The sequence below is a fragment of the Staurois parvus genome, unplaced genomic scaffold (assembly GCF_062004578.1).
Source record: "Staurois parvus isolate SC_StPar_1 unplaced genomic scaffold, SC_StPar_1.0 ptg000572l, whole genome shotgun sequence".
Taxonomy (NCBI): Eukaryota; Metazoa; Chordata; class Amphibia; order Anura; family Ranidae; genus Staurois; species Staurois parvus.
The window spans coordinates 5,084,555-5,372,912 of record NW_028318368.1 but is presented as its reverse complement, the minus strand read 5'-3'; the positions used below and the strand labels follow the sequence as shown (position 1 = coordinate 5,372,912).

Here is a 288,358-nt window from a genome sequence, read left to right as displayed (position 1 = left end):
AGTATCGCATGCTGTGGGCTCAGCCCCACTGTACAGTGAGGAAGAGCTAACAGAGGGCGGTCAGGAACGGGGGGAGACATCTGCCTCTTCAGCAGCCAGGCGAAGAAGTACTGGCGAGGAGAGTGGCTCGGTAGCCGGTCTAGAGACAGGTCTGTCTCCTGACCCACACGCAGCCGAGGGGGCTAGTAGTGAGGCGGAGACCCTAATTGATGATGATGAGGCTGATCGCACTTGGCAGCCTCGTCGTCATCAGGCTATTGCTTCTGCATCATCAGGAGAAGAGGGTGGCAGCTTGGCAGCGAGCAAAACAGTCGGTGGGTTGCCCAGGAGGCAGCAGGGTTGCAGCAGTGCCAGTGGAGGCAAACGGCCACGGAGTAGAGAACCAGCTTCACTGCAGCCTACCACCACGGCCAGTAGTGGTGCCGGTGTGCACGGAGGAAGTAGCAGTCAGCCAGTGAGGAGTATCGGGGGCAAAGTTTCCTACTCGGTGGTGTGGCAATTTTTCGTCAAGCCGCCCGAGGAAGTAAACGTAGCCGTATGTCGACTATGTGGCCAGAAAGTCAAGCGTGGCCAGGGGGCCCATGTTGGGACTACAGCGTTGCGTCAGCATATGCAGCGTCGCCATTTGGTGGCCTGGGAAAACCGTGATAAAGATACGGCGGTTCTGCCTGCCCCAACCCCCACTCCATCACCCGCTCCGTTACTTGCTCCGTAACCCGACGTCAATCGCCCTCTATCAGCCAGTCAAGGCTCCAACACCTCTGCTGAGGGGAGTTGTCGCTCGTTGGCATCTTCCGCTCGTTCAGATGCTCCTTCTCCTGCTACTCCTCTTCACGGATTCCGTCAGCAGTCTTTCTTGGAATCCGTTTCCAAGAGACAACAGTTTGCGAGCACGCACCCGACGGTGCAAAAGCTGAACGTCCTCCTGTCCAAGTTGCTGGTGCTGCAGTCCCTCCCTTTCCAAGTGGTGGACTCAGCACCTTTCCGAGAAATGATGGCTTGTGCCGCACCGCGGTGGAGAGTGCCAAGCCGGCATTTCTTCGCCAAAAAGGCAGTGCCAGCCCTGCATTCACATGTAGAAGAGATGGTGGGCCAGTCTTTGAGCATGTCGGTCTCTGCCAAAGTGCACGGCAGTGCCGACGTGTGGAGCTGTAACTACGGTCAGGGACAGTACATGTCATTTACGGCCCACTGGGTGAACGTGGTGCCGGCACAGCCGCACCAGCAACTTGGACAGGTCACGCCGCTTTTGCCTCCACGTTTGCATGTCCTTGGTCCACAAAAGATGTCCGCCTCTACCACATCTTCTTCCGCCGTGTCCTCAGCCGCCACCCCCGTGCCAAGTCCCATTACCCGACCGGCATATCACATGTGCAGGGCGCAACGGTGTCACGCTGTGCTGCACCTGGTATGCTTTGGCGAACGTAGTCACACAGGGGAGGAACTTCTCAGTGTAATGAACAGAGAAATCGACAGATGGCTGTCTCCGCGCAAACTCAAAATCGGAACCATGTTGACCGACAACGGAAAGAACATGGTGTCTGCTCTGCGTCAAGGAAGGTTGTGCCATGCGCCATGCATGGCTCACGTGTTCAATCTGGTTGTCAAGCGGTTCCTAAAATCCACCATCCCACTGCAAGACATCCTTAAAATGTCACGTAAACTTTGCATGCATTTCAGCCATTCCTACACCGCAAAGCACACCCTCCTTGAGCTGCAGCGGCAGAACGGAATTCCACAGCATCGCCTGATCTGCGACGTTGCAACAAGGTGGAATTCAACCCTACACATGTTAGACCGCCTTTACGAACAGCGAAAGGCCATCACCGATTTCCTGATGTTACAAGCGGATAAAGGTACTCCCCTGTGTAACTTCGATGTCAGCCATTGGCAGCTCATGCGTGACACCTGCCGCTTGCTCAGGCCCTTTGAGGAGGCCACGCTATTCGTGAGTCGGCAGGACTATGGGATGAACAACGTCATTCCTCTGTTGCACGTCCTGGAACAAATGCTGTTAACAATGGCTGGTCAGGGTGCGGTAGACGTGGCGCACAGATCTCAACGCCACATGACCCCTGTGGGGGCAGGACAGGAAGAAGAGGAGGAGGTAGAGGAGGACATTGGTGCTCAGGAATTATTGAGTGAAATGGGTGTTTTTTCCACTCAGCGGACAGGAGTGGAGGAGCAGGAGCATCTGGTAGAGGAGGAGGAGGAGGAGACAGAGGACCCAGACGCACCGTGGCAGTATGCTGTGGAGATGGAGGCAGGGAGTCCCTCGCATTCCTTGGCACAAATGGCCCATAGCATGCTTGGTTGCTTGCGTAGCGACAGCCGAATAATAACCATCAGACAGAGGGATGACTTTTGGCTGTCCACCTTGTTGGACCCTCGCTACCGTTCAAAAATGGTGGCCTTTTTCACACCTGCTGAGAGGGAGGCCAAAATAACGTACTATAAAAACCACCTATGTAGTCAGTTGGTCTCTGCCTTTGTGCGCCAACGTCCATCCTCAGACACTGTGGGCCCTGTGCGCTCGCGTTCCGCTGCCATGGCAGCAGGGGAGGGGTGGGGTGGTAGGAGCAGTGGCAGCTCCACCAGCAGCGGCTGCCTCAGTCTGCAGTCGATGATGAGTAGCTTTCTTCACCAGCGCAGTGAGGAAACTACTAACCAGCCGCAGCAGCAGCATCAGGTGGACCTGGAGCAGGACCTCAAACAACAGGCTTGGGCCTACTTGGACAGCACCCTGCCAACCGAGGTAGACAATCCCCTTGACTACTGGGCAAAGAAACTTGACCTTTGGCCCCAACTAGCTGAATTTGTCCTTGAAAGGCTGTCATGCCCGGCCAGTAGCGTGGCATCGGAGCGCGTGTTTAGTGCGGCAGGAGGTATTGTAACTCCGCGGAGGACACGACTGTCCACCCAAAGTGTGGAGAGACTCACATTTGTGAAAATGAATCAGGCGTGGATTAGTCTGGATTTCAAACCACCAGTTCCTGACACAACTGACTAAATCCGCCATGAATCATGCCCCAAACATGTTATTATTTTTAACATAGGCCTCTGTATGGCCTTCAATTTAAGCTGCTTACGCTTCGCCACTCTGCCATGGGCCCCTGTACCGCCTCCTCTTGCTGCTGCCAGGTCCAGAGTGTGTCATGAGTCCCTGTACGGCCTCCCATTGCTGCTGACTTCATCGCCACACTCTGCCATGTGCCACTTTCAGGTCTCCTCACACTCCTGGTGTGTTCCATTTTGTCATAGGGTGCTGGCAGATTACGGGCCTCCCATTGCTGATGCCAGGCCCGTAATCTGCCATGGGCCCCTGTACCGCCTCCTCATGCTGCTGCCAGGTCCAGAGTCTCTCATGGGTCCCTGTACGGCCTCCCATTGCTGCTGTCTCCATCGCCACACTCTGCCATGTGCCACTTTCAGGTCTCCTCACACTGCTGGTGTGTTCCATTTTGTCATAGGGTGCTGGCAGATTACGGGCCTCCCATTGCTGCTGCCAGGCCCGTAATCTGCCATGGGCCCCCGTACCGCCTCCTCATGCTGCTGCCAGGTCCAGAGTCTCTCATGGGTCCCTGTACGGCCTCCCATTGCTGCTGTCTCCATCGCCACACTCTGCCATGTGCCACTTTCAGGTCTCCTCACACTGCTGGTGTGTTCCATTTTGTCATAGGGTGCTGGCAGATTACCGGCCTCCCATTGCTGCTGCCAGGCCTGTAATCTGCCATGGGCCCCTGTACCGCCTCCTCATGCTGCTGCCAGGTCCAGAGTGTCTAATGGGTCCCTGTACGGCCTCCCATTGCTGCTGTCTCCATCGCCACACTCTGCCATGTGCCACTTTCAGGTCTCCTCACACTGCTGGTGTGTTCCATTTTGTCATAGGGTGCTGGCAGATTACGGGCCTCCCATTGCTGCTGCCAGGCCTGTAATCTGCCATGGGCCCCTGTACCGCCTCCTCATGCTGCTGCCAGGTCCAGAGTGTCTAATGGGTCCCTGTACGGCCTCCCATTGCTGCTGTCTCCATTGCCACACTCTGCCATGTGCCACTTTCAGGTCTCCTCACACTGCTGGTGTGTTCCATTTTGTCATAGGGTGCTGGCAGATTACGGGCCTCCCATTGCTGCTGCCAGGCCCGTAATCTGCCATGGGCCCCTGTACCGCCTCCTCATGCTGCTGCCAGGTCCAGAGTCTCTCATGGGTCCCTTTACGGCCTCCCATTGCTGCTGTCTCCATCGCCACACTCTGCCATGTGCCACTTTCAGGTCTCCTCACACTGCTGGTGTGTTCCATTTTGTCATAGGGTGCTGGCAGATTACGGGCCTCCCATTGCTGATGCCAGGCCCGTAATCTGCCATGGGCCCCTGTACCGCCTCCTCATGCTGCTGCCAGGTCCAGAGTGTCTAATGGGTCCCTGTACGGCCTTCCTTTGCTGCTGCCTCCATCGCCACACTCTGCCATGTGCCACTTTCAGGTCTCCTCACACTGCTGGTGTGTTCCATTTTGTCATAGGGTGCTGGCAGATTACGGGCCTCCCATTGCTGCTGCCAGGCCCGTAATCTGCCATGGGCCCCTGTACCGCCTCCTCATGCTGCTGCCAGGTCCAGAGTCTCTCATGGGTCCCTGTACGGCCTCCCATTGCTGCTGTCTCCATCGCCACACTCTGCCATGTGCCACTTTCAGGTCTCCTCACACTGCTGGTGTGTTCCATTTTGTCATAGGGTGCTGGCAGATTACGGTCCTCCCATTGCTGCTGCCAGGCCTGTAATCTGCCATGGGCCCCTGTACTGCCTCCTCATGCTGCTGCCAGGTCCAGAGTGTCTAATGGGTCCCTGTGCGGCCTCCCATTGCTGCTGCCTCCATCGCCACACTCTGCCATGTGCCACTTTCAGGTCTCCTCACACTGCTGGTGTGTTCCATTTTGTCATAGGGTGCTGGCAGATTACAGGCCTCCCATTGCTGCTGCCAGGCCCGTAATCTGCCATGGGCCCCTGTACCGCCTCCTCATGCTGCTGCCAGGTTCAGAGTCTCTCATGGGTCCCTGTACGGCCTCCCATTGCTGCTGTCTCCATCGCCACACTCTGCCATGTGCCACTTTCAGGTCTCCTCACACTGCTGGTGTGTTCCATTTTGTCATAGGGTGCTGGCAGATTACGGGCCTCCCATTGCTGCTGCCAGGCCCGTAATCTGCCATGGGCCCCCGTACCGCCTCCTCATGCTGCTGCCAGGTCCAGAGTCTCTCATGGGTCCCTGTACGGCCTCCCATTGCTGCTGTCTCCATCGCCACACTCTGCCATGTGCCACTTTCAGGTCTCCTCACACTGCTGGTGTGTTCCCTTTTGTCATAGGGTGCTGGCAGATTACGGGCCTCCCATTGCTGCTGCCAGGCCCGTAATCTACCATGGGCCCCTGTACCGCCTCCTCATGCTGCTGCCAGGTCCAGAGTGTCTAATGGGTCCCTGTACGGCCTCCCATTGCTGCTGTCTCCATCGCCACACTCTGCCATGTGCCACTTTCAGGTCTCCTCACACTGCTGGTGTGTTCCATTTTGTCATAGGGTGCTATCAGATTACGGGCCTCCCATTGCTGCTGCCAGGCCTGTAATCTGCCATGGGCCCCTGTACCACCTCCTCATGCTGCTGCCAGGTCCAGAGTGTCTAATGGGTCCCTGTACGGCCTCCCATTGCTGCTGTCTCCATCGCCACACTCTGCCATGTGCCACTTTCAGGTCTCCTCACACTGCTGGTGTGTTCCATTTTGTCATAGGGTGCTGGCAGATTACGGGCCTCCCATTGCTGCTGTCAGGCCTGTAATCTGCCATGGGCCCCTGTACCGCCTCCTCATGCTGCTGCCAGGTCCAGAGTGTCTAATGGGTCCCTGTACGGCCTCCCATTGCTGCTGCCTCCATCGCCACACTCTGCCATGTGCCACTTTCAGGTCTCCTCACACTGCTGGTGTGTTCCATTTTGTCATAGGGTGCTGGCAGATTACGGGCCTCCCATTGCTGCTGCCAGGCCTGTAATCTGCCATGGGCCCCTGTACCGCCTCCTCATGCTGCTGCCAGGTCCAGAGTGTCTAATGGGTCCCTGTACGGCCTCCCATTGCTGCTGTCTCCATCGCCACACTCTGCCATGTGCCACTTTCAGGTCTCCTCACACTGCTGGTGTGTTCCATTTTGTCATAGGGTGCTGGCAGATTACGGGCCTCCCATTGCTGCTGCCAGGCCCGTAATCTGCCATGGGCCCCTGTACCGCCTCCTCATGCTGCTGCCATGTCCAGAGTCTCTCATGGGTCCCTTTACGGCCTCCCATTGCTGCTGTCTCCATCGCCACACTCTGCCATGTGCCACTTTCAGGTCTCCTCACACTGCTGGTGTGTTCCATTTTGTCATAGGGTGCTGGCAGATTACGGGCCTCCCATTGCTGCTGCCAGGCCCGTAATCTGCCATGGGCCCCTGTACCGCCTCCTCATGCTGCTGCCAGGTCCAGAGTCTCTCATGGGTCCCTGTACGGCCTCCCATTGCTGCTGTCTCCATCGCCACACTCTGCCATGTGCCACTTTCAGGTCTCCTCACACTGCTGGTGTGTTCCATTTTGTCATAGGGTGCTGGCAGATTACGGTCCTCCCATTGCTGCTGCCAGGCCTGTAATCTGCCATGGGCCCCTGTACCGCCTCCTCATGCTGCTGCCAGGTCCAGAGTGTCTAATGGGTCCCTGTGCGGCCTCCCATTGCTGCTGCCTCCATCGCCACACTCTGCCATGTGCCACTTTCAGGTCTCCTCACACTGCTGGTGTGTTCCATTTTGTCATAGGGTGCTGGCAGATTACGGGCCTCCCATTGCTGCTGCCAGGCCCGTAATCTGCCATGGGCCCCTGTACCGCCTCCTCATGCTGCTGCCAGGTCCAGAGTCTCTCATGGGTCCCTGTACGGCCTCCCATTGCTGCTGTCTCCATCGCCACACTCTGCCATGTGCCACTTTCAGGTCTCCTCACACTGCTGGTGTGTTCCATTTTGTCATAGGGTGCTGGCAGATTACGGGCCTCCCATTGCTGCTGCCAGGCCCGTAATCTGCCATGGGCCCCCGTACCGCCTCCTCATGCTGCTGCCAGGTCCAGAGTCTCTCATGGGTCCCTGTACGGCCTCCCATTGCTGCTGTCTCCATCGCCACACTCTGCCATGTGCCACTTTCAGGTCTCCTCACACTGCTGGTGTGTTCCCTTTTGTCATAGGGTGCTGGCAGATTACGGGCCTCCCATTGCTGCTGCCAGGCCCGTAATCTGCCATGGGCCCCTGTACCGCCTCCTCCTCATGCTGCTGCCAGGTCCAGAGTCTCTCATGGGTCCCTGTACGGCCTCCCATTGCTGCTGTCTCCATCGCCACACTCTGCCATGTGCCACTTTCAGGTCTCCTCACACTGCTGGTGTGTTCCATTTTGTCATAGGGTGCTATCAGATTACGGGCCTCCCATTGCTGCTGCCAGGCCTGTAATCTGCCATGGGCCCCTGTACCACCTCCTCATGCTGCTGCCAGGTCCAGAGTGTCTAATGGGTCCCTGTACGGCCTCCCATTGCTGCTGTCTCCATCGCCACACTCTGCCATGTGCCACTTTCAGGTCTCCTCACACTGCTGGTGTGTTCCATTTTGTCATAGGGTGCTGGCAGATTACGGGCCTCCCATTGCTGCTGTCAGGCCTGTAATCTGCCATGGGCCCCTGTACCGCCTCCACATGCTGCTGCCAGGTCCAGAGTGTCTAATGGGTCCCTGTACGGCCTCCCATTGCTGCTGCCTCCATCGCCACACTCTGCCATGTGCCACTTTCAGGTCTCCTTACACTGCTGGTGTGTTCCATTTTGTCATAGGGTGCTGGCAGATTACGGGCCTCCCATTGCTGCTGCCAGGCCCGTAATCTGCCATGGGCCCCTGTACCGCCTCCTCATGCTGCTGCCAGGTCCAGAGTGTCTAATGGGTCCCTGTACGGCCTCCCATTGCTGCTGCCTCCATCGCCACACTCTGCCATGTGCCACTTTCAGGTCTCCTTACACTGCTGGTGTGTTCCATTTTGTCATAGGGTGCTGGCAGATTACGGGCCTCCCATTGCTGCTGCCAGGCCCGTAATCTGCCATGGGCCCCTGTACCGCCTCCTCATGCTGCTGCCAGGCCCGTAATCTGTCATGGGTCCCTGTACGGCCTCCCATTGCTGCTGTCTCCATCGCCACACTCTGCCATGTGCCACTTTCAGGTCTCCTCACACTGCTGGTGTGTTCCATTTTTTCATAGGGTGCTGGCAGATTACAGGCCTCCCATTGCTGCTGCCAGGCCTGTAATCTGCCATGGGCCCCTGTACCGCCTCCTCATGCTGCTGCCAGGTCCAGAGTGTCTAATGGGTCCCTGTACGGCCTCCCATTGCTGCTGTCTCCATCGCCACACTCTGCCATGTGCCACTTTCAGGTCTCCTCACACTGCTGGTGTGTTCCATTTTGTCATAGGGTGCTGGCAGATTACGGGCCTCCCATTGCTGCTGCCAGGCCCATAATCTGCCATGGGCCCCTGTACCGCCTCCTCATGCTGCTGCCAGGTCCAGAGTGTCTAATGGGTCCCTGTACGGCCTCCCATTGCTGCTGTCTCCATCGCCACACTCTGCCATGTGCCACTTTCAGGTCTCCTCACACTGCTGGTGTGTTCCATTTTGTCATAGGGTGCTGGCAGATTACGGGCCTCCCATTGCTGCTGCCAGGCCCGTAATCTGCCATGGTCCCCTGTACCGCCTCCTCATGCTGCTGCCAGGTCCAGAGTCTCTCATGGGTCCCTGTACGGCCTCCCATTGCTGCTGTCTCCATCGCCACACTCTGCCATGTGCCACTTTCAGGTCTCCTCATACTGCTGGTGTGTTCCATTTTGTCATAGGGTGCTGGCAGATTACAGGCCTCCCACTGCTGCTGCCAGGCCCGTAATCTGCCATGGGCCCCGTACCGCCTCCTCATGCTGCTGCCAGGTCCAGAGTCTCTCATGGGTCCCTGTACGGCCTCCCATTGCTGCTGTCTCCATCGCCACACTCTGCCATGTGCCACTTTCAGGTCTCCTCACACTGCTGGTGTGTTCCATTTTGTCATAGGGTGCTGGCAGATTACGGGCCTCCCATTGCTGCTGCCAGGCCTGTAATCTGCCATGGGCCCCTGTACCGCCTCCTCCTGCTGCTGCCAGGTCCAGAGTGTCTAATGGGTCCCTGTACGGTCTCCCATTGCTGCTGCCTACATCGCCACACTCTGCCATGTGCCACTTTCAGGTCTCCTCACACTGCTGGTGTGTTCCATTTTGTCATAGGGTGCTGGCAGATTACGGGCCTCCCATTGCTGCTGCCAGGCCCGTAATCTGCCATGGGCCCCCGTACCGCCTCCTCATGCTGCTGCCAGGCCCGTAATCTGTCATGGGTCCCTGTACGGCCTCCCATTGCTGCTGTCTCCATTGCCACACTCTGCCATGTGCCACTTTCAGGTCTCCTCACACTGCTGGTGTGTTCCATTTTGTCATAGGGTGCTGGCAGATTACAGGCCTCCCATTGCTGCTGCCAGGCCCGTAATCTGCCATGGGCCCCCGTACCGCCTCCTCATGCTGCTGCCAGGTCCAGAGTCTCTCATGGGTCCCTGTACGGCCTCCCATTGCTGCTGTTTCCATCGCCACACTCTGCCATGTGCCACTTTCAGGTCTCCTCACACTGCTGGTGTGTTCCATTTTGTCATAGGGTGCTGGCAGATTACGGGCCTCCCATTGCTGCTGCCAGGCCCGTAATCTGCCATGGGCCCCCGTACCGCCTCCTCATGCTGCTGCCAGGTCCAGAGTCTCTCTTCGGTCCCTGTACGGCCTCCCATTGCTGCTGCCTCCATCGCCACACTCTGCCATGTGCCACTTTCAGGTTTCCTCACACTGCTGGTGTGTTCCATTTTGTCATAGGGTGCTGGCAGATTACGGGCCTCCCATTGCTGCTGCCAGGCCTGTAATCTGCCATGGGCCCCTGTACCGCCTCCTCATGCTGCTGCCAGGTCCAGAGTGTCTAATGGGTCCCTGTACGGCCTCCCATTGCTGCTGTCTCCATCGCCACACTCTGCCATGTGCCACTTTCAGGTCTCCTCACACTGCTGGTGTGTTCCATTTTGTCATAGGGTGCTGGCAGATTATGGGCCTCCCATTGCTGCTGCCAGGCCCGTAATCTGCCATGGGCCCCCGTACCGCCTCCTCATGCTGCTGCCAGGTCCAGAGTCTCTCATGGGTCCCTGTACGGCCTCCCATTGCTGCTGTCTCCATCGCCACACTCTGCCATGTGCCACTTTCAGGTCTCCTCACACTGCTGGTGTGTTCCATTTTGTCATAGGGTGCTGGCAGATTACGGGCCTCCCATTGCTGCTGCCAGGCCCGTAATCTGCCATGGGCCCCCGTACCGCCTCCTCATGCTGCTGCCAGGTCCAGAGTCTCTCATGGGTCCCTGTACGGCCTCCCATTGCTGCTGTCTCCATCGCCACACTCTGCCATGTGCCACTTTCAGGTCTCCTCACACTGCTGGTGTGTTCCATTTTGTCATAGGGTGCTGGCAGATTACGGGCCTCCCATTGCTGCTGCCAGGCCCGTAATCTGCCATGGGCCCCCGTACCGACTCCTCATGCTGTGACGTTGCAACAAGGTGGAATTCAACCCTACATATGTTAACCGCCTTTACGAACAGCGAAAGGCCATCACCGATTTCCTGATGTTACAAGCGGATAAAGGTACTCCCCTGTGTAACTTCGATGTCAGCCATTGGCAGCTCATGCGTGACACCTGCCGCTTTCTCAGGCCCTTTGAGGAGGCCACGCTTTTCGTGAGTCGGCAGGACTATGGGATGAACGACGTCATTCCTCTGTTGCACGTCCTGGAACAAATGCTGTTAACAATGGCTGGTCAGGGTGCGGTAGACGTGGCGCACAGATCTCAACGCCACATGACCCCTGTGGGGGCAGGACAGGAAGAAGAGGAGGAGGTAGAGGAGGACATTGGTGCTCAGGAATTATTGAGTGAAATGGGTGGTTTTTCCACTCAGCGGACAGGAGTGGAGGAGCAGGAGCATCTGGTAGAGGAGGAGGAGGAGGAGACAGAGGACCCAGACGCACCGTGGCAGTATGCTGTGGAGATGGAGGCAGGGAGTCCCTCGCATTCCTTGGCACAAATGGCCCATAGCATGCTCGGTTGCTTGCGTAGCGACAGCCGAATAATAACCATCAGACAGAGGGATGACTTTTGGCTGTCCACCTTGTTGGACCCTCGTACCGTTCAAAAATGGTGGCCTTTTTCACACCTGCTGAGAGGGAGCCCAAAATAACGTTCTATAAAAACCACCTATGTAGTCAGTTGGTCTCTGCCTTTCTGCGCCAACGTCCATCCTCAGACACTGTGGGCCCTGTGCGCTCGCGTTCCGCTGCCATGGCAGCAGGGGAGGGGTGGGGTGGTAGGAGCAGTGGCAGCTCCACCAGCAGCAGCTGCCTCAGTCTGCAGTCGATGATGAGTAGCTTTCTTCACCAGCGCAGTGAGGAAACTACTAACCAGCCGCAGCAGCAGCAGCATCAGGTGGACCTGGAGCAGGACCTCAAACAACAGGCTCGGGCCTACTTGGACAGCACCCTGCCAACCGAGGTAGACAATCCCCTTGACTACTGGGCAACGAAACTTGACCTTTGGCCCCAACTAGCTGAATTTGCCCTTGAAAGGCTGTCATGCCCGGCCAGTAGCGTGGCATCGGAGCGCGTGTTTAGTGCGGCAGGAGGTATTGTAACTCCGCGGAGGACACGACTGTCCACCCAAAGTGTGGAGAGACTCACGTTTGTGAAAATGAATCAGGCGTGGATTAGTCTGGATTTCAAACCACCAGTTCCTGACACAACTGACTAAATCCGCCATGAATCATGCCCCAAACATGTTATTATTTTTAACATAGGCCTCTGTATGGCCTTCAATTTAAGCTGCTTACGCTTCGCCACTCTGCCATGGGCCCCTGTACCGCCTCCTCTTGCTGCTGCCAGGTCCAGAGTGTGTCATGAGTCCCTGTACGGCCTCCCATTGCTGCTGACTTCATCGCCACACTCTGCCATGTGCCACTTTCATGTCACCTTACACTGTTGGTGGGTTCCATTTTGTCATAGGGTGCTGGCAGATTACGGGCCTCCCATTGCTGCTGTCAGGCCCGTAATCTGTCATGGGCCTCTGTACCGCCTCCTCATGCTGCTGCCAGGCCCGTAATCTGTCATGGGTCCCTGTACGGCCTCCCATTGCTTCTGTCTCCATCGCCACACTCTGCCATGTGCCACTTTCAGGTCTCCTCACACTGCTGGTGGGTTCCATTTTGTCATAGGGTGCTGTATGGCCTCCCATTGCTGCTGCCTCCACCGCCACACTGTGGCTCCACACTCTGGTTTTGGCCCCGTGACTGCCCAAATGAGTGAAGTGTGCGGTGATTCTAAGATCGACGGCACTCATCTGCATGTCATACTGACTGACAGTATTATTTCTCTTCCCCAGCAGACTCCAAGGGCATTTAAATTAAAGGTACAGTGTTCTGCACTAATATAAAGGCTCTCTGAAGCCTAGAAACACCTTTTTATAAGTTAAATTCGCAGCGAATATATTCGCATCGAATCGAATTTATTCCTCGAATTCGCCGAATCAGCCGAATCGAATTTTTGAATACTTCGCTCATCTCTAGAGATGAACAAAGGCAAACCTTTTTTTAAGTCCAGCCTGCGTACAGTCATAACACAATTATAGTCAGGACTAATATAGTGGCACAAAATGCAAAAAAAAGTTTTTGAGTAATAGTCACACTTTCATATACAGTATATACACTGATCATAAATGTATCCAAACCAACTAAAAATGTAACAAAATTACATAGAAAATAACTAACCCCCCCCCCCCCAAAACAGATTGCTTAAAAATGATAACAGAGTGTCCATATAGCTCAAACACTCCTCAAAAGGGTGATCCAATCAGTGTCCTCCACAGTTTTCTGCACAAATCCAAACTCTTGGGTGTTTTTCATTGTGCTCTTCCCATGCAAAAGCAATTGCAAAATGTGACAACTATCCACCCAATACTTCAAATCTGCTCACCTGTATATATAAAGACCCTTTAAATTACAGGAGGTCTATAAACACTTGATTCATAGCATTTGTAGCATTGTTGTGAAATGCTTTTTAGTGCTGGCTGGCTTATAGGGGAAGTTAGGGATCTGGGCATAGTTGCGTTCACAGTTTTCTTTCAGTTTCTGTGTACATCCATAACTACCTCCATAGATACTAGATACAGCAGAGTAAATGCTGCCACTAAGGCAGTGTTTCTCAACCTTTTTTCAGTCAAGGCACCCTTTAAAATTATGGACAGTCCCGAGACACCCTGTAAAATTATGGACAGTTTTGAGGCACCCTCAAGACTGTCCATAATTTTAAAAGGACACCCCATTCTAAAATGTGAAAAACTATTCTAATAGTTTTATATAACACAGCAAAATCCACACATGTAGGACACCCAACATTAGAGGTGATTTATTCTTCCAAAGCAAATGCAGTTTTGCACACTGGTACTGACTAGTATTCCATTGTTTCTCTTCTCCCTCAGTCTTTCTCCATCTCTGAGCTGATGTGACCCCATCACTGATGGAGAGGGGCAGGGGAGGGTCAAACTAGGATGCTGTGCAGGCAGCTGATATCCTCCTTATTAACTGATGATGTCATTGGTTGTCAGGATGCTGGCGGCTAGAAGGTTGTAATGGTGCACAATGAAAACTTGTGGCTTTGTGTAACTAAAAAGCAGGCTTGTTCCTCCTACAAGTTTTGGGCAATTTTTAGACATTTTGCCAAGGCACCCCTGAAGAAACTTCAAGGCACCCCAGAGTGCCTGGGCACCCTGGTTGAGAAAGGCTGCACTAAGGGACAGGAAGTGTGTTATTTGCTGAATTACCAGATGAAAATAAAAAGAAAAAATGTTGTAAAAAAACAGTTAAGCCACCACATCTAAGGACTGATAAAAGGTAAAATATAATAATTTTTTGCATACATTTTAAAAAGTTTAAAAATTAGCAAAAACCTCAAATTTAGTTCCCAGCCCCTTTAAAAGCTAAAAAGTAGAAATACTGCAATACTAACCTCCTCCTCTGCACTGTTCCCAGAGGCTGTCTGATCCAGTGAGTATGCTACTCTTTGGATTTGGGCTTTAAAGATTCTGGATATCATAAAAAAAAAAATGAAGAACATATGCTTAGTTTACGTGAAAGGATGGACTTCACATATTTTAGGGCTTATTTGGTTTCATGTTTGTTCTAAAAAACTTTAGTGCAGCACTAATATTGTACACTTGGTATATACAGGTAACAAAAACAAACATTCAATCCTAGTGAAATGACTCTTGTTATATCTTTTTCTCTTGCTATCACTCTTTTGCCATGCACAAAAAATGTGTTTCTGTAGATGCTATTGTTTCCTTACTTGTTCAGACCAGGGGCGGACTGACAACTCATGGGGCCCCCGGGCAATAGGGGATCATGGGGCCCCTGCGTCCTTGCCCAAACTCAAAAAAGCCTATGAAAAAGGTACCAGGGGCATCTCATGGGGCCCCCTATTGACCCCGGGCCTTCGGGCAGCGCCCGAGTTTCCAAATGGTCAGTCCGCCCCTGGTTCAGACTACTCTGAGTAAGCTGGAAGCTAAGGGAGAAAAGGAAAGCCTGTATCCAGCAACACATAATCAAGTTACAAATTTGGAAAATCCCAGATGTAATGGAGGGCATAGTGGGACATCACTTGTGGCTTAACAAGTTGAAGATAATATTTGCATGCATTAACAAACACTTGATTACATCTGGTAGCATGGCAACAAACCTCCAATGCACATGCATTGTAGTGCACCACAACACACAGTAAAGGACTACTGTGTGTTGCAGTTCTCTGTGTGAGGAAAATGCAATATGTGTTTTTTTTTTTGTTTTTTTTGTTTTACTTTCTGGTGCATTGGCAGCCTATTTATTTATATGCATGACAAGTGCATGCACCATTAGCACAAAGCACCAGAATGGCAAAGTGTGAATAGGCCCATAAAGAGCTTCAGTCTTGAAAATGTGGTTTTGCACTATTCTTTGACCATCTCTGCGTTCAATACACAACAGTGTTATGTATTTGCAATCTACAAGGTATATGGCTATATTCCTAAGGTCTAGCATGGGTTTTATGTAGCAGATATAAGAAGCGCCACAGAAAATGCTAAATAAATCAAATAATAAGCAGCACCTCTAACCAAAAAAGGTAAAATGGTGTACAAATAAAAAGTGCGCTAATTATTCACAAAACATGCAAGGATAAATAATAAAAATAACTGAATTCATAAATATAAACATAAGTCCAGCCACCATAACAGTGATAGTCCAATATCAACTTAATGTCAATCTTGAAAACATATGGAACAGCAGCACATATGGAACAGCTAAGCAGCTAAGCAGCAAATGATCTTCCAATAACATGGGCAAAGCTCCTGCAGTGCGATCAACACAGCCAACAGCTGGGAGGAACGTTCCAACGTCACGTCCACTAGGCCAGGCCCAACGCGTTTCATCACTTGACGTCTTTAAGGGGCAGAGACTCCCCTTGGAAGATCATTTGCTGCTTAGCTGTTCCATATGTGCTGCCTAGTTGTTCCATATGTGCTGATTGGATCACTATTGTTTGCTGTTCCTCTACTGGGATATCCTGCAGATCATTGCTTCCAGAGCAAAATGCTATCATGCTGGTTTATAATATAATCAGCATATAGCTCTGGTGAGTGTATTCATTTCATCTGGTGTCCGATTTACACATGGGTGTTTGTTTTCAAGATTGACATTAAGTTGAAAGTGGACTATCACTGTTATGGTGGCTGGACTTATGTTTATATTTATGAATTCATTTATTTTTATTATTTATCCTTGCATGTTTTGTGAATAATTAGCGCACTTTTTATTTGTACACCACTAGCATGGGTTTTACTTTATGCCTTTCTTAACACATGCATTTTTACAGCTTTCTGCAGAGGGCTGAAATTACATTTCAAACAGTCAACCCTAGTTATATATTTAGATCTACAGTAACAAGCGTTTAACTTTTTTTTTTTAATCTAGAAAAATGTTTATTGAAGACATGGCATGTATAGCTTACATTACATAGGACATCCAAACAGGAAATGAGGTGTGATACAGTGCATAAGATTTAGTTTACAGAAACTGATATTACACATTGCAGCAAAACAAGAGATAAGACTTATGGCACCAGGCAAATGTAGAATTTGTCTGACTCAAATCATGCCAAAATCACCATGTCAACAGAAAATTACATATCTAACACAATGTCATAAGGACAGAAGAAAAGTTCCTGAGATTGAGCTTAGAGTGCTTATCATCCGGCAAAGAATACAGAGAATCTGTGGAGATCCCTACTTGGTCTATCTCTGCAAAAGCCTATCTCGAACCAATTGGTGTGGTGCTAGGCTTGGGACATCCAGCCAAGGCTGCCATAAAGAATATCATTTCTTAGGTACATTTCTATGTTGATAAGTGAGTTTCCCCCGTATAACCATGCTATTTACTTGTTCCACTCACTGTCTTTTAGTTGGTACTTGGGCAGACATCCAGTCCTGAGCTATCAACTTGTGAGCAAGATGTAATAAGCGTAGAACCGCCACACGGTTTGTATCATAAACAATTCCTCGTCCACAGCACCCAACGCACAAACAATAGGGTTGCTTGGAAGTGGGAATAGAAACAGTTGGAATATGGTAGTGATAACATCTGACCAGTAGTGGAATAATTTGGGGTACCTCCAGATAATGTGCAAGAGATCCCAAGTATCCCTTTGCATTTTGGGCACAAAGGGTTAGATCTGTTCCTTCATCTATGTAGTGTGGCAGGTGTTCTATAAGCCCAGTGTAAGAGGTATAACTGGGAGAGCTTTTGGGATGCTAATACAGATACTAGAAGGGTGGAGGTTAGGCAAAGTTCCCACACATCACCTTTTCCCAACCCCTTCTGCATGGCAAATTAGAAGCATCATGGATAGAGAAAAAAAAATGTAGTACACCCTGGAAATCATACCATTTTTCTTGTTCCATAAGTACTCCCGACATCAAAAGGTGTTCAGCTAAATACAATTGAAGGGCACTAGCCTGTGTCTGAAGGGTATGTCTAAGTTGGAGATATTTATAGAACTGACTCCTGGGTAGGGAAAAACCTCTGTTACTCTAAAAAGGATTTAAGCACTAAACTAAGCTGATCCACTGTAGGCTGACATCAGGATACTCCAGGAAAGGAAATAGATAATGAGCAATACTTTTCTATATTTGTACTCAGCAAAATTACAGTTTCACTTTAGTAATAATAACTGTGAACATGCATGTCCCACCAGCATCAAAAGGAAGCCACAAACTACATATTGTTCATAAATCACTGGAAAAATGTCAGAGGTGGTAATGCTGACAACGTAGACGCTGCAGCTACACCAGGGTCAGGAGAAGAGGAGAGGTTAAAAGAGGACCATTTACAACCAAAAGTAAGTCTACAAAGAAAATCATTTCTGCAATGCCTACTGTCTTGGTCTACCAATGGCCAGAAGCAAAACAAAATAGCAGTAGAAGATCTGGTAATATAACTATAAAAACAGATTTAAAAACAAAAAGGTATGAAATTGCAGCTCACCAGTTAGATGCGATGGCTGCATTCATTTTAGTTTTTAGTTTTTTCCCCTTTATTTTCACCTGGTGAATTGGCCAGTAAATCTTTTATTTTTCAGTTAGAATGTTGAATAAACCATTTTACAATGACATTTTTGTTTTTGGGTTTAATACTGTTTTAACTTAGAATAATAAGTTTGTACAGTTCCTTAGGTGCTTGCTGAGATATACATTACAATTTGAAATAGTATTTATTAAAAAATGTTTACTTTGGTCCATACTTTGGGTATGTTGTAGATAATAAAGATTATTTAGACAGCTTCCAGTCATTTCACAATATCTGAAAAGAGAGTTGGGTAAGACATCTCTGCAATTAATTCAGTCAACCTTGTTTAACATGCATATCAGCAGAAGTCATTAGTATAGCTAGCTAGATGATTAGGGAGAATTTAGTAGAACATCATTGCACTGATTGTAATGTAATTGTATATTACAGTGAAATAAGTCCATGCTGAAGAACACATTATTTTGAGGTACTCCTAGTTTTTGTATGATTTTATTTTTAATGGGCATGTAAATACACATACAGTACTTGACTCACTGCTAGTGGAGTGGAGTCTGATTCAAGTGGCTAATAGTGGATGGGCTTAAAGGTTTAATAGAACCTAAGCTACCGGCTGCATACACAACAAACATAGGTCACAGTCCTTGTATTCAAAATGATTTACAAGTATCACAAGAGTCTGAGAGATACATATAAACTTCATCAATGTTCATTTTAGGTGTATTTCTATCAAAAAATCTTAACCACTTCAGCTCCAGAAGGTTTTACCCTCTTCATGACCAGATAGATTGTACACCCCATGGTTAGGGACTGACGTAATTGTACGATATATGTATGTAAAGTGCTGCGTAAATTGACGGCGCTATAAAAGTACTTGTAATAATAGTACCTGTATAATAGACCATGACATTTTTACTATTCGACACTGTGCTACTTTAACTGGCAATTGTGCAAGCATGCATCACCATACCCGCATTAAATGTATGTAATTCTTTTCACACATATAGAGCTTCCTTAATGTGTGGTATTTTTTATTATATAAATGAAAAAAGACTGAAAATTTTGAAAACAAACCCCAATATTTTCTGTTTTCTGCTATAAAAATTATCTGGTAAAAATATATAAAAATCTTGTTTCTTCATAACTTTAGGTCAAAATGTATTCTGAACTTTGGTAAAAAAAATTTCAGTAAGTGTATATTAATTGGTTTCTGCAAAAGTTATAGCATCTACAAATGATGATATGTACCCTGGAATTTTTATTTATTTTTTTAATGCTAATTATGGTGGTGATCAGAGACTTAAAGTGGGACTATGATAATGCAGCAGGGAATCTGACACTAACTGACGCTGGGTGGGAACTGAATAAATGACACTGACATCTCCAGTGACACTAATACATTGATCAGTGCTGATACTATACACTGTCACTGTACTAAAGACACATGTTGGGAAAGGGTTAACATCTAGGGTCAATCAAAGGGTTAACTGTGTGCCTAACATTGTGTAATGTGTGCTGCTTTTACTACTAGATGTGACTGTTTTATCTCCCTGCTTTGCTCTGTTCAGAGCCCTGTGTTGTTAGTAAAAAAAAAAAAAAGACAGAGGGAGGGGGGTTGGCATGAATAAATACGGTAAGCGAAGTGGAAGTTTTGTGGGTAGATCTGTGGGTTTTATTGTGAGAGTAGCAGGTCATGGTCAAACCCCACATGAAGATGCTGGGAGATCTAAGGCCTCCAGATGGCCTGACAGTGCTTGACTTTATCCAAGGTTTTTCATGCAAGAGCATAAAGTTAACTCTGGACTTGGTGTCACCTATAGATTGAGTGGATGTTAGCCATGTTCTAGCAATCGCTTGCTTTGCAGCAGTAATGTTCAGTACACACTATCCATTTTTTTTTCATTTTACGCAGTGGGCTGAACAAAAAAAAGAGCTTGGGAGGAGGTCGCTGTAATAACTATCCAATATTAGTACAGTGATCCCCCCACTGAGCTTTGTGTTCTGACAGGGGCACTGCTTCCCACCAGAACACACCAGTCAGCTCTCGCAACCATTGGCTGCTAGCATTGATCACATGTCGATTGGATACTGGTTTTCCAACATGCCCATTCAACAGAAACCCAACTACTGCTCATTTGAGGCTCAGGTTTTAAATTAGGATCACTGTTCCTGAAGGGATCTATGTGGTTGTGCTATGTAGAGGTGCTGGCCAGAGCATGGAGTCAAATAATGTAGCCAGTCCAGGGAGGCAGGATGGGCTCAAAATAGTCTTATTTACAATTAATGTGGGGGGGCACAATGTCTGTTGAATATACACAACCTGTGTATGGATTTGAATACTTGCTTTGTTCTCTTGGATAGCTGACTACTTATTGCTGACTACGGAAGATACTCTATGTAATGCAGAGAATGTGATGTTCAGCTGTTCTACTGATTGTCATTGTTATGAGTATTGCAAATAAAGAAAAAACAAAAATGTATAAATGGGAGTTCATTCACAACAATAAAAAACAACTAAAGTACAAAGAAAAAAATGTGTGTTAAAATACAGTTGTACACTGGAGAAAAGCAAAGAAGGGGCATACTCTCCTCGTTCATTACCGTGATAAAAAAAGTCAGCTGCCAGACTCATCCACCTCACCAGCCGCTCCACCTCTGCCACCCCCCTCTGCCTCTCCCTCCACTGGCTCCCCATTGCCCAACGCATTAAATTCAAATTGCTCACCCTGACCTATAAGGCCATTCACAACACTGCCCCTAACTACCTCACCGACCTGATTCCCAGGTACCACCCTACCCGTACCCTTCGCTCTTCACAGGACCTCCTTCTGTCTTGCTCCCTGGTCTCCTCCTCCCACGCACGACTGCAAGACTTCTCCAGGTCCTCCCCCATCCTCTGGAACTCACTACCCCAATCCATCAGACTGTCACCTTCCCTCCTCACCTTCAGGCGCTCCCTGAAAACCCACCTCTTCAGGGAAGCCTACCCCACCCTCACCTAACAGCCGCTGCCCTTCCCTCCTTCTACCACTCCATCCCCCACAGCCATTTCCTCCTGTACCACTACCCCCTCCCTCCTAGATTGTAAGCTCGAAAGAGCAGGGCCCTCTTACCCCTTGTGTACTGTTTGATGTTACTGTACTGTTTCATGTATTGTTCCCCCCTCTATTGTACAGCGCTGAGCAAACCCTTTGGCGCTATATAAACTCGATAAATAAATAAATAAATAAAAAGAAATTTATTTAAAATTAACAAGTATATACTCACAAACCAAGATTCATAAAACAAGCTAGGAACTAATGTGACAGTCCAAGCAAAGGGTAGTCTGGAGACAGGGTATGCGTTTCGGGATACATACTCCCTTCTTCAGAACTAAAACAAGTTGTTTTAGCTCTGAAGAAGGGAGTACGTCTCCCGAAATGCATTGGAACACCCTGTCGCCAGATCACCGTTTGCTGAGGAAGCCACGTGTTGGATCGTGGTGTAACGCGTAGAGCGTGTGCGTGGTGACGCACTTCCGGTAGAAGCAGAGACGCAATTCCGGTTCTGACACCATCTTGGTACACCTGAGTCCTCTAGTACACCCATAGCATATGGGAACTGCTGTACTGTCAAGACAACTATGTGAGTGTCCATTTTATTTGGCGTTTTTTAAGAATAAAAGTGGTATTACACTGTGGAGGTCTTTTTATTTGACCCTTTTCATGCATGCCTGAGTCCAATTGTGTGAAAAGGCAGCAAGAGGTGCACTGAGATAGGAGTGGAGCCTGACTGGAATCTGTGGAGTCGGTGGAGCCATATTGTGGGACGCCTTCTGGTGTGGGATTACATAAGGTGCTGTGACCCTGAGGGGTCGATGTTGGGAGGTGAGGAGGCACTTTAGCCACTGTGGGATAAGTCACACAAGAGTGTCACTGAGAGCACAAGAAAGTGTACACTGAAAATTGAAGCACTGTTGTGTTGGACTGATCACTATTGATACTTGCACTGAATGATTTATTTTAGTGATTGTTGGTTATTTATTATTTGTGTTTAAGCACTTATCACTTTATATTTATTCTCAATATTATTTTGGTGTATATGTCACTTTACCTGATGTGCCTTTATTGATTGGCGAACCAGGCACCTGGTTTTTACACAGTTCATTGTTGTTTTGTATTTTGAGCACGTGTCACTTTACAATTTTTATGTGTTGCAGTTTCACATTTATATATCGATTAATGATTTATTATCAATTCAGATTTGCATTTGGAGCACGTGTTACTTTATGTTTGTCATAGGTTGGAGTCTCACATATATTGATCAATTTTATTTAAGATTTTAGTTTTATTTATTTTTGTTTATCTACACTGAGATATTGGTATATTGCATTTGCTTAGCGCTTCACCAATTTTTGGTTTTATATTTGCATATCCTGGGGTATAGGGAACCGGTGACAGCAGCTTGCTTATACATATTAGGTGTTCAGATAAGCGCAAGAGGACATTCCCATTTTAGCACCCTTGTACTACCCATCATTATTTTTGTGTGTGATGTTCTCTGTAAAGCTACATACATTGCTTTTGTGTTTTTAAACCTGTTGGGTTCTTATTTTTAAAGAGATAAAAGACATTTCCAGATACAAAATGCCATCTAAATATTCACAATGGTAATTTTGCATACTGAATTAATGAAATTAAATGAAGAAGAAATTCACTTTTTTATCACATACTTATACTAAAATACTAAAAGTATTTTATTAATGCTTTCGTTTTATTGGTGATATTGACAAAAAACACTTCTTTTAAAATAAAAATGTATCAGTCCTTGTAAGGCTTTGATAAATTGTTGACTGTTAGCCCTGACATTTTGTTTGTCTACCTGAAGATTGCAAATCTGTCATCAGCTGGAAGCAAAAGCTGTACATATATATTTTGATAGGTGTTTATTGATTTTGATTAGAAAAACATATCATAAAAGCTAAACTCCAGATAAGCAGTTCCATCCACTGCTGAAATACATATAAGGGAAGTGTTTATCTGTCAAAAGATTTCCATTCCTGTCCATCCAGCACTGGGATTTACACAGCCTAATCACAGAACACATCCGGGAGGATGACACCACTTTCTCAATTACTGTTACAGACTGTTGAAAGACTTACATGCCATCTTTGCACACCAACCTACTAATGGGACAGTTAAAGAGGAGAAGCAGTTGAAAGAGGTTGTGTCTCTGCACCTTCACTCTATTAACATGTTCCTTACTAATACATGTGCATGCAGCACACCTGCTTTGTTTCCAGTGCTGTCCATCCTCATCCCAGTTCGAAAGCCTTTGCATAGGGAATGGTTAGAGGTTGATACCAAGTCAATTTCAGATACTTATATTAGTTGCATTTAAAAAATAAACTTAAAGTGTCATTAAACCAGACTATTAAAACTCTCATTAAATACTATATAGAAGAGCTATGATTTCTGTGAATGAATTATGGCAATTAACACTTTTCTGTTTAGTATCACTTTAACGATGTACATTGTAGTACTTAATGCATAGCTATATTCATTTTTGTGATTTAAATCTTCCAGGAGTTCATATTTAATCCCAAAAAATTTGTGAGAAAAGATAGGGAAGACTGTAGAAAAGATGAAACTTTGGTAAGTATTTAAATTGCAATAGACTTGATGGAAGTATAATCTGTATTTGGATTACTAGAATTATCGAATGAACACTTGGACTGTACAAAACAGTCTCAATTTAGGGACCCTTTATCTTTTTTTGGACAACCTCTGTTAACTATGCTGTCTTGTTTATAGAAAGCAAAACATATGTACTAAAAGGGGAATCATGCTAAATTAATTTGCTGATAAAATTGGTAAATTAGGACGGGACCATACAGTTGTAATTTAGAGATTTTCTTTGAGTATGTCATGTTGGTTTTGTGGACATTGCTTCTAGGTTCATTGCTTCTAGCTTTCAATATTTAAACATATTTCCCAGGGATACTTTACCATCTAGTTCATTGACTGTGTTCAAATATATAAATAATGTATTTTCTCTGTGAAAAAGAAAGGTTAAAGTTGAGCAGTGTTCATTTGAAAAATATTCAATCTACAAGCTCTAAGGCCCTTATAGCAGAAATTATTGGTATAATGTTGTGTTTGCTATATAAAACCTTACATTAGAACTCTTATTATAATCTTCCACATTCGTAAACAAAAGAACAATGTTTCATTGTAGGCTTAGTGAAGTCTCAAAATCTGTTACTTGACCAATCCCTTACAGTATAGGACTACAAGTGAGCATGTAACGAGGTGGGGGTACTTTTGGAAATGGCATGGCAAAGAAGAGACAAGATATATGGGTCATATCTGACCTGTGGTTTTTATAGGGGAAAAGGGATGGAGGGTTTTCTTGTAGAGAATTGTTTGTATGTAGCACTGTTTAAAGGACTCAATTTTCAAAGCCATTAACAAAAGAAGAGTGATCTATTCTACTATATATCTCTTCTTTTGGGTGCCTGGAAAATATCCTCTGCAAGGAGCACTGTAAAATTTGACATACAGTATCTCACTGAAGTGAGTACACCCCTCACATTTTTGTAAATATTTTATTTTATCTTTTCACGTGACAACACTGAAGAAATGACACTTTGCTGCAATGTAAAGTAGTGAGTTTACAGCTTGTATAACAGTGTAAATTTGCTGTCTCATCAAAATAACTCAACACACAGCCAATAATGTCTAAACCGCTGGCAACAAAAGTGAGTACACCCCTAAGTGAAAATGTCCACATTTTCACGCAACCAGGTGAGGAGTACAAAGACAAGTGTGTCTTGCCTACAGTCAAGTATGGTGGTGGGAGTGTCATGGTCTGGGGCTGCATGAGTCCTGCCGGCACTGGGGAGCTACAGTTCATTGAGTGAACCATGAATGCCAACATGTACTGTGACATACTGAAGCAGAGCATGATCCCCTCCCTTCGGAGACTGGGCCACAGGGCAGTAGTCCAATATGATAATGACCCCAAACACACCTTCAAGACGACCACTGCCTTGCTAAAGAAGCTGAGGGTAAAGGTGATGGACTGGCCAAGCATGTCGGACTTAAACTCTATTGAGCATCTGTGGGGCATCCTCAAATGGAAGGTGGAGTAGCACAAGATCTCTAACATCCACCAGTTCCGTGATGTCATCGTGGAGGAGTGGCAGAGGACTCCAGTGGCAACCTGTGAAGCTTTGGTGAACTCCATGCCCAAGAGGGTTAAGGCAATGCTGGAAAATAATGGTGGCCACACAAAATATTGACACTTTGGGCCCAATTTGGACATTTTCACTTAGGTGTGTACTCACTTTTGTTGCCAGAAGTTTAGACATTAATGGCTGTGTGTTGAGTTATTTTGAGGGGACAGCAAATTTACACTGTTATACAAGCTGTACACTCACTACTTTACAGCGAAGTGTCATTCCTTCAGTGCTGTCACATGAAAAGATATAATAAAATATTTAAAAAATGTGAGGGGTGAACTCACTTCTGTGAGATATTGTATTACTGCATATTTTTAAGGCATGACTACTGAAGTTTTGAGAACCATATACGCTAGTACTTCACTTTTGGCAGCCTTCAAAGGTCTCTTTCCTGCATTTCCTTAGAAAACACCTTTAATTTAAAAATAATTATAAGTTACCTTGAATGGAATTGCTGTTTTAACGTGTTCATGAATATTCATGATGCCAATCCAAACACCTTACTTTTTGATTTCTTGAGGTTTTTGGTGATTGCAGTGAATGTTCCTGTCTTGTTTTAATACCCATTCTCTTTCAGCTTCTGCCTATTCACCAACTTGGAAATATTGCTTTTTAGGATTTGTTGATATTTTCTAGAATTCATTATACCCAGTTCCCATGTAAGGGGGTGTTCCATTGTCTTGACCCTATTTCCTTCACTGTAGCATGTGAATAGAAGTGTTGTTTACTGTTTGGTGAAAAGGCTGATACCCAAGCAGGAAAACTGGTGCCTGGTGCTGAAGTCTGAGAGTCATTCTGTAGAGACAATGAGAAAATAGCATGTAAACCTCAGTGGAAGGTACATACATGAGGTCTGTTGACTGTCTGAGAACAAATTATTACAGGTACTTGCATAGCACCATCAATTTCTGCAGTGCTTTACATATATATTCACATCAGTCCCTAAGCCTCAAGGGGCGTACAATCTAAGTTCCCTAACTCACATTCATACATACATACTAGGGCCACTTTACCTACCAGCATGGCTTTGGAGTGTGGAAGGAAACCGGAGTACCTGGAGGAAACCCACGCAGGCACAGGGAGAACATGCAAACTCCAGGCAGGTGGTGTCATGGTTGGGATAGGAACTCATGACCCTAGTACTGCCAGGCGCAAGTGCTAACCATTTAGCCACTGTGCTGCCCAACAAATTGATATTGTTGCATATAACTGTCTACCTGGGGGAAAAATCTATGTTTTGTAAATTGGCATGTGAAATTCAAACATGCACTATATTAAAGTTGAACATATTATTGGGTTTTTGATGGAGACCGTTACTGGCTTGGCAGGAGTTGGGAGATATCACCACCTTCACTCCTAGGTCATAGCTTACACCCATGCAATAAATCCTGCGGCACTGGCTGTAGTACAAAACATAAAAGAATAACTTTTAGATTTACCATTTTCAAACTGTTTTTTTATTCTGTACGTTTTCTCCTTTTTTTTCCCACATTTGGTGATTGCAACCAAAGAGTTCAGTATTGTTTTCATCAGGCTGTTAGTTATATCCGAGGTCTCTCAACCCAATCTTCACTCTCCTGCAGAGCTACAAAAGATGGTTGGATCTTCAACCTATAAAACTTCCAGGTTTGTAGAATGCTTGCATCCTCCACTGCACAATGATGGCTGCTTTGTCATTAGTGTATCTTGCAGAAGTCACTGGCAGTTGGAAAACATTTTGTATGTAGAGGGGACACAGGCATTCAACACATATGAAAGTGTCAATGCATAAGATTCCACTGCTCCATGTAGTTCTGCAGGACAACAAATTGGAGTGATGGGCAGTGGGACTAGTAAATATGACTAGTGTTCTCAGGCTATTTTTAAGAGTCACTTTAACTTTAATTTCTAATCGGAAGATACCTTTCAAAAAATAAATGCATGCATTCATTGCTGTAGTTTAACTGTATGTTGGGAGCTTTATGTTTTAGTGCAGACAGGAAGAAGCAAATCCTTTTGTACTTGGTTAAAGCTGACGTTAAGTGAAAAAAAAATGTTTTCTCTACAGCTTACCTGTAACTAATTATGTCTCATAATGTGCAGGCTACTGGATTCTGTAAAAATCTTTTTTTGCAGGGCTGTCCCGTCCTCTTCCTGCTCTGAACTTCCCCAGCGCTCTGGAAGTTCAGCAGCAGGAAGTAGACCGAGCAGCCCTGCAGTAAAGACTTCTACAGAATCCAGCAGCCTACACTTTGTGGGACATACCTTATTAAAGAAAAGTAGTGTAACTATACAGGAAGAGAAAATGCAGTTCAACTTTAATGTTTTGATAAATAATATTAAAATACAGTATATGATAATCATCCTAAAACAAAAAGGAAACAGTCATATTAAGTCAGCTGCCTTGTTACTATGAAAAAGCAACTCTTTAACTGAAATATCTTATTAAAATTTTCGCAACCTTAGCTTAATAGACCTATTCTATTCTGTGTATGTAAGGATGGCATTTATTTAAAAACCCCTTATACATAATTGATCATTGAATTGTCACAAATAATTATTCATAAACCAATAAAATTTTTAAAATGTTAAAATTTTAATATAAATTTTCTCTTCTTTTCATCATTTTCATTATGTAATTTACTTGTGCTAAGTATGCTGAAACTGTGGTAGAGTCACATAGGGTGATTTATAATTAAATTAAGGGAACAGAATTATTGTAAACTTTGCAACACAGAGCAGAAAATACAAGACCTGAATTTTTAACTGAACTGTAAAACATTTATTAGCTAAGACATTTGAAAAACATGGACTATATATTAATATTGAAACTGAATTATGAAAAACAGAATAATTAATGCTTCTGATTTTGGCTCAATTTCTTTAAAGGAAACCCGTCATGAAAAAAATATAATGGATGACAATGCTGACCACTCCTACAGATGCTAGTTGCCTGGTGGTCAAGCTAAGCTTTTTGCTTCACTACGCTTTTCCAGAGCAAGTATGTAGGTAAGGACTTCTGACTTTCCTAATGCCCATACTCATTCTGAGTCACTGACAGAGAAAGTACTGAATCATATTATCCAGGCAACTTGAATTGTCAGAGGGTTAGCAGTGGCAGAATTTCTATTTCTATTTTAATGACCTCCAGTGTAGATTTTTTTTTGTACAGTTAGAGGCTTGCTAGAAGCCTGGGTATGAGTCAGCCTGGGATTGAGTCAGTTAGGTTACTTAAGGTTACGGATGGAGGGCTCTGCATGTCAGTTCTCTGATACCTCCCTCTTCTCTAGAAACTTGGAGAAGTTTCTAGAAGCCAGTAGATGTGGCGAGGAGGGGCTTATCTTCATATTTAGGGGAGTCTGGCCAATCCCCAAGCAGGAGGTCTGGCATGGTGGCTAGGTCAGCCATGCTGCTGGTATGAAGCCTGGGAGGGGGCCCCAGAGGAGGGAGGTCTGCCTACAGGCTTGAAGCTGGAAAAAAGATAGGCAGAGACAGCTTGTCAGCAGGTAAAGAGCCAGCCCAGCAAAAATCCTGAAAGCAGCTTCAACCTTTAACGCTACAGGAACAGGACAGTGTGAGTACTTCTACACCCCCTGGGCCAAAGAAAGGAGAAGGTGGTCAGGTGCAATACCCAACTAGTTCTCCCTGGGACTGCATTATTTGTGTGTCTTGGAATCTCTTCCCCTGGGATACTCTTACAACAGCCAGGTGGATGGGGAGATTTTAATCTGGCGTTTAAGGAGGTTGATTCAGGGGACCAAGTGCTCCTCGTAAAGACTGTGCATTGATCTTTCAGAAGAGAAGAGCCACTGCTGAGGGAGTAGAGAGCTTAGGATCTGAACTTTTGTGCGATTTTGCAATTTTTTTGCCTTTTTGTACCTAAGACTTCAAAGTTGTTTCAGTTTCATTGGGCATCCCATATACCCCTAGACTCCATCCAAGTTGTTACCCCTAATAAAAAAACAAATACCAAACTTGTGGACTGTTTACAAACTATGGATGCAAGTGTGGATCCAAAATCTCAGCGGTAGCACTTCATGTGGGGGTTTGTCCGGGATATCCCTATAGTAACCTGCATGGCCATTGCCTCTAGCAACTGGCAACCATCGAACCAGAGGGCTGATATGTGCTGTCAAGTGATCACAGGAATCAAGTGGAAAAGTGGAGTTGTGCTGTACTGCTGGGACTGTGATTGTTGTTGTGTCATTCAAGTACTGTTATTCATGCTATCGCCCATGGCAACCATGTCGGGCCTATGCCAATGTCTTCCTGCTGCTCAACAGGTGGCTGGAGTTAAAGACTGTGCTAATTATCTGCCTGCCTATGTCAGTGAGACCTGTATTGTTGCCCTGTATGCTGTTACCCATAGCAAATATGGAGAGCTGTGGTGCTCATGTGGATTACAAATAGTCACCTAACAGTGGGTTCATGAGGTTCTTATTCATCTTGTGCCAAGTCCTGCTAAAATCAGTGTGAACTTTGTGATCCTGCCTTCCATTGCCCGTAGCATCCGGGACAGCATATCATTTTGCAGATTACAAATGTCCAGCTGCCCAGCAGTGGCTGGGATTTGAGACTTTGTGCTTGTGTATTCTGCTCAAGACAGTGGGGAGTGTGTCATACTCTTTGCTGCTGCCCGTAGCAACTACCATGGGCCATTGCTACTATCAATACCCAGTTGCCCACCAGTGGCTGGGGCCAAGAGTCATGTCAAGACAAATTCTGCAAATGTCAGTGAACTGCACTTGTGTTTCTGCCACGAAACAGTGCTTCTTAAGCCTGCAAACCAGCCAGTACACTCCTGCTGGGTGGAGCAGGGGTTAACACAAGCACAGAAAAATTCTAGCAAAAAAAAGTCGTTGACACCACAAAGTCTGAGTGAAGGGCATGGCCATGCCCTTATGTCTACCGAGTACACCCCGTGTGGAGAGAGAGAGAGTGAGAGAGAGGAGGAGGATGGTGTATGAGTTTTCCCCAAAGTCCTCCATTCTGGAGATGCCAGAGATGAGCCTGGTGGATACCAAAGTACGTGTGAAGCATCGATGACGATTTGCCCTTGGCCTGATCAAAGGAGTTGAGAGACTGTGCTTGATCATCCCTGGCTTCAGGAGACCCACCTCCCTGGTCAGTGCCTGGATCAAGTGCGGGCACTGTGGGGAGCTAACACCCAATCATCTGGCACCCATCACCTGCCCAGTGTGGCTATATTTGCTGCTGGAGGAAGACACAGCCTGTCATATGGACTTATTCTGCATTCTGACAGAGTCCAGCTTTATGTCACATATCCTGCAGCCCAGAGTTGTTTTAAGGATACATCTTATCCATCCATCCATTCATCCACCTCCTGTCCACTGAGGCTTGCCAGTGAATAAGGACTGATGATATGCCCATTTACTCTCATCCTTGTGAGTGTATTTTAACCCTTCACTTTACTTGTTTTTAATTAAATGATACACTTAGATTGTGGTGCCTTCTGTTTATTTATTAGTTTAGTGCACAGAGACATCCAATACCCTGTTAGAAGAGCTGCAGCCATCATAGACATGGATTAGCACACCTGGATCTACCATACAGTGACTACGGATTTTTGTTTGGGACCTAATCACTCTTTCTCCATTTGTGCTAGAGAGTTTTTTATGTTTTTTCACACCTGATCACACCTGATATACTGATGGCCTATCTCATTTCTTGAGACACTAACAAGCCAGGACAGTACAAATACCCCCCCAAATGATAACTTTTTGGAAAGTAGACATTCCGAGGTATTTAGTAAGAGGAATGGTGAGGTTTTTTAAAGTTATTTTTTCCCACAATTCTTTGGAAAATTCAGAATTTTTTTCCCACAAAATTGTCATATTAATAGGGTATTTCTCTCACATAGCATATGCATACTGGCCATTGCACCCCAAAACACATTCTGCTACTCCTCCTGAGTATGAAGATACCATGTGTGAAACTTTTTCACATCCTAGCCACATAGAGAGGCCCAACATACAACGAGCACCGTCAGGTGTTCTAAGGACATAAATTACACATTTAATTTCCTGACTACCTATTACACTTTTGAAGGCCCTGAAGAACTAGGACAAGGGAATTACCCTCAAAAGGACCCCATTTTGAGAAGAAAACACCCCAACGTATATTTTATGAGGCATAACGAGTCTTTTGAACATGAAATCGTATTTTTTTTACACAAATTTGTACATTTATAAGATATTTATAACACATAGCATGTACATACCGAAAATTACACTCCAAAACATGATCTGTTACTTCTTCTGAGTATGGCAATACCACATATGTGAGACTTTTCCACAGCCTGACAACATACGGAGACCCAAAATCCAAGTAGCACCTCTAGGCATTCTGGTGACATAAATTATACATCTAATTTCCTGACTGCCAATAACATTTTTGAAGGCCCTGGAGCACCAGAACAGTAGAAACACCCACAAATTTACCACATTTTAGAAACAAACACCACAATGTATTTCCTAAAAGGCATAATGCGCCTTTTGAACATTCTATAGGCTGTAAGCACTTTATTTGTGTCAGAGGCTTTTTCTTGCTTAGAATCTGATTACTTTTATATCAGTTTGTCTTTAGTAGCTACTATCCTGAGTGGAGAGGTAAAACTGTTTTCAGTCACTGATAATCGCTAAAAGAAGCTTTCATTCACTTGGTTTCTGTGTTCTTTCTTTCTGGAGAATTGAGGAAAGTATTGTTGATTAGACCGATGTTCAGGGTAGGACAGGGTTCAGATGGTGTGTATCTCATTACATGAGTATAAGGACTTGGGGAACAATCAGCATTTAATAGGGTTGTGCCTAATCTTTAATTACTGTAGCTAAAAAATGAAAAGTAATGTAGATGTAGAATGCTTCAAATTCTGAAACTTGAGAAAAAGGGAATCTTTGGGTATGGCTAAATTGCGCTAATTTTCAGTAGTGACTTAAAAGTGCATAAAGGTGCATCCAAGCTTTCCCAGCTGGTGAATTACCTACACCAGGTGTGTAGGGCAGTTCACCCAGCTCATGCTAGGCCCCAGTCAGGCTTTTGGACCTGTAGCATAGACAGTCCAGCAGCAACTCCTCGGGTCTTAGTCTAAGGCAAGAGAGCAAGCACGTGGCCTCCCCAAACAGTCCTACCCTTCCCCATCATGCCCGAGTGGCCTGAACCTCCTACTAGGATGGCTAGGGAAATCTGAATATTCATAACTCAGCCTGACAGGAAACCTCATACTATAGCCAGTGTTGCTCAGTGACATCTACTGACAACGGTAAGAAACCACAGCCTCACTGAACATAGGGAGCAACCAAATGCACAACTATACAAATCAAAATCTGGGCTGACTACCACTCAGACAAAAACTACATTTTCTTATCACTAAGAGGGTGCTATACTGGACTGGGGATATAGCCAGAATCCTGATTAACCAGGGTATTGCTCATGCTAGGCCCCAGTCAGGCTTTTGGACCTGCAGCATAGACAGTCCAGCAGCAACTCCTCGGGTCTTAGTCTAAGGCAAGAGAGCAAGTACGTGGACTCCCCAAACAGTCCTACCCTTCCCCATCATGCCCGAGTGGCCTGAACCTCCTACTAGGATGGCTAGGGAAATCTGAATATTCATAACTCAGCCTGGCAGGAAACCTCATACTATAGCCAGTGTTGCTCAGTGACATCTACTGACAACGGTAAGAAACCACAGCCTCACTGTACGTAGGGAGAAACCAAATGCACAACTATACAAATCAAAATCTGGGCTGACTACCACTCAGACAAAAACTACATTTTCTTATCACTAAGAGGGTGCTATACTGGACTGGGGATATAGCCAGAATCCTGATTAACCAGGGTATTGGTGTAAACCGGGTAGGGTCAGGAGCTGTGAGCTCATCACCTGATGGTGACAGGAGAACTCATAGGAGAACTCATCAAACAGGCTTCAGGTGATCTAAACCTTCGTGTCTCTTTGGCCCCAGGTGCATGGTTGGACCTTCAGAGCCTTAATCTGGAACTACAGATGAAAATGAAAATGCAGGGGACTATGATGTAAGTAGGTCCTGAGTGAATTGAGGGGTTAGTCTTGAACTCACCATCTGTACACACAGGAGCAGACTGTGAGGTCTGTAATGGGCACTCAGGCTGGAAACTGGATGAACAACCTGGCCCCTAAAACCCCTGCTTACAAGCAGACATTCACAATCTTGTTTCTTAAGATTCAACTATGCAGAATTTATGTTTGACAGAATGCTCCCATCCACTTTTCATGCCAGACAATAAATGTTTAATCTGAACAAAATAGAAGTTCAGACATTTACAAAGCGGACACATGTAATGTACATTTAACAAAGGTGAAGTCAAGCAGACTATATCACAGTCACAGCAGTTACTTAATAGCCATTTGCTCAGAAGCTATTCAGCATGTTGATATTCATCATATTCATGCTGGTTGATAGAAAATGCATAGCATAGTCTGCAAAGACACACGTAAAGCAGACAAGAGCAAAAGCTTGATGTATAGATATTATCCCGTGACTGAACAGATATAATGCAGAAGTTTGCGCAGACATTTGTTGTCAAAAGTAAAAGTATGGCAAACCCAGAACAGTCCTGTTAATCACATTTCAGCTTAGCTTACATCCATTTCTCATGCCAAACAAGGTAGTAGCATAAATTGTATATAAAAGCTGTAGCGCAGGGTCAAGGACTGTTGGTTCAATCTCATCATACTGTGGGCTGCATATTAAAGGTTAAGTTCACCTTTTTTTTCTAAATTACTGCTTCTCTATATACAGTACCTATATACCATTAATGTACCTCTGTTGCAGAAAAGAAAAAGCTTTCTCTGTCTTCTAATATGGTATTTGGGACAGGAAAAACTATTACAAGGAAGTACTTCAGCAGCTGACCTTATTTATTTGTTATACCATTCAACTGAATACACAGCCAGTGATCAATTGTTTTGTACCTTCATCTTGCACAGATTGTTCATTTGGCAGACTGTGCAGAAGCTTAACGATCACATAACATGATCACATAACTATGTGCAGAGCAGAGTATTGAAAACAGACGTTTGTCCCTGGAAGTCTGAAAAGCTCACTATACGCTATACAAGCTGATTGTACAATCTTCTTTAAATCTACCATCCATTATTTAGTGCAAGAGCATGGATACAGAGTGACTGAATAGATACTGTAGGTGTGCCCTGCTATCATACAGTAGTTTTGGCAAATTATAGGAGATTGTACAGAGATTGTAAAATCAGTTTGTACAATCAGATTGTACAGTGTATCACCACCTTTATACACCTAAAATTAACTAGTCGTGCTTTTGGTGCCATTAATTGCTAATAGTACCCCAAATGTAGAAGCATACACACATTTTGCGGCGTGAAAAAACAAGAGACAAACGCAGTAAAATGTGTGGTAAAACACATGCAAACCACATCATGCCATAATGTCCCATGAGCTACTTTGCCACATGTAGGGCAGCCTATTAAAATCAATGGGATGCCCTATATTTGTCGCAGGAAAAAAAAAAACAAAAGATGTGTGCTCCCATGACGCTAGGTGTGAATGGGCTTGAAAGCAAAATTGGTTTGTTTACACAAGAAGTATCTTCCATTTTGTTTGAGGTGATTGTAGCCGTATTAGTGCATTTGCGACAGAAACAATTGAGTACTGTCCATGATACTTTTTTTATTTGCGCTAACATACAATTTTGAGGACAATCTTTCGGGGTATGTCCCCTTCTTCAAAGTCCTGCTTGGACTTTGAAGAAGAGGACATACCCTGAAAGCTTGTCCTCAAAATTGTATGTTAGTGCAAATAAAAAAAGTATCACGGACAGTACTCAATTGTTTCTTTTACACAAGAACAATGAAGTTCCATTCACATCTGCACATTTGTAGGGCAGCCTATATGCAAGTGAATGGGTCGCCCTATGCATGATGAGTGGAAACGCTCCGAAACGCACAATATAAACCGTGTGCGAGAAAAAGAATTACTGCTATGTGGAGATGTGAATGGGGCCGACAGCTGAGTGACTTCGTTCACTCTCTCATATGCAATTGTATAAATATGCCCATACACTATACAATCTGATTATACAATGACTGTACAATTTCCTTTATATTTAAAAAAAACTAAGGAATAGGAGGACCTACTTGAACAATCTATTGAATTTGTATCAAATCAGACAGGCCTTTGCACTACATAACTGATGGTTTTAGATTGTAAGCTCTAACAAGCAGGGCCCTCTGATTCCTCCTGTATTCAACTGTATTGTAATTATACTGTTTGCCCTCACATTGTAAAGTGCTGTGCAAACTGTTGGCACTATATAAATCCTGTATAATAATAATAATAATCCAAAGGAGATTGTACAATCAGATCGTATAGAAAGTGGGTGGAAAGAAAACAAGAGGTGGTATAATAATGAGGGAGGTGTGGTCAAGACTGGTAATGCATGCCCTATTCTGTGATGCACTAAAGCAGTGCATGATGGGATGTGATCTACAGGATGTGATGGAAAGCACTTTTTTAAAAATTTCAAACAGAAAAGTGAAAATTGAAAGCTGCCATGGATGAAGTAAATGAGAGATACGTACATGGGAATGGCTTGGACAGAAAGGACATTATAAAAGGCTTCCATTTATTATGAAAAGTAAAATTCTGTCCAAAAAGGTGAAATTAGCCTTTAAGCTGGCAACACACTATACAATCTGATTGTACAATCCCTGCGTTATCTCCTTTAACTTTACCCAAACTACATAATAAGAAGACACACCTAAACAATCCGTTAAGTTTTACAAATCAGGAAGGCTCTTGCACTACATAGTTAAAAAAAAAAAAGTGCCAGTCTGTAAAAAATGCCATTGTGCTGCTAGTTTCCCTCTAAGGAAGACTGATATAGTATCCATGTCAGTGGGATTAAGGATAGGAGGCTAGCTGGGAAGTAGGCTTAGAACAAAGGGGTTCTGAAGGGGCTCTGAGGCAGGTAGGGAGGTTGAAAGACTGTAAAGGAGAGAGGAGGCTAAGGCAATCTTAGGGGGTTCTCAGGAAGAGAGGGGAGCTCTGGAACTGAGCTGCTTTCCCTACCCTCTGTGTTCTCTGTTCAAACCTCCTTCTCAGTGCAGTGGAGTGGAGGGCCTCTCACCTGACTGCAGATTCCTTGTCCAGCTTCTACTACCTCTTCAGGAGTGGCCTCTCTGAAGTCCTGAGAGAAAAGCAGATCTTATCTTCCTTGGGGACATGCAGAAACCCAGGGGGTTGAAGGAAAATTAGTTAAAGGGACCTGAACATGGTTAGTAAATAGGCACTCTGCTACACTCCTTAAAACGTGAATTTGTTGTACCTGATAAGTTTGCAGACCATTCAAATCCATCCTGTGTATAGGGAGTCTCCTGAAGTTAGATCTCTGGGAGTGCCTCAAAGGTTGAGTCTCCATTCCATCTTCTGGGAAAGAGCAAGGTGCCTCTTTCTTCAGAAGCATCAGTGGATTTGGATTCAGAGGACTGCACAGAGGGAACTGAGCTGGGTGACCATTGTGCTGTGCAATATTGTCAAAATCCATGTCTTCTCTTGGGGGTCTTGGAGATTATGATGGAAGAGCTAGAGACAGCTACCTCTAGTGGAAGAGATATTTGCTGCATGTGGACTTGGTTTCTTCAAAACCCCACTTATTATCCTCTCAGTGTATCTGAATTTTACTTGTGGGCATCCTCTTTTCTTGGGTTTTTTCTCTCTGGATATCATAGACTGGCACAGATTAACTGTTGTAAGACATCTTTAGTGACTTCTTCCAACGGTGTTTCCAGTTTTACTTTCTGGTGAGCACCTTTATTATTATTATTATTATTACTACGAGTTTATATAGCGCCAAAGGGTTTGCTCAGCGCTGTACAATAGGGGGGACAAAACATGGCACAGTACAACAACAACAAACAATGTACGAGGGGTAAGAGGGCCCTACTCTTACGAGCTTACAATCTAGGAGGGAGGGGGTAAAAGGTACAGTAGGAAGTGGCTGAGGGGGATGAAGTGGTGGGAGGAATGAGGGAGGATGGCCGTTAGGTGAGGGTGGGGTAGGCTTCCCTGAAGAGATGGGTTTTGAGGGAGCGCCTGAATGTGAATAGGGAAGGCGACAGTCTGATGGATTGGGGCAGTGAGTTCCAGAGGATGGGGGAGGACCTGGAGAAGTCCTGCAGTCGTGCATGGGAGGAGGAGACCAGGGAGCAGGATAGAAGGAGGTCCTGTGAGGAGCGAAGGGTACGGGTAGGGTGGTACTTGGTGATAAGGTTGGTGAGGTAGTCAGGGGCAGTGTTGTGAACGGCTTTGTAGGTCAGGGTTAGGAGTTTAAATTTGATGCGTTGGGCAATCGGGAGCCAGTGGAGGGAGAGGCAGAGGGGGGTGGCAGAGGTGGAGCGGGTGGTGAGGTGGATGAGTCTGGCAGCTGAGTTCAGGATGGTCGGGAGCGGGGAGAGCCTGCACTTGGGTAGGCCAGTGAGGAGGGAGTTGCAGTAGTCAAGGCGTGATATGATGAGGGAGTGTACTAGAAGTTTGGTGGTGTCTGGGGTGAGGAAGGAGCGTATCTTGGCAATGTTGCGAAGATGGAGCCTGCATGTGTTTGTGAGTGATTTGACATGCGGTTGGAGGGAGAGGTTCGCGTCAAGAATGACGCCAAGGACTTTGGCTTGCGGGGCGGAAGTGATAGTGGAGTTGTTGGTGATGATGGATAGGATGGGGGGGGGGGTGTTGGCAGGGGGAAAGACGAGAAGCTCGGTTTTGGAGAGGTTGAGCTTGAGGAAGTGTAGCGACATCCAGTCTGAGATGTCATTTAGGAGGTGAGTGATGCGGGCGGAGATAGTGGGGGTGAGGTGAGGGGTGGAGAGGTAGATTTGGGTGTCGTCAGCATAGAGGTGATAGTTGAAGCCGTGAGATTGTATGAGTTTGCCCAGGAGATTGTATGAGATTGCTAGTCTAACCTTTATGTTAGACTAGCAATCTGTCTCCAGGTTGAAGGTCAAAGTCTGATGCTTCCAGCTCCAAATCAAATCCAAATCTCAAATTAAGGAAGTTGGTGTGTTATTCTGTTGACTTTGTGGCCCATAGATCTGTGGACCCCTGGAAGTATGGATGTATGTTATATTTCCAGATAACTTCAGCTAAAAAGGGTCCATTTCCTTTATCTATGGCAAGCTAAGCCTTACAGTAGTTGTATCAGGGTGCAAGTGAACATTTCACATGTCTTATTGTCTTGTGCGTGATATGGGGTTGTGTGCAACCTCTAAACGCCTAGTGAGTGGCACTATTCTTGGAAGAACTCGCTCATAAAGCAGGGTGCCTGTTCAGAATATATCTTCTGTGGACAACCAATAGGAGGACTGCTCATGGGTTGGTACTGGTTGGTCCACCATTACTGAAACGTGCTAGTATCCATGCTCATTGCAAGAAACTCAGTAGTGGGGCAGACATGTGACAAGTCATTGGAAGAATTCGTTCCTCGACACTGAACAGATCACATAGTGTTGGCAGACTTGTTCAGCCAATTGGGAGGAGTACTTCTGTCTGCACTTCAACACGGAAAACTCTGTCTGGAGCTGAGGCATATCTTCTGTCAGTTTCCATACAGCTGTCTGTTTGGTTAGAAGTGGTTTTATTGATTTCCTACCTACCATGACTATAAGTGCATCTGAACCTGTACCTCTCTGCTCCTGACATTCTTTTGACACTTGTAACAGTTAATATAACTTCAGATTGGGGGTTGCTTCTATCTTTTTCTTGAAAGGTTTCTTTGACCTTGTCAGACAATAGTCCATCTACAAAATATTCCTTCATCCAACTGTCCACATTATCCCAATCAGGCTGCCCTATGCAGCACCTTTCTCTACTATGTATCCCTGCTTCTATGTTTTGTTTTCTGCTGATGAAGTGGGCCCTATAGTTGCCTAATGTTGCTGCATGGCTTTGCATGGCTTAACACCACTGCTAACTATCTTATCAGGGAAATCTCGTTATTCTTCTGGGAGGTGCAGGAAAAATGTTCTTGCTTCCCCAAGGTGTTAATGGCCAGTTATGTCTGCTGTATCCCATATGATCAATTCAGGCCCTTGGCTAAATCTCCCAATTCCTAACCTGGTCCAACCTGCTTGGGTAATTGTTGTAGCAGGAATCCTGCCAGAAAAAAGGGGGCCATTATTGCTGGTGTGGTATATTGCCTGCTTCCCTTTGGAGTAGTACTTCAGGGTGCTGGTTTTGCTCCACTCTCATTACCAATGTCTTTCATGGATAATCCTGTTCATAGATGTGAAGTTAACAGTAGAGATGAGCCAAATGTACCTGAGTTTTTTTGAAAGCAGTTCTAGAAGTTTGATTGGCGAACCCTAAATCCTAAATCCTAAGTCAAAGGAGCCAAATGTTAAAAATAAATTCTGGCCATATAATATTCTAATAGGCAAGGGATTATCAAAGTAAAGACATGGGGGCACTGCTCTGGGGAACGTGTACCAAAGCAAAACTTTTCTTTTTAATTCCCTTTTGCAGGGGGCAGCAAATTTAATAATGCTTGAAGTGAAGCATTAAAACTGCAAAATTCCTTTAAATTCCACTCCTGGAGGATGCCCTTAACCCAAAGTGGTACCTCTGTACGATGTATGCAAGCTATTGCAGCAAGACTGACATTTACAAAGAAAAAAATGGCTTTTAAATTGTCTGCAATTGACAGCTTCAGTCGCTTTAATTCTGTTTGTAAACAAACAGTCAAAGATTCTGCTCATGGTGGGCTGGTATATGGGCATACCCTTATTGTTAATGGGGCCTCCAGATTCCTATAAGCCCCCTGCCCACAGAACCCCACAAACAATGGAAAAGATGGTATAAAATTTGGGGGGAACCCATTACATTTTATTCCTTGGGTTCTCCTCATACTTTATACAGTAGTTCCCCTCATAAATCATCAGGGATGTGCAATTCATCGCCTGACGCCCGTTTTTTTTTTTCTTCCCTTTAGCCCTTCTTCGGGCAAGTCTATGTCAGGTGGAAGCATATGGGCGGCACAGCTGCCGCCCAATTGCTTCCACACAGCCCACAGTGCCAGCCTTTCCCCCCTGCCCGCTATACGTCCCAGGCTCCGCTTGCCCATCTGCGGGCCCAGGACTGGTTCAGTAGTTGCCGGCGGGATGTGGTATAGGGGACCCAGAAGTGATGTCCCTGTTTGACAGATTCCTGGTTATTGAGGCTGGGACAGAATGTAATGTGGTGCAATGTGCACTGCATTACATTCAGGGGAGCACAGGAGAGATATCCAGGGTCTTTTAGACCCTGGAGGTTTCAAAAAAGAAAACCTGTCACCAAAAAATCAGCACATAGGGGACTTTTTGCCCCTATGTGATAAAAAAGTTAAGTAAAAAAATTATTTTTTTTAAATGAAAGTTACACCCAATCATATAACCCCCCCCCCAAAGTTTTCAAGGCCCCCACCTATGTACACATGCACAAATGTAAAAGCATGCGCTGGGGTGCCTACATAAGAAAACGTCGATTGCGATACACGTTACATATCACCGCGCATGCCAGAATGAGAGCAATAATTCTAGCACCAGACCTCCTCCATTATGCTAAACTGATGACCTATAAGGGGCTTTAAAAGCGCCACCTATAGAAAATATAGGGTACTAAAGTTTGTTGTCGTTTCACGAGTACAAACAAATTTAAGGTTTGACATGTTGGATATCTATTTACTCGCTGCAACATTGTCTTTTATATTTTACAAAAAATTGGATAATCTATTGCTTTTTGTGCCCTAGAATTAACTTAACTTAGAATTAAGTATATTTTTTACAGAAATTTTGCGATTCCTAGACCTTTGTGATGATATCGTGTGACACAAAAAATACTACCGCTATTTTATTCTCTAGGATTTCTGATTTCAGAAAATATATAATGTTGGGGGTTTTGTGTAATCTTCAGGCCTTAAATTACTTTTTAAACCTGTGCAAAAAATGCAAAAACAGCGCTGGCAGCGAAATGGATAAAGCATAAGCCCGACACTCCCCTTTGCTGATGAGCACCCAATCAGTGCTCATTACACTGCAAGGTCTCTCCCCTCTTTGCTAGTCCCCAGGTGCGGTGCTGGAGACAGGCAAGGAGGTGAGGAGGAGATAAACAGCGCAATGTCAAAAATATTAAACGTTTAAGTCACCTTAAAGCCCCTTTTGTTTTTAAAAGCCCCAGACATTACTTAAAGCAGATTTAAATATAGTTTTGGTTAAAAATTTATGTTTTTTTTTATCAGCACAAGTAGATTGTCATGAGGGACAAGTAGATTGGGACACCGATTTAGTCCCTGGACAAGTAGTTTTTTCAAAAATTTCTACACCCCTGAATCATACCAGGCCCTTCAGGTCTGGTATGAATTATGAGAGGAATCCCACATCATAATTAATTAAATAATTAACCACCAGCCAACAGTAATATTATATGTACTGTAATCAGGGCCTTGCTAGACTATTTTGTACCCTAGGCAAGACCAGCTACTTGCCCCTTTCCCTCCCCCCCCTCCAAAAAAAAAATTTTAAATTTTGAAAATATTAAATTATTAAAACAAAATATTAAAACAACAAAACATGAAACTGCTACATTTCTTTTAATTTAAAAAAAAAAGTGACATAGGATGCCACGAATACCAATATTAAAGACAAAAAATATATTAACCAAATATAAATTAACTGTATTAACCAATCAGGCAGAAACAAAAAAAAAAGACAAAGTTACAAATGTCTCATAAAAGTTTCCTTTTTCAAAATTTTTTCACCAATTCCCTCCCAGGCTCTGTTAATCAGTGTCACGGATGGACTGTATTTGTGGCTGGCAGTGGCAGGGTGACAGTTGCAGTGAGTGGAGGATGATCAATCCACACTCTGACAGATCCCAGGCTGGAATTCCCCAGGCAATGGGGGGAGATAAAACACTGTGACAGCAGGCAGCCCAGCTCACACACACTCATAGATAGAGGACACCCGAAGCGATTCTACACAGTGACAGATCTGACACAACACACCACCACACCACAAACACTGACACAGATCAGCAGCACTAGTAGACACTAGAAGAGCAGGCTGTGTGGAATTATGAATCTGAAGATGTCATCATACACTGATATTGCACATGTGATGGCTGCCTGGTCAACCAGGTCACACTCACACAGACACAAGACATCACATCGGAGGCAGACTCAGACATTTCCTTCCTCCACAGGCAAAACTCTGCTGATGAATGGAAAAAAAAGGGCTGGAACTTCAAAGTGGTCAGCAGCCGCCAGCTTGCACTTAGGGACTGAGATCTGAGTCTGAGAGAGGAACACTGCAAGGAGCAGCGGCTCAGTTGCTACACTGGCCCCAGACACTTGGAATCTTCTTCCCCCTCTGCTACCCCTCCCCTCAGTTAAAGGATCATTCATGACTCAGCGGTGTCCCACACAGAGAGAGTGCCAGCCTGTGCAGCACCCAGGCGCCTCTAGGCAGCAGTGTGCCCTAAGCAGCTGCCTAGTTTACCTAATGGAAGCACCGGCCCTGACTGTAACTGTTTGAGAAGACAAAGTGTTTTGCTTTTGAGGTGACATTTCTTCTGCATTTAACAACTTGTGGGGAGGTGCAGTGTTGTGCAGCGGTACTGAGTCCAGTTGCAATAAAACTTGAAACTTGTATTGAGCAGAATGCCAAAATTACAAACACCCTAGTGGGAGAGCGCCACTTAAGGAAATAACTCAATTTAATACAGTTAAAGATGTGGCTGAGGAGAGGTGCCGATAGCGTCTGTTTCAGAGAGTGAAGTGCGGCCTGGCCGATACAGTCTCAAGTGGGAGGCTCTTTTACAGTGTAGCAAGTCCTTAACCTGTGCCTTCTCATCTGGAACCTTTCCCTTCCGTTAGCTACTTTACCTAGCAAGTGGGGTCTCTTTCCCTACACTAGTCACTCGCAAAAAAGCGTGCCAAAACTGGGAGGCAGGGACTTAAATAGACCCTGCTGACTCAAACTGGCCACCAAGAGTCACATTGCTGCAACGTAGCCAACCGATATGCTGCTTCATTGACCCAAGGAACCATAGAGAAGCTATGTTTCCCCTTTCCAGGCTGTGGTACCACTCAAGTCAAGCACTACCTTTAGTGGAGAAAACAGACTGCACCTACCTACAAACTGTGTATCTAGGAGATTTTTGTCCTTGGGATAGGTGTCTCCCTTACCATCAAACTTTAGGTCACACCCAACCATTTATCATATACTTTTTTGTATGGTGTATTATCCAAAGCAGTGACTGTTCTGGTAAAATATCAGTGTAAGTTTATGGTTAACTTTTTAGCCACCTATCCACTCAGCATCCTCCACAGCCACACTGTTTTGCTTTACACTCTGGAGAGATTTAATTAAGGATTAATTTTTACACCAGGTAAAGTGAACCTGTGTTTACTTTAAATATCCAGTTAAGTTTGTTTTACCAAAAATGAAAATAACTCCTTTAGTAAATCAATCCCTGTATGTCTACGTGAGATCTAAAAATATGCATTGCCATGGCAGCATTCATTCTCCCAACAATGCCAGCTACTGTAGATTCTATTTGTACAGTCACGCAGAAATAATTTAGTAGATTTCTCTCAGTCCCAGGAGAGCGTAATATGGTTGAATGCCTATTGCTTTCTTTGCCTACCCTGGATTATAGCAGTTAAAAGACGATGTAGAAACCTAAGAATTCCACATTTAAGATCCTGCTGTAGAGAAATCTGACACAGCTGACACACAGTTCTCCTACAATTTTATTTCATGTCCATTTCTGGGAAAGTGCCTAGAAAGAGAACACTGGGTAATATTCAATATAGAAGAATGTAATGAAATCTGTGATATTCACAGTCATGGCATGCTGGAAAGCCTAAGAAGATTGTAAATCTGGGGGCAAATAAAACATCCTCTGTGACACTTTCAGTCCTCTTATATAGAAACATGGAGAGAAGAGAAAAACATGAAAGTATTCAGCTTCCTCTGTGTAAATTAGTCTGACATTGGTGGCATCCACTGCAGTGATGCTCAGTGTTCTCCATTTATCTTCTCACACAAATCATAATATCTTACCATTATTGGCTGTCCCCACAATGAATATGAATGTCCTGTACATTCATCACTAAACAGAATCAGAAATGTTGGGTTAAAGCTAGGTACAGATTTTATTGCAGAGATAAATTTGCATATGCCATACCTGTGGGCAGTGCTGTATTTTGTTTTTGTGCTTTTTAGTGCTTTTTAGGCAACACATACACACAATCTAAAAATGGGAAGAGTGAGAGAAGAGAGGAAAGCAAGAGAGAGAGCAGGACTCACCTTCAGAATAAAAGCAGCGGGCCATCCCAGGAGACATGGTCAAGAAAGTCCAGTGTCGTCCTTATGTGGGAATGAGAGTTGGCCTCTACTCACACCCTTCAGCAGCCGACAGCCTCTCTCGGATCCCATGGCAGTGCCTCACCCGGTCCTCATCTTCTGTCACCTGCCTTTGGCTTCCCTTCTTCTGGGGGGTGGTGCTGCCCCAATGAAAAATGCCACTGAATGCCTCACGGTAAATATGCCCCTGCCTATGGGACCTCTGTGAAAGCCGAGAATTGCTGTACTGTAGTCAATGCTACTACAGTGATTGTGTTGTCTTCTGGGTCTGTCACGTACCTTGGTAGTGAGCCTGACGTTAAGAGGCAGACCTCTCGTACAACCCCGGCTTGGGAACCGCTGAGAGTGAGACAACAGGTGCGCGGTGGGGTAAGAGGGCCTGGGATCCGTCCAATGAAGTAGTTGGACTGGTGAGGAGCAGAGCAGGATGCGGATGGATCCGTGCAGGATGGATGGATGCGGATGCACCGAGAGGTGAATAGCAGAGTCAGACGAGCCAGGTTTGGTAACGGATGAGGCAGAGCAGACCAAAGCAGCAGGGAGGAGGATAGTTGGGTCACAGGCCAGGTTCAGCAGCAGCAGGTCAAATGATCAGGAGCAGGCAGAAGAATAATCCAGAGACAAGCCAGGGGTCAGGGCAGGAGATGGTCAACAGTAGTCAGGAGCAGGCTGGGTTCGGCAACAGGAAACTATACAGAATCAGGAAGCACAGGCAAGGGAAACAAGACCATACGGCAATTTGGATACTGCAGTGGCCAGTTTAAATAGCCTGCTCGGTGCCGTCATTGGTGACAGGCACGCACCGGTGTGCGCGAGTGCACATGCGCGGCTGCGAGTGTCGCCGCGCGAGCCTCTGTCCTAATGCCCGCACGCCTGTTCGCCTCGTCGGGATCCCGCGCATGTGCAGATTTGTGTGCCGCGGCGATCCTCTCATTCCCTGACAGGGTCCCATGCTGTGTTGCTGCTTTTCTGAATAGTAACCACAGTGGGTCGATCACTCAGCACAATCTCCATTCAAAGAATGCCTTACATTTCTCTTAATGAATGCAAGGTGTTCTTTAATTTCCAGCTCATCCTATTAGACAATGCTTTTCATTCATTGAGAAAAATGGCATTTTGTAAATGGTGCCTGTGCAAAGCAAGTGATCCTTTGGGGGAGATTTAAAAAACTGTGCAGCTCTGCACAGAATCCAACCAGCTTCCAGGTTTTATTGTCAAAGCTTCATTGAAGAAGCTGAAGTTAAAAGTTGATTGGCTACCATGCACAGCTCCACTAGATTTTGCACTCTCCAGTGTTAGTAAATCAACCCATGTGTTTGCAATGCAGTAGGGCAGCCACTTGGCACAAAACCTGAAAGACAACAGAGATCACTGTAGAAGCAGCAACTACTATTGTGATTCTCTGCTTCCCACCTGTTCCACAGGTATAGTAAATGCCAGGGGCAGACTGACAATTCATGGGGCCCCTGGGCAATAGGGGATCATGGGGCTCCTGTGTCCTTGCTCAAGTCAAAGCACACCCAAAAAATCCTATAAAAAAGGTACTAGGGGCATTTCATGGGGCTCAAAAAAGGGGATTTGTGAAAAGAAATTCACAGAAAAAGCGGCTACATTATGAACAGAACGTGACACTCAGAAAAATTTCCAAAAATTATGCTTTATTACACATATATAAATATGACATATGGGCATTCGCCCTGGTTTACCATCACCTCAGTATGAGACAATACACACAGACCTAAAACCATATAAAATGACACCAAGACCGGTCTAAATGCATGTGCAACAGAAAAAATGACTGCAAGAGTCTAATATCCCTGTAGCACAGACACATAGGTGAACACTTCCCAAAAGAGGTGTATCCAAAAATTATACCATAGGCATACCATAATGTTGAATATTATATGTAAAACAATACCATTATGGTGAATCCCAATCAGGGAATCCAAAAATTGTACTATGGAAAAATATCACATGTATACAATGCAGCAAGCACAATAGGCATCAAAAAGAGAACAACAAGCCTCAGGCCTGTATGGGGGGAGACATAAATGTCAAATATATAATGCAATACATTCCTGTGCCGGCACAAGTGGTTGGGGCCCATTCATCTGTAATATAAACAGCTGTATCCTAGAGCTCTTGAATGAAAAAATGCCCCATTTATTCCCAGGATGGAAGAAAAGATGCAAAAAGCAGCACTCTGCTTGAAGTGGTATCTTCACCACTAAATGTGGACTACACACCACCTTTCGTAGGGAAAACAGGACATATCCCAAAAGATCTTCTGCCCGTTGAGATATATGTGGTATATCCTGTATCCTATACAAAGCACCATGATGTCCCCATCCTGTAGTGAGATAAATGATATGTGGGAAGTCACTGACAGAGTATACACTCAATAAGATATATAGGTCATATAGATCACAGAGGACCATATATCTAATGTCCTGTAACAGTCCACTCACCACCTGTGCTGTGGGTATTAGGAATGAAAGAAATGTCCTTCATGGGTACTGCCATACACGGCCACAGAGGCCTAGGAACCACCGCTGACATCCGCCGATATACCGCGGGTTCCAGCCCCTTCTTGGCGCTTGTGCTGCTCACATTTGCCTCATGGCATGTGAAGATGGCTTCCTCCTTATGGGTCAGCGTGCGTTCCACCTAATGCGCATGACCGGAAGTGACGTATCTGACGTATGACGTCAACGCGTTTCGCCAATGGGCGTATCTCACTCAGCTTCGTCAGGACCAATGAAACAACTGCATTTCAATTTCCTATTTATAGTGGGTAAAGACCCACCCATTTATGCAAAAAAGCTAACCTGCAATTGTTCCAAATGGAAGAAAAAAGGGGGCTAAATTTTTAGCACAACTGCTGGTCATTATTGAATATAATTAAAAAGACAGACGGCTGGAGACAACAGAGAGGAGAGAGGCTTGGCAATTTTAACAATGCATATATTGATCAAAAGATCATGAATTAAATATACCAGTCAATTAACGCTTTTATCACATTTTAACCAGAAGATGACGATATAAATCAGAGAATCAACTATTCTATTCATTGAATCAGGTTTTTTAGGAGACAATGTAAATTACCAAAGGACACCACAAGATGGCAATATAACCTGAGAGTTCTCATAAGGGTCATTACAACAAAAATACCCCAATTCTCAGGCAACCATCCTATGGTATAGTTATTATTCAAAAAGAGAAGGTACTAAGGGACAATTAACCAGATAATCAATCCTTTTACATTTTTTAGAGCTATATTAAAGCTCATACCATAAGATCGTCCATATTTTTGTTAATATTCCCAATATATATGGATTTATTTTGAAGTCCAACCCTTTATAAAGACAAAAAAATGCCGTAGATTGCCCATCGCATGGCAATAAACAGGTACATAGTCCTATAAACCTATTTTTCCAAAAACACTTGGAGGTCACATTCCACATTTAACCCCTTAGGGTACAGTGTATCAAGTTTATATATCCAATGTTTCTCCTTTTTAAGCAGTTCTCTGTCAAAATCACCTCTCCTTTGTGGGAAGTGCAGTGCATAGAAACCTTTTACTTTTGTACCGTCCAGTTTACCTCCATGATATTTAGCGTAATGTTGGGCAAGATTACTGTCAGGGTCATTTGATCTAATGTCTCTAAGATGTTCACCTATTCGTACTTTAAGTTGTCTTTTAGTCTTACCAACATACATCTTTTTACAGGGACAGGTTAAGATATATAATACTCTCACTGTGGAGCAGTTTATGAGACTCTGAATCTTATAATGAGTGTTATTTCCTGAATCATAAAAGGAATCCGTACGATCCACATATTTGCAGATTTGACATTTTCCACATTTAAACATCCCCTTGGTACGTGATTTTAACCATGTTGTTTGTTTTAATGGTTGATAATCTGAATGAATAAGGAGGTCACCAAGATTTGGTGCTCTTCTTGCTACCATCTGGGGGCGCTCACCTACAATCTTACTCAGCCTAGGGCATTGAGTTAGAATCTTCCAATGTTTTTCTAATATCAATTTTACATCTTGCCATTGGGCTCCAAATTGGGTTATCATTCTAACAGGTTGATCACTCGGTTTAGCCTTTACATCCTTTTTAGGGGATAATAAGTCCTCGCGGTCAGTTTGATATGCCCGTCTCCGAGCATTTCTAATTTGGGAGTGGGAATATCCCCTTTCTCTAAATCTTCTATAGAGGTCCTGAGCCTCCATTCTAAAGTCATTGATGTTTGAGCAATTTCTCCGACATCTCAAAAACTGTCCCACTGGAATCCCTGAAATCAGTGAACGTGGATGATAGCTTCTTGCCTCTAGTAGGGTGTTGGCAGCAGTAGGTTTTCTATATGTCTTTGTAAGGAGTCTTCCATTCTCAAGTCCAATCTCCAGATCCAGAAAAGAAATACGTCTTTCATCAAATATATACGTGAGTCCAATGTTGAAGGAGTTCTGATTTAACTCTCCCAAAAATAGTTTTAATTCCTCAGATGTTCCTCGCCATACAAGGAACACATCATCTATATATCTTAACCAGATCTGGACATTAGCAAGAAATCTTGATGATCTGAAGACAACCTGCTCCTCCCAAAACCCCAAGTGGAGACATGCGTAGGCTGGAGCCCACGGTGCTCCCATACTGGTACCTCTAGTTTGTTGATAAAAGGTATTGTTAAATTGAAAAAAGTTATGTTTTAATGCAAACTCCAATAACTCACTAATAAATTTGTTCTGTCCTCCCAAAGTAGGATATGTTTTATCAAGAAAATAGGAAACTGATCTTACACCACATTCATGTGGGATAGAGGTGTAAAGTGATTCCACATCTATTCCCACTAGAATGGAATTATCATTAATGATCATGTTTTCAATCTTAGCCAACACATCTTTAGTGTCCCTTACATAGGAGGGGAGATTAGGAACCATATCTTTAAGGAACAAATCTATATATTTCCCTGTTTTATCTAGGGGACCATTAATGGCTGAAACAATAGGTCTACCTGGAGGGTTTTCTTGATTTTTATGTATTTTAGGGATAATGTAAAAGGTAGGGTGATTAAATTCTTCAGTTCTCAGGTAGTCATATTCTTTTTTAGTTAACAAACCCACTTCTTTTCCTAGTATTAAGATGGAATTTAATTTTTTTACCACCATATGGAAAGGATTCGCAGTCACTTTCCTATATGTGGATGAATCACTCAATAAGCGTTTCACCTCCCTGACATAGTTTTGTTCATTCAAAATCACTACATTACCCCCTTTATCACTTCTCTTAATAACAATATCTTTAGTCTCTTTTAGTTCTTTAAGAGCTTTTCTTTCTTTTTTGGTAAGATTATCACCAATTGGCATTTTCCACTCAAGATTTTTAAGATCATCAGCAACAAAATCTAGAAATGTCGAGATCCTCATATTGGAGCGAATTTTCGGCATTTTTGTCGATCTAATATTCAGATCAACCTTCCTAATTATGTTATTGGAATTATCCAGGTCTATTACACTCTCATCACCATCCTCATTTTCCTCTATGAGAGATATCAACATATCTAGCATCTTGCGGTCCTCAATAGACGGGTCAGAGGCCATATCCTCCAAAATAGTGGGATTACCATGTATCATTCTCAAGAAGACTTTTCTTAGAAATAAGTTAACATCTTTAAATACCTCGAACTCGTCCATGGGGGTCACTGGTGAGAAGGACATACCTTTGTTCAATAAAGAAATATGTTCCCTTCTGAGTGGAAAATTAGCCAAATTGATTACCTTATTGTCATGGATATTCTCTTCTACTACCTCCTTTGACTTCTTGTTCTGCCCTTGTCCTCCTGATGTTTGTTTTTTAAGGATTCCTCTACTTTCTTTTTGGATCCTCTTCCCATCTGTGATTGATGGATATGAGGAAGTTCTCCATTTTGTTGATCTAAAAAAGAGACAGATTTTCCAAGATTTTCAGAATCACTTTCACTGGACATGGTTTCTCCCATTGATCTAGAATGTGAGCGAAATACTCTTCGTTTAGATCGACTTCTACTTCTTTTTGTAGTGAGATCAAATATCTCACCTGTTTCCCAATCTTTTAGATCACGTCTAAATTTAGTTTGTTTAGTAGTTCTAAGATTTTTTTGTACTTTTTCAACTTCCTTTTTCAGTTGTTCATTATATTTTTCAAAGTTCTCCTGATTTTTAAAGGGATCTAAATCTAATGCACTTTTACTAATAGCTTGATCCAATTCTTCAAGTTGTAATTTTTCCTCCTCGACAATGAGTTTCATACCATTAATCCCATGTTCTATACACAGCACTTTCCATTTCTCCAAAAACCTTTCATTATGTAAATGTTCAGCTGGAACTACCTTACTTCTCAAACCACGTGGGATAATACTCTGTCTAATATAAGCTTCCAAGAAGCATACATCCCATTTCCGATTAAGACGTTTAATAACAAGCTTTTTATGTTCCCTGAACTTAGTCTTAATATCCTCATCTTCAGTGGATAGATTTGGGCCTTCTGCTACAAAGGCTCGATGCATTTCCAACTCTACCTCCTCTCCCGGTATAAATGCCATGAATACAAGCCTCTCAATTCAATGTGCTCCAACCGTCTAATAAATAAAACACTCATAAACTGGGGTGATGGCAAACCAAATTACCAAAGTCAAATAACCTCTATAGGAACAGGTCCATAAGAACTTTTGGAATAAGAATTTTTGGAAATTTTTCTGAGTGTCACGTTCTGTTCATAATGTAGCCGCTTTTTCTGTGAATTTCTTTTCACAAATCCCCTTTTTTGAATGCCTTTTTTGGCTACTGAATGGAGACCAAATATTGGGTGACATGATAATTCATTTGACAACCTCTTAATAACTATTTTTCATACATGCATTTCATGGGGCCCCTGCTGACCCCGGGCCCTCTGGCTGCGCCCGAGTGCTCGAATGGTCAGTCCGTCCCTGGTAAATGCATACTTAATTTGTCTAGGCTTGAACAATGTAACTATGCAATACATACCATTCCTGCAATTCAGCTTTTATTGATGTGCTCAGATGCAAAAAAAGCCTGTTACATTGGTAATAATGAATTGCATTTTTAAGCCATTGCAAATATTATTGAAAAGAAAAATAAAATACACCTTATACGGGGAGCAAATGCACTTTACTGGCCAGCTATAGTTTCAGGTTGTGATTCAATTATTGGGAGCCGAAAGTACTTCTGAAAGCAACAATGATATAAATTACACAATGGTGGCTAGACTGTCCTCTGGTACCTGAACATATTGTCATGTTCCCCTGTTGACCTTATTAAATGAATACATTCTGTGCTCTTTATCACTGAAGAGAGGTAGGAGGACATACAACCATGTATTTAATCATTGCATTGCAGGGTACAAAAAAAAGTAGGAAAAAAATGGCCTATGACCACTTCTCATGTATTGCTTTGTGAGGTCAGTTTATTTTATGGTACACAAGTGCTTAAAGCAGAACTCTTGTTTGTACAAAAAGGCTTCCCCATTCATCATCTCTCCATGCTCCCCACTTCTACAACTGTTTTAAAATTGTCTTTATACATAACTTTTTTCTTTGGCTCTTGTATGATGAAAAGACATCTTCAAGTCTTCTTCTGCTTCTTCCTGCAGTGTGTGGTCTTCAATACAGCAGAGAACAGCACTGATATATGACATCAACACAGCTCTCTGCAGCATTGTACTAAGACCAGAATGAATGTCCATGAAAACCTTGGTTCACAAGAAAATGCATTAAGTAATGCTGGCCGTGTGTGTGGGACAGCGCTAGAGACAAGCTGAATGCTGGGCGCCTCTCTTACTGTAGGTCCACCAAGCTGCTATTCAAAAAACAAACAAACATCTAACTTCCAAATATGGTTTAGCATGTAAAATGCTATCACTTTAACCACTTGCCCTCCAGAGGATTTACCCCCCTTCCTGACCAGGCCATTTTTTGCGATACGGCGCTGCATTACTTTAACTGACAATTGCACAGTCATGCAACGCTGAACATAAATTTAATTTTTGTCATTTTTTTCACACAAATAGAGCTTTCTTTCAATGGTATTTGCTCACCTCTGCATTTTTTTATTTTGTGCGCTATAAACAAAGCCCGACAATTTGGAAAAAAATATATATTGTTTTACGTTTCGCTATGAAACATGTCCAATAAAAAAATGTTAAAAAATCAAATTTCTTCATAAATTTAGGCCAAAATGTATTCTGCTACATGGTTTATGTGAAAGTTATAGCATTTACAAATGGCGGTACATATACTGGAATTTTTATTTAAATTTTTTTTATACTAGTAATGGCGGTGATCAGCGACTTATAGCGGGACTGCGGTGGGCATTCTGACACTGGGTAGGAACTGACTAACTGCCACTGACATCTCCAGTGACACTAATACAGTGATTAGTGCTAATAAAAAGCACTGACACTGTACTAATGACACTGGGCAGGAAGGGGTTAACATCTGGGGTGATAAAAGGGTTAACTGTGTGCTGCATGTGTTTTACTGTGTGCTGTGTTTGTGTTTTACTTTGGAGACATGCTGTTTTGTATCGCTCTGCTGTGCAGAGAGAGATACAACACAGCATGTCTATGCTGACTGGAGAGAAACCTGTGTTGTTTACACACAGGTCTCTCCCCTGTCAGCTTTCTCTCCTGTCAGCTTTCCCTGAAGATTACCGGATGCTGGTAGGGACCCAGTAATTGGCGGCCAAGCTGTTAAAGTGGCATTAAACCCACAAGCAAACGTTTATTATATTGTAGCTTACCAATCCTTAGATGTGATGGCTGCATTGGTTTTCTTTTTTAAGTTTTCTTTCTTCTATTTTCATCTGGTGATCCAGCCAGCAAGTAATTTTCCGAAGCACAAGCTCTCTAGCAGAATGTGTCAGTTTACATTTGCAAATTGCATGCGAAGTCACACCTTATTTTACGCAATTACAGCGGTAATATCGGTGCGGTTCCAACTTGGTCGGAGCTGCACCGATTTCTAAAGTAGTGCATGCGCTACTTTTGGTACAATTTGCATAGACATCTGTGTCAGATGTCCTGCAAATCGTACCTCAAATCGAAATGGCATCCCGACTTTGAAATCGCGCGAATTACACTGAAGTTGCACAATTTCAAAGTCAGGATCAATGTGACCGGGGCAGGGGAGGACTGACAACTCATGGGGTTCCCCTGGCAATAGGAGATCATGGGACCCCTGTGTCCTTGACCACAGTCAAATCACACCCAAAAAAGCCTATAAAAGATACCAAGGGCATTTCATGGGGCCCCCTACTGACCCCGGGCCCTTGGGCAGTGCCCGAGTGCTCGAATGGTCAGTCCGCCCCTGGGTGTAAAAGTTAATGCAGGAGAAATATGCAAATTACTAATTTAGCTTTTCTAGCTTCTACTTTGATTCCTCCTAGATCTATGATGAATTTATACAAAGCATCAATTACACAGATAGTGAATCAGTTCATATCATTTACAACAAATCAAGGAAATAGTGATTGAATGTGCTCTTTGCAATCATTATAATTAGTGTAGCTAAGTACATTAACATTAGGATTAGAGATGAGCGAATCGAAGTATCCGAAGTGGAATTCGAGTCGAATATCGGAAAAATTTCGATTCGTGCCGAATCCGAAAAATAGCCTAATTCGGACGCGCGAATCGAAATTTTTCAGAAAATGGCGGCTGACATGTGCGGCGACGGAGCGGGGATGTCTGGGAAGGCGCGCAGACAAGGCGCGCTGACCCATAATGCATTCCTCAACTACATGTGATCGCATCAGCCTATCAGCAGCCAGCCAGCCAGCACTGTGTAATGGTCGAGCTATAAATAGCGGCCATTTTGGAATTCTTCATTTGCCTGCAGTTATTGAACAGAGGCAGACCGCTCTGTACTAGGGACAGGGACAGAGTTAGGGCCACAGAAACGATAATTGGGGACAGAGAAAAGTTACTTAGGGACAGAGAACCATTACTCAGGGACACAGACTTGTTAATGAGGGCCACAGAATCGTTATTTAGGGACAAAGAAACGCTAGTTAGGGCCACAGAATTCATAATCAGGGACAGACAGAATTGTTACTCAGTGCCAGAGAATTGTTACTTAGGGCCACAGAAACGTTATTAGGGCCACAGAATTGTTACTCAGGGACAGACAGAATTGTTACTGAGTGCCAGAGAATTGTTACTCAGGGACAGACAGAATTGTTACTGAGTGCCAGAGAATTGTTACTTAGGGCCACAGAAACTTTAATTAGGGCCACAGAATTTTTACTCAGGGACAGACAGAATTGTTACTGAGTGCCAGAGAATTGTTACTCAGGGACAGACAGAATTGTTACTGAGTGCCAGAGAATTGTTACTCAGGGCCACAGAAACTTTACTTAGGGCCACAGAATTTTTACTCAGGGACAGACAGAATTGTTACTGAGTGCCAGAGAATTGTTACTCAGGGACAGACAGAATTGTTACTGAGTGCCAGAGAATTGTTACTTAGGGCCACAGAAACTTTACTTAGGGCCACAGAATTGTTACTCGCACAGACACAGAATTGTTACTCGCACAGACACAGAATTGTTACTGAAGGCCACAGAACTGTTACTTAGGGCCACAGAATTGTTACTCGCACAGACACAGAATTGTTACTCGCACAGACACAGAACTGTTACTGAGGGCCACAGAACTGTTACTTAGGGACAAAGAAACGCTAGTTAGGGCCACAGAATTCATACTCAGGGACAGACAGAATTGTTACGGAGTGCCAGAGAATTGTTACTCAGGGACAGACAGAATTGTTACGGAGTGCCAGAGAATTGTTACTCAGGGACAGACAGAATTGTTACTGAGTGCCAGAGAATTGTTACTTAGGGCCACAGAAACTTTAATTAGGGCCACAGAATTTTTACTCAGGGACAGACAGAATTGTTACGGAGTGCCAGAGAATTGTTACTCAGGGACAGACAGAATTGTTACCGAGTGCCAGAGAATTGTTACTCAGGGACAGACAGAATTGTTACTGAGTGCCAGAGAATTGTTACTTAGGGCCACAGAAACTTTAATTAGGGCCACAGAATTTTTACTCAGGGACAGACAGAATTGTTACTGAGTGCCAGAGAATTGTTACTCAGGGCCACAGAAACTTTACTTAGGGCCACAGAATTTTTACTCAGGGACAGACAGAATTGTTACGGAGTGCCAGAGAATTGTTACTCAGGGACAGACAGAATTGTTACTGAGTGCCAGAGAATTGTTACTTAGGGCCACAGAAACTTTAATTAGGGCCACAGAATTTTTACTCAGGGACAGACAGAATTGTTACTGAGTGCCAGAGAATTGTTACTCAGGGACAGACAGAATTGTTACCGAGTGCCAGAGAATTGTTACTCAGGGACAGACAGAATTGTTACTGAGTGCCAGAGAATTGTTACTTAGGGCCACAGAAACTTTAATTAGGGCCACAGAATTTTTACTCAGGGACAGACAGAATTGTTACTGAGTGCCAGAGAATTGTTACTCAGGGACAGACAGAATTGTTACGGAGTGCCAGAGAATTGTTACTTAGGGCCACAGAAACTTTAATTAGGGCCACAGAATTTTTACTCAGGGACAGACAGAATTGTTACTGAGTGCCAGAGAATTGTTACTCAGGGACAGACAGAATTGTTACCGAGTGCCAGAGAATTGTTACTCAGGGACAGACAGAATTGTTACTGAGTGCCAGAGAATTGTTACTTAGGGCCACAGAAACTTTAATTAGGGCCACAGAATTTTTACTCAGGGACAGACAGAATTGTTACTGAGTGCCAGAGAATTGTTACTCAGGGACAGACAGAATTGTTACGGAGTGCCAGAGAATTGTTACTCAGGGCCACAGAAACTTTACTTAGGGCCACAGAATTTTTACTCAGGGACAGACAGAATTGTTACTGAGTGCCAGAGAATTGTTACTCAGGGACAGACAGAATTGTTACTGAGTGCCAGAGAATTGTTACTCAGGGACAGACAGAATTGTTACTGAGTGCCAGATAATTGTTACTCAGGGCCCCAGAAACTTTACTTAGGGCCACAGAATTTTTACTCAGGGACAGACAGAATTGTTACTGAGTGCCAGAGAATTGTTACTCAGGGACAGACAGAATTGTTACTGAGTGCCAGAGAATTGTTACTTAGGGCCACAGAAACTTTAATTAGGGCCACAGAATTTATACTCAGGGACAGACAGAATTGTTACTGAGTGCCAGAGAATTGTTACTCAGGGACAGACAGAATTGTTACGGAGTGCCAGAGAATTGTTACTCAGGGCCACAGAAACTTTACTTAGGGCCACAGAATTTTTACTCAGGGACAGACAGAATTGTTACTGAGTGCCAGAGAATTGTTACTCAGGGACAGACAGAATTGTTACGGAGTGCCAGATAATTGTTACTTAGGGCCACAGAAACTTTACTTAGGGCCACAGAATTTTTACTCAGGGACAGACAGAATTGTTACTGAGTGCCAGAGAATTGTTACTCAGGGACAGACAGAATTGTTACCGAGTGCCAGAGAATTGTTACTCAGGGACAGACAGAATTGTTACTGAGTGCCAGAGAATTGTTACTTAGGGCCACAGAAACTTTAATTAGGGCCACAGAATTTTTACTCAGGGACAGACAGAATTGTTACTGAGTGCCAGAGAATTGTTACTCAGGGACAGACAGAATTGTTACGGAGTGCCAGAGAATTGTTACTTAGGGCCACAGAAACTTTAATTAGGGCCACAGAATTTTTACTCAGGGACAGACAGAATTGTTACTGAGTGCCAGAGAATTGTTACTCAGGGACAGACAGAATTGTTACCGAGTGCCAGAGAATTGTTACTCAGGGACAGACAGAATTGTTACTGAGTGCCAGAGAATTGTTACTTAGGGCCACAGAAACTTTAATTAGGGCCACAGAATTTTTACTCAGGGACAGACAGAATTGTTACGGAGTGCCAGAGAATTGTTACTCAGGGACAGACAGAATTGTTACGGAGTGCCAGAGAATTGTTACTCAGGGCCACAGAAACTTTACTTAGGGCCACAGAATTTTTACTCAGGGACAGACAGAATTGTTACTGAGTGCCAGAGAATTGTTACTCAGGGACAGACAGAATTGTTACCGAGTGCCAGAGAATTGTTACTCAGGGACAGACAGAATTGTTACTGAGTGCCAGAGAATTGTTACTTAGGGCCACAGAAACTTTAATTAGGGCCACAGAATTTTTACTCAGGGACAGACAGAATTGTTACTGAGTGCCAGAGAATTGTTACTCAGGGACAGACAGAATTGTTACGGAGTGCCAGAGAATTGTTACTCAGGGCCACAGAAACTTTACTTAGGGCCAGAGAATTTTTACTCAGGGACAGACAGAATTGTTACTGAGTGCCAGAGAATTGTTACTCAGGGACAGACAGAATTGTTACGGAGTGCCAGATAATTGTTACTCAGGGCCCCAGAAACTTTACTTAGGGCCACAGAATTTTTACTCAGGGACAGACAGAATTGTTACTGAGTGCCAGAGAATTGTTACTCAGGGACAGACAGAATTGTTACTGAGTGCCAGAGAATTGTTACTTAGGGCCACAGAAACTTTACTTAGGGCCACAGAATTGTTACTCGCACAGACACAGAATTGTTACTCGCACAGACACAGAATTGTTACTGAGGGCCACAGAACTGTTACTTGGGGCCACAGAAACGTTAATCAGGGACACAGAATTGTTACTGAGGGCCACAGAACTGTTACTTAGGGCCACAGAATTGTTACTCGCACAGACACAGAATTGTTACTCAGGGACACAGAATTGTTACTCAGGGACACATAATCGTTTAATTAAAGAGTATGTCAGACAACATGCAGAGGAGTGGCAGAGGAGGCAATGTTTTAGGAGCGAGCAGACGTGGCAGCAGAGGAAGGGGTCGAGGCAGCACTATTCGCAGCCAGAGGCCAGTGCTCCCGGTGTCATCCAGCGGTCGTGTCTCCACCGACAACCCTGCCGTCGTCGATTGGTTGGCTCGGTCGTCTTCCTCTTCCCAGGTCACCTCTGACACCTACAGCCAACGGTCGGTGGGTACGTCAGACACAACCGTTAGTTGGCATGGCCCGGGACCAAGCCCACTGAAATCACGTGTCCTCTACCTGCCCCTGTCCTTTGGTGTTCCCTCACCAAGCGAAGTATCGCATGCTGTGGGCTCAGCCCCACTGTACAGTGAGGAAGAGCTAACAGAGGGCGGTCAGGAACGGGGGGAGACATCCGCCTTTTCAGCAGCCAGGCGAAGAAGTAGTGGCGAGGAGAGTGGCTCGGTAGCCGGTCTAGAGACAGGTCTGTCTCCTGACCCAGACGCAGCCGAGGGGGCTAGTAGTGAGGCGGAGACCCTACTTGATGATGAGGAGGTTGATCGCACTTGGCAGCCTCGTCGTCATCAGGCAATTTCTTCCGCATCATCAGGAGAAGAGGGTGGCAGCTTGGCAGCGAGCAAAACAGTCGGTGGGTTGCCCAGGAGACAGCAGCAGGGTCGCAGCAGTGTCAGTGGAGCCAAACGTCCACGGAGTAGAGCACCAGCTCCACTGCAGCCTACCACCACGGCCAGTAGTGGTGCCGGTGTGCACGGAGGAAGCAGCAGTCAGCCAGTGAGGAGTATCGGGGGCAAAGTTTCCTACTCGGCGGTGTGGCAATTTTTCGTCAAGCCGCCCGAGGAAGTAAACGTAGCCGTATGTCGACTATGTGGCCAGAAAGTCAAGCGTGGCCAGGGGGCCCATGTTGGGACTACAGCGTTGCGGCAGCATATGCAGCGTCGCCATTTGGTGGCCTGGGAAAACCGTGATAAAGATACGGCGGTTCTGCCCGCCCCAGCCCCCGCTCCATCACCCGCTCCGTTACTTGCTCCGTCACCCGACGTCAATCGCCCTCCATCAGCCAGTCAAGGCTCCAACACCTCTGCTGAGGGGAGTTGTCGCTCGTTGGCATCTTCCGCTCGTTCAGATGCTCCTTCTCCTGCTACTCCTCTTCACGGATTCCGTCAGCAGTCTTTCTTGGAATCCGTTTCCAAGAGACAACAGTTTGCGAGCACGCACCCGACGGTGCAAAAGCTGAACGTCCTCCTGTCCAAGTTGCTGGTGCTGCAGTCCCTCCCTTTCCAAGTGGTGGACTCAGCACCTTTCAGAGAAATGATGGCTTGTGCCGCGCCGCGGTGGAGAGTGCCAAGCCGTCATTTCTTCGCCAAAAAGGCAGTGCCAGCCCTGCATTCACATGTAGATGACATGGTGGGCCAGTCTTTGAGCATGTCGGTCTCTGCCAAAGTGCACGGCAGCGCCGACGTGTGGAGCTGTAACTACGGTCAGGGACAGTACATGTCATTTACGGCCCACTGGGTGAACGTGGTGCCGTCACAGCCGCACCAGCAACTTGGACAGGTCACGCCACTTTTGCCTCCACGTTTGCACGTCCTTGGTCCGGCAAAGATGTCCGCCTCTACCACCTCTTCTTCCGCCGTGTCCTCAGCCGCCACCCCCGTGCCAAGTCCCATTACCCGACCGGCATATCACATGTGCAGGGCGCAACGGTGTCACGCTGTTCTGCACCTGGTATGCCTTGGCGAACGTAGTCACACAGGGGAGGAACTTCTGAGTGTAATGAACAGAGAAATCGACAGATGGCTGTCTCCGCGCAAACTGAAAATCGGAACCATGTTGACCGACAACGGAAAGAACATGGTGTCTGCTCTGCGTCAAGGAAGGTTGTGCCATGCGCCATGCATGGCTCACGTGTTCAATCTGGTTGTCAAGCGGTTCTTAAAATCCACCATCCCACTGCAAGACATCCTTAAAATGTCACGTAAACTTTGCATGCATTTCAGCCATTCCTACACCGCAAAGCACACCCTCCTTGAGCTGCAGCGGCAGAACGGAATTCCACAGCATCGCCTGATCTGCGACGTTGCAACAAGGTGGAATTCAACCCTACACATGTTAGACCGCCTTTACGAACAGCGAAAGGCCATCACCGATTTCCTGATGTTACAAGCGGATAAAGGTACTCCCCTGTGTAACTTCGATGTCAGCCATTGGCAGCTCATGCGTGACACCTGCCGCTTGCTCAGGCCCTTTGAGGAGGCCACGCTATTCGTGAGTCGGCAGGACTATGGGATGAACGACGTCATTCCTCTGTTGCACGTCCTTGAACAAATGCTGTTAACAATGGCTGGTCAGGGTGCGGTAGACGTGGCGCACAGATCTCAACGCCACATGACCCCTGTGGGGGCAGGACAGGAAGAAGAGGAGGAGGTAGAGGAGGACATTTGTGCTCAGGAATTATTGAGTGAAATGGGTGGTTTTTCCACTCAGCGGACAGGAGTGGAGGAGCAGGAGCATCTGGTAGAGGAGGAGGAGGAGGAGACAGAGGACCCAGACGCACCGTGGCAGTATGCTGTGGAGATGGAGGCAGGGAGTCCCTCGCATTCCTTGGCACAAATGGCCCATAGCATGCTCGGTTGCTTGCGTAGCGACAGCCGAATAATAACCATCAGACAGAGGGATGACTTTTGGCTGTCCACCTTGTTGGACCCTCGCTACCGTTCCAAAATGGTGGCCTTTTTCACACCTGCTGAGAGGGAGGCCAAAATAACGTACTATAAAAACCACCTATGTAGTCAGTTGGTCTCTGCCTTTCTGCGCCAACGTCCATCCTCAGACACTGTGGGCCCTGTGCGCTCGCGTTCCGCTGCCATGGCAGCAGGGGAGGGGTGGGGTGGTAGGAGCAGTGGCAGCTCCACCAGCAGCGGCTGCCTCAGTCTGCAGTCGATGATGAGTAGCTTTCTTCACCAGCGCATTGAGGAAACTACTAACCAGCCGCAGCAGCAGCAGCAGCATCAGGTGGACCTGGAGCAGGACCTCAAACAACAGGCTTGGGCCTACTTGGACAGCACCCTGCCAACCGAGGTAGACAATCCCCTTGACTACTGGGCAACGAAACTTGACCTTTGGCCCCAACTAGCTGAATTTGCCCTTGAAAGGCTGTCATGCCCGGCCAGTAGCGTGGCATCGGAGCGCGTGTTTAGTGCGGCAGGAGGTATTGTAACTCCGCGGAGGACACGACTGTCCACCCAAAGTGTGGAGAGACTCACGTTTGTGAAAATGAATCAGGCGTGGATTAGTCTGGATTTCAAACCACCAGTTCCTGACACAACTGACTAAATCCGCCATGAATCATGCCTCAAACATGTGCCACTTTGAGGTCTCCTCACACACTGCTGGTGTGTTGAATTTTTTGACATAGGGTGCTGGCAGATTATGGGCCTCCTATAGCTGCTGCCAGGCCCCTAATCTGCCATAGGCCCCTATATACCGCCTCCTCATGCTGCTGCCAGGTCCAGAGTCTCTCATGCCATGTGCCACTTTCAGGTCTCCTCACACTGCTGGTGTGTAGAATTTTTTTGACATAGGGTGCTGGCAGATTAAGGGCCTCCCATAGCTGCTGCCAGGCCCCTAATCTGCCATGGGCCCCTATATACCGCCTCCTCATGCTGCTGCCAGGTCCAGAGTCTGTCATGGGTCCCTGTACGGCCTCCCATTGCTGCTGTCTCCATCGCCACACTCTGCCATGTGCCACTTTCAGGTCTCCTCACACACTGCTGGTGTGTAGAATTTTTTGACATAGGGTGCTGGCAGATTATGGGCCTCCCATTGCTGCTGCCAGGCCCCTAATCTGCCATAGGCCCCTATATACCGCTTCCTCATGCTGCTGCCAGGTCCAGAGTCTCTCATGCCATGTGCCACTTTCAGGTCTCCTCACACTGCTGGTGTGTATAATTTTTTTGACATAGGGTGCTGGCAGATTAAGGGCCTCCCATAGCTGCTGCCAGGCCCCTAATCTGCCATGGGCCCCTATATACCGCCTCCTCATGCTGCTGCCAGGTCCAGAGTCTGTCATGGGTCCCTGTACGGCCTCCCATTGCTGCTGTCTCCATCGCCACACTCTGCCATGTGCCACTTTCAGGTCTCCTCACACACTGCTGGTGTGTAGAATTTTTTGACATAGGGTGCTGGCAGATTAAGGGCCTCCCATAGCTGCTGCCAGGCCCCTAATCTGCCATGGGCCCCTATATACCGCCTCCTCATGCTGCTGCCAGGTCCAGAGTCTCTCATGGGTCCCTGTACGGCCTCCCATTGCTGCTGTCTCCATCGCCACACTCTGCCATGTGCCACTTTCAGGTCTCCTCACACACTGCTGGTGTGTAGAATTTTTTGACATAGGGTGCTGGCAGATTACGGGCCTCCCATAGCTGCTGCCAGGCCCCTAATCTGCCATAGGCCCCTATATACCGCCTCCTCATGCTGCTGCCAGGTCCAGAGTCTGTCATGGGTCCCTGTACGGCCTCCCATTGCTGCTGTCTCCATCGCCACACTCTGCCATGTGCCACTTTCAGGTCTCCTCACACACTGCTGGTGTGTAGAATTTTTTGACATAGGGTGCTGGCAGATTAAGGGCCTCCCATAGCTGCTGCCAGGCCCCTAATCTGCCATGGGCCCCTATATACCGCCTCCTCATGCTGCTGCCAGGTCCAGAGTCTGTCATGGGTCCCTGTACGGCCTCCCATTGCTGCTGTCTCCATCGCCACACTCTGCCATGTGCCACTTTCAGGTCTCCTCACACACTGCTGGTGTGTAGAATTTTTTGACATAGGGTGCTGGCAGATTAAGGGCCTCCCATAGCTGCTGCCAGGCCCCTAATCTGCCATGGGCCCCTATATACCGCCTCCTCATGCTGCTGCCAGGTCCAGAGTCTGTCATGGGTCCCTGTACGGCCTCCCATTGCTGCTGTCTCCATCGCCACACTCTGCCATGTGCCACTTTCAGGTCTCCTCACACACTGCTGGTGTGTAGAATTTTTTGACATAGGGTGCTGGCAGATTAAGGGCCTCCCATAGCTGCTGCCAGGCCCCTAAACTGCCATGGGCCCCTATATACCGCCTCCTCATGCTGCTGCCAGGTCCAGAGTCTCTCATGGGTCCCTGTACGGCCTCCCATTGCTGCTGTCTCCATCGCCACACTCTGCCATGTGCCACTTTCAGGTCTCCTCACACACTGCTGGTGTGTAGAATTTTTTGACATAGGGTGCTGGCAGATTACGGGCCTCCCATAGCTGCTGCCAGGCCCCTAATCTGCCATAGGCCCCTATATACCGCCTCCTCATGCTGCTGCCAGGTCCAGAGTCTGTCATGGGTCCCTGTACGGCCTCCCATTGCTGCTGTCTCCATCGCCACACTCTGCCATGTGCCACTTTCAGGTCTCCTCACACACTGCTGGTGTGTAGAATTTTTTGACATAGGGTGCTGGCAGATTAAGGGCCTCCCATAGCTGCTGCCAGGCCCCTAATCTGCCATGGGCCCCTATATACCGCCTCCTCATGCTGCTGCCAGGTCCAGAGTCTCTCATGGGTCCCTGTACGGCCTCCCATTGCTGCTGTCTCCATCGCCACACTCTGCCATGTGCCACTTTCAGGTCTCCTCACACACTGCTGGTGTGTAGAATTTTTTGACATAGGGTGCTGGCAGATTAAGGGCCTCCCATAGCTGCTGCCAGGCCCCTAATCTGCCATGGGCCCCTATATACCGCCTCCTCATGCTGCTGCCAGGTCCAGAGTCTCTCATGGGTCCCTGTACGGCCTCCCATTGCTGCTGTCTCCATCGCCACACTCTGCCATGTGCCACTTTCAGGTCTCCTCACACACTGCTGGTGTGTAGAATTTTTTGACATAGGGTGCTGGCAGATTACGGGCCTCCCATAGCTGCTGCCAGGCCCCTAATCTGCCATAGGCCCCTATATACCGCCTCCTCATGCTGCTGCCAGGTCCAGAGTCTGTCATGGGTCCCTGTACGGCCTCCCATTGCTGCTGTCTCCATCGCCACACTCTGCCATGTGCCACTTTCAGGTCTCCTCACACACTGCTGGTGTGTAGAATTTTTTGACATAGGGTGCTGGCAGATTAAGGGCCTCCCATAGCTGCTGCCAGGCCCCTAATCTGCCATGGGCCCCTATATACCGCCTCCTCATGCTGCTGCCAGGTCCAGAGTCTCTCATGGGTCCCTGTACGGCCTCCCATTGCTGCTGTCTCCATCGCCACACTCTGCCATGTGCCACTTTCAGGTCTCCTCACACACTGCTGGTGTGTAGAATTTTTTGACATAGGGTGCTGGCAGATTAAGGGCCTCCCATAGCTGCTGCCAGGCCCCTAATCTGCCATGGGCCCCTATATACCGCCTCCTCATGCTGCTGCCAGGTCCAGAGTCTCTCATGGGTCCCTGTACGGCCTCCCATTGCTGCTGTCTCCATCGCCACACTCTGCCATGTGCCACTTTCAGGTCTCCTCACACACTGCTGGTGTGTAGAATTTTTTGACATAGGGTGCTGGCAGATTACGGGCCTCCCATAGCTGCTGCCAGGCCCCTAATCTGCCATAGGCCCCTATATACCGCCTCCTCATGCTGCTGCCAGGTCCAGAGTCTGTCATGGGTCCCTGTACGGCCTCCCATTGCTGCTGTCTCCATCGCCACACTCTGCCATGTGCCACTTTCAGGTCTCCTCACACACTGCTGGTGTGTAGAATTTTTTGACATAGGGTGCTGGCAGATTAAGGGCCTCCCATAGCTGCTGCCAGGCCCCTAATCTGCCATGGGCCCCTATATACCGCCTCCTCATGCTGCTGCCAGGTCCAGAGTCTCTCATGGGTCCCTGTACGGCCTCCCATTGCTGCTGTCTCCATCGCCACACTCTGCCATGTGCCACTTTCAGGTCTCCTCACACACTGCTGGTGTGTAGAATTTTTTGACATAGGGTGCTGGCAGATTAAGGGCCTCCCATAGCTGCTGCCAGGCCCCTAATCTGCCATGGGCCCCTATATACCGCCTCCTCATGCTGCTGCCAGGTCCAGAGTCTGTCATGGGTCCCTGTACGGCCTCCCATTGCTGCTGTCTCCATCGCCACACTCTGCCATGTGCCACTTTCAGGTCTCCTCACACACTGCTGGTGTGTAGAATTTTTTGACATAGGGTGCTGGCAGATTAAGGGCCTCCCATAGCTGCTGCCAGGCCCCTAATCTGCCATGGGCCCCTATATACCGCCTCCTCATGCTGCTGCCAGGTCCATAGTCTCTCATGGGTCCCTGTACGGTCTCCCATTGCTGCTGTCTCCATCGCCACACTCTGCCATGTGCCACTTTCAGGTCTCCTCGCACACTGCTGGTGTGTAGAATTTTTTGACATAGGGTGCTGGCAGATTACGGGCCTCCCATAGCTGCTGCCAGGCCCCTAATCTGCCATAGGCCCCTATATACCGCCTCCTCATGCTGCTGCCAGGTCCAGAGTCTGTCATGGGTCCCTGTACGGCCTCCCATTGCTGCTGTCTCCATCGCCACACTCTGCCATGTGCCACTTTCAGGTCTCCTCACACACTGCTGGTGTGTAGAATTTTTTGACATAGGGTGCTGGCAGATTACGGGCCTCCCATAGCTGCTGCCAGGCCCCTAATCTGCCATAGGCCCCTATATACCGCCTCCTCATGCTGCTGCCAGGTCCAGAGTCTGTCATGGGTCCCTGTACGGCCTCCCATTGCTGCTGTCTCCATCGCCACACTCTGCCATGTGCCACTTTCAGGTCTCCTCACACACTGCTGGTGTGTAGAATTTTTTGACATAGGGTGCTGGCAGATTATGGGCCTCCCATTGCTGCTGCCAGGCCCCTAATCTGCCATAGGCCCCTATATACCGCTTCCTCATGCTGCTGCCAGGTCCAGAGTCTCTCATGCCATGTGCCACTTTCAGGTCTCCTCACACTGCTGGTGTGTAGAATTTTTTTGACATAGGGTGCTGGCAGATTAAGGGCCTCCCATAGCTGCTGCCAGGCCCCTAATCTGCCATGGGCCCCTATATACCGCCTCCTCATGCTGCTGCCAGGTCCAGAGTCTGTCATGGGTCCCTGTACGGCCTCCCATTGCTGCTGTCTCCATCGCCACACTCTGCCATGTGCCACTTTCAGGTCTCCTCACACACTGCTGGTGTGTAGAATTTTTTGACATAGGGTGCTGGCAGATTAAGGGCCTCCCATAGCTGCTGCCAGGCCCCTAATCTGCCATGGGCCCCTATATACCGCCTCCTCATGCTGCTGCCAGGTCCAGAGTCTGTCATGGGTCCCTGTACGGCCTCCCATTGCTGCTGTCTCCATCGCCACACTCTGCCATGTGCCACTTTCAGGTCTCCTCACACACTGCTGGTGTGTAGAATTTTTTGACATAGGGTGCTGGCAGATTACGGGCCTCCCATAGCTGCTGCCAGGCCCCTAATCTGCCATGGGCCCCTATACCGACTCCTCATGCTGTGACGTTCCAACAAGGTGGAATTCAACCCTACATATGTTAGACCGCCTTTACGAACAGCAAAAGGCCATCACAGATTTCCTGATGTTAAAAGCGGATAAAGGTATTCCCTGTGTAACTTAGATGTCAGCCATTGGCAGCTCATGCGTGACACCTGCGCTTGCTCAGGCCCTTTGAGGAGGCCACGCTATTCGTGAGTCGGCAGGACTATGGGATGAACGACGTCATTCCTCTGTTGCACGTCCTGGAACAAATGCTGTTAACAATGGCTGGTCAGGGTGCGGTAGACGTGGCGCACAGATCTCAACGCCACATGACCCCTGTGGGGGCAGGACAGGAAGAAGAGGAGGAGGTAGAGGAGGACATTGGTGCACAGGAATTATTGAGTGAAATGGGTGGTTTTTCCACTCAGCGGACAGGAGTGGAGGAGCAGGAGCATCTGGTAGAGGAGGAGGAGGAGGAGGAGACAGAGGACCCAGACGCACCGTGGCAGTATGCTGTGGAGATGGAGGCAGGGAGTCCCTCGCATTCCTTGGCACAAATGGCCCATAGCATGCTCGGTTGCTTGCGTAGCGACAGCCGAATAATAACCATCAGACAGAGGGATGACTTTTGGCTGTCCACCTTGTTGGACCCTCGCTACCGTTCAAAAATGGTGGCCTTTTTCACACCTGCTGAGAGGGAGGCCAAAATAACGTACTATAAAAACCACCTATGTAGTCAGCTGGTCTCTGCCTTTCTGCGCCAACGTCCATCCTCAGACACTGTGGGCCCTGTGCGCTCGCGTTCCGCTGCCATGGCAGCAGGGGAGGGGTGGGGTGGTAGGAGCAGTGGCAGCTCCACCAGCAGCGGCTGCCTCAGTCTGCAGTCGATGATGAGTAGCTTTCTTCACCAGCGCAGTGAGGAAACTACTAACCAGCCGCAGCAGCAGCAGCAGCAGCAGCATCAGGTGGACCTGGAGCAGGACCTCAAACAACAGGCTTAGGCCTACTTGGACAGCACCCTGCCAACCGAGGTAGACAATCCCCTTGACTACTGGGCAACGAAACTTGACCTTTGGCCCCAACTAGCTGAATTTGCCCTTGAAAGGCTGTCATGCCCGGCCAGTAGCGTGGCATCGGAGCGCGTGTTTAGTGCGGCAGGAGGTATTGCAACTCCGCGGAGGACACGACTGTCCACCCAAAGTGTGGAGAGACTGACGTTTGTGAAAATGAATCAGGCGTGGATTAGTCTGGATTTCAAACCACCAGTTCCTGACACAACTGACTAAATCCGCCATGAATCATGCCCCAAAAATGTGCCACTTTCAGGTCTCCTCACACTGCTGGTGTGTTCCATTTTTTGTCATAGGGTGCTGGCAGATTACGGGCCTCCCATAGCTGCTGCCAGGCCCCTAATCTGCCATGGGCCCCTATACCGCCTCCTCATGCTGCTGCCAAGTCCAGAGTCTCTCATGGGTCCCTGTACGGCCTCCCATTGCTGCTGTCTCCATCGCCACACTCTGCCATGTGCCACTTTCAGGTCTCCTCACACTGCTGGTGTATTCCATTTTTTGTCATAGGGTGCTGGCAGATTACGGGCCTCCCATAGCTGCTGCCAGGCCCCTAATCTGCCATGGGCCCCTATACCGCCTCCTCATGCTGCTGCCAGGTCCAGAGTGTGTCATGGGTCCCTGTACGGCCTCCCATTGCTGCTGTCTCCATCGCCACACTCTGCCATGTGCCACTTTCAGGTCTCCTCACACTGCTGGTGGGTTCCATTTTTTGACATAGGGTGCTGGCAGATTACGGGCCTCCTATAGCTGCTGCCAGGCCCCTAATCTGCCATAGGCCCCTATATACCGCCTCCTCATGCTGCTGCCAGGTCCAGAGTCTCTCATGGGTCCCTGTACGGCCTCCCATTGCTGCTGTCTCCATCGCCACACTCTGCCATGTGCCACTTTCAGGTCTCCTCACACACTGCTGGTGTGTTGAATTTTTTGACATAGGGTGCTGGCAGATTACGGGCCTCCCATAGCTGCTGCCAGGCCCCTAATCTGCCATGGGCCCCTATATACCGCCTCCTCATGCTGCTGCCAGGTCCACAGTGTCTCATGCCATGTGCCACTTTCAGGTCTCCTCACACTGCTGGTGTGTTGAATTTTTTGACATAGGGTGCTGGCAGATTATGGGCCTCCTATAGCTGCTGCCAGGCCCCTAATCTGCCATAGGCCCCTATATACCGCCTCCTCATGCTGCTGCCAGGTCCAGAGTCTCTCATGGGTCCCTGTACGGCCTCCCATTGCTGCTGTCTCCATCGCCACACTCTGCCATGTGCCACTTTCAGGTCTCCTCACACTGCTGGTGTGTAGAATTTTTTGACATAGGGTGCTGGCAGATTACGGGCCTCCTATAGCTGCTGCCAGGCCCCTAATCTGCCATAGGCCCCTATATACCGCCTCCTCATGCTGCTGCCAGGTCCAGAGTCTGTCATGGGTCCCTGTACGGCCTCCCATTGCTGCTGTCTCCATCGCCACACTCTGCCATGTGCCACTTTCAGGTCTCCTCACACTGCTGGTGGGTTCCATTTTTTGTCATAGGGTGCTGGCAGATTACGGGCCTCCCATAGCTGCTGCCAGGCCCCTAATCTGCCATGGGCCCCCGTACCGACTCCTCATGCTGCTGCCAGGCCCGTAATCTGTCATGGGCCCCTGTTGTCGCTTGTTGGCATATTCCGCTCGTTCAGATGCTCCTTCTCCTGCTACTCCTCTTCACGGATTCCGTCAGCAGTCTTTCTTGGAATCCGTTTCCAAGAGACAACAGTTTGCGAGCACGCACCAGACGGTGCAGAAACTGAACGTCCTCCTGTCCAAGTTGCTGCTGCCAGGCTCGTAATCTGTCATGCGCCCCTGTACCGCCTCCTCATGCTGCTGCCAGGTCCAGAGTGTGTCATGGGCCCCCGTACCGACTCCAAATGCTGCTGCCAGGCCCGTAATCTGTCATGGGCCCCTGTACCGCCTCCCCATGCTGCTGCCAGGTCCAGATTGTGTCATGGGTCCCTGTACGGCCTCCCATTGCTGCTGCCAGGCCTGTAATCTGCCATGGGCCCCCGTACCGACTCCTCATGCTGCTGCCAGGCCCGTAATCTGCCATGGGCCCCTGTACCGCCTCCTCATGCTGCTGCCAGGTCCAGAGTGTGTCATGGGTCCCTGTACGGCCTCCCATTGCTGCTGTCTCTATCGCCACACTCTGCCATGTGCCACTTTCAGGTCTCCTCACACTGCTGGTGGTTTCCATTTTTGTCATAGGGTGCTGTATGGCCTCCCATTGCTGCTGCCTCCACCGCCACACTGTGGCTCCACACTCTGGTTTTGGCCCCGTGACTGGCCAAATGAGTGAAGTGTGCGGTGATTCTAAGATCGACGGCACTCATCTGCATGTCATACTGCCTGACAGTATTATTTCTCTTCCCCAGCAGACTCCAAGGGCATTTAAATTAAAGGTACAGTGTTCAGCACTAATATTAAGTCTCTCTGAAGCCTAGAAACACCCTTTTTTAAGTTAAATTCACAGCGAATATATTCGACTCGAATCGAAATTTTTCTACGAATTCGCCGAATCAGTCGAATCGAATTTTTGAATACTTCGCTCATCTCTAATTAGGATAACTAATTCCATGAGATGACTATAGAAAAAAGCAGGAACAGGAAAAATGGAAAATGCAGTCTCTCGAAACACTTGCAACTAATTATTTCTTGCAGTTGCATGAAATATCCCACATTTGTTCTTACCGTTTGCAGGCATAGTGTCCCAGTGCTTAGAGCTGGAGTGGATACAATATATGATCATGGTGCACGAGTTGCACGATAAAACAACTGCACACAAATACATTTTGTACGAATAATTACAATGAGCTGTAGAAAAATACCTCCTACACCCCTAAGTTCAGGCACGCTGATAAAGACTAGTCATGCAGTGCCATTGTTAGTCCTATGTTGATGGTCCATTTAAAAGAAAAGAAAATTGCTTGTACATTGGGTTGTGTGTTACTTGCTCCTGAGCTGGGCACCCTGTGCGATGTGCATTTTTAAGCCCTGGTTCACACCAGTGCAACTTGAGAGATCAAATCGGTGCAACTCAAAAAATGTTCCTGTACTGACTTCCATTGACATCTGTTAAATGAAGCCGCAAAGTGTGTCAGCAAGCCACAATGAAGTCGCTCTAAATAGTCCGCTTTGAATTTGCACGAAGTAGTGCGATTTCAAAGTCACATTGGGGTGAACCAGGGCTTAGCTATACACCCTGTGCAACACACACTCCTGAGCCCTGTGTCCCGTGTAATACACACTGCTTAGCCCTGTGGCGTACAAACTTCTGAGCCCAGCACACTGTACTACACATACTCCTGAGCCATTCACACTGTGCAACACAAGCTTTGGAGCCATGTGCCCTGTGCAATACGCAGTTCTGAGCCCTGAGGGATAAGCACTCCTGAGCCCAGTGTGATACCCACTCCTCAGCCTTGCACCCTGTGTGACTTGCACTTCTAAGCTCAGCACCCTGAGCAACACACACTCCTGAGCCTTGCATTCTGTGCAACATGAACTCTTGAGCCCTGCACCTTGTGCAATACACAGTTCTGAGCCCTGTGCAATACCCATTCCTAATCCTTGCACCCTGTGTAACATGCACTTCTAAGCTCTTCACCTTGTACAATACACAGTCCTAAACCCTGTTACCTATTCAATACACACTCCTGAGCCCTATGCCCTGTGAAATACACACTCCTGAGCCCTGTGCAATACACATTCCTGATCCCTGTGCCCTGTACAATACACACATTTGAGCTATGTGCCCTGTGCAATACACACACATGAGCCTTGTGCCCTATGCAAAACACACTCCTGAGTTCTGTGCTCTGTGCAATACACACTCCTGAGCCCTGTGCCAATAAACACTCCTGAGCCCTGTGCCCTGTGCAATACACACTCCTGAGTTCTGTGCCCTGTGCAATACACACTCCTGAGTCCTGTGCCCTGTGCAATACACATTCCTGAGTTCTGTGCTCTGTGCAATACACACTCCTGAGTCCTGTGCCCTGTGCAATACACACTCCTGAGTTCTGTGCCCTGTGCAATACACACTCCTGAGTTCTGTGCCCTGTGCAATACACAATCCTGAGCCATGTGCAATACACACTCCTGAGCCCTGTGAAATACACACTCCTGAGCCCTGTGCCCTGTGCAATACACACTCCTGAGTTCTGTGCCCTGTGCAATACACAATCCTGAAACCTGTGCCCTGTGCAATACACACTCCTGAGTCCTGTACCCTGTGAAATACACACTCCTGAGACCTGTTCCCTGTGCAACACACACTCCTGAGCCCTGTGCAATACACACTCCTGAGCCCTGTGCCCTAGTCAACACACAATCCTAAGCTCTGTGCCCTGTGCAATACACACTCCTGAGCCTTGTACAACATGCAGTTCTGAGCCTTGAACCCTGTGCAACCCACAGTCTTGTGCCCTGCACCCTGTGTGATATGCACTCTTGAGCCCTGCACCCTGTGTCATATGCACTCTTGAGCCCTGCACGATACACACTCCTGAGTCCTGCATGGTATCTACTCCTGAGCCCTGCACGGTACACACTCCTGAGCCCTGCATGATACACCCTCCTGAGCCCTGCATGATATCTACTTCTGAGCCCTGCACGATTCACACTCCTGAGCCCTGCATGATATCTACTTCTGAGCCCTGCACGATACACACTCCTGAGCCCTGCACAATACACTCTCCTGAGCCCTGCATGATATCTACTCCTGAGCCCTGCACGATACACACTCCTGAGCCCTGCATGATATTTACTCCTGAGCCCTGCACGATACACACTCCTGAGCCCTGCATAATATCTACTCCTGAGCCCTGCACGATACACACTCCTGAGTCCTGCATGATATATACTCCTGAGCCCTGCACAATACACACTCCTGAGCCCTGCATGATATCTACTCCTGAGCCCTGCATGATATCTACTCCTGAGCCCTGCATGGCACACACTCCTGAGCCCTGCATGATATCTACTCCTGAGCCCTGCATGACACACACTCCTGAGCCCTGCATCACACACACTCCTGAGCCCTGCATGATATCTACTCCTGAGCCCTGCATGACACACACTCCTGAGCCCTGCATGACACACACTCCTGAGCCCTGCATGACACACACTCCTGAGCCCTGCATGACACACACTCCTGAGCCCTGCATGATATCTACTCCTGAGCTCTACATGATATACACAGTACACACTCCTGAGCTCTGCACAATACATATTTCTGAGCCTTGCGCGATACACACTCCTGAGCTCTGCATTATATGCACTCCTGGGCCCTTCAAGAAACACAATCTTGAGTGAGCAGTGAGGTATGTAATACAATTCTTCCTCATCCCCTACAACGAATGAGAATTTACCCTTTGCAGTTTGGAGAACTACTGAATGGGAAGTTTTTTTTTAATTCCTGGAGTTGGATTTTAAGGCATAGTCAGGAACAGTACTGGAAATCTCAGTATCTATTGCAATTAGCTTGCATGAGCATTACATGAAGATTATATCTTAAACCAGGTCTGCTCTAAACACTGTCCATTACTTGTATAGTTGTCTATTTTACACATGGATTTATTCATTGCTTTACATACTGTGCATACATGTTTTATTTGTACCAAGGTGTATTACAATAAGTCAACAGCTGTTTTCACTTACCTTATTGTTGGAAATCTTGTGTTCTAGGATGACCTTCTATAGAGCTTGTATATGAGTGAGCTGGCCAGGTATTTTCAATTCCACCCAATGTAGACTTCTTGAGATGTTTAAGTGAGGAATTTTTTTATAGCACAAAAAATGCAATAAGAATCTGCATTGTTATCCAACAACACACAGGAGATTCTACAAAATAAAAATTGCAATTGATTGTCCGTAACTAAGGTTAGGATAAATGGAGTGATGGTTCTAACTTTAGAACCGTTCGAGGGTTTTAAGAGCTCACTGACTGATTTCACTCTTGTTGTATATGCAGTATTGATTGCATTGCATTGTTGTATATTCAGTATTGATTGCATTGCCTTGCATGCTAAAGGTTGATCTGGATGAACATATGTCTTTTTTTAGCCCTTCGCAACAGTCTAAAATTTGAACAGCAATGTCAACATCCTCTTTAAAGTAGTAAAGGAAGAAAAAAAACTCTTCTAAAGAAAGAAAACCTTTTAATAATAACAGACCATTAAATGTGCACTTCATTTTTATGTAAGTTTTCTTTATTTTGGCAGATGTTAAAACACTAGGTCTTTATATCTTTTAGATGTAATGGAAGGCACATGTTCACTTATTCCTTTTCATCAGTAGCCCTTGGGGCTGGAAACAAAGACTGAATATATACATAGATATATAGTATATAATAACATATAGATGGGTACAGAATAGATACAGTCAACATCATAGTTCAATAGAAAACTGACATGAAATACTCTGGAAGTTGTTAAATCCCAATTGATTGTTCTTTTAAAGATCATTCCTTGGCCATTGCCTGAGACTATGTGTTAATAATGTCTGTAGAGGATTAGGCATGCCTGTACATCATTATACAAAATTATTCACAGGGCTAAAAAAATATAACAATGCCAGTCAACAACAATCAGTCAAGGGCTAGCTGCATAGTTAATCTTACCCAATGGCATTGATAATTTCAACCAATTTCTTGGATGAAAGTATCTTGCTCAGAAGAATCTACAGCAGTGTTTCTTAACCTTTTTTCAGTCAAGGCACCCATTGAAATTCAGCACAATCTCGTGGCACCCTTTATAATTCAGCACAATCTTGTGGCACCCTTTCAAATTCTGCACAATCTTCAGGCACCCATAAAAATAAAAAATAAAAAACTAATAGTTTTACAAAATTCATGTAGAACACCCACCATTAGAGGTGATATATTCTTCCAAAGCAAATACACCTTTGTACACTGGTGCTGACTAGTATTCCATTGTTTCTCTTCTCCCTCAGTTACTTTCCCTCACTCAGCTAATGTGACCCCAGTGCTGAGAGGTAGGGGCAAGCAAGGATGCTGTGCTGGTGCCCGATGTCCTTCTTATCCACTGATGACATCATTGGTTGATAAGTCGCCAGCGGCTAGAAAGTTGTAATGGTGCACAAAGAAAACCTGTAACTTTGTGTAACTAAAAGGCAAGTTTGTATACAATTATTTGGGGCAATTCTTAGGCATTTTGCCAAGGCACTCCTGAAGAAACCTCTCCAGGTTGGAAAAGTATGATCTACACTATATACTTGTTCTGGGTCTATGACTCAAAATAATTTATTTATAAAATGTTTGCTGTGTGACTGTCAAGCATAGGGTCAGCATTAACAAACAATCCCATCTTTGCCTAGTATGTCTATTTCCTATAATTGTCAGCTCCATCTATAGATTGTGGTATTTCATGAAAATACTGCATTATGGCCACTAGACGAAGCGGATGATCATAGGAAATAAACATATTACACAAAATGCGTGAATGCTCATGACATTCGCACAGCAGCGGTATTGAGGCAACATTATCAATAGACGATAGCAAGAGAAATATAGTTTTCAGGAGAGATCAATAATGGCACAAATTGTTATTTTAAATTAAATATTGGAATGTTAAGCAAAATATTATCTGAAAAACATAGGCACAGGCACGCCAAAAGACAAAAAAGGAACCATAATTGTATAAGACAAAGTAAAAGAATTCTTAAGGTGTATGCCAAGCCAATTTTTTAATAGTTTTAAATAGAGTAGGGAAGAGTTAGAATCCCTATCTGGGGCTGCATTAGAGATATTTCCCCTCACTCCCAGTGATAACAGTTTCATGAGAAGGTAAGAGAAGGAAGTCTCTGCACCACAATTGGTAATGTAAGACACTGTAGTAGAGAGATGTATCTAATGCTCTTCTATCAGTAATACTTGCCGAACACAGAAAAAAGCGTTACTATTAGAGATGAGCGAATCGAAGTATCCGAAGTGGAATTCGAGTCGAATATCGGAAAAATTTCGATTCGTGCCGAATCCGAAAAACAGCCTAATTCGGACGCGCGAATCGAAATTTTTCCGAAAATGGCGGCTGACATGTGCGGCGACGGAGCGGGGATGTCGGGGAAGGCGCGCAGACAAGGCGCGCTGCCCCATAATGCATTCCTCAACGACATGTGATCGCATCAGCCAATCAGCAGCCAGCCAGCCAGCACTGTGTAATGGTCGAGGTATATATAGCGGCCATTTTGGAAATCTTCATTTGCCTGCAGTCATTGAACAGAGGCAGACCGCTCTGTACTAGGGACAGGGACAGAGTTAGGGCCACAGAAACGAGAATTGGGGACAGAGAGAAGTTACTTAGGGACAGAGAACCATTACTCAGGGACACAGACTTGTTAATGAGGGCCACAGAATCGTTATTTAGGGACAAAGAAACGCTAGTTAGGGCCACAGAATTCATACTCAGGGACAGACAGAATTGTTACTCAGTGCCAGAGAATTGTTACTTAGGGCCACAGAAACGTTATTAGGGCCACAGAATTTTTACTCAGGGACAGACAGAATTGTTACTGAGTGCCAGAGAATTGTTACTCAGGGACAGACAGAATTGTTACTGAGTGCCAGAGAATTCTTACTCAGGGCCACAGAATTCATTCTCAGGGACAGACAGAATTGTTACTCAGGGACAGACAGAATTGTTACTGAGTGCCAGAGAATTGTTACTCAGGGACAGACAGAATTGTTACTGAGTGCCAGAGAATTGTTACTCAGGGACAGACAGAATTGTTACTGAGTGCCAGAGAATTGTTACTCAGGGACAGACAGAATTGTTACTGAGTGCCAGAGAATTGTTACTCTCACAGACACAAAATTGTTACTTGCACAGACACAAAATTGTTACTTGCACAGACACAGAATTGTTACTTGCACAGACACACAATTGTTACTCAGGGCCACAGAATTCATACTCAGGGACAGACAGAATTGTTACTGAGTGCCAGAGAATTCTTACTCAGGGACAGACAGAATTGTTACTGAGTGCCAGAGAATTGTTACTCAGGGCCACAGAATTCATTCTCAGGGACAGACAGAATTGTTACTCAGGGACAGACAGAATTGTTACTGAGTGCCAGAGAATTGTTACTCAGGGACAGACAGAATTGTTACTGAGTGCCAGAGAATTGTTACTCAGGGACAGACAGAATTGTTACTGAGTGCCAGAGAATTGTTACTCAGGGACAGACAGAATTGTTACTGAGTGCCAGAGAATTGTTACTCTCACAGACACAAAATTGTTACTTGCACAGACACAGAATTGTTACTTGCACAGACACACAATTGTTACTCAGGGCCACAGAATTCATACTCAGGGACAGACAGAATTGTTACTGAGTGCCAGAGAATTCTTACTCAGGGCCACAGAATTCATACTCAGGGACAGACAGAATTGTTACTCAGGGACAGACAGAATTGTTACTGAGTGCCAGAGAATTGTTACTCAGGGACAGACAGAATTGTTACTGAGTGCCAGAGAATTGTTACTCAGGGACAGACAGAATTGTTACTGAGTGCCAGAGAATTGTTACTCAGGGACAGACAGAATTGTTACTGAGTGCCAGAGAATTGTTACTCTCACAGACACAAAATTGTTACTTGCACAGACACAGAATTGTTACTTGCACAGACACACAATTGTTACTCAGGGCCACAGAATTCATACTCAGGGACAGACAGAATTGTTACTGAGTGCCAGAGAATTCTTACTCAGGGCCACAGAATTCATACTCAGGGACAGACAGAATTGTTACTCAGGGACAGACAGAATTGTTACTGAGTGCCAGAGAATTCTTACTCAGGGACAGACAGAATTGTTACTGAGTGCCAGAGAATTGTTACTCTCACAGACACAAAATTGTTACTTGCACAGACACAGAATTGTTACTTGCACAGACACACAATTGTTACTCAGGGCCACAGAATTCATACTCAGGGACAGACAGAATTGTTACTGAGTGCCAGAGAATTCTTACTCAGGGCCACAGAATTCATACTCAGGGACAGACAGAATTGTTACTCAGGGACAGACAGAATTGTTACTGAGTGCCAGAGAATTGTTACTCAGGGACAGACAGAATTGTTACTGAGTGCCAGAGAATTCTTACTCAGGGACAGACAGAATTGTTACTGAGTGCCAGAGAATTGTTACTCTCACAGACACAAAATTGTTACTTGCACAGACACAGAATTGTTACTTGCACAGACACACAATTGTTACTCAGGGCCACAGAATTCATACTCAGGGACAGACAGAATTGTTACTGAGTGCCAGAGAATTCTTACTCAGGGCCACAGAATTCATACTCAGGGACAGACAGAATTGTTACTCAGGGACAGACAGAATTGTTACTGAGTGCCAGAGAATTGTTACTCAGGGACAGACAGAATTGTTACTGAGTGCCAGAGAATTGTTACTCTCACAGACACAAAATTGTTACTTGCACAGACACAGAATTGTTACTTGCACAGACACACAATTGTTACTCAGGGCCACAGAATTCATACTCAGGGACAGACAGAATTGTTACTGAGTGCCAGAGAATTGTTACTCAGGGACAGACAGAATTGTTACTGAGTGCCAGAGAATTGTTACTCTCACAGACACAAAATTGTTACTTGCACAGACACAGAATTGTTACTCGCACAGAGACAGAATTGTTACTCAGGGCCACAGAATTCATACTCAGGGACAGACAGAATTGTTACTGAGTGCCAGAGAATTGTTACTCAGGGACAGACAGAATTGTTACTGAGTGCCAGAGAATTGTTACTCAGGGACAGACAGAATTGTTACTGAGTGCCAGAGAATTGTTACTCTCACAGACACAAAATTGTTACTTGCACAGACACAGAATTGTTACTCGCACAGAGACAGAATTGTTACTCAGGGCCACAGAATTCATACTCAGGGACAGACAGAATTGTTACTGAGTGCCAGAGAATTGTTACTCAGGGACAGACAGAATTGTTACTGAGTGCCAGAGAATTGTTACTCTCACAGACACAAAATTGTTACTTGCACAGACACAGAATTGTTACTTGCACAGACACACAATTGTTACTGAGTGCCAGAGAATTGTTACTCAGGGACAGACAGAATTGTTACTGAGTGCCAGAGAATTGTTACTCAGGGACAGACAGAATTGTTACTGAGTGCCAGAGAATTGTTACTCAGGGACAGACAGAATTGTTACTGAGTGCCAGAGAATTGTTACTCGCACAGACACAAAATTGTTACTTGCACAGACACAAAATTGTTACTTGCACAGACACAGAATTGTTACTCGCGCAGACACAGAATTGTTACTCAGGGCCACAGAATTCATACTCAGGGACAGACAGAATTGTTACTGAGTGCCAGAGAATTGTTACTCAGGGACAGACAGAATTGTTACTGAGTGCCAGAGAATTGTTACTCAGGGACAGACAGAATTGTTACTGAGTGCCAGAGAATTGTTACTCAGGGACAGACAGAATTGTTACTGAGTGCCAGAGAATTGTTACTCGCACAGACACAAAATTGTTACTTGCACAGACACAGAATTGTTACTCGCACAGACACAGAATTGTTACTCGCACAGACACAGAATTGTTACTCAGGGCCACAGAATTCATACTCAGGGACAGACAGAATTGTTACTGAGTGCCAGAGAATTGTTACTCAGGGACACCTAATCGTTGAATTAAATAGTATGTCAGACAACATGCAGAGGAGTGGCAGAGGAGGCAATGTTTTAGGAGCGAGCAGACGTGGCAGCAGAGGAAGGGGTCGAGGCAGCAGTATTCGCAGCCAGAGGCCAGTGCTCCCGGTGTCATCCAGCGGTCGTGTCTCCACCGACAACCCTGCCGTCATTGATTGGTTGGCTCGGTCGTCTTCCTCTTCCCAGGTCACCTCTGACACCTACAGCCAACGGTCGGTGGGTACGTCAGACACAACCGTTAGTTGGCATGGCCCGGGACCAAGCCCACTGAAATCACGTGTCCTCTACCTGCCCCTGTCCTTTGCTGTTCCCTCACCAAGCGAAGTATCGCATGCTGTGGGCTCAGCCCCACTGTACAGTGAGGAAGAGCTAACAGAGGGCGGTCAGGAACGGGGGGAGACATCGGCCTTTTCAGCAGCCAAGCGAACAAGTACTGGCGAGGAGAGTGGCTCGGTAGCCGGTCTAGAGACAGGTCTGTCTCCTGACCCAGACGCAGCCGAGGGGGCTAGTAGTGAGGCGGAGACCCTACTTGATGATGAGGAGGTTGATCGCACTTGGCAGCCTCGTCGTCATCAGGCAATTTCTTCCGCATCATCAGGAGAAGAGGGTGGCAGCTTGGCAGCGAGCAAAACAGTCGGTGGGTTGCCCAGGAGACAGCAGCAGGGTCGCATCAGTGTCAGTGGAGCCAAACGTCCACGGAGTAGAGCACCAGCTCCACTGCAGCCTACCACCACGGCCAGTAGTGGTGCCGGTGCGCACGGAGGAAGTAGCAGTCAGCCAGTGAAGAGTAGCGGGGGCAAAGTTTCCTACTCGGTGGTGTGGCAATTTTTCCTCAAGCCGCCCGAGGAAGTAAACGTAGCCGTATGTCGACTATGTGGCCAGAAATGCAAGCGTGGCCAGGGGGCCCATGTTGGGACTACAGCGTTGCGTCAGCATATGCAGCGTCACCATTCGGTGGCCTGGGAAAACCGTGATAAACATACGGCGGTTCTGCCTGCCCCAGCCCCCGCTCCATCACCCGCTCCGTTACTTGCTCCGTCACCCGACGTCGTCAATCGCCCTCTATCAGCCAGTCAAGGCTCCAACACCTCTGCTGAGGGGAGTTGTCGCTCATTGGCATCTTCCGCTCGTTCAGATGCTCCTTCTCCTGCTACTCCTCTTCTCGGATTCCGTCAACAGTCTTTCTTGGAATCCGTATCCAAGAGACAACAGTTTGCGAGCACGCACCCGACGGTGCAAAAGCTGAACGTCCTCCTGTCCAAGTTGCTGGTGCTGCAGTCCCTCCCTTTCCAACTGGTGGACTCAGCACCTTTCCGAGAAATGATGGCTTGTGCCGCGCCGCGGTGGAGAGTGCCAAGCCGTCATTTCTTTGCCCAAAAGGCAGTGCCAGCCCTGCATTCACATGTAGAAGAGATGGTGGGCCAGTCTTTGAGCATGTCGGTCTCTGCCAAAGTGCACGGCAGCGCCGACGTGTGGAGCTGTAACTACGGTCAGGGACAGTACATGTCATTTACGGCCCACTGGGTGAACGTGGTGCCGGCACAGCCGCACCAGCAACTTGGACAGGTCACGACGCTTTTGCCTCCACGTTTGCACGTCCTTGGTCCAGCAAGCATGTCCGCCTCTACCACCTCTTTTTCCGCCGTGTCCTCAGCCGCCACCCCCGTGCCAAGTCCCATTACCCGACCGGCATATCACATGTGCAGGGCGCAACGGTGTCACGCTGTGCTGCACCTGGTATGCCTTGGCGAACGTAGTCACACAGGGGAGGAACTGCTGAGTGTAATGAACAGAGAAATCGACAGATGGCTGTCTCCGCGCAAACTAAAAATCGGAACCATGTTGACTGACAACGGAAAGAACATGGTGTCTGCTCTGCGTCAAGGAAGGTTGTGCCATGCGCCATGCATGGCTCACGTGTTCAATCTGGTTGTCAAGCGGTTCCTAAAATCCACCATCCCACTGCAAGACATCCTTAAAATGTCACGTAAACTGTGCATGCATTTCAGCCATTCCTACACCGCAAAGAACACCCTCATTGAGCTGCAGCGGCAGAACGGAATTCCACAGCATCGCCTGATCTGCGACGTTGCAACAAGGTGGAATTCAACCCTACACATGTTAGACCGCCTTTACGAGCAGCGAAAGGCCATCACCGATTTCCTGATGTTACAAGCGGATAAAGGTACTCCCCTGTGTAACTTCGATGTCAGCCATTGGCAGCTCATGCGTGACACCTGCCGCTTGCTCAGGCCCTTTGAGGAGGCCACGCTATTCGTGAGTCGGCAGGACTATGGGATGAACGACGTCATTCCTCTGTTGCACGTCCTGGAACAAATGCTGTTAACAATGGCTGGTCAGGGTGCGGTAGACGTGGCGCACAGATCTCAACGCCACATGACCCCTGTGGGGGCAGGACAGGAAGAAGAGGAGGAGGTAGAGGAGGACATTTGTGCTCAGGAATTATTGAGTGAAATGGGTGGTTTTTCCACTCAGCGGACAGGAGTGGAGGAGCAGGAGCATCTGGTAGAGGAGGAGGAGGAGGAGACAGAGGATCCAGACGCACCGTGGCAGTATGCTGTGGAGATGGAGGCAGGGAGTCCCTCGCATTCCTTGGCACAAATGGCCCATAGCATGCTCGGTTGCTTGCGTAGCGACAGCCGAATAATAACCATCAGACAGAGGGATGACTTTTGGCTGTCCACCTTGTTGGACCCTCGCTACCGGTCCAAAATGGTGGCCTTTTTCACACCTGCTGAGAGGGAGGCCAAAATTACGTACTATAAAAACCACCTATGTAGTCAGTTGGTCTCTGCCTTTGTGCGCCATCGTCCATCCTCAGACACTGTGGGCCCTGTGCGCTCGCGTTCCGCTGGCATGGCAGCAGGGGAGGGGTGGGGTGGTAGGAGCAGTGGCAGCTCCACCAGCAGCGGCTGCCTCAGTCTGCAGTCGATGATGAGTAGCTTTCTTCACCAGCGCAGTGAGGAAACTACTAACCAGCCGCAGCAGCAGCAGCAGCATCAGGTGGACCTGGAGCAGGAGCTCAAACAACAGGCTTGGGCCTACTTGGACAGCACCCTGCCAACCGAGGTAGACAATCCCCTTGACTACTGGGCAACGAAACTTGACCTTTGGCCCCAACTAGCTGAATTTGCCCTTGAAAGGCTGTCATGCCCGGCCAGTAGCGTGGCATCGGAGCGCGTGTTTAGTGCGGCAGGAGGTATTGTAACTCCGCGGAGGACACGACTGTCCACCCAAAGTGTGGAGAGACTCACGTTTGTGAAAATGAATCAGGCGTGGATTAGTCTGGATTTCAAACCACCAGTTCCTGACACAACTGACTAAATCCGCCATGAATCATGCCTCAAACATGTGCCACTTTCAGGTCTCCTCACACTGCTGGTGTGTTGAATTTTTTGACATAGGGTGCTGGCAGATTACGGGCCTCCTATAGCTGCTGCCAGGCCCCTAATCTGCCATAGGCCCCTATATACCACCTCCTCCTGCTGCTGCCAGGTCCAGAGTGTGTCATGGGTCCCTGTACGGCCTCCCATTGCTGCTGTCTCCATCGCCACACTCTGCTGCCATGTGCCACTTTCAGGTCTCTTCACACTGCTGGTGTGTTAAATTTTTTGACATAGGGTGCAGGCAGATTACGGGCCTCACATAGCTGCTGCCAGGCCCCTAATCTGCCATGGGCCCCTATATACCACCTCCTCCTGCTGCTGCCAGGTCCAGAGTCTCTCATGGGTCCTTGTACGGCCTCCCATTGCTGCTGTCTCCATCGCCACACTCTGCCATGTGCCACTTTCAGGTCTCTTCACACTGCTGGTGTGTTTAATTTTTTGACATAGGGTGCAGGCAGATTACGGGCCTCACATAGCTGCTGCCAGGCCCCTAATCTGCCATGGGCCCCTATATACCACCTCCTCCTGCTGCTGCCAGGTCCAGAGTCTCTCATGGGTCCCTGTACGGCCTCCCATTGCTGCTGTCTCCATCGCCACACTCTGCTGCCATGTGCCACTTTCAGGTCTTTTCACACTGCTGGTGTGTTTAATTTTTTGACATAGGGTGCAGGCAGATTACGGGCCTCACATAGCTGCTGCCAGGCCCCTAATCTGCCATGGGCCCCTATATACCGCCTCCTCATGCTGCTGCCAAGTCTAGAGTCTCTCATGGGTCCCTGTACGGCCTCCCATTGCTGCTGTCTCCATCGCCACACTCTGCTGCCATGTGCCACTTTCAGGTCTCTTCACACTGCTGGTGTGTTAAATTTTTTGACATAGGGTGCAGGCAGATTACGGGCCTCACATAGCTGCTGCCAGGCCCCTAATCTGCCATGGGCCCCTATATACCGCCTCCTCATGCTGCTGCCAAGTCTAGAGTCTCTCATGGGTCCCTGTACGGCCTCCCATTGCTGCTGTCTCCATCGCCACACTCTGCTGCCATGTGCCACTTTCAGGTCTCTTCACACTGCTGGTGTGTTAAATTTTTTGACATAGGGTGCAGGCAGATTACGGGCCTCACATAGCTGCTGCCAGGCCCCTAATCTGCCATGGGCCCCTATATACCGCCTCCTCATGCTGCTGCCAAGTCCAGAGTCTGTCATGGTCCCTGTACGGCCTCCCATTGCTGCTGTCTCCATCGCCACACTCTGCTGCCATGTGCCACTTTCAGGTCTCTTCACACTGCTGGTGTGTTAAATTTTTTGACATAGGGTGCAGGCAGATTACGGGCCTCACATAGCTGCTGCCAGGCCCCTAATCTGCCATGGGCCCCTATATACCGCCTCCTCATGCTGCTGCCAAGTCCAGAGTCTCTCATGGGTCCCTGTACGGCCTCCCATTGCTGCTGTCTCCATCGCCACACTCTGCTGCCATGTGCCACTTTCAGGTCTCTTCACACTGCTGGTGTGTTAAATTTTTTGACATAGGGTGCAGGCAGATTACGGGCCTCACATAGCTGCTGCCAGGCCCCTAATCTGCCATGGGCCCCTATATACCGCCTCCTCATGCTGCTGCCAAGTCTAGAGTCTCTCATGGGTCCCTGTACGGCCTCCCATTGCTGCTGTCTCCATCGCCACACTCTGCTGCCATGTGCCACTTTCAGGTCTCTTCACACTGCTGGTGTGTTAAATTTTTTGACATAGGGTGCAGGCAGATTACGGGCCTCACATAGCTGCTGCCAGGCCCCTAATCTGCCATGGGCCCCTATATACCGCCTCCTCATGCTGCTGCCAAGTCCAGAGTCTGTCATGGTCCCTGTACGGCCTCCCATTGCTGCTGTCTCCATCGCCACACTCTGCTGCCATGTGCCACTTTCAGGTCTCTTCACACTGCTGGTGTGTTAAATTTTTTGACATAGGGTGCAGGCAGATTACGGGCCTCACATAGCTGCTGCCAGGCCCCTAATCTGCCATGGGCCCCTATATACCGCCTCCTCATGCTGCTGCCAAGTCTAGAGTCTCTCATGGGTCCCTGTACGGCCTCCCATTGCTGCTGTCTCCATCGCCACACTCTGCTGCCATGTGCCACTTTCAGGTCTCTTCACACTGCTGGTGTGTTAAATTTTTTGACATAGGGTGCAGGCAGATTACGGGCCTCACATAGCTGCTGCCAGGCCCCTAATCTGCCATGGGCCCCTATATACCGCCTCCTCATGCTGCTGCCAAGTCCAGAGTCTGTCATGGTCCCTGTACGGCCTCCCATTGCTGCTGTCTCCATCGCCACACTCTGCTGCCATGTGCCACTTTCAGGTCTCTTCACACTGCTGGTGTGTTAAATTTTTTGACATAGGGTGCAGGCAGATTACGGGCCTCACATAGCTGCTGCCAGGCCCCTAATCTGCCATGGGCCCCTATATACCGCCTCCTCATGCTGCTGCCAAGTCCAGAGTCTCTCATGGGTCCCTGTACGGCCTCCCATTGCTGCTGTCTCCATCGCCACACTCTGCTGCCATGTGCCACTTTCAGGTCTCTTCACACTGCTGGTGTGTTAAATTTTTTGACATAGGGTGCAGGCAGATTACGGGCCTCACATAGCTGCTGCCAGGCCCCTAATCTGCCATGGGCCCCTATATACCGCCTCCTCATGCTGCTGCCAAGTCCAGAGTCTGTCATGGTCCCTGTACGGCCTCCCATTGCTGCTGTCTCCATCGCCACACTCTGCTGCCATGTGCCACTTTCAGGTCTCTTCACACTGCTGGTGTGTTAAATTTTTTGACATAGGGTGCAGGCAGATTACGGGCCTCACATAGCTGCTGCCAGGCCCCTAATCTGCCATGGGCCCCTATATACCGCCTCCTCATGCTGCTGCCAAGTCCAGAGTCTCTCATGGGTCCCTGTACGGCCTCCCATTGCTGCTGTCTCCATCGCCACACTCTGCTGCCATGTGCCACTTTCAAGTCTCTTCACACTGCTGGTGTGTTAAATTTTTTGACATAGGGTGCAGGCAGATTACGGGCCTCACATAGCTGCTGCCAGGCCCCTAATCTGCCATGGGCCCCTATATACCGCCTCCTCATGCTGCTGCCAAGTCTAGAGTCTCTCATGGGTCCCTGTACGGCCTCCCATTGCTGCTGTCTCCATCGCCACACTCTGCTGCCATGTGCCACTTTCAGGTCTCTTCACACTGCTGGTGTGTTAAATTTTTTGACATAGGGTGCAGGCAGATTACGGGCCTCACATAGCTGCTGCCAGGCCCCTAATCTGCCATGGGCCCCTATATACCGCCTCCTCATGCTGCTGCCAAGTCCAGAGTCTGTCATGGTCCCTGTACGGCCTCCCATTGCTGCTGTCTCCATCGCCACACTCTGCTGCCATGTGCCACTTTCAGGTCTCTTCACACTGCTGGTGTGTTAAATTTTTTGACATAGGGTGCAGGCAGATTACGGGCCTCACATAGCTGCTGCCAGGCCCCTAATCTGCCATGGGCCCCTATATACCGCCTCCTCATGCTGCTGCCAAGTCCAGAGTCTCTCATGGGTCCCTGTACGGCCTCCCATTGCTGCTGTCTCCATCGCCACACTCTGCTGCCATGTGCCACTTTCAGGTCTCTTCACACTGCTGGTGTGTTAAATTTTTTGACATAGGGTGCAGGCAGATTACGGGCCTCACATAGCTGCTGCCAGGCCCCTAATCTGCCATGGGCCCCTATATACCGCCTCCTCATGCTGCTGCCAAGTCCAGAGTCTCTCATGGGTCCCTGTACGGCCTCCCATTGCTGCTGTCTCCATCGCCACACTCTGCTGCCATGTGCCACTTTCAAGTCTCTTCACACTGCTGGTGTGTTAAATTTTTTGACATAGGGTGCAGGCAGATTACGGGCCTCACATAGCTGCTGCCAGGCCCCTAATCTGCCATGGGCCCCTATATACCGCCTCCTCATGCTGCTGCCAAGTCTAGAGTCTCTCATGGGTCCCTGTACGGCCTCCCATTGCTGCTGTCTCCATCGCCACACTCTGCTGCCATGTGCCACTTTCAGGTCTCTTCACACTGCTGGTGTGTTAAATTTTTTGACATAGGGTGCAGGCAGATTACGGGCCTCACATAGCTGCTGCCAGGCCCCTAATCTGCCATGGGCCCCTATATACCGCCTCCTCATGCTGCTGCCAAGTCCAGAGTCTGTCATGGTCCCTGTACGGCCTCCCATTGCTGCTGTCTCCATCGCCACACTCTGCTGCCATGTGCCACTTTCAGGTCTCTTCACACTGCTGGTGTGTTAAATTTTTTGACATAGGGTGCAGGCAGATTACGGGCCTCACATAGCTGCTGCCAGGCCCCTAATCTGCCATGGGCCCCTATATACCGCCTCCTCATGCTGCTGCCAAGTCCAGAGTCTCTCATGGGTCCCTGTACGGCCTCCCATTGCTGCTGTCTCCATCGCCACACTCTGCTGCCATGTGCCACTTTCAGGTCTCTTCACACTGCTGGTGTGTTAAATTTTTTGACATAGGGTGCAGGCAGATTACGGGCCTCACATAGCTGCTGCCAGGCCCCTAATCTGCCATGGGCCCCTATATACCGCCTCCTCATGCTGCTGCCAAGTCCAGAGTCTGTCATGGGTCCCTGTACGGCCTCCCATTGCTGCTGTCTCCATCGCCACACTCTGCCATGTGCCACTTTCAGGTCTCCTCACACTGCTGGTGTGTTGAATTTTTTGACATAGGGTGCTGGCAGATTACGGGCCTCACATAGCTGCTGCCAGGCCCCTAATCTGCCATAGGCCCCTATATACCGCCTCCTCATGCTGCTGCCAGGTCCAGAGTCTCTCATGGGTCCCTGTACGGCCTCCCATTGCTGCTTTCTCCATCGCCACACTCTGCCATGTGCCACTTTCAGGTCTCCTCACACACTGCTGGTGTGTAGAATTTTTTGACATAGGGTGCTGGCAGATTACGGGCCTCCCATAGCTGCTGCCAGGCCCCTAATCTGCCATGGGCCCCTATATACCGCCTCCTCATGCTGCTGCCAAGTCCAGAGTCTGTCATGGGTCCCTGTACGGCCTCCCATTGCTGCTGTCTCCATCGCCACACTCTGCCATGTGCCACTTTCAGGTCTCCTCACACTGCTGGTGTGTTGAATTTTTTGACATAGGGTGCTGGCAGATTACGGGCCTCCTATAGCTGCTGCCAGGCCCCTAATCTGCCATGGGCCCCTATATACCGCCTCCTCATGCTGCTGCCAAGTTCAGAGTCTGTCATGGGTCCCTGTACGGCCTCCCATTGCTGCTGTCTCCATCGCCACACTCTGCCATGTGCCACTTTCAGGTCTCCTCACACTGCTGGTGTGTTGAATTTTTTGACATAGGGTGCTGGCAGATTACGGGCCTCCTATAGCTGCTGCCAGGCCCCTAATCTGCCATGGGCCCCTATATACCGCCTCCTCATGCTGCTGCCAAGTTCAGAGTCTGTCATGGGTCCCTGTACGGCCTCCCATTGCTGCTGTCTCCATCGCCACACTCTGCCATGTGCCACTTTCAGGTCTCCTCACACTGCTGGTGTGTTGAATTTTTTGACATAGGGTGCTGGCAGATTACGGGCCTCCTATAGCTGCTGCCAGGCCCCTAATCTGCCGTAGGCCCCTATATACCGCCTCCTCATGCTGCTGCCAGGTCCAGAGTCTCTCATGGGTCCCTGTACGGCCTCCCATTGCTGCTGTCTCCATCGCCAGACTCTGCCATGTGCCACTTTCAGGTCTCCTCACACTGCTGGTGTGTTCCATTTTTTGTCATAGGGTGCTGGCAGATTATGGGCCTCCCATAACTGCTGCCAGGCCCCTAATCTGCCATGGGCCCCTATACCGACTCCTCATGCTGTGACGTTGCAACAAGGTGGAATTCAACCCTACATATGTTAGACCGCCTTTACGAACAGCAAAAGGCCATCACAGATTTCCTGATGTTAAAAGCAGATAAAGGTACTCCCTGTGTAACTTAGATGTCAGCCATTGGCAGCTCATGCGTGACACCTGCGCTTGCTCAGGCCCTTTGAGGAGGCCACGCTATTCGTGAGTCGGCAGGACTATGGGATGAACGACGTCATTCCTCTGTTGCACGTCCTGGAACAAATGCTGTTAACAATGGCTGGTCAGGGTGCGGTAGACGTGGCGCACAGATCTCAACGCCACATGGCCCCTGTGGGGGCAGGACTGGAAGAAGAGGAGGAGGTAGAGGAGGACATTGGTGCTCAGGAATTATTGAGTGAAATGGGTGGTTTTTCCACTCAGCGGACAGGAGTGGAGGAGCAGGAGCATCTGGTAGAGGAGGAGGAAGAGGAGACAGAGGACCTAGACGCACCGTGGCAGTATGCTGTGGAGATGGAGGCAGGGAGTCCCTCGCATTCCTTGGCACAAATGGCCCATAGCATGCTCGGTTGCTTGCGTAGCGACAGCCGAATAATAACCATCAGACAGAGGGATGACTTTTGGCTGTCCACCTTGTTGGACCCTCGCTACCGTTCAAAAATGGTGGCCTTTTTCACACCTGCTGAGAGGGAGGCCAAAATAACGTACTATAAAAAACACCTATGTAGTCAGCTGGTCTCTGCCTGTCTGCGCCAACGTCCATCCTCAGACACTGTGGGCCCTGTGCGCTCGTGTTCCTCTGCCATGGCAGCAGGGGAGGGGTGGGGTGGTAGGAGCAGTGGCAGCTCCACCAGCAGCGGCTGCCTCAGTCTGCAGTCGATGATGAGTAGCTTTCTTCACCAGCGCAGTGAGGAAACTACTAACCAGCCGCAGCAGCAGCAGCAGCATCAGGTGGACCTGGAGCAGGACCTCAAACAACAGGCTTAGGCCTACTTGGACAGCACCCTGCCAACCGAGGTAGACAATCCCCTTGACTACTGGGCAACGAAACTTGACCTTTGGCCCCAACTAGCTGAATTTGCCCTTGAAAGGCTGTCATGCCCGGCCAGTAGCGTGGCATCGGAGCGCGTGTTTAGTGCGGCAGGAGGTATTGCAACTCCGCGGAGGACACGACTGTCCACCCAAAGTGTGGAGAGACTGACGTTTGTGAAAATGAATCAGGCGTGGATTAGTCTGGATTTCAAACCACCAGTTCCTGACACAACTGACTAAATCCGCCATGAATCATGCCCCAAACATGTGCCACTTTCAGGTCTCCTCACACTGCTGGTGTGTTCCATTTTTTGTCATAGGGTGCTGGCAGATTACGGGCCTCCCATAGCTGCTGCCAGGCCCCTAATCTGCCATGGGCCCCTATACCGCCTCCTCATGCTGCTGCCAAGTCCAGAGTCTCTCATGGGTCCCTGTACGGCCTCCCATTGCTGCTGCCTCCATCGCCACACTCTGCCATGTGCCACTTTCAGGTCTCCTCACACTGCTGGTGTGTTCCATTTTTTGTCATAGGGTGCTGGCAGATTACGGGCCTCCCATAGCTGCTGCCAGGCCCCTAATCTGCCATGGGCCCCTATACCGCCTCCTCATGCTGCTGCCAGGTCCAGAGTCTCTCATGGGTCCCTGTACGGCCTCCCATTGCTGCTGTCTCCATCGCCACACTCTGCCATGTGCCACTTTCAGGTCTCCTCACACTGCTGGTGGGTTCCATTTTTTGTCATAGGGTGCTGGCAGATTACGGGCCTCCCATAGCTGCTGCCAGGCCCGTAATCTGCCATGGGCCCCCGTACCGACTCCTCATGCTGCTGCCAGGCCCGTAATCTGTCATGGGCCACTGTTGTCGCTTGTTGGCATATTCCGCTCGTTCAGATGCTCCTTCTCCTGCTACTCCTCTTCACGGATTCCGTCAGCAGTCTTTCTTGGAATCCGTTTCCAAGAGACAACAGTTTGCGAGCACGCACCCGACGGTGCAGAAGCTGAACGTCCTCCTGTCCAAGTTGCTGCTGCCAGGCTCGTAATCTGTCATGCGCCCCTGTACCGCCTCCTCATGCTGCTGCCAGGTCCAGAGTGTGTCATGGGCCCCCGTACCGACTCCTCATGCTGCTGCCAGGCCCGTAATCTGTCATGGGCCCCTGTACCGCCTCCCCATGCTGCTGCCAGGTCCAGAGTGTGTCATGGGTCCCTGTACGGCCTCCCATTGCTGCTGCCAGGCCCGTAATCTGCCATGGGCCCCTGTACCGACTCCTCATGCTGCTGCCAGGCCCGTAATCTGTCATGGGCCCCTGTACCGCCTCCTCATGCTGCTGCCAGGTCCAGAGTGTGTCATGGGTCCCTGTACGGCCTCCCATTGCTGCTGTCTCTATCGCCACACTCTGCCATGTGCCACTTTCAGGTCTCCTCACACTGCTGGTGGTTTCCATTTTTGTCATAGGGTGCTGTATGGCCTCCCATTGCTGCTGCCTCCACCGCCACACTGTGGCTCCACACTCTGGTTTTGGCCCCGTGACTGCCCAAATGAGTGTAGTGTGCGGTGATTCTAAGATCGACGGCACTCATCTGCATGTCATACTGACTGACAGTATTATTTCTCTTCCCCAGCAGACTCCAAGGGCATTTAAATTAAAGGTACAGTGTTCTGCACTAATATTAAGTCTCTCTGAAGCCTAGAAACACCCTTTTTTAAGTTAAATTCACAGCGAATTTATTCGACTCGAATCGAATATTGTCCACGAATTCGCCGAATCAGTCGAATCGAATTTTTCATTTCTTCGCTCATCTCTAGTTACTATGTCTAGAGAAAATTAGGATTGACTAAACCCCAGACAATGATAATAATACAAGAACTGGTATCCACACTGGAAGAATTCCCCTTTACTTCATCCTTTGTTGGCAACTGTAAAATTTTGGATTTCCCTTCACTTTCTGCTTAGTGACAGTGGACTGAACATACATTAAAGGACGAATCTCCCCAGCAGGGTTGTAGACAGAGTAAAAACTTGGCAGTGTTCTAACATTTTCCCCACAATATCCAAAACAAAAGAAAAAAAAAAGTTTGGCTTAGATATACTTTAAAGAATGTCCATACTTAGAGAAATATGGTGTCTACTCTCTGAAAATTCTAGTTGGAGGCTTTCAATTACTTCAACACTATGAGCCAAAAACAAGCATGCAACAATCAACATTAGTGGATCCCTTCAGAAGAAGTCCGGAAGTGACGAAAAGCGCCAGTGGACGTGGCGCCTGACGTAATTGCTCAAAACCAGAAGTAGCAGCGCGGCCATTTTGACTATTGGAAAAACGTGCTGTACATTCTAGGAAGCATGGGAGTCATGGGAATATACTACTGATTACTCTTGTCCTTAATGTAAGATACTATATTAAATCTTTTTGGTACCTATTATATTGTGCTACATGGGCTCTTCTCTTTTTACATGAAGATGATGGTGGTATAAAGGCTACAGCTACTGGAGGCTTGAAAGTGACTGCTAAACACCTGAGTATTCCTTAAAGGCTTGTTATTATTCCATGAGGGTAATTGTATGCATTCTTGCCCTTTAGAAGTGTTCACGGAGTGTTCACCTTTTTTAATTTTATTTATTATATTATTTGTTTTAATTTGTTTACTTATTTATTTATTTATTTAGTTATTTGGTTTTAGTGTTTATATTTTATTTTTATTTATTAAGTAATTAATTAATTTATTTATTTATTTTGATTTTGGAGTGTACACAGTTTGCCACAGTTATTAGTTTATTTAATAGTGTACACAGAGTGATTGCACGATTCATGTGTTACTCACAGTTGAATCAGTTTTTTTTCTTTCCACGTATTTAAGTATATACTTATTAGTTGTGAAAGTATATACCTATTATATGGAGGTAATACACTATTTTAGTTTTATGTTATCGAGGTATTCTCCGGGTCCAGAGTGATGGAAATATTGAAATTGGACACACAGGATTGAGAGATTGTTTTGGACTTGAAAATATATTTTTGGGACTTTATTTTATTGAATTTATTTTATATTGTTTGATTTATTAACTATACTTAAGGAAAGGAAAAAGGTTTGAATAATATTTTACTTTCAAGGGTGAAAGTGTGACTTTTTCTTGGGATCATAATTTGGGTTATACACAATGTGAGTTTTATTTATTTAGATTTTTGAGTTGCCGAGTGATAATTTATTTATTATGTGCTATCTTGGCATACCTGCAGAGATGAGTTCATGTAGTTGCGACTTCCAGCAGAGACAAGTTCCAGGTGTTGGTCTCATCGGGCAAAACTCAAGTCTTGTTCAGATGTGCAAGATAGTTGTGGCATCCCTACACCTTTCCCAGGTTTTGTTGTCTTCAGGGGTCTGAGGAGATGGCCAAGGCTGGGAAAGGGAATTGGCCTTTTCCCACAGTGGATCCTCCAGACTCTCATGCAAGGTCAATAAGATGGGCTACCAGCCACTCACACTCTCAGACTTGGCACAGTCTCTCAATTTATACTCACAGGTGCAGTGGGTTGGACCCAAAAATCCCACCAAAGGACCATGAAAGTATTAACCCCTAACCTCCCATCTGGGACAGCACATACCTAACTAATTCTAACCTGCTTACAACTTTGCCCTTTACAATATATATATATATATATATATTTGTAATTGTCAAAAATATTGGGACGCCTGTTTTTACACACACATGAACTTTAATGGCATCCCAGTCTTAGTCTGTAATTTTCAATATTGAGTTGGCCCACCCTTGGCAGCTTAGCAGTGTGTCTATTGGATTGCTTGAGAAGTGCATTTGTGAGGTCAGGCACTGATGTTGGACTAGAAGGCCTGGCTTGCAGTCTCCGCTCTATTTCATCCCAGAGGTGTTCTATCGGGTTGAGGTCAGAACTCTGTGCAGGCCAGTCAAGTTCCTCCACCCCAGACTTGCTCATCCATATCTTTATGGACCTTGCTTTGTGCACTGGTGCGCAGTCATGTTGGAACAGGAATGGGCCATCCCCAAACTGTTCCCACAAAGTTAGGAGCATGAAATTGTCCAAAATGTCTTGGTATGCTGACACCTTAAGAGTTTCCTTCACTGGAACCAATAGGCCAAGCCCAACCCCTGAAAAACAATCACACACCATAAACCCCCCTCCAGCAAACTTTACACTTGGCACAATGCAGTTAGGCAAGTACCATTTTCCTGGCAACCGCTAAACTCAGACATATCCATTGGATTGCCAGACAGAGAAGCGTGATTCGTAACGCCAGAAAACATGTCTCCACTGCTCTAGAGTGCAGTGGCGGCCTGCTTTACACCACTGCATGTGGCGCTTTGCATTGCATTTGGTGATGTAAGGCTTGGATGCAGCTGCTCAGCCATAGAAACCCATTCCATGAAGCTCCCTGCACACCGTTATTGTGCTAATCTAAAGGCTACACAAAGTTTGGAGATCTTTAGCTATTGACTCTGCAGACAGTTGGTGACTTCTGCACACTGTGTGCTTCAGCATGTGCTGACCCTGTCTTTTTATGTGACCTACCACATTGTGGCTGAGTTGCTGCTGTTCCCAGTTGCTTCCACTTCCACCTAATCTTCATAAATATTTGTAGAAGCAGTCTCCATGCCTAGGTACTTGATTTTATACACCTGTGGCCATGGAGGTGATAGGGAGACCTGTATCCAATGATTTGGAGGGGTTTCCCAATACTTTTGGATAGTGTATATATACATTGAATATCCTTGGGGTATACTTGGACACATGTGTATGACTCTACCACTTGGATTTTGGTTTACCCAAGTGTTTGTGTTTATGACTAAGGAGAAAGGAGGGAGGTGAGTAGAAGGCCATGATTGGTGCTAATTTATTTATTTCAAGAGATGGCATTAGTGATTACCCAGGAAAGAACAACTAGGCTGTCAGTTTTCTTCCAAAATAAACTAGCTATGGATTGTCCTGGAAAACCTGCCCATACAATTGTTTACTAAAATATAACTGGCCAGATCAGGTAGTGAACACCTCTAGTTGCAGTAAGCATTCATAATGCTTTCACTGTCAAACATTTTACATGCCACTCCAGGCAAGATTGGGCTCCACACTCCACATTGACATCTCAAGTGCTGGCCGGCTAAATAATTCTTAACTATCTTGTGATCCCAATTCCAGATAGCTAGTTGGTGGACATCCTAAAGAAACTCTGAATTGTGGTAGCTATGCCCAGAAAAGGCAGGCAGAGGACAAACATCTAGTCACCAGTAATGCTTGAAGTCTTCCTGCAGGTGATCTTTTTGCCTATTACTGACTTACCATGCCTTGTTCCACAACATCAGGCTTTGTTTTTTCATTGCAGAGTTGCTCCCTTGATGACTGGTGATTTGTAGCCTGACAGGTGGGATCAACAAGCAGTAGAAGAGGTGCAGGAATTAATGATCCACAGAATGATTGAAGAAGGAAGATGCATGCAGTGCAAGTCCACAGGTGCAATTTCCACTCCAGAGAATAATGCTCCAGTCAAAGAGAACAGTGAAAAGCACAACAGTGACATCAACAAATCTTACTTCTAATCTCATAATATTAGCAGTCAGAAACAGCAGTGCCTTAAATGATCTCACATGCCATAGCCTGAATGAAAAGGAATAACAGGCTATTTTTCTGGAGGAATTCAGGACATAGGGTAGATTTATCAGGGTACTGCTAGAGTACAAATAACAGGGCATTCCATTCCCACTGAACCCTCACCTTTATTTGTTAACTATGGAAATCCTAGTTAAAGTGGTTGTAAACCTCAGACATGAAATATGAACAAAACATTTCCATTTATAGTGTGTACTGTCTCAATCCAGAGCACTAAGTGTCACTTCTGTCTGCTCCCTCCTTCCTCAGCTATCTGCATGAGTCACTTCTGACAAGTTACACCAAGAGGTAAAAAGCTGACACTGGAGGGGACCCCAGCACACAGCCTGTGATTGACAGCCTCATCTCTGTTACTGTGTGCTTTCTGGAAGTTCAAACAAGCCGAATAAATTCTGGACTTTGAATGTATGTAGAGAAGAGAAGACTTCAGATAGACAGGAACAACATATGTAGGAGAATTTGTGTATCGCCTGAGGCCAGTCACTTCAATGGCTATATGTAAGGGTTTACAACCACTTGCCGGCGCCTCCAGGCCCTTTAAGGGGTTTGTGACTTTGGGAGGTGGGGTGGTATTTGGGGTCATGTGACCGCCGTGATAGGCTGTCACGGCAGTCACATGATCGGAAAGCTCACGACTGCAAGTAATGTTCGGATCCTTTCTGTGAGGCGCCAGAAAGTGGGCTGGGGGTTTGCAGGATGCGCGCTCTTGGCACATTCTTTGATTACATTGGGTACGCAAATATGGCCATTGTGTTAGATTAATGTACTTCATATGTATTATCTCTATGCCATCCTATAAGGAAGAACAACAAAGTATTCAGAAGTAAAAACACAAAGAATAAAGTAACCATTTCCTTTCATCTGCTGTTTTTATTTACATTGCAATATTACAATTCATAATGTCTCAGACTGTGCATGTTTTATTATAAATTACAGCACTGCATAGATAAAAATGCCTGAGGCTTGCTTCTAAATTTTCTAGAAGATACTTCACTAATACTAGAGACATTATAATACAGTGTGAGGACTACTTTGATATAAATAAGACTGTACAAACTTTTTCTGAGAAAATATATCTTTCATTTTTGTGATCGCGAAACCAAAATGCAAGAAGGTTAGATAAAAAAAAGTAACATTTAAAGGAATATATGGAAGATTCCAAAAAAACTGATCCCAGAGAAGATCACTGATCTGGGTTATGAGGGCACTGCAATGACTTAAAACAAGAGGATCAACCTTGCATAGTTTATTAAAGCTGCTCTGTCAGGGAAACCAATTTTGAGAAAAAGAATACCCTGAAAAAGGAATACTTATCTTTTTTTTCCTGACTGAACTGAATCTGCCGAGAGATTGAGGCTCTTGGGGGTGTTAATCTCCTGTGTCCCCTGCAGCTGACAGTGGTTCCTCCTGCCAACTTTCACATCTTACTGTACCTGGTAGAGACATGAAGGTACCACTGACAGCTACAGGGAATACAGGGGACTGACACTCCAGATGTGTCGGTCTTTTACTAGACTTTAGTTAAGGACTCCTGTTCACCGAAGGTTTCAGCATAGACACCAGTAAAGATAATTATCCACTATTTTCTATTGCAGACTATTCTTCTTGCCAGAACTGATTTTCCTGATAGGGTTTCTTAAAAATATTCTACAGAGCATCCACGTATGAATGTCACATTTATATATGAGAACGTTTAGGATCAGTTACTGTTAATACTCACTTAATGGAATAAAAAAGGATTATGTATTTTCAGTACAGCATCAAAGAATATTAGCCTACAGTAGCTAATCAGAATCCATCTTTCAGTCATCTGAATTCAGTAATCTGACTTCAGTCATCAGTAATATGAAAGCAACCCTGTGGCAAAGTTAAAGCTCATAAACTAATTATTGTAGCATCTAGCTGATGGCTGTAGCTATCAACACATGCCCTTAGTTTTATGATTTGTCAGTTGAGCATTGCTCAGATCCTCCCTAAACTATCTGTACTTTCCAACAGTATACAATATCCATACCCTTCACCCAGGGGCATATTTACCACAAGGCAAACAAGACACTTGGTGGTATTTTTCAGGGGGGCAGCACCTCCCTCCCAGAAAAAGGGATGAAAGAAGGGCCACATGCTCCATGGGAACCAAGTGGGATCTGAGAGAGGCTGCAGGCTGCTGAATGGTGTATATATAGCCTATATAGCCTGACTCATTCTCGGGGAAGTCCAGAGATGAAGATGAGTGTCTTTCTATTGCCGGGGTGGGGGGGGTAGTGGAAGGCTCTCCCAGGTGGGGGGGCAGGGGTGTTGTTGGTCAGTGTCAGGCTTTCTCCATGAGAGGGGCAAGGGGGGTTGGTGCTGGTCGGTGTCCGTGAGGGCGAACTATTTTTGTGTTGCCTAGGGCAGCACAAAACCTAAATACACCAATGTCTTCACCCATAGTCCCCATATTCCATACTACAATTCCTAATGCTTCAGCAACCTACCAACAAGTGCTGTCGTTGCCACATCGGGCTGTATCTTTACTAATGGAAAAAGCAACCCTGAGAAAGGTATGTACATAGCTGCCCAGCAAATGTTACAGGTGTGGCTTCTTTGACAAGTCATGCATGGATAGGTATGTACTGATAGCTTATGCAAGTTTTGTCTTTGTTTGCTATTATTCTTATTGGTTGCTTTAGATAATTGCACTTGGCATTGGATCTTTGCTTTTTGTAGTTTTCACTGAATAAGCCCTCATCTTTCAAACAGAACATTAGTATGTTATGCAAGCATGCACTATCAATGTTTAAAGCTTCTCTGTTCTATTAAAATAGAATAAACATTGTTTGTTATGCTATAGTTTTTAAAAATATAGTTCCTCTTTCACTAAATGTAGGAAAGAAGATGGAGAGGTGATAACTTTTATTGCTGCAGATGTAGGTTTTGATATTGATGTACTTTTCCTAGCACACTGGTGTTAGTTCAAATAGCCCTTATAGGAACAACTGGTCAGAGTTGCTTTAAAAACTAAGTTTAGACAAAAGGTTTTGTAAAAAAAATTATTAAAATAGAATAAAAATGATTTGTTATGCTATACTTTTTAAAAATGTAGTTTCTCATTTACTCAGTGTAGGAAAGGCGTTGGAGAGGTGGTAATTTTTATTGCTGCAAATGCAAGACAACTGGTCATGCAGAGTTGCTTAAAGGCTAAGTTTAAACAAAAAAGTTTATTTTTTAAAAAAATCAGCACAAGGGACATTACTTACACTGAATACAGAGTGTACCTTGTGCTGCTGACTACAGATTTAGTTCAAGTCTGTCTATCCTGATCCCCTCCTACTACAGTAGCAGTATTCTTCTGGTGCTGCGGCGGTTAATACAGATGAAGGACCTGTCATTTGCTCATCAAGAGTGACAACTATGCCCGCTCTTTCTGCCCATCTCTGCCAATCATAGAAGTTGTACTATAGTTTTTATTAATCTATGAATGAGGGATGGGAGGATGAATGAAAAGTCCTCCTCCCCCATACACAGATTGCTTTCCATTGATGGGAGTTATATTACAGCTTCTAGAAATGGTAGAAGGGGCAGAAAGGGCAGGCATAGTTGGCACTCTTTATGACAGATGATGTCTTTTTCTCCAGAATAGTTACATAGTTAGTCTGGCTCAAAAAAGACAAAAGTCCATCCAGTTCAACCATAGAAAAAAAAAAGTTATAATCCTATACCCACAGTTGATCCAGAGGAAGGCATAAAAAACCAGCAAAGCATGATCCAATTTGCTCCTGCTGGGAAAAAAAATCCCTTCCTGATCCCCCAAGAGGCAATTGAATATTCCCTGGATCAACTTTACCTATAAATGTTAGTATCCAGTTATATTCTGTGTATCTGCCAATTATGATGAAACGCGTCGAAAGAGTCTGTGTCTGTGACATCTTTGCGCACTGTGTTCCCCAGGATGGACTTTTATGAGAAGCACTTTATTTTTGTGATTCTGTGAGTGCACTCATTTTATAATAAAGATTTTGTATAGCAGTTTTACATTATGTGGATGTGTTTTGATGTTTTCATACATGCCCTCGCCATTTGAGATTGTTACAGGAATGATATTGGCATCCATAAGATGTCCATATGGGAGTCTCTGATTTGAGGATGAGAGAGTGGTGGATGTCCATCCAGTTGGGACTGATCTGGTGATCGGGGGCTTGGAGTCACACATGCTGGTTTTCACACCATACTTAATGTATGTGAGTCCTCTTGCTCTGGTAAGGTTGCATGGTGTGTAATGGTGGAGGATCACTGTCCAAGCATTATTAAATGCCTTTACTGAACGTTTAGAATCATCACAGTGATTGCATTTGGGATTAGACTCTAAACACCACAGTGGTGTGGATATAATCCAGGCTTTTGTTTTTTAAATATTATTCTATATTCACTGTATATGATTGTTCATAACAATGTTTTAGTCAAACAATTTATTTATCCTACACTTTTCATAATTTGTGTTTCACTTGTAGCGCTGCACTATTTAGTATCACTCTTTATGAGTGCTCATGTCAGTTCTCTCAGCTCTGTTAACCTCTGCCCTACCAGAGGATTATAGTAGCAGGGATAAAGGAGATCACAGGATTGAAACTTTCAACTAAATCTGCAAACAATAGTACAGGAGACATTTTTTAAAAACCTTTTTGACCAAACTTTAACGTGAAATGTTCCATCCCAAAGAATGAGAACAAAGCACTGCCTTCATAATCAGCTTCAGCTTCTTTTAAGCCAGCTGGTTCTTTCTCCAAAACAGCTAACCTAAGCAGATCAAAGAGTGCTGTTACCTTTACGCAAATTTCGACTCTTTTCAAAAGTCAACTGCTAAGCCCTTATCTGCGGGTCTGCTGGTATAGACAGAACTGACATATGACTGCTATAGAAGGGGCTTTTGTATCATAGGCATGTGCAAGAGGCTTTGGTCACACCTACTGGAAGAATAACTAGGTCATGAGAACATATTAAAACACATTTTTTGTTAATTGAATATGTCCTAATGAGTTTGTTATACGTTGATAAGATCACATTTGGCACTAGTTTCTATAAATATACTGTATATAAAGGAAAAAATTACTTTAAAGCAAAATTCCAGGCAAACAACTCAATACACATTTGGGAGCTGTTTTACCTTCTAAATTATGTGTAATTTTTTTCAGCCATTCTTGTAACATACATAGTTCTGCCACATTGCATAAACAAGAAGCCGGTTCTGTTAATTTATGGGTCACCTTTAAACTTCCTCTGTGATCTGCCTGCTTGCTAGATAATGCAGTAACCGTTGATCAAACTGGTTCAATGTTCAAAAAGCAAGCTGGTAGTAGACATTTTACAGAAGTTTCAAACCTGAAACAAGAAAACAGGAACACCATGCCTGGATGGTCAACATGGCAATCACAAGACACACTGAATAGGACAGCAATTCATCAAGCAGGTAAAGCATGCTTAATGCATATTTTATATGTATTTGTTTGCAGAAGCTATATTAAAGGAATATAGGAAAAACATTTACAATACAATCATAAAGCATAATTCTCAGGCTTTAGCACAAAAAAGGTAGAGCAATTGTGCAATTAGGTAATCATTTAGAAGACTCTTCAGTAGTTTGATGCCAAATGTAGTGATGCATCATGTACAAGCAAATAGATCAAATGCAGAAACAGAACAGGAAATAAGAACTATTAAAGGAACATAGAATATTGTGCTGTAAAAGGAGAGGCCAACCCATATGGAAGAAAAATATATCTAAAATATATTTGAAATGCTACAATTTTGGTCATATTCAATTTATATTTAAATAAATACACATATATATATATATATATATAAAAAAAGAAGATATATATATATATATATATATATATATATATATATATATATATATACACACACAAACATATACACACTGTATGTTGAAATGTTTTTTTATTACAAATTATATGAAAATATTTTAAAAAATACTTTTCAAATATACTGTATGTCTTTAAAAATCTAAATCTACATTTTTGGAATGCATTTACAAATATATGTAAAAATGTTAAAACTACTTTTTTATATGTTAAAAAAAATCTGAAGAATATATTTTAAAAACACATATTTTTAAAAATATATTTTTTAATATATTCTTCAGATTTTTTTAACATATAAAAAACTAATTTTAACATATATTTTTACATATATTTGTAAATGCACTCCAAAATTGTAGTTTGGATTTTTAAAGACATACAGTATATTTGAAATGTATTTTTAAAAATATTCTTCATATATTTTTGTAATAACAATGCATTTCAATATACAGTATATATATATATATATATATATATATATATATATATATATATATATATTTATTGAAATATATTTTGATATTTTGAAATATATTGAATATGGCCAAAATTGTAGCATTTCATATATGTCAATATATTTGGGAAGAATATTTTAAAAATATATTTCAAGTATATTTTTCTTCCATGTGGGAAGCTTTTTGCCTGCCTGGAGTAAAGAAACTGTTTCTAGATTTAGGAAGGAAGAAAAAAACAAAATGGAAAAAATCAAAAAGGCAAAAAGTGCTGCCTACCTATCTGCATAAAGTATCTGTATTTCAGCTGAAGTATTTACCTGTTTACCTGGAGCTTGGCTTTAGGATTCACTCTAGTTTATTGAATATTACATTCTTTGTTTGATGTTCACTATAAATTTGCATAATTTATAAAATCTTACCAGCTACCTCAGAAGCACTGGGTTAAAGCCCAACAGCCGCTAAAACGTTTTTTTTCTTTTGACAGTAAAGCCTTATGCACACAGGACGTTTTGAAAACTCTCCTAGAAGCTTTTCCTCCTGTGTCCAAATAAAAAAATTTATATTTTTTAGTTTTCTAAAAAAAACTTTTTTTAGTAAAATAGGGTAGGGTTAAGTTATTTGTACTATCTATCCTAGTGACAACTGCTCCCCACATTCCTTGTTCTTCTGTCATAGGTCAAATGGGTTATAGACAGAAATAAAAAATTGAAAAAAACAATTGACCCTTGCCATGTCTGTCTAAACCTCAAAGAAAGGTTTGGCTGTAGTTGGTCTTTAAAGTAGAATGCTGGCCAAGTGCTGTTTTCTTTGAAATGAGTAAAAATGGTTGAACCCCTGGCAGGTTTTTATTGCTGTGCAGGACTTCCTGTCACTTTCTGTACTACTGATAGATGGTCATTGGTGTAGGAAGTAAGAGGAAATCTCCCCAATAACACATAGGCAGCAATACAAATCTGACAGGTTCTAATGATTCCTAACTCAATACAAAAAAAAGTTAAGGTATATTTCCATTTCAAGAGCTCTTTGCTTTAAGGCAACAATTTTTTCTCAATGTGATCAATATTTGTTCAACAATAGAACTTGTTGGTGTATACATTATAATTCTAATGTTAATATACTGTACCCTGGCATTGCCAGTGTATATTATGTATTTAGCAGTACACATGACAATGATATAATTAACTGAGCACCAAACTGTCTTGTTGTGTGTTTGAGGGAGGTGGATGGCAACCAGAATACATCTGTTTGCGGTGTTTTGAGTTTTTCTTCCTCTTGTTTTTCTTGGATTTTTTTGAACCTTTTTTCTTTGCTTTATTACTCTCCTTGTACCATGGACCCCAAACTCCACCATTAAGTTTAGGGTTACTTCTTGGATCCTTTGGGGGATAACGCACTGGAACTGCAGATTTATTGAACTGTGCAAGTTTTCTAAGTAACTGCTTTACAACCTCTGGGTACTTTCCTGATAAATCAACTCTTTCATATGGGTCAGCTGTTATGTTAAATAGCCACAGGGATTTTCCACCTGAGAGAGAAATCCGCTCATTGTGCCACCGGCTGAGTCCCACATTGGTGAAACTTTGTGGAGGAACCCAGTCTCCATAGCCAGGATTTCCGGTAAGCAGTTTCCAGTGGTTCACTCTAATAGCAGATTGGATGGCAGTATTCCAAATACCAAATCCAGCTGCCCAAGAACCATTTCTTGCTTTGGTGTACATAGGATCTATATTGTGCAGAATGTCCAATCTTGGAGAAGGCTTTTTCTCACTTATTGCTTCCCAAATGTCATATCCATCTAATTGCATGTCTTCATCTATATCTCCACCAGCCAAAGTAACTAATGTGGGAAACCAATCCGTTATATGTATGAGTTCCTTACACACATAACCCTTGTTTTTAAAAAGTGGACTGTGCACAAAACCAACAGCTCTTATACCCCCTTCCCAATATGTGCCTTTGCTACCACGCAAAGGCCAGTTATTACCACCTGCCATTGGTTGCCCACCATTATCTGATGAATAAATAATTACACTGTTATTGTAGAAGCCATATTTTTTTAAAGCAATGGTAATATTTTTGATTGCATCATCTAAGCATGATAACATTGCAGCATATCGTCGCCTATTTAAGTTAGTAATGGATTTATAATTTTCTAAATAAGTTCCAGGAGCTTGTAAAGGTGAATGCACTGCTTGATAAGCTATGTAAAGGAATAATGGTTTCTTAGGATTGTGACTAGCCAAGATTTTCTGCACTCGTTGGGTGTACATCTCAGTAGAGTAAATACCGTGATCATGGTCCCATGCTGCATTATCATTCTCATACAGGTCATATCCACAAGTTCCTGGGCTGTCACATTTATAATGATTGTAGTAATCTCCACTGCCCAAAAGCGATCCGAAGAAAGAATCAAATCCTCTATGCGTTGGCATGCATTCTTTACGATAAAAACCCAGGTGCCATTTCCCTACCATGTGTGTTGCATAACCATTGTCCTTTAGTTTCTGTGGCAAAGTCAGGTTGTCCAGAGGTAGACAGTTTGGTTGAGAAGGCCTTATTATTGAATGCTGGAGACCTGTGTGAATCTGGTATCTGAAAAAGGAGAAACATGCATTAGGTAAACATTGTAATCATTTTTCCTTTTTGCTTTCCTTTTTTAAGTGAATCTGTTGTCAGATTTTGTAAATTTGAGTGTTTACAAGGTCTTAAAAGAGAAGTATGTTTCTTCCCAAAATTATACTTACCTAGTTGGATGCAGCATCAATCTGATGCTGCATCTGACCTTCACTGGCTCTAAAGCTGAGAAATGAATGATCAAACACAGCTGATTGCTCAGTTCTCTCCACCACTCTGAGCAGAGAGCAGAGAATGTTAGTCATCGCTGTCTGCTCTGCCCCTTCAGCACTCACTGGAGAGGGGGTGAGGCGGCTGGCTCAGACTCTCAGCGGCTTGCTGAGAGGCTGATCCGGGTTCTAGTCCAGGCTCCTGGTTGTATCCTGACCACACGGTCGCAATCTTTTCCCAGAATTTGCTGTGTGACATCAGCCGACAGCAGGCTTTATCCTACTGTAAGCTGAAAATGGTTCACAGGAATGCAAAATGAACTGCACTCCTGTGATCCACAGGAGATGTACAGCCAAACAAGCTGTACTTCTCCTTTAATATGCAATAAATGAACTTTTAAACAAGCTCCTACTGATCTCTGTAGCCACAGACACTATGGATAAATCTTTGTAAAGCAGTTATATTATGTCTAAAACACAAAACGTTTGTTTTGGTTTGGGTATAGTGGGGAAGGGTTAGAACCCCTTTTAGTTGTTTTTTTTTTTGCTGTTTATCTTCTGGGACTGAAGTGAAATCCCAAATGTTGTGTTGCCACCACAACAGAAATGAAAGTAAGGATCTTAAATGAGAACATCTGTTCCAGTGACAGATTTCCAAGTGATTTACCTTTTGTTAAAGTGGTTTCATCTCGATTCCTGTTGTGTTTACCGGACAAGAATTGAATGAAAATCTCTTGAGTATTACACAAATGGCAAAAAAGAAAAATTCTATCCAAAATGGTAAAATAAAATGTTTGGCTTTAGATTTACTTCACGTTTAAAGCAGTTCAGCTTACCTTGCTTCTCCCTCCCAGAGCATGTACTCTTTGCTTACATTAGATATTTGACAGGAAGGCAGCCAGGTCACTGCTAGAAGAGAGAAGATGTGTGAGCTGAGCTGCTGAGAGAACTGTATCAAAGACTTCAGTGATTCTGCTGTGAACCTAAAGCCAAAGATGGCCACAGATGCATGTGTCACTAGGATACAATAATGAAATTATGAGCCCATTGTAAGAAGTTTAATACCTTTCCAGGGATTCCAGGCTTTACTCACTACAAGCGCTATGATACTACAAGATCCAGTAGCAATCTAGCTGCTGGAGGGAGAAACCACAGTGCCCAGTGCAGGATCAAGTATCAAGTGTTGGATACCAGCGATGCCCTTAGTTCTTCAAGACACATCATCTTTTATAGGGTGCTTGTAATATTATTAGTTTAGCTCACCAATGAGGTTTGTTCAAGGTTTCTTGGAAACCACACTAATCATATCTATTAGCCTCTGTCACTAGTATAATACAGTACAATAACTGAAAATATGAAAGTATAATGTGAATGTTAGATAAGATACACACATATTGCTTCATCTGTTTTAATGAATAGCATGGATTGCACACTAAACACAGTCAATGATGCTAACTACAAATCATAATGCATCCAAGTTCACAATGTAAAAAACGGTAAGTAAAAAAGATCTGGACAGTAACTACCATATGGTTCGTTTTAGCGGGTTATGTATAAACAACATATACATAATACAACTATGTGGATACCACAAGGTCATTACTTTAAGATAACAAAGTATGACAAAAATGCAATCACTAAGTCACAGGAAACAATTAATCTGCACAGCTGTAAGGACTAGACTTAGTAAAATAGGCTAATTTGAACTCAAGCCTTTCATCAGTCAGATGTTTATGACCATCAGTCCTTTGTATCTGTAAGTCCATATGTAGACCATCAATCCTTTGTATCTATAGGTCATATGTGTGCACCTCTTATCTTCTGGGAGTCAGAGGTCACAGACCTTAGAACATCAAAGACTAGTGCTGCTATGTGAAGTACACATTCAAGAACTTCCCTCTTTGTTAGCAATGAGAGAAGAGAACCTAGTGTAATAGAAAACAGCTGTGTTAAGTAGTCCGAGAACCTTTAATGGGATAAGAATTTTAGAGCTGATGAGATGGAATGCCATATAGTTCACTTGTTTTTTTTAAGGACTCTTGGAATAAAGATTCTAATTTTGCCTTGATATCAGCCTCCTTTATTCCACTTTACTGCAGCACTCAGACAAGGAGAGGGAGGAGAAGCACTCCAAATCAATCAAGTGTTGCTGCAGTGTACATTTACTGACAATAAAACATGCTAAGAGGTGGGGAAATCAGGTGGATGGAATTATCAGTTTGCTGCTGCTTTTGGACAATCTAAAAGCTGAAGACATGCTCTTGACCAAGTTGTGGTGCTGATGCAGTGTAGGTTGAACACCTTGCTGAGCTTTTTGGTATGGTACCTGGATTAGAAAACTGTCCTTTTTGTAATTTTGCAAGAGTGCCATGCTTATGTTGCATAGTAGTCTAATACAACATTTTTTCAACGGTCCTCTGATGACTGGAGCATCTGTTGCTGGTTGCTATGTATGCTCTGACCTTTTTCTTTTGTATGATTTATTTGCCTTGTTAGAGGTGAAAATGCTCAATAAATAATATTTAAAAACAAAAAAAAAGAAGACTGGGTGAGCAGAATGGCAAATAATTTGGCAGGTAAAATGTACCTTCCAACTTGAGAACAAAAGGACACTTTTAAGAGATGGCAAAAGGTGAACAGGGTTAAAGTAAAATTAATATTGCGTGTGGCATGAAAGTACATGCTTATATAAAATTTATCAGAAAAGATGATCACTGAATGAGAACTATAAAATATATATTGATGTAAATCATGCTAAACATAAATTCTGTAAGTGGATGTAAGCAATACTTATGTAATATAAATAATAATAATAATGGCAATAGTGACAATAAAATTCATAATAGTAAAGCAATAAAAAGATGAAAAAATGGCCTCATGTCAATGGCCAGTATTATTAATACAGAACCAACTGATAAGAAGTATAATAAAATTATGTTCATCTTCCAGAGGGAAACATTGTAACTAGAGATGAGCGAAGTATTCAAAAATTCGATTCGGCTGATTCGGCGAATTCGCGGAATAAATTCGATTTGAGTCGAATATATTCGCTGCGAATTTAACTTATAAAAAGGGTGTTTCTAGGCTTCAGAGAGCCTTTACATTAGTGCAGAACACTGTACCTTTAATTTAAATGCCCTTGGAGTCTGCTGGGGAAGAGAAATAATACTGTCAGTCAGTATGACATGCAGATGAGTGCCGTCGATCTTAGAATCACCGCACACTTCACTCATTTGGGCAGTCACGGGGCCAAAACCAGAGTGTGGAGCCACAGTGTGGCGGTGGAGGCAGCAGCAATGGGAGGCCATACAGCACCCTATGACAAAATGGAACCCACCAGCAGTGTGAGGAGACCTGAAAGTGGCACATGGCAGAGTGTGGCGATGGAGACAGCAGCAATGGGAGGCCGTACAGGGACCCATGAGACACTCTGGACCTGGCAGCAGCATGAGGAGGCGGTACGGGGGCCCATGGCAGATTACGGGCCTGGCAGCAGCAATGGGAGGCCCGTAATCTGCCAGCACCCTATGACAAAATGGAACCCACCAGCAGTGTGAGGAGACCTGAAAGTGGCACATGGCAGAGTGTGGCGATGGAGACAGCAGCAATGGGAGGCCGTACAGGGACCCATGAGACACTCTGGACCTGGCAGCAGCATGAGGAGGCGGTACGGGGGCCCATGGCAGATTATGGGCCTGGCAGCAGCAACGGGAGGCCCGTAATCTGCCAGCACCCTATGACAAAATGGAACCCACCAGCAGTGTGAGGAGACCTGAAAGTGGCACATGGCACAGTGTGGCGATGGAGACAGCAGCAATGGGAGGCCGTACAGGGACCCATGAGACACTCTGGACCTGGCAAAAGCATGAGAAGGCGGTACGGGGGCCCATGGCAGATTACGGGCCTGGCAGCAGCAATGGGAGGCCCGTAATCTGCCAGCACCCTATGACAAAATGGAACCCACCAGCAGTGTGAGGAGACCTGAAAGTGGCACATGGCAGAGTGTGGCGATGGAGACAGCAGCAATGGGAGGCCGTACAGGGACCCATGAGACACTCTGGACCTGGCAGCAGCAAGAGGAGGCGGTACAGGGGCCCATGGCAGAGTGGCGAAGCGTAAGCAGCTTAAATTGAAGGCCATACAGAGGCCTATGTTAAAAATAATAACATGTTTGGGGCATGATTCATGGCGGATTTAGTCAGTTGTGTCAGGAACTGGTGGTTTGAAATCCAGACTAATCCACGCCTGATTCATTTTCACAAACGTGAGTCTCTCCACACTTTGGGTGGACAGTCGTGTCCTCCGCGGAGTTACAATACCTCCTGCCGCACTAAACACGCGCTCCGATGCCACGCTACTGGCCGGGCATGTCAGCCTTTCAAGGGCAAATTCAGCTAGTTGGGGCCAAAGGTCAAGTTTCGTTGCCCAGTAGTCAAGGGGATTGTCTACCTCGGTTGGCAGGGTGCTGTCCAAGTAGGCCCAAGCCTGTTGTTTGAGGTCCTGCTCCAGGTCCACCTGATGCTGCTGCTGCTGCGGCTGGTTAGTAGTTTCCTCACTGCGCTGGTGAAGAAAGCTACTCATCATCGACTGCAGACTGAGGCAGCCGCTGCTGGTGGAGCTGCCACTGCTCCTACCACCCCACCCCTCCCCTGCTGCCATGGCAGCGGAACGCGAGCGCACAGGGCCCACAGTGTCTGAGGATGGACGTTGGCGCAGAAAGGCAGAGACCAACTGACTACATAGGTGGATTTTATAGTACGTTATTTTGGCCTCCCTCTCAGCAGGTGTGAAAAAGGCCACCATTTTTGAACGGTAGCGAGGGTCCAACAAGGTGGACAGCCAAAAGTCATCCCTCTGTCTGATGGTTATTATTCGGCTGTCGCTACGCAAGCAACCGAGCATGCTATGGGCCATTTGTGCCAAAGAATGCGAGGGACTCCCTGCATCCATCTCCACAGCATACTGCCACGGTGCGTCTGGGTCCTCTGTCTCCTCCTCCTCCTCTACCAGATGCTCCTGCTCCTCCACTCCTGTCCGCTGAGTGGAAAAACCACCCATTTCACTCAATAATTCCTGAGCACCAATGTCCTCCTCTACCTCCTCCTCTTCTTCCTGTCCTGCCCCCACAGGGGTCATGTGGCGTTGAGATCTGTGCGCCACGTCTACCGCACCCTGACCAGCCATTGTTAACAGCATTTGTTCCAGGACGTGCAACAGAGGAATGACGTCGTTCATCCCATAGTCCTGCCGACTCACGAATAGCGTGGCCTCCTCAAAGGGACTGAGCAGGCGGCAGGTGTCACGCATGAGCTGCCAATGGCTGACATCTAAGTTACACAGGGGAGTACCTTTATCCGCTTGTAACATCAGGAAATCGGTGATGGCCTTTCGCTGTTCGTAAAGGCGGTTAACATATGTAGGGTTGAATTCCACCTTGTTGCAACGTCACAGCATGAGGAGTCGGTACGGGGGCCCATGGCAGATTACGGGCCTGGCAGCAGCAATGGGAGGCCCGTAATCTGCCAGCACCCTATGACAAAATGGAACCCACCAGCAGTGTGAGGAGACCTGAAAGTGGCACATGGCAGAGTGTGGCGATGGAGACAGCAGCAATGGGAGGCCGTACAGGGACCCATGACAGATTACGGGCCTGGCAGCAGCATGAGGAGGCGGTACAGGGGCCCATGACAGATTACGGGCCTGGCAGCAGCAATGGGAGGCCCGTAATCTGCCAGCACCCTATGACAAAATGGAACCCACCAGCAGTGTGAGGAGACCTGAAAGTGGCACATGGCAGAGTGTGGCGATGGAGACAGCAGCAATGGGAGGCCGTGCAGGGACCCATGACACACTCTGGACCTGGCAGCAGCATGAGGAGGCGGTACAGGGGCCCATGACAGATTACGGGCCTGGCAGCAGCAATGGGAGGCCCGTAATCTGCCAGCACCCTATGACAAAATGGAACCCACCAGCAGTGTGAGGAGACCTGAAAGTGGCACATGGCAGAGTGTGGCGATGGAGACAGCAGCAATGGGAGGCCGTACAGGGACCCATGACACACTCTGGACCTGGCAGCAGCATGAGGAGGCGGTACAGGGGCCCATGACAGAATACGGGCCTGGCAGCAGCAATGGGAGGCCGGTAATCTGCCAGCACCCTATGACAAAATGGAACCCACCAGCAGTGTGAGGAGACCTGAAAGTGGCACATGGCAGAGTGTGGCGATGGAGACAGCAGCAATGGGAGGCCATACAGGGACCCATGACACACTCTGGACCTGGCAGCAGCATGAGGAGGCGGTACAAGGGCCCATGACAGATTACGGGCCTGGCGGCAGCAATGGGAGGCCCGTAATCTGCCAGCACCCTATGACAAAATGGAACCCACCAGCAGTGTGAGGAGACCTGAAAAGTGGCACATGGCAGAGTGTGGCGATGGAGACAGCAGCAATGGGAGGCCGTACAGGGACCCATGAGACACTCAGGACCTGGCAGCAGCATGAGGAGGCGGTACGGGGGCCCATGGCAGATTACGGGCCTGGCAGCAGCAATGGGAGGCCCGTAATCTGCCAGCACCCTATGACAAAATGGAACCCACCAGCAGTGTGAGGAGACCTGAAAGTGGCACATGGCACAGTGTGGCGATGGAGACAGCAGCAATGGGAGGCCGTACAGGGACCCATGAGACACTCTGGACCTGGCAGCAGCATGAGGAGGCGGTACGGGGGCCCATGGCAGATTACGGGCCTGGCAGCAGCAATGGGAGGCCCGTAATCTGCCAGCACCCTATGACAAAATGGAACCCACCACCAGTGTGAGAAGACCTGAAAGTGGCACATGGCAGAGTGTGGCGATGGAGACATGGGCCCCCTGGCCACGCTTGACTTTCTGGCCACATAGTCGACATACGGCTACGTTTACTTCCTCGGGCGGCTTGACAAAAAATTGCCACACCGCCGAGTAGGAAACTTTGCCCCCACTACTCCTCACTGGCTGACTGCTACTTCCTCCGTGCACACCGGCACCACTACTGGCCGTGGTGGTAGGCTGCAGTGGAGCTGGTGCTCTACTCCGTGGCCGTTTGCCTCCACTGACACTGCTGCGACCCTGCTGCCTCCTGGGCAACCCACCGACTGTTTAGCTCGCTGCCAAGCTGGCACCCTCTTCTCCTGATGATGCGGAAGCAATAGCCTGATGACGACGAGGCTGCCAAGTGCAATCAGCCTCATCATCATCAATTAGGGTCTCCGCCTCACTACTAGCCCCCTCGGCTGCGTGTGGGTCAGGAGACAGACCTGTCTCTAGACCGGCTACCGAGCCACTCTCCTCGCCAGTACTTCTTCGCCTGGCTGCTGAAGATGCGGATGTCTCCCCCCGTTCCTGACCGCCCTCTGTTAGCTCTTCCTCACTGTACAGTGGGGCTGAGCCCACAGCATGCGATACTTCGCTTGGTGAGGGAACACCAAAGGACAGGGGCAGGTAGAGGACACGTGATTTCAGTGGGCTTGCTCCCGGGCCATGCCAACTAACGGTTGTGTCTGATGTACCCACCGACCGTTGGCTGTAGGTGTCAGAGGTGACCTGGGAAGAGGAAGACGACCGAGCCAACCAATCGATGACGGCAGGGTTGTCGGTGGAGACACGACCGCTGGATGACACCGGGAGCACTGGCCTCTGGCTGCGACTAGTGCTGCCTCGACCCCTTCCTCTGCTGCCACGTCTGCTCGCTCCTGAAACATTGCCTCCTCTGCCACTCCTCTGCGTGTTGTCTGACATACTCTTTAATTCAACGATTCTGTGTCCCTGAGTAACAATTCTGTGTCCCTGAGTAACAATTCTGTGTCCCTCAGTAGCGATTCTGTGTCCCTCAGTAACGATTCTGTGTCCCTCAGTAACAATTCTGTGTCCCTGAGTAACAATTCTGTGTCCCTGAGTAACAATTATGTGTCCCTCAGTAACGATTCTGTGTCCCTCAGTAACAATTCTGTGTCCCTGAGTAACAATTCTGTGTCCCTGAGTAACAATTCTGTGTCTGTCTGAGTAACAATTCTGTGTCCCTGAGTAACAATTCTGTGTCCCTGAGTAACAATTCTGTGTCTGTCCCTGAGTAACAATTCTGTGTCCCTCAGTAACAATTCTGTGTCCCTGAGTAACAATTCTGTGTCCCTGAGTAACAATTCTGTGTCTGTCCCTGAGTAACAATTCTGTGTCCCTCAGTAACAATTCTGTGTCCCTGAGTAACAATTCTGTGTTCCTCAGTAACAATTCTGTGTCCCTCAGTAACAATTCTGTGTCCCTCAGTAACAATTCTGTGTCCCTGAGTAACAATTCTGTGTCTGTCCCTGAGTAACAATTCTGTGTCCCTCAGTAACAATTCTGTGTCCCTGAGTAACAATTCTGTGTCTGTCCCTGAGTAACAATTCTGTGTCCCTGAGTAACAATTCTGTGTCCCTCAGTAACAATTCTGTGTCCCTCAGTAACAATTCTGTGTCCCTCAGTAACAATTCTGTGTCTGTCCCTGAGTATCAATTCTGTGTCCCTGAGTAACAATTCTGTGTCCCTGAGTAACAATTCTGTGTCCCTCAGTAACAATTCTGTGTCTGTCCCTGAGTAACAATTCTGTGTCCCTGAGTAACAATTCTGTGTCCCTCAGTAACAATTCTGTGTCCCTCAGTAACAATTCTGTGTCTGTCCCTGAGTAACAATTCTGTGTCCCTCAGTAACAATTCTGTGTCCCTGAGTAACAATTCTGTGTCCCTCAGTAACAATTCTGTGTCCCTGAGTAACAATTCTGTGTCCCTGAGTAACAATTCTGTGTCTGTCCCTGAGTAACAATTCTGTGTCCCTCAGTAACAATTCTGTGTCCCTGAGTAACAATTCTGTGTCTGTCCCTGAGTAACAATTCTGTGTCCCTGAGTAACAATTCTGTGTCCCTCAGTAACAATTCTGTGTCCCTCAGTAACAATTCTGTGTCTGTCCCTGAGTATCAATTCTGTGTCCCTGAGTAACAATTCTGTGTCCCTGAGTAACAATTCTGTGTCCCTCAGTAACAATTCTGTGTCTGTCCCTGAGTAACAATTCTGTGTCCCTGAGTAACAATTCTGTGTCCCTCAGTAACAATTCTGTGTCCCTCAGTAACAATTCTGTGTCTGTCCCTGAGTAACAATTCTGTGTCCCTCAGTAACAATTCTGTGTCCCTGAGTAACAATTCTGTGTCCCTCAGTAACAATTCTGTGTCCCTGAGTAACAATTCTGTGTCCCTCAGTAACAATTCTGTGTCCCTCAGTAACAATTCTGTGTCTGTCCCTGAGTAACAATTCTGTGTCCCTGAGTAACAATTCTGTGTCCCTCAGTAACAATTCTGTGTCCCTCAGTAACAATTCTGTGTCCCTGAGTAACAATTCTGTGTGTGTCCCTGAGTAACAATTCTGTGTCCCTCAGTAACAATTCTGTGTCCCTCAGTAACAATTCTGTGTCCCTCAGTAACAATTCTGTGTCCCTGAGTAACAATTCTGTGTCTGTCCCTGAGTAACAATTCTGTGTCCCTGAGTAACAATTCTGTGTCCCTGAGTAACAATTCTGTGTCCCTCAGTAACAATTCTGTGTCCCTCAGTAACAATTCTGTGTCTGTCCCTGAGTAACAATTCTGTGTCCCTGAGTAACAATTCTGTGTCCCTGAGTAACAATTCTGTGTCCCTCAGTAACAATTCTGTGTCTGTCCCTGAGTAACAATTCTGTATCCCTCAGTAACAATTCTGTGTCCTTCAGTAACAATTCTGTGTCTGTCCCTGAGTAACAATTCTGTGTCCCTGAGTAACAATTCTGTGTCCCTGAGTAACAATTCTGTGTCCCTCAGTAACAATTCTGTGTCCCTCAGTAACAATTCTGTGTCTGTCCCTGAGTAACAATTCTGTGTCCCTGAGTAACAATTCTGTCTCCCTGAGTAACAATTCTGTGTCCCTCAGTAACAATTCTGTGTCCCTCAGTAACAATTCTGTGTCTGTCCCTGAGTAACAATTCTGTGTCCCTGAGTAACAATTCTGTGTCCCTGAGTAACAATTCTGTGTCCCTCAGTAACAATTCTGTGTCCCTCAGTAACAATTCTGTGTCTGTCCCTGAGTAACAATTCTGTGTCCCTGAGTAACAATTCTGTGTCCCTGAGTAACAATTCTGTGTCCCTCAGTAACAATTCTGTGTCCCTCAGTAACAATTCTGTGTCTGTCCCTGAGTAACAATTCTGTGTCCCTGAGTAACAATTCTGTGTCCCTGAGTAACAATTCTGTGTCCCTCAGTAACAATTCTGTGTCCCTCAGTAACAATTCTGTGTCTGTCCCTGAGTAACAATTCTGTGTCCCTGATTAACAATTCTGTGTCCCTGAGTAACGATTTTGTGTCCCTAAGTAACGATTCTGTGTCCCTAAGTAACGATTCTGTGGCCCTAAAGTCTCTCTGGCCCTAACTCTGTCCCTAATACAGACAGGTCTGTCTCTCTTGAATGACCGCAGGCTAATGGAGAATTGTAAGATGGCCGCAATTTATAGCTCCACCATTACACAGTGCTGGCTGGCTGGCTGGCTGCTGATTGGCTAATGCGATCACATGTCATGAATGAATGCATTATGGGTCAGCGCGCCTTGTCTGCGCGCCTTCCCAGAGATCCCCGCTCCGTCGCCACACATGTCGCCGCCATGTTTGGGAAAATTCGATTCGTGCATCCGAAGTTGGCTAATTTTCGGATTTGGCGCGAATCGAATATTTCCCAATATTCGAAACGAATTCCACTTCGCCATGTTCGATTCGCTCATCTCTAATTGTAACCAATATTTCATATGTTTAAAGAGATGGAGAAAGAGGCAAGGTATGCAAAATGTAAAAAGTGGATTTCCTATAAAAAAAGAATGATAATAGAGCCATGTATAGTGTGGTCTGCAGTTGATTATCCATATGAATGAATCGGGATACCTGCTTACTTGTGGTAGTGAGTTGATTGGCACAATAACTGTCAACAGCTGATTCAAGCAGTAACCAGTTGTGCTGGAAAGAAAGGGAATGAGAAAAAATGACTCAGTGTCACACTGAGCAGGGGCTGGAGTGGAGAGGATTGGGGAAGAGGTTGTATCTACATGCACAGTAGGTATGGAGAGCAGGTCACTCAGGGCCAAACATTACTGTGATACTGCTTGATGGTGGGAAAATCATCATGCGAAAGTAGCTATAACACACTACTCCATCTTGGCTGTAGGTAGAGGTGACGTCACCAGCATTCTGTACCTGAATGACGTGCCAATAAGTGTGAAGAGATGTGAAAGTGATAGTGAAATGCTTAGGTGTGGAGACAAGGGCTGGAATAAGGAGAACAGGGATAGAGACCAGATCCATGGGATGCCAGGATTTTGTTAAAATCATGGGAAATTCTTGGGGTGATGGGATGATTAGGTGGTGTGGGTAAAACAGTTCCCATATAGGTGTTTAGCTCTTTGCCTGGAGTTTAGCTTTAATAGAAATGGGATTTCATGCATTTAATGCTTTCTTATCTTGATAAAGTACTGTTAATAATTCATAGGAAACTACTTTAATTAAAAATTTTCTATTATGCATGAACAGCATGAGATCAATTATTCTGCTATAATGGTTAAAAACTGTCCTGTGGCCCTGTGCCTATTATGGTTAAAGGAGTATCATTCAAAGTATGTTGTCTTAGAATAGTATATATAGCTCCTGGCAACTATATATCGTGAATGTTGAAGCAAAAATATGGTTACAACCCCATAAAGAGAATGTATTTCACCATGCACACATACAGCCTCAAAACAAGAGCAACGTGCAATGTGCAATAATCAATTACAATCAATCAGAATTTATCTCAAAGTGATTTAATGCCAGTACATTTGAACTGACTGCTGTTTGTTCCTGCTCTTTGCACATTTTTGTGCACTGATTTATTAAATGCATCTGGATGTTTATTTTTTTTTTATAATAACTATGTTTAAAACTTATAATAGCAGTAGCAGTTAAGAGTTCACATGCTACGTGTCTGCAAAACAGTGTGTGGGCAGGCTCATAGGAATCAAAGCAGCACCAATGCTTTTCTGGGAGAGAAATCAATGGGTTGGGTAGGGGGAGTTCTGAAGTTCTGAGATTTCAGTGCAGCAAAGGCCCCCACATATGTTTTGACAGAACAATTTTTATACAGATTTTTTTATATTGTGATATGGCAGATAAATAATCATATTTTAATATATTGATATTTTGAAAATGAATATATCAATGTTTTGAAACAAACAATTTCACTCATTGATCAACACTTTTCATCCATCAATCAAACTAAAAATGGAATACTCAAACACACACGTCAACTTCCTAGACACCACAGTATACATCAGGGATGATACACTTCACACCTCAATATACAGGAACCCGCTGACAGATGCAACTACCTCCACAGTTCTAGCTTCCACCCCCAACACACGAAACGTGCCATCATACACAGTCAGGCCATTAGATACCACCGAATATGTTCTGACCCAAGAGACAGAGATAAACATCTCGGGACACAAGCAGACTCCTTCCATAAGAAAGGTTACAAGGACAAAACTATCAACACCAGCATAAACACAGCCTTGGGACCCCGAAGGGAAAATCTACTTCAGTACAAAGAGAGAAAACAAACAACCGTGTACCTCTAGTAACCACATACAACACAGCACTAGAAGGAATAAGAAAAATATTCAAAGATTTACAACCCATCATAACAGAGGATGGAACTCTGAAAGAAATATTCCAGCAACCACCAATACTGGCCTTCAGACAACCCCCCAACCTCAGAAATAAACGAATCAGTAGGAAACTTCCTTTTGATCAAGATGTCACAAATAATGGAAGCAAACCATGCAATAAGAAACGCTGAAAACTGTGCAACCAAATCAATCCATCAAAAGTGTCAGACACTCAAAAGGGATCTTCAGTATCTCTGGATCATACAGCTGCACCTCTAGTAATGTTGTGTACCTTATCCAGTGCAGAAAATGTAGCAAAGAATCTTATGTTGGCGAAACAGGACAGAAGTTGCAAACAAGGATGAATTTGCACAGACATACCATCAAGGAACATAAAGAAGATGACTTTTGCACACCTGTGGGACACCATTTCGCACAACCAGACCACACTATGGGAGACCTCAATATTTTAGTTCTTAAAGGGAATTTCAAAACTATTCAGGAAAGGAAAACTTTTGAACTAAGAATGATAATTCTATTTGATACAAAAGATAACGGCCTTAATTTGGATATGGGATTCCTCACTCATTATCAAACAGTTTTACGACCCCCTCTGTGAGTGTTGTTCCCCTCCCCAGTCTTTGCTTTTGCTGTGTCTTATCTCTTCTCTAATCCTAGTCTTTTAAACCATTGCTGTGTACATTTGTTTGTTTCTTTCTGTTTTTTTTTCTCCCCCTTTCAACATCTCTTCTAACATTCTGCTAAAACTTTGTGAAATAGTACTGCCTGGACCTTGAAGAAGGGGACATACCCCGAAGGCTTGTCCTCAAAATTGTATGTTAGTGCAAATAAAAAAAGTATCACGTCAGTACTCAGTGAAAAAAACTAATGTTTAGACCATCTTAAAAGTCCCAATTTAGTATTTCTGCTTTATTAGCTGAAATAGGACAGTAGGACCATACGTTATTTATGATGGACTAACAGGTATTTTTCTTGCAGCATTTTGTAAATAGGAGAATGTACATGTATTGGAGAGATGTTCTGAATATGTTTTTTCACCTGAAATATGCTTTACTTCTTTTATAGGAAAGCACTTTAACCTTTCCATGCAGTGACATACAGGGGCATATTTACCACAAGGCAAACAAGGCATTTTCCTAGGGTGGCATTTTTCAGGGGGGAAACACCGCCCTACTGGAATAAAGGAATGGAAGAAGGGACACATGCGGCTTGGGGACCAGATGGGATCTGAGAGAGGCTGAGGACTGATTGACTCTCATTCCTAGAGATATCCAGAGCTGTGAAGGTGAGTGTCTTTCTCTCTCTCGCTGAGAGGGGAGTGGCCGGTGTATGGGGGCAATGGTAGTGGAATGCTGCCTCAGGTGGTGGGGGCAGGGGTGCTGTTGGTCAATGTCAGGCTCTCTCCAGGGGGTCAAGTTTGTGTTGCCTAGAGCAGCACAAAACCTAAATACACCACTGGTGATATATAAAGTGTGTCTTAAGCATTGAAAAGCTGGTCAACTGTGGTAGACAAATATGAACTATAGCCAAATATTTGGTTAAGTGAAGTTACCTATAGCTGCCTTGATCCCCCTTTGACTAATTCTGTAAGTTTACTTTTTTAAATCCAACGGGTATTTTATTTGTACTGATGAAAGAAGCTTTAGCATATGCTGTGTGCAGGAAGACATCACCTCTAAACCTTGACTTGTCCATGACATAACTCCAGTGTGCCTAATATTAAATTCAGACTGGAGTTAAACATTAGGCACTTTAAAACCTAGCCAACTCAGTGGCTCACAAAAATGTACCAAATTCTGATTAGTGTGTTATTTCCCAGAACAATTGTTGTTTTGAGCCATGTAACTGATATTGTATTCTTTGCAAAAACATTTTGTTAAAGAAATAGAGTAGTGTACAAACATAGGCATATCATACTATCGCTTATTAGGGGCAAGGAAAACAATAATTCTGTGTATATATTATATAAATATTTATTTATTATTTATTTCAGGTACTTATATAGTGCCATCAATTTACGCAGCTCTTTACACATATATTGTACATTCACATCAGTCCCTAACCCTCAAGGGGCGTACAATCTAAGGTCCCTAACTTTCATTCATATACTAGGGCCAATTTATACAGGATCCAATTAACCTACCAGCATGTCTTTGGAGTGTGGGAGGAAACTGGAGCACCCAGAGGAAACCCAGGCAGGCACAGGGAGAACATGCAAACTCCAGGCAGGTGGTGTCGTGGCTTGAACCAACGACCCTAGTACTGCCAGGCGGAAGTGTGCTAACCATTTAGCCACTGTGCTGCCCTATATAATTATTTAAAAAGATATCTAACTGTACAACACCAAATTGCGTTTATATTTTGTCAATGATGTGATATCAGTGTCATGATACAGTATCACTGGCATGGCATGTACTAAAGATACATTGTGATTTAAATTGAAGGAAAAAGAAGAGCTCATATAGACCATATAAACATATTTACAGGTATGTCACAGACTGGAAGCATACCTTTATGGCTGATTTTTTTCAGTTTTCTATGACTATCATTGTTAAAAATACCAAAATAACGATCATTATGAGTTATTAACTTGACTGTGCTGTTAAGATGTATGTGCACTTCAACAACTACAGTAGTGTTTGTAATACAAATAGCTGGATGATATTATTGCTCTTTATTACAAATATCTTGGTTATATAAAGATAGAAACAAATCCTTAACACATCCTCAACTTATCAACAGAGCATAGAGCAGGAGTCAGCAACATATAGTATTCATGTTTCATTTTTAGTGTCACCTGGAAGTTCCGCTACCATAGGCTTTAATTGATAACTCCTTAGGCCAGGGGTCTCCAAACTTTCTAAACAAGGGGCCATATTATTGTCCTTCAAACTTTACAGGGGCCGGACTGTAGCGGGGGGGGGGGGGGGAATGTGTCCTGGTATCAGTGGGAGTAAACAATGCCCCATCATTGGTATTAGGGGGTGAATAGTGCGTCTTTGTTGTTAGTGGGAAGAATAGTGCATTGTACTGTGTGCAGAGACAAAACACTGAAAACATTTAACCAGTTGCCGACCGCAGATAGCCGAATGACAGCTAAACTGCGGCCGGCCAGTTCTGAGTGGACGTCATATGACGTCCCCCCAGAACGCGCTCTCCTGCGCGCCCCAGGGGGCGCGCACCCAACGATCTCCGTGATCGCTGTGTCCTACGGACACAGCTGATCACGAGATGTGGTAAAAGGCCAATCATACCGGCCTTTTACCACGTGATCAGCGGTGTCCAATGACACGCTGATCACAGGGAAATGCAAGTGCCGGTTCTCGGCTGCACTTTCCTCACGCTGTCAGATCGTGAGGAAAGTACTGCCGAGAACCGGCAGTTGTCAGAGCGAGGATCAGCACCGATCATCAGGGCCACTGATGATCAGTGCCCAGCAGTGCCACCCGCAAGTTCCACCCACCTGTGCCCAGCAGTGCGCCCACTAGCTCCGCCCACCTGTGCCCAGCAGTGCACCCACCTGTGCCACTCTGCAGTGTACCCACCTGTGCCACTCTGCAGTGTCACACACCTGTGCCCATAAGTGCCACCTACCTGTGCCCAGCAGTGTCACCCACCTGTGCCCACCCACCTGTGCCCACCAGTGCCACCCACCCGTGCCACCCACCTGTGCCCACCCACCAGTGCTGCCCACCAGTGCCACCCACCAGTGCTGCCAGTCAGTGCCACCAGTCAGTGCCCAGGGGTTGTGCCAGTCAGTGCCACCAGTCAGTGCCCAGCAGTGATGCCAGTCAGTGCCATCTATCAGTACCCATCATCAGTGTCACCTATCAGTGCCGCCTATCAGTGCTGCATATTAGTGCCGCCTATCCGTGACACCTCATTAGTGCTGCCTATCAGTGCCGCCTATCCGTGCCACCTCATTAGTACTGCCTATCAGTGCCCTTTAGTGCTGCCTATCAGTGCCCATCAGTGCCGCCTATCAGTGCCCATCAGTGCTGCCTCATCAACGCACATCAGTGAAGGAGAAAAAATACCTGTTTGAAAAATTTTATAATAGAAACAAAGAAACTTTTTTTTTTTTTTCAACTTTTTTGCAATTTTTTAATTTATAGCGCAAAAAGTAAAGCGCCCAGTGGCGATTAAAATCCACCAAAAGAAAGCTCTATTTGTGAGAAAAAAATGATCAAAATTTCATATGGGTACAATGTTGCATGACCGCGCAATTGTCAATCAAAGTGCGGCAGCGCTGAAAGCTGAAAATTGGCCTGGTAAGGAAGGGTGTATAAGTGCCTGGTAGGCAAGTGGTTAAAGGTATATGACAGTCAACATGACAGTCATGTGAAACATGACATGCATCATCATTGGTATCAGTGGGAGGAATAGTGTCCTACCATTGGTATGAGTGGGAGGAATTGTGCCCCATTGTTGGTATCAGTGGAAGGAATAGTGCTCCATCATTGGGGTCAGTGTGAGGAATTATACTTCTTTATTGGTGTCAGTGTGAGGAATAGTACTCCATCATTGGTATTAGTGGGAGGAATAGTGTCCCATCTTTGGTGTCAATGGAAGGAATAATGTCCTATCGTTGGTGCAAGTGGAAGGAGTAGTGTCCCATCGTTGGTGTCAGTGGGAGGAATAGTGTCCCATCTTTGGTGTCAATGGAAGGAATAATGTCCTATCGTTGGTGCAAGTGGAAGGAGTAGTGTCCCATTGTTGGTGTCAGTGGAAGGAATAGTGTGCCATCATTGGTGTCAGTGGCAGGAATAGTGCTCCCATCACTGATGTCAGTGTGAGGAATAGTGTCCCATCATTGGTGTTAGTGGGAGAAATACTGCCCTATCTTTGGTATCTATAGGAGGAATAGTGTCCATTCATTGGTGTCAGTGAGGGAACAAGTGCCCCATTGTCGGTGTCAGTGTCAGGAACTATGCACCACTGTTGCTGACAGTGGAGGGAATAATGCCCCAAGGGTCAAATTAAAGCAAGCAAAAGGACGCATCCAGTCCTTGGGCCACAATTGGAGACCACTGCCTTAGGCTGTCAAGCAAAACCTGGCCTGCTTGTCCACATCATTGCTCTACCACCTGTTATGCCACTGAGCTTCAGGTGCTGGCTTTCCTCTGGTGTTTCTTCTTTTAGTCGAACTGCCATCTTCAGCAGGCATGCATGTAAAACTCCTGCATTTCAGGTGGTGCAGGATTTGGGGCTGATCTCAGATGTGTAGGTGTACGAATTAGGGTTAATCTGAGGTGTGAAGATGTAGGAATTGGGGCTGATCCAAGGTGAGAAGGTGCAGGAATTAGGGATGATCAGTAGACTAAAGGTGCATAAATTGGGGCTACTCTGAGGTTTGAAGATGTAGGAACTGATCTGAGATCTGAAGGTGCAGGAATTGGGGCTGAAAACCAGCATCTGATTACCATCCCATCAGCGCTGGGAGTCAATGACTGCCAGCCCTGATCAGTGTAACCTGGCGGTCTGCCCTCTCAGAACACAATATCTCAGTGGGGCAATCACCACACTAATATCGGATGTGTTAGTATAGTGATCTGTACATTTTTTTTGTTCAGCCGCTGGATTGAACAAAAAAAAAATCACTTTGTGTGGGTGTAGACTGGAGCTTGAGCTGTTTAGCTCTGTAAACAACAGGCTTTTTAAGCAAACCAAGCTAAGGCTTGGTCTGGCAAGCAGATAAAAAGGAGAAATAAAAATACAATATATTAATATTCCATATTCACATTTACTATATTTATATATACTGTATATCTGCTTTGTATTTCTGAATGTATGAAACAAGGAGCAAAGTCCCTGAATATAATGTGTATTTCCTTGTGCTAAGAGTGTAGATGCCTTTTTTTGTCATCTTTAATATTTTATGTTTTTGAGTAAAAAAAGATAAAAACCCCTAATTTTAGGAATAATTAGACAGTAATTAGAAGGCATTTCCCACAAAGAAAACATTGCACACTGGGAATGCTAATAGCTTGAAGCAATTAGGACATTTCTTATCATTTGTATATCAAAGTGCAGTTAACTACATTCATGAATGAAACATCTCTATATCTCAGCTCTACAGTAGATGGCACCAGCTTTGGAAAATCTGGCAATTCTGTTCATTATTTTTCTTTCCTTAGCAAAATGGCTTCATCAATTGGTATAATATTTTAGAAAAAAAGTGTCAAGCTTCTGCAGAAGCTTGCAATGGGCTAGCTCCCATTTTACACCTCAAGTGACCAAATCAGTTTTTTCAAATGCACCGATAACATGTGTAAGCGATTGGAAAGTTTACTGAAGACCTCCAAACAACATATTTTCTGAAGGTAAAAAACCCATAGATTTAAAGGCTAGCCTTTTTAGCACATGTCCCATAATGCTCCAAAAAAGGTTATTCATAATTACTTTTCAATTAAAAATACATTATTATATATGCAAACAATATAATCTTTATAGTTCCTACTAATTATAAAAGAATTTGCATGCTTGTGAAGCAGTCAGATAAAAATCAGAAATATAGAAGAAATGTAAAATATATGAAAGCAAACTTAAGCTAATGGTGCACTCTAAAACTATTCTTAAACCATTTACGGTTTCTGGGTACATGATTGATTTCGAGTGATGTGCCAAAATGTTTTGGATAACAGAGGTTACATCTTACCTGTTACATGTGTGTTTTTAATCCTTATTACTTTTTAATTTTTTTTTATAGTATTGCTTTAATTTTCTTTTTTTTTAAATGAAGACATACACTCTCTGGGCCATCTTATCAGGTACACCTGTTCAATTGCTTAGCAACACAAATTGCTAATCAGCCAATTACATGGCAGCAACTCAATGCATTTAGGCATCTAGACATGGTGAAAATGACTTGCTGAAGTTCAAATCGAGCATCAGAATGGGAAAGAAAGGGGATATAAGTGACTTTGAATGTGGCATGGTTGTTGGTGTCAGACGGGCTGGTCTGAGTATTTGAAAAACTGCTAATCTACTGGGATTTTCACGCGGAACCATCTCTAGGGTTTACAGAGAATGGTCTGAAAAAGAGAAAATATCCAGTGAGAGGCAGCTGTGTGGATGAAAATGCATTGTCAATTGCAGAGATTAGAGGAGAATGGGCAGAATGGTTGCTGTGACATTCAGATGGTATAGTCAGAATTTGACATAAACAACATGAAAGCATGGATCCATCCTGCACTGTATTAACGGTTCGGGCTGGTGATGGTAGTGTAATGGTGTAGGGAATATTTTCTTGGTACTAGCAATGTGTACCTAATAAAATAGCCAGTGAAGGTAGATGAATGTATAATACAGACATCGAAAGTGTTGTTGCACTCAGGTGAAATCAGAAACCACATAAATTTATATGACAGAAAAGAGTTCACATTAAAATGTGTGCAGTCAACAATATACAAACATTTCACCCTTTTTAATACAGATTTATTCCTGTTGGGTTCTTCCCATCTAAGACTGGCAGGCTAACCTATCTTCCTCACAAATAAAACCCTTGTGTGTGTATAAATATGGTAGAAAATTAGAATGTGAGATCCATAGGTGGATGGAAAATTATACAAATGCTTCCATGTAATATATATAGTGCTGTGTAATATGCTGACACTAGATATAAATTGGAAATTCATTAAAGCAATACTAAAGGTTCTTTTTTTAGTTTGGTAAAATAACAAACATGTCTATACTTATCTTCTGTGTGCAGTGGTTTTGCACAAAGCAGCCTAGATCCTCCTCTTCTCAGGTCCCCCTCAGGCTCTCCTGGCTCCTCCTTAATGTTGTGTGACCCCAAAGCAAGCAGCTTGCTATGGGGGCACCCGCTGCTCCATGTGTCCATTCACACATGGAGCTGAGGCTTGGCCCCGCCCGTTCTCTCACCTCAATGTCTGACTGGCTGTCACTAACAGCAGCGGGAGCCCATGGCTCCCGCTTTCTGTCTCAGCCAATGAGGAGGCAGAGACCTGGAACAGCCAAGGATGTCATGCACATTGCTGGATCTTGATGGGGCTCAGATAAGTATTGAGGGGGCTGGGGACGCTGCTGTACACAGAAGGTTTTTTATCTTCATGCATAGAATGCATGAAGGTAAAAAATCTTGAACCTTTACAACCACTTTAATAGTTCAATTTCCTTTTTTGCGCTGACATGGCACTATGTAAGGGTAAACAATAGCTCCTTAGTGAGATTTTTGACTTACTGCACATCTATCTTCTTTCTCTCAGAGAAAATGCATCTTCCTCCTTAAGGTGTAAATCCAGCTGAACTTTGTTTTTAATTTTTACTTGGGGGGGGGGGGGTGATTAGAAACCTTTGTCAGGTTTTTAATGTTATCCAGGGCCCTGTTAGAGAAATTGTCAATTTTTATATTTATGTTGGTCACTATTGCAGATTTGTCCTCCTTTCCTGTCTGCTGAAATTATTGTCAGTAGGACAAGTGAGAGAAAAGGGAAAACTGAATACTTACCTTTCTGTGACTTTCCTTTCCTGGTGCCTATCCATGGCAGCATACATGTGGGCAGTGCTGCCAACCATATATATGCTGCCATGGAGGCACCAGGAAAATGGGACATGGAATACTTACCTTTCCCTAATTTTCCTTTTCTGGTGCCTATTCATGGCAGCAAACATGTGGTTGGTAGCTTTGCCTACATGTATGCTGCCATGGAGGCACCAGGAAATCCTCTAATAACAGTAACAACCTGACTGACCCAGTTCTAATTAATTCTCCCCCCAGCAAAAAGTTTTGACTGGACATATACTTTAATGTTGCAGTATGGCCCCTTCTTTCCTCTCTATAAAGAGTATAAATAGTGAGATTTGTTTCCTAAGACATTATGGCTATAAATGGACCCCCAGTGTGCCAACCGTAGAGAGACAGAGAGTTCCTTCTCACCGGACCCCATCCCCTGGGACTCTAAACAGACACTGGGAAGCGATGAGGACTTCATGGTGCAGTCCTGAGTACAAAGTTTCCACTGCTGTACTTTGTGAGCATGCAATCCTGTTTCTGACTGCAATTGTCACATTTGAAAGTCCAGGCCTTTGGACTTGCTTCTCTGAACAGCCCTAATGGGACAGCCTAGGGCTTTTTGGATGGTACGTCTGGGCTCCTTGTACAGAACTTTTAAACTCTGGTCACATTGAGCTTACTAGGGTTAAATTAGCTGAATGCTCTTTTGCCTCAAAAGCAACCAGGTACAATGTGCACTTTCTTCTAAGCCTGGCAAATCTTCTTTTTTACATGCCAGGGAAAGTACAGCTCTGGGCCATTCGGTTGGGAGAGCTGCAGGTCTCATAGATCTCAGTGTTGAGGTCGCACCTAAATGTAGGTAATTGCTCAGTTTTAAAAACACTATTAAAAAAAGTATTACATGCATTTATATGTCTTCTAAATGCATATAAACGCAGGTTTGACAATGACAATGTGAATGAGGGCTCTACTCAGTGTAATAACCAATCAGAGAAAGGCTGATTGTGCAAGATTGTTTTATTTAATCTATAAATGCCTAAATCAAGCTATTAATCCTGTTGGTGGTGTGGAAGATATTTGCAAAGATCTCAACATACAAAATACAACAATATCATTTATAGTTTCTGTAAAATTTTAACTTGGGGATCCTATAAGATTGAGAGGGGTTTTCAGGTATGTCCTATGGTGGCTATAGACAATTCGATAAACGATCAACTTGTATTCTGATCAATCAATTCCTATAAGAATATTCAATTGGAATAGATCTATAGTTGGCAAACCTTTCAACTGATATGCCAATACCACACACTGGAAAGTGGATTTAATTTTTATACCATGTAATCTCACAATTATAGAGTGATCAAATACAATTGTGTATTTCATAATTTTCCTCCCTGACCGATTGACTCAGTTTAAATCTGATCTAAATCGAGTCCAAATAGAAGTCATAGCAATTTATAGAGAAGCAATAAAACCGAAACGTGCTTGGCATCCATTAGTGTTCCAAGGTTTATTACCCATATTTCAGGCTCAGCTGCTTTAATCACAATTTAAAGGGTTTTTTTTTATTTAAAGATGCAATTTGGGAGTCTATAAAATTTGTAAAAGCTGCTAATGTACAGTAAGTACCTAAATATCACTTTTATTACCCTCTACAGCAGCACTAAAGAGAGGGAAGGGGAAGACAGGCAGCCAATCAGGTGTCCTGAATGCAAATTTGATGAAAAGGAAAGAGTAGATAGGAGATGGGAGAAGGGACAAGCAGGCAGAGGACAGAGTAGTATTAGCCAACAAATGTGCCCCTTCAAAGTAAAATAAAAAAAGTAAATACCTTTCCCACTGCCTGCACCACCAAATGAAACTGTGATACAGAGAAATCGCAGCTTGAAACCCTTCAGAAATGGACACTTCCTAGTATGTCATAGTCCTGGTCCTCCACTACATTTTGTAGTTCCTCCTGATGACCCCTTTGTCCATACAGGATAGAGTAGTGACAGAGGCCAGTGTAAGGAAACACTAAGTGCAGGTGGGGGATCAAGGATTCCTCCGCAGTACAGCAGTGTTTAGCAGAGTGGGCATCAAGGTGGTGGATAATTACCTTCTTCTTTGCATTGGGGCACATTTATTGACTGTTTTATTTTAGAAACACAGTTGCTTGAACTGAACAAAGACAGTGGTTCTCCCTGGCTGTACATTATGGCATGACTGTGTACACCGCAAGACTGAATGGACAGAAATGCAAATCTTTTGGCAACTAAAACAGTTTCACTATACAGTTCTCCTGATATTTTGACGTAAAGAAGGACAACTGAGAAGGAGAAAGGGACAGAGGGACTTGGTTTCAAAAGAAGGACACTCGCTTCAAAAGGGAGTGCCAATCATTTGCCATTAATTGCTCTCTAGCTCTCTTCTCACCTTCTCCCATGCTAGTCTCCAGAACTTCTCCCAAGCCTCTCCCATCCTCTGGAACTCCCCACCCTAATCTGTCAGACTATCTCCTAGTCTATTCACTTTTAGATGATCCCTGAAAACCCTTCTCTTCAGAGAGGCCTAGCCTGCCCCCCGCCTAAGAAGTATACTTTTATTTTCTCCATCAACTCTTTCCCCACAGTTATTACCTTTTGTATCTTTTGACCCTCCCTCTTAGATTATGAGCTCTAACAAGCAGGGTCCTCTGATTCCTACTGAATTAAATTGTATTGTAATTGCCCTGTCTGCCCTTGTGTTGTAAAGCACTGTATAAACTGTTGGCGCTATATAAATCCTATATAAAGATAATAATAGTAATAATTATAATAATAATAATTACCCACCCCAAGCTCTGGCCACTAGTTTTAGATGGTTCTCACAGCAGTGTGTGTGACAGCCAGAAAGATTTCAGACAGTGTATCTCTGCACAGGCTGTTGGCTCTGTTTCACCATGTACAATACGACTAAATTACATAAGGTCTTCCATACTCACCTCTGCTTCAACAGACCCTCATCAGTATCTTATCCCAGTTTTCTTCTAGGTGCCAGGTCTTCAGCTGTCTTGATTAGCAGGCACAGAATGACACAACATACACTGGAGTTAATTGATCCTGGCACAGGTACTGTGCTGGAAATTAAAACTGAGCTGCACATGCACAGCTCAGTGTACATTCTACAGATTGTGGGCAACCATAGCATGTCGCTTCAGCAAATAAAGAGCCTGTCTGCTTGTATATTTTGTTCTAGTTCCACTTTAACACACCTCTTGGGCCACACTCACTTTTCATTGCCCACCTCCCATTATGTTCAGTTTTCAATGGACCAACTGGTGTCAACCCTTCATCAGACTTTGAAGTTCCCAATGATATAAACCATTACTGTTCTACATTTATATCAACATACCTGTTTCCTGTTTGTACTTCAGTGTTTTAATTAAATAAGAAATATCTAGTATATTAATAAGAAAATTATTATTATATTATTTTATATTAATATATTAAGATAATTAAGAAAAAGGCCATGATCTATAGTTTCATAAGCATCAGTCATGGTTATCTTGTGAGTAACATGATATTAAAGGCGTTTTTTTTAAAATAACAAACATGTTATAATTACCTGCTCTGTGCAATGGTTTTGCACAGAGCAAGCATGTTCCTCCTCTTCTCATGTCCCACTGGGGCTCCTAGGTCCTCTCTCCTGCCGTGTGTCCACAGAGCAAGCAGCTTGCTATGGGGGCACCCAAGCAGGCTCGCTCCCATTCACACACAGGGCCACGTCTCGGCCACTCTCCCTCTTTCTCTTCATTGGCTCCCTGGCTGTGATTGACAGCAGTGGGAACTAATGGCTCCCATTTCTGTCTCAGCTAACGAGGAGGGAGTGTCCCTGAACAGCCGAGGTCTACATTGCTGGATTGCGATAGGGCTCAATTAAGTATTGGGAGGGCTGGGGGGATTGCTGCAAACAGATGGTTGTATTACCTTCATGCATAGAATGCATGAAGATAAAAAACCTTAAGCCTTTACAACTACTTTAAACATTGATGTCTGAGAAGGATGGAGAGATAACCTTGAAGATACACATACAGTATATACCAGTGGATTCATTTAACCAAAGGTGTTCATGAACAAATCTCTTCAGCTGCAAACACAAGGCAGAAGTTATTACCTTGAAGCCTGGTGGGATTTTTCTCTTTTCCAGTGTGATGAATTAAACTACTGTGTTTGGTTTTTTCTCTTTAATAAAATCCCTTCATTAAAGCTCTTGAGGTTGGAAGAATTCCTATCATCTTTTATTAAAGGATATACAGAAAAGTGCCCTCAGGAACAAGAACCCTGCTTCACAATACAACTCACCAGCAGAAAATAGTTCTGACGATGTGCCTGTTGCATCTGGTCATGTAAAAGACATTAACAATATTTTCATGGTAGTTAATATCTTACTATGCATAATAACTGAAGTCGCTTATTAAAATGCCAATGACTCAGGCAAATGAAAGGTCTGTTTTCCTGCCACCCCCCTGTTGCCCAAAGAAAATTAGCTGCAACCCTCCCCCCCCCAAAAAAAAAAACTGTAAAATATAAAAACAATAAACAAAATTTAAAAATAATAATCTTGGTCGCCTTGCAGCTGAACAAGGGCCCCCCCGACCATACAGATACATCAAGGAGGCATTATGGGTGAAATCACTGTGTCTCACTGATGTTTTCCTGGAAATGCAAAATCCTGATGGACTGGGGTGCAATGGCAGGAAAGTGGTCCTTCCATTTTTCATGGAAGGTCTACTTCTAAGTATATGTAAACCCTAACAACGAACCTATTTGAACTAAATCTTATTTGCTACTATTTGCTCAAATAAATATACCATTGAACAGCAAGAAGCCTGCTTATTATGCATTATATATATATACTCCAAACATATGATGGTAGGTTAACTGGCTCCTGTCTAAACTGGCCCTAGTATGTGTATGTATGAATGTAAGTTAGGGACCTTAGATTGTACGCCCCTTGAGAGTTAGGGACTGATGTGAATGTACAATATATGTAAAGTGCTGCGTAAATTGACGGTGCTATATAAGTACCTGTAATAAATAACTAATAAATAAACATAGGATAAAGTGATTCTGCCAGAGATCTTGTGAGCTGATAACTTTCTGTGTACTCTGTCTCTATTAACAGTTATGAGTTAGCATTGGTCCCAGTTTTCTCTGTGGACAACAAGACACTTCCTCCATGCGTTATAGAGAAGCGGGGAGGGAAACAGTGTAGTCCTGTCCTGCAGAGACAACACTGCTTCTCCATAGACTGAATACAGTCACCCAAAACAAGAATATGTTACTGGCAAGGATTGCAAGGGTTGTCTATTGAAAATAATGGAGAAAACTCTAATGCAGCCATTACATCTTAGGACTAAGCTGCACTATTTTACATTTTTGCTCTTAACTTTTGTATTATTTGAAAATAATATGGTAAAGCCATTTTTCCCCTTTAAATTCATTTTTCATTCAAAGCAGAGTTTCAGACCTGGTTTACGGTCTTGGGGAAAAAAGAATTTGACATTATAGTCATTCATTCTATTTATTGGATTCAATTAAACATGCACGCCCTTTTCAGCAATAGCTCCCTCTCCCCGTGCACAGCCCCAATACCATTAAACTCACAATATGTATTGTATATCTTTATTTCTTTGAACTCTTACTTACAAGATGCCAGGAGGAGAATCCAGAGAGGTGTCACATGCAACGTTTTTCATTACCTTACAGTACCTTACGGCTAACTGCAAATGGGTGCGTTTGCCCATGCACTGTAAAGACACTGCATATATCTGGTGTGCCACCAGGTACCACCCACAGATATAAATGGATGAAGGCGGCTGTAAGCACCTTAGGTTTGTTCTGGGCATTACGTCTATCTATGTAAGGGGACTTGTGGATGGCCAATGTTTGGCGCCAACTAAGACAAGTCCCTACACAGCATCTTCTTGACAGAACAACAACCCCCTGCATGAAGCCCTAAGTCTAATTGCGCCGACACTATTCTGGGACAGGTCCATCTAGTGGCAGACTAGCTAACTGCACCAGTTTACATGCACATGTGCTGCTTTATACAGATAGCTGTGTACAGTCGCATTTTCTCATTCATGTTTACAGGCCACTGTATACAGCTCTAGGACATCTGGGACACCAGAAATATACAGTGTGCAAATACACTTATGTTCCTATTGACCTTAGTGAATGATAGTGACATTTGTGGGAGGTCTCTGTGGCTGTGCGGGGTGGGCTTTTGGTTTGAAGCTATTTGCAAAGGCTGCTAATCACTTGATGGAGGCAAGGCAAACCCAGGAGAGTTTCCATAATGATACACCCATTAAAAGTTGTGATGAGGTAAAGACAGCATAGCGGACTTTTGGGACTACAATGGGGATGTTACAAGAAAGGTCACTGTACATTTTAGTTAAAGCAATGGTGGCTAGTTCTAGAAGCCAGAAATGTCTTCCCCTTGGCCTGATGAGGGACTTATTGGAGGTGAAATTAAACAGCACACACTGCAAATATGAAACATATGTTTTACTCAAAGTAAGCCTATGGCTTTACATAGTGATTCTTTTTTTACTGATTAGAGTTGGGCTTTTAATCAGAATATCATAAGAAACAGTGAAGTCAGAACACAAATAACATGACATCATTTTACCCTGATTCAAACTGCCACTCATTATCTACATTCGAAAATGTTGAACCCATTTGTATAATGTACATTGGAGTACTGGTTATGTGAAACCAAGAGAAGATAGTAAAGCTGGTCATAGATACTGGAGGGAGGTCAGACGTGCATACACATAAAACTGATCTCAGGAATCTGTGTCAGTTAGTGCATTTCTAAAATAAACAGTCTATTTAGGTGAATGTTCAATTTTAGGACTATGGAGTATGATCATGGAAACACAAAACAGCCCCTCCGCCACCAGCTTATCAGACAAAAAGCAATTGCACAAGATTTTCCAGTTGTCCCACATGCGCTTCAGGCAGACGTATTGCTGGCTGCCCCATAGATATCTGAAGGTGAATTTGGATAGATCTAGAGACTGCCATCTAATGCCTACTTGCCTTTATTCTAGAAATTCATTTTAATTAATGATGACCTGCTATGGGTCCAGGAGGTTTACAGAACTTGCCAGTATGTCAGCTTTGGTTATTTTTTCTTTTATCTGTATGTTGTTTTCATTTTTATTGTCAATAAGGCTGTGGCCTACTTATATTGAAAAAGTCTAAGCCATATGGATTGTAAATCATTGGACAAGTCTGGTATTACTGTGATAAGTGCATTTTAGATAATGATAAGAAATCTAATAAAATATTTAAAGATGTATGCTGCTCCCTGGGTTTACTAACAAAACATACTGTCATACGAAAAAAATACACAGGAAAAAAACATAAGCACACAACTCTGATGCCCTACAAATAAAGAAAAGATACACTGTAACAACCAGCTATTAAATAAACACTATCTTGTATTTTTGGTGAAATTCACCAAAATAAAGCTTTACCTATGTACACAATGAGTTAGAATGCAATTATAGGTGAAATAAAAAAAACCATAACAGTTTAAGTTTGTCAATAGCATTGACATAGCTGTTTTTTATTGTAATATAGTTTATGTGATATAGTTTAATATTTCCTGATAATTAATCTGTTATTTTACCACTTCCTGTAATAGGGTAACAATGTTACTCATTTTGCAGTGAAATCATATGACAGTGTTGTTACCTGTCTTAGATTAACATGTAGTTTTGAATAGACTTTAAAGCCCAACTCTAGTTTGAGGCCCTCATCCCTAACGCAGCTAGGAAAAAAAAAAAGACCCTATATACACTGAACGGCCACTTTTTTTAGGTACACCTTGCTAGTGCCAAGAAAATATCCCCCACACCATTACACCACCACCGGCATCTTGAACAATTGATACAAGGCAGGATGGATCCATGCTTTCATGTTGTTTACGTCAAATTCTGACCCTACTATCTGAATGTCACAGCAACCAGTTTGCCCATTCTACTCCAATGTCTGATATCAACAAGGCATTTTCATCCACACAACTGCCTCTCACTGGATATTTTCTCTTTTTCGGACCATTATCTGTAAACCCTAGAGATGGCTGTGCATGAAAATCCCAGTCAATTAGCAGTTTTTGAAATAGTCAAACCAGCCTGTCTGCTACCAACAACCATGTCACATTCAGAGTCACTTAAATCCCTTTTCTTCCCCATTCTGATGCTCAGTTTGAACTTCAGCAAGCCGTCTTCACCACATAGACATGCCTAGATGCACTTAGGTGCTGCCATGTGCTTGGCTGATTATCAATTTGTGTTACCAAGCAATTGAACAGGTGTACCTAATAAAGTATACACACAGTACCTCTTTAACAGTGACCCTGCCTCACTCTACCATGCAATTTAGTTTAATTTCCCTCAGCAAACATAGGGCTTAGAAAGTCATTGTCTTCTTACACTTCAAGTGACTGGACAACATTCTTTCTATTGCGCAGATTTGAAGGGAAACTATGTTGATTTCAACTTCTGTATTATGTGAGAGTTAAGCTGCCTGTGAATTCTACACATGGCCATAATGTCTGCACAGACTATTATTATTATTATACAGTATTTATAAAGCGCCAATAGTTCACTCAGCGCTGTACATTACAAAGGGGGACAGAACATGTGACAGAACAATACCAATGCAATGCAAAACATGAGGGGGTTGAGGGCCCTGCTCTTTCTATAGCTATGAATCATGTCATTGCAATTATCTGTATTTGAAACAAAACACATAATTTAAGAAACTAAACTGTTTTGCCACTTCTGTTCAGTAGTTTTTCCAAGTATAGTCAGACAGCAGCAGCATAAACTACAGAGATATGACAATGGTTAACTAGATATCACAAGTAGAAAGCATTAGAGAGTTAAGACTGGACTGCCACACACTGCTTCAAATTCAAGCTGGTGGTGCCCCTGTCTGCATCACCTGATGAGAAAAGTTTACTGATCATTTGAATTTTGTCAAAGGAATTGGCTAGAAAATTGCCAGTTGATCAGCACCTGTATTCAATGCAAATGAGTTTAGGTATTTTGCTGTCAAAATACAGTAGGCAGCAGGGTTTAGTGTGGATGAAGAAATCCTGGGATAGTGATGGGATGAGTGAGAAAGGCCACACCATATATATATATATATATATATATACAGTTGCAAGAAAAAGTATGTGAACCCCTTGGGATTACGTGGAGTTTTGCATGAATTGGGCATAAAATGTGCTCTGAACGTCATCTAAGTCACAACAATAGAAGAACACAGTCTGCTGAACATAATACTACACAAACATTAGATGTTGCCATGGTTTAATTGCACATAACATGTAAACATTCACAGTGCAGGGAGGAAAAAGTATGTGAGGCCCTAGTTTAATGACTTCTCCCAGAGCTAATTGGAGCCAGGAGTGAGCCAACCTTGACTCCAATCAGTGTGATGATATTGGATGTGTTGCTGACAGCTGTCCTGCCCTTAAAAAACACACACCTGTTTTGGGTTTACTGGTTTCAAGAAGCACTGTCTGATGTGAACCATGCCTCGCAGAAAAGAGTTCTCAGAAGACCTACGATCAAGAATTGTTGACTTGCATGAAGCTGGAAAGGGTTACAAAAGTATCTCCAAAAGCCTTGATGTTCATGTGTCCACGGTAAGACAGACTGTCTACAAATGGAGAAAGTTTAGCACTGTTGCTACTCTCCCTAGGCGTGGTCATCCTGTAAAAATGACTGCAAGAGCACAGCGCAGAATGCTGCATGAGGTAAAGAAGAATCCCAGAGTGTCAGCTAAAGACCTACAGAAATCTCTGGCACATGCTAACATTTTTGTTGACACATCTACAATAAGGAAAACATTAAACAAGAATGGAGTACATGGGAGGACACCACGGAGGAAGCCATTGATGTCCAAAAAGAATATTGCAGCACGTTTGAAGTTTGCAAAAGAGCACCTGGATGTTCCACAGCACTACTGGCAAAATATACTGTGGACAGATGAAACCAAGATTGAGTCGTTTGGGAAGAACACACAACACTATGTGTGGAGAAAAAAAGGCACAGCACACCAACATCAAAACCTCATCCCCACTGTGAAACATGGCGGAGGGAGCATCATGGTTTGGGGCTGCTTTGCTGCCTCAGGGCCTGGACGGATTGTTGTCATTGATGGGAAAATGAATTCCAGAGTTTATCAAGACATTTTGCAGGAAACGTACGACCATCTGTCCGCCAACTGAAGCTCCGCAGAGGATGGGTGATGCAACAGGACAATGACCCAAAGCATACAAGTAATTCAACAAAACAATGGCTGCAACAGCACAGAATACGCCTTCTGGAGTGGCCCAGTCAGAGTCCTGACCTCAACCCGATTGAAATGCTGTGGCATGACCTTAAGAGAGCGATTCACACCAGACATCCCAAGAATATTGCTACACTGAAACACTTTTGATAAGAGGAGTGGTCCAAAATTACTCCAGATCGTTGTGCAGGTCTGATCTGCAACTACAGGAAACGTTTGGTTGAGGTTATTGCTGCCAAAGGAGGGTCAACCAGTTATTAAGTCCAAAGGTTCACATACTTTTTCCTCCCTGCACTGTGAATGTTTACATGTTATGTGCAATTAAACCATGGCAACATCTGATGTTTGTGTGGTATTATGTTCAGCAGACTGTGTTCTTCTATTTTTGTGACTTAGATGACGTTCAGAGCACATTTTATGCCAAATTCATGCAAAACTCCACGTAATCCCAAGGGGTTCACATACTTTTTCTTGCAACTGTATATATATATATATATATATATATATATATATATATGATAGGAGTCCAAAAACAAAACTGTTATATTTGGGAGTGTAGGTCCACTTTAAACACTGCTGATTAAGGCCAGGTGTGCAGCTGCAGCTTGACCACAGTGATGAATATTGCCCAGCAAAAGACAGGGGTGAGTTTGTACTGTAAACATAACATATATAAGTGCTCCATACAAATGCAGTAGAGTCAAGAAAACAGGCAACTCATCATCTGAGGCAGACAACAGAATTCTTATTATCTTATATATAACAATCACACATGTGTAAAAAATACAATAACAACTTACTCAAAATGTTATTGTAAAAAACAAATTATGTGTGTCTGTTATGAACACTATACTTGCCAAAAGAAATATGGCACCTGGCATCAAGAAAAGGAAAATCATCAGGCATTCTCTCAGCCCCATATTTAATCATTCATGCTTCCAATAATGTAAACATTATTCTTATAGTTTATTAAAAATGTATGTTTTTTTTAATAAATTGTTATTGCCCTGAAATTGTAGAACACATCCACTGAGAATGTATAAATCATTTTATATTATATTAGTGTATTGCTACTGATGGTATAAAAAATGTGTGGCCTAATCCTATACAGAGAAAAGCCTTCTTCTTGCCTTCACTGCCTTTAGGCACAAACCTACCGTGCCTTATGGTAAACCTGACCCAATTCATTATTATCCTCCATGGCTTTATTTTCAGTCTTTCTGGATATTTTTTTTGTGGTATATCTGTGATTTTTACAGGCATTTAGTCATATATTTTTCTTCTTTAGGTTTCTCATCACTGTGCAGAATTAAAGTGATTCCCTGACTTTCATTTCCTTGATGGATCAGTGTAGCCTGCACAGTGGAATAGCCTGTATGTTTATTATGTATTGTCATACAGTATGTACATCATGTCATTGCACTAAACTATGTATATCCTATTCATTGCTACAGATTGTTAACAGGAAATTTACATTCAGCTTAATTTAATAGGGCAATACAGAGCTGTTCACAGCTGGCTAACAGTTTGCAAGTGTTGGTATTTTGGCACAAATTCAGTTACTATTAGTCACTATTGCAGTTCATGTGCTTTTCCTGAAAGTGAATGGAAGTTGAACTCCAGTTGGTTTAAAAAAACACTAATCATGCATTTGTTACAAAGGTATTCTAACAGCAGTGTAAAAACCTAAAACTTGGTATCAGCTTCCCATAATTTCCAATACAGCAGCACTGCGACCAGAAGAGGGAAGTCAAGTACAAGCCAAACAGGTGTGGTGCATGCACATATGTTGATGATGAAATTCCTGACAAAGGGGAGAAGAGATGATCTCACCAGCATGTGTCCGCTCCTTCATTGTCCAAACAAAGGCTGGGGGCATGGAGTTGACCCATTGCTTCCAAGTAGAGAAGTAGAGATGTTGCGCGAAGTGGTGAAGTGCACTTCAGTGAATACTATGTGTGACTTAAAGTGGTGTGGTTGATTGGACTCTGAACCTGCTTACCTTGTATTCTACACACATATGCCACAGTCCTTCTGCCCAAAAAATACTCCTTAATTACTGCGGCACAAGCTTAAGTCTCACAAACACACAAAACCTCAGGACAAAAGACCATGTTCAATACATCTATTACATATGCTTTTCTGCAAGCGAAATATAGACAGAGAGCTAATATATTTGTCTAAAGTCAGCCTTAAAGGAGAACTTCATTAAAACAGTTATGTGACCACTGCTTTTTGGGTCCTGCCTTCCTTACCGATTCATGTCTAAATAGGGGGAAGGCTGGGCCTAGAGGGAGCCTGCTCAAAAGATTGCTGTAGTAGGTCCGCCGCACCATGCTGTGGCATAAGAGACAAAAGTTCTGGAGAGAGGTCACTACAGATGGTACCTTTTCAGTTACCACCTGAGCAGCCAGAACATAGTCAATTGGGATTTGAACTGTACTGCACTTGTATTTGTACTGCCACAGAAATTCCAGTAAAAATGTTAAACTGTTCCTAAGCCTGATCCAAAGTTACTTAAAGAAGTGCATGATGGGCCTGTAAAGCACATATAGGGTGCAAAAGCTAAGCCACTGCAAAATGGTTAACTTGGTAGAAGTTGGAGAGGAAAAGAACAGTTGCCACTGGTAACTGAGAACTGATAGAGAGTGTTCAGCAGCCTGTCAATTAGTGTGGTATCTTGCGTGGCAACAAGACCTCCTGTAGTGTGGGGGTCAGTGTTCTGCTTCCCTCCTTAGAACACGGTTCCCCCAAAAGTTTCAGGATTGAACCCGCAGTACGGAGGTCCTACAGCCTAGCCACATGGTATGGGAAAGCAGGAGGAGTTAACTAAGTGCACGCAGGAGGTCTGCGCTATGTGCACAGAGGCACCCCATTCTATCACTGGGAGTGAGGTGACAGAAGTACACTGGATGGGTGGAGACTGGCACAGGCTCAGCAGTGTCCCTCCTAAATACAACATACAACGAGGAAGGTGTGTAGTGCCATGGGACAGAACGCTTCTTAGAGGAAATCTGTATGTCATACAGTTGCACACAGTGTACGACTCATCTCTAAGTTGGGGTACTGCCATAATGTTGACTTTCACATAAACGAGGCACCGCCTGATCCCAAGGATTGATGAGTGCACACACACCAAAGGTACCTCATGTGCAGGGCAAGTAGGCTCTGTCCACATGTGACTAGACAATAAACACTAGTCAGAAGAATGGATTTTACCTCATAACTTACAGAGCATAGTGGTCAAAAGTGTGGAAGTTACAGCATGCAGGGTAAAGGGTAGACCTCAACTGAGGAAAGAGTGCCCTGTCATCAGGGTTTAGTGGGAAGAAGAATGCCATGGTTTTATTAGTTAGTGGGAAGAATGTCAGTGTTGCTAATCATTATGGGGGGAAGAATGCTCTGATGTCAATGGGCATAAGAATGCATCAGTGTTGGTGGAATTGTCAGTACAATCCCCCAGCATTGGTGTCAGAGAGACAACCGTCCCTCAGTATTTGTGTGAGTTGGTCACCTCCTCCTTAGCAGACCAATCACGGCATCTTCTGTACAGATGGGTGCTCTTAGACTTCAGAATTGATGTATGAGGAATAACCATAATGCAAAAACTGCGGAAGGAGGTTTATATCATAAAGCAATGTGCATCTTTATACCAAAGATGAATTCTGATTCTACTTTTTGGTTAATGCACATGGTGACATATTCCATATGCTTGATAAATGATATTCCCTTGCATGTTTCAGGTTTCACATACACCAGTTTTCTTTAAAAAAAAACAGGTTCACTTTAATACCCCATTCCTACCTGAACATACTTGTTTTTCCTCCACTTTGTTCAATCAATGGGATCAAAGAAAGAAAGACCTCCAAGCCACTAAAGTCTGAGTTTACAAAGGGCTGATGACTCTCCTCACCCCTTTGTGAGAGATCTGGGCCAATCACTAAACATAAATGCAAAGAATGGAAGGATAGGTGAATATGTTATGCTGGGAAGGGGGGCATTACACCAAATCGGTCAGTTGAAGTGTTTGTAAAGGCTCAAGGTTTTTTACCTTTATGTATTCTATGCATAAAAGTAAAAAACCCCTTCTGTGTGCAGCAGTGTCCCCAGCCCCATGAATAACAGCCTCGAATAAGCCCCATGAATAATAGTGCACAAGAGCCTTAGCTCTCTGGGGACTCTTCCTCCTCATTGGCTGAGACAGTCAAACACAGCCAGTAAGTCAATGATTAGAGAGAGGGAGTGGGGCCGAGCCAATGCTCTGTGCCTGAATGGACATGCATAGCAGGGAGCGAGCCTGCTTGGGTTACCCTACAGAAAGATGCTTGCTCTGGGGGCACTTGGCAGGAGAGAGGGGCCAGGAGCGCTGGTGGGGCACCCGAGAAGAGGATCGGGGCTGCTCTGTGCAAACCATTGCAGAGAGCAGGTAAGTATAACTTTATAAAGTATATAACTTTCATATGTAAAAAAAAAATGTTTTCCTAAGTTCTTAAAGCTGAGTTCCGCCACTGCCAAAAAAAAATTAAAAGTCAGCAGCTTCAAATACTGTAGTTGCTGACTTTTAAAACTAGGGCACTTACCTGTCGAGGGATCCAGCCGTGTTGTCCTTACCCGGTTATCTACTGTGCCACGATTTGTGAATGGGGGGCCCGAACTTCTGGCTCAGTTTGCGGTGGCCAACTGAGACGGAAGTGGGAGTGGGGTTAAAACCAGGTACCCACTCCCCCCCAAAAGGTGCAAAATGTGGCAAAGGAACGGGGGGGGGGAGATAAGCTGAGCTCTACTTTTGGGTGGAACTCCAATTTAGGTTCAACTAACACTGCCTACAGAGTCTGAAATATACAGAGAGAGCCCGTGAAGAAATAATTTAGGAGGCACTTCATGTAACATGTTCAATTGCATTTTTCAATAGAAATGTAAAGAGGCACTGGATGTATGAGACACTGCTTGTAATAGAGATGTACTGCCTAATATAGAATACTACTTAAAGCTCTTTTTCTCCCCCACCCAATCAACTAGTCTGAACTAGGGCCCTGCAATCAGTAAAACTCATTCTTCATGCTGATTAGAGAGCTCTGGCTCTGATGCAGCAGGAGATGTGCCTGACCTCTGCAAAAAGATCACTGGTACCACACAGAGTACAAGGACCCAACATTGCAGCTGTTGGCAGGCAACAGGCTTTTTTTTCTACTTCAATAGGTACACCTTGCTAGTCCTGGGTTGGACCCCCTTTTGCCTTCAGATCTCCTTAATTCTTTGCAGCATAGCTTCAACAAGGTGTTGGAAACATTCCTCGGAGATTTTGTTCCATATTGACATGAGTTACTGTTGCCTTTCTAGCATCTGGAACCAGTCTGCCCATTCTCCTCTGACCTCTGACATCAACAAGGCATTTCTGTCCGCACAACTGCTGCTCATTGGATATTTTCTCTTTTTCAAACCTTTCTCTTTAAACCTCTGAATTGGTTGTGCGTGAAAATCCCAGTAGATCAGCTGTTTTTTAAATACTCAGACCAGCCTGTCTGGCACAAATAACCATGCCATGGTCAAAGTCACTTAAACCCCCTTTCTTCCCCATTCTGGTGCTCTGTTTGTACTTCAGCAAATCGTCTTCACCACGTCTAGATGTCAAAATGCATTGTGTTGCTGCCATAGGATTGGCTGATTAGCAATTTGGGTTACCAAGTAATTGAACCAGTGTACCTAATAAAGTGATCGGTCAATGTAACTGTAAGATTTTGCACACCGTCTGACACACCTAGATGGGATCTAAGTAATTTAAAATATATAGTATTAAACACTTACATTTTTTAAACTTTTGTAGCCAAGTAAATCATGTTCTACTCAGTGGGAGACCTGAGTTCAAGCCCTGTTAGAGTCAGCTCCCGACTCCCGCACTGGGAGAACAGTCTCATGTAGCAATTGTGTGCAGAAAGATGTGCTGCATGAAGCTCCTGTGACTGACAAGATGGTGCTGAGCTTACTGAAAGGGAACAATGTTGCTGCAGAGAGGAGGCAAATGCAGTGGACTGTGTGTGTTGACACATACAACTCCTGGTTGGGAGTCCCCATGCAAAGGTAGCTCCATAGGACTCTGTAAGGGAAAGGAGCCACCCAAAGACTAAAAAGCTTTGCTACTGCTGAGAGGACCAGCTGAATACAGAGCATGGGACAACTTCAGTAGATCAAGAAACAGTATATACTGTAAGTCTTCATCTGAGCAGTAGGAATTGGTAAAAAGAAAGCTAATGTTTTAATATCACTTTAGGGAACGCAAATTGACAAGCAAGAGAACCATGTAGTATGACTGTATAATTTCTATCAGGGCTCAATTCACTAAAGCAGACTGCAATATTTAGGTGATCTGACACATTTTTCCCGACTACTGCATGCGATGCTGAAAATGTCAATTCATTATCCCTTTATGCGGTATTTACCTCAAAAAGCAAAAACGCTTGGTAAATACCACATGTGGTGGCATTAAAGTAAATTCACTAAAGGAAATAAATAATTAAATGCATGCGGTGGTCCGATGGGCCTACATCTATGGAATGGGTTTTGATTCTCTTGATTATACTTGAAGGGGAGAGTGGCATAGGTATAAGTGTGTGTATGAAAGCTTTGTCTGTTGGAGGACCTATGGATACCCTGTAATGCCTTATTTATATTATTAGGCTCTGTGTAGTCCATGTGACCTATACTACCCTGGCATCCTTATGTTTTGTATCCATGATCTTTATCTGTATTTACCAGTAGTTTTTTATTACAAAGTTTCTTACTTCATTGTAATTGCAAAAAAAATTAAATAAACACTCTTAAAATAAATGCATGCAATAAATAAGAAGTGGTCAAGGCATGTGACAGTTAAAGAAAGTATTTCATGTCAGCTGGTTGTCAAGGATCTTGCACCCGTCGCTGTCCTTTATTTTTTAAATAAAGCACTTATCAAAAACTGTCTCTATGTACCCCATACTCATTCACTTGGGGGGGGTGAAAAAGCAGGCTTCTAGACTCCGATATGTCCCCTGCCAGCAGACCCCCACAACCACCGCCCAGGGTTGTGGGGAAGAGGCCCTTTTTTTTTTTTATAATTTTGGCATGTGGTTCGCCTTACAATCCATACCACACCTGATGGGATCCCCACGCTGTTTTTTTTTCTTTTAAATGTCTGCAATTTTTTTGTTTACATTCTGCTGCCAGCGGGGAAACGCACTGACAGCAGATGGGTCATGCTTGTCAAGGAAGCGGCGGCAGCCCACTCTTTAACAACCATGCTGTTTACTGGTTGTTAGGGATGATGGCTACCACTGGCGGTAGCTTCAGTGGCGTTGGCATCATTTCATAAAATAGCTCATGCAGCATTTTAGTAGCGTTTGAGAATTGCAAAAAATGTGTAAAAAATACTAAAAGGTATTTTACTGTAGTTCTGTTGAATTCTAGAGCAGGTAAAAATAGACGTTTGTTATTTGAAAAAAAAATTTTCCTTTACCAGAGAGGAATGTGCCGGTCGGTGCCATCTTGGTACTCTCATTGACTGCATTACACCCATAACATATGGGAAACTGCTTACCTGAAAATCAGCAATTGTGAGTGTTTTTTTTGGCATGTTTGCTTTACTATGAATAAATAAGAGTTGCACTATGGAGGTCTCTTCTGTTTACTCCCATATGGCCTTGGTTTAATGGTGCATACCTATGAGGTTTTGCTGCGGTGACCACCATTAGAAGGGAGAAGTAATACCGATTAGCCATTGGAGACGGGTTCATATAAAGCCGCATGGTGTGGAATGTGTTGCTGTTCAAAGCATTGTGGCCCCGAGGGGTCTTGCTAAGGAGTTGAGGGGGCATTTTGGCCATTTATGGATATTAATCCACCTGAGTGTTTCACAAGCATGGAAAGTTTTTTGGAGTGACAACTGAAGCACATGTACCTACAATTTTTGCATGGACGGTTTTTGCACATGTGTGTATTTGTATAAGTCCATATTTGGGACCAATTTGTTTTGCACTTTGGCACTGAACTTATCACGCATTTAGCACTTTGTATAAATTGTATATCATATTTTGTAGCGCTTCACCACCATTATTTATTATTACTCTGCACCTTTGGTATAGGAAAAGGTGTTAGCTGCTTGTGTACATCCATTAACTTACTTGTTGAGTGCAGGAGGATTGTATTTTCATTCCTCCCATTCTTGCTGCGCATGCACACCCCTGGGGGGCTTGCAGCGCAGCGATTGATGGTGAGCTGTGTCCCTCCAACACAGTGCATCACCAATCAGGGTACAGAGCCAATCACAGCTGATCACTTGTAAAAGAATTTCCGATTATCAGCATTTCCTTTCCTCAGTGCTGTCACTGAGGAAAGGAAAGCAGATAACCAGCTTTCCTGAGACAGGGGACATTTACACAGATGATCAGGGCACTGGCCATCAGTGCATAATATCAGTGTCCATCAGTACAGCCCCATAAGTGCAACATACAGTGCCAATCAGTGCAGCATATTAGTGCCCATCAGTGCCTCTTCATCAGTGCCCATCAGTGCTGACTCAACAGTGCAGCCTCATCAGTGCAACCTTATCAGTGCCCATCAGTGCAGCCTATCATTGTCCATTAGTGCAGCCTCATCAGCACACATCAGTGAAGAAGAAAAATCAGTTATTTGCAAAATGTTATAACATAAAAAGGGTTTTCTTTGTTTAGCAAAAAACCCAGTGGTGATTAAATATCACCAAAAGAAGGCTCTATGTGTGTGAAAAATATAACAAAAATTCAATTTGGGTATTATGTTGCATGACAGCACAATTGTCATTCAAAGTGCAAAAGCACTGAAAGCTGAAAATTGGCCTGGGCAGGAAGGGGGTGAAAGTGCTCAGTATTGAAGTGGCTAACCACTTGCACTTTGAAAGATTTACACCCCCCCCCCCTCCCCGTGACCAGGCCATTTTTTGGTATACGGTGCTGAGCTACTTTATCTGACAATTGCCCGGTCAGGTAACACTGTACACAAATGAAGTTTATATCACACAAACAGAGCTTTCTTTTGGTGGTATTTAATCACTACTACAGGGTGTTTTATTTTCTGTGCTATAAATGAACAAAAGACCAACAGTAAAAAAAAATTATATATATATATATATATATATATATATTTTTTTTTTTTTTGTTGGTTTACTTTTTGCTATAAAACATATTGAATAAAAAAAATAAAATTTCTTCATAAATATAGGCCAAAGTGTATTTTGCACTGCAATGGTATAGATACTAGAATTTTTTTTTTTATACTAATAGTGGTGGCGTTCAGTGACTTATGGAGAGACTGTGATAGTATGGCGGGCATTCTTACACTAACGGAGACTGACAACCCCAAATGACACTAATACAGTGATCAGTGGTAATAAAAAGCACAGTCACTGTATTAATGACACTGAGTAGGAAGGGGTTAAAATCTGGGTCAATCAAAGAGTTAGCTGTGCCAGGGAGTGTTTTTACTGGGCGGTGTTTTACTAGGGGAGGTGCTGGTCTTTATCTCCCTGCATTGCAGGGAGATAAATACCAACACGTCCCAGCTGACAGGAGAGAGATCTGTGATGCTTACATTCACAGATATCTCTCCAGTCAGTTGCTTTGCCGATCGTCTGGTCCCGCCCATGAAACGCTGGCTGGAACCTGGAGATAGGCATACACAGAAGACAATAACAGCATGGGTAGGCGGGTGCGCGCACGCCACCTACCTGAAAAAGCAGAATCACGTATATATACGTAACTCTGCACAAAGCGTCAGCCCTGTAGCAATAAAGCTACATGGGCTGGCCCTCAATTGTTTAACCACTTAGCCTCCAGTGGATTTATCCCCCTTCCTGACCAGGCCATTTTTTGCGATATGGCGCTGTGTTACTTTAACAGACAATTGTCATACAACGCTGTGGTTTTTATTTTTTTGCGCTATGAACAAAAAAAGACTGACAATGTTGAAAAAAAATATATATATTTTTGACTTTTTGCTATAAAACATGTCCAATAAAAAATAAAAAAAATCTAATGTCTTCATAAATTTAGGCCAAAATGTATTCTGCTACATGTCTAAAAAACTGTGCACTAATTAAGCACTGTATAAATATATATATATATATATATATTATATATATATATACACACAGAGGGCTGGACAAAAATCTGGAAACACTACATGATTTGCAGGCGTGGCGGTGATGACATGTTTCGCGTTAAAAGCAGAAGTGATGTAACATTCTTTTGCTTCTGCTGTGTGATAAGACACTTAGCTAACAGCAAAGGAAGCCTCACTTTCATTCACTGTATGCGCTGATAATAATACGGAGTCATGCCAGAGCTTACTGAGTTGCAAACTGTTGATGCCTCTGTGACTGGACTTGCCAATTTATTTTCAGCGTTGTGAGGTACAGTATCAAAGTTTGACAGCATGCACAGTTTCCAGGAAAATGTCGTCTGATAAGCATAAGTGCGGTCGATATGGTCAACTGGCCAAAAAAGACAAAAGGACATTGTGCAGGATTGTGACCTAAAATAACATAAAATAATAAGGAAACAACTGCTGCATGTGACTACAGAACTCAATCTCAGTCTTCCAAAGCCTGTGCCACAAAAAATGTGCAGAGGGAACTCGATAAGCAAAACATTCTAGGAAAGCTGCAACTGCCAAACCACTAATGACCGATATTAATGCTCAGAAGAGGAGACAGTGGTACAGCACCCATAAATTGTGGACCATCGATCAATGGAAGACTGTAATATGATCCAACAAATCGAGCTTCACACTGTTACCAACCACTGTCCCAAACCACTGTGGCAAACACTGTTCCAAGTTTACGACCAGGACTGTCTTGTGCCAACAGTAAAGCATGATGGCGGCGCAATCATGGTTTGGGCAGCCATTTCTTGGTATTCTGCAGGCCTCATCATCACTTTGAAAAGTAGAGTCACTGCCAACGACTATGTACAAATTTTGGCCGACAATGTGCACCCCATGGAGTAGACATTTTTTCCCAAAGACAGCTCCATTTACCAAGAAAGAAAGAAAAAACATAAAAACCAGACTTAAGCTCAACCTCAATATATCAAATCTTATATGTATCTCTGAAACAAATAAGAAATCAGTAAATTGATCAACACACATGAAATATGAAGTGAAAACTCTTTATTGAAAAACCTAAACAATACACAAATCTACTGTCTAATAAATAAAACCATAATCGGCCAATTATTAAAAACCCCAACTATTGCATCACCCCCCAATGAAGGACCACATGCATGAAAATGACACTGACAAATATATATATGCACCCCTATGGGGGCATAAAGCATGTTAACTATAAGACTATAATGCATGAAAGGAACCTCTCCTTCATATTGGTATCCAAAAGTACATCACTTTTATGGCTAGACAACCATTCAAGGTTCATATTGGACATTAAGTCGCAAAAATATATAATTGGAAAGCTCCCATAGAAGGATACTGTATCTTCACATACTGTATAAACTCAGTATTTTAATTCAAGTTCCAACAGAATAATGAATACATCATAAAAATAAGTACATACAGAATGTTGTCTTTATGTTCAACATTGTTATGAATTCTGTTAGATGTCTGTCTTGCATCTGTATTTTTGCACAGTGATTTCTTGATTTGTGCTGACAATATTATACAGAAAATTGATGGAATGGCACAAAGCTGCACATGTAAATAGAATTGCTATTATAACAAACAATCAATTCTGAATGATCAATGTGTGTGTATATAAAGTGCTAACTGCAGGCTACAAACAACAAAAGAAATAGGGTGGACCCTCTGAAGGGCCTAAAATGAAAATGCCTTTCATGAGAATATGCTGTTCAATATAATGCCAATAGGGAAGACTTAGAATAAAGAAAAATGCCTAACGAGAATCCACAAAATCAATGTCAAATTTAGTCAATGCTATATATTGGCCTGTGCTGATGATGTCAAGACCTTATTCCATTTTAAAAGTGCAATCGTTTCCCTATTAAAGGCGTATGCATACTGCTAATAGTGTTGGAAAGGATATGTCACTAAAAGAGTGACACAAGTTCAAAGGAATAGCAATTAGTAGATTGGGTCACCCAAAAAAAGATCACATTGGATCAGGCTAATTCCAAAAAATTATTATAATCCCTAACCAATTTCCTTTTCTCTTAACCATTTGTAGGAAGCTTGAGTGAGACTTTGGCCGGCCATACTTGAGTTGAAATTCGACCGATTTTTGTACGAAAATCGGACCTAAGAATAATCGGCTGATTTTCGCTCTGTTAGTGGGTCAATGGCACCGGCTGATTTTTGTGGTTCCTCCCCTTTTCGGTGATTGGGCATGTTGGAAAATTCGTGAAAATGCTATATATTGGCCTGTGCTGATGATGTCAAGACCCTTATTCCATTTTAAAAGTGCAATCGTTTCCCTATTAAAGGCGTATGCATACTGCTAATAGTGTTGGAAAGGATATGTCACTAAAAGAGTGACACAAGTTCAAAGGAATAGAAATTAGTAGATTGGGTCACCCAAAAAAAGATCACATTGGATCAGGCTAATTCCAAAAAATTATTATAATCCCTAACCAATTTCCTTTTCTTGTAACCATTTGTAGGAAGCTTGAGTGAGACTTTGGCCGGCCATACTTGAGTCGAAATTCGACCGATTTTTGTCCGAAAATCGGACCTAAGAATAATCGGCTGATTTTCGCTCTGTTAGTGGGTCAATGGCACCGGCTGATTTTTGTGGTTCTTCCCTTTTTTGGTGATTGGGCATGTTGGAAAATTTTGGACTCAATGATGGTCAAATCGTACGATTGTTTTTCCGAAAAGAATAAGTGCATGAGCCGTGACCTGGAAGGAACAGAAGTTTCGCATGTTATATGGGGTGAACTTTATGAGTTGGTCGGACGATTTTTGAAATCAACCATGGCACCATTGGATTACCGAGCGAACGACGTTTCCGATTTTTAGACGAAAAATCATTCGGAATTTCGAACCATGTATGGCCTCATTTTATTAAAAGGTATTTAAACCCTAACAATATACAGTACTTCTCCTACTTGGTCTGTTAAATATACCACTGAAAGTATTTTGTTATATCAGTTCAATAGGTGCAAAAAGGATCTGTTGATCTTGTCAGAAATATTGTGAGCTGATAACTTTTTGGGCTGTTTGCCTGTGCTGAATGATTGTCTATATATTGATGCCAGCTACTGTCTCTCCAAGGAATATAAAATCCCTCCCTCCATGTTATGGAAAAGAGGAGAGAGGGGTGTGATCAGTAGTCCTAGAATGACAACACTGCTCCCCCATAGAGTGAGCACTGTTACCCTAGGGCAGGAACTGTTTTACTGGCATGATTTTCAGGTAATACAAACCAAAAAAAAAACTAGTGCAGTCATCAGAGCTAAGGACTGATAAGATGCAATATGTGACCATTTTCTTCTTGATTTTAGATACACCTTAACTGATAAGGAATGCACAGAATTTTCAGTTTAGACTTCTTGCCACCATGATATCACTGCTCTACACTGCTCTAATAAAGAATTTCTACATTTCAGTTATGATGGATATATGCTGGGTGCCTAGAGCAGGAGTAAACTAGAAGAGGACCCAAAAGGACTACATGCCAGGAAGATTGCAAATACATACCTAGAGAATACATTTGATCCTGAAATCATCAGGACACAGTAAAAGTTACCAAAAAGCTGAAACTGGAGCTTACATATGTTCTGGTTTTCCAACTCTGACAGAGGAATGGAGACGTGGAGAGAACATAGGAAAGGTATTAGTGGGTGGGTATCAGTCTGTTAATCATACAAGAGAACCTACCTTTTTTCCCTAAATGGGAAAAGCAAAGGAGACTCTTTAAAGAGGTTCACTCTGGAGAAAAAAAATTAAAAGTCAGCAGCTACAAATTCAGGGCTGTCTTCACTCGAGGTAGTTCTTCACTAGCCTTTGGGGTCCTAGTGCCGGCATCCTAACTGTCAGCAGCCGGATATGCTTCATAGCTGGCTGTCCAATGCACAATCATGAGCAGTGCTGTGCTTTGTGAAGGTTTTTGCAGTCTTCTGGGACCTGTGACTTGTCCCAGAAGACTGTAGAGAGGGAGAAGAGAAGGTCTGCTCAGATCGCCTAGAAAATGGGAGTGGGTAGCTTTCAAAACTAGGTACCTGTTCTCCGCCCCCCCAAAAAATGAGGTGCCAAATGCGGCAGGGGAGGAGGGGAGGACTTAAAGTGAAACTTCCCCTTTTGGGTGTAGTCTGCTTATGTCACCAACCAAAAGTGTTCATGCGAGGTGCTATAGAGTTTGTGATCACTGTAAGGACTAAAACATTAAAAAAAATGTATGAAGTACATAGATAACAATCAGTTCTATCATCATGTAGGGGCCCTAGGTAAACCAGTAATAAAATATTCCAGGGATTGTGAAAAATAGGCACTAAGTATAGATTGAGATGGAAGATGGAAGACAATGAATGCATATAGTGTAAAACACCGCTATAGAAAAATGCACTATGCTAAATGAATTTCACGGAACGTCAAGCTTTGTTTCTGAAAAGATGAAAAAGAAATAACATTGCTGGAGTCACGCTAGGTGTGCTAATTACCCTTCATGTAGAGGTTCATTGACATAACAGATTCGCCTTCTGCAATTATTCTTTGTTCAGTGAAATGCCAAGACACCTATACTAAATGCAGCTGTGCATTAAATCTTTAAAAGTAATTCAAAGCTTTTATGAAGTTGTTTTTCTATGTTGCTGTCAAATGATGATATAAATAGAATATGCACTTGTAGAGAATGCATGCTCCATTCTCTGTAGCATTATGTAAAAAAAAGTCTGAAGAAATCCTGCCCTGAGAGAATACAGGGGATGCCATTGCTGACCTCCATCTGAATATTAATTACCTGACTGTCTCTGGCTTCACAATTGTCTTAATCACCCATACGGAATAATATGCAAGAGTCAAAGCTCTACTGAAAATTGTATTAAAATGATACATTTTAATAAAATTTTGTAAGAGATCGTCTTTTTGCATTGTTTATGATTGCCTTCTTCTGCATATTGTAGATTTATTGATCTCCAACTAACCTACTGAAGAAACAGGATTCTACCACAAAACACATTGAGGACACACTGAGAATGTGGACACCCCATTAAGAGATATTATTGCCAGTGTAGAGATTGTCTAAACCAGTGGTCTCCAAACTGTGGGGCTGGATATGGCCCTTTGCTTGCCTTTATATGGCCCTCAGGGCACTTTTCCTCGCACTGATACAAGACACTATTCCTTTCCTTCCACCAACAATGGGGCATAATTACTGCTACTGACATCAATAATGAGACACTATTTCTCCCATTGACACCAACTATGGGGCACTATTCCTCCCACTGACACCAACGATGCGGCATTATTCCTCCCACTGACACCAACGATGTGGCACTATTCCTCCCACTGACACCCTTGATGGGGCACTATTTCCCCCACTGACACCAACAATAGGACACTATTCCTCAGACTGACACCAATGTTAGGGTACTATTCCTCCCACTGACACAACTGGGCGTTATTCCTCCCACTGACACCAACAATTGGGCACTATTCCTCCCACTTATACCAATGAAAGCACACTTTTCCTCCCCCTAATATCAAAGATGCGTTGTTTACTCCCACTGATGCTAGGACAATTTCTACTCCCAATGGCCACAATCTAGTTCCCAAAAGTCTGATGAACAGTAAACTGGCCCTATGTTTAGAAAGTTTGGAGACCCCTGGTCTAAACCTAAAACCAGATGTAATATACTGCAACTGGAAAAGCAAACAGATTCTGTATCATGAAGGAGTCCTATACCCCCTTTGAGGGGGAAGGGGGGTTATATGTTTTGCTATGTGTACACTTATCTTAACAGATGTATTAATACATTTTGTATACATTTTTAGGAATATGTATGTGTAGTCCTTGGGCACCAAAAAAGTCCACTGTCAATGGTATGGTGTGTAACTTTATTTAAAATCAGAATGTGGTGTCTTTGCACAAAGATGTTTTTGGGCTTGTTACATATTACATGGCTCCTTGCAAGCAGTGATTCCTATACTGATTCTGCCTCCTGAAACTCCTCCTCTCAGCACCTTGGTATTTCAGAATGCAGGCTCTGTGAAATGTGTGACACAGTAGTGTCTACTCTCAGTGAATATTTGTCAGAAAATTAATGGAAATAAATTTGTGGGGATCTTCACTAAATACATTTTTAAACAAGCCTGCTCATTGTGGGGGCTATTTATTTCCCCCCCTCTCCTTTTTTAATTTAGTTATCATGACTCCTTTAAGAACCCCCTCAGACTGGCATCACGGGAAAAGGCCTGAACATGACGCTGTGAGGAGTAGGAGCTCCAGACGCCTGCCACATGTGACAGCTTACTGCCTTACCTGAGGCCAGTGCGGTGTCAGATCCCTTAGGAAACCTGAGTGTGGGCGGTCCTGATGGCGGCCGATGAGGGGAGCCGGTGGTGACCGGCCCTTGGGAGAGTCGCGGGTGGCGGTGGTTGGAGAGGAGTGCTGGACCCTCTGGACGCAGACAGACTGGGAGCTGGAGGAGGTGGTACCAAAGGAGAAGAGGATGGTGAGAGTGTCCAGGTGACCGACTATGTGACCATGAGACCACCCATGTGATAGCCCAGGGGACTATGGAGGCAATTTTAAATATGACAATCGGTCCTAAAGGAATAGGAGAGCAGTGAGACAGCGGCCTTGGGAGACCCTAAGACCCTGAAAGACCCCAGGCCTTTTGACACATAGAATTCCCCCCACTGATTCACCTGGACCTTCCTGGAGCCTGGCTTGGAGACCTCGGCATGGACTAGAGGTGCAGCGAGGTTGGGCGGTCCTGTGCGGTCGGCTCGGAAGGTGGTGGTGAGTTGCCATAGGTAACGATAGGACATTTAATCCTTTGTTGCTCCTGATATAAACTATTGCAATTTAAAATACACCTGGCAAACACGGGGTGTTTTTGGTGTGGTGCAATTTTAAAACAAGTGTCAGGGACTACTTAGTGGGGAATGACGTGTATAACCATAATGTTAGTCAAGTAAGTAATGGAGTATACCATCTGTAAAAAGAAGGAAGAGCAGCTAGTTCAGGAGAGGAAGTGGTGGTGGCCTTTGACGGAGGTTCTGTCAGAGGGGTAGATTCATGTTTATTTAATCTGCCCTTTTCAGTAGTAAGGATCCCATCTTAGAGCCCACTGCATAATGGAGCTTCATAGGGACTGGGCCTTGCAGGTGTTTGGTGACTTTCATGCATGGCTCCATGCTGAAGCACAGTGAATTGTGTTCATGGGGACTGGTGGATGAGGGTTATGCACTATTTCCCTCATAATTTTTGAGGTCCATGCCAGGACAGGTGTCACTCTCGGTTGGGTAGATGAGATCCTTCTGGTGTGAGCCCTAGTAAGTTAATCTGATCAGTGGCAACAAGAAGTTGCTAACTGAAGTCAGTCAAGAAAACAGAAAACTTTGCTGGATGGCATGCAGTTCCCTCGTGTCACTAACATGCATGTTGTAGGCAGTTTATGGGTGGTGAAAATGGCCACGTACCATGTAATTCCTATGACCAATCTCTCTACTCTCACAGTAATCAGCTGTCCCTGGAAAGCCTAAAGATGATTCTTGGATTTTGGGCCCCTCTATACATCTAGACTGCAAAAAAAGTCTCGCACATGTGGAATCCCCATACTTGGCAGGGGTAGAAGAACGTGTTTTTGGATGTACTTGTGAGTATGCAGATGCAGTTCGTGAGAAATAACTTCAATTTTGAACAAACTGCGTTAAAAAATCTACAACTTAAAACAAACTCACAATGCCTCTTACTAAATACCTCGGAGTCTTTACTTTCCTAAAATTGGAAATTTTGGAGGGTATTTGTACTGTTCTAACATTTTCGGGCCTCCAGAAATGAGATAGGCAGTCAGTACATCAGTATCGATCAATTTTCAAACATGTAAACCATAAGTTGTAGACTTTTCTTTACCAAAGAAATTTAGCAGAATATATTGTGGCCTACATTAATGCAGAAAGATTATTTGCAAAGCTGTAAAGCAGAAACTAAGGGCTACATATTTTGTTTCAAAATTATCAGTCCCGTTGATTGGCGAGGAGACACATTGGATGGAGCTCTGCATATGTAAACAGTGCAAAGCTCAACTCTGTTGGCAGGGATGTGCTGGATTTTGCTTCTCTGCAAAGTAGGGAATACAATTCAGCACATCCATTAGTGAAATCAGCACAATGTGCACACATAAACACTGGTTAGACACACATTTAACCCTTTGATTGCCCTAGATGTTTAACCCCTTCCCAGCCAGTGTTATTAATACAGTGGAAATGCATATTTTTAACACTGATCACTGTATTAGTGTCAATGGTTCCTTCAAAGTATCAATCACTGTCAGAATGCCCACTGCAATATTGCAGTCCTGTTATAAGTTGCTAAATGACGCCATTTTTAGCATAAAAAAAAATCAAATTCCAGTATAAATCCCATAGTTTGTAGATGCTATAACTTTCAATATAGGCTTACCGGGATTTTTTTATCAAAAATATGTAGCAGAATACAAATTGGTGTTTTTTTTTAACATTTTCAGTATTTTTTTGTTAATAGCACAAAAATAAAAAACCCAGTTGTGATCAAATACCACCAAAAGAAAGCTCTATTTGTGGCTGTGGGAAAAAAAATTATATAAATTTAATTTGTGTACAGCATTGCATGACCACGCAATTATCAGTTAAAATTACGCAGTGCCATATAGCAAAAAATGGCCTGGTCATGCAGAGGGGTAAATCTTCTGGAGGTCAAGTGGTTAAATATCAGACCTCAATAGATTAGTGCCTTGGTTTGGTGGACCCGAGCTATAGTGAATAACTGTCCTTCATACAACCACATATCCATGCTGGCATAAATGTTAGATATAAGGCTAAAATCCAAGATCAGAGCATTGTGCAAGTAAATAAGCATATGGATTACATTCAGATATGCACCTTCCTGTGCAGTTTGCATGTGCTGTAACCAGGCTCACTAATGGCCATAGTCGATATATAAACACTCACTTCCAGCTGGTGATTACTGCCATTTTATTAGCTCATAAAGTCAGTCCTTTGTCCCCAACTGTTAGAAATCCCTTGTTGCAAGACCATTCATCTCAACAAAATCTTCCTCTAGTATTATATGTATGTTTATTGTATTTTTTGCATTTTACTTTCATGCAGAAGCTTTCTTTGCATGACACCCAAAAGCCCTGAGACTAGTCAAAAGTTGTCATCTTGGATGTGATATCAACAGCCCCAGCAGACTCAGAGCTATCACTCAAGTGCTACTCTATAATATTCCCTTCTACTCCTACCCCAACAGCTACATAATAGGTTACATAGAGAGGCGAGGGTAATAATACGATGTAGGCGAGAACTATGACATGCATGGATATGGAGTACAGCTTAGTTAGTCAAGTCCATCTAAATCTACTAGTCTAACACTACCCTCTCCCATGACTAGCAATCTGCTTTCCAAAGGTATCTTCTTTAATACTTCATTCAGAATGCAGACAATCCGTTCACACCAATGCGTTTTTTAGTGCTTTTTGCAGAAACACACTACAGTTCATTTAACATAGTTTCCTATGGAACATGTTTACATCTACACTTTTTTGAGCTGCTGCATTTTTGGAAAGGGTCAGGGACGTTTTTAAAAGCAAAAGGCAGCATTTTTGCTACAATAGAGTTCATTGGAGAATCTGCTGAAATGCATGGTAGTGCATTTTTGCTGCGTTTTGCAATTTTATTCTGCCCAGCAAAAAAAAAAAATGCACTTAAAAAAAAAAGGGGCTGTACAAAACGTGGTAAAATGCGTCAAAAACGCATACAAAACACATTAAAAACGCGTGTAGAAAACTGAAAAATGGACAAAAAGCAAACTGCATAGGTGTAAATGGAGCCTAAGACAGAATGTGTGCTACTGAACAGATCACCAGGTGAAATAGATGAAAAAATGTTTGAAAAAGAAAATGAATGCAGAGCCACCACATATAATGATCGATAAGCTGCAATATCATACATTTTTGGGGTTTTTGGCTTTATTACTGCTTTTAAATGTTATCAAACGGTAGAATTAAAAATAGATCACAGCAGCTTACTTCAGTACTTGCCTTGTGTGCAGCTGGTGTGCGGATTGTCTCAGTCAGCTACCATGGTACACTCATGCCACTCCATGCCTTTACACTGTCTGTTTGTGCCCCTTCCCCAAATTTCCAGTCAGAAAGCACACACTGGTCAAGTCATGTTTCCCTATCATGTACATCATGGAGACTTAAACATTGTGAGAGCGAGCGTCTCCTGCACCTCTTGCCAAACACTCCTGAAGGTGGTAAGGAACCCAGAGGCTGGGTGGTGAAAATAATAATTTGTAAGTGTTTCTGAACTCTTTTATGCAAACGTTCTTTGTCTCCCACAAGGAAGAAAAATATATTTGAAATGTATCTTAAAAATATTCTTCCCAAATATATTGCCATATATTTGAAATGCTACAATTTTGGCCATATTCAATGTATTTCAAAATATATTTCAATATATTTATTCTGAAGAATATATTTAAAAAAAATATATTTTTAAAAAGATTCTTTTTAAATATATTCTTCAGTTTTTTTTAACATATAAAAAAGTCATTTTAACATATATTTTTACATATATTTGTAAATGCATTCCAAAAATGTATATTTGTATTTTTAAAGACATATAGTATATTTGAAATGTATTTTTAAAAATAGTTTTCATATATTTTGTAATAAAAACACATTTCAACATGCAGTATATATACAGTTGCAAGAAAAAGTATGTGAACCCCTTGGGATTACATGGAGTTTTGCATGAATTGGGCATAAAATGTGCTCTGAACGTCATCTAAGCCACAACAATAGAAGAACACAGTCTGCTGAACATAATACTACACAAACATTAGATGTTGCCATGGTTTAATTGCATATAACATGTAAACATTCACAGTGCAGGGAGGAAAAAGTATGTGAAGCCCTAGCTTAATGACTTCTCCCAGAGCTAATTGGAGCCAGGAGTGAGCCAACCTTGACTCCAATCAGTGTGATGATATTGGATGTGTTGCTGACAGCTGTCCTGCCCTTAAAAAACACACACCTGTTTTGGGTTTACTGGTTTCAAGAAGCACTGTCTGATGTGAACCATGCCTCGCAGAAAAGAGCTCTCAGAAGACCTACGATCAAGAATTGTTGACTTGCATGAAGCTGGAAAGGGTTACAAAAGTATCTCCAAAAGCCTTGATGTTCATGTGTCCACGGTAAGACAGACTGTCTACAAATGGAGAAAGTTTAGCACTGTTGCTACTCTCCCTAGGCGGGGTCGTCCTGTAAAAATGACTGCAAGAGCACAGCACAGAATGCTGCATGAGGTAAAGAAGAATCCCAGAGTGTCAGCTAAAGACCTACAGAAATCTCTGGCACATGCTAACATTTTTATTGACACATCTACAATAAGGAAAACATGAAACAAGAATGGAGTACATGGGAGGACACCACGGAGGAAGCCATTGCTGTCCAAAAAGAATATTGCAGCACGTTTGAAGTTTGCAAAAGAGCACCTGGATGTTCCACAGCACTACTGGCAAAATATACTGTGGACAGATGAAACCAAGATTGAGTTGTTTGGGAAGAACACACAACACTATGTGTGGAGAAAAAAAGGCACAGCACACCAACATCAAAACCTCATCCCCACTGTAAAACATGGCGGAGGGAGCATCATGGTTTGGGGCTGCTTTGCTGCCTCAGGGCCTGGACAGATTGTTGTCATTGATGGGAAAATGAATTCCAGAGTTTATCAAGACATTTTGCAGGAAAACGTACGACCATCTGTCCGCTAACTGAAGCTCTGCAGAGGATGGGTGATGCAACAGGACAATGACCCAAAGCATACAAGTAATTCAACAAAACAATGGCTGCAACAGCACAGAATACGCCTTCTGGAGTGGCCCAGTCAGAGTCCTGACCTCAACCCGATTGAAATGCTGTGGCATGACCTTAAGAGAGCGATTCACACCAGACATCCCAAGAATATTGCTACACTGAAACAGTTTTGTAAAGAGGAGTGGTCCAAAATTACTCCAGATCGTTGTGCAGGTCAGATCTGCAACTACAGGAAACGTTTGGTTGAGGTTATTGCTGCCAAAGGAGGGTCAACCAGTTATTAAGTCCAAAGGTTCACATACTTTTTCCTCCCTGCACTGTGAATGTTTACATGTTATGTGCAATTAAACCATGGCAACAGCTAATGTTTGTGTAGTATTATGTTCAGCAGACTGTGTTCTTCTATTGTTGTGACTTAGATGACGTTCAGAGCACATTTTATGCCCAATTCATGCAAAACTCCACGTAATCCCAAGGGGTTCACATACTTTTTCTTGCAACTGTATATATATATATATATTGAATATGGCCAAAATTGTAGCATTTCAAATATATGGCAATATATTTGGGAAGAATATTTTTAAAATATATTTCAAATATATTTTTCTTCCATATGGGCTACTGCTTGATTGCGCCATACAAATGTAATGGGACTAAAGGATGAGGTTTTAGTATTATAGTAAAAAGCTTAGTAAGCACATACACATACTGTATGCACAATCTTAGCATATACTATATGCAACCATAATGAATAGCAATTCAGTTCAAAAACAGACTAAATGTAGCACAGCAATATAAAAGTAACATGTATTTATTGTCCCCGTAAAAATATCTGCATATTTGTCTTGTAAACAGTGACAATAGAAATGCCCACTGGGTGTTAGAAGGCACTTAGAATTCAAGGCACGTTGGAAGCAAAAGTAGGTTACACGGGGTCTTAAATATACTATAAATAGCCAGGAAACACCAGCGCAGGGATATACTTCTATATGTATGTGACAGCAATGTTTGAATTGGTACTGCTACTAGGAACACACTGTACAAGGTTCATATTAAATCACAACACATCACTCTTTAAATTAAGAATGCTTAAATAAGAAAAGCAGAGATTAATTAATTGCTTTGCTTTATTTGCAACCCAATATAATACAGAATGCAGTGGCAAGTTTGGAAGTAAACATGAGTGCTGAAAAAATAACATAGGTTTGTCTATCACTTTGCAGTTCAGAATATTGGATCCATCCATAGTACTGCAGGAGAGAGTGCAAAAACAGGATGTGAAGAAACAACATTTATTTCATGCATAAATGCAAAAGGAGATTTTTTATTTTTCATGCAGTAAGTGAAGTGGCTGATTTCTTGCACATTCAGAATCAAATCCAGATAAACCAAGAATCCATCTACTTGGACCAATGTAACTATGTATATACTGTATCTGGCTGATGCCCGAAGCCTCCCATCGCTGAAGTAGACATTGTCACGAACGCAGCGTCAGACCCCAGCCCTTCTCACCAAACTTGTGACCGAAGGACTAGCCAATATAAAACTGCGCTGTCACATGCGTAACAATGCCACACTTAGCTGCACCCTGCACAACGATTTTCCAGCTAATTGGACCACAATCAATGCACCGGCAGCCTGAATGCGATTGTTACTGGGTCAGGTTAATTACGTAATTAACCCTTCACACTGCCACCACCTCCTTTTTGTACAGAGAAAGAGGAAACTCGACGATATCAGCTATAACACTATAATGGTTGAGATAACTGTCTATTTAAAATGGTCACCGCCGGCCGGTTATACAGAGGGTTAAACAAACACAGTAGAGTTTCTTTTAGAGGCAGGAATTTGTAAATTGCAATAAAGCGCTATAGAAACAGTTCAACACTTTCAGAAGGAAAGATTTATTACTAAAAGGTCAAACGGGTGCAATAAAAATATTTATAGAAAAAGATGTAACTAAGATATATATATATAAATATAATATACAGAGGCCAACAGCCCAACAAAGAGATATCAGAGAGAGGTGAAAGGGTTAAGGTACTTGCCAAAGTCCTGGGTTAGCAGATCCAAGTTTTAGAGCGAAAGGGCACAGGTCTCCCCAGGTGGTACTGATGTTAAAATGGGAGAGTCTTCAACTTTTTTTCTTAGGCCTGATAGCCTAGGTTGTAGTTCCCCAGCAGGGGTGTCTCTGAAGTCAAGGACCAATACCCCGTTTAGGGCGGGGAGGTCTGGGTGTGGACCTAAACTAGAGCCAAAATCTTGTGTAGTTCATATTTTGGCTCATAACTTTTCCTATGCACAAGTGACACTCCACCCGCGGGTAGATTATTATGCAGACACTTCTGCGGATTGATTAGATATGAATTATGAAATTATACACTGAACAGTTCACAAGATCTACTTTTTGGCTTTCCTATGTATTTGAAACAAGGACCTATCAAATTGTTCGTCTTCTTTTAGCCAATCTGACGATATGTCTGGTTTTTATGTAGGTCTCTCATATTCCAAGATATGAGACATAGGGGAAAAATGGATTTTTAAAAAGTGTTAGCTGGTCCTGCCTTCCTTGGAATGTCTTGAACTCCGGGGAAAGCTTGCCTTATTTTATACGAGGTGTTACATTTTACAGGTTCTTCGGACAGCTAGGCCCCAGCTCCCTTGGGGACTTTATAGCTCCTAGCCCCCTGCTGGACCCTGGCCTCCTGTGACACTCCTAACACACATACACACTGGCCAAATGTCACTGTGACTCTCAGAAAGGGAGGGGGAGAATGAGGGGGAAATATGTTTGTCAGGATGGTTAACCCCTTTGCCAAGATGGAGGTTGAAGCCAAAATGGTTGAACCGCGTCCATCTCTGTGAGTACGCGGTTACAGACATGGCTACTTTACTTACTTCCACTTGTTTTGTATATCGTGTATCGTTATTTTGTTGAGTAGGGAGCCATCTGTTGGATGTTCACTGCAATTGCACCTGTTTTTATTATTCCTTTTCAACAAGAACAGGAAGTGTTTCATGTTTGTTAAGAATAAAGATTTCCCTTAAACCACTGCAGCCATTTTAGCTTCTAGTGAAGGTATCTTCCATGACTCCCAAAGGCAGAGGCATGATGGGACTTGTAGTTTTGCAACAGCTGGAAGGCCACCAGTTTTCCACCCCTGAGCTAGAAGAACACTAGTGAAGGTCTCCTCCATTCTCCTTTTGATACACATATGCCTGTAAGCTCTTTCATTGCATGTGTTAAAGTCACATACATAGCTAGATCACATTTCAATGTGATTGTAGGTAGCTGTTTGTAAGAGATGTATTCATTGTATGCATTTATGAGAGACGTTGTCAGGGATCCCCTCGATCCCCGCCGCGTTGGTCCCGGCGCAGGCGCAGTATGCCGCCCGGCGCAGGGACTCGAGCACTGGTTCCGGGCCGGCCGCGGCGTTCGAGTTTGCGCATGCGCAGTAGAAGCCGCGGCCGCCCGCTGGGCACCAATGGCAGCGCAGGGCGGGATATTTAAACGACCCTGAGCTGTCATTCAGTGCCTTCTGGTCTTTCCTGCATCCTGAATCCTGTGAACCTGTACCCTGTAAGTTATTGACCCGGATTGTACCTGACCTTGCTGTTTCTCCTATTCTGACCCTTGCTTTGCCTGACCTCTCTCCTGAATGCCCCCTATTGGATTTGACCTGCTGTTGCTGACCTGGCGTGTGACCCGACCATTCTATGCCCGCTGCCTTGTACCTTGCCGCCCTCTCTGTTACCGACCCGGCCCGTCTGACCTTGCTCATCCATCCATCCCGTGCAGCGGGGTCTTCTGACCTCCTCACATCAGACTCTTCCCCGTGGGAGCCCCTTGCGCATACTGCTACCACTGACGGGCGCACCCAGTAGCCACGACCTGGTCTCAGGAAGCTCCAAGTCCATCCCCACCATCAGGGGCTCTGGTGAACAAGCACCCTGGGACTTAGACTCCGTGCGCTGGGGACGCCTATTCAGTGGAGTGCTAGTAGTACCGTCGGGCGGTCCCTTACAGACGTATATAAACATACTGTAATTTCAGTTTATGTGATTGTATTGCAGTTTTACATACCGCCCGGGCAACGAAGGAGTGGCTTCGTAAGAAGAATGTCAAGGTCCTGGAGTGGCCTAGCCAGTCTCCAGATCTCAACCCCATAGAAAACCTTTGGAGGGAGTTGAAAGTCCATGTTGCCCAGTGACAGCCCCAAAACATCACTGCTCTAGAGGAGATCTGCATGGAGGAATGGGTCAACATACCAGCATCAGTGTGTGCCAACCTTGTGAAGACTTACAGGAAACGTTTGACCTGTCATTGCCAACAAAGGATATATAACAAAATATTGAGATGAACTTTTGATATTGACCAAATACTTATTTTCCACCATAATTTGCAAATAAATTCTTTCCAAAACAGCCAATGTGATTGTCTGGATTTTTTTTCTCATTTTGTCTCTCATAGTTGAGGTCTACCTATGATGCCAATAACAGGCCTCTCTCATCTTTTTAAGTAGGAGAACTTGCACAATTGGTGGCTGACTAAATACCTTTTTGCCCCACTGTATACAGTATGTGATTTTGTGCACCCATGCTGCCCTGTAGCAGTATATCTGCTATAGGGCGGTCGGAAAGCAGTTAGCATGTTTAACATTAGTAACTACAGTATATACTTTACATACTATAAAATGCTTAGATACTATGGTAAAAACAGGGCATAGGGAATCTAAATTCACTATTCAGTCTATTGATGCAAAAACACACATAAAACTTCCCACTCTCATTCACTGTGACATGATACCAAATGACGGGTCAAAAATACCATCCCCTGACATTACACAACATTTCCCTCATCTGAGATTCTTAACAGATAAGATCCCCACAATTGACCCTCGTGCCCAAATACTCCTCTAGCTAGGGAGAGATATTTTTAGGGTGCACAAGGTGCAGACCCCATAAGGCTCCTTATGCACGTTTATATTTAGGTTGAGTCATAGTTGGAGGAGTACGTTTAGGCAGGGCTCACACACCAACATACATGAACATATTTAAAATGTTACTAAACCCACAACAGTAAAATCAGTCTGTATATGCAGTAAAGAATGCTTGTTATACTCACTGTGGAATCCAAGGGGTTAACCCTCTGCATTCTGCAAAAATGCTGTTTGATCCTGACTTCTTTGATCCTCCCCTTTTTTCAGTGCCCCCCTCTTATCTCCTGATAAGATATATCATGTGAAGTCACTCAGCACATGCCCAGTTTGGTGTGCATTGCTAGACAGGTGTTTTTTTTTCTTGGGAGAGTGCATTTGATCAGCACAGGGCAAATCAGCACTGTCAAGACAGAGGTCAGGGGTCCTGCATCCTTCTAGAGCAAAATAGAAACTCCTCCTACAATATTTAACATGTACTTGGCTGGACACTGATAGAAGTCATAAGACTGCCTTAACTGCTGATGAGAAAAGGTATTAGCAGTTTATATTTAATTTCCATGTTCTTCGTAATGTGGGAGACCAGATATCGTGAATGCAGGGTCCGGGGTTTAATAACACTTTGCGTACCCATCAACTTAAGTCTGAGAGTTCTGAATACAGATTAAGATGTTAAATTCTGTGTAAATTTGTCTTTAGAGTGACTTTTAAAGTAAAGGTCTAAAACATACTACACCAAGCACATTTCTCCCTGCATGGCTTCTCTTCCTAAAAAAAAACCATACCCAGTTTGTGTATCCATTTGGTATAGCATAAATTGGACACGAATAGAAGTCACAAGACTGCTCTAACTGCTGATGAGAAAAGGTATTTAGCAGTTTATATTTACTAAAATAATTGCACTTTCATATTCCGTGTACTGAAGGAGACCAGATAGAGGGAATGCAGGGTCCTGGGTTTAGTAACACTCGAAGACAAATCTTTGTCATCTATCACCCTCAAAAACGAGGGCAGATCGAGTAGTTTTTTATTCTAGTGCTCAATATGATGGCATTTCATTGAACCACATACTTCTTAGTGGCCTTGATATGAATATTACACTGCTATGAGTCCTTACCAGGGGCGGACTGACCATTGGGAAACTCGGGCACTACCCGAGGGCCCGGGGTCAGTAGGGGGCCCCATGAGATGTCCCTGGTACCTTTCATAGGCTTTTTTGGGTGTGGTTTGAGTGTGGGCAGGGACACAGGGGCCCCATGATCCCCTATTGCCCGGGGACCCCATGAGTTGTCAGTCCGCCCCCGGTCCTTACACGTTTCCACAAAGAGCAAGTTGCAATTACTACTGACAGGCAGCAAATGTTTTTCTGTTTCTTTGTTAGAGAAGATCACTGTGACTACTTGAGGTTCCATTGGTTTCAAGATAATGACCTTAACAAAGAAATTACAGAGTTCAGGATGAAAGTACATGTCTTTGGAAATAGTCCTTTGCCTTCCATATCCATTTATGGTCTAAGACAAATAGCTAAGCAGGGAGCGAAGGAGTTTGGAGAAGATGTAAAAAAGTTAATCTTAAGAAATGTCTACATATATGACGGCAGGGCTTTTTTCTAAAAAAAAAAATAGGTGCAGGAACTCCCCCCTTCTGAGTGACTTTATTTTCCTGCCCCCCTACTCACCTCCCAGTATGGCTCCTTTTAGAGAATACAGAGCCAAATATCATTTTGTGGTGCTGAATAATTTTTATGGAATTTGTTAATGATAGCAAGAAAAGCAGAAAAATAGATCCCCATGTAGTCAGTAACAATAAGTCCCCCACCCAGCAACGATAGATTCTTCCAGCAACAATGGACCCCCAAAACAAAATACTACCCCAGAAACAATAGACCCTCAACAGCTACAACAGATCTCTAAGCAGCCAGCATCAATAGACTCTCCAGCAGCCAGCAACAATAGACAATAGATCTCTCCCTCAGCAATAGATCCCTTCCAGCAACAATTGATCCCTATCAACAAGAGATCCTCCACCAGCAACAATAGACCTCCCCAGGAACAAAAAATCTCCACACAAAAATAGATTCCCTTCAATGACAATAGATCCCTAGAAGCCAGCAACAATAGATCCTAAAGCGCCCCTTGCCATTACATACATTCGGTGCTGAAGGTGTCGGAACTGTGTTCCCCCACATTCACTCTGAAAAAAAGTCCTGGATGAGGGACTTACATTTGCCTACTGAAGCCGAAGCGGCCTCCTGCAGAGAGCTAGGGAGATGCTTACAAGATCTAATCTAACTACACAAGGTGGATCCAATAGAAGTTCAGTAATGGAAGTGTTTCCTGCAGATGACAGAGCTAAAGTTAAAAGATCTAATTCTAGGCATCGATCCTCTGACCCTTCAACAGAGTTCAGGAGTAAGTTGGAATCTCCAGACTGACAGTTTTACCTTTCAAGTGTCCAGAAAGGTGAAGCCATACTCACAGAGAGGTATCCTAGCCACAGTAAACAGCCTTTACGACCTACTCCGGTTTGCAGCCGCCGATCACTACGCAAGGCCTTAGAGAGCTCTCAATAGATCAATGTGACTGGAACAACTCATTCTCACCAGAAAAACAACTCAGAACATGAACAGAAGACTTGATTCATCTTGAAGATCTCAGTATTCCTAGACCCTGTATGCCAGTGTCGCTAACATCTACAGTGAGAAGAGATGTATGTGTCTTTTCTGATGCTTCAACTGTGGCGATAGCAGCTGTAGTGTATGTCAAGGTCATAGACAGTAATGGTCAATGTCATGTAGGTTTTATTATGGGCAAATCTAAACTAGCTCCAAGGCCAGCCCACACAGTGCAACGTTTAGAGGTATGTGCAGCCATTTTGTCAGTACAGCTAGCGGAACTGATTCTTGAAGAAATTGACATTGACCCTGATGCAGTTAAATACTACACTGACAGTAAATTTGTGTTAGGTTATATTCACAATACCTCCAGAAGATTTTATGTGTATGTCTCAATGGCCACTAATCCAGATCAGTGACATTATGTTACCACTAGTCAGAACCCAGCAGAACTTGGTACCAGACTAATTCAAGCAGCTCACCTGAAACATACCAACTGGTTTTTAGGCCCAGATATGTGCGAGACATCGAAAGCCAAGGTATTTGACTTGTTGAGCCAAGTTCTGACTGTGAGCCTTACACAGATTTTTCAAATTCTCATGTTGGAAGTCTTTAATGAGAGGTATAGCAATACTAATTCACATCAATAAACCCTTTTCCAGCATCACTGCTAAAGAATACCTGCAACCTGTCTCAGATTTTGTAGTCCTTTTCCACAATAGATACCAAGTTAAATGTTACAGTAATTCAAAGATGTACTGTAGTGGTATTTATTCATACCAGACAGGAAGTGTTCTGTATATCATAGATGATCATTGTGTTGAGTAGAGAGCCATCTATTGGGTGTTCACTGCAACTGCACCTGTTTTTATCATTCCCTTTAAACAAGAACAGGAAGTTTTTCATGTTTGTTAAGAATAAATATTTCCCATACACCATTGCAGCTATTTTAGCATCTAGAAAACAGGTGTCAAACTGGTGGCCCTCCAGCTGTTGCCAAAAAAGTCCCCTGAGGCATTGCAAGATTAACAGTTACAAACATGACTCCCAAAGGTAGAGGCATGATGGAATTTGTAGTTTTGCAACAGCTGGAGGGCCACCAGTTTGATACCCCTGATCTAGAAGAACACTAGTGAAGGTCTCCTCCTTTTTTCCCTTTGATACAAATATGCCTGTAAGTTCTTTCATTGTATTTGTTAAAATCATATACACAGCTAGATAACATTTAAATGTATTCAATGTATTTGTAGGTAGCAGTTTGCAAGAAATGTATTCATTGTATGCATTTTTAAGAGAGAAGTGTACAAACATTGTAATTTCAGTTTACATGGTCATATTGCAGTTTTACAGAACTATTCACAGAAGTAAATTTAGTTTCACAATGCTGCTTCTGTCAGTTTTGTTAGCTAGCTGTCAGCTAACTATTAGAGGACAGCATGCCACTTGATTCTGGGTCCTGTGCTGAGCAGCTGGCCTAATGCATTCTGAGCACAGGAAGTTGGCTATTCAGCACAGGTGCCATTCAGAGAATGCTTTGCAATTTCTGAATGAAGGCAAAGCATTCTCTGATTGGGTGAGGTGGGTAGCATCACATCACCGCCCCACCTCTCCGCCTCATCCAATCAAAGACCGCTTTACATTCATTCAGAAAATGTAAACCATTCTCTGAAAGGTGCTTGTGCCAAACCGCAGACCTTTTGTGTTCAGTAAGAACGCAGGACCCAGAAGCAAGTGGACAAACGACAATAAAGTCAAGGCACGTCATAAAAGAACAGCTGGGTCAACACCGCGCTGAGTAACAGTCCGCAATAGGGAGTGTAGACATCCAATAGGCTGACGCGTTTTGAGAACTTGCCTCTTCCTCAGAGTGGCTCTTTTATGATGTGCCTTGACTTTATTGTCGTTTGTGAGTACAACACCTACTTTATTTCTTATTAAACATTTTTTATGGTAATGCACTAGGCCTGTGCGCCCTCTGTTTGTTCTTTCTTCATTCAGTATATTTGGATTCCCCCGGTCTGTTGAGGGCAGCAAGGTGTGCATGTTCCAGGACATTCTTAATGTGGTTGTGGCCTGCATCAAGTCCATCCCCAAGCGCAGGAGCATTTGTGTTTGCTAGTGCATTTTAAATATTTTATTGTTTTTTTCTTTTTTTTTGCACTACAAATAAGATATGTGCGGTGTGCAAACTATAGTCCAGCCCCCCCAACAGTGTGAATGTCCGTGAACTGGCCCCCTGTTTAAAAAATTTGAGGACCCCTGGTCTACACCCTAAAATATAAGGGTTGTCCAGGTGTAGTTTCCCTATAAGATTACAAGGTGGCAGCACAGTCAATTAGAGAGTCAGTAAAGACCTATAAGAAAACAGTGCCAGTTGCTACCGTGCTTCCCCGAAAATAAGACACTGTCTTATATTTTTTTTTGGCTCAAAAAAACACACTAGGTCTTATCTTCGGGGTAGGTCTTATTTTTGTAATATACAGGTGTGGACAGGGGGTGCAGAGGTGAGCTGTAGGCAGTTGTGGATGAGGGTTACTATGGAGAGGGCCGGTTGATGACAGTTGTGAGCTGCAGTCAGGTGTTGCAGAGGTGACTTGACAGGCGAGTTTCAGAAAGAGTGCAGGGGTGAGTTGTGGACAGGGGATGCAGAGGTGAGCTGTCGCTGGGGGGTGCAGAGGCAAGCTGTGGCCAGGGTATGCAGAGGTGAGATGTGGCTGGGGGGTGCAGAGGCAAGCTGTGGCCAGGGGGTGCACAGCTGAGCTGTGGCCGGGGGGTGCAGAGGTGGGTTGCAACTCAGCTCCCCTCTCCACCCCCCCCAGCCGCAGCTCACCTATGCACCCTGTCTGCAACTCACCTGTCAATTTACCTCTGCAACACCTGACTGCAGCTACCTGACTGCAGCTCACCTTTGCACATTCCCCCTCCCCCTCCACTGCCCTCATATGATTGGCTAGCTTTGCAAAACACAGCTGTCAGCAGCCGGCCCCTCTCTATAGTAACTCCCGTTTCGGGTCCTATCTTCCCACACAGTGCACCAAGCGCACTTACTCACCACTCCGCCTCTTCCCCACTGGCCGGCGATCACCCCTGGGGCATCGGCTTCCATGCATTAGGCTGCAGGAGGAGATGCCCCATCCCTAAACACACTGCACACTGCACCCGCAGATGTCTGTTCCTTCCCTGTCCCACAATGAGTACAGAGGTAGGGAGGTTCTGCGGGAGCGGATGGTGCTGTCACTTACAAGAGGGACTGTCACTTGCAAACACAAAAGCCGCGCTTCTGTGTTTATAAGAGACAGTAGATATGGGTGTGCACAGGGCCAGTGTCAGAGGTGGTGGAACGCCATTCCACCATGTTCTGACTGAATAAAAGCCCTGATCACAACTAGGTCTTATTTTCGGGGTAGGTTATATTTTCGGGGAAACAGGGTACTTGCATTTCCGTTGGAACAACACCTTTCTCACAGGGAGCTATGAAGAGTCTGGTAGTCCAGGTGGGCAGCTGAAGGCATCCCTGGACCTGCTCCATAGGGTAGCAGCAAGAACAGTGACTGCCCTGGATGTACAGCACTCCAGACACAGCTGACACAGTGCTCCATTTTTGTGATTGTGGCTTGGAAGCATGCTAAGTGCATTTGTGCTCAAACCAGGTGGCCCACACAGTGCTGTCTCCCTGATCACCAGGGGGCTGGGAGAGATAGCAATTTATACCAATAAGGGATGTCCTGGAGTACAGGGGCTTGTGGGATCCCAGAACATTGTGGAAAACAGAGTTAAAGGATACATTCACTTTTTATATGAAAAAAAAATATTAAAATGCACTTTTATTGCAGGTAAAACGCTATTTATTAATTTTTTATGAGAAGCCTGCAGACACTCAGTACAGCTGTCTGTCCATAACTCCTGTATGGGCAGACAGTTACTGAACTGCAAGAAGATCAATGACTTATGGGAGTGCTCAACATTGAGAACTACATGCCATCTGCCGCAATGGCAGACAGCACTCGTATCCTATTCAATCACAGAACTCTCTGAAGAAATTATGTTTTCAAATTGTTACAGTACGTGCAACAAGAGGATCCCCCATCTGCTGTCACAGGGAGGAGGGAATCAGGGAGAGAGGGGGAGGATGCTGAACATGTTACATGTAACACCCTAAATACGGGTGTAACATGCAACATGTTCAGAAAGGTGAACTTAGCCTTTAAAGTGGTTCTAAAGTCCAAGTATTTTTTACCTTAATGCATTCTATGCATTCAAGTAAAAATGCTCCAATATTAGTTTCCTCCACCTCCCATCTCTTAACACTTACCTGACTCCTTCATTGATCCAGCACTGTGCCTATTTGTAGCCATGTTCTCCTCTCTTCCTACTCTCACAGGACACATTGAGAGCAGTGGGAGTCATTGGCTCCTGCTGTTGTCAGTCAAATCTTGTGAGGAGGGAGTGGCTGGTAGGGCTGAGCTGCGCTGTGTGTGTCTACGGCTGGTTTAAAGAGGGAGCACTCTCAATAAGAAGGGGTGGGCAGCCAGAAGAACCGCATTGCACATAGCAGGTAAGTATACATTCTTTTTATATTATGTAGCACCCTCCTAAGTCAGGTGCTAGGAGTGAGGTAAATCTAGTTTTTGGCTCCACTGTTAGCTTTGGATACTAATTGTGTTTGCCTACTCTGATTCTGCAGTTGCAGGATTGACTGTCTCTTCCTGTCATTCCAGGGTTTGCTGGAAACATAGTGAGCAGGAGAGGGGGATGTCTGGGCTGGCCTTGGATACTGTCTCAGCCAATCCCTGGTCGAAAGAATGGTCAACAGGGGTCTGTAAGGGGTATATAAGGCTGAGAGCAGAGAGTGGAAGGGTCTATCACCAGCAGGAGATTGACCCAGCCTGGAAATGCTGTCAAACCTTCCTAGGCTTAAGAGAGGCCTAAAAGAAACCCCAGATGTCGCTAACTCACCAAGGAGTAGAAGAGTCATCCTTTTGAAGTTGCAGGAACGTCAAAGCGACATTCAGAGTGGATCTTTCTGGAATACCTTGTGACACAGTGACACAGTGAGTAGGCCGCAGAGGATCCTGAGAGAGTGACTGTTGCCCATGCACCGCTTCTAGATACAGGGACTGTTCCAGACCTAGCTGCTAGGGATGTGCCTTAGAGGAACCCCCTATTCTGAAAGCTGTTCCTACCCTTTTGTGGATGAAAACTGTGCTTTGTGTTGTTCCTTCATTTCAAGATAGTGTCTGCAGCAAGTTCTCTAGTTCCAGGAACCCCAAAGCTTTTCCCAATCAATATCCCAGTTCTACCAAATAAATAAAGCAGAAAAAGAACAACCCCTTCCTGGTTGCTGTCTGAAGACTGAATGAGATTTGATACCTCTAGATGGAAATACCTTGTGCTTGGCCACTTGTACACATAAAGAACCAGAACTTGAGATCAAATCAGCAGACCAAACCGGTGTGTTCGCTACAATTATTTAAAACATATATTAAGCTTTACAATCACTTTAAAATGAGTCTGTGCTAGTGTCTGCACACGTTAAGTAAAGGGGCACACCATTACACAGGCAAACAAAAAGTTTGGAAACCTTAATTAGGGTAAAATAAGTTCTGCATTTTTAACCAATTTAATTTCATACACTAGTCAGAAGAACGGAAAGTTCAGGAAGATTCCAGAATCTTTCTTGAGCTGTTGAACTACTTCAACACACTTTCACCCTCTTCTTGCCCAGGCCAATTTTCAGATTTTAGCGCTGTCACACTTTGAATGACAATTACTCAGTCATGCAACACTGTACCCAAATAAAAAAGTTATACTTTTTGAGACAGATAGAGCTTTCTTTTGGTGACATTTAACCACATGCCGCCCAGCCACTGTAGAAATACGGTGGCAGGGCGGCACGGTGGCACGGCTGGGCAAAACCATGTTTTAAAACGTGTGTTTGCAAAACAGGTAGGGGGCACGTGCGAGGCGCGCCACCAACTTACCTGTCCCGCCGATCATGGCCATGGCTGTCAGTCGCTGGGCCACAGCTGGTCGTTGCCGGCTGTGTCCCGCCGATTAGCGGAAATCACTGACAGAGAGCAGGGCTGCAGAAGAGTTTATCTCTCCTGATCAGCGTGTCCCCTATGCAGCAAAAACCCCCGCCCCCTAGTAAAACACTCCCCTCACACAGTTAACCCTTTCAGTAAATAAAAAAGTTAACCCCTTCCTCCCCAGTACCATTAGTACAGTGTCAGTGTTTTTTTTTTGCACTGATCACTGTATTTGCGTCACTGGGGATGTCACAATTGTCCGTTAAACTAGCACAGCGCTGTATAGCAAAAAAAATGGCGTAAATTGCAGTATCTATACCATAGTTTGTAGACGCTATAACTTTCACACAAAGCAATCAATATACACTTATTGGGAGTTTTTTTTACCAAAAACATGTAGCAGAATACATTTTGGCCTAAATTTATAACTAACTTTGAGTTTACTATATATTTTTTATAGCTGAAAGTAAACAATATCGTTTTTCTTCAAAATTTTTGGTCTTTTTTTGTTTATAGCGTGAAAAATAAAAAGCGCACAGATGATCAAATACCACCAAAAGAAAGCTCTATTTGTGTGAAAAAAAGGACGTAAATTTCGTTTGGGTGCAGCATTGCATGACCGCGCAATTATCAGTTGAATTAGTGCAGCGCCGAGTAGCAAAAAGAGGCCTGGTCATTAAGGGGGGTAAATCCTCAGGAGGGCAAGTGGTTAATCACCACTGGGATTTTTATTTTTGCTACATAAATGAAAAATCCTGAAAATTTTGAAAAAAAAAGTTTTTCTTAGTTTCTGTTATAACATTTTGCAAATCTTTCTTCATAAATTTAGGCCAAAGTTTAATCTAATACATTTCTTTGGTAAAAATAACCCAAATCGGTTTAAATTATTTAGTCTGTGTGATAGTTAGAGAGTTAACAGACTACAGTACATATATTTGAAAACTGATCAATCCTAATCACCTGACTGCCTATCTCATTTCGTGAGGCTCTAAAATGCCAGAACAGTACAAATACCCCCCAATTGACCCCTTTTGGAAAGTAGACTACTTGAGGTATTTAGTAAGAGGCATAGTAAACTTTTGAAGCTGTCATTTTTTCCCCACAGTTCTATGGAAAATGAAAAGAATTAATAAAATTTGCATTTTTTTCACAAAATTGTCATTTAAGCTATTTATTTCTTGCACATGGCATAGGCATACTTGCAATTACACCCCCCAAAACATTGTGCTACCACTCCTGAATAAGGAAATACCACATGTGTGACACTTTTTCACAGCTTAGACACATAGAGGGGTCCAAAATTCAAGAAGTACCTTTGGGCTTTCAAGGAGTATAAATTAGGCAAAAATTATGCATCCAATTTCTTGACTACGTATCACAATTTTGAAGGCCCTGGAGCACCAGTACAATGGAAACACCTGTGAAATGACCACATTTTGGAAAGCAAACACTCCAATGTATTTTCTATGAGGCATAATGAGTCTTTTGAACATGTCATTTTTTTGTCACAAGTGTTTTTAAATGTGTGGAAAGAAATGAAAACATATTTTGTACACTAAGTTGCCAATTTATAAGATTTTTCTAACACACAACATGGACATACTACGAATTACACCTAAAAGTACATTCTGCTACTTCTTCTGAGTATGGCAATACCACATGTTTGAGACTTTTTCACAGCCTAGCACAGGGGTCTGCAACCTTTAAGACATAAAGAGCCACTTGGACCCGTTTCCGAGAGGGAAAAAAAGACTGGGAGCCGCAAAACCATTGCAACATTTAAAACAAATCCGACACTGCATATATTGCAAAAAACGCTCTGGTCATGAAGGGGGTTTAAGGGCCGAGTAAGCAAAGGGTTAATCAGGGCCACAGTGTATCGTCATAATCACAATCATAGCCTTAGGTCAGTGGTGGGCAACCTTTTTTTTCGACTGAGCCAAATCTCGCCAAAACCACGATTGAAATTTATTTTGAGAGAAACATTTTTAAAACTGAAAATACATCCCCCATATAGTAATTCATCCCCCATAGTAATTCATCCCCCCTATAGTAATTCATCCCCCATATAGTAATTCATCCCCCATATAGTAATTCATCCCCCGTAGTAATTCATCCCCCGTAGTAATTCATCCCCCCTATATAATTCATCCCCCCTATAGTAATTCATCCCCCATATAGTAATTCATCCCCCATATAGTAATTCATCCCCCCTATAGTAATTCATCCCCCATATAGTAATTCATCCCCCCTATAGTAATTCATTCCCCATATTGTGTGAATTCACTTACCTTTGCTCCGCGCGTTCCTCTCGCTGGGTTCCCGCGCCGTTCTGGTCTTCAGGGCGGACTGTGAGAGGAGAGGAGTTCGTCACGCTGCCCCGCCTACATCCGGGCTGCCCCGCCTACATCCTGACAGCCAATGTTTGCCAGCGGGCGCCCGGCACACAGAAGAGCTGCATTAAAAGAGCCGCGGCTTGCCGACCCTATTGCCTGTCACCTGGTGGGCAGTGTGCTCCGGAGCCGCAGGAAAGGTGAAAAAGAGCCGCATGCGGCTCCGGAGCCGCGGGTTGCCGACACCCGGCCTAGCACCTTTGAGCTCTCAAGGAGCATAAATTATGCATCTAATTTCCTGATTACCTATCACATTTTTGAAGGCCCTGTACACCAAGACAGAGGAAACACCCACAAAGTGACCATATGTAATTTTTTGCCACGTTTTTAAAAAATGTGGAAAGAAATGAAAACGTATGTGGAAAGAAAATTAAAATGTATTTTTTTTTTTACAGAAAGTTGTCAATCTACAAGATACTGTATTTCTAACACACAGCATGGATATAGTTATAATTACTCCCCAAAATACATTCTGCTACCCCTCCTGAGTGTGGCATTCCATGGGTTTATACTCTGAATCCAAATCAGACAGTGAGAGCTCTCATCTGTCATACTAAGGATTTGAAATGTCTTCCCTCTTGTGCAAAAGTTTTTCAGATATGGCTGGCTGTGGTGACACCTTACTGCTGTGACGGTGACACTGGGACAGATGTGGCTGAATCAGGGCACTGACAATGACACTGGTGTTGATCAGGACACTGATGAGGCTGCAGTGGTGTGGCTGCACTGGCATGGCCGATCAGGTTACTGATGAGGTAACACTGGCATGACTATACTGCCGTAGGTGATCAGGACACTGATGAGGTTGCAATGGCATGGCTGCACTGGTGGCTGATCAGGACACTGATGAGGCTGCACTTGCATGGCTGCACTGGTGGCTGATCAGGGCTGTGATGTAGCTGCACTGTGTGTTTACATACTGTGCAAAAATCACAGTATATAAACACACTTCTGTGATCCTCTACAGTTCAGCTCTCCCTTCCTCATGCACTGTCTCTGCCGGCAGCCAGCAGTGTGTGTTTACTCTGTGAAAGCTATGATTGGACAAAGATGATCACATGGTAAAGGGCTGCTATGATTGGCCCTTTACCCTGATAAGTGAATACCCCCTCCCTCCTTTTTCACTTAGACTGTGCCTCCTCCTGCAGTCTCCTTGGATATCTGCATCACATATCCCTGTAGGTAACAGACCCTTGAACTCACGTGATATCTCACTTCTATGGCTGGGTAAGAGAGAGGAGATGTGCAAGATGTCAAGCTGTGTTATCAAAGGGCTGGCTTTCTCTTCCCAATTCTTGCAGCCAGCCCTTGATGACATAAAAATGGCTTTGCATAATAAGATGTGAACTATGAAAATCACAGAATAGAAAAGGACAGCATTGGATTTGATGGCCTTGTATATTTTATTCTTCATAAAATAGGGGGGCATGTATCATAAAACATCAGGATTTTTGGTATAGAGGCAAAATCAGTTTGTATATGCAGTAAAGCATGCCTGTTATTCTCATTGTGGAACCTAAGGGGTTAATCCTCCAAGGCTGTTTGATCCTGTCTTCTCTGATCCTCTCCTTCTACTGTCCGCAATCCATTGGCTGATAGTACAGAGCCCTAGGAGTCACTCTGCACATGCTCAGTTAGGCGTGTATGGCTGGAGAGTTTTTCTTTTTGAGAGGGTCCATGTGATCAGCACAGGGCCAATCAGCACTGTCTAAACAGAGGGTCAGGAGTTATACAGCATCATAGGACAGTCAGAGCAGAATTAAAACTCCTCCTACAAGCTTCAACCAGTGCTCAGCTGGACGACTTGATGACTGCTATATAAAGTTGATGAGAAAAGGTATTTAGCAGTTTATATTTGCTAATATAATTATTGCATTTCCATGTACTGTGTACTGTGGGAGACCAGATATAGTGAATGCAGAGTTCTGGGTTTAGTAACACTTTGAGTACCCATCAACTTAAGTCTGAGAGTTCTGAATATATATATATAAGATGTTAAACGCTTTGTAAATTTTTCTTTAGAGCTCTTTAGAGTGACTTTTAATGTAAAGATCTAAAACATACTACACCAAGTACATTTCACCCTGAATTGCTTCTGTTCCTACAAAAAAACATACTCAGTTTGTGTAACCATTTGATATAGCATATTTCCATATCTTTAATAAACACTCGCTCACCTCTATACCTATCAGCCTAAAATAGAAAAGCGTTCTCTGTACTTGGCTGAACATATTACTCATATAGGAAGCTATTCATTGCAAACCAACACCATTCATCATTTACGTAAATTAAATATGTTAAGTCTAATCTTGCAGAACAGATTAAACCGCTTATGTTTTATGTACACTTATATCAATTTATTGCAAAATTACTGATATGGGTAAAGCAGCTAGGCCTAAAATACTTAAAGCAGAATTTCACCTAACAAGGAACGTTCTGCTTATCCTCCTCTTCCTCCCTCCTTATTGTAAACTTTTTTTTTTGGGGAAGGAACTAGTAACTAGTTTTGACAGGTTCCGACTTCTGCTGGGCCCTAATCCCTTTCTCAAGGATTAGGGCCCTTTCACAATGGTGTGCTAAACATTTGGTATGCGTTTTTCAGAAATGCACATCACATTTTTAATTACATTTTAATGCGTTTTTGGTCTGCTTTCTGGTTTCCTGATTCCCAGCATTTACCTGTGAAACATGTGACTCAAAAAAACTCAGCAGAAATGCAGATGCGGTTTGCTTTTGATGCACTTTTGATGTATTCCCATTGACTTATAATTAAAGGTGCGTTTTTGGTACCCTTTTGAAAAGTGCACCAAACATGCAGCATGCAGGACTTTCAAAAGGCAGCGCAAAAGCAGAGCATCAATGTGAACAGTTACATAGGACTTACTTTTAAAGATAGTGCTAAATAGAACCAATAGTGAGGGTGAATCTCCCTAACGAGGGAACAGACAGCAAGAAAACCTGGCAGGTGTTCTAATCCCTCTTCATTCTATGGGAGCTGCATGATGTCCTTTGGCAGTTTTATCCAGTCCTCAGAGCCCCTGCAGACACAAATCTGTGTTTCCCTATTGCATTGTTATAGTAGTGATCTCTAGCAGTCTCATGTAATGTGTTTTCAATCTCTGACAGTCTCCTGCAGCATGTCTGCAGTCTCTGACCATCTCTTGTACCATGTCTACATCTCTGACCATTTCCTGTATCATGTCTGCAATCTCTGACAATCTCTTGTATCCTGTCTGTAGTCTCTGACCATCTCTTGTACCTTGTCTGCAGTCTCTGGCCATCTCCTGCATCATGTCTGTATTTTCTGACCGTCTCCTTTACCATATCTGCAGTCTCTAAGCATTTCTTGTATCATGTGTGTAGTCGCTGACCATCTCCCATACCATGTCCGCACTCACTAAACATCTTTTGTATCATATGTGCAGCCTCTGACCATCTCCTACACCAGGGGTGGGCAACCTGAGGCTCTCCAGCTGTTGCAGAACAACAAGTTCCATCATGCCTCTGCAAGTCATAGCTGTAACTGTCAGTTTTGCAATGTCTCATGGGAAATGTAGTTCCACAACAGCTGGAGATCCGCAGGTTGCCCACCCTGTTCTATACCATGTCTGTAGTCTCTAAACATCTATTGCAGTGGTCTCCAAACTGTGGCCTGGGGGCCAGATGTGGCCCTTTGCTTGCCTTTATCTGGCCCTTAGTGCATTTTTCCTGCAACAGACACCAATGATGGGGCACCATTCATCCCATGACAACAATGATGGGGCACCACTCCTAAAACTGACACTAATGATGGGGCACTATTCTTCCCACTGGCACCCTCGACGGGGCACTGTTCTTCTCACTGATACCATCGATGAGGCATGATTCCATCCATTGACACCATCAATGGGGCACTGTTCCTCCAACTGACACCAATGGGGGGGCACTATTCCTCCTACTGACACCACTGATGGGGCACTATTCCTCCTATTGACAACATCAATGGGACACTATTCCTCCAACCAACAACAATACCAACACCAACAATAGAGCACTACTGATCCCACTGATACCAACAATGGGGCACTATTTCTCCCTCTAGAATCAATGAAGGGGCATTATTTACTGACTCTAATGCTGGGAAATTTTCTACTCCCAGTGGCCACAGTCTGGCCCTCCTAATGCCTGAGGGACAGTAAACAAGCCCTTAGTTTAGAAAGTTTTCAGACCCTGGGTCTATTGTATCATGTCTGCAGTCTCTGACCATCTCCTATACCATGTCCACAGTCTCTAAACATCTCTTGTATCATGTCTGCAGTCTCTGACCATCTCTTTTATCATGTCTGCAGTCTCTGATCATCTCCTGTTCCATGTTTGCAGTCTCTGATCATCTCTTGTATTATATCCATAGTCTTGCTTATATCCTGGTGTGTGGGGTCTCTGAATATTCACTGGTTTTTGTGTATGGCCCTTTGGTGACGTCAAAGACCGCACTTGAGGCACCCCTTATGAAGAAAGTTGACCACCACTGGGCAAGCTAATCTGATAATAGATACAAAATTGAATCTAACCCACGCAAAAGTATGACCTATTATTTCAATTAAATGTTTACTTCACCCTGTTGTTGCAAATATTAGAATTGATCTAGTTATGTGATAGATACAAAATTTAATCTAACCCACACAAAAGTAGGACCTGTTCTTTCAATTAAATGTTTACTTCACCCTGTTGCAAATATTAGAATTGATCTAGTTATGTGATCAATAAACAAACACAAAAGACACAAAATCTCCTTTGACAACATATAACTTGAGAATGGCATGAAATTCACTAACCGGCCTCACTAAAACATACACAGCTCTCGTGTAACATAAATAAATATAGGAGCAAACAAACTTGAAGAACACAAGACACAGACTTAAAGTAAATTTGTGTTTCTGCTATTATGTGGAGCGTGAGGTATTGTACCCTACGGATACATTGTGGCATTTCTAAGCAGTAGACCTTGCTAAAGGACATGGCTCATTTTCTATGAAGATAAGGTATTTTTGCATTAAAAAAGACACTAGTGTGCTTGCCTGATAATGAATTTTCCTGAAACACGATGCCAGAAGCAAAGAGAAACACAATAAAGCATGCATTACATTATGGCTAATTTGGGCATATTTCTGAAGGAGCTGTCCGCCTACCAGCCAGCAACTGTGATGGTATTTTTAGCTCTCAACATAATGAAGCAGTAGACTGCACTAAGGATTTCTGGAAACCTACAATGCTATTAACTGGAAAAAAAATCCAATGACAGTTTTCATTAAACTTGTAATCGAGCTTCTTCTCTGAAGATACTGCTGGCTTTGATAGATCACCTTTTGTCGGCTTAGAATTTAATATCAGTTTATTGATTTTATTGGAAATATTGCCACCTACATGCCATCAGCTACCATTCTTTGCTCATCTATAGTCAGGATTGTTCTCAGCTGTAGCTAAGGTGAAATTTAAATGTTATATCTAGATGATGTGTACATATCTTCTGTATGGGTTTTTATTATTATTATTATTATAAGTACTAAAAAGTATTTTATGTTTAATCAGTTAAATATGACGTATTGCACTATAATGTTTAACGTTTTCACAGGCAGCCATCTAGTGGCATCATCGGCTCCTTAGCACTTTTTCAGCTTCTCTGTAGCTCCTGTTGTGAAAAGCCTATGGTTTACACAGCTCAATGGCCAAAGCTGAAATTTACACACAAGCCAATGAGTCAGAGGAGTGACTTATCTCTTCATGCTCCTTCTGTATGACTCTGCCTAAGGTTTCCATTACAGACAATAGAGCTGACATTCTAAAGGCAAATAGGCAGTTTACTTTGCAGGGGATATTTCCCTATGCTTAATGAATGTATTAAAACTCTGCTGATTTATATCATTCTCTGATGTTTAAGAAAACAAAAACCAAAACTGTAATCAACATCAATTAAAAACTGTGCAAAATGGTGCAGCGCTTAAATATAAACTCAATTAACCATAAATAAGCAATCAAGAAAGTGACTTGATAAAAATGAAAAATATTAATTATCCGATGTGTAAGTGACATTACAAACAAGCAAATATCTGCTAAATGGTGCAAGCTTAGAAGATATTCATTTTACCTAGTGTGAGCTTTATTATGCGCTTACCTGTAGGTAAAAGTCACTACCCCTCATGCCTCTTGAGTATTTCACCTACAGTTATTAGATCATCAATCATTGAAGGGCAGCTCTGAATTCAGGTAGCAAAGCCCTGTTCCTCTTCTAATATAGTTACACCCACACAAAGGCCCAGTGCAGACCAAAGCACTGAAAGTCAATAATGAGGAAAAGATTAGCTGCAGGGAGAACACAGACAATAATGGTGTGGAATTCAAGAACAAATTATATTTTAGGAGACTGTTTAGGCACATTTAAGACCTGAAAATGACCTGAATTGATTTTAAAGATTCAGCTCCCATTGACTTTAACGTAATTCATATTAACATGCAGGACTTGTGAATTTCCTATGAACTGAACCTAGGTACATTCGGCTCTAGCTCTGTTTCTCCAGCAGGTCTCTTGCAGTGAATTGACAGCTTTTAGGAACATTGTGGATGGGGGTTTGCAGAGTGAAGTGGATGATAGAGGATGACATGGATCATAGATATGCTAGTGTGGGTTATTTCACTGTCATTATTTTCAACAGCAGGTAAATGACAGTCCTTACCATGTTCCATGTCATAGCTCTATAAAGCAGATAACAGCATGATAATAACATAATGCAGCCAAGTGAAAAGGTTTTACTTGTCTACAGTATATTGTCATGCTTGTCGTTTTGCAAGGCTTAAGCCCCGTACACACGATGAGAATATTGCATGAATGTCTATATTTTTTTTTTTTGCATGCTAGTCTCCATATCAAAAATGAAGAGGATACTAAAGTCACAAAATTCTTGTACGACAAAATAAAAATTCAGAATTGATGTAATGTATTCTATTGTATTTTTAGACGAAAACTGTACTGATTAAGTGAAAATCGTATGATCTGGTATTGTGCACAAAAAATTTGTATGGTCACTTCGAAAGTGTTAGTTTGCACACCATTTTCGGATTGTGTGCACTCGGCTTTAGCCATGGAGTAACTTAAGCAAAAAAGCAACTTATCTTCTGATTACTATTGGAAGTTTTACACTTTCTACACTTTAGCAGTATCACTTTATAATATTTTTTTTTTTGCACTTTGATTTGTCCCTAATCACTATAGTTCTTGCACCTGTGCACGCCTTTTGAACCAGAGCAATATTTACATTTCTGCTAATGGCATTCTGTGATCATTTTTTCATTGCTTAAAATGTTACAAAACCCAGGACCCTGCATTCACTATATCTGGTCTCCCACAGTACACAGAAAATGGACGTGTAATTATTTTAGTAAACTGCTAAATACCTTTTCTCATCAGCAGTTAGAGCAGTCTTGTGACTTACGTATATCAGTGTCCAGCTGAGCACTGGTTAAAGCTTGTAGGAGGAGTTTTCATTCTCCTCTCACTGCCCTTTGAGACTGCATAGCCCCTTACCTCTGTCTGGACAGTGCTGATTGGCCCTGTGCTGATCACATGCACCCTCCCAAGAAAAATAAAAAACTCCCTAGCAGTACACATCAAACTGAGCATGTGCAGAGTGTCCTCAAGGCTGTGTTCTATCAGATGATGAAATGGGGAACGTGGAAGAAGGGAAAGATCAGAGATTACAGGATCAAACATTCATTTTACACAATGCAGAGGATTAACCCCTTAGGTTCCACAGTGAGTATAACAAGCATGCTTTACTGCATATACAGACTGATTTTACTGCTGTGGGTTTAGTAACACTTTAAGGTAACAATGTAATATATATATTGTTTTTTTTTCAGGACAAATAAGGCTTTCTTTTGGTAATATTGTCTTGTAATAATTATTTTATTGTCTACCCAATGTATAGTAAGTCAAATTCCCCTGCGAATTTTGTCCAAAATGTCAATACAAACATTATATATACAGTATATAGGCGGATCTCATTCACCTGCCATGGAGCTGTCCCAATTGGATAGACATTGGGGGAGATTAACTAAAGTTGGAGAGTGCAAAATCTGGTGCAGCTCTGCATAGAAACCAATCAGCTTCCAGGTTTTTCTGTCAAAGCTTCATTGAACATATATATATTGTACATTCACATCAGTCCCTACCCCTCAAGGGGTGTACAATCTAAAGTCCCTGACTCACATTCATACATACACATACTAGGGTCAATTTAGACAGGAGCCAATTAACCTACCAGCATGTCTTTGGAGTGTGGGAGGAAACCGGAGTACCCGGAGGAAACCCACGCAGGCACAGGGAGAGCACAAACTACAGGCAGGTGGTGCCGTGGCTATGATTTGAACCAATGACCCAGGTGGAAGTGCTAACCATTTAACCATTGTGCTGCCCCCTGTTTTCCACATTACTGTCCCTATTGAACCTACCAGCTGCATTTTGGGTATACTTGATGATCTACCATTAACAGATTTCAAAAAAGCTGCAGTTAATAGGGCCCTGTTCCAAACTAGTAGGGTTATTCTTCAGCATTGGAAATCTGACCTTGTTCCCACATACAAAGAATGGGTTGCATATGTAAGTGATACTCTTAGATTAGAGAAAATGATAGTTCAACACAGAGGCTGTCCAGGAAAATTTAACAATTTATGGGAAGACTGGTTAGCAGTTCCAGGCCTTGTGCCTACTGACTTAGTTATGGACTGGCTATTGATTTATTTGCTTAAGGGTATTGCTTTTTTTCTTATATCTGTGTTACCTTAATGCCTTGGAATGCACTTTATTGCTTTAACTGCTTCCTGACTGCCCTATAGCAGAAGTGCCGCTGCACTGTGGCAGGGCTGCGCAAAATCACCTGTATATATACGTGATTTTGCATTGCCAGGTAGGGGGGAGCGCACGCCTGGTCGATCACCTGGAGATTTCTTTCCGGCACTCGGCAATTGCTGAGTATCACTGACAGGGGAAAGACCTGTGTGTCAACAACACAGGTCTCTCTCCCACCTGCAGTAACATGCTGCTGTGTATTTCTCTGCAATACACACACAGCACACAGTTAACCCTTTGATCGCTCCAGATGTTAACCCCTTCCTGACCTGTGTCATTAGTACATCATCAGTGCTTTTTATTAGCACTGATCACTGTATTAGTGTCATTGGGATGTCAGTGGCAGTCAGTCAGTTCAACCCCAGTGTCAGAATGCCAACAGCAGTCCTGAAGTTCACGCTATAAGTCGCTTATTGCCACCATCAGTAGTATATAAAAAATAAATTCCAGTATATGTACCGCCATTTGTAGATGCTATAGCTTTCACATTAAATCAATTAATATATTATCAATTAACACATATCAATTAACACATATTGGGATTTTTGTTAGCAAAGACGTAGCAGAGTACATTTTGGCTTAAATTTATGAAGAAATTTTATTTTTTTAATTTTTTTATTGGATATGTTTTATAGCAAAAAAGTCAAAAATAATGTTTTTGTTTTCCAAAATTGACGGATTTTTTCTGTTAATAGTGCAAAAAATAAAAAACACAGAGAGGATCAAATACCACTGAAAGAAAGCTCTATCTGTGGCAAAAAAGTACAATTGTCAGTTAAAGTAATGCAGTGTCGTATCGCAAAAAATGGCCTGGTCAGGAAGGGGGTAAATCCTCTTGGGGACAAGTGGTTAATTTGTGTCTGCGTTCATGTATGTTTAATGGATGTACCTCAATGAACGTTTCTTCTGATTTAAACATAATAAATAAATAAATATATTATATATATACACACATACACTATATTACCAAAAGTATTGGGACGCCCCTCCAAATCATTGGATTCAGGTGTTCCAATCATCTCCATGGCCACAGGTGTATAAAATCCAGCACCTAGGCATGCAGACTGCTTCTACAAACATTTGTGAAAGAATGGATCGCTCTCAGGAGCTCAGTGAATTCAAGCGTGGTCCCATGATAGGTTGTCACCTGTGCAATAAGTCCATCCGTGAAATTTCCTTGCTACTAAATATTCTACAGTCAACCAATAGTGATTTTATAACAAAGTGGAAGCAACTGGGAACAACAGCAACTCAGCCACGAAGTGGTAGGCCATGTAAAATGACAGAGTGGGGTCAGCGCATGCTGAAGCACACAGTGTGCAGAAGTCTCCAACTATCTGCCGTCAATAGCTAAAGACCTCCAAACTTTGTGTGGCCTTCAGATTAGCACAACAACAGTGTGTATAGAGCTTTATGGAATGGGTTTCCATGGCCGAGCAGCTACAGCCAAGCCTTGTGCAACCAAGTGCAATGCAAAGCATCGGATGCAGTGGTGTAAAGCACGCCACCACTGGATTCTAGAGCAGTGGAGATGTGTTCTCTGGAGAGATGAATCACGCTTCTCTGTCTAGCAGTCCGATGGACGTGTCTGGGTTTGGGGGTTGCCAGGAGAATACTACTTTCCTGACTGCATTGTGCCAAGTGTAAAGTTTGGTGAAGGGGGGATTATGGTGTGGGGTTGTGCTTCAGGGTTTGGGCTTGGCCCCTTAGTTTCAGTGAAGGGAACTCTTAAGGCATCAGCAAACCAAGACATTTTAGATAATTTCATGCTCCCAACTTTGTGGGAACAGTTTGGGAATGGCCCATTCCTGTTCTAACTTGACTGCACACCAATGCACAAAGCAAGGTCCATAAAGACATGGATGAGCGAGTCTGGGGTGGAGGAACTTGACTGGCCTGAGTTCTGACCTCAACCCGAAAAAACACATGTTGGATGAATTAGAGCAAAGATTAGAGCCAGGCCTTCTTCTCCAACATCAGTGCCTGACCTCATAAATGCATTCCTGGAAGAATGGTCAAAAATTCCCATAGATACACTCCTAAACCTTGTGGACAGCCTTCCCAGAAGAACTGAAACTGTTATAGCTGCAAAGGTTGGGCCAACTCAATATTGAACCCTACAGCCTAAGACTGGAATGCCATTAAAGTTCATGTGCGTGTAAAGGCAGGCGTCCTATTACGTTTAGCAATATAGTTTATATATATATATATATATATATATATATATATATATATATATATATATACTGTTTCCTTTTCTGCACACAATTCATATTAAACATATTTGAGGTGACCTGTAAAACATGTTCAAAGTATCCACAATTTTGCTCTAATCCTTTCCATACTTTAATGTATTCTTCTTCTAAAGCCTAAATGGCTACTCATGTTTCTGAGACAAAAAAATTGGTTGAGCAGAGATGCCAATATTGAATCAAAGATCCTCAAAGGACCTTCCAGCTGCTATAATAATCAAAGTTGCCATACATGTTTACTTTGCTTCTCCCTATGTTCACATGATGGTTCTTGCTGATAGGAGGGTTTCACCAAATGCAGCAGCTGCTTACAATTGACAACTAGTATCCTCATTTTTTTAAATCATCAAATTGTTCTCCTGCAGCTCTTTTAACAGACAGACAGATAAATGATTGTTAGCAATAAGTGAGCTTTAGAGATCTGCTCTATCAGCAGATTGCCTGATGTGCTTGTAACAGTCCCTGTTGCATCATTGGCTATGAATGAATGAAACAATTAAAAGATATCAGTACTTTCAGTACAGTTATACTTTGAAGCTGAACATCAAGAATAAGACAAAGTGTACACTTGCAGTTGATTCTGCCAGCTGTTTTTCAGACATTCAAGCACTCCAGTAGAATGTATTAGTTTACATGGATGAAACCATCCATTTACCACTGGCTGGGGTGATTAAAATGATCACCTTTTATTTATTCATATAAAACCTTTATCCCAGAAGAAAACAAATGTTTGCTGTAACTGATTATAAAGAGTTAGCTGGAGTTTGGCTTTAATTTGTTATTTGCATTCAAATCTGCAAATACATTTAACACTTTGCCCCCCCAGACTGACAATGCTTCTGTCTGCTGTGTCCTGTTATCCTTACTCCACAGTGGTGTCTCACTAATACAGGAGGTGTGTTACTGGCCAGATTTCCAGGTGAAAACAGAAGGGAAAAAGCCAAAGAAAAGAAAACTGATGCCGCCGCCACCACATCTAATGATTGGTAAGCTGCTATATAATACATTTTTTGTTTCGGGTTTAATACCTCTTTAAATGCTCATTTTGTCTAGAGATGCAGGTAGAGACTTTCTCAAGGTAGACCTGTATAACTTACCTTATTTCTGACTCTGGCAGCTTCCAGCACTGACCAGCTCTGGGCTGTGGGTGGTCTGTCGGCATCATCACGCATCATCATGCGCTCATGCACAGTGCAGGACTACTAACATTGTACTTGAGACTTGTGACTATGCCGGAGGGAGGGACTAGTGGTTGCATGGATTGAGGGACAATGCTGGAGATAGGAAATAAGATAAGTAATATACATTTCCTCTAGACTAAACAAGCATTTAAACTGTTCAGTGTGGGGGGCTCCACTGCAAGGGTAGATTTTGTCTCATTCCTGGAGTTAAGCTTTAAATATACTCTACACCTACTTATCCCTGGTCCTCATAGATTTTCACTGTGTGGCCCTTTTGGGAGTCGTACAGCCACATGGATAGATGCTCCTTTTATTTCAACAGAAAGACCTTCACACTAGTTCCAATGGTGGATGGACTTTCCACATAATTGGGATCCAGCTCAACTGGGAGAAATTTCATGAAGGATGGCTCCATCTTTGTTTTGGCATCATACAGGGTCAGCATCTACTTCTTGGATTGAGATGCTGGCACAGAGTTGACACAATTAAGTAAATCATAATGCTTGTGTAGTTCCTGGCTGAATTCAAGGATGTCTGACAAAAAACAGACCCTGCAGTAGATTCACACCTTGTAACATGTTACAAAGTTGTAGACCAGTGGTCTCCAAACTGCGGCCTGGGAGCCGGATAGGGCCCTTTGTTTGCTTTTATCCAGCATTATTCCCCCACCATTAGCAACAGTGTGGCATAGTTCCCGCCACTGATATCAACAATGGAGCATTATTCCTCCCACTGACACCAATGATAGGGCACTATTCCTCCCACTGACACCACTGATAGGGCACTATTCCTCCTACTGACACTAATGATAAGGCACTATTCCTCTCACTGATACCAATGATTTGGCACTATTCCTCCTACTGACACCAATGAAGGGGCACTATTCCTCTCACTGATGCCAACAATGGGACATTATTCCTCCCAGTGACACCAACAATGGGAAACTATTCCTCCCATTTATGCCAGTGATGGGGCACTATATCTCCCATTAATACCAATGATGAGGCATTGTTTACTCCCACTGATTCCAAGACATTTTCTTCTCCCACTGGCCACAGTCTGGCCCCCCTGAAATCTGAAGGACAGTAAACTGGCCCTTCCTTTATAAAGTTTGGAGACCCCTGTTATAGACTAATCAGTGGAGGAAAGGAGACTGGGTGAATGTATTCTTCTCCTTTCAGCTGACTGATGACATCTTTTTAGCATAGGCAAAGTCACTTACCATGGTTTTAAACCTCAGACAAGAAATATGAACAAATATATCCCTCTATTGTGTGTACTTGCTCTAGAGCTTAGAAAATGATGTAAAACTTTACATGCAAGGAAAATAGAAAAGCAGCATTTTTTTCCTTGCACATGCATAGTATTTTAAAGAAACTACATTGGTCACTGTGTTGTTGCAAAGCACTTTGTTCACTGTGCAGTTGTTCAGTGCGCCAACACAGACCTGTGAGATCATCAAACAAGTTTGGGACTTAAATTATTGTTAGTTTAGTTGGATAAAGAAAATAGAACTGCGGTAACGCATTTGTTGTTGTTCTAATCCCACTACTGTACTTCCACTTTTTTAATAAATAAACCTATTGCTCTGTTTGCATTAGCTATTTTTTCTTATTTTAGTGACCAGCCACTGCTGAATAAAGTTACATATTATTTACCATTGCCTATCTCACTGTGTCACAGGATTCTGAGTGTGTCACCAGATTCAGGTAGGATCCGTGCCCACATACTTTTCAAAGCCAACACCTACAGGCATGCTACATGATATACAACATGTAACTGACAGCAAAAATGTCTGTAAAAATGACTCAGTCGAAAAACGGTTAATGAAAAGGATGAATTTCTTAGCTAATTGGCATTACTTGCTTAAAATGATTGGCAGCTGACTGAAAAATGCAGCTGCTCAAGGCTCTAAAATGAATGCAACTGCATTTTAATCAGTTCAGTTGTAAGCACAATTCATAAAACATAAAATATATTTAGACAGGTATATCATTTTGGTATTCTCTGCATACAGTTGTATTAGAACACACTAGAGCTGACATTTTAACCACTTGTTGCCAGCTCACAGTATATTTACTGTGAGTGGGAGGCAGCTAAAGGCTAGGTGACATACCATATATCATCTAGCACATGCATGCCCCCATGGGGCTTGCAGTGGTCCTGTGTCCACCGAATCACAGCAATCAGTACTCGGCAACTATGAGCGGCTGGGGTATCGTCATTGCTTTGACCAACCATAGTGCTCACATAATATTACGTAAGCAAATTGACATGAATAGCTTTCATTCATGAACAGCTTTCTTACTATTGTGATGGTGTGATTGGCCTACAGCTATCACATGGTACCTGACACCCTGTACCATGTGATTAGCTGTAGCCAATCACAACATCACAACAGTAAGCAAGCTTTCATAAATGGAAAGCCATTCATGACAGTTAAAACTATTGCTTATAACAGTAATCATCACTGTTATAAGCAATAACAGTGCAAAAAAATCCCTGTTCACACCCCAGAGTAGTACAGTGTCCGTCTGGTGAAACTGAACTACTCTGATGATAGTATGTAAAACAAATTGGAAAAAATGTTTAGAAAAAAAAGTTTAAAAATTGAATAAAAAATTATTTAAATGTACTATTTTTTTTAACATACTGTAACCAGTCAGTATCCCTGATCACCACCACACCAGTCATAATGATGCTGTACTGAACTGGTGATAGTATGTAAAAACAATTGTGAAAAAATGTTTTATCTTTTCATTTCTTAAATTTCCAAAAAAGTGTGACAAAAAAACTACAACTTCAAAAAACACCACGCCACTTACTAAATACCTTGGACTGTCTACGTTCCAAAAAGGGGTCATTTTGGGGTATTTGTACTGTTTAGGCATTTTAGAAATGTGATAGGCCATCAGGATTGATCAATTTTCATATATACTGTATACTGTATCTACCATAGCTTGCAGGTTCTATCACTTTCACACAGACAAAATAATATACATTTATTTTGGTAAGTTTTACCAAACAAATGTAGCAGACTACATTTTGGCAATTATTTGTTTGCAAAATTTTATAACAGAATCAAAAAAAAAATTTTTTTTTCAAAATTTTTGGTATTATATAGTTTATATAGCTAAAAATGAAAAAAAAAAACCCTGTGGTAATCAAATACCGCCAGAAGAAAGCTCTATTTGTGTGAAAAAAATATAAACTTCATTCGGGTAGAGGGTTGCATGACTGAGCAATTACTAGTTAACGTAGCATAGTGCTGAATACCAACATGGAAAAAAAAATATATTTGAAATATATTTTAGAAATATTCCATATATTGCCATATATTTGAAATGCTACAATTTTGGCCATATTCAATATATTTCAATACAGGCAGTCCCCGAGTTAAGTACATTCGGCTTACGTAATACTCATACTTACGTACACTTCCCTCGGGACCGGAAGTCAAGCTGTCAGCATTCTTGTGCAGCAAGCTGATAAGAGACTAGCTGATAAGAGACATCAGAGAGACATAAGAGACAGAGACATCCATTGCTCGTTACTTGTGGGGCTAGCAGTGTCTGCCCACTATCTCCAAAGTGATTTAAGACTGTCTGTCTGCACCTCCGGGGAGAGGAAAGGAGAGGCTGTCAGGCTGCTCACTGAAGTGATCCTCCGTCTGTGCAGGGGGGAGGGGGCAGCGTGTGCTGTGTAAAGGAGAGCAGAGTTCTCTCATACAGTACATTACAGTACAGTGTAGTTTAGCCAAGATAGTTTAAAGTTGTACTCTACACTGTACAAGAGTTTACAGTATAATATTTGAATGTTGAATTTGATGTTTAAACATTTACATGCACATAAAAGTTAAATATGTTAAGGCAAACATGTGTCCAAGCTGCAATTCTTATGCAAAACACCAGTTTAGAGCCTCTTGAGGTTTTACTGCTTTCTGTAACCTTATTACAAAAACGTAATCTAATATCCTGTCGTTTGGTTAGTAGTTAGTGCTTATAAAAGTGCCTGATTCAACTTATGAACAAATTCGACTTATGAACAAACCTACAGTCCCTATCTTGTACGTAACCCGGGGACTGCCTGTATATATATATACTGCATGTTGACATGCATTTTTATTACAAAGTATATGAAAAATATTTTTTAAAATACATTTCAAATATACTGTATGTCTTAAAAAATACAAATACAGTACAGTTTTGGAATGCATTTATAACTATATGTAAAAATATATGTTAAAATGATTTTTGTATATGTTAAAAAAAAATCTGAAATATATTTTTTAAAATTTTTTTGTTAAATATATTCTTAAGAATTTTTTTAACATATAAAAAAAGAATTTTAACATATATTTTTACATGTATTTGTACATGCATTCCAAAACTGTAGATTTGTATTTTTAAAGACATACAGTATATTTAAATTCATTTTTAAAAATATTTTTCATATATTTTGTAATAAAAATGCATTTCAATATGCAGTGTATATATATATATATATATATTATATATATATATATATATATATATATATATATATATAGATAGATAGATAAATAGATATATTTTGAAATATATTGAATATGGTCAAAGTTGTAGCATTTCAAATACAGTCAGGTCCATAAATATTGGGACATCGACACAATTCTAACATTTTTGGCTCTATACACCACCACAATGGATTTGAAATGAAACGAACAAGATGTGCTTTAACTGCAGACTGTCAGCTTTAATTTGAGGGTATTTTCATCCAAATCAGGTGAACGGTGTAGGAATTACAACAGTTTGCATATGTGCCTCCCACTTGTTAAGGGACCAAAAGTAATGGGACAATTGGCTTCTCAGCTGTTCCATGGCCAGGTGTGTGTTATTCCTCATTATCCCAATTACAATGAGCAGATAAAAGGTCCAGAGTTCATTTCAAGTGTGCTATTTGCATTTGGAATCTGTTGCTGTCAACTCTCAAGATGAGATCCAAAGAGCTGCCACTATCAGTGAAGCAAGCCATCATTAGGCTGAAAAAAAAACAAAACAAACCCATCAGAGAGATAGCAAAAACATTAGGCGTGGCCAAAACAACTGTTTGGAACATTCTTAAAAAGAAGGAATGCACCGTGAGCTCAGCAACACCAAAAGACCCAGAAGACCACGGAAAACAACTGTAGTGGATGACCGAAGAATTCTTTCCCTGGTGAAGAAAACACCCTTCACAACAGTTGGCCAGATCAAGAACACTCTCCAGGAGGTAGGTGTATGTGTGTCAAAGTCAGCAATCAAGAGAAGACTTCACCAGAGTGAATACAGAGGGTTCACCACAAGATGTAAACCATTGGTGAGCCTCAAAAACAGGAAGGCCAGATTAGAGTTTGCCAAACGACATGTAAAAAAGCCTTCACAGTTCTGGAACACCATCCTATGGACAGATGAGACCAAGATCAACTTGTACCAGAGTGATGGGAAGAGAAGAGTATGGAGAAGGAAAGGAACTGCTCATGATCCTAAGCATACCACCTCATCAGTGAAGCATGGTGGTGGTAGTGTCCTGGTCACGAAGGGGGTAAAACCCTCCAGAGGTCACGTGGCTAAGAGTTAAGAGAGAGTAATTAGTAGAAAAAAAGGGCAGTAGTGTCCAAAGTAACGAGCGGATTTAGAGCCTATGTCAACAAACTTTAGGCTTGGGTCAATGACATCCATTTTACATCAGTTTGAGACACTTCTGAGATAATATCTTTATCATTTCAAATGTAATAAATACAAGAAAGATAGCAATACCATATTTACAACATTTCTGGAGTGGGGAGAAGAGAGTAGAAAATAATTTTCAGGGTTAGTAGAGATTTAGGAGTGGGCTGAATGGAGGTTGCTGGGTGACAGATGACCCTGGGAGAAGTGTGTTGCTTGTTTGGCCTTGGAAAGGTCTACAGTGAGCAGAAGGAGTATACTGTATATTTTTACAGATGTGGAGCAGTGATAGGAGGGATTGGGAAACAGTAAAAGGTAGGCTTTTGTATCCATGCTTTGGGTTCCAGAGGGCCTTGTTCTAGCACTTGGCATGTTACAAAAAAAGCGACTGGGTATCTGCCTTACCAGATCAACTATATACCTTAGTATACCTCTCAGCTTCAGAACTTTAGAAAAAAAGTTAGTTAGTATCTTATACTCAGAGATATAACCAGCTCTTCCATAAAAAAAAAAAAATCAAAATTCTATCTTTTAAGCCCTTCCATTTGAAGACCAACATTCCTGAGAATAACCTCATGGGCGTTTCAATATGGAAAAAAAGAAAAATATGTTTCAGGTACTAAATTGAACCTACATACTATTTATAACATAGAATTAGAGTATTTACACATGACCCTTTAAGAATAAAATATAAAATGGTAATTTTACAGAACAGCTTGTAAAAACATCAGGAAAGTTTAAACAGACTGATGAGGCCCATTTGGAAAACAGATGGCACATACCCCTGCACTGCACACAGCTGTTACCTTGCATATTTATGGACAGAAATAAAACAAGTGAAAGCAGAAATAGAAGTTCCATAACACACTGACAATTGTATTGTTTATTTCCATGCCCTGTATAAGTCCCTTTAAGACCACTATTTTCATACTCTGTGAGAAAGTTTAATCAGCTTGAAGAAAGAAGTATGCCTGAAATAACCTGCACATGTTGTTCCCTACCTTAAAGATGTTGATTTGTTAAAGTTGGCCTAAACTCAAAATGTGACCATTTATCATGCATCTAGAAATGTTAAAGTGGAACTTTAGTCAGAAAATGAAGTCCTGCTAGATCGCTTCAGGCTGGCCCTTTTTGCAGGTATAGCAATGTAAAACTAAGCACCTACTGTTTAACCACTTGCCAACAGGGCTCTTATACCCCCTTCCTGCCCAGGCCAATTTCCAGCTTTCAGCGCTGTCACACTTTGAATGACAATTGCGTGGTCATGCAACTCTGTACCCATATGACATTTTTATCATTATTTTGTGACAGAGCTTTATTTTGGTGGTATTTAATCACCTCCTGGTTTTTTTATTTTTTTCTTAAACAAACCAAAAACCACTGAAAATAAAAAAAAAAACTAAATGTTTTCTTAGTTTTTGTTATAAAATTTTGTAAATAAGTGATTTTTCTCCTTCACTGATGTGCGCTACTGAGGCTGCACTGATGGGCACGGATAGGCTGCACTGATGGACACTGATGGGCACTGATGAGGAAGCACTGGTAGGTGGCACTGATGGGCATTGACAGGCATCACTGATGGGCACTGAAAGGCAGCACTCATATATGGCACTGATAGGCGGCACTGATAGGTGGCACTGACTGGCACTGATAGACGGCACTGACTAGCACTGTTAGGTGGCACTAAAGGGCACTGATAGGCGGCACTGATGCACAATGATAGGCAGCAATGACTGGCACTGATAGGCAGCACTGACTGGCACTGATTGGCAGCACTGATAGGTGGCACTGACTGGCATTGATAGGTGGCACTGACTGGCACTGATGGGTGAAACTGAAAGGCAGCTCAGATAGGCACTGATATGTGGCATTGATGTGCACTGGTAGGCACTGAAATGTGGCATTGATGTGGCACTGATGGGCACTGGCAGGTGGCACTGATGAGCACTGACAGCTGGCACTGATGGACACTGACAGGTGGCACTGCTGGGGCTACACAGATCACCAGGGCACACTGATTATCAGTGCCCTGATAATCAGTGTACATGTCCCCTCCGAGGAATGCTGATTACTGGCTCTCCACTCCTCTCGAGCTGTCAGTGTGACAGCTCGTGAGGAGAGAAATGCCGATAACCAGCATTTCCCTATTTACATGCGATCAGCTGTGATTGGACACAGCTGATCACATGACCGAGTCGACATCTTCGGCTCTTTCCGTTGATCGGTGATCCGCTGTGTCCGAGGGACACAGCACACCGCCGATCACCGCACGCTCCGAGAGCCACGCATGCGCAGTTAGAATGGGAGGATGTCATATGATGTCCTCCCAGAACGAGAGAACTGCCTTGTGTCCATCATTTTACTGTATGGCGGACGGCAGGCAGTTAAAATCCAGTAGGACGCTGTCTCACCCTGCTCTGCACATGCATAGTTGCTCTCTATTTTTTGGTACTGCCACAAATGTAGAGACTGATCTGATGACAGGCTAAAGATTTACTGTTGCTCAGGAGCTCTGGACTTTGGTAAAATGGCAGTCTCCAGCAAGAAGAAACAGGAGCAATGCTGGAGGCAATTTACAGCACACACTAATTTTGGTAGCATAATTATTAATGTAGAATGTCTGTTCCTTGCTAAAGAACATTATTTTTGTACCAAGTTGATATGGGCAAAGTTCTGCTGTACCCTGAATAATCTACATTTTTTCTATTACCATATGAAAAATAGCATTGTGCTTCCTGACATGTGAGATATGGTGATGTCTCAACTCTTTTCCATGTGGGAGTGGAAGCTGTACCTGAGGAAATGCATTGCATGCATTTCTTTGCTCCTACTTTATTCAGTCTGTGGATCTGTGCTTTCTGCATCTCTGCTGTTGCTTTTTCAACATTACCTCACTGGTCATCATGGGGAAAGCTCTGACCAGAAGCTCTGACCAGAATGAATTCCTGCTCCTCTACCAAGGTTGTGGAGACACAGTGCAGAACAAGGCATAGGTTAGTAGAGATGTGCACAATGGAAAAAATATGTTTAATTTCAGGTTCGTTCGTTAAGTTAATAATTTTGTTTCATCACATTCGTTATGTTAGAATTATTAGTTTTCAGAATTAATTTAGTATATTTGATTTTGTTTGGTATATTTGTAATTTTCAAATAGATTCGAATTTTCTGTTCTATTCTTTTCTAATCTATTCTATTTTTTTCTATTCCATTCTTTTCTATTTTTTTCTGTTTTATTTGACTCTATTCTATTATTTTCTATTATATTCTATTTTATGCTTTTTTTTATACTATTCTATTCTTTTATTTTTTTGTATTTTTTCTTTTCTATTCCTTTATTTTCTACTCTATTCAGTTTTATTCTATTCTTTTCTATTATATTCCGTTTTGTTTTATTCTATTCTATTTTTTCTGTTCTATTGTTCTATTGTATTCTTTTATATTCTATTCTTTTCTATAAAACAGCCTCAGTAGGGATCATTATCTTTGTTCACTTTTACACCTTACTGTATTTATTGTAATATGTTTCCATTTTCCAATTTCAATTCATTTTAAAGTTTGAATTCATATTCGAATTCGGATAATTCTTTTTGTAATAATTTATTTCAGAATCAATGAAATTCGTTACTATTGTGATTCGAAAATTTGGATACATCCGAATCTCTGAATAACAAAGATTTTATGAGAATTTTGATTTGTAATGAATTGCACAAGTCAGTATTGGGGAAAAAGTTAACGTCACGGAGCCTAAAAGCAATACTGGTTACTAGTCCTTCGATCTCTGTTTTTTCTGGGCCAACTTCCAGAATTCAGTTCTTCCTTCACCATGCATGTTTTGGGGCAGTGAGGGTTTACAATCATGTTAAGGTGCATGGAATGCCAGCAGTCTGTAAATTAGTCATTCTAAATATTATTTAACCACTTGCTGACCAGTCACGTACCTTGTACGTCACTGGTCTTCAAGTGGTTGTACTGGGGTGATGCCTGCAGCTGCAGGCATTACCCCAGTGCCATTTTTTAGAGCTAGCAGTCAGCTTTCTTGTAATAGCGATCGGAGTGGCTAGCTAGCCATTCAATTGCTATTACAAGCAGTAAGAATGGATGTCCCCCTGTCCCACAACTTGCTCAGGCTCTCCCGTCCCACCAGGAGACCCGAGCAACCAGCCGGTCTGGCCATCTGCTGGCCGGACAGCAGAACAAAGCCATGATCAGCTTTGATATGCTCTCCACTATGGTAACCAGGAAGCAGTGACCTGTTTATCCAGATGTCAAAATCATTAAGAAAATGCTGATGCTTTTAAATGCAGAGGAGGGATTTGGGGTCTATAAGATCCCAAATCCTTCCATAAAGCGAACCTGTTATGTGCCTATTGTTGTCACAAGGATATTTACATTCCTTGTGACAGCAATAAAAGTTATTGAAAATTTTATTTTTAAAGAAACAGTGTAAAATAAAAAAATAATAGTTAGAAAAAATAAAATGCCCTCATCCCCCTGTGCTCGCGTGCAAAGGCGGCCACATCGGTCCAGCACGCTATTAAACAGTGATTGTTCCACACATGTGAGACATCACTGCGAACGTCAGATCATGGGCAGTAATTCTAGCAGGAGACCTCCTCCATAAATCTAAAGTTGTAACCTGTAGAGGCTTTTAAACTATGGATAGTAAAATTTATGTTATTTTTTGCCATTGCATGGGCGTGTGCAATTTTAAAGCGTGACATGTTTTGAATCTATTTACTCGGCGTAACATCAATTTATATTTTACAAAAAATTGGGTTATGTATTGTTTTTTGCATTAAAATTCAGTCTATTTTTCCTGAAAAAAATTGTGCTTGAAAAACTACTACTCAAATACCGTGTGACATTCAAATCTGAAAAACCCACCAATTTATTCTCTAGGGCCTCTGCTTTAAAAAATATATAATGTTTGGGGGTTCCAAGTAATTTTCTAGCAAAAAAATCCTGATTGTTACATGTGAACAAAAAGTGCCAGAAAAAAAACCTGGTCTTTCAGTTCTGTTTTTTTAGGGAAAGCCTTGTACCTTGACTGTGAGTTTTTTTGGCTACTAGGACACACGTTGATTTCAATGGCAAGCCCCCACAGTCCACTTTTGCATTGCTACACTCATCCCCACAAAAGTTGCGACTGCACCATATTCTTTGCAGAAGTCTGGAAAAATATATATACAGTATATGAGAAATATCCTTGCAATAGTATGACCATTTCTTATTTTCTGCTCATGTAGACTTACATAAGAGAAAAGTTATTATTCACCTGGGGTCAACTTACTTGATATATGACAGCTTTAAGTGTGGTCCCTTACAGCACATAAAAATGCACATAATATTCAAAATACGCAAACAAATACCATTGGATCCTGGAAAAATAGTACACTAGATGGTCAGAAACTCTGGAAATACTACAGTAGAGTGTTCAAAACTGCAGACATGCTATATACAGGTGAAACTCAAAAAATTAGAATATCGTGCAAAAGTTCATTTATTTCAGTAATGCAACTTAAAAGGTGAAACTAATGTATGAGATAGACTTATTACAGGCAAAGCAAGATCGTTCAAGCCGTGATTTGTCATAATTGTGATGATTATGGCTTACAGCTCATGAAAACCCCAAATCCACAATCTCAGAAAATTAGAATATTACATGCAATCAATAAAACAAGGATTGTACATAGAACAATATTGGACCTCTGAAAAGTATAAGCATGCATATGTACTCAGTACTTGGTTTGGGCCCCTTTTGCAGCAATTACTGCCTCAATGCGGCGTGGCATGGAAGCTATCAGTCTGTGGCACTGCTGAGGTGTTATGGAAGACAAGGATGCTTCAATAGTGGCCTTCAGCTCTTCTGCATTGTTTCGGTCTCATGTCTCTCATCTTTCTCTTGGCAAAGCCCCATAGATTCTCTATGGGGTTCAGGTCAGGCGAGTTTGCTGGCCAATCAAGCACAGTAATCCCATGGTCATTGAACCAGGTTTTGGTGCTTTTGGCAGTGTGGGCAGGTGCCAAGTCCTGCTGGAAAATGAAGTCAGCATTCCCATAAAGCTCGTCTGCAGAAGGAAGGAAGCATGAAGTGCTCCAAAATCTCCTGGTAGACAGCTGCGTTAACCCTGGACTTAATGAAGCACAGTGGACCAACACCAGCAGATAACATGGCTCCCCAAATCAACACAGACTGTGGAAACTTCACACTGGACTTCAAGCATCTTGCAGTGTGTGCCTCTCCATTCTTCCTCCATACTCTGGGTCCTTGGTTTCCAAATGAGATGCAAAAGTTGCTCTCATCAGAAAAGAGGACTTTGGACCACTGAGCAACAGACGAGGTCTGTTTTTCTTTAGCCCAGGTAAGACGCTTCTGATGTTGTATGTTGTTCAGGAGCAGCTTGACAAGAGGAATATGACAGTTGAAGCCCATGTCCAGGATCTGTCTGTGTGTGGTGGCTCTTGATGCACTGACTCCAGCCTCAGTCCACTTCTTGTGAAAGTCCCCAACACTTTTGAATGGCCTTTTCCTGACAATCCTTTCCAGGCTGTGGTCATCCCTGCTGCTTGTGCACCTTTTTCTTCCATACTTTTCCCTTCCACATAACCTTTTATTAATGTGCTTTGATACAGCACTTTGGGAACATCCAACTTCTTTTGCAATTACCTTTTGAGGCTTTCCCTCCTTATGGAGGGTGTCAATGATGGTTTTCTGCACAACTGTCAGGTCAGCAGTCTTTCCCATGTATGTGATTCCTACTGAACCAGACTGAGAGACCATTTAAAGGCTCAGGAACCCTTTGCAGGTGTTATGGCTTAATTAGCTGATTAGAGTGGGACACTTTGAGCCGAGAATATTGCACCTTTTCACAATATTCTAATTTTCTGACATTGTGGATTTGGGGTTTTCATGAGCTGTAAGCATAATCATCACAATTATGACAAATCACGGCTTGAACTATCTTGCTTTGCATGTAATGAGTCTATCTCATATATTAGTTTCACCTTTTAAGTTGCATTACTGAAATAAATGAACTTTTGCACGATATTCAAATTTTTCGAGTTTTACCTGTATATGTAGATGGAGACTAAGGATATGCTGCAGCAGTTAGTCAGATACTGAAGACATGGTACAAGAGAGTGCTAGAGTTTATTGCCATTTCATTTCGTTTACAAATTCTACCACATTTGGGCTCCTCTAAAAATGCTGGTACCAAATTTATTATTTATCTCAGTAAGAGCCACTATTAAAGGTCAGAGAAATAAATAAAATAAAATAAAAGTAAACCACCTAACTGGCAAAAGCCAGCTTAAGGAATATTTTTCCTTTACTGACCCTATGTAAGCATCTAGGCAAGGAAAACACTGGCTGCAGACTAGGAGTCACATGAGAATAAACAATAGGTTAATATGAAACAAAAAGCACATAAAAAAGTTAAAATATCACAAAATCAAAAAGATCCACGCTACCAAAAACTATTATGTTTGGTTATTGATTTATTGGTTGCATGTTTTTTTTTATATTAGAGACTAAAAAACACAAACATGCAGTCTCTCTGATACTGGAATATACATAAAGACTCCTGGTTGTAGCTTTTAATATGGAACTGCATTGAAACTTTTTTAATTTGCTTTGAATAGAGTTGGAAAGTGTGACAATTCCCCACCCTCCACACACTTCCTGTGTGATCCTAAACACCGAAAATGATGAGAAATCTTTCCAACCATGATACAGTCAGCAAAATTCTTTTTTGTAAAGCTAGCAAGGGATGTGTGATTAAAACCTCTGGCAGGTGTTTACTGCTGTCTATGTTTTAGTTGGGGTGATTCTGCTCACTTCTTGCCCCAGTGACCATTCAGTTTACCCAGTGGGCACATAGACAGCAATATAAGCCTAGGAGTAGTACACCTTGCCACTTTATCCAAAAGTAGACAAGTAATTGGCAGGCAGAGACATCTTCTGCAAAATGTATTCAGGTCTGCTGTATCAAGTTCAGCAACAGATTTCAATGTAGGTGGAATAGCATAAAAAAAGTTAAAGAACACATTCCAGAAAGCTTGGCGTCACGGTTTGTCAAGACCTATGGTTTGCTAAAAATCCTCATTATATTCTCGTTGTAAAATATATTCCATTTGTATGTGCTAATATCTGTAAAAGCACAAAAAACGTATTTTACAAAAGATTATTTTACTGCGTATTGACAGGTGTTCAGGTCATACCACTATGGAGAACAATGACATTTATTGTTCAGATGGGTTTCAGCTTGAAATCTAGAAGTTGTTAATCATACTTCTAAGCTTTAAAACCTCACATCTCTTGGATGTTTTTCAAAGTGAAACGAAACAGAAACCTCTGAGTTAGCATACAAGTAACAAAAGTACTGAAAAGAAAGATTTGTTAAAAATCACTCAACCATGTGGAAGGGCATAATGTTCATACTAGCTGCAGTGCTTAAAAGACTTTTTGCTATTTGCTTTTTTTGCATCCTGCCATTCCACTGTTATCATTTACATAATATATTATTTTTTGGTTAACGCGGATATCTTATGTTCTATGTAATACATATATTGAGCCATCACAGCCCAAAAACAGTTTGGCAGACCAACTGTGTAGTAAGTGGTCCCACGATGGACAGTACAATGAGAATTTGTTTCAGCAAAATGTAGTATAAAAAAATAAAAATGTTTGATGAATTTAGAAACTGCTACATGTTGCCGAGTAAATAATTAGCTGAGTACCAATTAGCACACCTATGGGGCACTACTGGTGTTCAGCAAAGGCATGTGGGTCTTTACAGAGAGACCAAATCCTGATTAAAATGAATTGCCATAGTGGTACATCAGCAGGTTTCTTGGCACTAGAATCAATGCATCTGGAATTGATGGTGTGAATAAGAGCACATCAGTTGTACATCGTATGTTGAGTGGTGTTACAATATGTGGTGAGGAGTGCAAACGGAGTTCTGAGCTGTACCATAGATGGGAGCTGGAACACTTGCTGGTGGCACTATGGTCTTAAATGACTTGAATGGTACAGATTCAACTAATGGCTAGTTACCACCTGAAGCTGGCTGCTGAGTGACTATTTCTCCCCACCTCAGGTTTCATACAGTGCTTCAGTATCTTACCTGTGAACCTGCATACCCTGGAGCTGTGACTTCCTAAACCTTTTACTCGTTCTGACCGCTATTCCTGACCTGTAAGCTCCCTGTGACCTTGTATTCCCACCTAATCCTACTCTACCTTGTTACTCTGATTTATTTTCACCCCTGTATTTATACGTAGTCAGTAGTTTGTTAGTTCCACCTTGCATATATGTTACACTGGTTCGATTATTGGCTTTTGCTCAGATATCTGGTCCATCCAGAGGACAGGTAACCAACATTTGGTTTCCTGACAGCTATACAGAACCTAAATGAGATAACATCCTGAAATGTGTACATTAGGAATGAACTTCAGGTTGACCAACCATAAGTTTGTTCACAGTTTGCTGAACAAGCAAACTAAATGTCAGGATTTGGGCCATATCGCCTGCTTGCCCAAATGTCTAGCTGCTGTAGCCAGAAATCATTTGTTTAGTGGCAGTATTACTACTGCTACTAAATGAAGCTTCTGGCTGGCTGCCCACCAGCTTGTTTTAACAAGCCAGCAGAAATCCCAGTTGACATCATTGACCAAATATGGTCAAGACAATATTTGGTCAATGATGTCAGCCAACTGGTTTGTTAACATTCAGCTGCTAAGTAAAAAAGGTTGGGCGACCATCAAGTGATTAGAGGTCACAACCAAGGAAATGTCATAGTGCCACGTCCCAAGTAGAGGATAAATTATGTCAATAATTACTTATGGACTTTTTAGGCACATAAAGTCAGTACACAGAAAATAAAAGCAATAGTTACTTTATTAACATACCATATCTAAAATATATTTTGTGTATTTGAAATCACATTGCACATTAAATCACAGCATTTTCCACCCCATCAATTAGAGAAATTATAGGCTTTTCCATTGGAAGTTTTGTAGAGATGGTAGACACAATCCACTTCCTTCAAGGTGAGGGGAATAACCAAGCTGTATAGATGAAGCCCAACATGTGTCGTGACGGAAGTTGCTTCTTCAGGGACTAGCAATGCATCTAAGAGATGAACAAACTTAACAGTAATCATTGTAAAATTAAACAATGAGTACAACTACAAAATGGGTACCGCCTATAAGGCACTTACATCAAAGGTAAATAGTGTGTATTGTATGATAAAGGACTCCTCAATGCAGCATTGCAAGTCCCCACAGCTGACCAGAGCAGGAACCCCACGGCGAATGCGGGGGTACATCAAGCAGGCAATGAGCAAACAAAACACCCCAGAGGAATCATGGGCAATAAGCAGATGAAACTGGATAGTAAGTCAAGGGTACAGTGCAACATTGAGCATCATCATCGTAGTTATCCAGCTAATGAAGTATAGTAATAAAGGATAAGACAGACCTACAAGAGACCAAAGTATAAAAATAGTTAGTGGTGCCTTAAAATAGGCAACCCATCTCTATACTACGTAATAGAGTTATACACAAGACCCAAAGTACTTAAAAATGATTACCTCCATAAGTGAAACGACATGTCCATTATATAGGCCTATAGAGCATATGTGGATTGTAAGGTAACACTAACTATTTTCTATACTATGATCTCTTGTAGGCCTGTCTTGTCCTCTATTACTATACTTCATTCACTGGATAACTGTGATGCTGATGGTTAACATTGCCCTGTACCCTTGACTTACTATCCAGTTTTATCTTCTTATTGCCCGTGATTCCTGTGCGGTGTTTTTGTTTACTCATTGCCTGCTTGATGTGCCCCCGCATTCGCCATGGGGTTCCTGCTCTGGTCGGCTGTCGGGACTTGCAGTGCTGCATGGAGGAGTCTTTTATCATACAATACACACTATTTACTTTTCATGTAAATGCCTGATAGGAAGTACCCATTTTATATTTGTACCCATTGTTTAATTTTGCAATGATTATTGTTAAGTTTGTTCATCTCTTAGATTCGTTGCTAGCCCCTGAAGAAGCGACTTCAGTCGCAAAACAAGCTTCATCTATACATCTTGGTCATTCCCTTCACCTTGAAGAAAGTGGATTGTGTCTACCATCTCTACAAAACTTCAAATGGAAAAGCCTATAATTTCTCTAATTGATGGAGGGAAAAATGCTGTGATTTAATGTGCAATGCAATTTCAAATACACAAAATATATTTTAGAAATGGCATGTTAATAAAGTAACAATTGCTTTTGTTTTCTGTGTACTGACTTTATGTGCCTAAAAAGTCCATAAGCAATTTTTGACATAATATAACATTGAGTTGCTGCCCTGGGAAATGTTACTTTCACCAAGAGTCTGGCAGAAGAAGATTGTTGGCATGTCTTGTCATGTTCGTATCAGGGGATCGTTGGAGTTTCATTCATCATGACTGATAATAGATCTGCATTACTGGACAGTATGATGAACATTGTATTCACATCAAGGGACTTTTTTTTATGTTATCCAACACTGTAGATACATAATCAATCATGATGAACGATGCTCCAATGACCCAAACAGATGAGATGTGTTCACAATCCTCTCTTGATGGACTCTTGTCGATATTGATAGCTCCTGGGATGCCATATGAATGTCAACAAAATGGTCAGCTGACAGCGTTGACCAAATATGGTCAATGACTTCACTTGTGATCAGAATATTCTTTGGTAGCAATAGATTTTTTTTGTAGTAAATCAAACAGGTACATCACTTCCCATGCAAGTTTGGCCTCCTCCAAGCATGTTTGTGTAATTTTAAATGTTGCACGTTAAAGTGGCTATAAAGACTGAAGGTTTTTTACCTTCATGCATTGTATGCATGAAGACAAAAAACCTTCAGTGTACAGTTTCGCCTAATACTTACCTGAACCTGATTCTGATCCAGCAATGTGCATGATTGCTGAGGCTCTCCAGGGTCTCGCTCTCCTTATTGATTGAGACACAGCAGTGGGAGCCATTGCCAAACACAGCAGTAAAGGGGGTGGTGGGGGGCAAGGTGGAGCCACACTCTTTGTGTCCCAAAGACACACAGAGGTGGCTTGGGAGCAAGCAGCCTGCTCTGAGGGCACTCAGAAGGCAGAAGGGGGGAGAGTCCAGAAGCACCGGCGGGGGACCTGAGAAGTGAAGGATTGAGGCTGCTTTGTGCAAAATTATTGTAAAAAGCAGGTAAGTATGGCTTGTGTGTTTGGTTTTTTTAAAGCTGAACCTTTATGACCACTTTAAAGCCTTATTAAAATGCCCCCTTCCTGCTGAGTCTTATTTTTAAAACATGTTGTTGCATGGTACATGAGCAGTACCCAGCCTCCCGTGTCCATATATCCATTTTTAACAAAAAACTTGGAAACTGACCATGAAAATGCCAGAAAAAATACAAGATCTGGCTCCCATAGACTTCAATGGGGTTCACGTGCTATGTTTAGGGAGATTTTTTAAAATGTTTGCTATATGTCTAGTAAACTGTACTTTGCTTGGTTCACTCACCACTCATGTACTGTACATGTTGCAACATTTCAATGCCCACCAGTTGCAATTATACTTTAGATAAATTAACTGTATACCCCCTTGTTGACCCCTTGTCAATTTGGTATACTATGCTAGTGCACACGACAACAAATCAAGGGATCCAGCAATGATGTCCAGGAATAGTAATCACTTGCAGCTTTCATTGCTAATCATCTGGCCCCTCTAATAAATCACCACACCATCATAAGAATGATTATCTGCTCAAAGAATGTGGCACAGTAGTGGACATACTGTATATCCATTACAAGTAGTAGTCCTTTAATTCAGAATAAAACTTACAGAGGATATAACCACAAGTATTATGGTACTTATACTAAGCTTTAGGGTACAAATCCTGGCACTAGAGGTGTCAGTACGGTGCTATAATCTGTTTCCAGGCCTCTGCTAGTGGTATATTGTGATGTTGAGGTTTTTCAGTTCTCTGCCACATCAGCAACTTAGTTTTAGAAAAGGCATACTGATAGAAGTCTTTGTGACAGAGGTGTGGGTGGAAGAGAACACACACAGAGAGCAGGAGTACACACAAGGCTTTTGTTGAAAGGCAGGGAAAGCAGAGTTCTGGTAGGCAAAGGGGTAAGCCCACAACATGGGGCTGGCACACAGCAGGGATAGCAGAGTTCTGGCAGACAAAAGGTTAAATCTCTAACATAGGGCTGAACACACTACAGGGATGGCAGGACTCCAGCAGACAGAGGGTTACGTTCAGCACATGGGGCAAAGGGCTCTGGGCAGAATAGGCTTAAGTCCAGCACACAGGGCAGAAGGTTCCGGGAAGCATAAGATTAAGTCCAGCCCACAGGGCAAAGGGTTCCTGGCAGAGCAGTGTTAAGTCCAGCACACAGGGCAAAGGGCTCTGGGCAGAATAAGCTTAAGTCCAGCACACAGGGCAGAAGGTTCCAGGCAGAATAGGATTAAGTCCAGCCCACAGGACAAAGTGTTCCTTGCAGAGCAGGGTTAAGTCCAGCACACAGGGCAAAGGGCTCTGGGCAGAATAGGGTTAAGTCCAGCATACAGGGAAAAAGGTTCCGGGCAGAATAAGGTTAGCTCCAAAATGCAGGGCAAAGGGTCTAGGCAGAGCAGGGTTAAACCAGCGCACAGGGAAAATCCACCTCAGGGCAGAGATCTGGTGAGGAGAGGGTTAAATCCAGCACACACGGTACAGTCAGAGGTATGTTCTCCAGGACAGGGTTGTGGGGTCTGGCTGCAGCTCAGAAGCACCACAGTACAGGGAGGAGGATAGGAGTACATGAGGCACAGAGCCCACACACACAGCAGGATTGGCAGAGTTCTGGTAATGAAAGGGTTAACCCACACAATGAACTAGGTCACAGCAGGGATGGACTGAAATCCAGCACAACAATGGCGAAGTCCTTGGCACAGGGTGGCACCCAATGAGTAGCAGATCGAAAACTGGTACAGTCAAGTCCAGGGGCACAGGGCAGCAATTCAGGGACTCACCAGCCAATAGGGGCCTCAGCAGAGGAAGTCTAGGCATATTGGCATGGAGAAAGAGGTCGAGGGCAGCGATCCTTCACCAACTCATTACGGATCCTCGGAGGGCTGTGTGTCCTGGCCACAGCTTCAAGACCACACAGTCCACAGTTGACGGAAGGGTAGAGGGTAGAACAAAGTCCCAGTGTCTGGGAAAGCTACACAGACAATGCAGAACTACAAGTCACAGAAGTGCAGAAATAAAGCACAGCCCATACCGAACTATCTGTCTCAGCAGTTCAGTGCATCTTCTTGCGAGACCTGCAGCAGCCATGAGCTCCTCTGTCTGTCGCTGAAGTAAGCTCTGAACATTCTGACCCTTTCTACCAGCATAGGGACATTATATTGTCCCTTCAATTCAACCAAACCTCAAGCACCCGGTGCCGACACGTCTGGCTTTTTCCAGCTGCAGGACACTGTGCTGTCTGTGCCTCCCACTGAGATCAACCTCATCTCCCACCCCCTGCGGGGCACAGGAACTCATAGATTTAATTAAGCAGACAAGCTGACTGCCTGACACACTTGAGTTCAACAAAACAACACAAAAATAAAATAATATTTCTGATCTCCGTCACAGCCATGTACTGTACAGACAATAAGAAACTACAGAGAGGAACCTAAACTGCTTGCCATCTGCAGCTCTGGTCTACCATTGAAGTTTAGGTATTACTTTTTAGGTATCTCTACAGAGAAGAATTTTGTTTGGAGAATCTAAAAAAATAAATCTACATCACCTGCTAAGTCAAGTCTAGGCCTGCTAAAATGGTCTTCCAATCAAAGTTTTCTGGGGATTTATGTAATACTTGTGCTCAAATCCTCAAGCTGTATAATTGCTTGTTCTACTAGGATATCCAGACTTACACATTTTCTGTGTTTACCATTTCCTTCTGCTGTAGCTATGGTAAGTTTACTCATTGTGAGCTCTGGAAAAGCTTAACTGCACATGGATACAGACACCAGGTGTCTCTGAGAAAGGGACATTACTAGTTCTTTCCAAAGTCAGAGTGCTGAGGGATACCAGAAACTGTATAGTATATAATAATATAATAGCTGATGCAAAGTTTCCTTTTCAAAAGAAAAGTATAATGTTCATTGACAACATTTTTGTGATATTATTATAGAATTTAATTAGAATATATTATATATAGAGATTCATACGGTAGAATATCCAATAGAGGGAGCAAAGCAAAAAACAGGGCCTGTGTATGTAATATAGGCCATGCATGCATTTACGAAGTACATTCATAAAATGTTAAATAAAAGGCTAACTGCACTCAAAATTAAAAATGTTAGTAGCAAACAGATGATACAGAGGTAAATATAATTCAGAGTAGTTATTTATATTTTTATATTGTATTTTTGTAGTTATTTATATTATTATGCTATACACCTAAATGATAACTGTACTTTCACAGATAGATGACAGAATTCTCTGGTCAAAGTCAGCCTCATAGAAGTCTATGGGGATCAAATACACAGAGATAGCCAGGAAAATGAAGATTTCAGACATGATATTTGAAAATTGAAGATTGGAAGATTGTGGTAGGCCCTGACCATTGGATTCAAGGAAAGTATGCACCTAGGAGGTGGGTTACCTTTGTTCGGGGGGGCTAAACTGAAGACATTTTTCCATTTTATCCTTCCTTTTGCATTAGTGATATTCTAATTGCAAACATTTTGGGAGCTATGAACTATACTTATGTCCAGTTTATCTTTGTTTGCTAATGTATGTGGTCATTTTATAAGCAATTCACTAAAAACAATTTTAGTGACAAGTTTCGTTCTTTTTTCCTGTTTCACTACAAAATACTGATACAGTTTTAACTAACTAGCGGGCTTATTTTTAATATGCTATATGCAGTTGTGGAGTGCAAAGAGCTGCCATACATCACAATTTGCTAATTTAGAAGCATAACTACAAATCGTGGAGTTCTATAGCAAATTTGTAATGGGTTCCCCTTGGCTAACTTGCTTTGTAGCAGCTGACAGTGTTAAATGATACAATATGTATCATTGATATTAACATAATGTATGCCTAAATCAAGGACAGTCAGCAGGAGAGCTGTCTGCATAGTCAGTACATTACTAAGGACAAATGCTGTGGATAAAGTGTATAGTTGTAGTAGCAATACAAGTGATAACCATAATGCTATGTTACTTTATGACACAATCGGATGGATTTACTAAAGACACATAGACTGTTCATTCATTTTCCTTAGTAAATGCGAATGTTGTGAAGTTTCACTTTGTAAAGAATACCCAATCAGATACAAGGAAAATTTTAAAGAAAAACAGCATTTTTGTTTGCATATAATTGGTTATTGGAAATCAGAAGAGCTTTAACAAGTCCTAAGGAAAATTAGTGCAACTGCACTTGCAAAGTGCACATTCTGTTTGCGTTTAGTAAATCAACCCCTATAATTAAGGCTTTTGCATTACTCAATATCCCTGTTACAAACTTCTTTAAATTCTAGCTACTTTAAGCTTTTTTTGTAGAACTACTAACCTCAGCTGTCCTATAAGATTTTAGCTGAGGGGAAACTCTGGGATGTTTGACTGCATTAGGCATCCTGGCTGTATTTCATATAGCAGAAGTTCAAAGGTTAATAAATCTTTACCTCTTACAGCTAAGCAAATGCTTTTTACTGCACACATTGCATCGCAAGACATATTGGGGGAGATATACTAAAACTGGAGAGTGCAAAATCTGCTTCAGTTCTGCATAGAAACCTAGAACCACCTCTGCTCTAGCAGGCCACTGGCCAGCACAAATTGATGGGGGGATAAACTTTCTATTGATAGAAGGATAAATACAATGCCACATTAATCTCGCATCTTGCCTGACCTCACTCGATACTTAGATATCTAGAGAACATGCTAAGAAGAGGGTTGCGGTCAGGTTCCGGTCACTCTGCCTGATGAAATGTCCCACCCTTTAACCATACCTCCTAACATTCTTAAATGAGAAATAAGGACACTTTTCAGAACACAATATGCAAGAAAATGCCATTCCCCCTGCCACAGAGCCAATTACATAGACCATGAAGAATTCTTGTGTAAAATGTTACATTAAAATCCTCAAATGCGTACTCAAAAGAGTAAGGAGGGACAGAGGGATTTGACTCCCAAAGAGTGGCAGTCCCTCCAAATGAGGGACAATTGGGAGGTATGCTTTAACAGCAGCCTTGTGACCTACTGCTATGATTGTGTCTAGAGACAGGAACTAAAATTGCTGTCAGGTAACTATTATACAATTTTTACATAATTAGTAAGTGATAGGATGGTGGAGTGTATAATAGAATAGGTCTAGATGAGGGTTTAGGCTCCTTCTGAAGTCTTGAAAGTCAGGCTTGGAAAGAAAGGGATTGCTGATGCCATACTTCAATTGACCACTAAACCTAGTAGGTCAATGGAATCAGCAGTATGGAGTTGGCAAAGCCAAAAACATTTGTTTTATGTTTTCCAAATACTTTACAAAATTGATTGAGCAATACAGATTGGGGAAGATGCACAGTGGCTCCTAGGATCTTTTGATTCAGAGACAAATTGTGGTACTGTAAAGTTATGTGTATTGGGCATAATGCACTGCAATGTGAGGTATATTGGGCACTATATGCTGTAGTGTGAGGCTGGATTTCTGTCTAATATGGTGCTGGTTGCTGTGTAAGCTATACAGGTTTCTGGGTGTAATGTGCTGCATTGTAGGGTATGCTGGCTGTAACATTATGGAGGGAGGGAGTTGGGATGCATTGTGTTGGATAAAATTGGGAACAATGTGAGAGAGACAATCTATGCTTCCCCAGAACCACCTCTGCTCTAACAGGCCACCGGCCAGTACAAGTTGATTGGGGGATAAACTTTCTATTGGTAGAAGGATAAATACAATGCCACATTAATCTCCCATCTTGCCTGACCTCACTCCAAAGCTGACCTAACATATGCTGAGGCAAGTAACTTTACAACATTAGCTTATAATGCTGCTGACTTGGGGGAGGCATAGTATGCTGCTAGTTCATCTTGGCCTTTAGCCATTTTCATTCAAGGGTATTTTAAATTATAGACTGAAGTGGCTTTTGTGCTTCTGAATGGCATGGACACTGCTAAAAAAGAAAACCTATTTGCATATGTTTATGCATATTTGCGCATATGCATACAGAAGTGTAAAGATTATTCTAGTTTCATTGTAAAGAAGGAAGTGTGGTGTATGCATGTATTTGTGCACATCTGTGCGTACTTGCATGTATGCATGCAAAAATACCAGCAACTCATATTTCATTTTTTTTTTTTACTGAGCTATACGCAGCACGTTTACGTTCCTGTGTGTACAGGCACATTGAAAACAATGGTCTGCATTGCCAATATGCCTAAAAACAGTGGGGATGATTTAATAAAACTGGAGAGGGCAAAATCTGGTGCAGCTGTGCATAGAAACCAATCAGCTTCCAGGTTTTATTGTCAAAGCTTAATTGAACAAGCTGAAGTTAGAAGCTGGTTGGCTACCATGCACAGCTTCAACCCCATTGCGTTTTTAGGCAGTTGTATGCTTATGTTCTTAAGTTAGCCATACACATATAGATAAGGTTAATAGATTCCTCCATTCACACTGCAAAGCATGGATGGAGGAACTTCCCTAAATACTATTGTATTTGAACAGTTGGCACTCATGGACAATTTTTCTACCCATCTCTTTCCACAAAAGTTGACTGAAAATTCAACTTTTCTTGAGCTGGATTTTGCTGACAGGCCTACTCACGGCTCGAATCTTCAGATGTCTATGTCAGCCCTTAGAATATATATTTTTTTCTCCTGCAAGTCAGGTTTAATTTCAGTGATTTTTTTAAGAGACCAATATAAAATGAATCATGAGTGCATTAAAAAATTAAAGCAATCAAGCCTTTTGATACTAATCAGATTTTAGTTAATTCTCATAGCTGGAAATATCTTACAAGGTTCGCATACATTTAATCTATTATGCAAATGCATTCTTTTTTCTTTGACTTTTTATGTAGTACTATAAATTTTTTTAAAAAGTGTTTGTTACTCCCAAAATTTTGATTCCTTATATCTGTTGGTGCCTTCATATAGTTCTTTCTTAATGCCTGTAACAGTTTTAATTTGTGGTTGCAAAAAAACCCAGCGATCCTGCCAGTTCTTCTTGGTTCCTGCTGGAATCTGACCATGCCAAGCACAGAAGCAGGCTGGTGTTGGTGTGGTAAGTTTGGGTCCCTGGGCTTGTTGCTTGGAGGTACAGGACGTCACACTGACTCATGTACCTGTAGTCGGTAACCCAGCAATACTACAGTCTCCTAATTAATTCCTTTTGAATTTTAGCTTATCTATCGCACAACTGTTTTTGTTTTTGAGTTTTATAATGTACTTTGCTTACTTCAGATAGGTGCCAGTTACATCAGGAGGAGTCTATCTTCTGACAGCTTCACCAAACAGCTGTTGCAGTGTGGTTAGTACACAGAGTCATAGCACAGGACCTGCAGCTGCCACCCATGTGACATGCAGTGACACTCAGTGGGAGTGTGTAACACAGCTCAGATTAACAGGATTCTGGGATTTTCTTGGACATTCCAGCAAAGTCTGAGATGATTGAAAGATATGCTATAGCAGTAATGTATTGCTGCAGGGATATACTGGACATACTGGACAGAGCTACAACAGACTATGTACTCAGAGGAAGTGCCAAGACATCACTCATGATGTTAATACAGTCCAAACACTAGTGCACAGCAAATGTACTTTGGTTTGATTTGGACAATATTTAACAAACTCTGTAAAATCTACAAAATTCCAACTTTAATCCAAACCCCACCCAAACCCCAATCAATGAGACTTGTTTCTTGAAAATGGATTCTGTTCTGGGACTCTATAAATATTCCAGTGTCCTGATCTCCCTCCATCTTCCACTCCTCCTCCTTTTAGGCAATCCACTGTTCTCTCCAGGCCTTGAGTTCCCCAGCGCCTTCCATTGGTGGATGTCCCACAAACGCTACTATGTCCACTCGTTCCTCACTGGTCACTCCACCTACACCTGGGTGGAAATCAGGGATAATCACCAGGCCCCCTACACTGAACTTTTTAGATTTCTACAGATTAAACACTGGTTGTCCTCGGTGCTTGCTGAAAAAGTCCCGGCAACCCAGCTGTCTTTGTTTGAACATATCTGTCATCGGACGCCCTTCTCCCCTAAACCTATATCCACTCTCTACTCACAGCTGAATATCATACAAAACCCTAATAATCACATTTACATTTTAAGGTGTGAAAAGGGTCTTAAAATCACTAACGATAGGGGCTGCTGGTTACAAATTTGGACTACACTGACTTCCTGCTCTAGTAATGTTCTCACTATTGAATTGGCCTTTAAAACTGTCAAGAGATGGTACCTGGTCCCATCTTGCTTGGCACACCTTCATCCCTTTGCCCCCAGTACCTGTTTCAGGGGATGCTCTAATTCGGGAGATGTCCTCAATGTGTAGTGGACATGCCCTATGCTTGCCCGGTTCTGGACAAAAGTCATTCAACTTCTACAATCATTATTAACCTGTCCCTTCCCAAAAGACCCATGTCCTGGCATGGCATGTCCTGTTACACCTGCAACCATCAGGCCTCACTAAATACCAATTTAAACTGGCTACATATGTACTAATGGTGGCAAAACAAACCATAGCAAAGGCTTAGAAACAACAGTTCACACCCTTTACAGAAGTCAGCTGCCATTTCATTAAGAAAACTCTCCAGCATTCTTTTAGATACACATAACAAATTCCTTAAAATATGGACCCCATTGATCCAACATGCCCATCCTACTATGTCAATAGCCAGTTACACATTACTATAAACAACAAGACCCTGGGCCCAGGCTTGAGCGCCTTTGATGTCCCTTCCCACTTGTCTCTCTCCTCCTTTCTCTTTTCTTCTCAATCTCTAGGCTCTTCTGTAAGGATGATTTGTGATTTTTTTTTAGTCACGGTTTGTTTTGTTTTCTGAATAGTGCATTTTTTACATTGATGTCTCATTTATGAACACCTGATTCCTCAATCAGGGCGTATGGCTTCTCTGATGTTGCTTATGCTGTTCTTCTTTTCATGTAACATGGTCAACAAACCATTCTGATACACCATAAGCTTTGTCTTTGTTACAGTTTTTGTATATGATGTACAACTGCCTTGGCTTGCAAGCTATTGATTTCATGTAACTCTTTGTAAACATGACAGCAGTTACAGTATATACCTGGAAATTTTTTTTTTTCAATAAACATTTATAGAAAGGAAAATGAATTCTGTTAATATTCAAGGTTTATAGGCAAGAGGGTGTCAAAGCAAGGGCAGGGGGGATGTTTACCAGTGCAAAAAAAAAAAAATTAAAGAAATATCATTCAGTTGGAAGAAAGTCCCCTCCATTTTATGCAACTGCGCTGGGCTATATGGAAAAAAAAACAAATTCTTCAAATTATGTGTTTGCAAGGTGTCTTTAATGTGTATTTATGGTCAATATTTCAAATTATATAATTATTTCTGTGACACATATTCACTATGCCATGTAAATAAGCACTGCTGTGTCACACATTTCACAGAACCTGCATTTTGAAATACAGAGGTACTGAGAGGAGGAGTTTCAGGTAGCACAGTCAGTACAGGAATCGTTGATTGCAAACAGGATACCATGGAATATGCAATCCTTATAAAGTGAAAGTAAACATGAATTTTCAAAGCATGCAGGGAATCCAGGAAGTCATGGAAAGCGATGGCCAACAGAGAGGAAGAACACAACATGAAAGGAGATTTTTGAAATAAGCTTATATTGGATTATCAATAATAACGATGATTTGCATTGCTGTTAAAATACTGATGTTATATATGTAGCACCCCTAGTTAAGTGCTAGGGAATTGGAGTGGAATTGTCTATTTTGATATGTTGTGGTTCCACAAGCTATGGGATTGATTGCTTACCCCTAGTTCTGTTGAGATACTTCCAGAGCCTGGGGTGGGAAAATTCAAATCACTAGCTTGTACTCTGACCAATCCCTTGGGGGGGGGGGGGTTCCCAGTAGGCGGCCAGGAAAGGGGGGCAAAGGAGTTAGTTGGTGCCTGGTCCTACCTACCTGAGGATGGACTCTTGGCATTTCAGGGGGCTGCTTGACCCTGGAGCCATCTAGGACTAGCTGCTAGACTATTCGGTGCTATGAACAGAACCCTCAATTCCTGGATCTCTCATTAGGTCTGTGAGTAGAGCTTGATTGCTGAACTGCAGTTCCAATGGTCCCTAGCTAAGGATAGTGATTTTTCAAATTAGCCCTGAATTTCTTCAAGATTGTTCATTATTCTCAGCTGTGAGTGTTTTAAAGTGCTCCATTCTACTTTAAACTGTGCTAAAGCTCCTTTGTTCATGGTCTTCAGCTGTGAACATAGTGACTGTATAGCCGCTATAGTACAACATTTCCTCAGCCTATATTTGCACTCAAGTGTTTTGGAGTATTCCATACCCCCCTGTTCTCCTTCAGTTAAAGTTACAACAATAAACCACAAAAAAACCCATCCCCTAGACCATCCTTTCTCAACCCTTATAACATTGAGGAACCCATGAAATTACTTTCCAGTATCAGGGGACCCTGCAACTCATAATGCATTAGTGTGATGGTCAGTGGGAAGAATGCTCCTAACACTTGTGGTCATTGGGAATAATTGCCCAGTTACAGATAGCTAAAGGGATCAATGGTGTCAGTAGAAACTTATCTGAAAGGCAGAAATTGCTCATTGCTCATCCTTGAGCAACCCTTAGCAACCTTTGGAGGAACTCTGGTTGAGAAACCCTGCCCTAGGCTGATTATTGAGCCGGATTAAGTGAACTGTTGCTGTGTGCCTGGCTGCCTTTGAATTGTGTAGGAAAGAACTTGGGCAAATCCAGCAGCCCCTTCGGTATTAGTGCTACTTAAAATTAAGGTGCATGATGTAACTATAGATTTCCATAACGCTACTGTATATGTGGAGTTATGGAACAGTACATTTCTCTGCGACAGCATCAGTGACCACAAATTGTGTAATCACATAATATGCAAGCATAATCCATTTGACATTATTTTCCAGCTTACATACAGCAGCAGCAACCCAGTCTAATTAATTTTAACTTTAAAAAGAAAGTAGGATAAGTACTTTATGCTTTGACACATGATTTTTTATCTAGCAGTAACAGGCCAGAATTGAACGGTTGAAGCATTAGACAGAAGGGATCTAAAATCTATTGAAAGGTTTACACTTCGGAAAAAAAATAAAGCTTAATTCTTCAACTTCGTAACAATTGCCAAACAGTGGCAATGTTTTGTAGAATAGCTTGTGATCTTCTTTTATTGCAGTACAACACTGTATTATCTACAAAGCCTAATAAAATGTGAACGCTGAGTGTACGAAAACACTTTAAAATCAAAACCACATTTCATAGATGAGGCAGTTGTTATGAAGAAATAAAAACTACAGAGCCCTATTTCAGAGACAATAGACAAACATGTAGCACAGAGCTCCAAGAGTATGTAAGCAGCATGATTGGCAGCAACGTAAGAGGGAGAGACAAGGCAGCTTTACTGTAAAAGAAAATAAAAAACAAAACAAAAAAACCCCAGCTCTGTATACATGATCTCTTACAAGCGCTCCTATAGAACGCTGTGTAACAAGATCTGAAGCTCAGGGACAGATATTTTAGCTCCTGGGCTTAGTGCTGGAAGCCAGCAATTACTGAGTACCTGTGGACCCCCCTAAACTGCTAATTCCCTCTGCTGTTTTAAAAAGACAATAAGACAAATAATCACTGTCCCTGTGCGTTTTCAAGACAGCACCTGGCACTCAAGTGGTTAAAGTGAGACTATAATTTTTTTCTCAATGTTACTTATTTTTTAAGCTGATATTTTCAAATAAAACATTCCAGCATTTTCCTTGTGTTAATCCACTAGTTAAAGCTGAACTTCAGGAATTCAGCCACTTTGAAAAATGTTCTGAATTACCAGGGGTTAAGTCCAACATCATTCATGCCACCTTATCATTTTAATTTACAATTTACATTTCTACAGAGCACCTGGAGCATGTGAGAAGGCAGTTTCACTTCTGTTACAGCTCTGGCAATGTAGCCATAGCTGTACTCCCAGAGATTCATAAAAACAATCAGATATAAATTAAAGAGATAAGTCCAGGTGGCATACATCTCGTTGTACTTATCTCATAGTATGCTAGCACATTTTACAGATTGGCTGCATTCCTGGAGTTAAGATTAACTCTCAGCCACAGTTATCTAGTTGCTAGATTTTATTTTTTATTTAATAAAACACTAAACCAAAAGCTCAATGTACTTATCGGAAACTATCACTATCACATGACAGGCTGTGTCATAAGTCTTCCTTTTTTTGGTCTGTGCTGGAAGGTTCTTCTTGTGGTGCCCATGTTGCTTCCTGGTATCAGGAGTGTCCATCACAGGGCCCTCACAAGTTCCTTAATATGATCCCGCAATGTCCTGGCAGCTCTGATCAGTGTATTCTGACAGTAGGGAAGTCTACCACCATCAGAACACAATAAGGGCTAATATGCACTGCAGCTGCTAAACTGACGTTTAGGAGCAGTTGAGCATTTTTTTCAGCAGCCCCTGAACTCTCCTTTATGTTTTCCTATGTGCCGATGTACACATAGTCGTTTATAGTAGTTTACAGGTAGTTGAGTTTACAGGCATTTTCTTGAAAGCACAAAAATCTCATCAGGAATAGAGTTTACTGGCTTTTCAAACACCAAGCGCTTGTGAACGCGTTTATGAGCGTTTGCGTTTAGATGTGTTTTTTGGCTGCTCCATATCCAGATGCTGTCCGGAGACTTTTTTCTTCATCAAAAATGCACAGCACAATGTTTTCCATGTATTTAAATAGACTTAGTACACCAGTGCAGTCAGTTCCAGGTTTTGCGTGAAGGAAAAAATGGTAGAACGTGCTGCATTATGCTCATGATAGGATCCATAGAGAATACAACCAGAAAAGACAGGTCATTTCAAAACATACTGCTCTCTCTGCTTCTGCTATCTCTAGTTTTTACAAAATGTCTGCAATAGTTAATTTTTTACTATTTTTCAGTGCATTCTGGGCATTTGGGAGGGTCTCCTGAGGTCATCTTTTAAAAACGCTTCTAAACGCAAAAGCGCATAAACATGGATGAACAGGCATAAATGCGGTAGGTGGGTAAACACAATTAAACTACCGTTTTTAACCTACATTTTCTAGCAGCCAGTTTCCAGCGGTCAGAAGAGTTTTTCAAACGCCTTTTGTACATAAGCCCTAACTCAGTGGGAGTGATTCCCCCATCCACATCAAATGTGTGGATGGGGGAATTGGGTCAATTTTGTTTTGTTCAACCTGCTGGTTACATGATAAATAATGAATCCTCTATGGGCTGCTTGTACGACTGTGGGGCGGGGAATGCCTTGGCCACTTATGATTAGCAAAGTACAGTGATGGCTTCCTGGCTGGATCACTCAGTTGAGTTTTGGCCCAAGTTCCGAACACGCCTGAGCTCATCCCTACTCTCAACACCCACCACAGCAGCTGCCTTGTGTCATCCTGGCTCAGGGCACTATGTGAATCTCTCTTTTGAAGCACTGGCTGGAATCATTCCTTTATTCACCCTATTTAGTAGAGAAATCTAGCTCTGAATGGCCAATTTAACTGATATTTAGTACAGGCAGGGAGCACATAAAGCTACAACCTTCCAAGATTTCTGTTAAAGCGATGTTCCAGTGAAAATAAAAAAGAAATAACAGTCAGCAGCTCCAAAAACTGTAGCTGCTGACTTTTAAAAACAGCCCCTCACCTGTCTCTTGAACCTGCGGTGTATCCCCCCTCGGCCCATTTTACTGGCTGCCCTGTGTTCCCGGTTCCGGCATCTTCAGTGTGGGCACCTGGCTGTGACAGCTTGTGGCTTCAGAGCCAGGTGCCCACTGCGCATGCACAAGTAGCGCTGCGCTTACTGAATGGTCCTGTAGTCTTCTGTCCCAAAAGACTACAGGGAGGGAGGGGGAGGACAACTTCCGTTTCTGATCGCCTAGGCCCGAAATTGACAGGTACCTGCTCCCCCCTCCCCCACTCCCCAGAGGTGCCAATCCTTAACGGGGAGCGGGGGACCAGTCCTTACAATGGAACTTCCCCTTTTGGGTGGAGCTCCACTTTAAGATCAACAGGTATAGTTTTAAACCTATCAAACAAATATACCAAACCACTTCCAACGGTATACTTGACAGAACAAATGAAGTTCAATGTTAGGGGTTATACGGGAAATATACAAATAAAGTACTTCAGTAGCTGTAAGCTATCAATGAAAGGACAATGAAAAACCTAAAAATTCATATATTATGTATGACTCACAAAAGACTCATCTGGGATCACTTATGGATAAACAGAATAGTGATTCACAAAGTTATTTTCCATAATTCTATTAAGAAACATGCCACAACAAAATCTTCCCAAACTCTTTTTGTGACAGACTTTGTAAAGTTGGACTCCCTTGCAGTGAGGCTGTGCCTGTACCACAAGGTTTTACTGCTCATTTAGTCTAGGGCAGGGGTCTCTAAACTTTCTAAACAAGGGGCCATATTATTGTCCTTCAAACTTTACAGGGGCCAGACTGTAGCGGGTGGGAAAATAATGTGTCCTGGTATCAGTGGGCATAAAAAATAAACAATGCCCCATCATTGGTATTAGGGGGTGAATAGTGCCTCTTTGTTTTCAACAGTGTTAGGAATAGTGCCCCGTCATTGGTGTCAGTGGGATGAATTGTGCTTCATCATTAATATCAGTGGGAGGAATAGTGTCAAATTGTTGGTATGAGTGGGAGGAATACTGCCCCATTGTTGGTATCTGTGGGAGGAATAGTGCTCAAACGTTGGTATCACTGGGAGGAATAGTGTGAAATCATTGGTATTAGTTGGAGGAATAGTGCCCCATTGTTGGTAACTGTGGGAGGAATAATGCTCCATCGTTGGTATCAGTGGGAGGAATATTGCTTCTTCATTGATGTCATTGTGAGGAATAGTGCTCCATCATGGGTATTAGTGGGAGGAATAGTATTCCATCTTTGGTGTCAATGGAAGGAATAGTGTCCAATCATTGGTGTCAGTGGAAGGAATAGTGTCCCATCTTTGGTGTCAGTGGAAAGAATAGTGTCCCATCATTGGTGTCAGTGGAAGGAATAGTGTCTCATCATTGGTATCACTGGACGGAATAGTGCCCCATCATTGATGTCAGTGTGAGGAATAGTGTCCCATCATTGCTGTCAGTGGGAGAAATACTGCCCTATCTTTGGTATCGATGGGAGGATTAGTGTTCCTTCATTGGTGTCGGTGAGGGAATTAGTGCCCCATTGCCAGGGTCAGTGTCAGGAAATGCGCCACTGTTGATGACAGTGGGGAGAATAATGCCCCAACAGCTGAATTAAAGCAAGCCAAGGGCTGCATCTGACCCTCAGGCTACAGTTTGGAGACCACTGGTCTAGGGGATAAGAAAAATACTTCTATTTATTGGATCTGCCACTTGCCTGCCAAACAATGCACTTCTCTGCTCTGGAAGTGGACTGTCTGTCAGAGTCCTCATATCTAGTGCAAAGCTATGGTGCCTGCGTTGATCTTGATAACACACCTCCTATATTAGAGTGCCCCCACTTTGGATGAAGCAGCACAGGGGGGCAGCAGGAGACAAGTAACCTGAATAGGAGGGGCATCAGGGTTGGAATATAGAAAAAAATTATGCCTTCCATTTTCCTCCTGCAGCCACTGAATGTCGGCAAGAGGAAGAGCAGCTGGCTTTCAGTGGCTGCAGGAGTAAAATGGAGGGTATTGTGCCTCTATATCCCCCCCCCTGCCACCCCACACATCCAGTTGTAGAACCAAATATGACAGTGGAGTCACAAGGGCCCCCTGAAGCATGGGGTTGGGTTGTAATTGTGACCCTTGTGTTCCCTATAGTTACATCTCTGTGTTAGGGTTGAAATGTTCATTACTCCCAAGAAGTGGAGAGACCTCAGGACAGTCCAGGTCCTAGTAGAAAGATAAGTGATGCCCACTAAGTGCTTATTTGGCTCTGCTGTCAGCTTAGTACTTTCTCCCAATCTTGTAAGTTGACTTTGAAGGTTCAGGCTTCTGGGGCTGTCATCCTGATCCTACTTTATTACTTAGACACTAACATGGAACAAACATGTAGCCAGCAAGTCTGAACTTCTACCCTGCAATATAGGTACAAGATTATAGTCAACATGCTTGTACCTGATCAGCCAGTCATGATGGCAAGAAAAAAGTTCTGATGGATGATTTTTCAGAATTTCCGTGCGGTCGTTTGAATGAAAATCTAACATCGTATGGCACGCTATACTTGATAGTGAAGCCAAGATCTGCATGACATCCCTGGAGCCCATATTAAGAAAAGCAAGCAATAGCAACTCCCATAGTTCTGTTCTCACTGGTCCACTTTAAGATAGCTATATTTGTGGAAACTAAGCAGTTAGGCTTCTGACAAACAGCAGAACAGGTGCCAGAACATCAGACCACACAACATGCATTATTCCTGGCTTGACACACTGCATTATGAGGACAGTCTAAATATTTCTTGGCTAGATCCTGTTTTCAGTGAACATCCAGGCCTTTTTTGGCCAATAGTGTGGGTTGTAATTGCTAGCTGTAACAAAAAGGTGGTAAAGGTATATTTATATAAACTACAACAAGAGTTTACGATTGAGAAAACAAAGTTGCAGACATTTTATTAAAGCTGAAATTCAGACAGATATTAAAGACGCGAACAATGCAGCTCTAGATTCATTAACAAAGTATTCAGAGCCCATTTTGATCTATGTGTGTGTGTAGAGGTTTATTTTTTTTTATAGTGTTAGGTAGGTGCATTGTCATGTGTTATCTATTTCCCTTGCATGTTGACATGCTTATTGACACACATATTGTTGCGATTCAAATGCATTTTTGAATTTGGGATTTGGATTGTAACAACCCTTGACCAAGTCTTTTTAATAGATGTTGCCAATGCATCAAAATACATATTAGATACACTATATTTGGTTGCATTGCAATTGTCTTCTATAGGCTTGGACAATATACTGTATGTCATATACTGAAAAATGTGTTGTGCTGCAGTGCAGAGGTGTGAAAAGGCACTATTTTTTACTATTTGACATATAGATAAGGTAAATACATGCATTTAGTACCCATTCACACCAGAATGTGGTGCGTGAAACCTGCGTTCCGTGCACGTTTTCTACACCGCATTCAAAACGCACTGCAGTTGCAATCTTTAGCGGGTGTCAATGTTAAGTTAATGATACCCCCAAATGCAGTACAGCACAGCACAATGATGATTTCGCAACTACTTTTTCAAGGTACACATTGAGTTTTCAAAGGCATTTGTTGTTCACAAAGTGGATATCCTTTGTGGCTATTGAGGAATTTATTTAAATAAATGTTTTTGTGCCTTGAATTCAGCTTTATAATAAATGCAGGTAGTTTATGTACCTGAGTTTGATCTAATATACTGTACAGCAGAGCTTAGAGAAGATGAGAGAGAAGCAGAACAAGCAAACTATTGGCGCTATATAAATACTGTATAATAATATTAATAATAATAATAATAATAATGTTTTCTGAAGTGCAAGGAGCATGTTTATAGAAGAAGAGGGCAGAGTGAAATTAATTCATCAGTCTGCTGTTTCTCCTTTCAGTGTCCAGTCACAGGCTGGGGGGTGGGGAGGAAATATGCAAGTGAAAGTGAAACTGCAGAAAAAAAAGAACAAAGCTCCCTCTCCGGCCAGAAAGGGCTGGGCTGTGTGGTAGAGGTGGGTAAACATTTGTGACATAAATAATGTACATGTAACAGTAAATTAGTGAAAACCAAAATCTAGTATCTCATAAACACTATACTATACAAATTCCATGATTTTTGGATTTATTTATTTCACCTTTCACTAGTTATAACCCTACTCCGAAATAACGTCAGTTATCATTATACTATCCACACAGATACAAGCCAGATCCTCTCTAAGGAATGTGTCAAATTTCTTACATAGCTTAGCAAGGTTTGGAGAGCTGAATGAATGGGACAGGTTGAAAAACCAAAAAAAATGAGGTGATGCAATTTGGAGAACTACAAGTAATTACATAGCAGGTTGGCGTGTTCATTGGAAAGCCAATCTATACCATGTATTATACAGGCAGCTTGAAAGAATTCACAAAAAGATTTCACATCTTAGGTTTAAACTTCTAACTACAAAAGGACTACCCCAAACTGATAGGGATTCCTACTATATACTTTAGGGTGCAATAGACATTCTAATATTGTAGTTCAATTGTCTTCTTAAATGCACCGCCCATTATAAATGTGTCTGTGATTGGGTAAGGGAATTAAACAAGTTCTCTGTCATTCTAATATGTCTGGATAAGGTTTTCATAAAGGTTACGAAATAGGATTTGATCAGTCTCTCATGAGAGATTACTTACTAGTTACAGCAATTTTCTACATTCACAGCTGTGACTGTGTCTCTGAACTGCATGTAGTATTGTACAGAATATGCTCTTAAACAGAACTAAATGAAAGTATATTCCCAGCTCAGTTAGGGCGACACGCCATAAGTAAGCAGATAATTCACCATGAACAACAGGGGTGAGATACATGCCAATTACTGAATGACACCACCCTGACCTACAACAATCTTCTTCTTCTCTGTTTTTGAAATATTGCATGCAAGACAAGGGTCTAACTTACTTCACTTAGCTTTGAAAAAGGGAGTTCAACTCCCAAAATGCGTCAGCAGGGGTGGACTGACCATTTGGCAACTCGGGTACTGCCCGAGGGCCCGGGGTCAGTAGGGGGCCTGATGAGATGCCCCTGGTACCTTTTTCATAGGCTTTTTTGAGTTTGGGCAAGGACACAGGGGCCCCATGATCCCCTATTGCCCGGGGGCCCCATGAGTTGTCAGTCTGCCCCTGTGCGTCATCTTTTCCCACTGGGCACCATCATCACAGAACTCCAGTTGTGTGACATTCACCCATTTGGCTTAACCTTCCTAGCGGTCTGATTATGTCCATATTTCTGTGCTCAAAGCGGTACTTTTTTTGCATGGAAATATGTATTTTTGTTGTTGTAGGCCTGTAATTTTTAGGAATAACTGAAATCTGTCCAAACAAGAGTCTAGTAAACATCCCGGGTATGTTAAAATTTGAAACACGAAATCATAAGTTATAATTTAATAAATAATCATAAAAAATAATAATATAATAATAATACATTTAATTCAATAATATAATCAAACCAAAAATACTGACATTTTAAATATAGCGCCAAGTTCGCACATCACTGAGCAAAGTCGCAAAATCGTTTTTAGTGTCTGATTACGAATTTCCCCATGGATCATTATCACTCAATTCTGCAAGTGGTTCTAATTTGCTATCGCTGTTCTCTAGCTGGTCTAAAACCGCTTTTGACCTAAAGGGATGCTTTTTGGACGCCATAGACATTTCTCAGTTTCCAGGCAGAAAGAACAGTAAAAATGCAGGCAGGGCACAGGACAAAGCACTAGGGACAAAATGTATGTGAAATGGTTTGATACAGTAATGTTTTACTATGTGATTTTAGTGAATTTAGTGAATGTCACTTTTTGTCATTTTCAAATTTCCCGCCGTTCCGTCCCCGTACGTCCCGACATCGCAAGGGACGGAACCCAGATGACAGATGCTGGCATCCGCTGGAGGACATTTCCGGGGACACTGCAGGGGGGACATCGCGGGAGCGCAGGACAAGGTAAGAGAAGAACAGATCCCGGAGCAGCGCTGCAAGGTATTCCCGAGTGTAGCTCTGGGTTACCGCTTGTGGTACTGAAACTTTACCCCGAGCTACACTCGGGAATACCTCCAGGGAGGCTACTGTTTGTTATTTACATGTTTTGTGAGTATCCATTTGTCACATTTTTAATAAATTAATTTTCCACTACAGTAGTGCACGAGGAGAGTGCGCCCTTTTGTGTTTTTCTTTTGCTAGCATCAAGACTCCCCCATCTTTAGAGGGCTGCACCTCACCAAGTGACAGTTACTGTTTTATAGGTGGAGCATGAAGATTAGAGCGCTGGTGTTTGTTTCATTTCGATGTACTCACTTCACTGCATGTCTGACATTGCACCGCTAGGTATTTCGGTGGTACCTTGGGGGCCATACAATGCTTTTGGGGTAAGCAACATCATGCATGACTAGATGGTTTGGGGAACGCTGTTTCACACAGTACGCACTGTAATTCTAATGTATTGCATTGATGTCATAGTAAAGGGTGGAATGTACCCCGATTACGTATTTTGTTTTTTTATATATTTTATGTGTTCTAGGTCCTATGCCAAGTGGCATCCCATCTGCACTCTGACCACAATGGTCACTCACTTAGCAGTACACCTTGTATTTTTTCAATCAATACAGGGCATCTCCTATGCACACGGACCACAGGTGGTTGCTTCTATGATGCAGCCACCATTCACAGAACACCTTGATTTTTTTCAATGGATACAAAGCATTTTTGGGGTAAGCGACATCATGCATGACTAGATGGTTTGGGGAACTTTGTTTTGCACAACTCGCACTGTAATTGTAATGTATTGCATTGATGAACTGTCATAGTAAAGGGTGGAATGTACCTCGATTACGTATTTTGTTTTTATATATTTTATATAAAATAAAGTATATTTTTTCAACAAAAAAAGATTCTTCTTAAATGTGACTGCCAGATGGAAGTAGCTGTTGAAAAGAAGGGCTTCTGATGACCAGAAATACCAGCTACTACATCCCTTATGAAGGGCTAGAAAACCACTAAAAAATCAAAAATCTCAAGCTTCCAGCAGCCCTGAAGCTGCTTTTACAACAAAAGAGAAAAAAAAACAGATGGGTAAGGATCTAAGCAAGGGAGCTTCTGCTGACTGCCTTACAATTGTTTTTTCCACTTTAAAAGCTATAATGCTGGCCATACAAATAGACAATTTCCTAGCAATTTCCAGAACACTGAATTCGTTTTCTACTGCAAACATGATCAGATAGATCAAGGAAACTTATGAACATACCTGATATTATAATTTAAATGATCACTGTAATATTCGATGCAACTGCAGTGATAGCTGCTATCTTCTAGGTTCTATGCCAAGTGGCTTCCCATCTGCACTCTGACCACAATGGTCACTCACTTAGCAGTACGCCTTCTATTTTTTCAATGAATACAGGGCATCTCCTATGCACACTGACCACAGGTGGTTGCGCGTATGGCGCTGCCTCCATTCACAGAACACCTTGATTTTTCAATGGATACAAAGCATTGTTTAATTGGAGAAGGTGGAGATTGCCCTCCTTTCCACCTCGTACAATAAGGGAACACCTTAATTAAAAAAAAAAATACCAGGCATTCATTTGAACAAGCAACCCTCTGTGGTCAAAATGCAGCTGGGAAGGTGCTCAGCAGAGAACCTGGAAGATCTGAAGCACCAACTAGTACAATGATTGTTAACTTCCCCAGTGGATGCTTAGGAATGAGATACTGCATACTTACATTGGTCCAGCTTGGCATAATGAAAATATTCATAAGGATTATACCTGGAGTTCAGCTTTAAAAGTAGTAGACATTTGCATAAGTCTATTAGTAGTAATATATTCCACCATGTAAAGTTTTATTTATTACAGGTACTTATATAGCATCATCAATTATAAGCAACACTTTACACACATACAGTGAGGAGCAGAAGTATTTGAACACTCTTTTGGGCAGCACAGTGGCTAAATGGTTAGCACTTTCACCTGGCAGTACTAGGGTCGTTGGTTTGAATCCCAGCCACAGCACCTCCTGCCTGGAGTTTGCATGTTCTCCCTGTGCCTGCGTGGGTTTCCTCCGGGTACTCCGGTTTCCTCCCACACTCCAAAGACATGCTGGTAGGTTAATTGGTTCCTGTCTAAATTGGCCCTAGTATGTGTATGTATGAATGTAAGTTAGGGACCTTAGATTGTACACCCCTTGAAGGTTAGGGATTGATGTGAATGTACAATATATATATAAAAGTGCTGCGTAAATTGACAGCGCTATATAAGTACCTGAAATAAATAAATAAACACCCTGCGATTTTGCAAATTCTCCCACTTAGAAATGGAGGGGTCTGAAATTCACAAACAAATTCAGGAAATCACACTGTATGATTTTAAAGAATTTCTTTGTCTTGCACTGCTGAACATAAGTATTTGAACACCTAAGAAACAGCAAAAGACGCCAGAGACAAAATTGTGGACCTCCACAAAGTTGGAAAGGGCTACGGGGCAATTGCCAAGCAGCTTGGTGAAAATAGATGAACTGTTGGAGCAATTGTTAGAAAATGGAAGAGGCTAAAGACTACTGTCAGTCTCCCTTGGACTGGGGCTCCATGCAAGATCTCACCTCGTGGGGTATCACTGATGATAAGAAAGGTGAGGAATCAGCCCAGAACTACAAGGGAGGAGCTGGTCAATGACATGAAGAGAGCTGGGACCACAGTTTCAAAGGTCACTGTCGGTAGAACACTATGCCGTCATGGTTTCAAATCATGCATTGCACGGAAGGTTCCCCTGCTCAAGTCATCACATGTCCAGGCCCGTCTGAAGCTTGCCAATGACCATCTGGATGATCCAGAGGAGGCATGGGAGAAAGTCATGTGGTCAGATGAGACCAAAGTAGAACTTTTTGGTCTAAACTTCACTCGTCGTGTTTGGAGGAAAAAAAAGGATGAGTTGCATTCCAAGAATACCATCCCTATGGTGAAGCATGGGGGTGGTAACATCATGCTTTGGGGGTGCTTTTCTGCAAAGGGGACAGGACGACTGCACTGTATTAAGGAGAGGATGAATGGGGCCATTTATTGTGAGATTTTGAGCAGCAACCTTCTTCCCTCAGTCAGAGCATTGAAGATGGGTCGTGGCTGGGTCTTCCAACATGACAACGACCCGAAGCACACAGCCAGGATAACCAAGGAGTGGCTCCGTAAGAAGCATATCAAGGTTCTGGAGTGGCCTAGCCAGTCTCCAGACTTAAATCCAATAGATCATCTTTGGAGGGAGCTGAAACTCCATGTTGCTCAGCAACAGCCCCGAAACCTGACAGATCTAGAGGAGATCTGTGTGGAGGAGTGGGCCAAAATCCCTGTTGCAGTGTGTGCAAACCTGGTCAAGAACTACAGGAAATGTTTGACCTCTGTAATTGCAAACAAAGGCTTCTGTACCAAATATTAACACTGATTTTCTCAGGTGATCAAATACTTATGTTCAGCAGTGCAAGACAGATAAATTCTTTAAAAATCATACAATATGATTTCCTGAATTTTCTTTTTAATTCTGTCTCTCAGAGTGGGAATGCACCTACAATGTGAATTTCAGACCCCTCCATGATTTCTAAGTGGGAGAACTTGCAAAATCGCAGGGTGTTCAAATACTTCTGTTCCTCACTGTAGTACATTCACATCAGTCCCTAACCATCAAGTAGTGTACAATCTAATGTTCCTAACACACATTCATATATACACATACTAAGGCCAGTTTAACCTATCAGCATGTCTTTGGACTGTGGGAAACAAGCAAACTCCTGGTAGGTTGTGCCATGGTTGGGATTCAAACCAAAAACCCTAGTGCTGCTACCGAAGTGCTAACCATTTAGCCATCTTCCATTTGTGGACATTGGGTTTACTTCTGTGATCTCTACAGTTTTCTTGGTTTGTAGTGCATAACATCAAAAATAAGAAATGGAGCTTCGAGTCTTATTTTTGAGAAGTTTAGACTGGACAGAGCCATTTAATGTGACATCAGCAGATGATGTAAGAAGAGAGCCAAACAAACCCAATCCCCTGTCACTATAGAACTTTTTCTGTAAGCGTAGAACACATTTCAAGTTTACAGAAAAAAAGTTCTTAGCTATACTTTCTCAACATTTCTACCCTAGAGGAAGCTGTGAAATCATTTTTAGGTTTCAGGGAGCCCTTGCTAAAACCAATTCATTGACGGTAAGTGGGTGGAATGCCCCTTATATTAGTAGCCAGTAAAAATAATGACACCCTTACAGATAGCTAAAAAGATCATTGGTGTCATGCAGCCAGCACTGCCAAGTGGAGTTGACCTAGGGAATAGCTAATCACCATCAAATGAGAGGTCGATTAGCCACAGTGGGGATACACTGGATGCCCTCATCTGGCATTGTGCATCTGCTAGGAGTCCCGTGCATCCCTGTGCCTTTTAGGAGGGGTGGGCTCCCTCTAGGCAAGCTTGCTCTTAATCTATCCACTGCTATCTGTGCTCCAACGTGGGAGTCTCTCAAAACTATAAAGTTAGGATCACAGTATACAGAGAAGCCTTGACATAGGCACTGTGGCTTACACATATATTTGCAAATGTGTACAACTAAAACCTACGTTTTAACATGAACTGTTAGACAGGGACAAAAGAAATGTGTAAAAATTACACAGAACATCCAGCACTCCTCTGTGCTGTGTAGCAACAATTAGTCCATGGATAAACACACTAACAGTCTGTCGTATAGCAGCAATTACTGCAATAGTAGATGAATGGTAGAGGAGTGGATGAAAGAATGGATGGATTATGGATGAATGAATGAACAGATGGATGGAACGTGGTTCGCCTCTGCAGCTCTCGAGAGATCTGGGCAAGACCACCTTATAAAGCAGGAAATAGCAAAAAGCAGTGAGCTGAGGTTAATATCAAGCGAAAAAAACACCTTTATTAAAAGCAGCACACTTACATATCACAATTCACCAATCCACCAGTGGATAATGGCACAACAGGTCGAAACACCAGATCTGATCTGCTGAAGGTACACAGAGGCAATAAATGGCCACCAAACATGCATTTGAAAAAGAGGGCTATGACCCTTAAAACAAATTATGCTTTCCCCCCCTGACATCACCTAAAAGATGCATTTGAAAAAGAGGGCTGAGACCCTTGAAACGCGTTATGCTTGCCCCCCTGACATCACCTAAAAGATGCATTTGAAAACGAAGGCTGAGACCCTTGAAACGCATTATGCTTGCTTCCCCCCTGACATCGCCTAAAAGATGCATTTGAAAAAGAGGGCTGAGACCCTTGAAACGCGTTATGCTTGCCCCCCCTGACAACACCTAAAGGATGCATTTGAAAAAGAGGGCTGAGACCCTTGAAATGCGGAGGTGCTCTATTTTTGGTATACGGTATGCCTGTGATTGTCTTCTTACTATAAGTACATTACCATATTAAATGCCCTTGATTTTAACATACTACACTATGGTGGTCCCTGATTTTTTAACTCCTCTGTGCTGAGCACACTTACGCAGGATCATATCTAGATGGAGTGGGATATCAAGGCACTTTATGATCTCTATGTGTGATCAGTGTATCTGGTAAGGAGTTTGCCTTACAAGTGGGTGGTGTGATTTTCTGGCACCCTCTATTCCTGCAGCACTGAAAGCTCTCCGTCTCACGCTATGAAGTGTGTCTTCCTTTCCTTTGGGATTTTCCATCTTGATTTTGGACTGTTCACCAGGATATTTATCCATCTTGTATGGACATTTTGCATGTTTGTTTGCTTTATTCATCTTTATTATTTTTGTTTGTTATATTGAATAACATATTTTTATTTATGCATGTTTATTTATTATTGTTCATATGTACATTTGTTCATCTGCATGTATATACATTTCTTTTTGTTTATTTCTACTTTGAGAGTGGAGTATTGGGTTTTATTATATACACTTTACACTATTATTATTTCTTTATAAAATAATATGGTTTGCTATAGTTATAGTGTATGCATGGCTGGTGCTTCCACTAGGCAAACTAAGCAGCCGCCTAGGGCACACTGCCACCTATGGGCGCCTGGGCGCAGCAAAGGTCAGCACTCTCTCTGTGTGGGACACTGCCACGTCATGAATAATCCTCCAGCTGAGGGGAGAAGAAGCAGAGGGGAGGAAGAAAGGACAGAGGAAGATGCGTGTCTGGGGCCAGTGTAGCAGCTGAGCTGCCATTCCTTCCAGTGTTCCTCTCAGATGTAGTCCCTTACTGCAAGCCGGCTGGCGGCTGCTGATCACTGTTGAGTTCCAGCACTTCTCTTCCCATTCATCAGCAGAGGTGGAGCTTCACCTGCAGAGAAAGGTAATGTCTGACTCTGATGTCTCATGTCATGTATGAGTGTGAGCCAGCCAGCCATCCAACACATGTGCAATATGTTAGTGAGTGATGACATCATCACGATCCCAAATCCTGCTCTTCTAGTGTCTGCTGGGTCTGCTGATCTGTCTCAGTGTTGGTGGTGAGTTGTGTCAGATCTGTCACTGTGTGGGATCCCTCAGTTCTCGTGTTCTCTCTGTGTGTGTGGGCTGGGCTGTCAGCTGTCACAGCGTTTTATCTCCCCCCATTGCCTGGGGAATTCTAGCCTGGGATCTGTCAGAGTGTGGATCCATCATCCTTCACTGACTACAACTGTCACCCTGCTACTGCCAGCCACAGAAATAGTCCGTCCGTGGCACTGATTTTGTTTTTAATATTGGTGCTGGTGGCATCATATGGCACTTATTTTTGCAAATTAAATAAATTTAGCAGTTTCATGTTTTGTTGATTTACCATTTACTATTGTTTTACATTTTTTTTATTTTTTTTTGGAGAGGCGCAAGTAGCTGGTCTTGCCTAGGGCACAAATTAGTCTAGCACCGGCCCTGATTGTATGCACAATTGTACTTCGGAATTTTTAAGAGCCAGCATACCCCTTTTTGTTAATTAGCTGGTAAGTGTGCTGGGACATTTTTATTTGCTTGTGATGAGCCACAGCTCAAGGAACCCCTAGCAACCCCTGGAGGTTCCATGGAACCTTGAGTGAGATCAGCTGCTTTATGTAATATTCAGAGTCACTAAGTTAGCAAAGACTCTGTGTTTATTCAGATTGTTGCTATTTCCTTCCAAGATCCAAAGAAATACAAATTATCGTCATAGTAAATTGTCCATTTCGTATGTGATTGTGTGTCTGTGGTAGGGTACAGAAATGAGATTATATACAATGGGGAAGAATATAACATGCTTGGACACAGTTGTCAGGATGTAGAATATATATTACTACTCCTAGTACCAATATGTACAATAGTTTTGGTTTGTGAGAGTTAACTTGCTTCAGAAATATGACTTAAATCCCTGACAAGGGGATACTTCATGCCAGTTTTCTGTAACTTGGAGACATTTCTGCAGATTGTTAGACACTGGATGTAATTTATTGCACTCGGTTAGCTAAAAGCTAATGAGCTCATCTTGTACCATACGGAGCAGCTAGCATTTCCTTTTCAGAAGTGCAGGGATCTAGTGGTGAATCAGTGTCTAGCTCCGCTCTCTGTGCTTTATCCTCTCAGATGAAAAAAATCTGCTGACAAAACTCTGTAAGAATTCAGAACTGGGAACTAAAACCCAGATTTGTACTTTTCTTTTTTGGACAGGATGCAATGTGTGTCATTGCATTTATTAAGAAGTGTCTAATAAAATTGTCATAACAAATGTGAATTACTAGTTGGTTCATGTTTAAAGTATGTCTAACTACAAAACTTATTTGTTTTAGTTTTGGATAGAGTAGGGAACTGTTTAAACTCTGGTCAGTTTTTATTTCTGTCTGAGTCCCTTTTGAGAGATTTAATTCCTGTCCCAACAGGAAGTGAGAGGAAATTTCCCCTAGAGGAAGGAGACAGCTTCTCTTAGGGCAGTTTTTTAACTGTTTTTGATGCGATCTGGTGCAATTTTGATGTGTTCCAGTTCATTTTTTACCCTTTCTTAACCTCCCTGGCGGTATGATTATTTCATATTTTTGGTGCTGAAAGCGGTACCATTTTTTTGCATGGAAATTTGGCGTTTTATATTGTAGGCCTGTATTTTTAGGAATAACTCACTGAAATCTGTCCAAACAAGAGTCTAGTAAACATTCCGGGCAGGATAAAACTTGAAACACAAAATCCTAAATTAGAATCAAACCAAAAACACTGAAATTTGAAATATAGCGCCAAGTTCACACATCACTGAGCAAAGTCCCAAAATCGTTTTCAGTGTCTGATGATGAATTTCCCCACAAATCATTATCACTCAATTCTGCAAGTGGTTCTGATTTACTATCGCTGTTGACCTAAAGTGACGGTTTTTGGACGCCATGGACTTTTCTAAGTTTCCAGGCATAAAGAACAGTAAAAATGTAGGCAGGGCACAGGACAAAGCACTCGGGACAAAATGTATGTGAAATGCTTTGAAACAGTAATGTTTTACTATGTCATTTTCGTCTATTAGAAAATGACAGTTTCTAAAATTCCGGAACACGGAAGCCAGATGCCGGCATCGGCCGGAGGAGATGGCTTGGGACACTGCAGGGGACGCATTGCGGGAGCGAAGGACAAGGTAAGCGCAGCAGGGAATCCCTATGCAACGCCGCATGGTAAGCCCGAGTGTAGCTCGGGGATACCGCTTGTGGTACTGAAATTTTACCCCGAGCTACACTCAGGAATACCGCCAGGGAGGTTAATCTTCAATTCAAATAGGTACATGTGCGTTCCAGTGCGCTTTTGGTGGGTTTTGAAGTGTTTCAGCGCATTCTGGTGCATTTTTTATGCGTTTTACCACTTTCCAGTACAGTTCTGTGCAGGAAAAATGCAGCCTGTTCTACTTTTTTTTCCTGCAACCAGAACTCACTGGAACTGCAAGCACTGATGTGAACTATGACATTGGCAACCATATAATCTACTTTCTGTGCGTTTTGGATGCAGACAAAAAGCACACAGAAGCACATGTAGTGTGAACTGGCCCTTAGACACTACATTATAATACAGGTGTCCCTATTAGGTGACTTTTCCTCGCATCCTGTTCTAGTGACATTTTGGACTTTTGACCCGCAGAAAATGGATGGTGGATCTTTCTTGTGGGGAAACACATAACAGTGAAAACCTGACAAACATTTCATCACTTCATTCAGCAAATGTTTAAGCAGCAATAAATCCCAAAACAAAAATGTATTGTTTTGCAGTTCACCAATTCATCGATGTGGTGACCGAAGAATTTTTTTTGGCTTCCTTAATTTTTATCTGTAAATTCAACCAGTAATGGCTCAGGTCCACACATGGTGAGGACTGCTGCTCCTCCGACAAGTGATCCATGCTCAGATGGCCTTTCAAAGGTATTTGTCAGGTAATGAGCAGGCACTATGTCACCCCCCTAGTCACTTATTTTAACCCCCTAAATGCTGCACTACTGCACCAAAAATGCATGTACTGCATGCAGCTTTGCAGCTCTTACCCAATCACTTGCCAAACAAGGCAGCTTGGACCCACTGCGCCAAAGATGAAAGGGGTTTAATTCCTGCCACAAAGCAAAGCATCATGAGCATGGCATGTGCACACCCTGGTTGCCAACTTTGCAACTTAGGAGGGAGCTGCTGGGGGGAGATAAAAATACAGTCCAAGACCAAGCTGCCTAGTAAAACTGGCAATTAGAGGATTGAGACAAACCATTTAACACTGTCAGGGGTTCTTACAATGATAAGCTTTTATCCACTAATGCATAATCTTTATCTAAAAAGAAAAAACTGTTGCTGTAACTGCTTAAAACATGTTAGCTAATGTGTTAGTCAAGTCAATCTAAGTCTACTAGTGCATCTAGCAAAATTATATCCCCAAATTGACAATGCTGCTGTCAAAAATGTCTGTACTGTGTCTACAATGGTGTTGTCCCTAGCTCAGGAAGTGTGGTACTACCCCATCTCCTAGATTGTAAGCTTCAAGGAGCAGGACCCTCCTGTCCAGGGGTGGACTGACCATTTGGGAACTCAGGCACTGCCCGAGGGCCTGGAGTCAGTAGGGGGCCCCATGAGATGCCCCTGGTACCTTTCATAGGCTTTTTTGGGTGTGGTTTGAGTGTGGGTGAGGACACAGAGGCCCCATGATTCCCTATTGCCCAGGGGCCCCATGAGTTGTCAGTCCGCCCCTGCTCCTGTTCCTCTTGTATTGAACTGTATTGTCTCCTGTATATTGTAAAGCTCTGAGCAAACTGTTGGCGCTATATAAATCCTGTATAATAATAATAATAATAGTCACCAGGTGAGATCTGGTCCCTTACTGTACTCAATGGGTTACTCCTATGTCCTGTAGTAAAGTAGGGTCCAGTGGAACAAACCACAGTGTGTGACCAGGACTAAAAATTTGACACTTCCAGAAGTGCCAGAGTCAGAAGATTCTCCAAGCGGCAGTTTGTCTGTGATAGAGAAGTAGTTAGAGGCACTGGCAAATGAAATAGTGAGTATTAAAAATTTTGGGGCTAATTGTTTTGTAAATTTGACTAATTTAAAAAAATGCAAGCAGGCAGGCTTTTATTGCAGAAGAGAAAAACATTCACAAAGAAGTGGCTTGCCTTGGTGCCAGAATAAATTAAAGTGGTTGTAAACCCTTACATAATCCAAATGAAGTAACTGGTCTCAGATGATACACAGAGATAAAAAAACAAATTCCCCTGCATAAGTTGCACTTGTTTATCAGCAGTTTTTTCTTCTCTACATCGGTTCAAAGTCTAGCATTTATAAAGCTTGTCTGAGAGTTCAGTAAACAGGGCTGCAATTACACTCTCCAGAGCCCAGTGAGGAGAGCTGTGAGAGTTGATTGGAGGAAAGGATCCCCCCCCCCTTTACACAGCAAAAAGCTCCCTCCCTTGTCACCTTTTTTCTCTTGGTGTCAGGAAAACTTGTTAGAAGAGACAAGAGACAGGTGTCAGGAAAACTTGTCAGAGAGAATGGGACAACAGACAGAAATTACACTTAGTCCTCTGAATGGAGACAAGTATACACTAAAGAGGGATATGCTTTGTTCATATTTCATGTCTGAGGTTTACAACCACTTTAACGCCCATGTTCATGCATGCACAAGAGTTATGTTATTCTGGGCTGACCAAACAAGAGGGCAGAAGACCAGGCAAAGATGTCAGCACAGGCAAGGGAGCACATAGGCTTATGGGTGTACTTTAGGTCCATTTTAATACACTTAGTAACTCATAAAACATTCACGCACACTATATTGCCAAAAGTATTGAGCCAGCCCTCCAAAGTATTGGATTCAGGTGTTCCAATCATCTCCATGGCCACAGGTGTATACAATTCAGCGCCTAGGCTTGCAGACTGCTTCTACAAACATTTGTGAAAGAATGGGTTGCTCTCAGGAGCTCACTGAATTCAAGCGTGGTACCGTGATAGGTTGCCACCTGTGCAATAAATCCATCTGTGAAATTTCCTTGCTACTAAATATTCCACGATCAACTGTTAGTAGTATTATAAAAAAGTGGAAGCAACTGGGAACAACAGCAACTCAGCCATGAAGTGGTAGGCCAGGTAAAATGACAGAGAGGGGTCAGTGCATGCTGAAGCGCACAGTGCGCAGAAGTCGCCAACTGTCTGCAGAGTCAATAGCTAAAGACCTCCAAACTTCATGTGGCCTTCAGATTAGCATAACAACAGTGCGTAGAGAGCTTCATGGAATGGGTCTCCATGGCCAAGAAGTTGCAGCCAAGCCTTACATCACCAAGTGCAATGCAGTCAGATACAGTGGTGTAACTGTACAGTAGTGGAGATGTATTCTCTGGAGTGACAATTCACGCTTCTCTGTCTGGCAATCCAATGGACGTATCTGGATTTGGCAGTTGCCAGGAGAACGGTACTTGTCTGACTGCATCATGCTAAGTGTAAAGTTTGCTGCAGGGGGGATTATGGTGTGGAGTTATTATTCAAGGGTTGGGCTTGGCCCCTTAGTCCCAGTGAAGGTGTCAGCATACCAACACATTTTGGACAATTTCATGCTCCCAGCTTTGTGATAACAGTTTGGGGATGGCCCCTTCCTGTTCCAACATGACTGCGCACCAGTGCACAAAGCAAGGTCCATAGAGACATGGATGAGTGAGTCTGGGGTGGAGGAACTTGACTGGCCTGCACAGAGTCCTGACCTCAACCTGATAGAACACCTTTGGGATGAATTGGAGTGGAGACTGTGAGCCAGGCCTCCTCGTCCGACATCCTTGTCTGACCTCACAAATGGGCTTCTGGAAGAATGGTCAAACATTCCCATAGACACACTCCTAAACCTTGTGGGCAGCCTTCCCAGAAGAGTTGAAGCTGTTATAGCTGCAAAGGATGGGCCACTCAATATTGATCATTGGGGGGGGGGTATTCAGACAAACAAAAGTTGCTTTGTTACTTCTAGTGACAGATTGCATCATATTTGTCATTTTGGTTTGTCCTTTGGTACCACTTTCAGATGGACATACACTAAACAATCCAATTATATAATGACCTTTAGGCTGTCCATACACCATACAATATGACTGTACAATCTCTGTATAATTGATTTTGAATTTACCAAAAATGTCATAGAAGGACTCATCTAAAAAGTCCATTCAATTTCTATCAAATTGGGCAGGCCCTGTACTACATATATAGTGGCAGATCTAAAGAAGATTGTAGAATCAGATTGTATTGTATATGGTCACCTTTAGATCGACCAAAATTATGTAATATGAGGACAAACCTGAACAATTAATTCAATTACTAACACATCAGGCAGATGCCTGTACTATATAGTTGGTGGTAGATCATAAGCTCAACATACACTTTACAATCTGATTGTACAAACTCTTTTAAAGTGATTCTAAAGGCTTATTTATTACTTTTTTTTTTAAAGAAAAAAAAACAAACAAGTCTATACTTACCTGCCGTGTGCGGTGGTTTTCCACAGCGCAGCCTGGATCCTCCTCTTTTTGGGTCCCCCACAGGCTCTCCTGGCCTTTCCCTCCTGTCGGGTTCCCCCCACAACAAGCAGCTTGCTATGGGGGCACCCACAGCTTTGTGTGTCCATTCACACATGGAGTCGGAGCTCGGCCCTGCCCCCTTTCTCTTCTCACTGGCTCACTGGCTGTGATTGACAGTAATTGGAGCCAATGGCTCCTGCTTTTGTCTCAGCCAATGAGAAGAGGTGTCCTGGGCCAGCCAAGACTCCAGTGCACATCGCTGGATCAAAGGGGGCTTAGATGAGTATTGGGGGGGGGCACTCAGAAGTTTTTTTTTTTACCTTCATGCATAGAATGTATGAAGGTAAAAACCTTTAGCCTTTACAACCACTTTAAATCATTCAGATCAGGCAAGTATGACAGGTTTTATTTAAAAAAATGACCTTTAAAATCACTTTAAACATGGTCCATGCAGAATAAAAACTCACTGGACTGCATCTGGTGTGAACCAGCACTAAAGGAGACCATACAATCAGATTGTATAGTGTATGATCAGACTAAAACAGCAGCCATCATAGGACACTAGGTCAGTAGGTAAAGTTATAGAAATGTCAGGTATTCACTTTTCTGTGCAGTTCTTACTTGTATGTGTTGTTATTAGATGTTTATAAACATTGAGAAACATGCCAACTGTAAAATATAATAAGATCATCTGACATAGATCTGTGTTACACACTATATAGTATAAATCAGGTTTAAAGAGTGCAGCCAGCACCTCTATAGCCCCCCCTCCCAGTTGGTGCAGATGACAGTGTGCAGACCCCCCCCAGATGTCAGTGTGCAGTGCCCCCCGGATGACAGTGTTCAGTGCCGCCCCCCAGATGTCAGTGTGCAGTGCCTCCCTCAGATGTAAGTGTTCAGTGCCCCTCTCCCCAGATCACAGTGTGGCAGTGCCCCCCTCCCCCCAATGACAGTGTGCAGTGTCCCCCAGCTGACAGTGTTCAGTGTCCCCCAAGATAACAGTGTGCAGTGCCCCCCCCCCCATGACAGCATGCAGTGCTCCCAGATGTCAGTGTGCATTGCCTCCCTCAGATGTAAGTGTTCAGTGCCCCTCTCCCCAGATCACAGTGTGGCAGTGCCCCCCTCCCCCCAATGACAGTGTGCAGTGTCCCCCAGCTGGCAGTGTTCAGTGTCCCCCAAGATAACAGTGTGCAGTGCCCCCCATGACAGCATGCAGTGCCCCAGATGTCAGTGTGCAGTGCCTCCCTCAGATGTAAGTGTTCAGTGCCCCTTCCCTCAGATCACAGTGTGGCAGTGCCCCCCTCCCCCCAATGACAGTGTGCAGTGTCTCCCAGCTGACAGTGTTCAGTGTCCCCCAAGATAACAGTGTGCAGTGCCCCTCTCCTCTATGACAGTGGGCAGTGCCCCCCAGATGTCTGCACGTAGTGTCCCCCCCAGATGACAGTGTGCGGTACCCACCCATGACAGTGGGCAGTGCCCCCCCAGATGTCAGTGTGCAGTGCCCCCCCATGATGACAGTGTGCAGTGCCCACCCAGATGTCAGTGTGTAGTGCCCCCCAGGATGACAGTGTGCAGTACCCCCCCAGATGTCAGTGTGCAGTACCCCCCCAGATATCGGTGTGCAGTGCCCCCCTATGACAGTGTGCAGTGTCCCGCCATGACAGTGTGCACCCCCCCCAGATGTCAGTGTGCGGTGCAGCTCTCCCCCAGATGTCAGTGTGCAGTGCCCCCTCCCCCCAGATGCAAGTGTGCAGCGCAGCTTCCCCGCAGATGTCACTGTGCAGTGCCCCCCCAGATGTCAGTGTGCAGTGCCCCCTCCCCCCAGATGCAAGTGTGCAGCGCAGCTTCCCCACAGATGTCAGTGTGCAGTGCCCCCCCCCAGATGTCACTGTGCAGTGCAGCTCCCCCCTCCCCCTAGATGTTAGTGTGCAATGTCCCCCCAGATGTCAGTGTGCAGTGCCCCCCCAGATGTCAGTGTGCAGTGCCCCCCCCCATGTCAGTGTGCAGTGCCCCCCCAGATGTCAGTGTGCAGTGAGTGCCCCCCCAGATGTCAGTGTGCAGTGCCCCCCCCCAGATGTCAGTGTGCAGCCCCCCCCCCCCCCAGATGTCAGTGTGCAGTGCCTCCCCCCAGATGTCAGTGTGCAGTGCCTCCCCCCAGATGTCAGTGTGCAGTGCCTCCCCCAGATGTCAGTGTGCAGTGACCCCCCCCCCCAGATGTGAGTGTGCAGTGCCTCCCCCCTAGATGTGAGTGTGCATTGCTGAGCACATGGGGATTGTAGTGGTGATGCAGGATACTCGGTTCTCAGTGGTGATGAGGACAGCCGTGTCTGGTGCTCATGCAGTACTTACTTCCCGGTGATGAACTGACTCCTGGAGGGGGAGCAGATCGGCTGGACATAGTAGTTCTCCAGCTTGACTCCCTCTGCCGCCAGTGTATCCAGTGTGGGAGTCCTGATCTCCGATCCGTGGTACCCAATGTCCCTGTATCCCTGATCATCAGCCAGGATGAAGATGATATGAGGCTGCTCCCCCAGCTCTCTGCCCCCCAGCTCTTCTTCTTCGTCCTCCACACCTAGGTTGCCTTTGTCCAAGGACAGGTAGCCATAGGTCATGATGCTGACCATAGACAAGGCGGCCAGTGCCCCCAGCCCCGGCATTTTCACCCAGCCAGCCTGCCCCATTCAAGGCTGAGTCAGGGGTCAGCCCAGCATAGCCGAGTAGCCATGTGCTGTGTAGGGGTCAGGAAAGTGACCATTTGTCCTCCCCACCCCCACCCTGACCTCAGTTTAGGTGAGTCACTACCCAGCTCCCTGCCTCTCCAGGACCCAGCAGCAGTCCTGATAAAAGTTCCTTATTCCTGCTCTAGTCCGACCTATCCCTGCTATACTGTCCTCCCTGCTGTACACAGCATCTGGCTGTTCTTGGCAGGCTGTCCTCTGCTCCCCACTCCATCCTGGTGCTTTGCTGCCACCCAATAACTTGGAGTGTCTCTCAGTCCCCTCAGGCTGAAGTCCCTTCCATCTGAGCAGGGCTGGGCTTTCTGCATCCAGCAGGCTGAACACATGGACTGCTTGATGCCAGGCAGATGGAGAGAAAGGCACAGGAGACTTTACAAACTTCTCATGGATGTCTGAGCTCCAGCAAGTCAGGGCTGCCTGCACACTCTCCTCTTCTCCTCCCTTGGATGTGCTGAATAATGGAATTGTCTGGGGAACTTGTTCCCCTTCCTGCTGCATGGGGAGGTGAGACTGAGCCTCTCTGTCTCCAAACTATACCACCCTCCTATCTACTCCTACAGCACACTACATGTCTACAGAAACTCGTGCACTGCTTGGAAACATCCGAAAATAAACACTTTAGACAGCGCAGATCCACAGAGATTAAGGCAGTTACACTAGTTGATCATATCTGACATTGTTGCTGCAATATCCAAATGCTACATTTATTTGGGATTTCTTCCTCCTTGCTTTCTCACAGAGTCCATGGCAGGACAGCACATGAGATCCCTTTTTGGAGAACAGCTGGCTCATGTCTCCTAATTGTGGCTATAACCCTAGAAATTCCATAGATAACCCACAGAGATGGATTTTCGATTTAGAAACATAGAAACGTGACGGCAGAAAGAGACCGAGTGGTCCATCAGGTCTGCCTAGTTTTTTTTTTTACTTTGTGTTGTTAACATTTGAGTTGTTAACTTTTTTGTCCACATATAGATCTATGCTTGTCCCAAACATGTTTGAAGCTATTTACTGTTCACTGGCTCACTACCTCTGCTGGAAGTGTATTCCAAGTATCAACTACTCTTTCAGTAAAATAGTACTTTCTGAGATTAGTTTTGAACTTTCCTCCAGTTAGTTTAACCATTTCCCGACCACCCTATAACATAAATACTGCTACAGGGCGGCATGGGTGTGCAAAATCACATATATATATATATATATATATATATATATATACGTGATTTCGCATTTTTAGGTGGGGGCACACAAGCGCCCTACCCGCACTGCCATTCGTGGCCACAGCTGGGTCCCACCCAGTGATTGCTGAGGATCTCCGACGGTGAAGAGAACTGTTTGTAAACAAAACAGTTCTCCTCCCTGTCAGTTCATGCACACTGCTTTGGATGGTTGTGCACAGCACAGCCATCCAAAGCAGTGTGCTTACAGTAAAGCACAAACAAACAGCCCCATAGTAAAACACACCCAGCACACAGTTAACCCTTTGATTGTCCCTCATGTTAACCCTTTCTTACCCAGTGCCATTAGAACAGTGTCAGTGGTTTTTTTGTAGCACTGATCACTTTATTGGTGTCACAGGGGATGTCGGTGACACCAAGTCAGTTCCCCCCAGTGTCAGAATATCCACCGCAGTCCTGCTACAAGTCACTGATCACTGCCATTACTAGTAAAAATAAAAAAATTCCAGTATATATACCGCCATTTGTAAACGCTAAAACTTTCACATAAACCAATTAATTTACACATATTGGGATTTTTTTTAGCAAAGACATGTAGCAGAATACATTTTGGCCTAAATTTATGACGAAATTTGATTTTAAAATTTTTTTACTGGACATGTTTAATAGCAAAAAGTCAAAAATATTGTTTTTTTTCTCAAAATTGTCGGCTTTTTTTTATAGGGCAAAAAAATAAAAATCACACAGGTGATCAAATACTACCAAAAGAAAGCTCAATTTGTGGGGGAAAAAGGACATAAATTTCATTTGGGTGCAGTGTTGCATGACCACGCAATTGTCAGTTAAAATAACACAGCGCCGTAACCCAAACAAATGACCTGGTCATGAAGAGGGTAAATCCTCAAGAGGGTAAGTGGTCATTTCCCTGTGTTCTTGATTTTGGTTTTGTGTTGAAATACTGCCCTCCTCAACCTTATTCACCCCCTTGATGTATTTAAAGGTTTCAATCATGTCTCCTCTTTCCCTTCTTTTCTCCAGACTGTACATGTTAAGTTACTGAAGTCACTCTTGATATGTTTTATCCCCCAGACCTTTCACCATTTTTGTTACCCATCTCAGGACTCGTTCTATCTTACCAATATCTTTTTGTAAGTGAGGTCTCCAGAACTGGACACAGTATTCTAAATGTGGTCTAACTAAAGATCTATATGGGGAACCAGGACCTCCTTCCTTCTGCTGGTGACCCCTCTAGTGATGAATCCTAGAATTCTATTCACTTTCCCACTGCCTGGCCACATTGTTTGCTCATTTTGCAATCATCTGAAATAAGTACCCCAGAGTCCTTTTCCTCTGAAGTGCTGGCCAACACTGTACCCCCAGTGTTGTACTCTCTCAAGGGATTCTTTTTCTCTAGGTGCATTATTTTACATTTAGAAACATTGAACTGCAATTTTCTAACAAAAAGCTGCTGCCTGATTCCTACATGGACAGGGGCCGACTGACCATCGGAGCACTCGGGCACTGCCCGAGGGCCCGGGGTCAGTAGGGGGCCCCATGTAATGCCCCTGGTACCTTTTTTTATAGGCTTTTTTGGTTGTGCTTTGAGTGTGGGCAAGGACACAGGGGCCCCATGATCCCCTATTGCCCAGGGGCCCCATGAGTTGTCAGTCCGCCCCTGTACATGGACAAAACAAAACAGAACGTTCTATTGTTGCATGTTTAGATACATAGTAGATACAGCAGTATCTGAAGTGTAGCAAAAGGGAAAACTTTTTTTTATCCTTTGAATAGAGTGAAGAAATGTTTGAACCAGGGGCGGACTGACCATTTGGAAACTCGGGCACTGCCCGAGGGCCCGGGGTCAGTAGGGGGCCCCATGAGATGCCCCTGGTACCTTTTTCATAGGCTTTTTTGAGTTTGGACAAGGACACAGGGGCCCCATGATCCCCTATTGCCCGGGGGCTCCATGAGTTGTCAGTCCGCCCCTGGTTTGAACCCCTGTCAGATTTTTAACATTGTTTGTGCTCCTGTTACAGCCCGGTCACATCAAGCCTGACTTTGAAATTGTGCGACTTGCAGTGAAGTCGCACAATTTCAAAGTCGGGTGACCTGCCGATTTCAGGTGTGATTTGCAAGACATCTGACACAGATGTCTATGCAAATCGCACCGAAAGTAGTGCATGTACCACTTTACAAATCAGTGCGGCTCCGACCAAGTTGGAAACGCACCAATATGACCGCTGTAATTGTGAACAATAGGGTGTGACTTGGTATGCGATTTGCATGGCATGGCATGCAAATCGCATACCAAGTCGCACCCAGTGCAGCCAGGATTTTGGGGAGAGTCACCCCCTCCATTTGCCCTGTTTACCGTTATCACAAAAAGAGAAAGATAAGAACATTTTCAAAATCTGTGTTGTTACTAAAACAAGAACAGAAGAGAAACCTAATGGGGACACTTGTTCTGATGACCCTGGTGACCACCAGGAATTCCCTCACTTTGGAAGGATTTCCTGTCACTTTTTGGGTATCACACATTGACAGAAAGACAGTGATACTAATATTATTATTATATAGGTTTATATAGCGCCAGAATTCGTGCAGCGCTTTACTAAATGAAGGTAGACATTACAGTTACAATACAATTTGATACAAAAGGAATCAGAGGGTCCTGCTTGTTAGAGCTTACAATCTATACTTCTTACTGCTGCTTCCCTGAGCATATGGATCAAAATCGCACTCTGATCTACACTACATACTACTGACCCCTTTACTCTTCCCTATATACTATTGACCCCTGAACTTTACCCTATTTAATAAAGTCAATTGCCCCTGTATTCTGCCCTACAAATGATTGACCCTTGTACTCTGACGGAACAGAGGGGGAAACTTCTTATGGGGACACTAGCTCTGAGGGCCCTGGTGACAACCAGGAACTCCCTCACTTTGGAAGGACTTCTCCTCACTGTTTGGGTATCAGACATTGACAGAAGGACATTGATACTATTATTATTATTTTACAGGATTTATATATTGCCAAAAGTTTGCACAGCACTTTACAAAATGAAGACATTATAGTTACATACAATTTGGTACAAGAGGAATCAGCGGGCCCTGTTCGTTAGAGCTTGCAATCTATCCTTCTAACTGCTGCTTCCCTGAGCATATGGGGCGAAATCGCACTCTGACCTACACTACATACTACTGACCCCTTTACTCTTCCCTACATACTACTGACCCCTGAACGTTACCCTATTTAATAAAGTAACTTGCCTCTACAATCTGCCCTACAAATTATTCACCCCTGTACTCTGACTTACATACTACTGACCCCTGTATACTGCCCTACAAACTAATGACCCCTGTACTTTGCCTTACATAATAAAGGCCCTTTTACTCTGCCTTACATAATGCAGACCCATCTGCTCTGCCTTACATACTATTGACGTCTGTACACTGCCCTACATACAACTGACCCCAGTATTCTGCACTGCATACCACTGACCTCTGCACCCTGCCTTACAAACTACTGCCCCCTGTACTCTTCTCTAAAAGCTACAGATTTCTGTAGTCTGACCTACATACTACTGACCTCTGTACACTGCCCTACAAGCCACTGACATCTGTTCTCTGCCCACGTAATATTGACCTCTGCGCTTAGCCTTACATACTGCTGACCCCTGCACTCTGCCCTACTTACTGCTGACCCTCTTGTGCTCTGCACTACTATCTACTAATAATCTGCCCTACAAACTACTTATACTGTACTCTGTCCTACATACGTCTGACCCCAGCACTCTGCCTTAAATACTACCAAGCACTATACTTTTTCTTATATACTACTGACCTTCTGCACTCTGCCTTACATACTATTAACCCCTGTGCTCTTTCCTGCAAACTACCTAATGTGTACTCTTTCCTACATACTACTGAGCCCTGAACTATGCATTACATACTACTCATCCCTGCATTTTGCCTTATATACTACTGATCCCTGACTCTGTCTTACATACTGCTGACCCATGTAATCTACCTTACATATTACTGACCTCTGTAATTTGTCCTACAGACTATTTACCTCTGCATTCTGCCCTACATACAACTGAGCCCTGCACTCTTCCTTAAACATTACTGACCCCTGAACTCTTCTTTGCATATTTCTAATCCCTTGGACTCTGCCTTACATGCTACTGGCCACTGTACTCTGCTCTACATATGACTAGCCCTTGCACTCTATAGCGTATGTACTCTCCATCGCCTCAGGATATGCACAGCCAAAAGGGAAGCCAAGGGTACCAGGACAGCGACAACCAAAAGGAAATGTTCCAGGGGTGCAGCCCTCCTCAGACAGGGAAATCAGCCACTGGATAGAGAGAAAACACAGGTGGCGCACACACCTAGTGCATTATCCAAGGTTTATTGTAGGAATTAAATCATAAAAACATACTCACAGACGAAGCATGTATCTAAAAAGCATAGAAAAATGACAATGGCCACAACGGCGGGCAAGGTGTTCTCACAGTCAGTGCGGTCAAATGGCTGACGCGTTTCGGGGACGAATCCCTTTCCTCAGAGCTGATGACCAACCTCTGATGCTGATGCACGATGAATGGAAAGTAAAGTAAGAGCCTCGCTGTTGATGCCTATTGTAGGATTTAATTCCTACAATAAACCTTGGATAATGCACTAGGTGTGTGCGCCACCTGTGTTTTCTCTCTCAGCCCTTGCACTCTACCTTACACATTACTGATGGCTATGCACTGCCGTACATACTAGTGACCCTGCACTCTTTCCCACATACTACAGACCTCTGTATTCTGCCCTGAAATCTACTGACCTCATGTAATCTGCCCTGCATACTACTAATCTCTGTACTCTTTCTTACATCCTACTGACCTCTGCATACAGCCCTACATATCACTGAGCTTTATACTTTGCCCTGCATACTTCCCTTTTGGTCTGACCTACAGACTACTTATCTCTATACTCTGCCCTGCATGCTACTGACCCGTGTACTTTGCCCTGCATACTACTCTTTCTTACATATTACTGACCGCTATATACAGTACTTTGCTTACAAAGTACTTTGCTGTACTCTGCCCTACATTATACTGACCCCTGTGCTTGCTCTAAATTGTAGGGCGGTTTATTATACAAAAACAAGACAGAGTCTATGCAAGTCCAACAGCAACAGCGGATGATTTGGTAGAACAGTAGCCAGGAAGGATGGTCGCCACAGCCGGGGTCAGAAGCCAGGAAGGATGATCGCCAGAGCCAGGGTCAGAAGCCAGGAAGGATGGTCGCCAGAGCCGGGGTCAGAAGCCAGGAAGGATGGTCGCCAGAGCCGGGGTCAGAAGCCAGGAAGGAGTCTTGCCAAAGCCGAGTCGGTATCCAGGAGAGCAATGAGAAACTAAACAGGAGCTTGCTGCTGTGCAACAGACAGGCACAAATGCAATGGACAGCTACAAACAGCAGACTTATATGTGATAAGCCACCACCTCCTGGGGGAGGAGCCGCAGAGGGCTGAAAGCATAAAGGATCCCACAATGCTTTGCAGACACTTAAGATGGATGCCAGCACATGGAGCAGTACAAGCCCTGTGGAAAGGTATCAGCCCTGACCTTCTTGGAGCCAGGCAAATAGGAGACCACATAGTTAAAACACGACAAGAACAGAGCCCATCTGGCCTGACGGGGCGTCAACTTCTTAGCTTCCGAGAGATACGTCAGGTTCTTGTGGTCAGTGAGAATGAGGACTGGAACCCCAGAACCCTCGAGCAGGTGCCTCCATTCCTTGAGAGCCTGAATAACTACTCCCTGTCTCCAATCTGGTAGTTGCATTCTGTGGAGGAAAGCTTCCTGGAGTAGAACCCACAGGAAAGTAGGGGTCCATCGAGCGACTGACGCTGAGACAGGAGGGCACCTTCTCCCATCTCAGAGGCATCAACCTCGAGGACAAAAGGCAACCCAGAATTGGGATGAGACAGTATCGGAGCCGAAGCGAAGCCTGATTTCAGAGCTTCGAAAGCTAAGATGGCCTCGGATGACCACTCGTGAGGATTACTGCCCTTCTTGGTCAGATCTGAGAGAGGCTTGGCCAGCGTGGAGATGTTCTTGATAAACTTCCGATAATAGTTGGCGAATCCCAAAAAGCTCTGAATGGACCAAAGACCACTGGGACAAGGCCTTTGCAGAACCACTGAAACCTTCTGAGGGTCCATGGAAAATCCCACAGCGGAAATGATGTAGCCCAAAAAGGCAACCTGGGATCGGTGAAATTCACACTTCTCGAGCTTACAGAAAAGCTCGTTCTCACGTAACCGTTGCAGCACCCGCTTAACATCCTAGATATGAGACTCCATAGACGCAGAGTAAACCAGGATGTCGTCCAAGTAAACCACCACGCACTGCTGCAACAAGTCACGAAAGACATCATTAATGAACTCCTGAAAGACCGCGGGCGCATTACACAACCCAAAGGGCGTAACCAGGGATTCATAGTGGCCGGTTCTGGTGTTGAACGCTGTCTTCCACTCGTCGCTCTCCTTGATCAGTACGAGGTTGTACGCAGCCCTAAGATCGAGTTTAGTGAAGACCGTTGCTCCCTTGAGGCGGTCGAACAACTCGGTAATCAACGGAATTGGGTAAGCATTCTTAATTGTGATTCGATTTAGAACCCTAAAATCAATGCAAGGCCTCAATTCACCGCCCTTCTTTTTCACGAAGAAAAAGCAAGCTCCTGCTGGAGAAGTAGACTTGCGAATGTGCCCCCGGGAAAGCGCATCCGCAACGTATTCCTCCATGGCCTGATTCTCCGCAACCGAAAGAGGATACACCCTGCCATGCGGAGGAGTGGCACCGGGTTGTAAGGTTATGGCACAATCGTATGGACGATGAGGAGGCAGAGCACCGGCGCACACCTTGTCAAACACGTCCAGGTACTCCCCATAGTCAGTAGGCAACACAGAGTCCGAGGAGGCACACAACACCTTAACAGGTCCACGGATGCAACCGGCCCCACACTGTGGAGACCACAAGAGAATCTCGGCTGACCGCCAATCAAAGGTCGGATTGTGCTTCTGAAGCCAGGGATATCCCAAAACCACGGAGTAGTGCGGGGAAGAAATTACCTGGATACAGGCCAACTCCCTGTGAACAGCCCCAATAGCTACTTCAACCGGCAGGGTCTCGTGGATAACCTGTGGCGGTTGCAGGGGCCTGCCATCTATCGCCTCGAGGACCAATGGAGTAACTCGAGCCTGCAGAGGAATGGAGTACTGGGCAGCAAACGAACTGTCCATAAACAACCCGCCAGCACCAGAGTCTACCAACGCCTGGGCCGTCACCGAGCCTTCCGCCCAAGAGAGGACTGTGATTAGCGGTTTATCTTTGCGGGAAACCGGGAACGAGGAAACTCCACCCAAGATCTGCCCCCCGACAGGATCTCAGGTGCGAGCATTTCCCAGACGGACCGGACAGGACTGCCGAAAATGCCCACCGAGACCACAGTACAGGGAGCGACCCTCCCGACGCCGAGAGGCCCACTCCCCCTCGAAAAGGCGAGCAAACCCCAGCTGCATGGGCTCACCGCCAGACAAGCCATCGTCAGGAGGCATGGGAGGAAAGGGAGGAACGGGTGTGACATAAAACATAGGCGCCAATCGGTTAGGAGGCCTCCGCAGACGCTCCTTAAGTGAAGGCCTCTCCCTGAGCCTGGTGTCAATCAGGATTAGGAAGGAAATTAGTGCTTCAAGCTCCACAGGCAGTTCTTTGGCTGCAATCTCGTCCTTCAATGCATCTGGGAGACCATGAGAGAAAGCAGCCACCAGAGCCTCATTGTTCCAACCCACCTCTGCCACCAGGGTACGAAATTCTATGGCGTACTTGGCAACGGTTCGTGAACCCTGATGCATGGACATGAGCAGCTTAGCAGCAGAGGCGGAGCGAGCAGGCACATCAAATACCATACGGAAGGAGGCAACAAAACTGGCAAACTTGTGAATCACAGGGTTATCGTTCTCCCATAAGGGATTTGCCCAGGCCAACGCCTTGTCCAAGAGCAGCGAGATTAGGAAGCCCACCTTTGACCTCTCAGTAAGAAAAGCGTGGGGTATCAATTCAAAATATATGCCCACTTGATTAAGGAAACCCTGACACTGACTTGGCTCACCCCCAAAGCGCTGTGGAAGGGGGGCTGAACCAGTCATACCTCTGGGCACCACAGGTGCGGCAGCAGATGCGGAGGTAGGCGCAACAACCGGAGCAACAGCTGGAGCGACCGCAGGAGTGACAACTGGCCTAATAGCACCAGGAGTAAGGTGCACTGTGCGTGCAAGCAGCGTCTGCAACGCCTGAGCGAACTGAACCAACAAGAGATCCTGCTGATCAAGTCTGGCAACCAACATAGGGAGCGAGGGCATACCTGCACCGTCAGAGCCGGGGTCAGAAGACAGGAAGGATGATCGCCAGAGCCAGGATCATCCTTCCTGGAAGGAGTCTTGCCAAAGCCGAGTCGGTATCCAGGAGAGCAATGAGAAACTTAACAGGAGCTTGCTGCTGTGCAACAGACAAGACACAAATGCAATGGACAGCTACAAACAGCAGACTTATATGTGATAAGCAGCCACCTCCTGGGGGAGGAGCCGCAGAGGGCTGAAAGCATAAAGGATCCCACAATGCTTTGCAGACACCTAAGGTGGATGCCAGCACATGGAGCAGCACAAGCCCTGAGTAAAGGAAAGCCCTGTAGGACCTTGACATACATGCTATGGACCTCTGAACTCTGCCCTACAATCTCTGCCCTACACAATATGTACCTCCATACTCTGCCCGACAATCTACTGAATCCTTTACTCAGCACTACAATCTACTGAGCCTGTTCTTTGCCTTACATACTACTGGCCCCTGTACTCTGTCCTACATACTACTGACCTCTGCACTATATACTACTGACCTCTATACTATGCTCAACATACTACTGACCCCTGTACTCCATCCTATATACTATTGATCCATCTACTCTGCCCTACAAACTACTGATGTACTCTGCCCTACCAACTACTTACCTCTGCACTCTTCCCTACATTCTAATTACATCTGTACTTTTCTCTACAAACTATTGATCAATGCACTCGTCCTTACACACTATTGACCTCTATATACTGCCTTACATACCACTGATCTCTGTACTCTTCCCTATATTCTACTGACACCTGTACTCTGCTCTACAAACTACTGACCATTGTACTCTGCCCTACATTTTACTGGCCCCTGTACTCTGCCCTACCAACTACTTACCTCTGTTCTCTTCCCTACAATCTAATGACTCCTGTACTTTGCTCTACATAATATTGATCCATGTACTCTTCCTTACATATTACTGACCTCTATATACAGTCCTACATACTGCTAGTCTCTGTTCTCTATCCTACACACTAATGACCTCTGTACTGGTCTTAACCACTTCCAGTCCGGACACTTTTACCCCCTTCCTGTCCAGGCCAATTTTCATCTTTCAGCGCTATCACACTTTGAATGACAATTACGCGGTCATGCAACACTGTACCCATATGAATTTTTTAGCATTTTTTGAGACAGATAAAGCTTTATTTTGGTGGTATTTATTCACCACTGGGATTTTTATTTTTTTTTGCTATGAAAATGAAAAAGTCCAAAAATTTTGGAAAAAAAGTTTTTTCTTAAAAAATTGTGCAAATAAATAGTATTTCATCATAAATCTTGGCCAAAATTTATTCCGTTATCTTTTTAGTAAAAAAAAAAAAATATCCCAAATTAGTTTATAACCAAAAATTATAATTTTTAAACATTTTTTCTTACATTTTTTATTTTTTTTAAATTATTATTATGTATGTTTTTTTTTTTTTTACACTGTACTACTTGTGGGGGGTGATGAAGATTATTATTTTTTTTTTCTTACACTGATTGCTTTTACACCCATAAAGGCTGTAAAAGCAATAATTTCTCCTTCTCTCTAGCTGCATTCTTGCAGCCATTGAGAACTACTGTGTGAGCTGTGATTGGTCACAGCTTTTTACATGGCACAAGGCTGTTGTGAATAGCCTTGTATCATGTGACCTCTGTGATCATTCACAGATTTCACACGTAGTAAGCAATGATGTCAGATGTGATCACTGATTGACCAATCAGTGATCACATGAACGGGACCTCGCACAGAGGTCCCGTCCGACGATCGGTGTTCCACTGTGTCCGGAGGACACAGCGGGCACCAGATCGCGGTGCTGCACTCTCCCAGGGAGCACGCACAAGCAGGATGCGGGGAGGCCATTTATAAACGGCCACCTGACTCTGCACTGCCACCGTCCAGCCATTTATATACAATGGCCAGACGGGAAGTGGTTAACATACTGACCTACATATCACTGACCCCTGTACTCAGTCCTACATACTTTTGAGGCATATACTCTTCCTTACATACTACTGACTTCTACATACTGGCCTACATACCACTGATCTCTGTACTCTGTCCTATATACTACTAACCTTTGTACTCTGCCCTGCAAACTACTGACCAATGTATATATTACTGACCCCTGTACTATGCCCCACCAGCTACTTACGTCTGTATTCTTCCCTACATTCTAATGACCCCTGTACTTTGCTCTACATACTATTATTCATGTACTCTTCCTTACATACTACTTACCTCTGTACTCTGTCCTGCAAAATACAAACTCTGTACTCTGCTGTACATATTAACACACCTGTACACTGTCCTACATACTAATGACCTCAGTACTCTTCCTTACACACTACTGACCTCTGTACTATACCCTACATACTACTGACCCCTGTAATCTACCTACACACTTCTTACCCCTGTACTCTGCCCTACATACGAATGTCCCCTGTACTCTGCCCTACATACTACTGACCCCTGTACTCTGCCCTACATACTACCGACCCCTGTACTCTGCCCAATATACTAATGACCCTTATAGTCTGCCCCATATACTACTCTCCTCTGTACTCACCACTGCTACATACTACTGATCTTTGTACTCTGCCCAACATACCACTGATCTCTGTACTTTGTCCTACATACCCCTGAGCTCTGTTCTCTGTCCTACATACCACTGATCTCTGTACTCTGTCCTAAAAATAATTTTCCCCTTTACTCTTTCATACACAATATTGTTCCCTGTGCTCTCCCCCACATAGTACTGACCCCTAAACTGTCTTATTTACTACCTTACATATTACTTAGCACTGTACTCTGGCCTACTAACTACTTACCCCTGTAACCTGCATTACATAGTATTGATCAATACACTCATTCTTACATGCTACTGGCCTTTGCATATTGCCCTACTTACCAATGACCACTTGTGACGGGAGTGACTTTTGGGGGTGGGGGGACCTCTGTATCATCTCCCCAAATCGTTATGTTTAACCCACCCTGTGCCTGTTAAGGGGTACAGGGTGTGTATGTGAACATCTGAGTCTTGTGTATAGTGTGTTCCTTTGCCTAGGCCACATGGTTGTCCATTGTCTGTTTGCCATGTGCTACCCCCCATTGTGCTGTACCTTCCTGTCCAGCAAACTATTATGGGATGTACTGTTTGTGTATTGGTGTGGGGGTTGGTCAATGTCCTTTGCCGCATGGCTGCATCCCATTGTTCTGTGTCTGGGTTGGATGGGGAGGGGTGATGATGTTTTTCCTGTCTATACTGTAGCCCTTCCCACTGATAGGGTGGGCTGATGATGTGTTTCCTGTCCCTGGTTGTCTTTCCCCGCCCTCTGTATAAAACATGTTGTTTGTGTACAATAAAGTTAGTTGGCTTTCTGTTTTAAGAGCTGGGTGCTGTCTTTTTCCTGAGGGATTTCAAGGGCGTGGTCCGTGGATGGTGTTCGGACAGGGGAAGTTGTGCTATAATGGAAAAACTCAGTGCGGTCTGGGTTCCGGTTCCATTACACCACTGTACTCTTTCCTACATACTACTAATCCCTGTACTCTGCCCTATATACTACTGGCCCCCATACTCTGCTCTACATATTACTGACCCCTATGCTCTGCTTACATACTACTGATCTCTATTTTCCTAGCAGGGATCTTCAGATCTGGTTTATTCATAAAACTACAGGGAATACAGACAACACAACATCTCCCAGACAATAGGTTATTATTATTATTATTATACAGGATTTATATAGCGCCAACAGTTTGCTCAGCGCTTTAAAATATAACGGGAGACAATACAGCAAAAATACAGTTCAATACAAAAGGGTCAGGAGGGCCCTGCTCCTTGGAGCTTACAATTTAAGAGGATCAGGCTAGTGGTACAAAAGGTAATAACTGTGCGGGAATGACTAGTAGGAGGAACAGAAGATTCCATTATTAGCTGAGGGCAGGATAGGTTTCCCTGAAGAGGTTTTCAGAGATCGCATAAAAGTGAGCAGAGTAGGCGATAGTCTGATAGATCGGGGTAGAGAGTTCCAGAGGATGGGGAAGCTCTGGAGAAGTCCTGGAGATGAGCATGGGAGGAGGAGACAAGGGAGCTATAGAGCAGGAGGTCTTGCGAGGAGAAGAGAGTACGGTTTGGGTGATATTTGGAGATAAGATCGTTGATGTAATTTGGGGCAGAGTTATAAATGGCTTTATATGTTAATGTTTTGAATTTTATCCGTTGGGCAATGGGAAGCCAGTGGAGGGATTGGCAGAGAGGGGTGGCAGATATGGAACGGTTAGTAAGGTGGATGTGTCTGGCAGCAGCATTCAATAGATATATGTAATACATCCCCTTATTCATCACCTGCATAACTGTCATTTATACTGGTGATCACTGTATTTCACTCATATATTAATGGCCAGTGTAGTGATCCTATTAATGTGGTGGTCAGTGTAGTGCCCCCTGAATTGGTAGACAGTGCAGTGCTTCCATTATAGTGGTGGTCATTGAAGTGCCTCCCCAACATTGGTGGCCAGTGTAGTGCCTCCCCAACATTGGTGGCCAGTGTTGTACCTTCTTACATTGTAGTGTAGTTTCCTCATTATATTAGCAGCCAATGTAATGCAACGTGCATGACAATTTTAGCATGTGCCATAAATAATCCATATTGTCTCTTTTTTGTGTATCTGTTTTTGAATTCAAAATGATCTTTGGCCAGTCCAAACCTTTTTTTCTTATAGTTCTGAGAAAATAGGGAAAGGGTTATAACATCTATGCTGGAGAAATTCCACTCCACTTTCTTTCCTGGTGATAAAGTAAGCAAGGAGTAAAGGAATTTCCTTAATGGGGATACAGATAACAGCAAAAACCCAACAGAGGTTCTAAACTTTTCCGAATCTAATGAAAAACTACTTTTACCCTTGGTTCACACTATTGTGGGTCATGCGATCCGCATTTGCTCTGGCACAGCAGCCCATTCATTCATATAGTGAATGCAGGGTCCTGGGTTTAGTAACACTTTAAAGACCCAACAGGGCTTTTTCCCACTGTGTCCAATGCTAAACAAAGAGGGACGAAGATTTATTTTAACAGAGTTACCAGAATATAAGTCCATTTAATACATGTATAGGGTTATATGCATGTGAATATTTTGTATAGTACTAAGTTGAATGAATGTTTCACTTACAAATGTTCAGCCACATTTCTGGGAAGTGTTGATTTTGATTACTGGTTGTGTCAGTACTTTCTCACAAGAGGCTGAATTGCCAAAGAAGAGGAAAATCTGAGAGTGCATATTTTTCTATAACCACTATGCAGTCAGATTTCCTTCATTTTTTTCCCTCTCTCTCCAGAGAAATCGTATGTACTGTAGTATAAAACGTAGCATGAGATACAATGAAGCAATGTTTATTGAGCTTACAACACGGTCATCTAAGGGTAATTGAAGAGTGATGTTCCCATTAATGAACAGTGCTAACACTTAAAATAGTGCATGTCGGACAACACCGATAGAACAACATTTGTCTAATGTGCCCTAATTGCTTAATGAATCCAAACCTTTTATTCATTGGGATAACCTTGTCAAAAGATCTACTTTCAATAGAGAGGCCAAAGAAACCTAATTTTCAAACACCGTAAAACTCAGCAGATCTGCTGGCTTGGTAACAATAAAAATATACATAACATTCATCCATGTTGACTTCTGCCCAACTTATGTCAGTTTCCACTTTTGTAAAAGGATATTTTAAAAAAAGACAAGGATAGAAATTACAAGGTCGTTGATGTAATTGAATTCATATGCATATATGTTTGATGTAGTCATCTTCATTTTTTTCTGGTTGCAAAATAGAGGTATCTGCCTTAATGTAAAATAAATGATCATCAACCATGCCAGAAATATAATATTAAACCATCATTGAAGCTAATGATCTCCAGTTAGTAGTGTAAAATTGCCTGGTGAGCTCTGGATCCTTGGGTTCCTTGTCTTCAAACTGTCATTCACAGGAACCTAATGATTTCTACAGGCACAACTGAATAGGGCAGAAGAAAAGTGAAAAAAACAAGCAATGGAGCTTTGTGGGGTATGTTGAAAAATAAACATTTGCAAAAACAGGGAGTTTCAGCCTCAATGTATTCAATTTATGTTGTTTCAGGACACATGAACAGAAGTAATTACAGTTAAAGAGAGACATAGGTAAAAATAAAGAAAGAAAGAAAGAAAGAAAGAAAAAAAAAGAAAAAAAATTATATGTACAGGTGAAAATCGAAAAATTAGAATATCGTGCAAACGTTCATTTATTTCAGTAATGTAACTTAAAAGGTGAAACTAATATATGAGATAGACTCATTACATGCAAAGCAAGATAGTTCAAGCCGTGATTTGTCATAATTGTGATGATTATGGCTTACAGTTTATGAAAACCCCAAATCCACAATCTCAGAAACTTAGAATATTACATGCAATCAATAAAACAAGGATTGTACATAGAACAATATCGGACCTCTGAAAAGTATAAGCATGCATATGTACTCAGTAGTTGGTTTGGGCCCCTTTTGCAGCAATTACTGCCTCAATGCGGCATGGAAGCTATGAGCCTGTGGCACTGTTGAGGTGTTATGGAAGACCAGGATGCTTCAATAGTGGCCTTCAGCTCTTCTGCATTGTTCGGTCTCATGTCTCTCATCTTTCTCTTGGCAATGCCCCATAGATTCTCTATGGGGTTCAGGTCAGGCGAGTTTGCTGGCCAATCAAGCACAGTAATCCCACGGTCATTGAACCAGGTTTTGGTGTTTTTGGCAGTGTGGGCAGGTGCCAAGTCCTGCTGGAAAATGAAGTCACCATCCCCATAAAGCCCGTCTGCGGAAGGAAGCATGAAGTGCTCCAAAATCTCCTGGTAGACGGTTGCGTTGACCCTGGAGCTCAGAGATACTGCATTAGGGGAGAGAAATAGCATGTAAGAATGTTTGAATCAGAGAAAAAGCTCACTTCTGTGATGGTGGAGGTGAGCAGTAATAGTTAGGCCTCACTTAGCAATGTCCTAGATACATCTGAAGAGTATTCCAGTCAGGCTTTGGGAGGTGCAGTATTGAGAAGAAGTTTTGGCCAGTTGTGAAGAAATGCTTTATAGTAAGAATGTGGCAGCATCAAGATATTGCAGAGTTTCCTTTTAAACTTTAACATTTCTAACAGCCTCTGTTTGCAAAAGCAAGGTTATCAGCTCACTTCCCCCCTCCTATATTTCCTGTGAAGTAATGTGTTCCAGTCTGTAGCTAGTATTCTTATCTGTAGCTGGTAGTCAAGGTCATATTCTGCACAGTTTAGAAAGTCTTTTGAATGTACAGAAAGTGAAAGAGGAAATATATGCATTGTGCCATAATTGTTAATATGTATACCCTGTGAGATGCTTTTCAAGGCACTTAGCTTTGCAGACATGAGTCTGGCTAGGTCAAACCAGCTGGTGAATAAAATGTTTGTTTTCCTCAAGTTTGTGTCCGGAGTTTTACCTGGTATTCCCAAAGTTGCTACATGAATGCTTTCAAAATGTATATTTCAATTGTTTTTTTTTTTTTTTATCAATTTACAAAATGCAAATTGAGCAAATAGAAGAAAACATCTAAATCAACTCAATATTTGGTGCGACTACCCTTTGGCTTCAATAGAAAAAAAGGTGCATCTATACTGCTCTATGACGTTGACTTTGAAATTATATTTTTGCTTTTTATCACTTCAGGAACAACAGGTATGCCCTCATCCTGCTGTGTTCTGCAATGTTTGAATAGACTAATCCTGATGGAACTGATATGTAGCCAAAGTGAACAAGGTTTCCAGGATACCTTCGGGTAGGACTGCCGCCACATATCAGTCATACTGTAGTGTACACCTTCTAAGAGGTTGTCATGGTTTGAGATCAGAAACACATTTTTCCTAACCTTTCTATAGGTGTGCATAATTAGAATAGAGTTATATACTATGATTTACTATGTTTTCATAAATTTAGAGGGGGAATATGGAACTGAATATTAGGCAAAGTAACAGAGAATTCCAAGATACAAGATTACTAGCAATTACATGGATTTTTCATGGGGATACAGAAGACTTATACTGGGAAAAAATTTAGAGACATTATACAGGTGGGCTATATTTATTCAAGGGGTAGCTCTATGGGTGATTTAAAAATGATCTGCATAATTACTGCACATGTCTCAATGTGCAGTCAGCCATCATTTTAAAACTGTCAAAAAATGAATACGGCAAGCTGGGGCATTTTATGCACTGAACTTATACAGAACTACTTTGGACTCAAATTACTTAATTGCACAGTACAAGACATTGACCTCTTTAATAATAGATACAGGGTTATAGGCAGCCACCTACAGACAATTAGAAATGGGCAAACAGAACAACCTACATTACCCTACAACCTACATAGTCCCTGCAATTCCCAGTTTTTGCTAGTGTCCTTAGGTCCAGGATGCCCTATCTCTGTTGGCTTCTGGCTTTTGCTCCTATATTTACATGTAGATGAACTTTCTCCCATCCTAGATACACTTAAGCCACTGAGTCTACATTGTGCAGCTTCTGGATCCATGCCCCTTGGCAGTTGCCTCAGGGGCCAGCATATAATTTTGCTGTGGGCACTGGAATCTGCATCATGTACTCATCCTTGGCACAGTAGTACAGGTGTGAGGTGCAGTTAGTTGCAGGGTGCTATACAGGTCCACCTGTCTGGTGGAGCCCTATTTCTTAAGACCCCCTCTACAAAGGAGGATTATGTTCTTCCAAAGTTGTTGAAGTGAGGAATGATTTTATTTCCCCTTGGGAAGGAGCACCCAGAGCACTGGCAAGTCTTGGTCTTCCCTTTCTTGGGTAGTTCCTGGATCCTGGGCCTCTGTTTTGGTGCACAGCGGGATCAGAGGTGTGAATCTCTAGGCCAGAAGCACTGTGTTGCACAGCAGCTGTGCCACTTTAAATGTGTGTTGCAGAAATGGAGCACCATGCAACATTCTTTCCTATTTACTGGGACATTCTGTTGCAGCAACGCTGTAGTGATGCAATACAGAGAGCTACTAAGGTGGGCTGTAGGCCACACTGAGTACTAAGTCCTGGACAGGTGTTGATTCCTGTTCTCCTTCAGCTGTGAGTGCCTTTCCACCAGGCTGTTCAGGACATACTCTCTGCTCCACTTCTGGGACCTGGGTTAAACACAAGCTCTCACCAGCTTATCCAGCAGCCTTCATTCAAGAGAAAAAAGCCAGCTTTATCCCTTCTCTACAGTACAGAATGTGTTTACCCCTCAAGGGATTTCCTCACTCACATAGTGGAGCAGGGGGCAGGCTAGCACACAATGTGCAAAGGGTCATGAAGAGTGATTCAGGGTTCCTCTAGTACCTCAGGTAAGGAAGAGGATGATCAGTTGGCCACGATTTCTCCTAAGCCAAAGGAAACCATTGTGATTTTGGTGGATTCAGTACGTGTTTGTTTGAAGTTGGTTACCAGTATGCTGTCCCTGAAGAAGTTCAGGAAGCCCACTAAGGCTTTTTTGGTCCACTGTCTAGTAGAAAATGTGCTGTACGAGGACTGGCCATTGCCAGAGTGTACATCCCTCCTAAGTGGTTTGCTTAGCAATACCGTTGAGTGAAGTTACCATGAAAAGTGGAAAGTTCTCATTTGTGGATCTGGCTATTTGGTACCTTAACAAATCCCTGAGGATTCTGGTTGATCATGTCTGCTATTCACAGGTTTCAGAAGAGCTCCATTTGTTTCTCTCAAGTCCTCCACTCAGATCCATTACAAATCCTGGACATTAATGCAGAATTAAACAAAAAAACAAAAATTTAATATATAACACCTTACCAATCTTGTGGCTGCATTAGTTTTCTTTTTTAGGCATTAGTTTTCTTTTTTTCTTTTTTTTCTCTGTTTGCACTTGATGATCTGGCTAGTGGCACGCCTACTTTATTTGAGTCATTGATTGGGCAAAGTTCAATAATGAGTGTTGGCAGGCAACAGGGAAGCATGGTGGAAGTTCCATGAAAGTTTGGGGCTGCAAAATGGAGCTCAAGATTTGATCAGGATCAATGGTGTCCTCAATGCTGAGAAAAACAGGCAGATACTTATCCATCATGCCATACTATCAGTGAGGCATGTGATCAGCCTCAAATGTATTCTGCAGCAGGATAATAACCCCAAACATACAGCCAATGTCATTAAGAACTATCTTCAGTGTAAAGATGAACAAGGAGTCCTGAAAGTGATGGTTTGGCCCCCATAGAGCCCTGATCTCAAAATCATTGAGTCTCTATGAGAATACATGAAGATACAGAAGGATTTGAGGAGGATTACATCCAGAGAAGATCTGTGATTATTTCTCTAAGATGTTTGAAACAACCTACATGCTGAGTTCCTTCAAAAACTGAGTGCAAGTGTACCTAGAAGAAATGATGCTGTTTCAAAGGCAAAGGGTGGTTACACCAAATAGTGATTTGGATATCTCTTCTGTTCATTTACTTTTTTTTTACTCATTTTGTCAATTGATAAAAACTATTCTATTTCTGAAGACTTATCTAAATTATAGCATTTTTGACACTTGCCTAAAACTTTTGCACAGTACCGTATTGTATATATATATATATATATATATATATATATATATATATATATTTAATCCAAGCTACACTCACGGTTATGTGTGCAGTGGCAACTACTAAATGTTATATATGTGGCTGCGGCACAATTTTATTTTGAACTTGAAATATTTAGGATACGCATGCGTGGGTAAATGCCGATGCAAAAAAAAAATGGTGTTTACAAAAGCATGACCTGGTACAGCTATTGGCAGAATGTTTGGGGCAAGTGTGGCTCCCCCGAGCATGGGAATGAGTTAGTAAATTACTCTAAGCATTTAAAATAGCTGTTGAAGTCCTGTGTGCTTGAACCCTAATTTTCGCAGTTTGATTTGTTTAGTAGTCATTTGTCACAGAAAAATGCTTGTATGCCTCCTACATTTATCATATGTTCAAGGGGTAAGAATTAGCAACATATAATTGAGTGATCGTAAATGAAAGAAAACATGCAGCTAATTGCGTTTTTTATGAAACACGGCACTGATAAGCTGCAAAACAGGCAAAGAATACATTAATTGCTGCCAATGAGGTTACTGCTATGTATAACAAAAAAAAACCCTGTACATTTAGTACACTTATCTATAATTAATTTACTTTCAGTACATTTGCTAACAGTGAAACATTCTAAAATACAGTTTTTCCATATACAGAAGGGGTGTGAAACAGCTGTTGGCCAGTATACCTTATTCTCCTATGACTCATTTTTTACGGCATATCAATAAAAATTTCAGACGGTTACCTTGAGGGAACGACGCAATCTTTCACCAGTCATACAATTTTAACATGTTGGAAAATATTGTTGACCACTAATAGGGAACTCTGGGCAGTAAGTAAAATCATTCAATGAAATGCAATCCAGGAAAATCATTTTAAATTAATCTTGAGTTTTATATAAAAAAGTCCTAAGCTCCTTTCACCACCAAGTAACCAGGAAACGTTGCCTGCTAACTGGTCTCAGTATATATATATATTTTTTTTTTGAGGAGACCGGTCAACCCAGTGGGCTACCAACCTGTGTTTTTAATGCCCCATGTAGTTAACATGGATGCACCCTTCAGACTCCTCTTACCTTCACTGCTGGAGGAGAGAAGATCCTAAGGCCAGGTGATGACTCTAAAGAAGATTAACTCCTGTTTGAAGTAAAATAAAAATGGTGAGGGTGGAAGAACGCTGTGGTTAGGCTTGAAGTTCAAATTTCCCTGGAAATGGGTTGTATACTGCCACAGCTATCACCATCCATTCAACTGCATTCAGTGCTGAAAGCTTCAATTATAGCTTCCATTATTTCTTGTAACCAATACTAATTCTGAGGATGATACATTGGTGTACTTGATGCTGTAGAGATGTGCTCTGGCCCAGAACAAGCACCTCTTCTAGAAAACAACCAATAACAGCCTCCTATGTTCAATGTATCTTGGGTTATTTATTACCCACAACACCTAACTACTTTTTATAACTTTGCTTTACACAATAATACTAGTTGTAAAAGAAGCAGGAATAAAGAAAGCAACAGTGTACCTACAAATAATATTAAGAAATATTAATTTAAATATTAATTAATTGAAGATCAGTATAGGTGTATTGAGTTTGTTTACTTAAATAATCACAAATATAGAACACATTGCATAGTATAATAAACTGTATTAAAAATATGTAGCTGTTGTGCCCTCCTACATAGGCCATTAGGTAAAGTTAGTATGAGGCTTCTGCTGTAGCCACAGGAGCCAAAATTGATTAGCTTGGTCTACTTAAGACTCCACAGGCTGGAAGCTTGACTACCTCCCCATGACTCTAGAAGAAACTTCTGGAGATTAGGGTGGAGAATTCAAATACCTGACCTGTCCAATCCCTTGGGAGGTGTGCCCAGATGGTGGATGGGCTCCTGTTAAATAGGCTGGAGTCCAGAGGAGGTCTGTTCCTTGTGTGGGAATAGATCCGTGAGCTCCAGGGGCTGCTTGCCCTGGGGCATTCCTGGGCTGGACCTTTCCTTTGGGTGCTCATGGACTGTGCATGAGTAAAGTTCCATCTCTTGTGCTGAAGTTTTCATGGTCTTCTGCTGTAAAAGTGGACTATCTCAATTTTCTAAGATTTGCTGTACATTTTTGGTGCATGGCCCCAGCTGTGCCCAAATAGACTGTCCTAGCTGAATACCTTTGGTGATTCCTTGTGCTACTATCAAGATAAGGTGTCCTTCATTAGCAATCTGTTCCATTTTGGAGTACTATGCTTCACTCCCTGATTCCCCCTCACAGGTTTTACAGCAATACATTTACAAAAAGACACCCCTAGACTGCTTACAAAGTAAGAATGGATGGATGCCAGCTGTGTGCCTGGCTGCCCTGAACTGATTAGAGAAAGCACCTGTGTACATTTACAGCGGCTCATGTGGGGGTAGCGCTACATAGCCCTAAAACAAAAACAATTATACTTAAAAGTCTATTTAAAAATACATTCCTTGGTAATGAAGCCTAGCTGTTCTGTGCCTAGACTTTAGTATAGACCACAAACAGGAAACAGCTATAAAAATAATAGCCAACAAATAGCTACCAGATACAGTACCACAGTAACCTTGAAAAAGCAATGCCACAATGCCATTTTTCTCAGCTAGCACTGAAAACTAAAGAATATTGAATATATGGGAACTACTATTACAATAAATAAACACATTTGGCCAATCAATACATTTTTAGAATTGAGTATATTAGTTTCATGCATTTGCCATTTATTTGACCCTCATAAAACATCTGTTGTGTAGCTACCTAACATCTGGGCCTGATGTGAATTCCACATTCAGAATGTTTCTTGTTATACTATTGATCTCTATATTTGGACTAGTAAATATGTGCCTGTTTATGACTAGGGTCATTTGAATGTAGGTGCAGGTTGCTGATTGTCGTAATTTTGTGCATGTGTAATGTTACGTGTAAGCTATGTAGCTTGTACCTTGTGTACATATGTGCTAAATGTTATGACTGATGAGATAAAGTACATGTCATATAAACGTGGACAGAAGAGTGAACAGGGGGCATAACAGCTCTGGCATACAGTATGTCCACAGAAAAAGAGTACTGTGCATAATGGATATTATGAAACATTCATTTAGTGGAGGCATCAAGAAGCATGGGATGTTCCTATGACATGCCGTTTAGCCTAGTTCACACCTATGCGTTTTTTAGTATATTTTTCTTTTTTCAGAAATGCACTACAGTCCATTTAACATGGTTTCCTATGGGATACATTTACTTTGATGTGTTTTTCAGCTGTTGCATTTTTGGAAAGGGTCAGGGGCATTTTTAAATGCAACACGGTGCGTTTTTAGTTCAATAGACATGTGGCAGAAAAGCATGTAGTGCATTTTTTATGCGTTTTACCTTTTTAACCTAGTAACTAAAAAAAAAAAAGCATAAAAAAACATGAAAAATATGTGGAAACCGCAAATGCACTGCAGAAATGGATCAAAAGCAAACTGCAAAGGTGTGAACCGGGCCTTAGAATTCCAGTAAAAGTGCAAGAACCACCAATGAGAAGAAAAAAAAATCTGGTTATTTGAATTCTTGAAGAGGACTTGAAGACTTGTGTATCTCATAAGAACATGCACTGCTTCTAGAGGTGTCAGTTAGACAAAAGATATGTCATCTCCTGTACTCAGAAACAGTTCAGCTGGTTGATTACAGGTTCCATACAGCGTCATTCATTGTTATGACAGTTGTGAGGCATTATTCAGTATGATAGATGGTAACAGATAATATAAATACTGACATTAGTCACTATGACAGTGGATGACAGATTATATATGGTGACAGTAGTTGATATGATAGTTTGCAAAATAATATATTTGGTAAGAGCCCATGCAGATTCTATACAGTGACATTAGTCAGTATTATAGTTAGTAAGACACATAATGTAAAGAGATATTTTTTAGTGTGATAGTCTGTGGACGATTCTACATAATGCTTTTAGCCAATCCCCATTTTTGGTGAACCGATAGAGAAAAGAAGGTGGAATGAGCTGAGTGATAGGCAAGTCACAGTGTAGGTAGTGATATAAGACAGTGCTGAAAGTATGGATGCAGGTGGGAGGGAACTGAGATCTGTCATAGTTTTCTTTAACTTTTATGATTTAATAATCATCATAGACACTTATCCTATTACTCACTTTAAATAGGTTTATTAAATTTGTATTGGCTCTTTTTGCTGGTTTTTGTTGTTAAAGCTCAATTCCAGCAAATACTGTAACTGTTAACTGCTCATTTATGTTCAGGGGATAGAACAGTTGTTTTATTTACTTGATCTTTTGCTCCCCTGGAAGATAGCACTCCGCATTGTCCCAAAGATTGACTGTTCTTCAGCATTCACACGTCAATGAAGGGCTATGAGCTCTGCATCCATCTTGATGATGCTAGAGGATCATAGACCACCGGAGAATAGAAGAAAAGAGGCTACAGGAATTGGTCCAGCAGCACAGAGGAATCAGCAGGAGCAGAGAATTTGAATAGTAAAACTGCTTTACTTAGTCCCCTAGACCTAAATTATCAGTTAACCCTTGCAGTGTGGGCACATGCAGCCCCACTGTACAGGAAGATGTTTAGGTTTCCTGAAGTTCAGCTTTAACACCAACAATCAATCCAACCAGGCCTGTTACATTATGCCAATTGCACCACATCACTCTCATTAGAGTAAGCAATTACGCAAAAATATATGAATGATGGGACTTTTCAGGTGCTGCTTAAAAACTGATTCACACGCCATGTTTAAAAGTTTTAAAAACAATTGTTGTATTCATCATATGGTAAAGTTAATTTAAAACGTATGTATACATAACATTTAATTGCACTTGTCAGTTATAAGTCCTAAATAACATCATCCACATATACAATTCCCTAGAACACCCCACCAGTACCCCACCAGTCAGCCAACTACAAACATCTATCTTAAAGGTACAGCTTTTTCTTTCTCTCTTAGTGCTGAATACTCCATTGAGGTGAGGGAGAGGTTTGACTCGTATTATAGCACCATTATACTGCTTCCTTAGGAACTTGTGGAAAATAAATATACACTATATTGCCAAAAGTATTGGGACACCCTTACAAATCATTGAATTCAGGTGTTCCAATCACCTCCATGGCCACAGGTGTAAAAAATCAGGCACCTAGGCATGCAGACGGTTTCTACAAACATTTGTGAAAGAATGGGTAGCTCAGTGAATTCAAGCGTGGTACCGTGATAGGTTGCCACCTGTCAATAAGTCCATCCGGGAAATTTCCTTGTTATTAAATATTTCATGGTCAACTGTTAGTGGTATTATAACAAGTGGAAGCAACTGGGAACAACAGCAACTCAGCCATGAAGTGGTAGGTCACGTAAAATGACAGAGGGGGTCAGCGCATGCTGAAGCGCACAGTGCACAGAAGTCACCAACTGTCTGCAGAGTCAATAGCTAAAGACCTCCAAACTTCATGTAGCCTTCAGGTTAGCACAACAACAGTGCACAGAGAGCTTCGTGGAATGGGTTTCCATGGATGAGCAGCTGCATCCAAGCCTTACATCACCAAGTGCAATGCAAAGAATCGGATGCATTGGCGTAAAGCGAGCCGCTGGAATCTAGAGCAGTGGAGACGTGTTCTCTGGAGTTAAAATCACGGTTGCCAGGAGAGCGGTACTTGCCTGATTGCATTGTACCAAGTGTAAAGTTTGGTGGAGGGGGGATTATGGTGTGGGGTTGTTTTTTAGGGGTTGGGCTTGACCCCTTAGTTCCAGTGAAGGGAACTCTTAAGGCATCAGAATACCAAGACATTTTGGACAATTTCATGCTACCAACTTTGTGGGAACAGTTTGGGGATGGCACCTTCCTGTTCCAACATGACTGCGCACCAATGCACAAAGCAAATTTCATAGACCTGGATGAGCGATTTGGGGTGGAGGAACTTGACTGGCCTGTACAGAGTCCTGACCTCAACCCGATAGAGCACCTTTGGGATGAATTAGAGAAGAGACTGAGAGCCAGGCCTTCTCGTACAACATCAGTGCCTGACCTCCAAATGTGCTTATGGAAGAATAGTCAAACATTCCCATAGACACACTCCTAAACCTTGTGGACGGCCTTCTCAGAAGAGTTGAAGCTGTTATAGCTGAAAAGGGTGGGCCAACTTAATATTGAACCCTACGGACTAAGACTGGGATGCCATTAAAGTTCATGTGCGTGTAAAGGTAGTCGTCCAATACTTGTGGCAATATAGTGTATGTACAAAGGATGACAGGCATCTGAACACAGCATACAAGTGTCCCCCCTAACCCTCAGGGAACTTCGAAGGAACACCAAGAAGAGGGACACCCTAACAGATTACACATCTGCCTTCAATGAGGCTCTACGGTACCAATTCCTCACTAGGGTATACCGCCAGATATCCCCCACAGGTCTGTTGATATGAAGCAATGTGTTTGATAATCTGTAAAAAAAGAGTCCCCTACACCAAACCACACAGTGGGGCAAAGCTCCACATTGAGGGCTCCCTCACCTCTGGAGGGGAGTTAAATTGGAACTATACTCACCTTGGCTCCAGAGATGCAGAGTCCTGGAGCTCCATGGCAGACACTGACTAGTGGCTGGCTTCCGGGTATCGATTGCCGACTGCTTTCATGGGCCGGGTCAATGTAATGTCACTCCTGCACATGCACGGGAGTACAGTTAGCTTTGGAATTTCTACAGTGAGCTGTTCCAAAAAATTTAAAAACTGCACCAGTATATACAAATACAGGTAAAACTCAAAAAATTAGAATATCGTGCAAAAGTTCATTTATTTCAGTAATGCAACTTAAAAAGGTGAAATTAATATATGAGATAGACTCATTACATTTGAGCCTAGAATATTGCACCTTTTCACAATATTCTAATTTTCTGAGATTGTGGATTTGGGGTTTTCATGAGCTGTAAGCCATAATCATCACAATTATGACAAATCATGGCTTGAGCTATCTTGCTTTGCATGTAATGAGTCTATCTCATATATTAGTTTCACCTTTTAAGTTGCATTACTGAAATAAATGAACTTTTGCACAATATTCTAATTTTTAGAGTTTCACCTGTATATCTACACTCTTGAAAGAGGTAGGTTCAAAACACATAAGGAGGCTCAAGACTCTTACTAAAGAACATTTGTCACATCAGATCATTCACATCAGATTTTGTTTTATTCCTCCCAGGTCCATTTTATAAAAATGTCCATTGTATAGCTGTCCTCTCTTGTTGGTTATGTCAGAGCAGCCACCCTGATAACTAGTAATCTGATAACCGCACAGCAGTGAAATCACCAAATCTCACTCCAGATCTGGTGAGACTAGCTGTTAGAGGCACAGTGCCTTAGGTGATCTCACACAGAAGATATATAGTATGTATATCAGTTTGTAGCCCATTCTAGCATTGCGTAGGTCTACAATCTTGTCTCTGATGTCCTTTCACAGCTCTTTGCCCATGGTGGTGAGGTATGAATGGAAGAAAGAGATACTGTGGACAGGTGTCTTTTATACACATAACGAGCTGTCATTAGGAGCACCTTCCTACATTGACAGGACTAATCTGTGTACCACATGAGCACATAGCCAGTCTGTGGTAGCAAGAATTATTTTTGGTTGCTATGGGATCAAATACTTATTTTACTCACTGAACTGCAACTCAATTTATAACATTTGTATCGTATTTTTTCTGGATTTTTGGTTGATATTCTGTCTCTATTATTTAAAATACACCTATGATAAAAATTAAAGACCCCTCATTTCTTTGTAAGTAGGCAAACTTACAAAATTTGCAGGGGATCAAATAATTATTTTCCCCACTGTACATAAAGAAAAACTGTTTTATGTTTATAGAAATAATCATTTTTCTGTTGCAAGATTGTTGTAGCAGTGCAAGTAAAGCATTGTGCAGTTTTATCATTGTAGCTGCAGGACGCATTTGAGAGCAGGATGCAAAATGAGAATTCTCAGATGTGGTCTGGCTGTGTGTCAGAGTATGGTTACTATAAACCCTATTATCCCTTGTTTATTCAGATTAGAAATATTTTCCATTTAATTGCTTATAAATAATTGAGTGTATGCACAAATATTTATAAATGTGTGTTTTATTCTTTATATTGTTCTACACTTTATTGAATATCTTCCTCTCTACACAAAACCAAATGTGTTATATTACTGTGTCTGACCATTATCTGACCATTTAAATGTCATTGACACCATTGCCCAACTATACAAGCCTAGAGTTTGAAAGTCTATTTTTTCACAAATTATAATATGAGTTTAGTTTTCAGTTATAAACTACAAAGAATAAATGGCACTCAATATTAGAGACAGAGTTAACAATTGTCAGCTTTTACTGGCTGGAACAAAGACTGATTATTGAAAACATGGAGCAGCAAATTCATAAATATGCCTATCGGGGAATTGCAAGTAGTAACCAGAGTTGAGGAAAGTTCATATCTTTATGTAAAGTGGATAAAGTAAGCTTTTCTTTTCCTTAGCTACTTTACCGAAGCCTGGTGCCTCTCCCAAAACATTATTATTACTTTTATGAATGAGAGCTTGTTGTAATTTCTGTAAATGGAGTTTGTAAGGCTCCATGCACACTGGCTTAAAAATCGCTGTTTTACAGGAGTTTTGTGTTTTTCCTGTAGAAGCAGCTCAATGTTATCCTATGGGTCCATGCACATTAGGACAACTAGAGACAAATTTTAGGCTCAAGGTTTAGAGGCAGGAAAAAAAACCCTTCTGGTTTGTGTTTTTGATTGGAGCTTTCTGGCAAAAAATGCTAAATGGTGTACAAAAACTCTCTATATCAGTATTTTTTCGGCCAAGGGAACTGGCGTTTTTTTTTAAGCTCAATGTGCATGTAGCCATAAAGTGGTGGTAAACTCTTACATATACCCAGTGAAGTGATTGGCCTTATGTGATACAGAGATGAAGCAAATCTTCCTACACAAGTTGTACCTGTTTGTCTGCAGTGTCTAGAGCTGTTCAAAGTCCATAATTTTGTACCGCTTGTTTGAAGGTTCAGAAAAAAGGGGGCAGAGAACTGAAATTACACACTGCAATATTCAGTGAAAAGAGCTCTGAGAGCTGATTGGAGGGAAGAGACCACCCCCCCCCCCCCTGCACACAGCACACAGGAACAGAGCTGATTTTGCTCTGCTGGAGCTCCTTCCCCTGTCACTTTTTTTTCTTTGTGTCGTGAAAACGTGTAAGAAGTGACTCATGCAGGTAGAAGAGGAATGGGGCAGCAGACAGATTTGGCACTTAGCTACACTCAGGTCATTTTCAAGCTTCCCATTTTCTGGTGGATGGCTCTTGGCCCTCTATACAGACCCTTATGAATCCGACGGGTTCCTATAAGCTCGATTTTTGGAGGACTCTATAACTCCACCACTTTCTTTGTTCACTTCCCCCTCCAAAGGGCGATCAACGCTTATTACCTACACTGGAGGAATATTGTTCTGATATGGTCAAATTCCCCCACGCATTCTCTGAACTGTATGCATTACTGGTCTTACCTTCTGAAAACTTCTGTCTACCATACCTTACAAAATAGGACACAGAACTGGGAAGAACATTCACGGACTTCCAAAAAACCAATATGATCCAATTTACTCTAAAATCCTCCCTCTGCACAAAAATCCAAGATAATAATTTCAAAATCTTAGCTTGCACAGAACCCCTGCAATCTTACATAGGTTCTCTCCAACTATCTCAAACAAATATGTATAGACTGCGTTGCCAAAAATGTGAACCAAAATTACTTAACAATTTGCCACATGTGAAAATGAAAAAAATGGAAAAAAAATTATATAAATGGACAACGCAATTATATAAATGTCCAATGTATAAGTAAGTCCCATTCAAATAATAGTTGCTTGAAAGCCAAAAGATAGATGAGCAGGTGCTGGTGCCATTAGTAACAGAAAAAAAACAGGTGACCACTTCCAGGTGACCCCACATGGATTTACACTCACCACAATGGATAGACCTTCTGTTACTAGATAGGTCTCACTGCGCTTTTTTTGTTGGACCCACTGTGTGTCTTGTCACCAACTTGACCATTCACATGTACCAGGAATGCTATTTCTTTCCATGCAATACACCGCCACTCAAAAGACAGTATCAGGGAAAAGATACATTGTGCAAAGCAGTTGACTTTATTAAATCATATAAGCCTAACAATTACACCACACTCACATACTGTATATGTGCCTAGGGACCGGCACCAGTACATACAACGCTGCCACTGCCTGAAATCAGAAGCTGGCTTGCGCTCCAGGGATAGAATGGGATGGGATGTGATGTATCGGCTGGGGAACACTGTTTCAACTAATTTTGTCTGTAATTGGACGCTTCCTGAGACCTATCTAGTAATAGAATGTCCATCCATTGTGGTGAGTGTAAATCCATGCGGGGTCACCTGAAGCACTTGGATGTTGTCACCTGTTTTTTTCTGTTACTAATGGCACCAGCACCTGTTCACCTATCTTTTGGCAATTACTATTATCTTTTCTAGCAACTATTATTTGAATGGGACATTTGATATTATTTGTATTTTCTTGTGTTCCATTTATATATTTTTACTCCATTTTTTTAATTTTCACATGTGGCAAATTGTTAAAAAATTTTGGTTCACATTTTTGGCAGTGCAGTCTATATACACATTTATAGGATTCACTAATGTGGAAGTTAGACACATTTTGAAGACTGCAGCAGCCATAATCACATTCATCTGTGTTTCTTTATTTTTGGCTTCTTTTGATTTTGCCTGTGGCACAGAGTTTTCATTGTTATTTATCTCAAACAAAAGCTGGCGGTGTCAGGAAGAGGAGGGAATGCTCTTGCATGTGTTCTGGTCCTGTCTTAGGCTTGCACACTTTTGGAAAGAGGTCCATCAAAATGTGCAAAAATTCACACATTATTCAGTCCCTGAAGATCCAGCCTTTTTCCTTTTACATGTTACCAATATACCGTCAAAAACTTACAAACTGTCTGTCTTGCTTCATCTTTTAAATGCAGCCAAGTGCTGCATTTTTTTTGAAATGGAGAAATTCATGGCCGCTTTCCGTTGGGCTCTGGCTACATAAATTGGAGGAATTTAACCAAATGGAAGACCTCATGGTGTCACACGGAGATATACTCCAAAATTTGGATGGTATGGCATATGTTCATATAATGGAAGGGAGGGAAGTCTCTTCGCATGATGAGCTCCACTGGTGGTTAATTCTAGGAATGATTGTCTCTCACACAGCACCTCTCCCTTCTTTAACTCCTCCTGCTCCTCTTGCTTCTCCACCTTTTTTTTCTTCCCTTTTTCTGTTCTCCTGCTTTTTTCATGACTTTGTGTTATACTTTTCTTTTCCCTCTTCCTGAACTACTCTCTAATCGGTTTAGTCTAAAAGAAAGTAAAATGAGCAGCAGTGTCCCACTCCACTGACTCATGATATGAGTTGTTTATTATATGTTGACATTACCGTGATGATACGTGATGTATTTGATGTTTGGGCATCACTGTATTTGCCTTACTGTTCCCCTGAAATGGATGGCACCCACTGTTCTGTATAAATAAATAATTTTTAAAAAAGAGAGAAATGACACTTCTGGATAGAGACAAGTACATACTATAGAGGATTTGCTTTGTTCATATTTCATATCTGAGGTCTACAACCACTTTCAATTGTGACCAATAGTGATATGCAATCTATGTTTTTCAAAATTAAATAATACCCAGGTAAATAATACACAGAAGCATAATCTAAACCTTAGGCACTCCTATTTATTTTATTGAGTTTGAGAGTTGTTCTTATAATAAATAAATAACTAAACATATTAATTAATAAATTCTAGCAATTTACAGAAATTTGACATTTGGGGGCTAAAGGCTCAGTTAAGCTGGCCATACACTGATCAAATTTCATCCAATTTCTAATAAACCACCTGACATTTGAACAATTTGCGGCCTTGTCATCACCCTACACCCTTGAATCTGAAAATAAATGGACCTGAGCAGATAATTTTTGGCTGAACAGTGACTGCAGCCAATCAGCTGTATTTTGAAAGCTGCCAGCACTGGCTGCCAGAATAAGATAGCCGTAGTGGGAGATTCATCTATCTGCACCTTTTTAGTATGGAAGGAAGAATGTGATTTGGGTGAACTAAAAAAATATGTTAGCGTATTTCCAGCTTTACTTATAAGAAAATAGCAGAACAACCCCTTGTTATCTCACTGTATTATCTACAGCACATTGAAGTGTTTTCTCAGCAAAAGGAATATATGCTTACATTTGAATAGTGAATAGGTACTGTTACCAGTTCAAAAAAGAACAGATAAGACTGAATTAAATTTTGATTGAAACAAACCATCATACTTACCTACAGTATAAAGTAAAAATCATTCACATCGGCAAACAAACCCTGCCATTTTTTAAACAGATCTTGATCAAAGTTTCATTAAAGCTTGATCAAGCTCTACTATGGTAAATCATGATCAAGATGTTCTATGGTAAAATTATTATTAGAACAGGAAGGAAAGTACACTGTGCTTCATCAATGACATGTAATTAAAGCCAGTGGGACATCTAACTTAAATTATGCCACAACTAAACTTTCTACACATCGCCGAACACAATTAAAGAGAAACAAGGAAAACCCAGGGATTAAAATATATTAATTTTGGATTAGTGAACAAATAGCAGAGTATGATTACAGAGTGTTCTTCTTAAAGAGATGATAAACTTATTACATTGCATTATGCAACCTGAAAAGCCATCAGGTTCAATTTGTAAATGAATATGTTAGGTTTTTGGGGAAATACATTTTAGCATAGCTTTTTTCCAGCTGCCAAGAGATTGCATTACAGCAGTGAAGGGTTGGAGGACTATGTGTGATGCAGCCTCGATGTTATGCCTCCTGTCTCCTATTATGTTCTTTTTTAAAGCTGAACGCCAGGCATGCAGCTAAATGCACAGTTGAAATACATACATAAAACTCAGGGAAGTAACTAAGAATCACAAAACTTCAAAGGAAATCTAGAAAAAAACTATTTACTGTTATGCTGTACTACGAACGGTTAGCCACAGCTAGCTAACAATACCTACAGAAGTAGTGTTGTGTTTCATTCCAAAACTTAATTTACTTCTGTGAATTGTCTTGTAAAACAGCAATACTATCACATAAATTGAGGTTACAATATGCTTTTACAGATGTATTTTACAAATGCATACAGTAAACACATTTCTTTTACAGACAGCTCATCTAAAAATCCACATACTGTATATATAATATATATATATATATATATATAATTGAAATCTAGATATATCATGACTTTAACAAACACTGAATAGACTTATAAGCATATGTGTATCTAAGGGAAAAAGATGAGACCTTCATTGGTGTTCTTCAGAAAGCTAAAATGGCTCCTCAGTGGTTTGTGGAAAGTCTTTATTAGCCAAGTACAAAGCATTTCCTGTTCTTGTTTGAAAAGAATAAAAAAGAAGGCTGCACCTGAAGTGAACACCCAATAGATGGCTGCCTACTCAACAAATTTATTTGATGGACAGTACAATTGTACAAGATCCTAATTACCATGGCAAGTGATGAAGGACTAAAGAGGATGCAGCAGTGATAAAGAGGTAAGTGCAGATCTCTGTACGACACAACATGTAGAATGGGTCAGTGTGGAATATAAAATTAACAGCACAACATATAAAAAGGGGCAGTATATAAAAAGCAATGTATAGCATGCTGCACAGAGTGCAGAAAAGGGAATTTATAGCACAGCCTACAGAATGAGACAGTATGGAATATAAGTGTACAAGGCTTAAAGAATGAGCCAATGTGGAATAAGGCAACATACAGCATGGCATACGAAATGAGGCAGCACAGAATAAAGAAAATACAGCATGACATACACTATGTTGCCAAAAGTATTGGTACGCCTGCCTCTACACGCACATGAACTTTAAAGGCATTCCAGTCTTAGTCCGTAGGGTTCAATATTGAGTTGACCCACCCTTTGCAGCTATAACAGCTTCAACTCTTCTGGGAAGGCTGTCTACAAGGCTTAGGAGTGTGTCTATGGGAATGTTTGACCATTCTTCCAGAAGTGCATTTGTGAGGTCAGGCACTAATGTCGGACGAGAAGGCCTTGCTTGCAGTCTCTTCTCTAATTCATCCCAAAGGTGTTCTATTGGGTTGAGGTCAGTTTCTCCACCCCAAACTCGCTCATCCATGTCTTTATGGACCTTGCTTTGTGCACTGGTGCGCAGTCATGTTGGAACAGGAAGGGGACATCCTCAAACTATTCCCACAAATTTGGGAGCATGAAGTTCTCCAAAATGTCTTGGTATGCTGACACCTTAAGAGTTCCCTTCACTGGAACTAAGGGGTCAAGCCCAACCCCTGAAAAACAGCCACACACCATAAACCCCCCTCCACCAAACTTCACACTTGGCACAATGCAGTCCGCAAAATACCATTCTCCCGGCAACTGCCAAACCCAGACACGTCTGTCCGATTGCCAGACAGAGAAGTGTGATTTGTCACTCCAGAGAACACGTCTCCACTGCTCTAGAGTCCAGTGGCAGCGTGCTTTACACTACTGCATCCAATGCTTTGCATTGCACTTGGTGATGTAAGGTTTGGATGCAGCTGCTCGGCCATGGAAACCCATTCCATGAAGCTCTCTATACGCTGTTTTTCTGCTAATCTGAAGGCCACATGAAGTTTGGAAGTGTTTAGCTATTGACTCTGCAGACAGTTGGTGACTTCTGCGCACTGTGTGTTTCAGCATGTGCTGATCTCGCTCTGTCATTTTACGTGGCCTACCACTTCATGGCTGAGTTGCTGTTGTTGCCAGTTGCTTCCACTTTGTTATAATACCACTAACAGTTGACCGTGGAATATTTAGTAGCAAAGAAATTTTCACAGGTGGCAAACTATCATGGTACCATGCTTGAATTCACTGAGCTCCTGAGAGTGACCCATTGCACAGGTGGCAACCTATCACGGTACCATGCTTGAATTCACTGAGCTCCTGAGAGCGACCCATTCTTTCACAAATGTTTGTAGAAGCAGTCTGCATGAATAGGTGCTTGATTTTATACACCTGTGGCCATGGAGGTAATTGGAACACCTGAATCCAATGGTTTGGAAGGGTGTCCCAATACTTTTGGCAATAAAGTGTATGTAGTGAGGCAGTACAAAATAGGAAAAACACAGCATGGTATATAGAAATAAGCCTGGCATATTTAATGAGTTGATGTGGAATAAGAAATTTACAGAATATTATATGAAATTATCCATTGTGCAATAGTGAAGATACAGAACAGGATAGAGAGTAAAGCATTGCAGAATAGGGAAGGTACAGCATTACATACAAAATGAGGTGTTGTGGCAAAAAGAATGTACGGCATGGCATATGGAATGGGGTGGTGAGGTATAGTAAACGTACAGTGTGACATATAGAATGAGGCTTGGCAGCACAGGGAACATAAACCATAAATAAAACTCAGATGGACCTTGAAAGTCTGCAAATCTAATTGTCAAAAAAACAAATTACCATTAGCTCATGCTGTATCGCTAACCTGTCTATCTGTTAACTGTTATATGTTATCCAGTTTGAGTAATTCAAATGACCTATGAAATATAACGTTTTAAAACTGTCAGCTAGAACAGAGGTGTCAAACTCAATTTAATTGCGGGCTGGATATGCATTATGGTTGCCCTCAAAGGGCCAGCTGTATCTGTAAGATTATATAAATGTATCTACTCTTTATCATATTAAATAATTGCCTCTGTATTTGATTATTGCTCACTTTAGCAATATCGAAAGGCTTAAAGTGGAACTTTAGTCAGAAAATCAAGTCCTGCTAGATCATTGCAGGCTGACCCCTTTTGCAGGTATTGCTACTGACACATTGCAAATGAGTGCCTATATTGTTTAAAATCCAGTAATACAGAGGGGTTTATTTACTAAAGGTGTAGAGTGCAAAATCAGGCTCACTTCTGCATAGAAATCAATCAGCTTCCTGGTTTTATTGCCAAAGCTTAATTGAACAGGTTGAAGTTAGAAGCTGATTGGCTATCATGCACAGCGGTACCAGATTCTGAGTGCTCCAGTTTTAGTAAATCTACCCCACTGTCTCTCTCTGCTCTGCACATGCTACGTTGCTCTCCATTTTAAGGTACTGGGCTAACAGCCTAATGATTTAAAATTTCTCAGGGGCTCTGAGATTCAGCAAAAAAGGCAGCCTCCAGCAAACAGAAACAGGGACAATGCTGAAGGCAATTTACAGAACACACCTTCCTAAAGAACATTATTTTTTTTATCAAATTGTTAGGAAAGTTAATGGCAGAATAATATAGAGCCCACTCACACTCCTGTAGCTGATAATGCAAGTCTGAAAGGGAGAGTCGCACACCGCTGGTGTCATTCACAAAAAACGTTATTGGAGATTGCACAGAAAGAACCTGGTCCTGTCATGGTGTTCTGTTTGAGCAGTATCCAGTAATGTTTCTTGTGGATGATACCAGCAATGTGTGACCCACCTTATCCACTGAAATAGAATTGTATTACTTGCATAATAATTATAAGCAGATATCCAGAGCACCCCACCCACCCTTACATCAGATGTCAAGAGCCCCCCCACCATCAGAAATCAAGAGTCCTTTATCCTCAATTACATCTCAGTGCACCCCTCTTATATTGTGTTGCCCCCAGGAAGAATCTGGGGGCAGATCTGGGAAGCAGAAAGTGCAGGGTCTGGAGGAGGACCAGAGGAGGGCCGGAGTTGCTGAATGCTGAGACCAGGAGAGGTGGAGACGAGGGGGTGCTGTCGCTGCACAGAAGCACAGGATCTGTAGGAGGAGTTTTGTCCTCTCTGCTGCTGACCTCTGAGACAAGATGGGGGTGAAGATGAGGGGGTGCTGCAGATGCAAGAGAGGTGCAAGGGCCACATGAAATGACCTGGCTGGCCGAATTTGGTCTGGGGGTCTTCTGTTTGACACATGTGAGCTAGATCATAGCTCAGATCTGTTAAAGAAAACCTTTTACAAGAGCAGTACTTAACCACTTCCCGACTGGCCGTTGTATATAAACGGCCGGGCGGTGGCACTGCAGGGTCGGGTGGTCATTTATAAATGGCCTCCCCGCACCCTGCTTGTGTGCGCTCCCCGGGAGCGTACAGCACCACGCTCCGGTGCCCGCTGTGTCCTCCGGACACAGTGAAACACTGATCGTCGGATGGGACCTCTGTACGAGGTCCCGCTCATGTGATCACTGATTGGCCAATCAATGATCACATGCAAAGTAGTAAGCAAGATATCACTTGTGACATCATTGCTTACTACTTGTGAAATCTGTGAATGATCACAGAGGTCACATGGTACAAGGCTATTCACAACAGCCTTGTACCATGTGACAAGCTGTGACCAATCACAGCTCACTCAGCAGTACTCAATGGCTGCAAGAATGCAGACAGAGAGAAAGGGAAATTATTGCTTTTACATCCTATATGGGTGTAAAAGCAATCAGTGTAAAAAAAAAAAAAATCTTCATCACCCCCCAAAAGTAGACACTGTACTGCTAGGGTGACAGTATGTAAAAAAAAATAATAATAAAATAAATAATAATATAAAAAAAGTAAAAAAAAATTAAAAAAAATTAATATTTTCTGGTTATAAACTAATTTGGCTTTTTTTTTTTTTATACTAAAAAAATAACGGAATAAATTTTGGCCAAGATTTATGATGAAATATTATTTATTTGCAAAATTTTATAAGAAAAACACTTTCTTTTCAAAAATTTTGGACATTTTCATTTACATAGCAAAAAAATAAAAATCCCAGCGGTGAATAAATACCACCAAAATAAAGTTTTATCTGTCTCAAAAAAATGGTAAAAAATTCATATGGGTACAGTGTTGCATGACCTCGCAATTGTCATTCAAAGTGTGATAGCGCTGAAAGCTGAAAATTTCCCTGGTCAGGAAGGGGGTAAAAGTGTCCGGTCTGGAAGTGGTTAAAGGATCCTTCTATATTGTTACTGATGGATTGTTTTGTTAGGGGTCAACTATTCCTACCTGTTCTACACATATGAAAGCAATTACAGTACCAGAAGAGCTACTAAGAATTAATTGCAGGTAATAATCATTCTTCAGCAGCTGCTGCTCAGGCTGACTCCACCCAGACCTCCATTTGGGGTCCACACAGCATCTGACAGCTCACCCGATTACTGCTGCCATTTGTAAAAACAGCAACCAGGAGAGAAAAGCTTCCGTTATTTCCTTCCTCTGCCACACTCTGCATTTGATCACATCACGTTCACATCATTTGTCAGAGCCGCAGAGAAAGTGAGTGGTGGAAGTCTTCAGTCTAAAGTTTATTTAATTCAAGTACTCTAAAATTGAAAAGCTAAAAGTAGTGCATGCATGCACACTTGCAAAGCTAGGGGGGAGATTTGCTAAAACTGGAGAGTTCAAAATCTGGTGCAACTCTGCAAAGAAACCAATCAGATTCTAGATTTTATTGTCAAAGCTTAATTGAACGAGTTAGAAGCTGATTGGCTACCATACACATTTGCACCAGATTCTGAGTGCTCCAGTTTTAGTAAATCTCCCCATATGTGTCTTGTGGATTTTCCACAAGGTCTTCCAAGTGCTTTGCAGTGCAGGACCTGAGATTACCCATGACTAGGACTGAGGTTCGTGTTTGACCCAAAATTTGCGTGATCAGTATTTGTGGACCCAAACTATTTGGCTGGTTCCCCAGCCTAAGCAGAAGCAGCAGGAAGTCATTTATTTATTGGCAGTTTTACTACTGTGAATATATGCATACTTCCTGTTATGCAGGCTTCACAACAAAATTGGATGCTAAGATGTCAGAGGCAACAGATTTAGGCCATGGGACATTTTTCTTTCTTTTTTTTTTTTTTTTCTTCAATAAACCAAGTCGCTGCCAAACTCTCACACCTACCGGAAATGTGGAAGAGGCTCCTGCCCTGGAATATGTTCCAGACAGGGGCAGACTGACCATTTGGAAACTCGGGCACTGCCCGATGGCCCGGGGTCTGTACGGGCCCCCATGAGATACCCCTTGTACCTTTTTCATAGGCTTTTTTGAGTTTGGGCAAGGACACAGGGGCCCCATGGTCTCCTATTGCCCGGGGGCCCCATGAGTTGTCAGCCCGCCCCTGGTTCCAGGATGTCAGTTCATCATCAATCACTGACTATAAGACTCCCCTGATGCTAAATGGGACCCATGGTTCTTATATCAACTCCAATTCATTTTGCCTGGTATAATTCTTCAGTCTGACGAGAACCTGATTGTTCATTTGATGTCATAAAGTTTACCTTTTTCTAAGTATACAGTAGCTGACCATATGGTACTCATTGTCTCATTTGGATCTTCATATGGTACCAGTTATGTTATACTTGTTTGATTGTACTTGCTCATATTTGTTGTACTCCCTTTTTTTGTACACTTTTTGCATTTTGCTTGGTTACGATCAGATATGTTTTTGCATCTCCAATTGCAGTCTGTATTCTAGAATCTGTGGCTTGATATCCAGACATCTACCATTTGTTTTGCTACTCTACTTTGTTAACCAAGTTTATCTCAATAAAAGTTTGTAAACTATTCATCATCAATAACATCAACCAGCAACATAGATCCATGTCAGCCATGATGAACTGCGCCCTCTGACCTGCTGAACAAAAAACACACTGACACGTTCATCCCAATGCAGACTCAACACAAGTGACAGCTAGCAGTATATGAACAAAGGGGCTGGGTATCCTGACTGACACAAATGTGCAAATATGGATATGACTATATTTATTTGTTTGTTAACGTCATGTGGGAGGTGCCCTGGAATGATCATCTGTCCATAACCACACGTGTACCCACTCGATATGTGAACCCACGCTTAGAGAACAGTCACAGCTCTGGGCAGCCTGTCATTAACATTTACAGGCTTCCTGGCTGTGGCTGTCTGCAAACATCTGGGCTGCCAGATAAAGATATTTGCAACATACTTGCCACATGAGGCCTTAAAGGAAAGGTTTATTAGGTACTTGAGAGATTTAAAAAAAAAAAAATTATAATCCATTTCTAAAACACCTTGCCTTAGATATATTGCAGAGAATTTAAAAGGCTAGAAACTACTAAAGATACAATAAAATTGTCTCGCTTCATGGGAATGTCCAAGATGGTGACTGAAGCAGACGCATAGCGAAGGAGCTCCACTGTCCCGTTTGCCTATTATCCTATTCCCTGTAGTATTGCTTTCTGCTACAATTGCCTTCTCACCTCTGCTATCCTGCTCTGCTATGACCAGAGGATGGCCATCGTCAGTGTCCTGGAGTGCTGCAACATCGTTCTCTGTATCCAGCGGCATGGGAACGCAGCCTGCAGGGGCCACCAATATGAAGACACGAACCCCACACTCTGGGAGCAGGATAACTTTGCAGCCCTGATGCAGGCTATCACCACCTGACAAACTTCCCTGATGGTTAAGATTGATGCCATGCAGATGGACATAGATCTCATCTGGAAAGATATGGATAAATTCCAATCCTGACTATCCGAGGCTGAGTGCCGCGTTGGTGAGTCGGAGGATACACTGCAAGATCATATGGCCAGCTAAGACCAGTCCTAGGTTGTTAATATGGTTCACATATATGTGTATACCAAACCTGCCAATAACCTCAGTACAGTATATATGTACATATGTTAAAGCCAAAAGCAGAATCATTGCTGTGATTTATGTCTTTGATTGTTATATGACATTTATATATTAATTGTGTTAGCAGAAGCAGAAAAGGAAAATATGCCTTTAAGAATTAGTATAGAGTTGAGCCAATCACAGACAGTCTCACACTGTACAGAGCCTTAACCAATCCCAGCCAGTTTCACATTTATGCCTGTGTAAAACTCCCTGCTAGGATTTTCTAGAGACACATGCTCACCAGACAGAAGAGGAAACAGACAGTTCCAATCAGAAGAGCTTTATGGAAACAGAGAAGGCCAAATAGGTATTTAATGCACTTGTGTGTTCCTTTGTTGTTTAGTAATGCAGGTAGATCTGTATGTAAAAACTGTTGTATGTGTGTTTACTTGTAGTTCCACCGAATTTACGAACTTATCGAATTTACGAACTTACGAATCAAGTCACTGTAGAGTAATCATAATCGAATTTATCAATCTATCGAAATATACAGAACGAATTTATCAAATCTATTGAACCTATCGAGATAAGCTATCGAATCAACCCAATGTAATACAAATTAAACCATTGTAATATGAAAGAAACAAGCCATTGTAAGCTGTTATATGAAGAAGATTGAAGTTATTAAAGAAGTTAACTAAAGTATTCGGTGTGCTCTTTAAACCTACTGCATCCATAGAGCGGCATTGGAGGAATTACAGAGTAAAGTCAGTCTAATCAAACAAAGAAACAGCAATTGCATAATTTTTCTAATGCCACAGCGCACTAGGCACCAAAGGGTGCTGCGCCTGCCACAGTGGAACTATTACCCTCAGAGGTCAAGTAACAGCGCTCCTCAACTTGCACAGTAAAGAGTACACTAGAGAAATAGACCGTCACGCGGAGACACCTCAGCGGAACAACAGTACAGGCCATAGCACGTGCGCATTAGTCAGACTGCAACCGACTCTTAAAGTGGCATAACGGCAAAGGCAAGACAGTCAGAGAAAGAGCGCCAAACCTCCTGCACCCCTAGAGAGAGAAAGAGATGCATGGGGGGAGGGCCAGAGTCCAGAGCTAGAGTGCCCGCACCGCTATCCATCAAGAGCCCACGTGTTGCATCCAGAGAGTTCACGCAGAGCATCGCAAAGTCACCGCAGAGCATCGCAAAGTCGCTGCAGAGCATCGCAAGTCACCGCAGAGCATCACAAGTTACCGCAGAGCATCGCAAAGTCACCGCAGAGCATCCCAAGTTACTGCAGAGCATCGAAAAGTCACCGCAGAGCATCGCAAAGTCACTGCATCAAGAAAAGTTTCCTTTAAGACTGTCATTTGTTTCTGCAATCTTCAGATCACGGTATCCTGTTCTTCAATTAAGGTCAGAGCTTTCCTTTATTACTCACTTATGCACATAGGTTTCTGCAAGAGACATTTTTGTGCTCAAGAGAATACAGACTTTTAATAAAAGAGAGAGTTATAGTATATGACTCTGAAGTATTTAAAGTGAAAGTCATTTATTGCCTGTGTTTCGGTGCTATTACATGTAAAGTGAAAGTCATTTATTCTTGCATTTGTTAGTATTGCATTTAAAGTGACAGGTCCTTATTTTTCATATTAATTGTTATAGCATTCAGAAATGGCTGAGCCTAGCATTGCCACCCCACTGATAGCAGATGCAATGTTAGATATGGTAGAAGGTGAAGAGCAAGAGAACCCGTCTGAATCTGAAAGGTGCAATGAAACGGTAGTCTCGCCCCAAACAAATATAGCTGAAACAGGTGAACTAAGACGTTCATCACGGGACAGAAAACCGACCCAAAAGGTGCTAGAAAATTTGGAGCAAGAGGCAGCACTGAAAGAAAAAAAGTTTGCCCGAATGTATGAGAGGTGGAAAGTATACACCATAGACATTCGCAGAAAGCTAAAACAAGAAAGCATAAAGGAGAATTTGAGTGAAATGATAGAGACAGTAAAAGATTCTGAGTCAGAGCTTATGACAGCATATGTCAACTTGCAGTCGTCCTCGACACCCTCCCAGGATACTGCAAGGAACATGGATACATGCACCGCAGTCACTAGGGATTTAGTGAAGCTTATGAGAGAACTATCATCTGCAGCAAATTATGATGAAGTCAAGGCCCGAAAGGGAATGAATGAGCTCTTCATGAAAGACTATGCTAGGTCCTTAGGAGGAACCACAATCTCAAGTCTGACTTCCATCACTAGCAGAAGCGCCAGCCACATAACAGAGTTCTCAAGTACATCAGCCAAAAGAAAGGAATTAGCTGAACAACTCGCTGCCAAACGAGCAGAAGTAGAGATGGAATCTGCCATTGAGGCTCAGCGCCAGGAAATGGAAGCTCAGTGCCATGAAATGGAAGCCCATTGTCATAAAATGGAAGCTGAAATGAAAAGTCTGGAAAGGCAGAAGGAAATTAAGATTATAGAAGCCAGACTCAGAGTGCACGAAGAGGATACGAATCAGGGTAGTCATAGATCCAAATCAGTACTAAGTGGAGAAGCTGACTCCTACGTTCTTCCTTACGCCCAGGAAAATGGAAGGAAATCCCCAGCATGTAGTGAAGAAATAAGTCATAGTCCTTTCATCCCTGCTCAGAGAGAAAAGAAGACAGACTCACCTGATTCAGAACAAAGTGGAAAAAGAGAACCAGATAATTCAACTCCCATATGTCATGGCAGTGGTCACGAGGATGTTACAACTGTTGACCCGGCAAAACCTCAGAGAATATTTCTCACTAGACTTCCTGTTCCGGAACCTACTGTATTCTCTGGAGATGTACTGAAGTTTATAGAGTGGAAGGCAAGTTTTGAAATGATCATTGAACATCATTGCTCCCGTCCAGTGGACAAGTTATTCTACCTCCAGCGGTATACTGGCGGAGAAGCAAAAAAGGTTCTTGAAGGTAACTTCTATAGGAAAGATGAAGAAGCCTACAAGCAAGCTTGGGAAAAATTAAATGCAAGATATGGTCATCCCTTCTTAGTGCAAAGAGCTTTCAGAGAGAAGTTGATAAACTGGCCTAAAATAGGTCCTAAAGAACACTTCAAGCTCCAAGAGTATGGCGACTTCCTGCAAGCATGCAGCAATGCTATCCCACATGTTCAAGGACTAGAAGTATTGAACGACTATCTAGAAAACCACAGGATGCTAGCCAAGCTACCAGAACAAGTGGCTTCTGGATGGAATCGCTATGTGACTGAACAGTTAGATCACGGCAAAAACTTCCCAAGTTTCAAAGAGTTCTCTGAATTTGTCAATAAGGAAGCACGAATAGCGTGTAATCCAGTAACAGCATCTTATGTCTTAAAACCCTTAGAAGAAAGGCCTACAAGAGAGATAAGATGCTCAAGAGCAACTAGCTTTGCAACCAACACAGCTACTAAAGGTCCAGATGCCCATGAGAGCAGGTTCAACATCACTACTGGGATCAGTAAAGAGTTTGAACCGACAAGTCTTCAGACTACCTTCAAGTGTATGTTCTGTGAAGAGAATCACTCCATACATAAGTGCCAACGATTGAAGGAAAGGTCTCCAGACGAAAAGAAGAAGTTTGTGTTTGATAATCGACTGTGTTTTGGATGTTTAAGAAAAGGCCATATTACTAAAGAATGCAAGAAAAAGGCCACTTGCAGCGTTTGTAAAGGACGCCATCCTATACCACTACATGAAGAATGTCCAAAGAAAGAGAAATCCTTAATGCCAAAGGACACTGAGGAAGAAAATAAAGCAACAGTATTCTCTTGCAGAGTGAGAGAAAGAGAAATCAATGGCACGTCAATGGTTGTACCAGTGCGTATTTCAAATCCTAAAAGGAAGAACAAGAAGGTATACGCCTATGCGCTACTGGATGCCCAGAGTGACGTCACCTTCATTGATCAAGAAATTTGCAAGAAATTACAAGTGGCTACAGAACCAGTGAAACTCAAACTCACTACAATGACAGGAAGAGACACATTGGTGAACAGTCAAAGAGTCAAAGGACTGAGAGTTAGAGGACTCCACTCAAACTGCATATTAGATCTACCTCCAGCTTATACAAAAGACGACATACCTCTGGATCGAGATCGCATACCTACCTGTGAAACAGCCAACAAATGGGAACACCTATCTGTCATATCTCATGAAATGTCCCCGCTGAAGGAATTTGGTGTTGGACTCTTGATAGGCTACGACTGTCCTGAGGCCTTGGTGCCACGAAAGATAATCGCAGGAGGAAAGGGTGAACCCTACGCAGTCCAAACTGATCTAGGATGGGGTGTTGTTGGAGGAAAATGACAGATTGCAGATTCAGGACAGGTGACAGGATTGTGTCATAGAATATCTGTCCAAGAGTTACCAACTGTAAGTCCAGCGAAAGTACTCAAAATCCTAGAATCCGACTTTGCAGACGTAAGTTGTAATGAAAAGAGTGTATCCCAAGAGGACATAAAGTTTGTACACGTTCTAGAAGATAATATTCAGCAAAATCAACACGGCTATCTTGAAATGCCCCTACCTTTTAGAGAACGACCTCATCTGCCAAATAACAGAGATCTTGCCCTGGCAAGATTGAAAGGTTTAAAGAAAAGGATGGGAAGAGATCCCAAACTCAAAGACGATTATTTGAAATTCATGAAAGAAATCCTCAAAGAAGGGCATGCAGAGAAAGTTGATGGTCAGCCTAAAAATGGAGAAGTGTGGTACATCCCACATCAAGGTGTCTATCACCCAAAGAAACCGGATAAGATCAGAGTAGTTTTTGATTGATCAGCAAGGTACAATGATGTTGCATTGAACGATCATCTACTTAAGGGACTAGATCTTACAAACACTGTACCTGGAGTACTCTGTAGATTCAGAAAGTATCCCATAGCAGTCATGTGCGACATTGAAAAGATGTTCCACCAATTTCATGTGAAGGAAGAAGATAGAGACTTCCTGAGGTTCCTATGGTGGGAAGACGGAGATACAGATACAGAGCCAGCGGAATACAGGATGAAAGTACACTTGTTTGGAGCAGCATCATCCCCAGGTTGTGCCAATTATGGTATGAAGTATCTGGCCAATCAGAATGAAAAGGATTGTCCATCAGCAGCAAATTTTTTGAAGAAAAACTTTTATGTAGATGATGGTCTTATAAGCCTAGAATCCTCAAAATCGGCAATTCAATTGGTGAGAGAGAGCCAAGAGCTATGAGCAAAAGGAAACCTGCATCTTCACAAATTCATCTCAAACGACAGAGAGGTACTAGAATCCATCAGTGACTCCGAACGTGCATCCACATTAAAGAATGTGGATCTTAACTATGATCCTCTTCCAGTTCAGAATGTACTCGGATTGGGATGGAATGTAGAAAACGACAATTTTTTCTTTGAAATATCCATGGAAGAGAAAGTTCCAACTAGACATACCATTCTTTCTGCAGTAGCCTCAATATATGATCCGTTGGGATTCTTGGCACCAGTAATCCTCAGAGCAAAAGAAATAAAACATAAACATTGTAGCTCGAATTCAACGCTTAGCAAAAGGAATCAAAAGGAAAGAATCGTTGAATGTAGAGGAAAGATTGAAAGCTGAAGAAACGGTTATAAGACTCATTCATCAAAGGTTCTACAGTGAAGAATTGAAGAGACTTAGTCAAGAACCTAAGAGACTTCCAAACAACCACCCATTGTACAAGCTTAATCTTATTCTGCAGGATGGTATACTGAAGGTGGGAGGGAGGCTGGAAAATGCGTCGCTACCTAACAGAGTTAAGCATCCAGCAATTCTACCCAAAAATTCTACCTTCACAAGATTGATTATCAATCACTACCACAACAAATCCTTGCATCAAGGAAGAAGCTTTACTCAAAGCTGTTTGAGAGAAGGTGGTTATTGGATAGTGAAAGGAAGCAAAGTTATAGCGAAGTACATAAGTAAATGTGTAATCTGTAGAAAGGCACGTAGACCTACAGAAGAACAAAGAATGGCTGATCTACCAGCTGATTGTGTAAACCCATCATCACCATTTCTTTATAGCGGAATGGATTGCTTCGGCCCATTTATCACCAAACAAAACCGCAAGGAGTACAAGAGATATGGACTGATATTTACATGTCTAAGCTCCAGAGCAATTCACCTGGAAATATTGGAAGATATGTCAACCGACGCCTTTATCAACGCCTTAAGATGTTTCATAGCCATTAGAAGTACTGTCAGAGAACTTAGATCTGACCAAGGATCTAATTTTGTTGGAGCAAAAAACGAATTGAACAAGGCTCTAAAAGAGATTGATAAAGAAAAAGTAACTGAGTACTTGTTAGAGAAACAGTGTGATTTTCACATGAATGCTCCATATGCAAGCCATACAGGCGGAGTCTGGGAGAGGTAAATCAGAACTGTAAGAAACGTACTAAGTTTAGTGTTGAGGAAGAATGCCGGAAGATTAGATGATGCTTCACTTAGGACACTATTCTATGAAGTAATGTCTATTGTTAACAGTCGTCCACTTACAGTCAACAACATCAACGACCCAACAAGCTTGGAACCTCTAACGCCCAACCATCTACTTCACCTTAAGTCTGATTACATACAGCCACCGCCTGGCAACTTCACCAAAGAGGATTTAGACGCAAGGAAAAGATGGCGAAGAGTACAATATCTATCAGAGCAGTTTTGGAATAGATGGAGTAAGGAGTACTTAGCTCATCTCATACTAAGAAGTAAATGGCAAACGTCTAGAAAAAATGTTCATATTGATGATTGACATAGTGTTAGTAAAGGAAGACGACTTACCTAGAAGTCAATGGAAATTGGGCAAAGTCCTGGAAGCTCGAAAGGACGAAGAAGGACTAGTAAGAAGAGTTTTGTTACAAATGGGAGACTCAAAACTGGACAAAAAGGGAAAACGTCTCACAACTCCACTCAAGTTGGAACGTCCAATACAAAAGTTATTTGTTCTGCTTGAGAGTAACAAAGACACTTGAGAGTTGAGAAACTGATGGAAAATTCCTCAAATTCATGTTCAAATCCTATTACTGAGAACATAGAATTATAGGTAATTTTGGTGGGAGTGTAGCTGGCCAGCTAAGACCAGTCCTAGGTTGTTAATATGGTTCACATATATGTGTATACCAAACCTGCCAATAACCTCAGTACAGTATATATGTGCATATGTTAAAGCCAAAAGCAGAATCATTGCTGTGATTTATGTCTTTGATTGTTATATGACATTTATATATTAATTGTGTTAGCAGAAGCAGAAAAGGAAAATATGCCTTTAAGAATTAGTATAGAGTTGAGCCAATCACAGACAGTCTCACACTGTACAGAGCCTTAACCAATCCCAGCCAGTTTCACATTTATGTCTGTGTAAAACTCCCTGCTAGGATTCTCTAGAAACACATGCTCACCAGACAGAAGAGGAAACAGACAAGTTCCAGAGAAGCTTTATGGAAACAGAGAAGGCCAAATAGGTATTTAATGCACTTGTGTGTTCCTCTGTTGTTTAGTAATGCAGGTAGATCTGTATGTAAAA

The 288,358-nt window shown here is 43.3% G+C and overlaps 1 protein-coding gene across 1 annotated transcript; it reads right to left on the bottom strand.

Moving 5' to 3' along the window:
- Positions 1–102,092: 102,092 nt before the first annotated feature.
- ARSJ (arylsulfatase family member J) lies at positions 102,093–240,388 on the bottom strand. The gene is made up of 2 exons (XM_089691794.1): positions 239,494–240,388; positions 102,093–104,492 (listed from the first exon to the last, which is right to left on the bottom strand). The coding sequence occupies exons 1-2, from the start codon at positions 239,823–239,825 to the stop codon at positions 103,079–103,081; spliced, it is 1,746 nt and encodes a 581-aa protein (XP_089547920.1). The 5' UTR covers positions 239,826–240,388; the 3' UTR covers positions 102,093–103,078.
- Positions 240,389–288,358: the final 47,970 nt, after the last annotated feature.

Bases quoted from the DNA above. Each gene is read 5' to 3' on its own strand.
- ARSJ (XM_089691794.1), bottom strand. From the start codon at position 239,825: ATGGGGCAGGCTGGCTGGGTGAAAATGCCGGGGCTGGGGGCACTGGCC. The intron at 104,493-239,493 runs GTAAGTACTGCA...CTCCTTTTTCAG, and splicing joins AGTCAGTTCATCACCGGGAA to ATACCAGATTCACACAGGTC.